The 242,185-nt window shown below is 38.3% G+C and overlaps 6 protein-coding genes across 14 annotated transcripts; 4 read left to right on the forward strand and 2 right to left on the reverse strand.

The window, feature by feature from the left end:
- The first annotated feature begins 8,337 nt into the window (after window positions 1-8,337).
- Window positions 8,338-141,841, forward strand: sema6e (sema domain, transmembrane domain (TM), and cytoplasmic domain, (semaphorin) 6E). 7 transcript variants are annotated; one of them, XM_056263944.1, is made up of 20 exons: window positions 8,338-8,429; window positions 63,248-63,357; window positions 90,152-90,348; window positions 94,483-94,597; window positions 95,007-95,064; window positions 97,035-97,091; window positions 99,437-99,538; window positions 105,023-105,113; window positions 105,386-105,508; window positions 105,582-105,670; window positions 106,754-106,971; window positions 107,142-107,273; window positions 108,284-108,439; window positions 108,656-108,829; window positions 110,939-111,076; window positions 113,921-113,998; window positions 120,776-120,834; window positions 121,742-121,792; window positions 126,645-126,797; window positions 139,534-141,841. In XM_056263944.1, exons 3-20 carry the CDS (start codon window positions 90,210-90,212, stop codon window positions 140,808-140,810), a joined length of 3,210 nt encoding a protein of 1,069 aa, XP_056119919.1. In that variant the 5' UTR covers window positions 8,338-8,429; window positions 63,248-63,357; window positions 90,152-90,209; the 3' UTR covers window positions 140,811-141,841. The 7 variants fall into 7 exon arrangements, with proteins under 7 accessions (XP_056119919.1, XP_056119925.1, XP_056119923.1 ...); XM_056263950.1 differs by having other exon boundaries at window positions 126,645-126,722; XM_056263948.1 differs by having other exon boundaries at window positions 113,924-113,998.
- A 19,805-nt stretch (window positions 141,842-161,646) lies between these two features.
- On the forward strand, window positions 161,647-168,767 carry LOC130097193 (cortexin-2). Its single transcript, XM_056263952.1, has 3 exons — window positions 161,647-161,731; window positions 166,217-166,516; window positions 167,262-168,767. Exon 3 carries the CDS (start codon window positions 167,346-167,348, stop codon window positions 167,577-167,579), a length of 234 nt encoding a protein of 77 aa, XP_056119927.1. The 5' UTR covers window positions 161,647-161,731; window positions 166,217-166,516; window positions 167,262-167,345; the 3' UTR covers window positions 167,580-168,767.
- Window positions 168,768-170,922: 2,155 nt separating this feature from the next.
- On the forward strand, window positions 170,923-174,524 carry tmem79b (transmembrane protein 79b). Of its 2 annotated transcripts, none has more exons than XM_056263954.1 (5): window positions 170,923-171,034; window positions 172,166-172,795; window positions 173,366-173,560; window positions 173,651-173,873; window positions 174,150-174,524. In XM_056263954.1, the coding sequence occupies exons 2-5, from the start codon at window positions 172,192-172,194 to the stop codon at window positions 174,343-174,345; spliced, it is 1,218 nt and encodes a 405-aa protein (XP_056119929.1). In that variant the 5' UTR covers window positions 170,923-171,034; window positions 172,166-172,191; the 3' UTR covers window positions 174,346-174,524. The 2 variants fall into 2 exon arrangements, with proteins under 2 accessions (XP_056119929.1, XP_056119928.1); XM_056263953.1 differs by having other exon boundaries at window positions 170,924-171,034; window positions 172,181-172,795.
- A 3,953-nt stretch (window positions 174,525-178,477) lies between these two features.
- On the reverse strand, window positions 178,478-186,430 carry cct3 (chaperonin containing TCP1, subunit 3 (gamma)). Its single transcript, XM_056263955.1, has 14 exons — window positions 186,299-186,430; window positions 185,653-185,714; window positions 185,511-185,561; window positions 185,341-185,403; window positions 185,154-185,250; window positions 184,770-184,887; window positions 184,428-184,614; window positions 181,050-181,199; window positions 180,825-180,957; window positions 180,652-180,733; window positions 179,852-180,032; window positions 179,325-179,570; window positions 179,071-179,202; window positions 178,478-178,893 (listed from the first exon to the last, which is right to left on the reverse strand). Exons 1-14 carry the CDS (start codon window positions 186,324-186,326, stop codon window positions 178,795-178,797), a joined length of 1,629 nt encoding a protein of 542 aa, XP_056119930.1. The 5' UTR covers window positions 186,327-186,430; the 3' UTR covers window positions 178,478-178,794.
- Window positions 186,431-188,296: 1,866 nt separating this feature from the next.
- Window positions 188,297-196,348, reverse strand: pdia7 (protein disulfide isomerase family A, member 7). Its single transcript, XM_056263956.1, has 13 exons — window positions 196,135-196,348; window positions 195,687-195,765; window positions 193,316-193,433; window positions 192,625-192,732; window positions 192,341-192,470; window positions 191,488-191,601; window positions 191,221-191,346; window positions 190,966-191,148; window positions 190,736-190,844; window positions 190,521-190,649; window positions 189,016-189,095; window positions 188,843-188,900; window positions 188,297-188,765 (listed from the first exon to the last, which is right to left on the reverse strand). Exons 1-13 carry the CDS (start codon window positions 196,275-196,277, stop codon window positions 188,676-188,678), a joined length of 1,467 nt encoding a protein of 488 aa, XP_056119931.1. The 5' UTR covers window positions 196,278-196,348; the 3' UTR covers window positions 188,297-188,675.
- Window positions 196,349-200,418: 4,070 nt separating this feature from the next.
- Window positions 200,419-241,810, forward strand: pear1 (platelet endothelial aggregation receptor 1). 2 transcript variants are annotated; one of them, XM_056263958.1, is made up of 24 exons: window positions 200,419-200,595; window positions 221,219-221,329; window positions 224,157-224,258; window positions 224,797-224,897; window positions 224,995-225,087; window positions 229,540-229,664; window positions 229,909-230,030; window positions 230,887-230,995; window positions 231,098-231,234; window positions 232,375-232,587; window positions 233,072-233,246; window positions 233,353-233,473; window positions 234,070-234,233; window positions 234,588-234,690; window positions 235,551-235,697; window positions 235,787-235,918; window positions 236,355-236,483; window positions 236,951-237,076; window positions 237,177-237,386; window positions 238,120-238,229; window positions 238,829-238,955; window positions 239,066-239,128; window positions 239,204-239,404; window positions 241,353-241,810. In XM_056263958.1, the coding sequence occupies exons 2-24, from the start codon at window positions 221,223-221,225 to the stop codon at window positions 241,493-241,495; spliced, it is 3,060 nt and encodes a 1,019-aa protein (XP_056119933.1). In that variant the 5' UTR covers window positions 200,419-200,595; window positions 221,219-221,222; the 3' UTR covers window positions 241,496-241,810. The 2 variants fall into 2 exon arrangements, with proteins under 2 accessions (XP_056119933.1, XP_056119934.1); XM_056263959.1 differs by having other exon boundaries at window positions 221,222-221,329.
- The last annotated feature ends 375 nt before the right edge of the window (window positions 241,811-242,185 follow it).

Raw genomic sequence — 242,185 nt, forward strand, 5'->3', positions numbered from 1 at the left:
CATAAACATCATCCAGAAATTAAAATGTATCATTTAATTCCCCTCATGTCGTTTTCTAACCATGAATGTTCTTTATTCTGTGGAACACAAAAGAAGGTATTGTTAAAAAAAATGTCCAACAGTTTTTTTTTCTGTGAATGGCAATGGGGTCCAGTGTGGTTGTTTTGAACCACATTGAATTTATTGTCATTAATCATTCTTCAAAATATCTTCTTATGTAGAAGAAAAAAGTCATACAAGTTTGAAACTACAAGATAGTAAGTAAATGATGACACCATTTTTCAGTTTCATTTTTGTGTGAACTGTTCCTTTAATAAAACTTGACATATATAAATAACGTAAACCAGTCCTACGGTACCTGCTAATAGCCCTGCAAATATATAGTCTGTTTGTGTGTGTGTGTGATTCATCCTCAGGTGTGTTATAGTGTGAACTCTATAGTGTACACCACTGGTTCTGTTTGCAAATCCCTCCAATTTCCAAGCCCCCTATAAATAGAAAGTTAGTATGACCTTTGTAGATACGACGAAGGCATTCTCGTGCAGTTCTGAGAAAGAGGCCGATCTGAGGTTTAAAGCTCAGTATCTTCTTTGTACCTCTGTGCCAATTTCTGTGAGCGTGTGCAGTTAACCTGGGTTTGGTTTGGACCCTGTCGAGTTTCAGATTAGAAACAGACGCCCCTCTCGCACAATGTTTCTGGCTCTTTTAGAGACTGCAGGGTTATTTTTAGGTCTGGCAGTGGACATGGGGGCCAGAATTGAGACTTGGGGAAGGGGTGTAAAATAACCCCCCTGGCCCTCAGCCCAGAGCGCTCACTGACTCCCCCATACACTCCCCCCCCCCCCCCCCCCCCCCCCCCCAACCGCCTTAGATTCAACAAGTATGTCCCACCGTTAACCATATGATGACTCAACTGTGCATGTGGGAAGGGAAATGCATGTACACCACAGTCTTTTTTGGTCTTTTATCCTTTCAAGCTATTTGTGATATAACAGGTACCAGCAAATATCTCTCTCCCACAGACACGCACACACACACATTTCTGGTGTAGTGCTTCCAGGCTGCTTCATTTGATCTCGCTTTATTGCTTTCTCACATTATCTGTGTGTTGGCCTGCAGCTCATCCCTGCGGAGCAATCTCTGATGTATGAAAAACAACTCACCATAAACACATTTCAACCACAGAGACTGATATTATCCCTAATGCATCTCTCACTACAGGCATACCCAGATATTCTCTCTCTCTCTCTCTCTCTCTCTCTCTCTCTCTCTCTCTCTCTCTCTCTCTCTCTCTCTCTCTCTCTCTCTCTCTCTCTCTCTCTCTCTCTCTCTCTCTCTCTCTCTCTCTCTCTCTCTCTCTCTCTCTCTCTCTCTCTCTCTTCCCTCGTGTCAGCATATATAGTGATCACAGTGGATATTACTTGGGGGCATTCCAAACTCCATGAAATAATCAAGTCTGCCCCCATCCCATCCACCTCTCTCCAGACGGATCCCCTAAAAATATCTCCAGTGTATCTCATCATCATATACTAACAGTAACGGGACTTCTTCCCTAGGGTGTGTCAGAGCTTGAATATTGGGTGAAAATGGGCTTACAAGCCTATTTAGTTGGCTTTTGAGGTCGTTTTTGCTTTGTGAAGGCCTTTTTTGCAGCCTCATTTTTCCCCACCATGGATAATCTATATGGCTGCATGATTTGGTAAACAAATACTATTATATTTTTTTTGTGAAATAATGCAATTGCGATTTGAATTGTGATCATAATAAACATTCACATCTCATATTTTTCTTGGCTTGAAAAAAATATTACAGAAAATATTACTATCAGCATTGATATTAGCAATATAATATATATATATATATATATATATATATATATATATATATTTTATATATTTATGATTTATTTGGTTTTAAAGGCACACTATGCAGGAATTCCGTTTTTGTCAAACAGCGACCCCCTAGAGTCGCTGTGGAGTACTTGTATTTAACGTTACTGTCGTAAATACCACTCACGCAGAGTGTCTCTGCACTCACGGCCTGATACCCCTTCGAAGCTGTTATATTAAGGTACAAATCTCGCATAGTGTGCCTTTAAATAAGAGATGTGTTTTTGAACTCAATCTGAGCGCTCGTGTCCGCTGCTATCAGTGTCATGGATACATAGTGTCTCTTGTGGTGGCGCGCGCGCAGTCTTCACTCGGACGCGCTTTTCAATCTATTGCCGTTTCGGAGACTCTCTATTCATTCCGGTTAAATCACTAAATAAAATGCACACAAACTTAGAAAGATTTACTTACTAGTCCATCAACAAGATCGCCAGGTCAGCATCACTGTTGCATCCAGTGCTGCTTTTTAGCTCGTGCCAACAAGTGAAAAGCCCAACCGAGTGGGACTCTTGAAGCTGTTATATTAAGGTACAATTCTTGCATAGTGTGCCTTTAAAACACCTTTACTCAATCAACATATGAGATATAAATAAGTGAACAGTTTGTTAATGGATACAATTGATATGCACATGAATATTATTATTATTATTGAATATTGGAATTTTAATAGTAATGTATTGTCATAAATTCTTCTGTTACATTGTTGACATCTCTTCCTTTCTGTGACTCGGTGTTATTATTTATTTGTATAATGACTTAATAAAGGAAATTTGTAAATGTCAGAATACACATTGCACATTAATGCACATTAACTCACATTAAAAGGCACATTATAAGCAAATTGGAGTTTGTGTGGAGCATTCAGCTCTGAGACTGCTTAAAATACTGTATCTGGAGCTCCTTTTTATTATTTTATTTTAATTAATTGTGCAGCCCTAAATGGGTAGTATAATTTATATTTAAGAGTCAAAATATCTGTGTTGAGGTTACAACATGGGCAAGACCTTTCAGAAGGATCCTTTACCTTTTATGCCCCGTTAATTAACTGGTGGCTGTAGATACGTGACCATTGAATGTGTCCCTCAAAAGCTCGCTGAGCAAACCATTCAGCCACAGTTAACCATAGCGCTTGGCGGTACAGCAACGCTGCTTTCAGTTCAGATTTAGATGATTATTTTTTTGGTTATTTCTCAATTAGCATGATAATAGCGTGTAGATAGACGGGAAGAGCTAATCTCATTCCTCTGTGACGATCGGCAGCTTATTATCACACAGAATGCACCATCAGTTAAACTAACATGCTGAACTGCTCTATAAATCTCTCATATCACACACCACCAGCAGATGGGAAAGGGACAATGGCAGATTGTACTTCACTTTAATAATTATTATGTTTCTTTAGCAAAATCGTTTCCACAGCTATTATTCTGTCGTAATAGTCTCCTGGTGGGTCTCAAATAAAAAAGAAGAGCGAGAGAAAGATAGCAACACTGTGTGTATAGTGTGATTTCAGGTTAGCAGCTGAAGGAATATGTTAATCTTAAATTTTGATCTCCTGGAATGAGATCTCCTCATTTCAGTTTTTTTTTTTTTCAGTGAAATTGAAGGTGCTATACTTTCCTCCCAGGCTGCATCAAGACCACCCTGCAGTGTTTTAAGTGAAGATACTTTAAAAAAAAAAAACTTTTGACAAAGTCTACATATTCTTCATGAGTCCTGACGCAGCCTGACTGGGTCGAAAGGTCAAAGGTTAAGCGGGAGCAATGCGTTCTGAATACCAAAGCCATTGATTTTTTTTCCAGAGGGAAGTTGAAGGTGGAAGATGACCAGGGTCAAATCGTTTGCACTCTGAAAGGGGGAAAAAAGATGGAGAGAAAGGGGGAAATGGTGGCCTGACGTCCTCAACTGGGCTGAAATAGAATCCTGACCTACATCTCTGCTTTTTTGGGGGGAACGGAAACAACTACTGCCAAGTTGTTCCTGGCAAGTGGTAAAGGTTTTAAAAGTGGTCTGAAACATTAGTGGATGGGATGGAGATAACTCATTTTGATGACATTTTGCAAGTCGGAGATCTTTGTTTGTGTTGATTTGGTGTTTTTGATGCCTGTTTTGGTATTCAGTGAGGACCATTCTGTGATCCTCTCACTGAAGTTTCATAAGACAACTAGGGATGCATGATGTAAAAGCCTAAATTCAAACTGTTCATCATATAAAGCGATTGTGTCTCCAGAAAATTGACTACAATTCATATGGATTAGTTCTACGATTTCTTTATGAATGTTTTGAAGCGTCAATGTGGTAGTTGCATAAACTGTCAATGGAGGAACAGAAAATCTCTCTGATTTCATTTAAAATCTGCATTTGTGTTCCGAATGAACGAAAATCTTACGGGTTTGGAACGACATGAGGATGTGTAAATTAAAAACTAAAATCAATAATTTTTAAAGGTTCACCCAAAAATTTATATTCTGTTATTGTGTTTTATTTTTAATTAATTACACAATTTTGTATCTAATCATATTGGACAGAATCAGTGCATCATTAAAGACAAGGGACTTAAGAATTAGTTAGTTTCAGCATTACATTAATCACATTAAATTAGTAATGTGTGTGTGTGTTAAAAAAAAAAAAAAAGTATCCTGATCTGTGTGTTTTGGTGAGATGATGTCCATGCGTTATTTATCATTAGTAAGACTCCCCGGTGATGATCTCTCTCCAGAGATTAATCTGGGATGAGACCTCCCGCCTCAGGCTCTCTGACTAAATCAAACTTCAGCGGCTCAGCGAATCAGACGTTCCTTTCAGGAACTTCTCTCGGCTTGGACGAAACTCAGTTTGTGCACATTTCCTCGCGGTTTGGATGGATTTGGTTTGTCTTTCTTTAAATAGATTCTTAGGAGAAGCCAAAAATGTGCGTTTTCAGTGAAAGCTAAGGCTAAACGTGTCCTGTATTGAAGTGTGATTTAAATAAGCAGCAGTACTTGAGTACAGAGTTGAAAAAAATGAAGTAAGACCAAGCCAAGCTGGAGTAATAAAATCACTCTCTACAGTTAATCTAAGCGCATAGATGCTGGAATGCTGCCTATGGCTCACTTAGATTTGTTTTGTCATAAACGTTTCCAGCATGTTCTTTTTTTCCCACTTTTTTTCTCCTTCGGATATAAATTTAGACTTTGGTGAGATTCTTTCTGAATGACCACATGCCCACTTTTAAAAGGAGATAGATAAAAGTTTCAAAGCAACTTTGGTTGTGAAAACTAGCAGGAAAAAAGAGTGAAACTATAATGACAATCCATAAAGAGTCTGATATTCGTATGGTAGTGATATTTGGTAATTCGGAAATTCCGGACCATGCGGTGACCAGAGGAAGATCTCAAATCTGTTTCCCTATTTTTCTAAGCAATACGCATATCTCCAGATTATTGCACGAGAACTGGCTGTCCTGTCCTTTTAGTTTTTGAATAGTGAGGCTCTTTGTAGAAAAAGCATCTGCTAAATTGCAAGCGTTTAAATAATGTGCAAGACATTTGGATAATGTAATAGTGCTGTTTTTTAAATGGAACTCCTAATGTATTGTGGAGTCCGCAGTGGCACACCACTCCTGTTTGTTTATACTGCATTTTTACCATGTTAAAGAAAAACATTGGACTTGATTCAATATGGACTAACTGGCAGTACGTCTCTGGCTGAACTCCTAAAAAGCATCACGTAACCTCTAAGTCTACTGTTATTGATGCACTGAAGTTGTTTTTCTCTGGTTCTATTCAGTATGCTCCTGGCTGAAGTAATGTAAAATGTATCAGCATCATGTACACTCTGACTTTTAAGCATGAGCTTTTTAGATGAAGGTTTTGGAAAAAATACAGGATGGATGGTTTAGCTGTTAGCCCTTTCCTCCCCGACAGCCTCGCAGTGAACTGTAAGGAGCGAAGGTTGACCAGCTGGCCAGGGTTCTTATCAGGGTTTGTGGTTTAAAAGCCTTTGAGGAATGTTGGCGGAGCGCCACTCGTATTCTGCACGCTGAGACTGTGGGTTTACAAGGACTGTGCTTGGAGAAACATTTTTGTGTTGAAATGCTGATCTAATATCAGGTTTCCTATTCCTCAGCACTAGTCGAACTGTACTGATATTGTTTTTGCATTGATCCAGGCATGGTGTACTTTGAGGTGTTGGCTCTGAAGGTGTAAAGTCCATTGCGCTTGGATTTATGATGCTTTAAAAAAAACTGCTAATGAGGGCTAAATGTAAACAGGATGTCAATGAATAGTTTGCTCAAAAATGAAGGTTCTATCTTTTTTAATCACCCTCATATGGTTCCAAAAGATATGCATGGAGGCTGTTTCCATTCAACAACAGTTTATTGTGACCACCTAAGCGCCAAAAAGGACGAAAAAGCACAATAAATGTATCTTAAAGACAGTCTATATAACCTGTAAATTATATTCCAGATTTTTTGAAGTCATACAAAGATGGACCAAACTGTACTTTACTAATAATCTTGAATGAGTCAGTGAGTTGAACTAGAGAGTGGAATCAGCCGTACTTATATTCGTGAACAAATTGTTTTGTTCGATTTGTGGAAAGGATCAACAGGCTCAGTGGAAAGAACTGGCGCAAAAGAACAAGTCATGAACGAATTAGATTGATCCGTTTCTTGAATGATTGAGTTGTAGACAGTATAATGAGTTTAGCTCACTGGAGATGAAGATCATTTGTGAATAATGTCCTTTGTTGAGGAACAGTGTTGGTCTGTTCCTCACAATATGACTTGGAAAATAGCACACACGTTGTATTGACTAATTAAAAAAAAAAAATGAAGCTTAAAGTTGGCATAAAATTGTAAATTCATGTTATAGATAGATCTTATTGTGAACATTTTTATCTTAATGTGTAATCAATATGTCATAACTGGAACTTCCGGTAAAGATAACAGACGTCTCATGTGTGACGCATACGCTCTGATGTGTCACAATACGGAAGAAAAGATCTGTCACTATATCTGTTTAACCGTGACTTTAACAGACATAGTCACTGTGAGAAGATACTCCAAAAATATCTCTTTTTTTATGTTCCACTGAAAAAGTAAACAACATATGGCTTTGGAACAACATGAGAGGGAGAAAATAATGGCAGAGTTTGTATTTTGTATTTCTACCCAAATCCAGTCTTTTACCTTGAGTACACGCAGAGTTTAGTGTCCAGCACTGACCAGGTGATTGTCTTCACTCTTCAGACTGTAAATTTAAATTGAAAAACAAATGATAAAAATGCTTGTATGTAATGTTAATAGCCACTTTCACACTCTCATGCTGTTCATTATTACTTCAGCCATTTGAAAGCCGTTTAACAAATGCAGGTAGTGCTGCAGAATTTGCTGAATTAAGAGGCCGCTCTACATGAGCATAACTAATTCACATTGCCCTGGAGGGGATTTGCAAGTTGAGAATCATTTTGCAATATTAAACATGGCTGTTATTAGATCAATTTTTCTTCTTTGCAATTCATATTACTCTCTGGTGGTGATACAAGATGTTACAGTACTGCATTTCCTCTGTGTCTGCAGCCTGTCTTTATGTAAAGCAAAATGGGGTGAGAGACCGAGAATAAGGTGCATAGAGCGAAAGAGAGAGTGACATAGAGAGAGCTAAAGAGAGGCAGACAGACTGACCAAGAGAATAAGGAGATGCAGCTGAGACAGGAGATTTGTTGAGACACGGGTGCTGTCAGTAAGGAGCTGGCTTGAGCTAGTGTCTCATTCTCACACAGCAGATTGGAAGAGCAGATTGCGCTCTGAGATGCCCTGAGATTTGGGCAGCTTCCGATGGGGGATTTGTAGAGATTTGGTTAGAAATCTGCCCATAATGAATGTTAAGTGAAAAGCGCCTTCATCATCATCTCAGCAAAGACATTGTTTTCTCTAAGCGCTCGTTCTGTTAGTTTTGGCTCTGTGTCTTAGTGTCACAGTCCTGGGATGACAGTCTATAGCTTCATTAACTGGTGCTGATCACACAAACAGACATTTTATGAATGAAAAGGCCTAATTTGTGTGTCTGTGGATAGATAAGAACACGTACTTCAGATGTTGCTGAAACTATGATGTGATGGTATCCACAAAAATATTATGTAGCAAAACAGCACAACAATAATAATAAGAAGAAGAAGAATAAGAAATCAGCATTTTAGATTTCTGAAGGATTATGTGAAATTTATAGCTGTAGAAATAATTCTGTTATAGTTGCTGAAAATCCAGCTTTGCCATCACAGGAATAAATTGCATTTTAAAATGTACTAAAATAAAAAGGAATATTTCAGAATACGACTTAAAAAAAAAAAAAAACTCTTACAGACCCCAAACTTTTAAGCCCTAGTATTTATTTTTTATTTGAATTGTGGTCATCTCAAAACTGGTGTTCATCACTGATCAATTATTGTTGTCTTTGTTCTTAGGTCGGTTGAAGAATGTCACAGTTTTCTTAAGCGATCCAGACCTTTATCCTTATGTGACTGCAGTCCTGCTGTCTGATTGGATCATCTTTTGAGGTAAGAACCTGTGGGAAGAAGATTATTGAATTGGTGAAAGTCACTCAAACTATTTATTTTGTTTTCTCCTCGCATCCTGCTCTTTTGTTGAAATTTGCTTGAAGTAGAGTTGAGCCCCTCCGAAGGACAATGACTTGATTTGACAGAAAATGTAAATATCATCCAACTTGATTATTTTGGCTGGACTATTCACCCGAGGCCATCAGCATCTGTTGAATTTTAGAAGAATACAAATATAATTTAAAGGAAACGCCTGACAATCTGTCAGACAATCTGTTTAAATCAAGTCTCACGGCGAGCAGGCGACAAACGATAGAAAAGTATCACAGTTGGAAAGGGTAACGGGGAGGTGGGCAGATTTTCAAACGCATTGAAAAAGAGAAACAAGCGGATGACAAAATCGGAGAGAGATCACTTAAGAGAAGACAAAACGGATGAGACGGGAGACTTGACATGAAGAGTGGGAAAAAATCTGCTGGAAACACACATGCATCACAGAGCACCTGTGCAAGGCCCTTTTACTCATGCCCCCTGTCTACCCAGATATCCCTTAGAGATCAAAACGCATCCCACAAGGCTGGTGGTGACAGGCTCTGTCGGCCGGCTGCGGGGAGCAGATGGCTGGCCAGATGCAGGGTTGCGTTTGACCTTGGGCCCTGTGGAAGGCTAAACATCATAGGTGTCCTCCGGCGCTTCCACCTTTCTGCCGCTCCATGGAGCCGCTGCTCTGCTCTGACAGCTTATGGTTGTTTTATTTAGATGAGCCATATGGAGCTATTATGTGCTCCATCGTTTAACTGCTATCACTATTCCCAATGTAGTTTATCACCCGATGTGTATTTGAACAAAGACGAGTTCAAGTCCTCCAGACTGTCCATGACCATGACAGTAGAGATACTGCATGAGATATGACTAATCACATTCAGCTTTGTGCACAGATAGAAATGGGGGGGGCAGAATTATAATTGTGGTCAGCTGATGCAGACTCTATGGAAGGGATCTTTAGTAAAGCCGGGGACACACTTTTACGACCGTAAGGCCGATTATGAAAGTAATTTGATACTTACGACTGATCATACCCGAACGAGTCAGAGACAGTTGTGTTCAGTCAGTGTTCACAGTTGGTGTTTAAAATCTGCTGCAGTCATTGGAAACAGTCTGTAAGTGTGTTCAGTAGGGCTGTCAACTTTAGTCGTTTAGTCGACTAATCGGTCGATGCCGTCTTGGTCGACTGACATTCTTATTGGTCGACCAGTTGCATTTTTTTTTTTTTTTTTTTTTTTTTTTTTTTTTTACCAATAGAAAGAGATTTTCAATGATTTACTCCTTGATTTTTATTCCTTTTATAAGCAGTTATATATTACTGTATTCTAAATATAATAAGCCTATGGTTTATCCCCAACTTTAAATGCTTTAATTTAGGCTATTTTGTAACAGCGCCACAGTTTAGCGCACACACATAGAACACTCGGTTCGCACCTGTGGCTGGCTGCGCTGCTGCTTCGTGCTCAGTAAGGGATATAGCTAGTTTAGCTGTATTCATTCAGTTAGAACGCTACTTGTTTCGGTTTTTATACACTATATGTTTTTATCTCGATGTGGCGTGGACGCACTTGGAAAAAAAAGAGCGCGTCGCACCGCGACCGCGTTGCTTCCATCATGAGCGCGCACACCGCGCGCCTACATTTGAAATCGAACTTGAGCGCGCAAAAGACGTGAGCAGTCCCTTTAACGGCTTTATCATGCTGACTCAATAGATTGTGTTTTCTTGATATGTTTTTGTTTTTATTTGTACACTTGACGTATTTGAAAATAGCCTAAATAATGTAACAAAACGAAAATAAACCTATATGCGGTCCTACAATACAGCCTATTATTAGGATTGTTTTTTAGGCTCTCTGGGTTTTCTGTGTGTTTGTTTTAAAACGATCGGCTGGACAAAAGTTAACCCATAGCTTTGAAAGTAAAGAAAAATATACAGCCTGTATAAACGAGAGCTTTTGTTAGGATGTTTCATTATGTGGCAGATAGCAGTTATATTTTTTTGTAGCGTGTGGTGTGGTCAGGTGCGCGATTGTGACTGTTACTATAGACCTAGGACAGTGCTCCTTACTTTTTGCAGTTAAAAAAAATCACTTAATTTTCAAAGAATTGTATTATTATAGTTTTATGTATTTTTGATGTTTTTTCGTTGTTGTTTTATAAATGCTCTATGACAATTGTTAAAAAATGTTCAATCAAAACATCGCGTTTTTTTGTTTTTGTTTTTTTTAGTCGACTTATCGTTGCGCAGGACAATTTGGTCGACTAAGGATTTCTTTGGTTGACTACAGCCCTAGTGTTCAGTTCAGTCTTAGAATGTTTCAGCTAGTCGTTACGTGTGTCCCCGGCTTAAGTCAGTGACGCAAAGGATTATAAGCACGCATGCCAGCTTCCGGAAAATTTTCTCTCTAAAAGTGTGTGACAATTTCAGTTAGTGCTGCACGGTTAATCCCAAATAATCATGATTACTATTACGGGTGCTGCGATTAACCGTGTAAAGTATTGTTTACACAATTTTTTTCTTTTAAATTTAATTCTCACCTTGTTTTGATTGTATCTTACATGAAGAATATGACTTGCAGTTGTTATAGCGATACGCCAATATAAAAATGTATTGTAAAATAAACTGATAAATGTTTGATTATTAAAATTCTATACTATTTTACTTTTAGATTTAATTTATTTAAACTAAAATCAATCATTTTAAATACTACAAGTGAGTTTAAGCATCACAACATTATAATGAACAGTTTGAAAAATGGATATTTATTTTGAGATTTTCTAAACGTTACATTTAAGGGTTTCGTTTCATTAGTGCTACTGCTTTTTAAAGATTAATTTTAAGTGAGTGTTAGATGACAGTTAAGGAAATCTATATTATTAATATATATCCAATATCAGCATTTATATTTCCAAAATCACCCGATAACAAATGTTGTCAATGTATCTTGCATCTCTAGTAACTGGGTTCACTATAGTATTTTGGCAGAAACTATGGTAAATTATTTTGAGGCTGCACAAAAATAATTATTTACTACAAATCAAATCAAATCAGCATTAATAATCATAATTACAGTGTCAAGAGAATCGTCACGTCAGTAATTATGCAATTCTAATCTTGTTTTAGCCATCATATAGCTAATCTGATTTATTTAATTATACCACTTTATTTTCTCACTAAGGTCATTGCAGTGTTTCCTAATAGCTTAATGGCTTTTGGTACACTGTTACCAAGTGCAATGTCTAGCGGTTTACTAATTTTTCCATTTAAACACTTGTGCAGTGGTGGTCACAGATATGTGCCCTGCTAATGGTTCCTAGTCTGACAGTTTTCTTCAGAAATTCATAGCACCATTCATTTATTCGCTAACATAAAAAGTGATGCTGATAGATGTTTTTGGATCTCCTTACAGACATGGACGCCATATTCTGCTCCTCCACTTTTTCATCTTCATTCATATTCATCAAAGTACAGTTTACTCTCCAATGTCAGATGATAGCTGATCAAACACTTGAATGACACAAAAGACAGAAGTGAGCTTATTTTCTTCATTTTTTGAATCAAGTTTGAGAATGTTTGATGGCTTTCCAGCAGCCTCAAAAACAACAATTCATCTCAAGCTCAAGCCTACCTGACAATTGAAATAACATCAAATGGCGAATCTGGCTCCACGTCATTTTTGTCAACAAATACTCTTCCCCTCATAATAGGTTTATTTAACCACAGGTCAGCAGAATGGGCAGATGCCAGCAGAGGGTTTGGTCCTCCATAGCTTTTTACTGATTTATAAATTCTCTCTCATGGTTTATCACTCTCATTAATGTCAGCACCTGCTGTAGTGGGGCTCTATCTGTCTGACCGCAGGCCCTGCAGCTGTGCACTGAGCTCAGGCAAACTGCCCATCAGTGCTGCCCCCTCCACCCATCCATTCCACCAATAAGCAGTTGGCTGAAGTAGTTGTAAAAACCTTGCTAGAATCAGGTGCACTTGCTCTGTTGATTGTAAATGTGTATTTGTCATGGTCTTTGTATGCACATTCAAGTACATTTGGCATGAAAAAAGTATTAGCCTGATTTCGCTTTATTTCTCTACCTGAATATTTTCATGTAATCACAATAAAAACGTAGGCATAGGAAACCTGGGAAACACAATTGACATTATGTGAAAAGTCAAAAATAGAATTCATAAATCAGTCATATTATAAAAAAAGTCAAAAATTACAAATATTGTCTCTGTGAAAAAGTAATTGCCCCCATAGTCTTCAAAATGTAAAGATTTAAGTTTGAGTGAGTCAGAGACTCTTAGTGGTAAATATTCCCAAAAGCGGTCAGCATTTCTAAAAGGGCACAGTGGCACCTCATCTGGAAAGCTATAAATGATCACAGACAAACTTTCAAAGAACTACAGGCTTCTCTCGCATCAGCAAAGGTCACGGTCCTTCACTCCACAAGAAGAAAGGGAATGTGCAAAAAATTATGTTCACTAGAAGAACATCAAAGCTTATATCATGTTTGTTATAAAGCATGTGATGATCCCAAACCTTGGTTTATTCAATTGACAGATGAGTCAAAATGTAACATTTTTTGTAAGGTGGTTGTCTACCTGTATCAGTTGTCAAGCAAATACAGCAGTGTATATTGTAAAAACAGCGTTTTGCTGCCTGTGGTGGCCTCTGTGACTTATCATTGAAAAGTAGCTTGTATTGTCCCATATACTAGATAATTCTTTAAGAGATTGTCCGAGCATCTGACCGTGAGCTTAAATGTATTTGTATGATGCAATAATCCAAAACACAGAGTCATGTTGACATCTGAAGGACTGCAAAGAAACAAAGACTCAGATCAAATTAAAGTTGATTGCCGTTGGTGCTGTTTAATGTTATCTAGCCAGATATTAGATTTAAGGGTGGCATTTACTTTTTCTCAGGGGTGATGGGAGTCTGTGTTAGCCAATTTTACCCAATGAAATTTTTTCTTGGCTTCCCTTTGTGCAATATTGTTGTGTTCTCCAAATTGGCAATTGCTCAGGGGGCAAATACTTTTTCACAGCAATGTATGTCAATAATAAAACGGCAGTAAAATAAATACTGCATACAAAATATTGCTTTATAAGAAGCTAAGTATTCAAATTTAGTTTTGAAAAAGAAGGGTCAAAACCAGCTTCTCCCCTCCTTCTGTTATTTTTCACAAATTGATTTCTTAGGACCCGGCGCCGCATTACACTTTGTTTGTGCATTGTGTGTGTTTTCTGCTGCCTTTAGTTTGTCTGTTAATCCATCAGCGCTGGCGTTGGGGAGGGGAAAAAGCTTGCACATTCGGAGCCAGGAAGCACCTCCTGGCTCATCTGTGCCCCTTAATCCTGAGAACAGCCATGCTGGTGAGATTGCAGGCCCCTCGGTGTCTCTCCTTCTGGAAACTTCAAAGTCAGGCATTGGCGATTTGGAAGACAGGGAAGCAAAGTCTGCAGGGAGCCTTCATGCAGGTCAGCCCAAATCTTTAGCTGAGAGCCCCTGGTTCAGTACAGGAGGATCTAAGGCCTGCGCTGAGAGAGGGAGAGGTGTTGTTAGGCAGATGGACCGGGATTAACCCCCTCTGCCACCACCACCACCACCAGATCACCAGCCATCTTAGACATAAAGAGAGAGGGGACAGTCATAATTCAGTCAGCTTTTCAGATGGCAGAACTGTGAATAACAGATCAACCCTATTTCTCTATCCATGCAGCTATGTGTCGTAAAAGACATTTAATGTCTCTGTAATAGAAGTCTTTTCTTTATTCGATACTTTTTATTATAAGCGGAGGGTGAACCAGCTGTAGGCTAAAGCAAGTTAGAAAAAGACATGGTTAAAGCAGACATGTTTTGAGAGAATGTATTGAATTAAGTGTATTTTTCTTATCTCACTGACAATTGTTTCTTATTTCTTGTTTGAAATATATAAACTTCACAAAATTTTGTTAAATTTATGTAGAGCAATTTTTTAAGCTATAACTCTTTTTGTTGTTATTATTATTATTATTATTATTATTTAATAATAATAGTAATAATAAACAATTATTTAATTTAATCTGATTATTATAGTTAGTTATTATAATACTACCGTTCAAAAGTTGGGCCAATAAGATTTTTAAATGGTTTTGAAATTCTCTTATGCTCACCAAGACTGCATTTATTTGACCAAAAATACAGTAAAAACAGTAGTATTGTGAAATATTACAATTTGAAATGACAAATTTCAATTTTTATATATTTTTAAAATGTAATTTTATTCCTGTGATGGCAACGATGAATCAGCATCATTACTCTAGTCTTCAATGTCACATGATCCTTCAGAAATCATTCTAAAATGCTGATTTGATGCGCTTTTTATTCTTATCAATGATTTAAAAAAAATGTTGTGCTGCTTAATGTTTTGTGTAAACTGTTCAGGATTCTGTGAATTTTAAGTTCAACATGACCATTTTTGTTTAAATATAACTTTTGTAACATTTTAAATGTTACAAACCCCCCCCCCCCCCCCCCCCCCCCTTTTTTATGGAAGCATATGGGTAGCAATATTCAATTTGAAATGTAATATGCAAAATGACAATGCAATATGTAAAATGGCATTGCATTCTGTATTTAAATTTACATTTTACATTACCATTCTAGCAACGTTTGGTGCAAAATGAAAAGGCAAATGTAAATTATGTAATTTCATTTTCAATTTCATACACTAGTTTTAATATGCATATTGAAACGCTTTATAAGTTGCAAAATTAAAATTAAAATGCATTACAGAAATGATTAGATATGTGTAGCATGTTCAAGCAAAAACTATGGCAAAATGATCATTCAAATGTTATTTTTCTTAATTGCATTTACACTCACAGTCAAGACACTTGCGATTGCATTTTCATGAAATGTCCCGCAATGAATGTAGCAAAATTCAATGTGCACATTGAAAATGCATTCCGAGCCGATCACGCCCCCTCCTGCCCTGTCAATCACTGCATCAAGTTGTGTTGTTTCTCTCTATGGAACCAGGTACTTGGAAGCATGACGTCTCCGGATCGAAGTGGTAGGACACGGGGTAAGTTGGCAGAAAGAGAAGAGACAAGGGGTCGGTAGTGTGACCGCAGCCGCAGGTAAAGCCGGGTGTCACCCCATATTTTTTTTTTTTTTTTTGACCAAAACGAGCACTTTTCGTACATACGCTCTATGGTCTCGTAAGAGTGTGATCGTCAAATACACTCCACAGTCCAGACCCCGAGTGAAAGTTGGCAACCCTAGGTCTAACCATTTGACGACCGTCGACCGACCCCCTTGTCTCTTCTCTTTCTGCCAACTTACCCCGTGTGCCACCACTTCGATCCGGAGGCGTCATGCCTAAGCTGGACGATGGTCTTTCTGAAGGGGCAGCATTTGCACTTTGTCGCTCTATTGCTTGTGCAGCTTCTCGGAGTTCCATGCTTAAGCCCCGCCTTGATGCAGTGATTGACAGGGCAGGAGGGGGCGTGATCGGCTCGGAATGCATTTTCAATGTGCACATTGAATTTTGCTACATTCATTGCGGGACATTTCATGAAAATGCAATCGCAAGTGTCTTGACTGTGAGTGTAAATGCAATTAAGAAAAATAACATTTGAATGATCATTTTGCCACAGTTTTTGCTTCAACATGCTACACATATCTAATCATTTCTGTAATGCATTTTCATTTTAATTTTGCAACTTATAAAGCGTTTCAATATGCATATTAAAACTAGTGTATGAAATTGAACATAATTTACATTTGCCTTTTCATTTTGCACCAAACGTTGCTAGAATGGTAATGTAAAATGTAAATTTAAATACAGAATGCAATGCCATTTTACATATTGCATTGTCATTTTGCATATTACATTTCAAATTGAATATTGCTACCCATATGCTTCCATACTTTTTTGAATAGACATGAAAATGCACATTTCGAACTTAAATGGTTTGGAATATAGACGTAAGATTGGTCTTGTTTTAAAGAAGACATTTGACAGATTTTTGTAGAAGTGAAATAAATTAGGAAAGTAAAGTTTGAGTTTATGGAAATGTACAATGTAAAAAAAAAAAATTATTCATATTTTATATAAAATATATATTTTCAAAACCTGGGCTACTCTAAAACTGCTGAAAAATCAAAGCCAAAAATCTGAACAAGTTGTGTTTCAAATTTTAGGTTGATATCTCAAAAAATGAGCTTTCAGTAAGATTTTGTTTGGGCGCAGTACCAAACTTTTTCACTAGGTCACAACCAGACTCCATTACTGCCCATATAAGGGCGCCGCCATTTCCATAGGTGTTTTGAGTGATCTGAACCATTATTTCCACAATTTTCATACAATTTATGAAGTAGACATCCTATTCAGAAGTAGTAAGGGAAGTTTGGCAGATTTTGATCTGAATTCAACCTCTTAAAGTAACAACAGGTAGCTTTTGCTCTCGGGCTCCCCCTACAGTTGGGAAACAGTATTGTCCTCTACTACTGTCGTAAACTCTGTCATCCTACATGCACGTGCAATTGTTGACAAGCATGATAGCCCTGAACATTGTAGGAGGAGGTCACATGCAGGTGTTCTGCTTGCGTTGCGTGTGAAATGTCTTCATCCCAGGTACAGTGGCATATATTTCAGCATGTCATATGAATATAATTTCATGGGTTTTATTTTTTTTCTAACGACAAATGATCGCGATGCTCACGTTTACAAGCCAGCGTCATTATAGTAGCCTAGTCTATTGGTTGCCGTTTTACTGAATCTATATGATACTTCAATGCAATGTTTGAGTGGTTGATAATAACCATATATCGTCAATATTATAATATCAAGCTACCATAAATGAATCTGCAAATTTTACAAATCGATTTGCATTATAGCTTGAGGCAAGACAAATAAACAAATATCACAGACATGTTAGGTACCCTAAAATATGATTTTATTAATAATCTTCCTCCTTTCTTTGTACATGTTGAGTAGACTACACTTTTTAGGTCAAACATTTGCTATTTGCATTTCATCGATTGCAAAGTTCAAATCAGAACGAGAATACTAGCGATAGCTAACCATCAAAAACTAGAATATCGTTTACTAGCTACCAGATTGATAATTCGCTACTACTCTAGCGAATTAGAGAGGTTAGAGAGAGGCATTCTTTTTTCGATGGGGGGTTCGATGCTCCCTGCACACGCAAGGTCTCTCGCTCGCTTTCTCTCTCTGCCGTCCGCGCGCGTTGGAGCACAGTCTCTGTCTCGCGTGCGCGCTCGCTCTAGATTCCGGGAGATTTGAACTAATTTGCGGTATAACTTGTCGATCACGAGTGGCTCAACAGGTAGAGATCTATAGATAAACTCATCTTTCAGGCATTTGACCGACCGGGTTGACAATTTAGCGTGAGAAACCGGGGGTGTGGCGTGTGAGCGTGTGAAACCAATCAAATGCGGGTGTCTCACGGCCAATGCGTGAGTTGGCAGCTCTGCAATGTTGATCCTCGTTCTGCCTTTAACGCGATCACTTTCTCTTTTTCTCTTTTTGCTTTGCTCCGATAAAACCTTTGCTTTCTTGTTTTTCTGTGCTGCTTCGGCCATGACTATAACATTTGGCTCGCAAGTCCGATTTTAAGGAAGTGGGGGTGGTGGTGAAAGTGACGTATATGCCGTAAAGCAGTCGAATTTTGTAGTTCTCTTTGTTCGCCGGTTACTACCCGAAACCCGAAGTTTAAAAGTATGATTAAAAACGCTACAGACCCCGTCAGGCTATGGCAGACGTGTCATTCAACCTATTGTAAGTCGATGTACCATCACAAGAGACTTGGAAATATATTATGAAGGTTGAAAAGTTACCTGTTGTTACTTTAAGAAACACATACAAAGAACACGCATGTGCGTTATAGCTCGCTGCCACATCACAAATGGTGAATTCATTCATTTTTTCTTTATATTTAAAACATTTTCAGACCTTTTTTTCTAAAATAATTGAATGAATGCTATCTTTTGAACTTTTGGCATGAAAACAAACTGAGGTTTCTACCATTTTTTTCATGATTTTTCATGTTCATCACTATTTCAAAATAAAGGTCTGAACACGCCTTAGGAGTATGAAAATATTCTTGTTGCAAATTGCTAAATTACAGCTCACCTGTAATTTATTTTGAAAATAGTCAACTAGAGATTGTAAGCTTTCAAATGATATATAGTTTGTCAATATCACTTAAGGGTTTAACTAAGATATTATTGTTTTAAAAATATAATGGCAAACGTCCCACCTGTGGGACGGTGCATCTTTCTGAATAAAATAAAAATATATAATGAATAATATAATATAATAAATTATTTCATTTATCAATTGACGAGCTGACTGACAAGACGATGGAGGAAGATTTGGTTTCAAAGCGATATGTAAAAGCGCATATTTGGCAATATTTTGGATATAAACCCAATGCTAATAGGAAGCCTGCAAACATTGAGGCAATCTGTAAAGTGAAAGTGGCAGCACCTGGAGGTAATGCTTCTAAATTACACAAACACCTTCATGGTGTATGCCGTGCTTATTAGTTTTGTTAATAAAGCCGTCTTAATTCGTTTTGCTAATAAAATATCGGTTTAATATAAGTGAGTCTGTCATTGTACTGTTTTCTGTTGTGTTTAGATAATAATTCTTTATATAAGTATAATAATAAACACACCATTCAAGAAAATCCCACCCCCAAATTGCCACTAATGCCCACGGACACACGGCATTCATAAGCAATTTAAAAGCGAGGTGGAAAAGAGGGTAAAACGTATTTATATATTTATGGTATATATACACACACACACACACACACACACACACACACACATTATATAAACACAAACTTTTGTTAGATGCGATTAATCGATTTGACAGCATAAATTATAATATAATATAATATAATATTGACAGATTCAAAACTCTATATCCCACATGAGTGCCACAGTTCAGTATAACTGGATCGGATCTTATGTGTTTATTTTAAGAGTTGCCTAACCTTCCTGTTCTGCCCGAGGAAATATAATTGAACAACTTATTTCTTCAATCTGTAAGACTTGTGTAACCCAGAACTTGTTCACCTTTATTACCTGGCCAAAAAGAAAGTTCGATTTGGACCCGAGGATGCACTGTGATGCCGATGTTTGAACTCGTGTTGTTCTCAGGGAGGCAGGGACTCCACAACGGGTGCTGTGAGGATTCACAAACACAAAGGAGTGGCAAATTCATGAAAATGAAACGAATGAGGTTAATACAGCTTGTTTTATGCAGAGATCCTTGAGGATGACATTTGTTGTGTTGCACGAAATGTAAATGAAGGAAAGGCTTGCTTCAAGATGTCTCAGAGGGAGGCAGGCACTGTGTTCATAGGAAAATAGCAGCAGATCTGGGATCAGATTCCACCTTGTCTCCCCTAATCACAGACAGAAAAGACTACAAAGCAAAACAGATCTAGAAGTATCTCTCGTATAATGTTTCACATTGTTAGAAATGTCATTAATATGGCACAATATCTCATTCTCTCCTTATGTCTTTTTGAATTCAAATAGTTTTTGTCCTTGGCTTAGTTTTGGCGTCTTAGCTCATGGTCTTGCAGTATGCTCTGTTTTACAGGCTCAGTTATGCCAATGAGATGTGACCCTGGCTGAAAACATTGGAGAATTGTGTATCAGCCCTTTAGATGCCAGATCTGTCTGTCTCTACAAAGACAGAAAGAGAAGACATCTCTTCACCAATGAGATTCTATAAAGGCAATTAGCTTAACGGCGACTGTGATGACAAGACTTTGGCTCGCTTAGGAGATGTGAACCGCCCTACTGTGATTTACCTCAGACAGAGAGGACACCTTGGGAATTTAACATGCCGTACTTTTTAAAAGTTTGTTGAAGTAAACAACTCTTGTGCTCATTAACTTCACTGTCGCCCTCATTTACGCAATGGACTCTTAAATCCAGCTGAATACTCTTGCTTGGGTCTCATTCTGCTCTCTAATTTCCTATGACGTAAATCAGGATATTGTGAACAAATTCAAGCACTAGCAAGGTCCTTGATACTCTAAAGATTGAGACACTGATTAGTCGATTACTAGCACGCAGACTGTGTCACAATTACAAGGTTTGTGCATGTATTGTAGCAGGTATTTTTCAACATCGCTGTATCTTTCATTTTAGCTGTATAAATGTACACTGCCAGTATAAAAAATGAGCTTTTCCTGCATTTTTAATAATGTCAATTCAGACATTAAACATATCACACAGAAAAGTACTAAATTATTACAATATAACTAAAATACAAAAAACAAAGAACATAAACATAATAATTTTTTTTACATTTATCAATAACAATCAATATTGAATTTTTAATTCTGCTTGCTCATGTCTCTTATTTTTTACATTAAGATTACTTTTAGCATCTTCTAATGCTCACCTAGTTATCTTTAATACTAATAATTTAAAACCTAGTTTAATAATTTTAAGTAATCATTTGCAATCCTAAAAAAATAAAATGTTCATACTGTACATAATGATGTTGTGATTCCTAAATTCGCTTGTACTTTTTAACTGATTAATGTTAGTTTAGTTTTATTCTTATATTCTTTTATTCTTTTTTTAGCTATAGTTTTAATATAAGCCATTTATTGATTATCAGCTCATTGTTTTTAAATGTACTTTAAATTATTACATTTATGCAAGCATTGTAAGCATTAATTTTACTTTTGATTTTTTATTAATTTAATTTATTTAGACATAATAAATAATATCATTTTAGTATGATCCCTTTAGTGATTATCGGCCATGACTTAAAAAAAACAAAAACAATTATTGGCTTAACGTCATCTGTAAGATTTTTTTTTTAACTTAATCTAAAATACACATTCCTGTGTAATATTTAAAAGTTTACATAATTGTTGACATGTCAGTCAATTTAGGAATGAAAGAGCACAAAAATAAACGACTTGAATGACTTAAAAAGGAATCGCGACATTTTCTCGCAAGTAAATTTCAGCAATGCTGATCTGATTCTGAGGCACTGACATTTCAGTGAATTAAACAACCGAACTCCCTGGCAAGTGCATTACTGAACTAGCGAGTGGATCAAGACACAATGGATGCAGGAATGTGACTTATTCGGATCTTTTCCTTCACTTCTAATTCCTCCTTCACTCACTTTCTCCTTCATTTGCTCTCAAGTCATTTGTCTCATTACTCTAATTTAACAGTGCACTTCGCCATCTTTGTGGGGGAGGCTTGGCTCCTTTAAAGCCCTGATTGGAATAAGGAAATGATGGTGGTGAAGGAGCCATAAGATGTATAAGATTATATAAGATGTGAAGGAAGGTGGTTTCGGCTATTTTGAGTACCAACCCATGCCCACAAAGCCTGCCTAAGTGGCCTCCCAGTGAGCTAGATTAGTCCCGTACCTTTTCGAGAGAGTGAGAAAAGCACTTTATTACACAAAAAGTGACAAAATTGGTTAAGCTTCCATTCTCTAATTGCAGGTCTGGTCGCAAAATAGCATGTTACATTACAGACGCCCACATACAGACGTGTTTTATGTTGAGGTAGAATGACTCCTTGGTTAAGCTGTGCAACACGACTGCTGTTTTTCTGTGATTTATACCTGTTGTGTTTCAATGTACTTTTGTTCTGCCAAGCTGGCTGCCTCTGATAAGTTTTCTATGCTTTTGTTCTGTTCCATTTGTTCACACTTTGGCCACATTGTTTCTCTTTAAGGGTGCTACATCTTAAAAATAGCCAGTGTTCATTGCGATCCCGTGTGTGTGAAATGCGTGGTAAAAGTTTTGACCGGATTCCAAAAAAAGTGGTTCCCACAGTCTTCACGCCGCAGGCAGGACAGACTGCGTGTATCGATCAGGGTGTAAAGCGGGGTTTCACCAGAGATTAATACTGTGCTCAGCAGAGCTCATGAAGTTGTTAACGTAATGTGGAAAAACCGGTGTGATCAGCCATATTGACAGCGCAGGGCAAGGCCACTGATTAAGTAAGTGAAGTGCATTTCACAAGCTCACTTTGGTTCCCACATCAACAATATATCATGTCTGAATTCTCCCTCCAAAGAAAATTTTGTTTTGCCCTTGTATGAGCCGGTGTTGGGGAGTAAAGAACTAAAAGTTCTGGCAGAGTAATATAATAAAATGCTTCATCTTTTGTGCGTGCACATCAGAGTACACAAACATTTATTCTGCTTTATGCCCAAACATGATGAAGTCTGATTTGTTTTAGTGAATCGGTTCACTCGGATAGTTTATCATGTTATTTTTAGTTGAATTACATGATTCACTGATTCATTTCAGTCTTTGTTTCATGTGCTGCATTTAAAGTCTACCCTTTGTTGCCATATACAAAAAATTATAATATTAATTACAATAATCTTACAAAATGGATTCATATTTAGTTAAATGCTGCTGTTGGCCACTTTTTATACTATAAGGCAGGGTAGATGATTTGGTCCAGAAACATTTTTTTTGTTAAAGTCTCACATCCTGTTAGCAATCACTAAGTTAAGTGGTCTAAATGTATTTATATATACAGTATATACAGTATATTAGTCTGTGGAAGGTGTAGGACTATAAAATGTTAGTCCAATCATTGAATTCGATCCGAATGCAATGGTACAATGTCCTACCTACCTGTCACCGTATGTATTTCCCTACCTCCACACACCCTGCTCGCGCAGACATCACACGTCATCAGCGCGTTTCACGCCATCCAGGGTCAGAGACAGACCTCAGTCACCAAGCACCAAACAGCAGCCACCTTTTACAGTTCCTCCTGAACCAAAATAAAAAGCTTATGCTGCGTTCACGCCATAATTTGGAAGAGATGGAAACCCGTGACTATACGAGTTATACTCGGAGCGGTTCCTGACTCGAATTTATGTGTTTCAATGGCAACACTATCAACGCCGAAATGAATCTGCAGCAGTCAGGTGGTACAGGTCAGTGCTCTTTGAGTTATTTTTGGTTCATTATTATTGTAATGTTATGCGCTTTGAGTCATGAGGTAATTTAACGCTGTGTCTCGTGACGCTTTTATTTGCTCTCTGCTGTGTGTGTTCATGTGTTTTTAAGAAGGCGTGGCTTTGGAGATGCTCTGAAGGGAGGGTGGGATCTTATGCATCCAAATCTAATCAAACCTAGCTACTAAAACATCCACTCTCATATAAAGCATTGGGAATTCTAATTAGTTTATGTAATGGTTAATTTAAATACACCAGTTTATTAAAAAGATTAACTGATTCCTTTGAGTCCCTTTGCAAGCCTCTGCAGAATTTTTTCGTTCTTTCTGTAGTGATACAAATTAATAACATAATATTTGTTAAATAATATTTGGTAAATTCTGCTGCTTGGCCACTGATTTACTCAAATATATGTGTGAATGATGCTGTTTTCTAGTTTTATTGGGGGCATTTAAGGCATGGGTATACTCCGTTTCACATGAAGTTGTGTCCTCACAGCTTTTAAAGTATACTCAACTGCGGATGAACATTTTTCAAATGCTGTTTAATGGCATTTGATGTGTTGGTAGTAGCTTGTAGTATAGCTAACTAGTTTTTTGAAAGAGTAGCTTGATTGTTTTTTAACCACTTATTAGCTTAAGCTACTCTTCAAAGCATCTTCCCCAGTACTGGTAGGGTAGGAGGACACATCCAGGAGATCAGTGGTTTAATCCAGAAAGTCATAGCAGAAGAGAATTTTTATTAGGAAGAGCATTAGTTATGAATCTTTATTTCAAGCTGCCTTCATTGTCAGCACATTTGAAGGCTTAATGAATGCGTATGTGTGGTGTCTAAAGCCTGACGAAATTGTTATATATCTTTTTATTGGACATGAAAGGTCACCTTGAGAAAGGGAAATTAGACAATCATTTTTTTTTTCCCCTCTGCCCACTGAACATTGCTGACCTGCATTGGAGAGACGTGTTAGTGAGTTTTTAATCAGCATGGATATTTATTTATTACCCTCAGCCTGGAGCTAATTTACTTCATCTCACTCACTCTCCTGTTTCAGGTCATTTACATACAGCCCTCCCCCAAGGCCTGCTGGGACAGGATTACTGTACTAATTGCTTTTTGGTATGATGGAGAACAAAGCAGCCTTTCTCTTCCTCTTCCTCACATTCCAAGTGACTAATGCTAAGAAGTTTGCAGGAAATCAGCTACTTGGGACCGAGACCTTGAGCGAAATGTATTTCAGAAACTGCAGTATGTGTGAGAGCTTATGTACTTCTTGTCCATTTGTAATCATCTGCAAATCTGGTTCCTCAAGGACATGGTGAAGCGGCACAATGGCTTCGATAGTCGACACACGTACACAAATGTACACAGGTGAATTGATTTTTTTTGTGTGATCGCTACACCAAAGTGTGATTGAGTGTCTTTTTGCAATCATGGGTCGCGTGCCCGACGACCCGCACACGCGAATATGATGAATGACCTCAAAATGAGGCCTGTCACTGGTAGGTAATGTCACTAAATCTCCCACCACAAAGACCACTGCATGTTCGATAATATCGACTGTGTGTGCGTGTATGTGAGCTCATCCTCTGTTTGGGATGTTGTAGGATATCTTTTCTTTCATCTTTGTGTTATGGTGTAGGTTTATCTTTGTGTTTCTGTTGTTGGATGTAGTTGTCTTTCGAAGGCCAATCCAAAGAGCAAAGGTGAATGGGCTGGACTGATACAGATCGAGATGAATAGAAGGATTGAGGAATAATAGGCTTAATAGATGAACATGAAGCACATGAAGAAAGAAGAAATCTCTTTATCTGGAGGGTTTAACATTTTGCTAAAGGGTTCCTTTTCGAATCTCCTACATGTGCCTTTGGGGCAACATCTAAAGTTGTATGCTCATTCAGATCCTTAATGGCTAAGGCCAGGTGGTCAGCAGTTTACTTCGTTCTTTCATTCATGATTTATACCTCCTTTTTGATTCAGATCTGATTCGTAGGGAGTTTCTGCCTTGGCATGGTTGCCTTTCGAACCGTTTTCCACCCACAAATATAAAATGATCTCTTTTCCGAAACCTGCGTTTAGAGACAGTGAAGCCTGCGGCCTCTATTGCCCACAATCTCAGAGCATTTATTTCCTGTTTAGAGTTATACCAGCTTACGGCCGTTGTAATGACGGCCTTGGGACAGACATTCGAGGCTCAAGAGAGACTTTTCTCTCTCTCTGTCTCTTTCAAGTCCAGAGGTAACTTCTGAAGCTTGATGCTTTTGACAAAAGTGTCTCAAATTGAAATGCTTAAAACTGTGGACCACCATCTGTGTTACCATGGAGACTGTTTTTTTTTTTTTTTTTTCTCTGGAGTGGAGAGCACCGGTTTCATGGCACTCTAATTGCCCTGTGGTGCAAGAGGTTTTAATGTGGAGTTTGGCACTCAATGCCAGGAGTAGAGAACATCAGCTCCTTTGTGAGTTTATTTAGAGTTTAGATGGAAAGAAATATTAAGTGAGTCTGAGAAACCTGAATGCTGCTGTGTAAGCTTTCGGTAAATAAAGTTGTGTTTGTGAAAGTCTCTTTAAAAGTCATTGTAACTAAAAAAAAGCACAAGAAAAGACTTTTATTTGACATTTCTCGAAGTCCCATAGATCTAAATTGGCTTTTCACTTGGCAAGCCATTTCTTGGTAATTACATATAGTATAAGAGCGTCCACAATTAACAAAAAGGAAAGTTTTCTTAGAAAATGTTTTTAGAAATGCACACTACTGTCCAAAAAATAGTGGTCAATAAGAGTTTTTTTTTTTTTTTGCAAAACATTAATACATTTATAATGTTATTTTAAATTGTAATAATATTTCACAATATTACAGTTTTTTTGTATTTACGATCAAATAAATGCCTTGGTGAGCATAAGAGACTTTGGCAAAGGAGTTGCATAACATGCGGGTGGCAGAAATAACCTAGGTATTTTGGTACCACAAACTTTTGAAATATTCAAAAGCCTTAGCAAAAGGTTTTGGTCAGCGTTTCATAGCCACTAAGTAGTCTGCTTTTGGCCTCATATCTGTTTGAGTAGATGTACAGTGCGGACCCGAGACGCTACAGAGTTGTTGATGTGAAGCATTTTTGCTGTACGGTAATGGTGGAAAAATTGCCTGCGGCGATTGCACAATACTCGAGCCTGTGTGAAAGAGCAGCGGTGATCTCACCTGCCCTGAGGCTCCTGCTCTGGGCATTGAGCACATTGTGTTTCCTGCAAGGCCACGTGTGCAGCCCTGTGTCTACTGTCGATCTGCCCTTGACTCTGAGGAGCAGCCGGCAGACAGACGGAACACGGTAATCAATAACTTCCATTTAGCGGTGAGCGAACGATGTTCACACGTCCATCAGAGAGAAATGGGAGTGAACGACGGAGTGAGACTGACTTGCCATCACAGATTGACAGCGTAGCATTATGTCCATTTCACAGCATAACTGCAACGTTAGGCCCATGTTATGCTTTTATGCAAACACTGTTTATGCAATGTTTTACAGAAAATATAATCATTTCTGGGGTTTTTTTTTATGACGGCCATATGAGGATGCATTGTATTGATACAAGTTGGTTATCAGCTAACATTACCGTTTTTTTTAAAGGGGTCATATAATGCCATTTTTGTACAAGCTAATATGATTCTTTAGGGTCTAAATTAAAAGTTTGTAATATACTTTAATTAAAAATTCTCATTAGTATTGTAAGAAAACAGTTATTTTACCTGGTCAAAAACAGCTCTGTTTTCAGCACGCCGTTTCAGTGCATATGACTTTAAATGATAATGAGCTTTGCTCACCCCGCCTCTCTGTTCTGCGCATACACCGTTTGTAACACAATAACACAATACCATAACGCGTTGTTCATTATAAACGTGGGATTATGAATTATATTGAGAACGTTGTACATAGAAAACATGCTGTAATGTATCCTGAGTGTAAACCGAGTGTAAACCATCGTGAAGCGTGCAGCTGGCGATTTGCAAAGATTAATATAAATATTAATATAAAGATTAATAAAACGTTACACTCACTTTAGTTCTTCTGAAGGTTCAGCAGGAAGACGAATAGGTTCCGATCCTTTATTCAGGTGCAGCTTCTCAGCAAAACCAGCTTTACACTGATCCTCGTTTATAAAGCAGTCCACTGAGAAATGATTCGGCAAACATGAGAGCATTGACGTTGCTCGTGGGGAATATTCCCTTCAAAAACAAACTCAGCCACTGCGTCTTCGGCGGTTCGGATTTAGGAACATTAAAATGACTGCTGTGTTCGTTATTGCACCCAAGAACAGAACACCACAATCGCTTAGATGCCATTCTGCTCATAGACAGTGCTCCAGCATATCAACAATGACCGCGCCGATCCGCGCGGACTATGATTGACAGGACGAGCGAGGGCGGGTCTGTGTTGAATCACTGCTGTCAATCAACAATCGTGGGAGGGGCGTCCGTTTTATTGACGTCACAAAAACGAACGGCTCAATTTGAGGCAGGGGAAAACATATAAGGAGATTAAAACAAAAACACTGGATGGATTTTTATCATTATATGATGGTTGTGCACAGGCACTGCCAACACACATTTCAGTACAATCAACTTGTAAAAGTGCATGTACCATTATATGACCCCTTTAAACAGTATAACTCTAATAACACTAATAACTAAATAACACTGTTAAATGTAATCTTTAGCAAATCTCAAAATTCATTTTTCATATTGCACATCGTAATGTTGTGATGCCTAAATACACGTTTAGCATTTAAAATAGTTAATAATGTATTTATTGCTTAATTTTTTGGTAAAAAATTATTTTTTAGGCTAAATACAATAGAAATGTAATTAAAAAAATAAATAAATAGCAAATAATTATCGGCTTATCAGTATTGAGCAGAGTTTTAATACTTGTATCTATAATTGGTGTCAAAATAAGCACAGGTTTTGTGTGCTGTGCAAAACAGGACTTTAAAGCACTGTGTTATACGATGAACTTTGCATGGCACTATTTCAATGGCGTTTTAATGACAGGGTTTATGGTGTTTTAAAAGCAGTGCTTTAGGGGACTTGGCCGCTGAGTTTATGATTTTGCCAGACAGCAGTTTGACCTGTAGAGTTTTATTCTCCTCAAACACACACACTCTCTCAGAGGAGCTGGAAAATGCTAGAGGAGGTCATGGTTGTGTTCCATTTGTTCTGTGTACAGAGGAAGATAGTGAGAGAGTGTCTTCTGTTGACATTGAAGCTAATCAGAATGCCAGGTTCGATAAGTCTTCATCCCTTTCACTCCTCACTCTACCTGGCATTAATATGCGTTTCATATCGAATAGTATCTAAATATTCTCTATCTTGCATTCCAATGTGTCTCCAGTGTGGTCGGGTAGAGATAGAGATACGATCACTGTTACCCGAGCAAAATACTGACAGATAATTCAGAAAGCTTTCCATCTTTCCGATGTTCTCCTACTTTAGAAACATTGCAACAGTAAAGGATGCTAATAGGAATCAAAAGTGAAGAAAAGAGCGGAAAATAATTTTTTTTTACAGTGTCCCTGTAAGAAATAGACCAGGAGAGAGACGTGACAGGATTTGGGGAGAGAAAAAAGAGATTCCTGCATAGTCCAGTGGAATAATTCATTGGATGTTCATTAAATCAGGTGACCAGATCGAAGCATTTCTTTTTCACGTTATGAGAGCAGAATAAAAAGAAAAAAGGCAAGAACTTACAACACAATGCTTTGGCAGCAGATAAAAATAGATCATAACTAAAAACTATATGGAATAACTTAGTTATTCAACTAGTCAACTTATGTTGACTTCTCAGCAAAAATGCTTTAGCGCAGGGCTATTCAATTAGCTTCATTCGAGGGCCGGATTATTAAATCGAAAAGTTGAGGTGGGCCGGTGGGTTTAGCTTATTTATTAAAACATAACAGTATCAATAATAAGCTAAAGTAAACAAAAAAAAGTATTGCATTTACTTGGAAATGTGGTACCCAACAGTATGCAGACCATAATAAATAACTTATTTACAGCTATGTACAAATATATGAATTATACAATATCATAGCTATTGGTAAGAATTATTTTATTAATAATTATTAAAGGCTTAAATTAAAATATCCTGACAGTGAGACTTCGTAACCATAGGTAAAACCATGCATGGCTCACTCACTACCACTGTATAAAAAATGCCTAAACAGGTAAAAACTATACACACAATGAATTATATATTCCTCTACCCCCCTAATAAATCTAATGCAATATAAATTACTATAACATAGTATTCAATATAAATATTCCACATTTCTGCCCAAACCATGGTAAATTATTACATTCATGGTAAATGTTTGTAAGGGTGGTGATTAGGGGATTTATAGTCTTCTAACTTTGTTCATGTTTCTGCTATTTACCTCATCAGTAGTGTTGGGAATGTTAAGGCTGTTTCATCCGATTTAAAACTAGTTAAAATCAGTGAGTGATTTGTGGTTTGTAACAGAGAGAAGTGTCCGATTGAAACGCTTCTCACTGGATGTCGCAACGCTGTTTATAATAATAGTGTCCGGGACCGGGAGTAAACGCAACTCCTTTAAGCTTGCGTTCCGTTATCCACTGGGCCGTGCTGCCTAGTTCAAAGTAAACTAGTGAAACAACTGAAACCAGCGCTATTTTGTTCTCTATTTGTTGTTACTGACCGAGAAACCGCTTCAGATGATTCAGTGACAGAACGGTCCGAACGAATCCGAATTGTTTCAGACCGTTATGCAAGCACGTTTGGCCAATTCATGGAAAGGAAATAATCGAACCAACGAATGATTAATATCGCTGGTTCAGTCCACAGAAATACGGGACACACATAATAACTGCTGAAATATTCGGACTGAAAACGTTTCTCTCAGGTCAGTCGGAGCGCTCATGGTACACAGTCTACACACACAGTGCAGTGCGTATAGCCGTCCAGCTGCAGGCGCCACTGCGGCCACGCGCATATCTAACCAAATTTAGCCGCACCACCAGAAAAGAGGAGGAGGGAGGTTAGGGTGCCCTCGGGCCGTATGGAGATGATTGGCGGGCCGCCAATTGAATAGCCTGCTTTAGCGTTTACATATTTGTTGACTCTGGTTAGAATCCATCTTTGACCAAACCTCCTCCAAATGTGGTTTTAGTGATTCAGTGGGATCGGTGACTAGCTTTTAATAGAGGGGTTTCACCAACGTCACGTTCTGGGCGGTAACCCGGATGCGCGGCCATTATGGAGGCACTCGGATGTAAACAACAGCATGGATTGCACTGTTCATGTACTACTGAACACATTGTTACACTAATAAACCACGGAAAAAACACGTGGTAGGTGCGAAATCATATAGAGAAGGACTTGGGAAGCAGGACAGAGCGAAACATTTTGACAAACTAAAGTTAATATGTTTTATGTGGTCACATTATGTGGTAGCTGCTAAAGATCCGAACGAGTTAGCTTCTCTAGCACGTAACATTACTGCAATTCTTCCATCTATTTATTATCCCGAAATAAGATACGTTCAGATTGTCAGTCCAAAAAAGCACATGAAATTCGTTTCAAGTTACATCCATATGTGGTTTGAAATCCTATTCAAATCACATATCAGGACATCAGCCTCAGTCTGAACGCTCGGATTTCACGTGGTATGTCTTAAAATGCAAACGTAATTTATAGAAAACATGCTGAAAGTCACTGCCGAAACAATGCTGTGTTGTTGCAAAGTGCCGGACGAGCAGAAAAATATTATTTCTGAAACCGGCGCAGACGAGCGTGGGAAATAAGCAGTAGCTAACGTTATATGCCAGCCTCCTACAGTTCTGCCGTAGTAGTCCAGCGCGTCGGCTATACACATTTCCATGTTGTAACATTTAAAAAAGACAACATCTAACATTATATTGCAAATGCAACCCCTCCATCAACGCAAAGTCATTGCCATATTACCAAATAACATGCATGGACACACACGTCGGATCTGAACAGTTGCGATACACAGTGTGGACATCATTTTAGATCAGATTCCAATTTGATACAAAGATAATCGGATTTGGACTGACAGTGTGAATGTAGCCATAGTTAACATTAACTGCGTCGACATTTTAGCCATAGTCAACGCTTCATTTACATGTGTCTGATGCTGTACCTCTCTCAACCACAAACGCCTTCTTTCATCAGTTTTTTGCACTCTTCTCTTTAACTTTTGACAGTCTATAGCACTCGACATGTTTTTTCCCGATGTGACCGATTGGTACAGACAAAAACTCGACCATTTTTCAGCAGCAATAATCAGCCAAATTTGCGAGTCCATTCAGTTCAGTGGCATTATTCACGTTCTGTGCCTCCAAAATGGCCGACTTCCGGATTGATGACGCGTCGTGAAACCCCTCTATATGATCAAATGCATTCTGACTGAGATTCAATGATCAAAAACAAAAAAGTGTCAAGCTCTCTCTCAGAGGGGGTGAGGAGGATATTTAGAAGGTGTAAACGTCTGAATCTGCTGTGCTGTCTCTCACAACTTTCCTCACTTTGCTGTGTAAAAGCCAGCTAATGTCATTGTGCTTCAGGCGTCAGTAAACTGTCAGCTGTTTGGGCTACTTAGAGATAGCAGCGCGTGTGTTCCCACAACCCTAGAGCGCCTTAGATCTTGGGAAAAATGCAGAGGGTAAACAAAAGCTAGCGTGTGATTGGGTGTTTTCTTTTTGTCCCTAGGGTTTTCTGAAAAATCACAGCGATGATGGGACATGCACGCTAGGGCTATTTTCGGCATTAATGTTTTTAGTGGCTGGGGCCAGACATGGAACTACCCAGGTCTAGTGTAAATATGGCCCTTCAACTGGCCATTGTCACCTCCAAAAGCTCTTAAAACAATTACTTTTAATCTTAAAGTCCTGGCACAAGGGTTAGCCAATAGATTGAGCCAGAGTGCACTCATGGCGACTCTGAGGATGACATGTTCTCATGTCCTGATTTCATCCTCTCTCCAGTGTAATTTCCTCACACTTACCTTATTTATCCAATAAAAAGTCACAACATATTTTTTTTTACAAAATTTGTTAGCATTTTCCTGAATTAGATTCCAGAGCTTGCAAAAGAGTGGGGGGATTTTATATACCGGTGTATATATATATATATATATATATATATACACACACATACATGTATAGATATATCACATTTATATGTTTTTTTTATTATATTTTATTATTTTTATATTAAAACGTGTAAACCCAAGTAGACCTTGATACCGTAAAAAGGGATGAGAGACAAAAAATTATAGCAATAATGACTAACAAATCAAAAACCAATCATTAAAGCTGCCGTCGGCAACATTTTTTTGATCATATTCAGTGAAATCGACACTATAATCCGACAGAACAACATAAATAAAGTGGTTTTAGAAAAAAACCCAAGCTTCTAACTCCTCCTGGAGCGTGTTATTTGTTTTGTAAAAATCCACAGCTCCCGGATCATCGGGTCCAATCAGCGCAGGGGGGTGTGAGATCTGACTGTCAATCACAGGTCTGGCACACGCCACCCCTCGCGCACGTTACAATCACATGCACACGCCGGAAGTTTGCGCACAACGAAGAGTGATGGCGGATGTATCTCGCTTTCAAAACACTAACAAATCAAGTAAGCTCATTTAGAGTATCAATGACGTTAGCAATTGCAATCTATCGGTAGATTAGCCAGGGCAGCATACCTCCAAATACTCCATGGTGTTGATGGATGCTGATGAGATGGGCGCGTTCACAGAAAACCTGGTGCACACGCACTGACGAGCACGAACTCGGTGGGAGGGTATCCGTTGATAGTGGGGGAGGGGCATGAGAGTTGTAAACATTCAAAATTTTGCCCAAGTCCACTCAATCTGCCAGACTTACCGACTGCGGCTTTAACAAACATTAACAATGTAAAGGGGCTGTCACATTGACAATTTTTCTGCAATATTTCACAATCTAGTCATTTCAATAGGAATCCATGTAATTTGGAACTTTGTGAAAGATTTCTGTGCCATAGATATCACATCGGGTTCAGTTGGTCATTTGAATTCGCACCCTTGACCAATAGACAGCTGTTTGGTTTGAAAATGACTTATGTGCGAGTTGTGCTTTATACATCACTACACTATTGACTTTTGCCGAAACTTTGCTAATGTGACTAGCATTTTTTTTTCAACTTCATAATATTATGTATGTAGTTATGTACTAATCATACAGATTATGAATGTTAGGAATAACCAGAATGTTTTAGATGAATATCAGTTGCCAATCATGTTTGAAAACGATGAATATTCATACGAGCCATTGAATATTTAACATGCAAGGTTAAGTACTGTTATAGCCCTTGGCTAGTCCAATTGGACGCGAGACTGAATGTTCTCTTATCTCCCTGTGTTTTTGGATCTTTCCGCATGTGTTGCGAAACCTGCTTATGCTTTATATTAGTTAAGCTAGTCCAAACCCAAGCGAGGGGCTGTCAGTGCTGTTCAAGCGGCTGTTTTACACCAGCCGTCTCTTCTGGAACTAAATACAAGTGATCAAAAACTCTGGCCTGGCACCACCACCCACACACTCTCCCCTCATATTCAGCCCTCATTAACGCCACATAAATAACTAATGAAGGATCAATGAGAAGGGACATCACTGGAATGCTGGATGGAGCCCACTTAAATTTCGAGCTTTGTAATTCTCTCTCACTCTGTTACAGACTCCCTCTGTCTCTCCGCACCTCCTTTTTTTTCTCTTTAGTCTTAATTGAATGTCTCATAATGCAAATTGCTCATCATTTATGGATGGGCCATGATGGAGTCCTCTTTTTCTCCCCCATCCCAGATGCGGCCCGCTCAACAAAGCGGCGGGACCGTGAGTGAAGTCTTTTCTTGCCGGCTCTTACACTGCAGATGATGTTTAGTTCGTTCGGTAGCTTTCCTAGGTGTGTTCTTACCTGTCAGGTTTGCTGGAGGGCCCGGCACCATCTCCCCTCGCTCCTCACCTTGGCATCTGTCTTCTCCGAGCCTCTGAAGTCTCTAATTGACTTTTTAACCGCGTATGGAGTAATTGGGTTTTAATTACCATTTTACATTCTGTTTTGATATTTAAATCAGTCTTGTCATCTGAGAGAAAAGCAAGTCACTCTCCGTTCTCCCCACCATCGCTGTGCCATATCGCCGATTACGCAGGCGCTCGAGGCATTCACTGACAAGGTCTCATAGACAAAGGCCTGCTAATGGCATCCTCACTTATTCACAGTAAATACTAATTATCTCCCATCAACTGCGCACTTCACCGACTCGCTCAAACAGCTGTGAAGATGTTTTGTGGAGGTGTTTCATTTTTGTCCTTTTCATCACCACGCTTTTACTCCGAAGAAGGCCGATAAGATGAAGATGTGCGAAAGAACACACGCGAAGGTCTGTGGGATGTTTCAACAGATGTCTGAAGATTTTCCAAAGTGCACTGTAGCTCCTCACGTAATGAAATTTCTGGGCCCCAGTTGGAATAAGTAGTCATCTGTACGCTCTCCAGAGAAGATGCAGATGTGAAATTAGAATTTGTCATTGGTTTGTGTGGTGCGGCCTCTCAGTGGCTCATTCACACAGTCAGTGTTTATGTATCTCCGAACAGTTGTGACTCTGTCCTGTTCGTACAACAGCTTATAGAAATGGATGAGTAATGTTTTATATCATGTTCCACTGAAACGGTTCATGAATATAAATTTCATCATAGCTGTGTAATTTTCAGCCTGTTGCATATTTGTTTTTGTGAAGAAAAAAAAATTGTAATGAATATTTTATAAACAAAACTTACCAAATATTATTAGCAAATATTAAAGTGCATACATAAATATGTTTATATATATATTTTTTAATATAGGATTCTTTTGTAATTAAAATATGAAAGATTGCAATTTCGATCAAAATTCATTGAGGGAATCACTTTGGTTGTCACTCTTCTTTTTAACTGAACTGCGTATGAATGTAAGAGATTGCAGACATTCCCCGTTGCTGGCAGATGTCTGAAGATTATCGTTCTCGTTCCTCACCACATAATCTCAGATAATCAGAGTTCTGTGTCATAGTTTGTGAGATTTGTTGCCGTGTAACTGTGATCTTGGATGAAGTTTAATCTCAGTGTGTCTTCAGATTTTTGTTTGTCATACCTGTGTCTTTGAGATGTCTAAAGATGATCATCAGCTTGTAATGTCATATACCCTGGAGTTTGAAGTTTTCTCTTTCACAATCGTATGCATGCAACACTGACTGTCTGGTCCACATTATGCACACAGAACTAAAAAGCACATTTAAAATTGTATTTATTTGAGGCACTTAATGGTAAGTAAGCTAGATATCGACTATCAGAACTGGATATTCCACTGTTGTGTCTGTGAATAGTCTATTTATTACTTTGAATGGACAAAAAATCTTGTCTTGGGGATTTTTTTACTGTGTTTTCTGTACAGCTGTTTACAGACTGTTATTATTTGAATGAGTTTTTGCGTGCCGGTCTATTATAGTGGTGTCATGGATTTCAGATTTACCTGCACCTTAACAGCATATACAAACATAATGAACTGTGAATGGTCTCTACATGTCATTCAGACAATCTCTTTCTGGCTAAATGGATGATTTCTGTCCAAAATAAGTAGCAAAGTAGACATGTTTTGTGCAGTAGTGAAAAGCTTGACTAGTGCTGGGTTAAGTCAACACGACAAACCTCTCATTCCAAACCCGAAAGACTTTCGTTCATCTTCGGAACACAAATTAATATATTTTAATGAAATCTGAGAGATTTCTGTCCCTTTTCGTAAAACTAATCCAAAGAAATCGTAAAACTAATCCATATGAATCAAGCGGTTTAGTCCAAATTAGTCTGAAGGAACTGGGTTGCTTTATGTGATTAACAGATTGAATTTAGGCTTTTATTCACGTGTGAACATAAACATAAGATCAACCTACTTGCTTGACACGTGAGAACAAACCTCATTGGTCCTTGCACGCCAAGCATGTTTGAGCTTCTGTTTACCATATCTGATGTGTGCGTTGATGAATGTTTAAATAAAAGCCCAAATTAAATCTGTTCATCATATAAAGCGATCGTGTCTCTTCAGAAAACTTGGATTAAATCTCAATTCATATGGATTAGTTTTACGATCTTCCTACGATATTGCTCCTTAATGTACTTTGAGAAACTTTTAGATTAGCTTGACTATTGTTTAAAAAATTTAAATTAGTTTGGTAAGCCACAGTTTCAAAAGTAGCTTTCTTAACACTGGCGTAAACATACACACACTCTTGGGAGCAAGTTTCTCTTTCTCTTAAGTTCTCTGAACTTTTTGTGTGGACTGTGAATGTCTTTTCTCAGGGCTGTGTTGCGCACAGCTGCAGGTCTTTGCTTGAGGGAGGTGAGAAATGTCTTCCGGGATATAATTGGTGTGACAGAGGCCTGCAGTCATTCTGTACTTCCACCTATCCGCTGGCTGTTAGCTTGCATTAAAGATCCTGCGGTTTTTGTTGTAGCCTAGCACATCTGTGAGGACAAGCAGACTTCTTTACCTGTTTCCCTCCTGTGTGGCTGTTAAGACGGGTAACTTCACACAGACAGAAAGCAAATTTTGGTGGTCTTTAAGCGTTTTAAAGGCTTTGCGGTCAAAAATCGAACATATTGACATTGTCTCCTTTTAATTTAAAACCTTTTAAGCACAGCCTGTTTTCAAATGATTAGAAAATATCCACCGTTTGTGTGAATTTGAGCTTTTGCAATCGGGCCAAGATGCCGACAGAACAGCTGTATCCGTGGTAACCACTAAAGGTAGCGCGTGTTATGTGTGTGTTCTGCGTTAATGATATTGCATTTATCTGTGTCTCTGCCCTTTTGCAAAGAACGATAACGAGCCATTTGAAAGGCCAGAGTGCTCGTACGGCCCCCACTCTCCCGCTCGTACGCCTGCTTCGTATACCAATGTCGCCTCTTTCCATATTCCGCCTGTCTGTCTGCATATTCTGTGCTTTTTTTTAAAACCAGTTTTCTACATGCATACCTGTCTTTTACATTGTCATCGTCCTGTGTCATCTAAATAAATCTCTTTAGGGCTGGTATGTCAGTATGTAATGTGGTAGAAATGTGTTTTGCTTTGTTGTGTATTATACCACAGTACATGTATATTTTCATTTAGAGGTTTAGCAGACACTTTTATCCACAGTAGATGTGTTTGCATGGCATAACAAATCAGGATTGATTCATTGAAGGTGTACATGAGGAAACCAAGAGGAATGTAAAAAAAAGTCAAGGTTATGTTTTAGTGTGTGTGTGTAAATCGTCTCGGTTACGTATGTAACCCTAGTTCCCTGATAGGGAACGAGACGCTGCGTCAAACGCTGTGGGAACGCCCCTGCGTTGTGCGTCATGAAGCACGTATGGAATCAGCCCAATGGAGAGACGGAACGTCATAGGCGGGTGACGTCACCGACCAGGAAACTATAAAGCACCCCAAAAACACAAGTGCATCAGCTTCTGATAGGCCTGAAGGAACGCTTAACGGGAATGCCGGGAGTATGGCAGAACGACGCAGTGTCTCGTTCCCTATCAGGGAACTAGGGTTACATGCGTAACCGAGACGTTCCCTTTCAAGGGAACTTCGAGTTGCGTCAAACGCTGTGGGAACGTGAATACCCACGTCGCCATAGGAGCAAGTGACCGTCATGTGAGATCTAGCGCACAGCGGACGAGAGCACCTGCACGGTGAAGACCATCCAGTCGCATCACAAACCTCACTCAGGGAAACTCCTGACAATAAAGCTTTGGATGCAGCCATACTCCTAGTAGAGCGGGCTCGTACAGCCAAAGGTGAAGGCTGACCAGCCGACTCATAAGCACGTGAGATAGCCTCGACCACCCACTTGCTCATTCTCTATTCAGACGCAGGACACCCTTTCCTGGGTGGCCCGAAACATACAAATAAATGTTCTGATTTCCTCCACAGGGCAGCTCTGTGGACATAAGCGTCTAACGCCCTCACTGGGCAGAGCAAATTAAGTTTCTCCTGGTCTGACGACAGAAATGGAGGAGGACAGAAAGCCTGCAGAACTGTAGGTCTAACAACATTAGTAGGGACCTTAGGAACATAACCTGGCCTAGGGTATAGAAAAGCCTTAACCATACCAGGCGAAAATTCCAGGCACGAACTGTTGGCCTCAGCCTCAAAGTGCCACGAAGGAAACGAGTTATAAGCGGGTGTCTCCCAAGAAAAACTCCACTGAAAGGGACGTGGTAAGCAACCAGTGCCGCCACATACACCTTTAGTGTGGAGGGGGATAACCCTGTGGAGAAACGCTCCTGCAGGAATTCCAGCACTGCACCCACTGGGCAGTTAACTGGGTCCTACAGGTGTTCTCCATACCAAGAAGTGAAAAGTTTTCACTTCAAAGGCATATAGCTTCCTCGTGGATGGAGCTCTGGATTAAAGGATGATCTCAACAACCTCGGTTGAGAGACCGGAATCTAAGAGCTGGGCCCCCTCAGAGGCCAAGCCCACAGTTTCCATAACTCTGGGCGGGGGTGAAAAATCATGCCGCCCGCCTGAGAGAGTAGATCCCTCCTGACCGGGAGCTCCAAAGGAGAGCCGTCCAGGAGAGAAACCAGGTCCGCCAACCATACTCGGGCCGGCCAGAACGGGGCTACTAATAGTAGGCTGACCCCGTCCTGGCGAACCCTCTCCAGAACTCCTGGTAGCAGAGCAATCGGGGGAAAAGCGTACAGACGTGACCTCGGCCACGGCTGCACCATAGCGTCCAACCCCAAAATGACAATGCAGCCTCGGAAGAGAGATAGCTCGCAAGCGTCTCTTCTACCCGCGGCAAAGCGCCGTCTTTTCTTTTCAAAACCCTAGCCCCCGCTAAATCTGAATATGTGAATGATTGGGGGCTAAAATTATGTCAGAAGCCTGCTTCTTCCATAATCTCGACACCTCAGTATGGAGATCATGAAAAAAAACGGCAAGCACCGGCATGGAGGTTGCACACGGTAAGGGAGAAATCTTTCATCTAACTTAGATTTAATAACAGACTCCTGCCTATAGCCACTGGCCACTCAATGCTTAGTTTTGATACAGCTCGAGTGAGAACCTCCATGAGCTCTTCGCTTTCGGGAGTGTTAGGTGGCGAGTCCTCCACATCTCCCTCGTCAATACTGCTATTTTTATCTCCTAGTTTTTATGACTAACGTTAGATAGTTGCAGTACTGGTGCCTCAGCCCGGGCGGAAGAAACCGCAGAGCGTGCTTCCAAACCGGGCTGAGACACTGGATCTAACAGGTAAAGGCAGAGATAAGGCAGAGCCCGTCTCTAACCCCGCTGAAAGATCCATTTTGCGATCCCCACGATAAGTGTCGCCGCTCAGCCTCGGCAGAAGCGGGACTCGAACCGCGGGGAGCGCGCACCGAGCACTCTCCTCACAGAGCGCCCGGCTGGAGCGGAGCGTCCATAACAGACGCTCGCAATGCTCGCAGCCAGCCCCCTCGAGAGCTGACTGGGCATGCTGCACTCCCAAACAAACAACACAAAGAACGTGTGTATCCCTGCCCGTTAGGTAGCGCGAGCAGGGAGGAACACACTTCTTAAATGCCGTTTGCTCGCCATAGTCTCTCATACAAAATTGTTTGTGTGGTGTAAATGTGATAACTCCTGCCTAGCAAATACTAAAGACAGACACAGTGTTTACATTCAGACAGATTCACATATAGCGCGACTGAAGGCACAGAAGCTGATGCGCTTGTGTTTTTGGGGTGCTTTTGGGGTGCCTGGTCGATGACGTCACCCGCCTATGACGTTCCGTCTCTCCATTGGGCTGATTCCATACGTGCTTCATGACGCACAACGCAGGGGCGTTCCCACAGCGTTTGACGCAGCTCGAAGTTCCCTTGAAAGGGAAGTAAATATATGTATATAAAATAAAAATAAAGGATTTATATATTCAATAACAATATGGTAATGCCTATATGGGTGATTTTTATATTTCTGGTTGATTTAAACACAGGTAAAAATATGTACTCTCAGGGCCTAAAATTAACTCACCAAGCACCAAATGTGAGTAAAAAATTGTTGTTGGTGAGTATATGAAACGGTGTCAATCACCAGTTGGCCGGTAACATTTTTATGAATTCTAACATTGCAATTTTGTGAGAACATGATATTAGAATGAATATTAGACTGAATATTAACTGAATATTAGAATGATTTCTAAAGGATCATGTGACACTGAAGACTGGAGTAATGATGCTGAAAATTCAGGTTCCCTATCACAGCTATAAATTACATTTTTAAAATGTATTAAAATAGAAAACTTGTTTTAAATTGTAATTTTGTGTATACTGTAGATGTATATGTATATTCATATATATATACCTTAACCTCTAAACTTCTCGGTTTGTGTTCATTTTCAGATTTTGAGGAAAAGGAGATGAGGGAAAAGGCAGATATTTTCTTGTCCGCTCCTTTCTTTCTTTCTTTCTTTTTTTTTTTTGGATCAAATCCATCGAGTTTCTGCTCAATTGCACAGATTGTAATCTTATTCTGGCAGAAAGACCTGCTGGAAATGAAGCCATAGATCACACGGAGGGGAGCGGACTGGTAGAGGAAGAGAGAGAGAGAGAGAGAGAGAGAGAGAGAGAGAGAGAGAGAGAGAGAGAGAGAGAGAGGGAGAGAGAGGGACTGGTAGAGGAAGAGAGAGAGAGAGAGAGAGAGGGAGAGAGGGAGAGAGGGAGAGAGGGAGAGAGGGAGAGAGAGGGAGAGAGAGGGGAGAGAGAGGGAGAGAGGGAGAGAGGGAGAGAGAGAGAGAGAGAGAGAGAGAGAGAGAGAGAGGGAGAGGGAGAGGGAGAGGGAGAGGGAGAGGGAGAGGGAGGGGAGAGGGAGAGGGAGAGGGAGAGAAAGAAAGGGAGGGGGCTGGCAGAGTCGGAGAGGTGGATGGAGAGATTGAAGAGGGCAAGAAGGAATAATTGCATGAAAGCGAGCAGGGGGGAAGAGAGAAATAAATAAAAGGCTTTATCCATCACCTGGCCGAATCCATGTTACCCATGTTACCTTGTTACAGGAGATGACATTTAGACGGAGAGGATGTTCTCTCTTCACTGTCTGCCCGCATTAACATTCTGATTCTGCGGTATATGCAGCATGAAGTCTCTCCTACAACCCCATTCAGTCTCACAGAGACAGCTCTGTCTTTGACTCCCTCTCTCTTTCATTCTCGCTCGTTCTCTCTCCATCTCTGCGCTTTTGGCAGTGTTCAGAGAGGAAGCAGAGAGAAAAAGGGTGCGAGGAGACGGGGCTATCTCTGTTATGGAGAGCTCTTTAGTGTCTTTGTGCTCTGCATGTGTCCGGCCTTACCCTCACATGTACCCGCTTGTGTTTGGACTAGCATAAAACTGTCCGTTCAGCCCTGGCAGTCGTTGCCATGGAGACAGAATGGTGATGAACCCAGAGAGAGGCTGCAGGTAACCGAGAAAGAAACAGAAGGAGAGACAGACTTGAAACAGAGAGGGGGGTCTCACTGGAGGTAACCGTCTGCTTTGAGCAGGACCAGTTGAGAAGAGAGGTGGCAAAAGCAGAACTTAGTTTCTTCTTTCCATCTGTAGACAATTTGATGACATCACAATGGATATTTTAAATGAAATAGTGCTGCATCAATCAGTGCACTTTACTGCTTTATTGAATTCAATGAAACTAAAGCTTTAACATTAAATGGGGTAAGACTTTCATAGTAGATTGAATTTTTTTTTTTTTTAAGAATGAATATATGAAGAGTTCAGATGCAAAAGCCTCTAAGTGCCATCTGAAATTTTCTTCTAGAATGTTCATTTTTATCAAGCTAGTATATTTAAGTTCAGTAATTTCACTTAAATGACAATTAATAGGTAATTTTCATTGTCATATAAGTGAAATTATCAGAAGAAAATTTCAGATGGCACTGAGAGGCTTTTGCATCTGAACTCTTCATATATATATATATGTTCGGTGAAGAGTTATTTGTGCTTTATACTCAGAAACGAGCAGCTTTGCCTAAGACTAGGCTAGCCTAAAAGGCATTGAACATTAGTCAGTAGAATTTCACTTTAATGATACTGTAAATGCTGTGTTTCATTTACATGTGTTTGTCAGATTCTTTAACTCAAAGTGTCTTAGTGTATTCAAGTTATACGTCTTTCCAGTTTGTGCATTCCCTGGTAATCTAGCCCATGGTCTCGCTATTGCCATGCCGTGCTGAGTTAAGGTATTTTTTTTGTTTGTTTTGTTTTGTTTTGTTTTTAAAGACCAGATTGTGTGAATTGGGTCTGTTAAGTGTGCAGTATTTCTCTTGTTCGCTTCTATTTTCTCAGGGCAGTTGAGCAGCTGTGTTGTTCTATCTGCAGGTGTTCTTCTGTGCTGTGAGGTGCACAGGGTTAATGGACCTTTGTGTGACAATCATGCAGGAAAATGATCAACTGCTGCTAATCTGGAAGCTAATGAGTAGAATGACTTGTGATTTGAGTTGGAAGTCGCCATTAGACAGTGACATTGCGACTCCCTTTAAAGAAATAGTTCACCAAAAAATGAAAAGTGTCCTACTTACCCTCATTTTATTCCAAGACTTTTATTTTTTCCAAAAACAACATTGGACTCCACTGATTTTCATTGTATAGACAAATGTATTCTGTGATAAAGATAACTATATTCTGTAAGATATTTTTATTTATGTTTTAATTTTTTATCTCTACACTGAAAGTATATGGGGTCCAAAGTTGTTTTGGAAAAAATAAAGTCTTGGAACAAGGTGAGTAAATGACACATTTTTAAATTCTTGGTAAACTATCTCTTTACACACAGGTGGGTATTTAAGTTTTTTTTTTTTTTTTTTTTTGCTGAATAATAGCCAAGGAAAATTTTGGTGGCAGAAAAAGTGGAGCTCTGACAATGTGACAGATAACTATCAGAAACTAGGACAGTTCTCAGAGGGACAGTAGGGGACATGACAGCAGGGACAGGGACACATGATTAGGACCCCTCACCTCGGAGTTTGATTTGAGCCCCACACACACTAATAGACCTCCATTCCTTGAAGTGTCCTTCACTCTGAGTGGCTGCTGTTACATGGTGACCTGTTTGGCGGTGGAACAAAGACTCTCCTTCCTTTTCTCTCTGTCGTGTATTCATTGTTTCAAAGATAAAAGACGTTAATTTCATTCTTTGTGCCACAAATTCCTCTTCTCAGACATGCACATCTGCACCAGTTGCTTTTCTTAGTAACTGCTTTCAGACTGGACTCATTGATCGTCCTGATTCCACATCAGTCCTTCAGTCTCTGCATCTCCATGGATGTGTCCCCGCCGATCGTCCTCATCAGCCCAGCTCGACAGACCTCCTCAGGGGGGCCCTCGCAGGAAGCATCACCGGGCGAGTAGGAGTATTCATTAGATGCATCCATCCATTCCTCTCTTCCTCCACCTGTTCTCCCTAGGAAGCGCTAAGGTTAATTAGCACATTCGATTACATAGACGCCCTCGTTTTCCATTTCCCTCCTTCCCTCTCTCCTCCTCTGAACTCCTACACCTTTACCAACACTCTTGAAACTTGCTCTGTGGGCCAGTTTCCCAAACCTAGACTTGTCCTAATGGCTTTAAATTGTGACCAACCATTAGCAGTTTAGCATCTTGACAAATGGAGGGTGAGGGTTTGTTGAATAATCATGGAATTATACCGTAAACCAAACCTCATGGCTCTATAAAGAGCTTTGAATAAGGTAGACGGCATCCAAGTCAGAGCTTCTTCTAGAAATAACACCGCCGCTGCCATTTAGTCAAGCATTGAGCCATTAGCATGCCTGACCATGTGCAGCTATTTGTTTACTGTGATTCAGATAAAGATAACTGGTAAAACAAGCTCTCTGTGAGCTGTTTTTGTCTGAGAACCCTGCAGTACTTTCTCCAAGCTGCCATAGAAACACGCTTTGACATGTTGCATGCGCTTGTTTTTCTTGAGAAAGCTCATAACACATGCTAAAGCTGTGGCACTAGCGTTTGTGTGTGTGCTTGTTTCCTGGAATGTGACTGTCTAAATGATTAATTTAGATATTCAGATCTGTCAAGATTGTTAGCTCACCTTATGACTCACATTCAATCACTCATCAAGGTTATTGTAACAGGTCAGCATAAAATGTGTTTGCAAACAGCTCTGAGGGTGTGTTCATTTGCTGTCTGTTGCTGTACCCTTGTATGTTATAGGTGAAATGCTTTTTCATGCTATGCTTAGACCAGTAAGAATTTTTAATGCTGGCCTAGTTTCTGCTGGTTATTGCTGCAATCATGCTAGTCTAGCTGGTAGATTTTTATAGTCATGTTATCAGACTAGCTGGTAATGGTGGTTCTTAAAGATTATTTTGGGGAAAAAATGCTATTCCACTTGTAAAATTTGATTATTTTGATCATATGCAAAATTAAAACAATTCTTACAAATTCTTGTTTACACAGCTTTTTAGTGACTTTGATTCACTAAAGATTTGGCTCATAGGAGTAATTTGTTCTGTGATTGAGCTGTGAGAGTCATTTGTTTGGGAAACGAACTGCACTGGTTGCACTGTATGTGTTTGATTCACTAAAAAGAACCAGCTAATAAGAGTCATTCCTTCTGTCATTGAACTGCTCTGTGTGAATGCTTTTGATCATTAAAAATATGTTTTTACAGTATTTGTTTGGGAATTTACCTGCACTCGTTATACTCTGTGCTTTCGATTCACAAAAAAGAACTAGCTCACTAGAATTAAATGATTGATAATTAAATTTGATTCACAGAACCACTAAAGTATTTAATTCAGTGAATCAGACTATGCTTTTACTGTATGTTTTGACCTGTTCGACATTATCTGAATGGTGTGATTTTGGAGTCGGTGGGAATAAGTTTAAGTGTGTTGTTCTGAAAACTTGTTTAAAAATGCTCCACGCTAGTGTTTGATGGCACAGAAACCACACCTGATGTGTCTGTGTTGACGTCTTTAGCCTATTTTCTGCTCAACGTCCCTGCAGCTTTTCAGCAACAAAAGATGCCTTACAGCTGTACACAATGTTCCAACTTCAGTCTTCAAACATCTTTCATACAACTTCCTTCTGTTAGACGCGCACACAGATCCTTTCCATCCACACGACAAAGGGCAACCCGCCCAGGGCAGAACCTATTCATTATAACCTTATATGCAACCCATAATCCTCTGTTTTGTTGCCGCTGCATACAATGCGTGAGCCCCAGCGTGATGTGCGTCCACAGTTAAGCCCCTCTGGATACGATCTGTCCCGTCCCTCCTCCAAGCCAGTCTATGCGGGCCAGTAAATAACAGCAAGGTTAAACACCTCTTGCTCACCTCCTCACTGCGATGAGCGAAAATAGGGAGAGAGAGTTTTCCAAGGAAGGCTGGAGATGAGCCTTGGCGTGAATAAGGATGGATGGTGAAATGAGAGATGGGAATGATAAATCGTGCTTTGGAAGTGCCTCTCCTTTATGTAAAAGAGGTGCTTTCAGACCTGACACAGCCATAAATCAGACATGGACTTCTCGCTCTAATTTCATTACAATGGCAGGCGGAAAAGCGCACAAACACACACTCTTTCTCTCACACTCAATATGGGTTAAGCTGTCTTGGGGTCTGTGTTTAGGCCACAGGGGGTTCTGTAATATTCACCTGATGGGTTTGTTTTTCTCCTTCATAGTCTTTTAACAGCGGTGCTTCATCTGTCACACCTCTTTTCCACACAGTCTGTGAAGTGCAAAATCTGGTAACACTCTTTCTCATTTGGATTTTAAAGCAGTCATTTTAACCAGATTGTGCATGTTGTCTGAATGAAGCACTAATTATTTATTAACACTATTAAATGTTATCTTAAGCAAATCTCAAAGTGAATATCCATTTTCACACTGTACATTATATGTTGTGATGCCTAATATTGTGATGCTTGTGACATTTTAAATTTATTTATTTATTTTTGGGCTGTCAAATGATTAATCACGATTAATCACATCCAAAATAAATTTTTTTTTTACATAATATATGTGGGTGCACTGTGTATAATTATTTTGTATATATATAAATACACACACATGCATGTATATTTAAGAAAAAAATATTATTTATATATAAAATATTTATATTTATATATAATATAAATTATATATAAATCTATATACCGTATATACATGAAAATATTTCTTAAATATATACAAGCATGTGTGTGTATTTATATATATAAAATAATTATACACAGTGCACCCACATATATTATAATTTATAGCCCTAATTTATTTATTTTTCATTCAGGAAAAAATAGTGTAGTGTTTAAATATCATTCATTTATCGGTTTTCTGTAACATGCAATTAATTATTGACTTATTTGCTAGAAGTTTAATAATGGTGCATCCATACACGGGATAGTAACAAATGTATTTGCATACTGGTTTTCCTTTTTTTTTTTTTTTTTTTTTACCACCTGCAAAAATCATAAGTTAACGTGATAGCATAGCTCTCCTCAAACAAACAACTTAAAGGGCATATTGCAGGTTAGAGGACCCAATGAGTCAATGTATAGAAAAATAATGTAGGAACTAGATTTTCTTTAAAATATACTTATAAATACGCTACAGAAGCTTCTGGGGTCGTTTTTGTAAGAAAATTTTACTTCCACGTCTGAAAATGGGCGGGAGAGCGGTCGATTCAAACAACAGGAAAACAATCGCATGACATTTCGGACGCTGAGGAAATACTTACTCGTATGACGGACCACAGCCATACAATTATGAGCCTGCTATGCTGCCAAGAGAGCAGGACAGGCCAGGACTAATGGCAGACAGAACGGTCAGAGACACCATGAGTTGTCGAGTGAGGAGAACCAGTGGAGAACAGGACAGGTGTCTTGGTGAGAGAGACCGGTGTTAGCTTATAGATACACGTTCGCTAACGATATACACTGTGCTCACAATATTGTACAGATTATTACCATCGTATATCAGGCCAGCAGACATGAGTATTTTTAGGGTAGATTTATACTATTAAATGTATAAAAACTATACTTGAGTATATTTCTATTGTAGCCTACTAAAAACCCACCCAAGTACATTTTTAATACATATTTTTAACCTGGGTTATAACATAAACAGAAAATTAAAGATTTGAATATTTAAACAACCTGAGTAATTTTGTTTTTCAATTACAAGTTGCCTCTATTTAGGGCATGACTACCTATATCACACTATTTCATGCCAATGGTAGGCCTACAGTATTAGACGATCAATATGTTTGCTTCGGCATCCCATGTTGAACTCCATCATATCGGCGGGATGATAATCCTCCGATCTGAAGTGAACGCTACACACGACCGTGTTTTTCGAAGCCGATGTGGAAGAGAAATCCGTCTCTTCACCTGCACAAACTGCACCAGGCACGAAAGATATAGAGCACCGTCCCTTTTCTTGTTATGGAAACCTGTGGACTCGATGTCCTGACACTGCCTGACAGGCCTGAGTTTTTGCAACCTCCACAAACAATAATTTACCATGACGATTATAAATTAAAATAAAAAATCTACCGAAAACACACTGACTCACGGCCGCTCTCACTGAATGCCAGCCTACTCTGCACTGAGCCGAGGCTGAGGCTCCCTGACTTGACGTAAAATGACGCGATTTTGAAAAAAAAAGCCGTTTTTACCAGCAGTCCAAGAAACGCTCACTTTATCTACTAAATTAGTGCCCTTATGTCGTTTTAAAACATTTTAAATCCTGCATTAACTTTTCATATGGTATTTTCATACAAGGTTATATATTAATTTAGATTTTTTTTTACCTGCAATATGCTCTTTAATATAAGGTGTCGTGCAGAAGTTGAAAAACCTGTAACCCTAAGGATAACCAGTGGTAATATTGAAGCCTGCCTTTACTAGCTAACCCTTTTAGTCCAGTTATTCTGCAGTACATTATGGGTGTGAGACCTAGGTGTGGCGAAGTCGGACAAACTATGGTTTCAAAACAGGTTTGGGTTGATTTTGAGACTGAAGGGGTGTGTGTTTACTTGCGTGCAAGTTATGTTTGTCTTTCTTTTTCTCTGTCTGTAGCCTAAGTAAATGACTATCCACCTTCAGGTGGGAGATGCTCACGTACAGTTGCGCGTGTCCTCTCTGTGGGAGGCGCCGAGGGCTCCAGCTGTTTTGGCAGATAAGCTGTTGTTGACAAGCTCCTGGCTTCCCACCGTGCATCGGCGGAACAGAGCAACCACTGTCACCACACACTCTTGCAGTTAGCCAAAAACACACTCCCAGCGAGCCAACCTACACTATCATGGTAGACTGTCCACCCGCTCTAAAACTGTCCACACAGCACAACGTGCACGATTCGACCCCATAAGCCCCGGTTACTGTGGTTACCTAATTACCTCTTGGTCCCAGCACACTGGCCTGTACGGAACGTAAACAACTATTCAGCGGAAACTCGCTCACAGCTTTTCAGCATTAATGAAACGTACACACGCAATCCTGCGACAATAATGATTCATACACAAGTATCCCCACGGCCTTGAACATAATTGCATTAATGAAGCCCGGCGTTTCCTCTGTTATTTTCCTCGCTGATCCAGTGTCGGATGACTCAGACTGCCATGTTTGGCAAACGGTGAAAAGCTCTCCCAACCTGTCCGTCCATCAGGGCGTTCCACAACTGTCAGCTTTTAACTCAGTAATCACTGCCTGAATCAGCAGAGAATGTTTCTGTCAGATAGCACTGACCAAGCATCGCTGTCAGCTCAGGTAAGAGAGCTGCTGAAGCGTATCCACTGCCGAACGGGAGGCTTGGGACATGGTTGGTCTTCTTCCAGCTTATGAAACCTTCAGACTCAGTGAATTACACTTTTGAAGTGTCCTTAAACCAGATTGCAGATGCCGTGGGGTCAATGCTCGGACTGCAGATGGAAAAAATTGGAAATGATAAGAGATGGTGGTCACCCATCTGGACAGAAGAAATTGTGTTGAAGGTGAAACCGAGGTAAATGTTGGTGGGTGGGTGGTGAACCACGTTCACTTGATGGCAGTGTTATTTACATTGGATAAACAATTGTTTAGCAGGCTTGGTGATTCAGAAGATGTGTGCTTGACTAGTGGTGAATAAAAGAGGAACTATTCGTAACTTACACTTTATAATCACTTTCATTTATGACTCATTAACAAACATTATTGCATTTTTATGTATATTCAATTGGTTAGGAATGTCATGAAACTTTTGATTATATTTTCAAATGTGTATATTTAAAAAATGAGTGAATTTGAGCTGTTTAGCATTACAAAGTGTTGCATAGCCAGAATTTGACTGCTAACCAGGGTTATTAATGTTGACTAAAACTAAAACCATAAAAATTATATTACTTCAAATAAAAAAAAACTTAAACTTATTTTATTTCAGATAGTTTTCAGTCGTAAGCTTAATTTACATATAGTCGGAATCAGATTTAGAACCAGAAAACATACTTTATGTAGTTTAAAAAAAAGACTGGACTGTACTAGATTGTTTGACTTGTATTTAAAGTAATCACTAACAGTTTGTTCTATTTTTACATTAGTTAAGGGTTTGGCAAACTGCTTAGAACCAGATTAGAGCTTGCCAGATTGAGAAAGTTCTTGTTAGTCTGACACTAACCATTATATCATATAAACAGAAAAGGAAGTTGTTGTGCCTGTCCCTATTAGTCTTTACGCATAGCAAGCCCAGCTAACTCACTGTAAAGTCCCAAAAACAGGCAACGATCAGTTTCTCAACATAATATATATGTATAATCTCAAATCTCTCAATTTACTGAATGTTCAGGACGTTCTGTTCCAAGACTGGATTTATAAGATTAAACAAGGTTGACTGCGTCTTGTGTGTTTACGCATGCTAATTTAGCTCCATCGTGCTGCATTCATAGGCGTTTGCGTGTACAAATCTGTTGGCACGAAGATGTGTTTTTCTTTAGATGCTAGATGGAAAGAAGCAAAACTCTCATTTCAGGCATCACTCGCTCAGACCTAGCCTCCAATGTGTGCCATTCAGTTCATGTTTACACAGTCCACCTTATAAAAGAGCCCCTCACATGCCCTACTGCGACGCTTTGGATGTAATCGGACCATTTAAGATTCCTGTTTCTCTGAGTAGCAGTTGTTTTTGAAGAGGCTTATCATAACTGAGCTAATGAAGAGATTACGGCCCGTATAGACCAGGACGATGATCCGAAATGATCTTTTCTTTTGAGGGAAAATTGAAACGCATTAGTGTTGCACGAAAGGAGCCGAATCTCTCACTCTTCTTCTCTCTTTTTCTCTCTGTATTGATCGGTTTTAGTGGATTTTTGGTGGCATTTGCTCATTGCTTTCTTATTTCAGAGTTTATTGGATGACAACCACCACACGTGTTTTGCAATCGAAGAAAACGGCAAAGCCTTGAGAAGCTGACCACATTCTGCTTTTTCTTTCCAACTATCCACGTTCATACAGCTCTCTAACCCATTTCTCGACAATGTTTCTTTGCTGCCAAGTGTTCAATTTAAAGTTGATTTGATTTAGAAAAAGAATTTGAGAAGCGGTCTAGTCCTTGTGCGCAAACTATTTGTTTTCTGGGTGAAAGGTCATTTTTCTGAGGCCTGTGTGTGGCTGTAGAGATAGCTAATCCTGGAATATCCTTTATGAACCATTTTTTTTTTCTATAAGCAGCTGTTTTCAGTGAAAGATTTTCACTGTAAATCTACTCAGCTGTCGTCAAAGAGGGTGAAAAATACCTGAGCTAATCTAAAATCCAGCAGCAGTGACGGTGAAATCCCTCAGAGCTCTCTAGTCAATAAGCACCACATTCTGCAGAGCAAAGCAGCTAATTTAACCCACATCTATTCTAGACCAAGTACAGCAGGATCTTTTTGTTCTAGAACAGTGGCCCAAAAAATGGACACGTAAGCCATACTTAATGTATGAATTGTATTTAGTTCAGTGTTTTCAAAACTTCTTTGTTTTATGTATCCTCACCCATCACTAAGAGCCTTCTGAACCAGAAATGTGTATATCGAAGTTACCAATACATTTTATCTCAAGCAGCTAATTTCCATGTTTTTACATTTGGATCTTTGCCGTCATCTAACGCTAACTAAAAGTTCATTAAAAACACAAATAATTTGTCAAATTTAGCTCATTTTAAAGTGAACATCTTGTTGTACATTATTCACTCTTAAGAAAACCAAATATAATACCCAATGTGTTGTGTTAATATGAAAGAAGTTTTTGTTTTTACCATTATTTTGAATTACGCGTTGTGTTTTAGGGTTAAAGGAAATGTCTGCAAACTTAACGAATAATGTTGTGATGCCAAAATTCACAATTCACAGCATGTAAAATGATTGATTTAGTTGATTATACTGCATGTACATATATTTTTCACAAAGAGATTCATACTCTCATATTACTTTTTTGTTCTTCTTTCTTTTTTGATCCTGAAAATGGCATGAAATGAATTTCCAAATTACACAAACAAATCACATTGAAATTATTTGATTTTAAAAAATCCTCAGAAAAGAGAAGTTTCTGGGAACTGCTCTAATGAGAAGACAATGCCAAAAGAGTCAATCATTTTATATATAGTGTAAAGATTTAAATGTTTAGTGTGATTTAAATGTTCAGAAAAGTTTTTTTGGTGCCACTGTACACTGTATTTTTCTGCTTTTGCTGATAGCAGAGAAGCACAAAAGCCTCAAGACCCTGAGCAAAATAGAGGATTCTGAATCTAAAGCCTTTAGTTCAGATGTTTAGAGAGTGGAAGAGACTGAACGGGTTGTTCTTTTGTATTCTTGTAAATACATTGAAGATGAACCTGCGATTTCCCACAAAAGAAGTAAAGTTTGTATTCAGATCATTCATATTTTGCAGTCAAGTAGCACGCAGCGTTCTCCTGCATCCTGCAGTCTTTTAATAAAGAGAGCTCCCACTGCTTTTTTTTTTTTATATACGTTGGCTGAATTGCAGAACATTAGCACTAGACATTTTCGTGTCATGTTGCAAGAGTCAGTGCAACAATATCTAATCGTTTAAAGTGTGGATGTTCAGATGTTGTGTTCAAGATTAACTCTTTCAAAGTTCATTGACATGGGAACCAGAGCCTGGTATAGCAGGACGGGGAGTGCTGACGTCCCAGTCCTTGTTGAAAGGTGTCCAACGATGGACTCCTAATCCTGGATTACCTGTGTGATGGTTGTAGATGGCACAGATAAGATGGAAAGGAACCATTGCTCTTTGTGTGGAATGGCTTAAACATGTTTCTCTCACACACATTAAATCAGGTTTTATGATTTTAGATTCTCTCTCAGCAGAAATACTTTTTTTCAGAGGCTAATACATGCAAAAACATAGAAATGCATCTGGTTACACAACAAATCCAATGGGCTTTAGTTTCTGTTTTAAAAAGCACAACAATTGAATGTATCATTTTAAAGATGAGTGAAATTTAAAATTTAAATATTTCTGTTTCTCTTTTCATCCCTCTATGAATGCGACTGCTGTGTGATTTTAGATGTGACATCCTCACTGATCAAAGTCAGATGTGTACAGTCTAGATCAGCTTTTGTCAGTCAGGCTGTGTGTGCAGTATACTATACTATTATAGTTTTATATATATAATATTTATTAGTAAGTCAAGACGCATTTTTTAGATTTACATGACCAGTTTTCATATCTGTTAAACCCTTTTTAGGAAAGGATTATTCATTTATACTACACTTCTTTTTGTTTTTCTTAAATAACATGTTGTCATATGAACAACCAGTCAGTAACTGGACTGATGTAAGTCTCACATATACGCCACAGTAATGGATCCTGTGGATTCATTTAGAATTGGACAACTGAAAAATCACTGACATAAATCGTGAACTCAATATCGGCTCTGAACGATTTACTGACAGAGTGACTCTGATTCAAAAGGCTAACTGTGTGAGGCTGTTTTCTGTGCATGATTTTCCCCCCCACTAAATTAGTTTACCGCAAACCCTGCCCCTCCCTCGGCTGTTTCATTGGTCAACAGTCACTAGTCAAAAAAGTTATGCTATATCTTATAGCATTATACAGTAATGCTTTCAGGATGTGCTACCAACACTATATTGAGGTTAGGGTTTGCAATCAGCACTATGATTGACATGACAAATGAAATTGGTTTCATTGTGACTGACTATTTAAAAAGAGCAAGTTTATAAGAGTGTCATTTGATTATAAATCAGTCATCAGAACTTGTGCTGTGTGTGTTTGGTACATAAAAGTTTGGCGCATACTCAAATAAGATAATATCAGACAAAACCACAAATGGACAAACACAAAAAGCTTTGACGTCTTTTCCCTCAATTTTATTATTGTCACTTTTTTGTTGCATTTGCTACCATTTTAGTTACTGTCGGGGGGCCCTGGTTTCCATAAGTGGTCTGTGTGGATTGAGGAGGTAACTTTTTTTATTGTGAACAATAGAGTATGTCTACTTTACTGTTTTCCATAATTTGTCCACTTTCAAACCTGCACCGAACCATTTTGGGGTCAAAAGAATACGCCACGTGGATACTCTAGAGTTTCGAGTAATAAAAGCACATTTTCAGTTCCAACTACTGTACGTGAAAGTTTTTCTTTTTTCCCCCTTTTTGTACTTTCCTCCAAAGGAAGTGTTGTTGTCCAGAAGGAAATTACCGGTTGCTTGAATTAATGACTTGGGCAGGCAGTTTTTCTTGCTGACAGAAAAGCTTCACCTGAATGAGCAAAAGCCTTCTGCCTCTGTGGTGTGTTGTTGTGTTTTTCATTCCCTGCTGCTCTTCGCAGTAGAAACACTCTCTTCCTTCCCGACCGTGTGACATCACTAGCATTTCCTTTAAAATATTGTACCGTACTTGAGGTGACGTCACTACTTTAAATGTCAAGCAAACTTTAAATAGGCACATTTTTCCCAGCCTCTCTTGAATAGTGGTGATGACATGTCATAGTTCGATTTAGTTGTCATGCTGACAGGCGCATTCATCACCCCCCTGCTCTGTCCATAAAACATTAACATTCATCATCTCTCCATCTCTTTTTCCATCATTCACCCCTTCTTTCTTTTTCACCTTGCCTCCTGTATTGTTCCCTTTCTGTTTCTTGGTTTCTGTTCACCTTAGCCCTCATTGCCAGGACAGGGGTGTTAGCAGGCCCTGAGTGATGTGGTATTTAATAAAGACATGCAGCGGGTTGCCAGATTGTCAATTTTTATGCTGTTTGTGGCTTTCAGGGTGATTAATGTCCTGAGATGCCATTTTATAGCTCTCACGCCTGGCTGTAGCGCTGGCCACTGGCCCAGGGCTGCTCTGACGGTGCCTTTTATTTCAGACAGAAATTGTTACATTTTGTGGCCACTGCCTTTGAACTACCAACTACTTTTCTTAGCGGATTGCTATATAATGCTTGTTGGTGCTTTATTGAACATGGTGCACACTCAGCTTCTAGTAACAAATGTGGGGAACCAGTGATTTTGTTGGGTCAATGTTATAGTGTTCATTGCTTTTTCTTAAAAACACAAAATGAGAGTTTAAAGGGCATGATGTTCAGTCTAGTATTTATTTTCATTCCCTGAAAACTAATATTTTATTTCAAGATTTCTTGCACAAAAACAGTCGTAATTAGTTTTACATGATGATTTTCCACTTTATCTTTGACTTTGATTCTTTTAGGTAAATAAGCTGTTTTTGATGCTGTTTTTGGAATTTAGTGATATGAAAATTATCAGTGTTATGATTGGCTAATCTCTTTGCATGTGAAATGACTAGCGATAATAGAATTGATCATATCAGTTGTTGAATGATATCATAGATGTTTTGTTTGTTTGTTTTTTACATTTAGATCAACTTTGCATCTTAAACTCACTCTTTACAAACATTTAATAATTAATAACACTGTTAAGTGCAATCTTTAGCAAATTTCTATGATTATATTTCTTTAAATGTCAGGGAAACTTTAAATGGGCGCATAGCCTCTCCGGTTATGACATGTCATAGTTCGATTTAGTTGTCATGTTGGCAGGCCTATAGGCTAAAACATAGACATTTCCTTACTGTACATTGTAATGTGTGATGCCTAAATTAATTTTTAGCATTTAAAACAGTTGGTTTTAGTGTTTTATTTTTATTCGAATTATACAAAATAGTGTAAAACATATCAGTTATCTGTTTATAAGTATCTGCTAGATTTTTAGTATTGGTGCATGCTTAGTAATTACTATCACCATTCCTGAATACTAAGTCAGCATTGGTTTGTATATGGGTCCTATTTAAATGTTCTCATGGTTTTGACATCACTACTGTGGTTGGTGGGGCTTATATTATGAATGCTATAATATATCTTTATAGTTGTTTTAAAAGTGATATTTTCCATGATATTTTAACTTTAAAGTAAGTATACACTATTAGACATCCAGTAGCTGAGGAAACATAGGGTAAAATAGGTGGTCCGAGTCACAGCTAAAAGGCCACTTGTCACCTGACAGGAGTGAAACCGCAGGACTCCTGTGGACTCTGAGAAAAGGACATGTCAGGGTCACTGTGAGCAAGAGGGACAAGGCAAAGATGAGAGAGAGAGAGAGAGAGAGAGAGAGAGAGAGAGAGAGAGAGAGAGAGAGAGAGAGAGAGAGAGAGAGAGAGAGAGAGAGAGAGAGAGAGAGAGAGAGAGAGAGAGAGAGAGAGAGAGAGAGAGAGAGAGAGAGAGAGAGAGAGAGAGAGAGAGAGAGAGAGAGAGAGAGAGGGCCTCATTCACCATTTCAAATTAATTTTTGGATTAGGCGCATCATAATGCATTCTGGATTACCTGTTCTGATACTTGAGATGCTACTTCATTATTTAGCTAAAATAAGGGCTCTTAGGAGGCATATTTAAGATGCCTATAGCTTTCAGAACTGCTTCAGGAGCATGTCTATGATGCTTTAAAATGCTCTCTCTTTAAGCAGCTAGGTAAATTGGAACAGAGCAAAGGGAGAGATACAGTGATCCGTTTGTGTCTTTAACCCGTCTATCCGTTCCCACGGTATCAGGAGAAGGAAGAACTGACCCTGTATGAGCTCTATACCCCTTCATCCCTCTCTCGTTCGCTCTCTCTCTCTCTTTCTCACCCACACATGCACAAGGGATCTGTTCACATCAGCAACATCAGTTATTTTACTTTATATTGTTTAGATCAGCGGTTCTCAATGGTTTTCCTTCTAGATGCAAATATTAGATATCAAGCGGAAAACCAACACCGAATCAAAATAATAGATCTTACGACAGTCTATCCATGTTGGCACCTGCCTTTGACTATAGCTTCTATCAACTGGCATATCGAAGAAACAGTCTATCAACAACTATACCCAATATACCTTAGAGCTTGATTCAACACACAGCCTTTTCACACCAGCAATGCAAAAAAGGGGAAGCATCTCCTTTCTACTTCCTCTTAAAAAGTTGATTATGCTACTTATTTTTTTTTTCTGTTTTATTCTAACTATGCACGACTATACTACCTTTCAAAAGTTTAGTATCAAGATTTTTGTTCTTTAATCAATTCTTATTTTTAGCAAGGTCACATTGAAATGATCAAAAAAATTACTGTAAAGACATCATTTATAATGTTACAAAAGATTTTTTTTTTTAATAAATGCCATTCTTTTAAACTTTCTATTCAACAACAACAACAACAAATGTTTCTTGAGCACCAAATCAGCATATTAGAATGATTTCTGAAGAATCATGTGACACTGAAGACTGGAGTAATGATGCTGAAAATCTGCTTTACCATCACAGGAATAAATTTCAAAATATATTAAAATAGAAAAGAGTTATTTTATAATATTTCACAATATCACTGTTTTTACAAAAACATTAAAAATCTGTTACTATATAATAGGTAAAATCAGATACTATTTCATCACTCCATCATATCTGATGTTTCTTTCTTTTAGCTTTCATTTGTTTTCCTGTCACGATTTGTTAGAAAGCTATCCTTTGATTTCAAGAACAGAGGCTTCTCAGTATCTTTAAACTCCATTTTTAGAGCTCAGTTTCTTTATTTATATTCTGATAAGGACTGAGTGGATAATGAGAGACAGAAATCCTCTGACTGAGACTGGGGCGAGAGTTCATGTTTAATAACGCTGGGGTTGACAGAGCATGGGGTAACAGTTAACGCTTGGTTAACAATACAACAGGTACGGCGGGGCTAATGTGGCCACAAAAGGAAAATTCCAAATGTCGGGTTTTATTAGCTGAACAAACAATTTGAAGTGACGTCTTGTGATTTGTGACACTTTATGTGTTTTTAAGCTTGAACTACAAGGTTTTTACCCCTGCTGTGATATTTGGATTGGGTCCTGGATATATTTGTGTTGTACATTTTGTTTTTGTTCTTTACTCAATCTTGTGGTGTTGAGTTCAGTGTCTTTTAGGATCAACGGCCTGATGCAGCTCACTTTTTTTCGGGTGTGCGTGTGTGTGAAAATACAACATTTAAATCTCTTAGAGGTAGGGGACAAACTTTCACTCTCTCACCCCATTTCTGTTTCTCTGTGATAAATTATATATGAATAATAGTCAGTGAATGTTGCCGTCAGCCAGACCAGATCAGACTTTTCTTTGCAGAAAAAAGAACAAAAACATCACAGTAAGTCAAGAGAGAGAACACGACGCTCTGAGAGAGACAGACAATAAGATAGACAGAGAGAGAAAGAGAGGACAGAATGGGAGCAAAGTTGTAGAGTTGGATGAACTTCATTGTGCCTGAACAGTATTACTGTATATTAAAGTAAATATTAATGAAAATATACTTTTATGCTTTCAGAAGACTTGGAATAGATATGAGACATATGGACTAATTTTTGTTGTTGTCTTCTTTGGAAGAGGGTGAGTAAATAATGACAGAATTTGCACTTTTTGGTTGAACTATGCCTTTAGGCCTTGCTAGATCTTTGTATAATCTATTATCAGTGCATGTGTTGGAGACTCACAGCAGACTGTGACTAATCAGTATTTCCACTCCATGGTGAACTCTAATTTGTGTAATTCACCTGGCATCAGCTCAGTCGGACACACATATCACCCCACCAAACACATGACTTTGTCATTAGCTGCTACTGCTGGCAACATCTGTACGTGATCCCTGGAAACAAAAACATAATTCTGCAGGCAAATCAGTGTTAAGCTCAGGTAAAATGAGAAACTATGATATAAATGACCCATGTTCCTGAGCTCAGCTGGAAAAAATACATACTTACTTGAGCCTAAAAACACTTCGGTTAGTCAAATTACAGCTGTTGGACATGAGTTGAATGAACGAATGATCATGTTTAGTATTGTATGGAGTTCCGACTAATTTATCTGAACTGCAGCGATGTTTTTGTCTGGAACAGGCATTAGTCAAATCCATCGTTGTACTAATTACTCAAGCTTATTTTGTGCAACGCACATCTAGTAGGATAATATTTTCACTGTTCGGCTAATGTTAGAATCGCTGCGTGAATACTCAATCAAGGGCAATGTTCTCTAAAGCTGTAGGTGGTTGCTTGCCGTAATTGAAAGCATTTGCTGGTGAAGTGTTCTAGAAGGTCCAGTATATTACGATGCGTGGCGTGGACCCTCACTCCGTTTCATTTCCCCAGTGAAAGACAGCGATTAATCTGATTAGTGATCTATCAGCTGAAAGTTCTGCCTCCCGGCTCTAATGGTCAATGCCAGAGCCTGGTCTGAATTATTAACAGATCCATTCCTGGAGACCAGGGACAATTCATCACCAAACAGAGGGGTGAAATGAAAAAAAGAGATGGGCTGGGTTAAGTAAAGAGTGAAAAAATATATGTAAGTGGGACACATGCACTGTGGTAAAAATGGTTTTGTGTTGGAGTAAAGAGAAAGCAGTGTGTGTGTGTGTGTGTGTGTGTGTGTGTGTGTGTGTGTGTGTGTGTGTGTGTGTGTGTGTGTGTGTGTGTGTGTGTGTGTGTGTGTGTGTTTTATGTTTAAAGGAACAGTTCACCCAAAAAATGAAGATTCTCTCATTTACCTTGGGGCATGTTGAAGAATGTAACGGTGGCTATTTTCCATATAATGAAAGTCAAAGGGAAATTAAAAGTGGTCCACATAACCTGTGCACTATATTTGCCCTATATTTTCAGTCATCTAAAGCCTTACCACAAAATTTCTCTTTAAAAAAACAGTTAATCTAAAAATTGTAATTATTTATGTAATTTGGCACCATTGATATCAATAATGTTGTTCCTTTAAGAGAAAATAATTTTAATAAGTGTTTCCAAATGTCACACAAGTTAGAGGTTACATATGTTTAGCCAGGCTTGATTTATTCAAATCAATGGTTTTCGGCTCAAGGCTCTAATCCCAAATGTTCAGTACATTTTAAAACTTAACCTATAGCCCTCTAAGTGATGATGGGGATGAGTTTATAGTGGAGACGCAATGTTTTCTATATTATTTATATATTTTAACAGCTTATGAAAACCCCAAAAGGTTTTCATAGCTGTAAGCCATAATCATCAAAATGATAACAAATAAAGGCTTGAAATATCTCACTTTGCATGTAATGAGTCTATATAATATATTAGTTTCACCTTTTAAGTTGAATTACTGAAATAAATGAACTTTTGCACGATATTTAAATTTTTAGAGTTTCACCTATGTACATACAGTCTATCCTCAATGTCATCAACCCTAAATTTAACCAATAATCATAAACCTAATGAAAACAGATCTCCAGTAGTAAGTAATATCATAACCTAATCTCAACCCTAAACTGTGCATCTAAATCTCATGTTGCCTAGAATATGATCCCAAACCTTCATCTAATCCTAAACCTAATTCAGCAGTGTCTCTGTGCATTTGCAACAACAACAACAGCAACTCTGTGTGTGTAGACCAGCCCACTTTCAGGACACGAATCACACTGTAGAACGTAAACAGCTGACACTCAGCTGAGATTTATTTTTATTACAAACACACAATTTACTGGATTAGTAGTCTGATCCAGAGGCAATTTAAAGGTACCAGTTTACCGAAAAATTTAGAAATCTTATTATTTACGCAGAATGTCATATATATTTAGAAAGACATGAGGGGGAGTAAATTATGGTAGAATTATTATTTTTGAGTGAACTGTCCCTTTAGGACTCCCCTTTGCATTAGCTGTAACAGGTGTAAATGTCACAATAAAGAGAGAGCTCTTGAGAAATACGTACAGTAATAGACTTTGGATGGATCTGATAGACTTGGATTCTTTCAAGATGCAGTACAGCTCGGATACTGTCATGACCATTAGATCACTGACCCAGAGTTAGTCCATGAGAGGGAATGCTCGAACCAGTAAATCACAACGCACACACAAATACTGAGATAAAAAGCGTAATTTAGCCAAAAGGGGATGTACTGGCATTATAGAGATTCTAAATTGTTGTCTTTTTTTATCCTTGAGTTCATATTTCAAAACACTCCAACCACAGTCCGTATTGATTTTATTGCAGTGTAACTTCATGCTTGGAGAGTTACATTAGCTTCATTTCAAATGAACTGTGTTTGATGGATTGGCTTATTCCCAGAGCCAATGACATCCACCGGGCCAAACAAGAATAAACTACGGTTGTACCCTCCACAGTGTGAGGCGTAAACACAGGATACAGTAAGTGTGTGTGTGTGTGTGTGTGTGTAAATCCAGTTTTAGCTTTGACAGAAGCTGAAAAATATCCGTAGTAATTATGAATGACTTGTAACTTCCCCATCACTTATAATTCACACCACTGATTGGTCAATACAATGTTCTAGCCATGTTCAAACATACAATACTAGCTATGATGCTAAACGCCTGTTCGTATGTATTTATGTAGCTACTATGTATGCAGTGTGTATCACTGCACCCATAGAGGTTCACTTTTAGCCTTAGCACTGGGTATGATTACATGTCAGACAATATTTGTTCTAGACCACCATCGGCACAGATGCTCAGCGAAGACCACGAGAACCTAACCCTAGACGTTATTTTTGACGTAGAACCAGGAAGCGCTGCACTGTTTACAGAGAAGAGATTGTTGAATAAAGTCGTTATTTTTGCCGGGTTTTGCACACAAAAAGTATTCTCGCCGCTTCATAACATTAAGGTTGAACCACTGTAGTCACATAGACTATTTAAAACGATGTCTTTACTACCTTTCTGGGCCTTGAAAATTGCAATAACGTTGGTGCCAATGGCTGGTTCAGAAACCTCTCGGATTTCATCAAAAATATCTTCATTTGTGTTCCGAAGATGAAGGTCTTAAAGGTTTAGTTCACCCAAAAATGATGTCATTAATGACTCACCCTCATGTCGTTCCAAGCCCGTAAGACCTCCGTTCATCTTCGGAACACAGTTTAAGATATTTTAGATTTAGTCCGAGAGTTTTCTGTCCCTCCATTGAAAATGTATGTACGGTATACTGTCCTTGTCCAGAAAGGATATAAAGACATCATCAAAGTAGTCCATGTGACATCAGTGGGTTAGTTAGAATGTTTTGAAGCATCTAAAATACATTTTGGTCCAAAAATAACAAAAACTACGACTTTATTCAGCATTGTATTGTCTTCCGGTTCTGTTGTCAATTTTCATTTTTGGGTGAACGACCCCTTTAAGGGTTTGGAATGACATGAGGGTTAATAATTAATGACAGAATTTTCAGTTTTGGGTGAACTAACCCTGGATCAGAAAAGTCCATCCAAAAACAGATTTCCAGTGCCACATATGCACAGAAAGCTTGATATTGATGTTTATATTTTCTGGACAAGAGATCTGTGTGTATTTTGCCATGGTTTGTTTTGTTCACCCTGTCCTCTGTAGCGTATTATAAATGGTTGTGTTCAGACACAAGTTTCAGGCTTGTGAGCAATGACTGCTCCCCCCTCCCTCACCCCTCAACCCCCCGGGTGGGACATAAGTGATGGAAAGAGAAGGGTGAGAGGGCTAAATGCCTGAGCCACATGCGATAACTCACTAGCGGTTCACAGGGCTAACTGCGGTCAGAATGTGATAGCCTTGCACGAATGTGTTCCGGGAAATCCAGCCAGTCGCCCCCCAACTCACCGGGGGTTTTAAAAGATCCAGGAATATGGAATTCCTTAGCCGGTTAATTGAATCTGTGATTTGCAATCTCACGAATTGCACTATTTTCTATTTGAGTGCTGCTCCGCTGTATATGAACCCTCTATTAAAGTTGAATGTTCCCCTATTGAAGGAACCGCATGTGGTTAATGGATGGATAGATAGATGCATATATAAATGCAGAGTTGCAGTACGTTATGTGTATTAAACACAAATTGCCACCATGATTTTCCTGCCATTTTTTTTGACAGAAGCGGGTTAATGAATGGAAAGTTGCTGTTGCTTTTCTCTTTTTCACGTGCAGATGGGAGTTCAGCTCCCAAGCAGAAACATCTGGTCCTGTTTAGAGTTATGCCGTGTGTGTGTTTATGAGAGAGTGTTTTTAAAGCACGAGCATGAGAGGGATTTTTTTCTTGAGCAGTGGTGAGTTCTGAATCTTCCTCTGTCACGGGTCACTGGCCGGTTCACATTTCCTGCCAACATGAGTCACCTACAAACCAGCGGTTATTAGTCTACAAATCTCCAACACAGCCAGATCCAAATATATTTATGTCTGCTACTTTTTTTCCCCTCTGTCTCTCTCACAGGATCTAAACAGAAAATATCTTTCTTCTTTGTGGGTGTCGCCTTCTACCCTCGTGGACACCAGTGAGAGCTAAAGCGTTTCCACCACTGCTCTTCTCCTGAAAGGATAACAGTGAGTTTTGAATTCGTCTCTCTCTTTTTACAGTGATTCAGGTTTCCTGCCTGTCATCATGGACACGCCAGTTCATATTTCCTCTCTTCGTTATGGCAGACAAAATCAATTGTAGACACAGCAGTTTACAGAGACGCAGCATCAGTTCGAGATCAGCAGAACTAACAAATGTGAATCGACCTGTCAGATCTGATGTAACCCTCGCTAGCTGGATTGCGTCCGCTGTTAAGGGAACGTGATTGACGGGCATCTGAGATTCAGATCTGCATGGATCCAGTTTACTACATTAGCCCATTGTTTTATATACAGTATATCGGTAGCAGCTGGTAGAGATTCTGCTATGCCGTTTACCACAGTATAAATGGGAACATTTTTATACTCTGTTATAAAAGGTGATGCTTGCAACATCCTCAAATGAAGTCCTTTTCGTTTTTAAAATATTGATGTTACTAGATTCTCAAATAGACATTACTGGATGATTTGGATGCCTGTTTCCACCTCTGAGTAAAAAAAGTACAAAAAGGTTTTGTAACATCTCATAATTCTGACTTTATATCTCAAAATAGCATTTATTCATTTTATAATATGTCTATCTCACAATTTTACTTTATTTTTCATAACTTTGACTTTATATTCAACATTATGACTTTATTTTACAATTCTGACTTTATCGCAATGACTGTGTCTTACAACATTGGCTCTATTTCTCCTTATTTGTTACTGTATCACTAAAATATGTCTATAATATGATTTTATTTCATAATTGTGACTTATTGTAATTGTTAATTTACTATATCTCACAATTTGACAAATGTATTTTATTTTTTATTTCACATAATAATAATAATCTCACAACTGCAAAATATTTATAGTAATTGCAACTTTGTATCTCACAATGGGCTATATTGTACATGGTTATTTTATGAATTAATTTTCCGGGTTGAATTTCTAGCACAAAAAGCTAAAACATGAGACTATTGCCGTGATGTAAAACTTGTTTAATATCAGATTTCGGTCATACCATCCAACCTTAAGAGGAATCTATGTTGGATTTTTGGCATAAAATGAAGCAAACTTTTGTTTTTCTGGTCAAACACTCAGACAGCTCAGACTAAAACTGACATGCCCTCACATTATTTGAGCAGCACCATTATTCATTCACTCTTTCCCTCTTTCTCTTCCCTGCTGCTGCCCTCTGAGCAGAAACAACAGTGTAAGCACTCCCATTCTAGATCCTTCCCTTTTGTCCTGGACTCTGCATTTTCATCCAAAGGTCATTGATGGCCACAGAGAATCACTTGGAGTGGTATTCAGTCAAATTGCATCATACTGTTTATCTCGGAGGTTCTCTCTGTATTGTGGAAGATCTGGTATAGAGCTGAGCCCTGCAGGTCTGGAAACGTGCCACAGGAAAGGCTCATACCAACTTTGTGAAAGGTCAGGTGAGAAAGCTTTTTAGCACTCTGATGGGGTGAACGCCAAATGAAACGGGTTCTGGGTAGTTTAGTTTAGTCAAATGCTTGTGCAGGTTTTTTTTAAAATCCCTTTTCTCTTCTGTTCATCTCTGGCACCACATATTCAAACATACAGTAAGTGGGATTTGCTGCAATGTGAGAAGTGTGGCTTCTCAGTCTTTTATTGCTGTATTCAGCGGATAGCCGATTCTCTGACTCGTTTGCCTTGTGACTTTGACTCTGCGACCATCTAATACTCTGACTCATTCTGCCTCATTGTTGCCCACCACAGCGGGGCTACAATGAATAGCAAAATCTCACCCAGTGAATAGGAAATTTCAGAGCAGTCATCTGGAACGGCACTTTAGGCTTGAATACAATGATTGGACTGTATGTGTGCTGCTCTCTTGTCCTATATGACTGAAAAATCCTGTTATAAGGATTTGGCTCGGAATGATAATGCATAACTGAAATAGTTAGAGATTTAACGTTTACTGAAAGAGATAGTTCACCCAAAAATGAATGTTCTGTCATTTATTTAATCACCCCTCATGTAGTTTAAAACATGTATGTCTTGCTTTCTTCTACAGAACACAAGAAGATATTTGGAAGACTTTTTTTGTCCACACGATGAAAGTCTATGGGGTCCAAAACAATATTGAATTTCTTCAGAATATTTTCTTTTGTGTTCCACAGAAGAAAGCAAGTCATACAAGCTTTAAACTACATGAGGATGAGTAAATGATGACAGAATTTTATTTTTTAGGTGAACTATCCCTTTAAGCGTGCATTTAAAATGCCTTACATGAAGTAGGATTCATGCAAACTCCAGGTCGGCTACACAAACCTAATCATCAGATTGGTTCCAACAGGGATGCACTTGGCTGCACAGTAAAAGCTTGGGGTTAAATTCCCATTTTCGCCAGCAGATTGGCACTCAGGAATCACTTCCTGGTTCCTAACCACCAGCGTCTAGTTATTTTCAGTGTATTTATGTGTGTGTGTTTGTCCCCCGGGGCCTGTTTGAGTTCTGAGCTTCACTGCCCTGAGACTAACAGGCAGGAGGAAGCAGATGGCTCCAAGGAGGGGTGACCCCATAGCAGAACTCTGACTCTGACAAAATTATATCCTCTAGAGTCACACACGTCTTGCTTCTGTAATCCTAATAGATACCCAAACAACTCTCACACACATACACACTGTACCTCTGTAATCCGCATTGCTGCTCCTCCTCCCGTCTTGTCACGACAACTAGTGATGGGCAACCACTGGATTATAACCAGTCACTTTGACACATTTTATAATATATAGACTCAATATAGACCATATTGTGCAAATCCACACTGACTGAGAGCGAAGTTATTAACTGAGCTAAAAGATCTCTAGAGATGGCGAATTTGATTCAGCTATAGACTTTAGTCAAAGTAAATGCCGTATTTAATTTGGTGTCTTTGAAACGGAGGCTGCTAGGGACTGAAGTATAGTATGTTCAATATGCCATATTGTTGATCGTTCAGCCGATTGAACAAAAAGAGTTTTCAATGTCTCATTGGGTGAATGATCAACATCCATTATGCAATATGACAACAACCGTATATTGAACTTGCAGTGATTGCTTCCCAACACATGCTGATTTTCATTCATGACAAATTAAATGGTCAATTCTCTAGTATATCTGTGATCAACAAACTTTTTGACATGTTTAATTTGGATAAATCACATAAGAATTTTTAATTACCTTATATTATTTACGTGAGCAATAATCTACATATGTGTTGCCATATGGAGTTCTAGTGGAGATGCGTATAGAACAGAAGCATCAGATAAACTGACTTTGCCTGGTAAAGGCTGTTAGATGTGCGAGTCATGACATATTTTCTTTAGCAGATGGTTTATATGTCTTTGATTAGAATTGGGCATGTAACGTAACTAAGTATGAAACTCATTCTTAAATTCTCTGTTCCCAAAGTACCTGTAAATCCAAAGCCAGTTTTACTCTCATTCGTCAGTTGATGTTCGTTTGGGCTCATGACTTCAACATAGAAAACTAAATGAAATTACAATCACATAATATTCTTCTCACTTTATTTATGTCAGTTTCCCCTTCAATGTGTAAATGCTGTGCCTGAGGTTACAAGCCCCTGATCTATACCCCCGTGATGGTTTTGGAGTAGCCCTCTAGAGCAACCTCCTGACTCACCTGAATCCTGTTGATGAATATAGACGTTCCTAGCTAACTAATATTGAGCTTGTTTCAATTTTAAACGATTTTATTTTTCAACAGACATTGCAGCATGCTTGCAAAAACCTTCTTAATACCTGACTGAGATATCTTCGAAAGCGCTTTGCAACCTTACCGTAACATCATTCCAGACATCTAGCACCCATAACAGTCCGCTAAAGTAATTATGTGCTGTAGCTGGTATCAGCTGGGAGGTGGTGAGTAAAAAGCTTTCTCACGGCCCATTGTTATTCAGCAACAGTGCAGCATTAAGTGGTATATTGATCTTCTGATGCGACTCATCCGTCGAGATTCACCCACTGCTGATCCAGGATCAGGTCTGTCAGTCCTGGATGTCTCTCACATGCCTCTTTTGGGGCATTCGCAACCACCATAGAGACAGAGACAAGCCGTGTTGTGTGTCGATGTGTGAATCTTCGCCGAAAACCAAATGTACGTTAACTCTGCTCAGATGTTTGTCAAGAGATCCTGAATGCAGGATTCTGTCTTTACTCAAACTCTTCTGCTTTATTTCAAACATCCACAGACCTCAGTGAGTCATTAGTGTCTCCTCTGGTTCTAAATCTCACCATGAAGGACAAAGAATTCCTCTCTGGGAGAAGAGCACCACATCCTAGAATTATACTGCCTGAAGTGCATTCGATAGGACTGTCTTACTCTCCAACCCAGACAGAACCTGTCTCACTCTCTTTAGGTGGAAGGATGTCTGAAGATCTGGAGAACTTTTCTGATTGGTTGATCTCCCTTCTTTGATCTGTCAAGTTCCCTCTTATTTTTCAACACTTCACTACTTTATTTGTCTGGCTTCCTCCTCGACTTCGTCTCCATGGCATAAAAGCTTCATAACATGCATCCTGTCTCTCATGTACACACAACAAACACAACCGGTCAAAAGTTCGGGTCGATACGATTTTTTTTCTCTTTCTCTTTCTCCTCACAAAGGCTGCATTTTTTTTCTATAAAAAAAAAAAAAACTAATATTGTGAAATAATGAAATTTAAAATAATTATTTTGTATTTTAATATATTTTAAAATTTCATATTTTCCTGTGATGGCAATGCTGAATGGTTCCCACAAAAAAATTATAAGAAATAATAAGGACAAAATCAGCATATTATGATTTCTGAAGAACCATGTGACACTGAAAACTGGAGTAATGATGCTGAAAATTCAGCTTTGCCATCACAGGAATAAATGAAACATTTTAAATATATTTGAATAGAACACCGTTTTTAATTGCAATAATGTTTCACAATACTACTAACATTTGATCCAATAAATGCTTATTCGTTCAATAAATGCAGCTTTGATGAGCATTTCTTCTAAAAACATAAAAAAAATCGTATTGTCCCTAAACTTTTGAATGGTACTGTATCTGATGGGATCATGACAGTGTGCTGCATAACAGGAATGACCCGCATATCGGCCCACAAAGGGATCGCTAACACTCGCTCTTGTCTGATCTCGCCTCAGCTGTGGGCTTGAAAAGCTGCCAACAGCAGATAAATGCATTTAGCTGGATGTCCCTCCCCTCCTCCTCTCCTCCCAGGGATGCGATGATTCTCAACTCCTCCCGGTCTTGGCCGAATGCTGTGGAAGCGAAGCGAGATGCCATTTCAGATGCCTGCAGAGGGTTAGATGGCAGCCGTGATACTGCAAATTGAGCTGTGGCGAGCAGGGGTAGGAGTGCACGTAAGAAAGCTGAAATGCTTCGTGTTCAGCTAGTGAGATGTATTACATAAGGTTTATAAACCACTACAGAGGGATGCATTATTCATCTAACGTCATGCAACTAATCAATCATTTATCGCTTAAGTGTTTTTCACATCCACCATCGTGTTAGTCTGCTTAAAACAGAATGATTTCGAAGCCCCTTTGTTAACATGGTGTAAAGTGTTAACAAAGGGGCTCAGAAGAGCAACAGAAGCTTGTGATTAATGTGCGTATTAGACGTGGAGAAGTGCTTTTTATTCGCAAAGGGTTCTGGTCTGAGTGCGAGACATTCACACCCTCTCATCTGATAATTGTACGATAGAGACGCAGTGAATCACTCTTACCTCTCGCCCTCCCCTTATCTCTCATCTGTCGGCCTTTTTTCAATCGCACAACACGTGAGAGCAATCGCAATCGCATTCATCTGCACACTCGCTGTCAGGCCCCTGGCCCTCGCTGACATGCTTTAGTCAGTGCTTTCCCTGTCAGCACGATTCCGAAATCCAAATAAAAGCATGCGGCTGGACCGGACATCGAAACTGGCAGCCAGGCCCTTCACTCCTCTGCTACTCTCACCGCATTTATGCCCCACGGGTCACATTATAATATTCATGGAGCCGGTGTGTGAGCGTGAGTGAGTTGGAGCGTGGACGCTCACTGTTTAATGTAATGTTAAGTCTTGCAGCAGGTAACGTGTGATGCTTCCATTGACATTCTACTTCAGTCACAGTGCTGCTTTAATAACGCTCGACTCCCTCGACCTGGACCGCTGATAAAATGTGGCCCGGTGCATTTGCATTATTCACATTTCACACCAAAAGAAGAGGGTTTTTTTTTCTTAAAGAATGTCAATCAGTCCTCCGTTGTGGGTTGGATATCTTATTGACCTGAACTGTTTCCACAGATAAGCAGAATAAAACATAGCGCTCTACTTTTGGACTTGGCCCTGGGTCCAAAATAATTGGCAAGAGATGACTTTATTTTATTTAGGGCATAACCAGACCCCTGGATGCCTCATGCACAGCGTTTTATTGAACTTTGGAATTTGGTGTACTAAGAGATTCAACTAAGCATCTAATGAAAATCTTATGATCTAATGAAAACCTAATGATTAATCAAATATTTGGCAGCTAATTTAAGAGTTTTAATTGATTTTTCAGATTTTGCCTTAAGTTTCTTTTTAGTCTTGTGAGGAAAGTTTTTATTTGGCATGTCAAGAAGATAAAACCATTTTCTGGAAATACCATTTAATAGGCCTTCACTGAATTATATGAAGATATTTAGTTTTGTAGTTATTTAAATTTTATAATCTAGAATCGAAAGAATAAAGTTGTAGTGTATAGAGGGTAATCTCATAGTATAGGCCTACAAAAAGGAAGTCATCAGTTTTAAAGTTGTAACATTATGAGATTATAAATTGTTTATTAATTTATTATTAATTTTTATTTTACTCTAATCTCATAATGTTATGGCTTTTTTTATCTCCCAGGACTTAAACTACATTTTGAAAATCCTACTATGAAATTATTCTTAAAGCATTGTAACTTTATACTCGAAAACTCTAAAAAGTTAAAAAGTTTTTTTGATGAAAGTTTAAGTCTGTGTAATATTCCACATTTTTATTTCATTTCTTTATTTCACCAAAGTATACTCTCACTCTTAAGTAGGCAGCATTTTCCCTTCCTTAAATATAAAATATCTACTACATATTATATATCTAGTAAATTTCAAATCTCTAAATATATAATATTACCCAGCTGCATTATTGATAAAAAGGGGGTGTGGTGTTTCCTTTTTTAAGATGCTGTAACATCATGCAAGTTGTTCTCTATATTACATGCAGTGCATATGACACCATTTTAGCCTGTAATTTTTCCCCACACTTTAATTTATTTACATTATCTAGAATTCCTGGACTATATCCAGCTACATCATGCTCTTGGGTTACAGCACTCCTTTTTTTTTAGTTTTAAAATATTTTACCTTTGGTCACATGAATACTATTTGACAATTAAATGCCAACAAATTTTCATTGTCGATAATCACACAACTACTTGTTTTGGCCATAATTATCACTGAGAGAAAACGGCAAGGAACAATAACAATGGAGAAAGTTTGAAAGTCTCGAAAATACTTCTTTGTGGTCCCTGCACTCATAGCGTTGAGAAAACCCTGAAGTAACACTGTAGCACATCTGACATTTTAATGAGAAAATATAATTGGCTTTACAGTGTGCCACAGAAGAATACATAGCATACACTACATACACAACACACACTCATAGCGGTCTCAACTGGCCTGTTTGGTTTTCATCCACTGGTCCCTCGTCGCCCGAGGGTGTGTTGTGGTAGACTCAGGCTTTTGATCTGTTGATAGGACTGACACTCTGGAGATCTGAGTGTTTCTCAAGGTCTGACTGTGCTCCGATCCCCTTATCCTTACTATATAATTAGCTCTGGACACTGAGGACGACATCCATGGGACTCAGCGAGACCTGCTTGAATTGTCCTCGCTGGAAAATATATAACCTCCAGCATGTGCAATATTTACTGGCTGAAATATCCATCCATCACACCTGAGAGTCTGGGAAACGTCTCGGTGTCTCATAACAGTCTGCTCTTGACTCAATAGCGGAGGATTGAGAAATATCAGCCGAGCCCTAAATAGCCTCCATTTCTAACCACAAGACCCCGCTAGTCCATTCTCTGTTTCTTATTCACTCTATTTTTTCCCCTTCTCATCGATTTGTTGCTCATATTCTTTGGTGTCCCCGCGCCCCCCTTTCTTCTTTGTGTTTAGTAATATTCCAATTACAGGCTTGTGTCGCAATCGCTGCGATTTCAAAGCAAGCGTGAGAGCCAATAGATCCGAGCACCCTCTGGGGAGAGCCGTATCTGAGGGCCGTAAATGATGTTGGTGGTTGTGGGATACGGGCTTGTATCTGTGTCAGACTAATGTACGTGCTGAGTTTCTGTGTGTCTGCGGTAAGTTTCATGTTACAGCGATACGGTGGCAGTCTAAGCCATTATAAATCGAGATGTCTTAAAATTGCTGGTGTTTAGATGGCCTGTGTGTGTCTGTCTGTACGCGTGTGTGTATATGACTTCTGGTGCCACTACTAAAACCCCAGTCGTGACCAGACGCTGCCTCGCTGCCTTTATGTATTGATTCAATTTGGTTGACTCTATACAGAGGGATTCTGCACTCAAGTAGATTGTGCCCTGTTTTTTCTCTCTCTCCCTGTCTAACACAGCGTGTTTGTGCAAAATATTTGAAGAATTGGCTCCCTTTCAATTTACGAGTATTCATTTGAATTGAATTCTCCACACCCCACAAAATGTTGAAATGGTATAACAGGCCGAGGAATTAAAAAAGTGTAATGCATTCTAGTTAATTAACTGTTCTTCCACTCTGGTCCACAAAAATGAATTTGTTAGATCATCTCTATCTATCTGTCAATCTATCGATCTGTCATTCTATCTATCATTCTGTGTATTGTTTTATCGATATTTTGTTCGTTCGTTCATTCTTTCGATATATCATTCATTCTATAGTTCGTTCTATCGTTTCTTCTTTCGTTTGTTCATTCTATGTGCCTGTCTGCCATTTTATCTATTGTTCTATCGTTCTTTAACGTTCTATCTATTTACTGTCATTCTATCTGTCGTTCTGGACTAGAAACCATCAATATTTTTGAAAACTTTTGTCTACTAAAAATGTTATAATAATGTGTTTAAATTTCAGTTAATTTGAAATCTGTTACATTCAGGAATTGAATTGGAAATAAAAATAAATTCATATAATTCCATAAACTCATAACCCAAATGTATTTTCACCAAAAAAAACTTTTTAGAAAATGTTTTACTAAAAACTATTAATAAATATTGTATTACAGTCTTTACAGAGAGACAGAGACATGGAGCCGAACAGAAGAACGATTAATTTCCCAGAATGTCATTACCTGTTAAATTTCATTGATTTGCTGTCCATTAATTCCTCTTGTTGTCATTGCAATTCAGCTTCCTTTGGAGTGTGGCCAATTCAATTCAAATCCACGTGTTATTGTAGTTATTATAAAATGCATACATTTCTATGTGACTTGGTTATAATAAATATGTGAACATACTGTAAAAAAAAAAAGAAGCTAATTATGGTATTGGTTACTTTTTCACAAGTGTTAGGTAAATGGTTTTCCAAATCAGTTTACAAATCAGTTTTTTTTTTAATTTACAACCAAAATCAGTGCAGATTTTGCCTCTTGGTTTCAGAAGAGCACCACACGTCGCTGAAAACGCACACGCGCACACAAACATCAGTGAAGCAGAAGAGTAATGGCCTCTCACTGCCTCTTGCTCAGACTAAAGAGAATCTCAAATCTGACAAGCGGAGTGCATTTATCACACACACACACACACACATGCTTACTGACGCCAGAGCAAGGGCATTAAACACACACACTCTATCTGTTCCATTCAGACACACACACACATTAACATGTACTGTTCATCTGTTTGTAGCTCAAGAACCTTTAGTGGAACATCAAACCTCAATGCTTAAAGGAACAGTTCACGCCAAAAAAATGAAAATTCTGTCATCATTTACTTTCTTGTCAAGTTGTCAAAAAAGAGAAAAGAGCACTATAAACTAGTGCATGACTCATACTTCATTTTTCAAGGCTTACAATAGCCTTGTACATGAGAAACAGACCAAAATCTGTCCGTGTTTTTTTTTTTTTTTTTTTTTTTTTTTTTTTACTAAATCATCTTTTAGAATCTCATTCGCGCTTGTGTATATTCATCCTTCAATGATGCAAAAATAATGGTGAGGGTGACTGACTAACCAGTTTTTTTTTTTTTTTTGTGAAAGGTCGATCTGGTTGAAGGTTCTTTCTCTCTGTAGCTCTGCTAAAGTGTATTACAGTATGAGTCTCAGAGTCTAGATAATTAACTGATTGTAAACGAGATGCAAAATATTATTATTATGCAATGTAAATTGATATGGTGAGGGAGCCTTAATTAGAGTGTTTCTGAGCCACGTTTGATCTTTTAATCAGGTCTGGGATTGAGATCAATGGTTGGAGATTGAGATTAGGATTACATGTGGGATTATCCCATTGGAAGACTATAAGAATCTGTGTCATCATTCAGCATGTGATAGGAATGCCATGTTAGCACATCAATAGGCCTCACACACACTCTTGACCAGTGGCCACCAAATATTTCCAATTAATCAGATTAAAGGCAGGGACACCAGCTGGCATCTTGTCATGAGAGAGATCAGACAGAAACAATCTGAAGCCATTAAGATTTGAGTTGAAATTATGTTTACATTTGATCTATACTCACATATTCAGATCACAAAACTGATAAATTGGCAAAAGGAAAAGGCTTGAAATTTTTTTCAAGTCTGATTGCTATATTGGTATCTGACTGATTAACAAATTATCTATTAAGGTACTTAACTGATTTATTAGATTAATTCTATGATGCCTTACTTTCAAATGTACTGTAAATCTGCCCTACAACCTCTTGCAATTTCTATAAAAACCCAGTTATCACAAACGACTGGAAGGTCATGGAAAACTCGTGGAAAGTCGTTGGAAAAGTGTTAAAAGTGTCTGGTTGTTTGTCATGTAGCAGATACTGGAGCTTTTCAGATGGTGTGTTTTAGATGTTGAGTTGCTGACTGGATGTTTATTAAGGGGAAATTGACCTTGTGACCATATGGCCTGATGACTGGTTCTGCAGGGGTCCCTTACACAGCTGTGTGGTCTAAGCCTTTGAGAGGTCTCTGTAAATGCTGCTCTTGTAATATACTCTTTGGGCTAGAACTGGAATTGAGAAAATGGCAGATTTGTCTCAGTTCAGAGTGCACAGGCTTGGATTAGTGAACGCAGCATGAGGTAGAGAACATACAGTATATTTCGAAGAGAAGATATACTCGCTTACACACATACACAACAGCACGTGTTTGAGCATGAACCGCAACATTCTCAACAGAACATGTGTAACACTGTGTCCGAACCAGGCATCAAGTATTACTTGCGTTCACAGTGAATGTGAAAAGCCGTGTGTTTTATTTATGAAAACTATGGAAGCTGCAAACTATGGAAGCTTGTTTCCGCCACAGAATGAAAAATAAAAAAGGTAATTGCGACTTTTTATCTCACAATTCTGACTTTTTTTCTCACAATTGCGAGATATAAAGTCAGAATTGCGTGATATAAAGTCAGAATTGCGAGATATAAAGTCAGAATTGCGTGATATAAAATCGCAATTGTGTGTTATACAGTCAGAATTGCGAGATATAAAGTCAGACTCAGAATTGATTGATATAAAGTCGCAATTGCGTGTTATAAAGTCAGAATTGCGAGATATAAAGTCAGACTCAGAATTGATTGATATAAAGTCAGAATTGCGTGATATAAAGTCAGAATTGCGTGATATAAAATCGCAATTGCGTGTTATAAAGTCAGAATTGCGTGATATAAAGTCGCAATTGCGTGTTATAATGTCAGAATTGCGTGATATAAAGTTGCAATTGCGTGTTATAATGTCAGAATTGCTAGATATAAAGTCAGAATTGTGAGATATAAAGTCAGAATTGCGTGATATAAAATCGCAATTGCGTGTTATAAAGTCAGAATTGCGTGATATAAAGTCAGACTCAGAATTGATTGATATAAAGTCGCAATTGCGTGTTATAAAGTCAGAATTGCGTGATATAAAGTCGCAATTGCGTGTTATAATGTCAGAATTGCGTGATATAAAGTTGCAATTGCGTGTTATAATGTCAGAATTGCTAGATATAAAGTCAGAATTGCGAGATATAAAGTCAGAATTGCGTGATATAAAATCGCAATTGCGTGTTATAAAGTCAGAATTGCGTGATATAAAGTCAGAATTGCGTGATATAAAATCGCAATTGCGTGTTATAAAGTCAGAATTGCGAGATATAAAGTCAGACTCAGAATTGAGTGATATAAAGTCGCAATTGCGTGTTATAAAGTCAGATTTGCGTGATATAAAGTCGAAATTCCGTGTTGTAAAGTCAGAATTGTGGGATATAAACTATTCTGAGGGGGGAAAAGTTAGTTAACTTTTCCCTCTTAGAATTGGCCTGATAACTCGCAATTGCGAGTTTATATCTCACAATTCTGAGAAAAGATGTCAGAATTTCGAGATATAAACTCGCAATTATGTGTTATAAAGTCAGAATTGCGAGATGTAAACTCGCAATTGTGAGAAAAAAAGTCAGAATTGTGAGATAAAAAGTCGCAATTCTGTCTTTTTTTCTCGCAATTGCGACTTTATTTCTCACAATTCTGACTTCATATCTCGCAATTGTGAGATAAAAAGTCGCAATTATTTTTATTTTAATTTTTTTATTTTATTTTTACCATTTTTTTATTCAGTGGCGGAAACAAGCTTCCATAGCAAACAGTGGATTCAGAAGTTGATAATACTATATGAGTGATTCGTTCATTTAGCAAAATAAGATTTTGCTCACTTTTAATAAATATTGATTTTATGATGGCATTTGAGATTTCATTAGCATATACAATTAAATTGATTATTGGATTGAATATACACATATTTTTTCACACATTTGTGTTCGTGCGTGTCTATATATATTTTTTTTTTCAACAAGAGTTCGTTATATTGAACAAGTAAATAAGTAAAGACTTTTACGTTCTGACAAAAAAATATATTCATTAAGGAATATAATTTTTATTTTTATTCTAAATAATTAAATTAATTAAGGAATCCTGGAAAATGTATCACTGTTTCACAATGTATCACAATATAACTGTTTTACTGTATTTTTTAGGTAGTGAGCATAAAAGAGACTTCCTTCAAAAACATAAAATCTTACTGACTGTACATTTCAAAATATTTGTTATTTAATAAATAACAAATATTTTGAAAATACAGTGACAAAACCATGACCCTACAACTGTAATATGAACCAAACTATGAGAAATTTAAAACGATACACCCCTGATAGATGGCTGGTTAGTATCAAACTCACTAACTTGAAAGAGATGCGATTTATCGCCCGTCTTTGTGACGGAGTGTCAGTGTCTGAGTGAACCACAACATCCTTAACTCAGCGCTCTCTGAGAGACTGTAAATTAAGGGCTTTGTGTGTGTTGTGTCTGTTTCCTGAGCAGAGGACAGTTTGATGAAGAGTTTAATCTTCTAAAGAAGAGAATGGAACACTGATTTTGTCTCTCACTCTCTCTTTCTCTCTCTCTCCTTTTCTTTCCCATTCCCCTAACCTTTTCCTGAAACAGCAAAATATATATTTGTTGTAATGTGTAAATAACATATTAGAATAGTGAAGTAAATATGATGATGGCACCCAGAGCTGTTTGTGTGGGAGCCCAGGTGAGCTGGGTTGCTCAGCACTGAAACATAACAACTGGGTACAGACCTGTCACAGGAATCTAACCATCCTGAAATGACATGAGTCTTCTGCAGTGTGTGTGTGTGTCATGTCAGTCCTGCACAGTATGGAGTTTGATCACAGCTGCGTGTGTGTCTCTGTGTGTCTCTGTGTGTCTCTGTGTGTGTGTGTGTGTGTGTGTGTGTGTGTGTGTGTGTGTGTGTGTGTGTGTGTGTGTGTGTGTGTGTGTGTGTGTGTGTGTGTGTGTGTGTGTGTGTGTGTGTGTGTGTGTGTGTGTGTGTGTGTGTGTGTGTGTGTGTGGATGAGCATCAGTGCCCTGTAAAGAAACTCAACCTCCCAAATCCTCTTCACCAGGCACAGAGGCGCTGAGCTCGGCATGTCTTGGCTGAGCACCCGGGGGTCTTTCTGTCTCTCTCTTTCTTTCCCCCTCATACACACATTCTTTGTGCATCCTGCTGGTGCAGACTATGAACTATCCATACAGAGACACATGGGAATATTACACACTTAAGTAATATCTCACGACCAAGAGCGTACTAAATGTAATAAACTGAGGCCGTGATTCAGCCGTAGGTCACCGGCAAGATTGTGAGTGTGATATTGCTTTTTTACAACACAATACAATAAAAAATTTGACCAGATCCTATATATTGTTTACCTCCACCTAAGAAAGTAGTTTCAAAAGAAGAAAACGCATTAAGTTATGTATGTTCTTTCAAACACTTTCTTTCTTACATTTGCATTTTCTTTCTTTCATATGCACTTTCGTGTACACTTTTTTTTTTCGGACGCTCTTTCATTCTTTCTCTTTTTCTTGAAATGTGAGAAATAAGTGGTCAATATTCCATGCAAATCTCACTGCTATAATAGTCCTTGGTCAGGGTAGCGCCATATTTCATTTTTGACTGGAATGAAAACGAGGCTGAGGGATAGAACACAGTGTGTTCAATGGATTGTACTTCTGTTTAACAATAATCCGATTATTCAGCTTTCGAAAAAAAGAAAAGAAAATGAAGTTGTGAAAATAACTTGATCTAGGACCTTTATCAGGCCATTGTAAAGACTGTACGTCTATCCCTCACAGCCCTCATTTTCATCTGCGTTAAAGGAATTCACTTCAAAATGAAAATTATGTAATTTACTCACCATCAAGTTGTTTCAAACCTGTATGAATTTATTTCTTCTGCTGAACACAAAAGAAGATATTTTGAAGAATGTCGGTAAACAAACAGTTGATGTTCCCCATTGACTTCCATAGGGGGAAAAAATACTATGAAAGTCAATGGGGTCAACTGTTCAAAATCAAGTCAAAATCAACTGTTTGGTTACCAACATTCTTCAAAATATCTTATTTTGTGTTCAGCAGAAGAAATATGAAGTAAATGATGACAGAATTTTCATTTTGAAGTGAACTATTCCTTTAACATTCAATATGGTGTCTAAACTGACTACGGTCTGTACAGTACTATGGGTAATTGCCAGAGCGTTGTTATGTGGTTGATAAAGTGTTCAGATTGGTTATTAGATTGTTGTTCTGGATGGCTGCTAGGTAGTTCCAGCCCGTTCTCATCCTTTGGCGTCATACATGTGACGCTTTGGACATTTCGTTGAAATCTTACGCACATGGCATCCTTTAGCATCAATATGAGACGCAGAACCCAAGGCGTCATACAGGTGACGCTCGTCTAAATCCAACGCACATGGCATCGTTTAGCGTGAATATGAGACGCAGATCCCAAGGCGTCATAACCGTACCCTACCCCAGACCTAAACCTACCCATAACAGTGCGTGTTTTATTGACGCTAAAGGATGCCATGTGCGTAAGATTTCGACGAAATGTCATATGGCGTCACCTAGATGACGCCAAAGGATGAGAATGCGTTGGTAGTTTGTAAGTGGTTGGCCAAGTCAGAATGACCCATCCTCAATGGCTTTATGACAATCTGGTTCTTTGCCCAAAAAAATTCCATCAACTTCCATTTTAAAAGGTCAAAAATGTTTTCTTGTTTGCCTGATGGAAATCTTATTGCATATTGCTTAGAAAAATATCACACCTTTCTTCAGCAAGCCGCATGAGTTCTAGATCATGTCTGTAGCACAAACACCACTAATGACAGAGGAGGGGGCTTGCTGTCATGCATCTCATTCTGTTCTTTACATCATTACTTTACATTAGTGCTAAAGTCATAATTTGATACAGGACTGCAAACTGCTCAGCATCACAGATCTCACTGTTTATTGGAAATCAAGTATGTTGCGTGACTGTCATGTATGCATTGTTAGTGTCCTGATGTCTCCTTTTGAGATCAGAGCTGATCTTTTGTTCTCTCTCTTGCTGGATCTCTCACTAATTGGAATGGTTTCATGCTGTGCTTGGTTAGAGAGAGAATGAGAGACAGAGGGAGAGTGTCGGGCAGCTTTTGACAGAGCCTACACTGCATTTCTTTGATAAAGACTCTTCCAGTTCCTCCTCCCAAAATCTTCACTTACCCCTGCACAAAACCACCCACTTCATTCGTACCTCTGGGAATCTACGTGTGTATGAGTGATGACTTTAGCAGGTGGTCCCTGGGCTGTGATTTTTTTTTTTTCTTATCCTGAAGAAACAGAATTGATATTAAAAATAGACCTGCAGATAAAAATGTTGAGGGTAAAAACGTGTTTTGCTCCCTCCTTCACCACCAGCGCATACACTTCACCCTCCAATTATAATACCCGCCGGGGGACGCCGGCTCCAATTTCTGTCAATACAGACAGGTAATGCCTCTAAATAACAACCTTAAATATTAATGAGAGCGGGGGAGAGAGGAGAGGGATCAAGAAAAGAGCGTGTTTTACATTCATAATTTTAAAAGTCAAAGAAGAAAGTGAGACAATTTGAAGGTAAAACTGCATAATTTGGGGCTTTTGTTTAAAGAGGTTGCCGTCAGGTCAGCTTCGGGAAAGAAAACACGAATTGATTTTCCCTCTCTGTCTAAATGACTGATTTGCAGAATGAATGTGTGCTGCAGCGAGTCCGAGGGCTGACAAAAACAGACGCAAGCCAAGCAGGGGACGGATCGGTGGCGCTCCGCTAATGCCATTGCCGTCTGCCTGGCTTGGCGACAGCGGAGGACAGTCTCGGCGGTTCGCGTATCGATCCGCTCGGCCGCAGTCTGCCGGCTGGCACGGATCCCTCTCTGATGTCTGGTGGACATCTGGCTGGGGATGTCTTTTCAAGAGAGAGAAACGTCAGTTCGGCTGCAAGTTTGTTTGATGCTTATCAGGATGTGTTGCCACAACATGTCCTTTGGAGAGTAATCGCCTCGATGTGTGTCATATGCATCACTGAGCGGTACGCGGCAAGATGTGACAAATCACGTGCCAACTTTCATGCTAATCGAGATACACATTGACGTTTGCTGACAGCCAGTCCTCTTGGAATTTCAGCGGGGAATGGGATGAGCAGGAATTGTCATTGGTGCCTGAATGAAGACTGATGGGGCTTCTTTCCACCATCATTCCCAGCAGAGGCAGCAGCACATCCCGCCATGGCCCGCCAGGGTTGTTCCTCACATGGACTGACCTTGTCAGGAAGGCAGAACCCTTGTGGCTGCAGCGGATCCCATTCTTCCTTAGGGATTGGCTGACTGGCATTGATAGGGAGAAGGTTGTGACCTCTCGCTGACAGACTAGACACCCACGTGACACCAGATGCCTCTGATTCTTTTAACAGTTATTCACGCTGCCATTCCAGTGAGCAAAAGACAGCATTTTATTCTTTTTTTTTTTTTAGTTTTTAGTTTTTAATTTCAGTGTAGTTTTAATGGTGCATAAGTAGTTTAATGTTTGTAGTTTACTTTTTAAGTTTTATTCCTTTTAATTACATGTTTTTTTCATGGGATCGGAGTAGAGTTGTCCGTCATAACGATGATGATAACTACATCCCTACCTTGTTTGTTGTTGTGTCAGCCCGACTAACTAATATTTCAAACAGCATATTTCAAAAACGACTTACCCCACCTTTAATTAACATGTCCTTACCACTGTTACTGGTTATGGTTTGGTTTAGGGTTCGTTGCTTGTCATTATGCACCATTTACTGTTATTACTATAGTAAGTACATGTACGATGTGTAACAGGGGCACTGTAAAATAATGCGTTACTGTTTTCAGGGGGCCTGGTTGTATTTCTTTAGAGATGTACAACACAACGTTGCAGGCACAATTTTTGTTTTAATTACTATTGTTGGTTTTTATGTAGATCCAGTATTATTTTCATACTGATACATATGTACTAAATAACACTTAAGTTTAAGATTTGTTTGTCATGTTTTCAACAACACAGCATACTGCAGTACTTGCTGTCAATGAAATGAGCTATAAAATGTGCCATTACTGCTACTTCTAGCATCTGGCATCTCTGGGACATTTACGATTCAGCAATATGTCCTGGATCCACTCAGATCTTGTGTCAGATGGCCCGCACCAGAGAACAATTAGTACAAAGTTCATACCAGAGAACATCTGAAATATGTAAGGTTTTTTTTATTAAGTTTTTTTTTTTTAAAAATTTTTGTTTCAGGCTTAGGATAATAATTAAATCATATCACAAGCATTAATTGAAAAAAAAAAAAAAACATTTCTCTCGCTCTATTAGTATTCATTTTTTGTTCATATTTTGTTGCATTTTTTATAATTTTAGATCAGTTTTATTGCCAACCTTTTTTTTTTTCACAGATTTTTCAGCTTTTGTCTCCGTAATAGTTTCACTTGACTACAGTAACCTTGGCAGGCACTCAGAGAGAGAAAAGACTAGTGAGGATTCTTCCATTTCATTTTTCATCTAATCCCAATTGAGGGTCAAAGTGTTTCCTGTCTGTCAGCTGTTTGTCATTCTCTCTATCTCTGTGCTCTTGAGAAGACTTTGCCCGCTGCCACTCTGGTATTGTCTGCATATTAATATATTTCTGGGTTACTACGGTTGCCAAAGTTCCCGCTCTTATCCCATCATACACTGATTTTGTTCTGAGTAGATTACAACTTAAATATGTTACTTGGGATGAGGGCTAGTGTGTCTATTTTATGAAAGATGAAAATGGCCTCTGTACTATCAGATGCGCCTTTCTCTCTTTCTTTCTCCGTCATCTGTTCTGTAGGGGCAGACCCTCATTAATTGCCCAACACTCCTTAAGTCCAATTCTAATTTAGCCCAGCAACAGCAGGGTGGTCATTCACTGGAAATCTAATTAGGGGCTCCTGTGTGTATGTGCGTCCGTGTGTGTGTGTGTGTGTGTGTGTCTCCTGTGAGATGGCGAGTGAAATGACTGATAGCATGGAGGAAGCCATTTGGATCAGTGTTTAAAACACAGGCAGAATGTGTGCCAGGAATATCTGGCTTTTTAAAGCCTGCTCGAGCTATTCCTACCTGAATACTGACCTAATTGATTTCGATTCAAAAACAAAACTGGGTAGAGGTTTGTAATCTGTTTATGTGCATGTCTGCCTGCTAGGTGACCCTTGGATCATGTGACGATATCATGGGACAGGTCAGTGATAATGATTGGTTGTTTTGGCATAAACAGGCGAACGGCTGCGGTCTCAAACCAACAATGTCGTCTTTGTGGTCGAAAGTCAGACACACACACCGTGATATGGTTTCCTGCTTGTTTTTCCCTCCTCAAACCAAGAGCCCATGAGCCGTTTTGTTAATTTATTTGTTTTTGTTTTTCTCGAGAGCTGTTGATCAGTTCCTGACACAAACATTTTCCAGACTAAAGATGAACCAGAGTCCAGGTTTGTGTCTTTTTATTTGTGATTTGCTTTCTCTTTCAGCCTTTTTTAGCTCATCATTTTACAAAAACTCATTTGCTTTTTTCATTCTTGTTGTAACTCAAGGCCATGGTCATGGATGTGATTCACATCAGGGAGTGTGCTATACCTCAAATACAATGCAAGTTGAATAAATGTGTCAGTAAATGTAAATGTAAGTATATTTGTTCCAGTTCTTGTGAGGAACTTGTTAGGATGGACTTTCGGTTTCAATCAAGCGTGGATTCTTCTCCTATTCTCCTGCCCAGAGACCTGGATATGCTGTATGTGCTATTCAGCAGCAATTAGCCTCAATCTCTGTGTGACAAACAGGCATTCAGTGAAGGTTTCTCATCATTGCCGGGTTGAAGGGTATAATTTAAAGTGCAAGTGCAATAATGTAGACTAATCAGCTGTGTTTATCTACTGACAGGGCCTTCAAGAGCCCATCCACACCCCTTTTCCACTGAAATGATGCTGTGCCAGGTGCCTGGATGCCACATTCCACTGACTTGACAACCAAAGGGCAATGTAACTTAGTTACTACATATTTAACCTGCCCACAAACAAATGCGCTGCAGAAAGCAAATCATACTCTTTTTAGGCTATTTTAACATTCAAAGGAATTCAAACATCCAAATTGAAAGGGTTTATTTATATAAAAAAAATTATTATCAAGAGCTGGTTAATGGAGGATACATACATTATTTAAAAATGTATTCATTTTAGCTAATTGTTTAAACTAAGAATATTAAATAGAAATACATATTTAATACAAAATTATTGAATAAAATAAATATTAGGTATAACATAAAAATAAATATTAGTTTATAGTTCAAATTCTGTTATATAAATTCTGGCAGATACCGATAAGCAAATAATAATTTTGTTGTGGCCGATATTAAATTTGTATACTTTTTTTTTTTTTTTTATAACTCATTTTTATAACAAAAATGAATGAATTTAAGCGTCACAACATAAAATAGTGTATAATGTAACAGTGTAATGTAGGCCTACCGTATGAAAAATGTTTATTTCACAATTTTTTCAAATAACTTCCAAATTAAATACTAAAAATGAATACATTTGAGCATCACAACATAAATAAATGTATAAATTAATATATTGTAACAGTAAAATGTACTGTATTCAAATAAATATTTATTTTGAGATTTGTAAACAACTACATTTAACAGTTATTTAAAAAGGAAAGGAGCTGCACAATTAAATATCTGATGTTTGTTGGTAAATTAAAAAGTCACTAATATTGGACTATTACCAATATGACACAGATACTGTATTGTACATTCTTACTAAATGAATCTCAAATACAGCTTTCCAACCCGCAAAACCCCCAATCTGTTTTTTCTTTAGTGTAAATGCTCTGAACAGGTTTAGACCGTTCTTATGTTGGTGGAAACGGCTACCCAGGGGTTCCAATCGGCTCATTGAAATCACACAGGGTTTTTGAATCTTATAAACTCAGAATGAAGTTGTAGAATCTTCGACTCGGTTGGATCCTATGAACTCTATAAGTGAGGGAGAGTCTGGCCTCTGCCCCTGTTCACAGCTACTTGTGGGTCCCTGACAGCGGGGTTGCTGGGTAATGGGCCGTGGAGAGCCAGAGCACTAATGTGCTTAATCGTGTTTGAAATGACAGAGGAGCCCAGGGACACCAGACTTTATTATGTTGGACCACGTATACAGAGAGGAGACTCATTCAATTTCTGCTTCTGAGGGTGTGAAAGGGTCCCAGAGTGGAAGAGAATGGGAGGAGGAGTAAGAGGGAGCAAGCGAAGTGTGTCCTTTTCATGTGACACTTGGGACAAAAGGGGGTGAATCACATTAAAAAGTGCCTAACTCTTATTTGAATTAAAAAATCATGTTTCTCTCTCCCTTCTTGGCTGACATGATGTTTCCTTAAGCAGGTATTAAACCACTGATGGAATTTAAATTCATCCGTGTGAGATTTTAATCGTAATTTTTTTTAGCGTGAGCCAGCAGTGATAAAAGCCAGGCTTGTTAAACAGAGTCAACCTGTAAATTAATATAGATCTTTTAAAAGTGATACGGTCGCACGCCATAAAAACCGTCTTTCTCTTGCCATCAGGGTTTCCGCGCTGGCCTCTGCAAGTATTTTTTAAAGTGCTGCAAGAGAGGGAGGGATGCACTGATCCCATGGCAAGCCAAGGAGCTGTTGGTAAATCCAAATGAATGTCGGATAATCAATCCTGGGCTCAAGAGATTTCTCCTCCTCAAACTTCAGTGTGGCCTTTTTCCTCCCCGCCACCGCAACAGCTCTGCCTCATTTACCAAGGACCCGCAATGGGGCCCGGCTCCCTTCCCACATCGAGCCAACAGAGAGCCAGCGCTGACCCCGTGGAGGAAGCAAAGGATAAGCAGGGGTTTAGTCAGATATCGACAGCTGTCTGCTCATCAGTGCCTTGCGTCTCTTCGAACGCCACATGAATGCACACTGATTAGAAGAGCAAGAGAGATGCGAACAGTTTGCAAACACGCACACACATTTCTGTTTGCCACCTGCCTAGAAAAGGGGGGCAAACTACTTTGTGGACTCTGTATGGGTTTGTATGGTTGTATTTTTATTTTTTTTATTTTTTTACACAAAATAATAATATATTTTGGTATGTGGTCTATGTAGGAGAGCTGTGTGATTTGGTCTGATTTAAAGGGATAGTTAACCGAAAAATGTAAGTTTTTGTCAAATAATGAACCCTCATGTCTTTAGAAATTTTTAACTTTCTTCTGTGGAACATATAGGGTTATGTATGCTCTACCATTCAAACATTTGGGGTTGGTATAGAGCTGCACCATTAATCAGTAAAATATTGCGATCACATAGTATGATTTTAAACGGATTTGGCTTTTATACTCAACTGTGTACCAATCCTTGCAATTAATAGATTTTTGAAATTATACTTTAAAGCCTACCAAAGTATCCTGATATTTTAATGTAGCTCAATGTGCAACTTGACTTTGTAAACCATCAAGTATCTGTTCTGATATTGAACTATAGAGCAGTGTCTTTGGTTGAGGATTATGGTTAGGGTGCGTTATATATGTTTGCAAAGAGAATTAATTGAGAGATTATCTACCCAACTACTGCTCTCTGTGGCTGAAGATCCTTTAGCAAATGCCAGGCTGGCATACCATAAATGTCAATGTTATTGATTAGCATTTAGTATACGGTCAACCAAATAGCAGAAGTTTTACATAATGGGGTGATTGCTCCTCTGTGAATGATACTCGTGATTCTGCCTTGAAACTTGGCTGAAAACATCTCTGCCGACTTTGAGAATCACTGTGCCAAGTCTTGTAAACCGTTGTTGGAACCTGCATTTGTTTTAGCCTGGCTGTGATTTGCAGAGCTTTACAGAGACAGAGAGAGTGAGCTGAGGGGAAGTAATTAAGTCCAAATCCATTTAGGTCATTTAATTAATTGAGGGACACGTTCACTGGTTTCCCAGCCCTATCAGTGTTCACATCAGCCTTGAGTACTGATTGAGATGCCATTTGCAGCATATATTAATGGCAGCAGAGAGAGCAACTTGGAGAAATGAGCTGCCTTGTCTTATCTGCTCAACGCCACTGAGGTCTCAAACTTTGGTTCTCTAAAGAGTGCTTCGCCTTGAGTGAAAGGGACATCTTAAAAGAAAAAAAATATAAGGATGAGACTTTGATTTAATTTGACCTAATTCCTTTGAGGTGTTTTAATATCTTTGCTTTTATATATATCTTTGTCGACATGAAATAAAAAAGTATCCTTTTTTTGTATCCATGTTATTGATCTTATTGTTAAGTTCACTCATGCATTTTTTTTATGCTGTAAACTTTCATTTATCAAAATGTCAAAACTCGATATCCTAAAACAACAGACTCTCTGGTGATGTATGCAGGACTTCTCCAATCATTTAGTCTGCGTAAACCCCGCCCCTTTCTTACAATCACTGCAAGCTTGCGTTCAGATCTGCCTCATAGTTGCCAAGTCCGCTTATAATACGCGACTTTGGGTTTTTTTTTTTTTTGTAAGTCGCGTTAAAAAAGCACGGGTTGCGGGTTGCGTTTTTTTGGGCTTATTCAAAAAATATGGTTGCTTGTTAGGAAAATCTGACAAGCAACTTTGTTTTCTTTACATCTATGGTCACGGTTGCCGTTTTCTCAATCTCCAATACATTGATTGACACTGTCTGCTCACAGCCATAGCCAATCAGTGCAATTTTATAAGTGCTGTGGCGTAATTCGTCAAAACATTCCGCCGAATCCGCCCCCTTATTGGAGAAAAATCCCGTCCAACGTGCAGGCAGCCGCGCGCGCGACGCTGTAATCCAATGATAGACGTTGGGGAGATGATGGACAGTGCAGGGGAGAAGAGGGATGACCTTCTTTTGTAATGTAAATTTGTAATTTTTACAATGTTTTTGTAATATATTAATTATCACAGGCTTTAATAAAAAAATAAAAAAACTAGTCTATACTAACATAAGATACATAGGGGTCAAATTTATTTTATTAAGATTTTGTTTATATATAATGTGTGTGTGTTACATATCCCCGTCTTTTCCTGATTGTCTTTTTGTCCTTTTCCATCTCTCCAAACCTTTTTTAAATCTTTTTTCTCCTAATCCGTTTATCCTTTTCTAATAAAGGAGTGGTTTCAGTTTAATATGTTGCAGGCTCATTTATTGGTAATAAAAAATAAATGATAATGCTGAAACTATATAATCTAATAATATTGGGCTTGTTTTGGGCTTGTTTTTGAAGCTACAGTTGCTTATTTGTCTCGCGAGAGTTGGCAACTGTGATCTGCCTCTAATCAACAACCGATGGATATAAGCAAGTCCACTCCCTAAATTTGTTTTTCAATCTGTTATACTTAGACATCACATTTCATTACAACAGTATTAAACTTTGTTGTGTAATTTGTCTCACACCATGCGACGGCATGAATGATGTATCAAATCATGCGGCTTGTTTAGGTGAGGTGTGCTGGTACTTTTCTATGCAATCTGACTTTCTTTTCAGCAGTTAATCCATAATTAGGGGGTGGGATGGATTTGGACATAATTTGTTAAGCAAAAAGATATACTCTTTCCCTCTTCTTTTTCTTTTCCCTCTGCTCTTGTATTCATCAGTTTTCACATGATCTCCCCATCATCGATTCCTTGAAAAGCAAAACAGCTTTTGGCTTTGGTTTTGCAGTCATAAGACATCCGGATGGTATAGTTTGTGCTTATCTTATCATGATGTCTTGTTTGTTTGTGTCCATATGAAAAAGACCCCATGATCCTTTCAGCTTCAGTCTGGGGAAGATGATGTCTCACATTTTGTGCTGTATTAGTTCTAGACGAGTGTGTGTGTGTGTGTGTGTGTGTGTGTGTGTGTGTGTGTGTGTGTGTGTGTGTGTGTGTGTGTGTGTGTGTGTGTGTGTGTGTGTGTGTGTGTATGCTCCATTAGGAGCTTACCACCCTGTCCCTGTACTCAGTTCTCTAAGTATAGCTAATCCATCAGACATAATGTCCCATTATATAGCCCTGCCAGGGTGTATCTGTGTGGGCACATGAGGTGATTAATACTGATCAGGCTTCATATAGCATAAGTGCTAAAGTGAGATGTTTGTTTGAGTTGCTGATCCAAAATATGGACTGATCATTACAATTTAAAAGACACAAAGCAGTGTTTCTAAACTGATGGGTTGCAAACCAGAAATGAGTCACAGGTCTTTTCTGATCGCAGTCAGGAGGGAAAAACAAATAATAAAATGCAACTAAATCATTTAATCATGCATAATTATGATGGAAAAATAAACAGACTTGTCTGCTTCTAAAAGGAGGAGAAAATGTTTTATCTTTTAATGTTGAAGTCAGAGGCTCTGCAAATTGGTGCATAATGTCACTTGGTAAAAGCCAACTTAGGCAGAAATAGGTTTCAGGCCTTTAAAAGTTCAGAAAAATATAATAATTTTTAAAGAAAAAAACAATCAAAATATAAGAGAGATAGTCGTAGTCACTTTAGACAGTCCTGTTAATAATTTTGCTTATTTTTAGACCAGTGGTGTTTGTGGTTATATGAATTAATACATTTCAGTATTTGCTTTTAAGTACATTTTTTTTTACGTTACGTTTGTAATGGGTCACACTTGATTTCCAATGTAAAATCTGCATCCTAAAGCAAAACCAGTTGAGAACCACTGTACTGTAGGACATTCCATTCTCTTTTTGCCATTGTATCATGTGTAATAACCTGATGCCAAACTCATTAATGTCAGTATCTCAGTCCATAATGAATCTAATACAAACACTCAAAGCCGTCATTAATAATTCAGCCTATTTTCAATAGAACTCTTTGGCAGGAGATTTTCACTTTTTCCATTGTCCTGAAAGTAAGTTTTTGATACATCCCTGCTGGCCTTGTGTAAAAGCTGACAGACTGAGACGGCATCCCAGCAGCCTTTGCGGTTAATTGAGTTAAGTCACCTGTGAAAGACTGTACAGTTCGAGTCAATGAGCCAGGTGTCCCCCAGGCTGGGGCCCTTATAATATAACCTATTGTGCTTTTGCACACTCAATCCATCTCTCTTTCTTTCTCGAGCTCTGTTTCTCCATTATTACGTTGGGCATGTTAATAAGACCTATGCTGTCACTATCAAGCTCCTTGTGAACGTATGATGCTTGAATATTAAATTGCATTAAAGCGATAGTTAAAAGTGAAATATCAGTCATTATTTACTCACCCTGTTGACAACCCATCTGTCCAGAAAAGAAAATTACGCTAGTTGCTATATATTTTCCAGGCAGTTAGTCTGAATGGCGATGCTTTCAAGCTTAAAAAAATTATGCAAAATAGCCACGACAGTATCCTAAAAGTGTACAGTGACTCATCATGTGCTGCATTAGTCTTCTGAAGTTGAATGAACCATTTAATGCCACTTCCTGATGCTTGAAAGCCTTGGTCCCCATTCATTGTAAATGGATGTACAGTAAAAGCGCAATTATGAAAGTTTCTCATTTTGTGTTCTATAGAAGTCATATGACATGCCAATGACTTTCACAATCATTCAGCCACATGTACATGTTGTTCAGTCAGGTAGAAGCATACAAAGCGATCTTTGCAGTGACCATTTTTAAAACGGCAATTGTCGTCATCGTCCTCTTTCTTGTCTTTCCAGGTGGTGTTCAGTCTACACTGGGTCATGCTGTGTGGCTGACTTCTATGCTGTAGCTGAAATGAGGTTGGTGATTTTGGGGTCGCGGCCCCTCTTGGCCTTGACCCTCATGCTCACCCTCACCTGCCTAAAGCATCTGTGCCATGGTGCGACGCCCTTTCCTCAGGACCTGGAGCCCATCAGCACTGTTGGTAGTGAACGTAAGTATGATACTCCGAAACACCAGTTAGCACTGCAGTTCCTGGGATAAAAGTGATATTATTTCACTGATCTGTTTTTAACTTCAGGCATACAAAGAGTTGTACAAATCAAATTTTTTTCATATCTTTATAATTCAATCATGACATTTGGAATTATAAATGCTTTATCTTGCATGATATATAGCAATAGACGCATTAAACCGTACCCAGAGTTTAAAAGTAAACCGCCTGCCAAGCAATCAGATCTTGGCAGACGCAAAGCATTTCACACGCCAAATAAATATATCAGCTGCCATGGCTGCCAAGTCCATCCTCACTCCACCTTCCCGTTCCCAGCCCTAATCTACCCCATCCCGGTTTTCCACCCCATGCTACTCCCCAGCTTCCAAACATATTGGGTCTGAGAGACTGGCTTCACTCGGAGCTGCTGTGAAGTTGTTACTAATTGGCAAATAAAAACTCCTCAGTCTTGACTGTGTAGCAAACAGTAGGGTGTGGAGAGACCGACTCAATTGCAAATGAGGTGTGATAGAAGTGTTTACTGTTTTATGTTTATATTTTGCGGACAATCCATTTTTATACAGTCTGTACCATCCAGCACAATATTCTTCATAATTCATAAGGAAACCAAAAATTTTTATTTTTTTACATTGAATAAGTTGGAAGCATGGCTTAGTGGCAGGGTTGTGCTCCATGCAGACTTGAATTGAAAAACATATACTGAGCCTTAGGCCCATTGGTGTACAGATAGCTGGGCTAATAGAGCTCTCCAAAAAGAACATCACACAAGTAATGAGACCCATTTATCAACCATTTCCACCTGTGTGTGTGGTTTTACACATGCTGAGACTTTGCTTTGTGCTAGAGCCTTTACACATTGTAACCTTTAAACCCATTAGATGAGTGCGACTATATTCACCCTGTAGCTAAATACGGTTGTCACTCCTCTTCTGAAAAATCCTGTTCTGTTCACATAAAATTAATTTAGGGGAGTGAAAACCACAATATGCAACCAACTCTAACAACCAGTGTTTTGTTTATTCTTGTTAAGATGATTGTTTGAAACAACGTGTTTGGACTGTAATATATGGGTTTCTTGTGGAGCAGAGGGCTGGTGGGAGCAACTAGTGCAGAGAGACCATATCAAAATATGCAAATGAGTCAAGACAGGTACCTCAATTTCTGTGATTTTCTAGCACATCAGCTCTGAGGAGCTGTCAGCGAGTGGCCTCACTGCATTAACTAGTTGCTCAGTTTGCTTCTTTACACATGACACTTTTTATGTATAATTTAATAGCAATTGTCATCTTAATTTTCAGGAGTAAATTTAATTGTTGAATGTAATTGTCATTGCTCAGAAGCGAATTGTAAAACTAGTTATTGCAGTTGGTGCATATGATACTTTTGATAGTCTGTCTCTCTCCCCCATAGCCCTGCAGTCTTGGTCCAGCCCACACATTATGGGTAAAAGAAGTTGCATCTTAACAAAAGATTTTTTAACATAAAATGGCATCTTTGTTGATTACACTGTTTATCACAGTTTATCAAATCCATGCTATATGATTAGAACCACACTGGACCAGTTGTTTCTCATGTCATGCAGTGTGATCATCTTTGATATGTACTTAAACGGATAGTTCACCCAAGAATGAAAATTTGCTGTTATTTTACTCACCCACAGCCAGGCCAGTTACGGAAGATTAATGAAGAACAGTAAAGATGATTTTCTTTTTCTTTTCTTTTTTTTTGTTGCTGAAACTGTGGTCTTTGGTAATTCATTTAATTCAAGTCAATGGCCACCTTCACTTTGATAGCTATATCAGCCATAACTTGGAAATATTATTTGTATGTCTGTTTTTATTTTTGATCCATCGATATGGGCCTCTAATGTTGATAGGACATTTAGTGTTATTCACTGCTATTGCGAGAATAGAAACTTTGGTTATTTGTTCATCCAGACAGTATGTGAGACTTAAACTGGGGAAACACTTAACGACTAGCTGAAACATTCTAAGACTGAACTGAACACACTTTCAGACTGTTTCCAATGACTGGAGCAGATTTTAAACACTGACTGTGAACACTGACTGAACACAACTGTCTCTGACTCTGCGCGTTTGGGTATGATCAGTCATAAGTATCAAATTACATTCATAATCGGCCTTACAGTCATTAAGTGTGTCCCCGGCTTTAGCAGATTGAAAATATATATTAGACCTGTTAGTAAATACCTTTAATCCCATTCACTGGATGTGTGAATGTTGCCATAAGGCTGGAATACACTACACTCTCCAGATATTTGTTCCAATTTGTAGTTGGGTGGAGTTGATGCTAGTTGTTGAAAGTCAGAAAGTCAGAGCCAGTCTGCAGAGTTTGGGCAGTTAGAGTTGACAGATTTCTCCCGCCCAAAAAGTGTAGTGTATGATGTACTGTATCAAACGTATTTGATATTTTGAGGTGATTTTAGAACACATTCCTTTCATTTGTCATGCATCTCCTAGCAAGTATGTTTCTGCGGGTGTTTGTTGTGTCAGAACAACTTGAAAGTGTGGTAGTGTGTGATCCTCGGTTGATTAGTGTAAGATGCTCAGTTTTTCTTTGTAACCGTTTACAAAGTTGGTAAGCATAAGATATGCTTAGCATTTTAAAGTCCAAGTTTAGACCCCATCCTTTAAAAGTTAGAACTTTAGTTTGGTTGAATAATCTTAAATTGCTTTGAAGAATGAAGCTGAGAATTCTAGAATATTTATTCTCATGCAGTGATTTTCAGTTGCAGTTTCTTTCTCACATCACTGGTTCATTGGCTCTGCCTCTATGTTGAGATGCAGACACTCTGGGTGATCTTTATTGAGGGATGATCCTGCCGAGATCAGATGATGGTGTTTACCCAGTCAGTGTCTTTGAGAAAAGAGTGAAGTTTCTGCTCTAATTTAACCCTTGCATGTTTGTTTACTGTAGCTCCTGAACATCAGAGCGAGCTTTGGTTCCTGCTGCGGCCACCTGTGGTCTGCCAAGCTCAGGAGAAACTCTTAACAATAACCAGTTTTATAATCGCTGAGTAGCTGTAGTAACAGGAATCATTAAAAAGTCCAGATTTTCTTTCCACCCCAAGGTCATGTTTGCCACCCTGTGTCTGCTACTTTGGTGCAGTGCACAGTTTTCAAGCAGACCTGCAAATTAAAGGTCCCTGCAGGTCATTGCGGACGTCTCTGTGGGTCTGAAAATGTTGTGTAACCCACTCGGCCTCTGAAAGTAGAGCATGCCAAAGTGACTTGTGACTCATCTTTGACACTGTGTTAAAAACAATCTTTTTAAGTGTAAATGAGATTAATTAGCAAATTATATTTCTGAGTGTAAAGACACTTACACATCATAATTGCTCACATCAAAATGAGATCTGTGATATGAGTCACTATTTGGTGTGGGAGGGCCAAATTTTTTTCCGCTGTTTGGATTTAAATAGGCAAATGCTTAAGACATTATTGCAATGATTATTATGTTTCTAGTATGTTCGACAAATGTTTGGCAACAGTTCTTCTAACCCTAATTGATGGAGTGTGTAGCTTTTCATTTCTTAAACAACCATGTAGGAAGAGACATCATGGTCATATTCCAGGATTACAATGTCAAGATTCATCAGGATCAAATTGGGAAAGAATGGTTGGGAAGGGAGCATGACGAATCATGGGAGCATGAAGAATCATTTTCACACATGAATTGGCAGACCTTTAATTCATTGAAAGTCTTTGGGATTGTCTATACAAGATCTTGACCAAAAATGTATGCACCTCTTGATGGATATAAATTAATCTTATATATTACACATTATTTATTGATGAATTTAGTTTCTGATGTAAATTTATATTCTTTCAAGGATGTTTTTCCTCATCTATTTGACGAGGGGGAGGAATGTGAATATTTATATTGTTGCTTCTGAAATTTTTGTGAAAAGACTTACTTAAAGACTATACAAGAGGAGTTAATATTGCGCACTGTTTACAAGTTACACTTCATTTGAAAAAGTTGATGTGAAAATAAGAATAATCCTTCATGTGCTGCTCTGCCACCAAGATGGTAGACCGTGACAATTTCTAGTTGATTTTAACTCAGTCTTTTCTCTTCCCTATCTTGAAGACACCTACCTGTACCCCAGTTTCCAGGGGAACGTGTCAGATAACGACACCGCCAGACTGGGGCTGGATTTTCAGAGGATGCTGCGGATTAACCACATGGTCTACATTGCTGCAAGGTATGTCGTGTCAGTTCAATCACTTCCTCACACTGCACACAACACCACAGCTGCACACACATTTCAAAAGATGCAACATCGACTGGGAATTCCAGACCTCGGGATCCGCACACACTAGTGCGGTTTCTCCCGACGCCTGCAGCGATAAGACCCACACACTAATGATAAGGGTCGTGTGATTGGGCCAATCAGTCTCATTCAGACCTAGATTGCAGACAGATGGATGTTCGCTCGCTCTCTGACACCTCTTTCACCCTCTGCCCTCTTCAATTCAGCTCAAGGTGTTATTGGCACTGTATTGTTACTTATTGAAAGAAATGGCAAAAAGAATCTCAGTTGCTTAAACACTTGATGAGAATATTGGCATTTCTTTATCTCTCTCTCTCTCTCTCTGTGTGTGTCTTTGTAGAGATCACGTTTTTGCCATTAACCTCAGCGCTTCAGCGGAGCGTATCGTTCCCCAACAGGTAAGCTCACCTTTTTCTCAACTTTCTGTTTCAGTCATCTCTAATGTTTTTCTTTCTCTTAGATCAGTGATGTGAGAGCGTAAAGTAGAATATTCACTTTTATTCGTCTTTGGGGAAGGACCATTTAGAAATCCCATTTTTCAAATGAGCAATTCTCTTTATGGTGGCTTTAAAGGACGCATATTCTACACTCTTATGTCTATTTTTCCCTGAGGTCCACTTGAAATGTTAGTCAAGGTCTCTTACACAAAAAACAGCTGTAATTTTAGTTTTGCACAACCATTTTCCACCCTCAGTGTGACACTTGGAATTAAATAGGCTGTTTATGCCACTCTACATTCTGTAGGGATCTTTATGCTAATGACCTTTATTATGATTGGCTTAGCTCATTGCATGGGAAATGAGTTACAACATTAACTGAAAAACCTCTTTACAGGCCTATATTATGAGTGGTTCACAAAGCAACCTGTACTGAAATGTGTAGCACACTGCTGTAGACTGTTGGCACTTTCAACAAATATGCTACGTTTTGTGCTTCGTGATTTTTTATTTTTTTTATTTTTTTTTGATGCAATTTCATATAACAAATACAATAATTATGACAATATTATATAACAATAATTAATAGTTTATAACAATAATTATAATATAACAAAATTCAGCTAGTATTACTAGCTATCTGTATCCCCCAGTTAAAATTGGTATTTTGGTTGGGGCCAATCGACTCATTGGCAGCACTCCGACATGTTGCGCTTTAGGCGAGTCCTGGCTCGCGGACCTCTGCCCATCCCGTCCCCCTCTTTCTCCCACTTCAATTCCTGTCTACTCTACTATCCTATCTTAAAAAAGGCAAAAACGGCAAAAATAAATCTCATAAAAGTTGTTATTTTGGCCTGCCCCACGGTATAGCTCTTGACCTTCTCGACTGTATCAGGCAATTAAAAATGATGCAGCAATATCATAATTTGGATCGTAAAATTACTAATTGTAAACAAAATATTTAAATGTCCCACAACTCTGTCATCAGTTTGTTTATTTAATATTTATTTCTAAAACGAAAATACAAAATCTGGTTTTAAACTGTATTTAGATGTCCCATTTACAAATTTTCCATAATAGTGAATCACAGGCCTAATACCAAATGAATAGAAAATAAAATCAGTCATATACTATTTAGTATGACCTCCTGAGGTTCGTGATCTACATTTCTCAAAGTTAAGCATCTTCTTTCTCTTAGGTTTTTTTTTAAAGTAAAGAACAAAATCCTATTTTAAGGTAATCCATATTCAAGGTAAGTGGCTGTTTTTTTCCCTAGAAAGACCCATTTTTGCTGTAACATCGACTAAGGAGGCAGTTTTGAGTTCTGAATGTTAGAGTTATTTAGTTAGACTTATTATTTTTCTATTTTAAATAGCAAAGGAAATCTTGTTTTTCCATCATACGTTGTTATTACTTACAGCAGTCATATCAAATGTAATAATGTTGATGAAGCAATCTGCTTATGCATAGATCGCTCAACTCTTTCTTTTTTTCTTTTTTTGTCCTTTGGGTCTCGCTGACATTATTATCTTAACTGTTGAGAGTAAGATGTCACTGCAGCAAATAGTTGTGTTAGTGAGAGTGTTGTTTTTAGCTTGTCATGGTATGTGTGTGTGGGTGTTGATTGCCTGCTGTTCCTGATGGGTGGGCAGACATGTGGCGGCCCAGTAAATCTCTGTAAAAAAAGTACAGCCTGACCTAATGACACGAGCAAGCACCCACACACACACACACACTCACACTCACTCAAATTGTTAACAACCTGAGGGATCTCTCTTTTCCTTCTGGTTGCTCAAGACCTGCTTGTCTCTCTCTCTTTTCTCCTTTTTATGTTTATTATGTGTGATGCTTATTGAAGTAAATGAGATTTTCCCATTCAAGCTGTTGTGAATGGCGATGAGCCTGTGATTGTTTGTTTGTTTGTGTGGCAGAAACTGACATGGAAGACAAAGGATGTGGAGAAATGCACAGTCAGGGGGAAAAACAGCGTGAGTACACAACTCTTTTATTTCTCCTTCTCTTTCTCCATGTAATTGTGTGATAGAAGTCAGCAACTGTTGCATTTAGTGGTTATTAGTCGGGCATAAACAGACCTTCATCTAAATGCCAGGTCTGGTCCACAGTGCAGCCTATTCTGAAAAAGAACAGGAAGAACATAGACAGGAAGAGAACATCTGACTAACATCCACATTTTATTTTATAGTTTTGTGCCGATTTGAGGCGGATTTCTCTAAAATAGCCCAGTCTATTTGAATGGCTCTGCAGTAAATATTGGGAAAATATGTATAGATTTTTTTCTAGTCCGAATTTCTGCCTATCCAAAATTAAGTATTATGTTGATGACATAACTGAAAACAAATCATCTCAAAATATACAGACCTATACAAAAAAGCAATTACATAAACTTTGGATGTTTATTGATACTGACAATATATTGTTTTATTTAAATTTTTAATCACATTTTTTTTATTAAATTTTTTAATAATTTTACATTTTATCTTAAGAGATTTTTTCCCTTGTGCATCCTTATGGACATTTTTGTCCTTTTCAGTTTTTTTTTTTTTTCATCACTTTGCCTGTGTTAATGCTAACTGCATAAAATTTGGCACAGGTGTGTATTTTTATTGTAATTTTACTATTACACTTCCATTTCCTTTGAAAAATCTTTTTTGCACTAGGTCCAAAAAATACTTCCCTCTCAGCGTCTTTTGGACAAAAATGTCCCCATTGAAACCCATTAAAACTGCAATTTTTAATCCCAGTGCCATTTAACTATAAAATGATGCAATCTTTGTTAAGAGGCTTTCATTCTGTTGGCAAGGCTTCAAAATTTACATTTTTACTATTTTTTATCAGATGGTGCCATTTTTTTCCAGGTTTGGCCTATAAAACAAATATCGCTTTATTCCTGTTTTCTGCTTCGGCATATTATAGAGCCAATTCGATAAATTATGCAACGATATTTGTGTGGGTGTGTTGGTATGGATGTCAGAGTGTGGTTAGTATGTGTGTTATAAAAAAATACGTGTGTGTGTGCATGTGTGTGTTTGTAATATTGAGAGAGAAAAACTCAACTGCAAATAACAAATCCAATCACTGTGTACACCAGTGGAGTTTTGCTGGCACCCAGTGGGAGAAATCTGTTACTGCGCCCAAACAAATTCTTACCGAAAGCTCATTTTTTGAGATATCAACCTCAAATTTGGAACACAACTTATTTAGATTTATGGCTTTGATTTTCTTGCCGTTTTAGAGTTCCACTTGATTTATAAAATATATGTTTTATGTAAAATAATTTTCATAAATAATTTTCATAAACTTATACCTATATAACTTTTTTTTGATTTACTTATTATTATTTTTTTACTTCAGCAATAATCTGCCAAGGGTCTTCTTTAAAATGATACCAAACTTAAGTCTGTGCTCCCAAGCTTCACATTTTTATGACAGTTTTTTGACACGGACATTTTTGTCCTCTGTGTAGCTATGTGTAACTTTTTTTAATTGATGCACAAGGGTTAAATGGATCTGTATTGGATGATTTAAAATATTTAATTCTAATTTACTCTATTTTTACTTCTAGATCATCTTAGTTGTAATCTAACTAACTTGTAATCTAATCTAACCTCAAATTAATCTTTAAAAATACTTATATTCCAAACTGTTTAATGTATTTTTAGCAAATCTTAAAATATCAATTTTGCATACTGTACATTATAATGTTATGATGCCTAAGTTCACTCACTTTTCACATTTTAAATGATTTATTAGATTTTTTTATAGATTTATTAGTTTTTTTTTTATTTTCAATTTATTTGGAGAAAATAGTATAGAATTTTACTATAGACCATTTATCAATTATCGTGCACAACATGAAAAGATTTATCCTCCAGATTTTTAATATAATGCTTCCCTAAAAAAAAAAAAAGTGCCCTTATCCCTAAAAGTTGTCAATCCAGCCAATCAGTTTAGAGTTTACCAGATCGAGAAGACACTTGCCAGTTTTGTGATCAGTACGCATCAGATGGTCAGTAAATGCTCTGAAGCTAAGACTAAGTGGTTCTCCACAGTTGGCTGTATACATGAAGAAATGTAAACACCCACAGGTTTCATAATATCATTGTTGGTTGAAGACTGAGTTGCAGTGAGCGAGTCAGATCCTGGAGCTCAGCATAGGGATTATGGTAATTTGTGTGTGGAAGTGAAGGAAAAAGGGAGTCAGTAATGATGCTCGCTGTAAGCTTCAGGATGAGTCAATCTCTGTGTGTGTGTGTGTGTGTAATTCAGGAGTTATATATAGTGTGAGTAAAAGCCAGTGTCTTGTCTTTCACAGGATGAGTGTTACAACTACATCAAAGTGCTGGTGCCACGTAACGATGAAACTCTCTTTGCATGTGGAACCAATGCGTTCAACCCCACCTGTCGCAACTACAAGGTATGATGAGTCTATTTTTGTCACACACACACACACACACACTTACACACAGTTATTTCCTCCTACAGATGCGTATTCTGAAGCTTCCCTTTAAATAATCAAAATTGACGGTCTACATACACAAGTCTACTTAAATTTGTCAGCATTAAAATTAATTTAAATTTTAGGCCTGTTCAAAAACGTATCTATCCTGCTCTTTTTCAGAAATGAATTCATATCCTGTCACACCGGTTTACAACCTGATTTTTATTTCTGTGAGAGAGGTCTGCGTTTTCCCATCAACACTGTCTGTTGGCTAAACGAAACAATTTCTGCAGTTGCAATGAGCAATGTTAACACATTTTAGTCATGTTAACCGGGTTTCCATCCACTTATTTTTGGGAAATTTGGGGGGACAAAATGCTGGATGGAAGCATCAATAAATAAAATCATTAAAATGCACATAAAAAATTGAGGAGGATAAATGTTTTATTTGGTGTGCGCGTAAACTACAATAGAAGCGCATTTACTGTATAAATACCTAGATCGCATAGATGATTGGCTGCTATTATTTCGCTCAGTTAATTGACTAGTATTATTTATTTGGTAAGAAGACGCGCACATAAACTGCAATAGAATGGTGGGCGTCAACAATGTCATGTGACTTTGCTTCAAGTAAGGTGACTGAATAATACGCTCAGATGATTGGCTGCTATTGCTGCCAAAACCATCTGACATGAAAACCAGAAATGTATTACTTATTATTTAATAAAAGAGCCATATAGTGAATACAACATTTTCATTTCTAGTTTACGTAGTAGGCAATCATCAATGTTTCCTGAAGGCAACGTTTTTGTTCTTTTGAACACATGGGAAGTTGTTAAGTAGCAATGTTTTGCTACTTAAAAAATATTTTATTCAGTGCCTGCAAAAAACTGCAACAAATCACTAGTTTAGTGATGTGGAGTCAGGCCTGTCCTGCGATTGATGGTTTTCCATCAACATTAGCAGATCTGTTCCTGAGCGGTGTGTGTGCATGTGTGTTTTTGTTTGCCAGAGAGCATGTAAATCTGACTAAGTGCTTGAGGAGGCCAGCAGGGAGCCAGCAAAACTCACGGATGAGGCTCTGCTCTCAACTTTTCCATTTGAGGCTCTTTGGAGATCTTGATTTATGCACCTTGCCCTGAAGGCATCTTCCTTCCATATTCCTCTCTTTCCTCTTCCTCTCCGCTTCTCTCTCAGTCTGTCTCCATTTTCTCGTGCTCACGGTCTCGTTTTTCTGCATCTCACCGAGGAGAGGGATGTTCTGTTAGAGCCCTGGAGAGGGACAATATGTCATGTCTTGCAAATCATGTCGCTCAGTTCCTCTGCCTTGTCTCCTCACGCATTCCTTCACTCTCAACTCACAGCTCGAGCTGTGGAGAACTTTCTGGAAAACTGTGCAAGGAGAGGTTTAGGAGAGATTGTTATAGTTAGATTGTTATAATATTTTGAGACTTTTGGAAAAGTTCAATTTACCATTTTCTCACTATTGGTGCTTTTCCACTGCTGGTACGGCTCAGTACGGTTCGGCGTGGCACGGTTCGGCTCGCTTCGCTTTTCCACTGCGTGCCGTGGTACGACTCGGCGCGGCGCGGCGCGGCTCGGTTCGCTTTAGCTTGGTTTGCGCCTTTTCCACTGCAGTTAGTACCGCTTCAAAGTGGGTGGGATTATAGTCTGACCGTTATAGGTTATAACCGGGTTTCCATCTAGTATTATTTATTTGGTAAGAAGACGCGCACATAAACTGCAATAGAATGGTGGGCGTCAAAAATGTCATGTGACTTTGCTTCAAGTAAGGTGACTGAATAATACGCTCAGATGATTGGCTGATTATTACACCTCGACAGAGGTGGTACCACTTAAAGCGAGCCGTACCGTACCGTACCATGCAGTGGAAAAGCGCCACAAGTGTGCCGTACCGTACCATGCAGTGGAAAAGCGCCATATAACACTTCCCCATATTGTTACATGCAGATTACCTTTGCTGTCACCTGTTGCTCGTTTAAAACACTAATAGTTGTATTATTATTATTATTATTAAAGAGGTCTTATTATGCTTATTATGAGGTCTTATTATAACATTTTCAACGTTCTTTAGTGTGTAATATTGTTCTTTGAGCATGGAAAAGGTCTGAAAAGTCCACTCCATAAGGAGGTATTCACTATATCAGTAAGCATTGTTTCTGAACCCTCTGAAACGCCTCGATTGTAGTCTTGAGTTTTCTTCCGGGAACGTACATGTCACAATATTCCTCATTTAAATAATTTGTGCCCTAGGCATGCACAAAAAAGGGGTGAGCTGGGTGGCAATTGCTTATGGCAAGGTATGGCTGCTGCCATACCAATTGTGGCTGTCTGGCTGATTTTGTGAACCTTCCTCAAACAGCATCACGCAAGTGCAGAAACAACGCTATTACCCTGCCATTTCATGCCAGATTTGAAGTTATCTGAACATGTAGTAGCTATAGATAACGACTGAATAAATAAAATGAAAAGGAAACAAGTATCACTAGATACCACGTCATGAAAAAGACAACAAGCCACACCTATACAACATAATCCGATTCAGAGGGGACTTTAAGTTCATTTTTATAACAGCTGTATATAACTGTCTAATTTGCTGCATTATGAACAAAGTTAAATGTGATTCATCTTTGGATGCGCCACACACACACAAAATGCCAACCGCATTTTAGTTGTTTTTCTCTCTGCTGTCATTCTACCTTTGCATGAATTTCAATGTCATGCAATTCAGTTTGTCAAATGGCTTCAAATATATATTTGAACAAGTCATGATCTGCACTTAAATAGATTATTTAAAGTGTGAATAGATGTGCTTTGTTGTGATATTTGAGGATGGTTGCTGCACCAGCGTGTATGATACTGTCAGGAATTAATGAAAATATGTGGGACTGTTGTAAAATTGAATGACATCATCAGAGTTTGGCATACCATGTCCTTTGGTGAATTGAAGCCACTAGGGGTGAGGCCTGTTTGAGTTGCGTTAGTATTGTGTTAGAACTCGCGGTTATGGTAAGGGGTGTGACATTTACCAAACATGCTGGAAGCGGGTTTACCAAACCCAACACATTGGACCAGCCGACCAATCAGAGCACATTGCACTTTTCGTTTTTTTGAGCGTTACTGACAGACTGGGAAGAGAGGTGCTGCAACAATGTAAAATATGTGAAAAATTATGTGTTTTTTGAACATTCAAGCATGAAAACCTATTCTATTAGACCCCAAAAACAAAATCAAGACTTTGAAAAAGGTCATAATAGGTCCCCTTTAAATTGCCCCTATTATGGTTTTTCGAATATTTCCTTTAATGCAGTGTGTAATATAGCTGTTTGTGATTGTTAACGTTCTGCAAAGTTATAAAGTCGAGAGTGCACAATAAATAAAGTTATTGTCTCCCAAAGAAGACAGTTTATTTGGACCCACTTGCTCCTCAGAATCACAACCTGTAAGTATGACTAATTATTTATGTATACATTTTCTACCGGGTGTTCAAAATACGTAGTTTTGTGTTTTACATTGTGTAGGTCTCCGGCTAACCGGCCAACTCACGTTATTACTGTCTTACTGAAATACTTCTGCTAAGCAGCTGTGGGACACTATTATCTAAAACTGTGTCTATTAATGCAGATTATCTGTCGTTCTTACTACTTTGAGTACAAATAAAGGATGGAGCAAGATTTGTTTTACAAACGTTTGTCACATCAGTCATTCACGTTAGTGCTCGTCTAATGTATGCGCTGTTATTGTTACAGTTCCCACATATGCACCGCAATAAATTGGAAATATACACATCGGTTTGTTGATGGACAATGCACTTGTTAAAGGACAAGTTCGGTATTTTACACTTAAAGCCCCGTTTTAAGATCGTTTCTGATGAAATAGAACGGTTAAGATTGAAATTTGGACACATGCTGCTGGCCCGAGAATCTTCGGTTTCTGTGGTTGCACCCCCCACCTAAAGCATCTTTTGCAGCGATTTTTGTGTGAGCATATCAGTGAACACCCCTGACCACTCGGTGAGTTTCACATCTTTGTAAACTAAAGTTTAATGCGTTTTAGGAAGGATTGTTCCAGTGCACCTATGCAACCATTGTGGAGGTGGGGGGGGGGTGCAACCACAGAAACCGAAAATTCTCGGGCCAGCAGCATGTGTCCAAATTTCAATCTTAACCGTTCTATTTCATCAGAAACGATCTTAAAACAGGGCTTTAAGTGTAAAATACCGAACTTGTCCTTTAATGCTGATGTTGAGGAATTACAGTTGCAACATCTCATAATGTACCTCAAAATGAGTAATGTATCACTGAGAAATCGATTTGATTCGATCCAAAATCTTTTGAGAAAGATTAGTGATGCATTGCTGAATCGTTTACAATTTAGTGCATGTTTTAAGTCGTCCTTGCGAATGGAGGTTCGAGTTGAATTACTAGTTCTTCCAATGTTCCAAAACAAACAGACACGCTTTCCCTGGACAGAAGTGTACAGATGGTCAACCTTTGACAGAACCAATCCCATGCTACTTCTGCTTTAATTCCCCTCTATTCTTCTCTATCCCTATGAGCTACATGGCAGTGTAAGTTGTGGTGAGCTTCAGCAGGTTCAGTAGGTGTTAATCCGATGGGGATGACACACAATGTGACCCTGAATACCAGAATGCCCACAGGACCCTTTCAGCCACATTGCTAAATGTGTTTGTGCATGTGTGTAATCCAGCCGTCTTTGTGAGGACATCTCTAGCCCTGCAGGTTGAATATCTTTGTGGATTTGTACACATGTACTGTATGTGTGCATCACCCAACACAGGCAGTTAGCACACTGTTTTTTTTTCTTCTGTGAACACCACAGGTCGGAAGCTTCTGCTCTGCCTCTGACTAACAAGAGAAGCTGGCACACTGTTCACACCTACAGTTCCCAAAGAGGAACAAAACAAAACAACCATGGAACACGCACCACCCACTGGTCCACAAACATTTATACAACACCAAATTCAAGCTCCCAAAAGTCTTTGACAGCAAAAACAGCTTTCAAAACATGCACTAAATTGTAAACGATTCACCAATGCAGCACTAATCTTTCTCGATTCGAATGATCAGAATTTACAATATTAAACAACAATATTAAAGGGGTAGGATAATTTACTTCCTCTCGTGTCATGCCAAACCTGTATGAGTTTCTCTCTGCATAACAAAAAATATGTTTTAAAAAAGTTAGTTTTTGCCCATACATTGAAAGCCAATATGGTCCAAAACAACAATGATTTGAATGGATGTTTTTCAAACTATTTTTGTGCTGTGTTTGAAGTGTTCTTCATCTGCTCAGTGTGTGTAAGAGGTCTTTTCTCTCTCTCTCTCTCTCTCTCTCTCTCTCTCTCTCTCTCTCTCTCTCTCTCTCTCTCTCTCTCTCTCTCTCTCTCTCTCTCTCTCTCTCTCTCTCTCTGGTCAGATGTCATCTCTGGAGCAGGACGGAGAGGAGGTGGTCGGTCAAGCCCGTTGCCCTTTCGAATCACGCCAGTCTAACGTCGGCCTGTTTGCCGGTGAGCTGGCAGAGCACCATCCGTCTGGGGAGGAAGACACGAAATCTCCTATAATCTCACTAGTGTTCCACTGACATTTTACAAAGTGCAGGAAGTCTCAGTGAGACAGCAGTGATCACAGACGCATAGAGATTTAAAAGGGACATGGGGGAGATGAGACGCGTCTCATTTTCTCTTTGTGCCATATACACACTGAACTGAACTGAGCTCTGCTTTGTCGGGTTTTGTGTTGTTTTGATTTATCAATACTTATTTCTCACCTCACTTCCCAGGCGGTGACTTTTATTCAGCCACAATGACAGATTTTCTAGCAAGTGATTCAGTGATTTACCGAAGTTTAGGAGAAAGCAGTCCTGTTCTGCGTACCGTAAAATACGACTCAAAATGGCTAAGAGGTGGGTCACCTGTTATGTAGCTATTTTCTCTATAATTTCTGTTCTTTTTCTAATAGTGTCTTTTTTTATGTAGAGCCTCATTTCCTTCATGCCATTGAGTATGGAAACTACGTCTACTTCTTTCTCAGTGAGATCGCAGTAGAGTACACCACCCTTGGCAAGGTCAGACACTTCAAGTACACTGCAAAAATATTTTTTTTTCTAAATCACTTTGTTTGTATTGGTTTCCAAGAAAAAATGTAAACGTCCTTTAAACAATAAAAATACTTGAAGCAAAGTTGCATAAGATAGTAAGATTATTGTAGTATTATTATTATTATAGTATATGTCATTAATCAAGTTTATTCAATTCTTTTATTCATGTTTTAAGCAATTTATGTAGCTATATATATTAGAGATGCACCGATTCATAGGCCAGGGACCGGATCAAGCCTGATCTACCCGGACCGGTGACCCGCTAGTCAGTCTCAGGTCTTTCCGATTCCGAGCCGGTCTGTTTTGTTGCGAGCGGTACAGGCAATAACATCAGCTGTGTTTTCTTGCTCTCATCTCTCTGATGGGAAGTGACCGATCAAATACACACAAAGTTATGTCAAAATGCCTGTCTTGGCTGTGTTAAACAGTCAGTTTTGGAACGTTAAATAGTTTAGAAAGATAACGCCTGTTGTGTAACAATATATTCGATCCGTCCATAAACTCTTAAAGTGACAGCAGCCTAATATTCCTGCTGCTGTCTATCATGTTAATAAAAGAAGAAAAGACAGAGAAAATCACTCTCTGTTCTTGACTGAATACGTTTTATAACTTTAATCGTAAGCATTAATCTGCCTTTAATTTTTACAATGAAGACTTATTTTACATTTGATTACTTTAATTTCTGTAGTATTTCTTACCTGAATATACTGTATACCCACCTGAAAAACTTAAAGCCGTGTTTATTTCATTGCTCACTTTTTTCTGTTGCATTTATTTGTGCTGTTGTTATTTTATTTTTGACTTTTTACTTGTGTAAAACTTTGCATTGAAGAAAAGTAGATTTTTGTTTGTATATGCCGTCAATTATAGTTCTTAGAAAGAAAATCGTAATCGGCAAAAATCTGTAGCGGCAGGTCACGCAAATAAATCTGAATCGGCCAAGAAAATTGCAATCGGTGCATCTTTTTTCTTTTCTTTTTTTCTAGTGAAGAGGTTTGAAAGAGGTCACACACATCCTTACATTATTTATGTCTCATTTACTTAAACCAGGTGGTGTTCTCTCGAGTCGCTCGCGTGTGTAAGAATGATAACGGTGGTTCTCCGCGGGTTCTAGAGCGGTACTGGACTTCTTTCCTGAAAGCGCGATTGAACTGTTCAGTTCCAGGTGATTCGTTCTTCTACTTTGACGTTCTTCAGTCATTAACCAACGTCATGCAGATCAACCACAGGCCTGCGGTGCTAGGTGTCTTTACCACTCAAGCCAACAGGTACCACAGTCCCACCACAATACATTTTGTATTTCCATACACACTTCAACGACTCCCTAAATTTATTTAACTCCAATCCATTTGGTCTTTTTGTGAATGATTTATTTGTTGCATTAAGAGTTTGTTTAGATAAAATAAGTGGACCCCAAACAGAGTTTTTCTCTCCTCAGCATCACCGGTTCTGCTGTATGTGCATTCTACATGGATGACATAGAGAAAGTGTTTAATGGGAAGTTTAAGGAGCAGCGAAACAGCGAGTCAGCCTGGACGCCAGTTCCTGATGAAGTGGTGCCCAAACCCCGGTGAGTCACAAAGGGTTATCGCAATACTAACAATCCATTTGACACCAATATCAGTCAATTTCACCTTTCTCAAAACCATTTTTAACTCTGCAAAAAGTATGCTGTTGATCATTCTTTTTTCTTAAAATTTAAATACTAATATAAATATTGTAAATACCTTAATATCGATTATAAATATATTACATAAAAAAATGAAAGTATTCTTAAAGTGCTCCATTTGGTAAATACTGCTGTAAGTTCTCGATTAACTATTCATGTAAACATTCAATAATGAAAGAACATAGACTGCAATTATAATAATGAATGAATTAGCATTTATTTGAATTAATTATCGAGAGAGAGAGAGAGAGATATGAGAGATGCGTGTGTGAATTACCTGAATCTGATCGGCGTCTCTCTCTATTAACAATGAAGCTTTGAGTTGTAATTACTTTAAAAATCAACAATGTTACCCCTTTGTTGCTGATAATATATAATGTAGTGATTCAGTAGCAAATCTTTGATTTTTGAAGGATTCTGTGAAATTGAAGTCTGGAGTAATGATGCTGAAAATTCAGCTTTGCCATCACAGGAATAAATTACATTTTAAAAGATTTTAAAATTGAAAACAATTGTAATATTTTGCAGTATTGCTGTTTTAACTGCATTTTTGATCAAATAAAGGTGATATCCCTAAAGTAACATGAGGCACTGCACAAAAGAATATATTAACAAAACAAATTCAACCTAAAACACCACACACACACACACACACAAGTGCCAAAGACTTCCTTTTCATCTTGCTCTGCGTGATATGCCTGGACCTGTTCTCTGGAGCTCTGAGAGCAGCTTGTTCGGCCTGATGGACTCTAAAAACAGCTTTTATTTAACAGTGGCAGATGGTTGGAATGGCTCTTGTTAATTGTATGTCTGTGAGCTGTTTTTGTAGATAATTTCAATGAGCCTTCGTGAGGAAAGTCTGTGCAGGTAGAAGTCAATTGTTTTCTTTCTCTCTCTCTCCGTCTCTCTAGGCCGGGATCCTGTGCTGGTGATGGCCCTGCTGCTGGCTATAAGTCCTCCACAAATTTCCCTGATGAGACTCTTACATTCATTAAGTCTTATCCACTAATGGACGAGGCCGTACCGTCTGTCAACAACCGACCCTGCTTCACACGAACCACCAGCCGGTATGCACACACAAAAACGCATGCTCCAATAAAAATTAGACTCATTATTTTAATAATCTGCCTCCATCTCCAGTTGTTTTCTCAACATCTGCATGTCTTTCTCCAGAGAGAAGGAAACTGTTATTAGTGCTGGAGAATAAATAAGTATTTAGTGTTGTTAAAGACATGTTTGTGATTTTGTTTTATTGACTAATTAGCTTATGTTTCCTGATGTAGGTTCAAGCTGACCCAGATCGCGGTGGACACGGCAGCTGGCCCGTATAAGAACTACACCGTTTTGTTTCTGGGTTCAGAGAACGGACGAGTCCTGAAAATTCTCGCCAGCACACACCCAAACTCCACCTACAGCACGCAGGTTTTGGAGGACATAGATGTTTACAACCCCAACAAGTGAGTTATAATGCACACACACTTAAACACATACTCTTTTGTTACAAAATGATATTATTTTGTCTGCCCACACTGAAAGCAAAAATACTATTTGTTGTTTAATATGCAACTATGTAGAGTTTTGGACCAATAGGCTTCAAGTGCAACAATAAGGTTCCCATTCATTTTCTCCAAAGGGAAAATAGATTTCTAATGATGATTACTTATAAACCATTAAAGACAGACCTACTGTATGAGGTTGTTAATCAACTGAATGCTTTTGCTGAAGCCATCAAGCCATATGCATATTTTGTACCTGATTTTTCAGGAAAAAATTTTTTCAATGTTTGTAATGTAGGGATTCACCTTGTAACTGGTTGGTTTGGTTTATGGCTTATAACTGTTTAACAAGTTTTTTTTTTTTTTTTAAGTTGAATGGGAAATGAATGGGAATACTTATTGAACTAAGGATGCTGAGAAACTTGCTGCTGTACCATATGCCAGTCAGATCACTGCCCGCGAGGTTATGGCACTGATGCTGATCTGCATTTTGATAGTTTGCTTATTAGAATACACATGAAATGGACAAGCTTGAAAAAAAAAATTTAGTGAGTCAATAGTAAGTTTTTAGTGTGAATTGAGTTGAACATTTTAAAATCTTGTTGTCAGATTTTATTGATCATTTGAAATATTTTATTGAAACGGTTTCAGAGATTTCTTTATTCAAGTAGATAAGAGATGAACCAAGATGGCTGCCAAGTAGACTGACTTGCCTTAAAGGGATTTTTGGGATGCCCAGCAAAAGAAACCATGCAACAGATAAAATAAAATGCCACTTGTCTGAGCAAACATCTTCACCTAGAAGGTTCTTTACAAACACATCTTCATTGTTACGCTCTTCTCATGCACTTCACACTCATTGACAGGTCTCAGGCAAATATAAACGTGCACACACATAACCCCAAACTCAATGTCGACAGAGGCGTTTGATTAAGAGAGAATCTCTCCTCCAGTAAATGGGGTGGATGGTACGTGTGGAGCTGTAATTGTACTCCTGGGATCTCAACCATGTTTGTGTTCCTCTTGTGTATCTGACAACAAGCCTCAACTCCAGCTGAGACTCACAAGTTCCACAACAAAATGTGACCACATCTTCAGGCAGCATTACTCATTTTCCCCTTGAAAACCCCACCTCGCGTCAAAGTTAGCCTTTGGGAAAGACACTTGACATGATGCAAAGGATTTATTTAGATTATTACAGATACTAAGGAAGATTACAGTCACCCTTTATGGCATGACCTTATTCAATCAACTCTATGGGAGTGACTCATCTGTGTGATACACATATTGGATTTCTTTCTATGTTGTGTTTTTCTTTTTTCTTCTTTTTCCTTCCATTAGAGAGAAAGGTTTATCCTAACCTCCTTTAAAACCACTTTCATTCTCCTTTTGAACACAAAATAAGATATATTAAAGAATCACTGAGCTGTTCTTTTCCATAAAATGAAAGCATATTGTGACCAGGAGAACATTTCAAGCACAAAAAAAATGTATACGACTATCATTTTTCCAAAGTGGTCCATATGACCACTATAGTCATGTAAAGTAGTCCATATGACTACTCAATACAAAAACAAAACTAATAAAAGTGACAAAACCACAACAAAATTACTTTTAATATAATGTTTATATAGATTTTATTCATTTTTTTATTTCAGGTTTAGTTTAAGTCATTTTAGTACATCAAATTAAACTTAATGAAAATGGAAATGTTGGCTTGGCAACTAGCTGAAATAAATTAACATAAAACAACTTATTTTATTTCAATTAACATTTATTTAATTTCAAGTAATAACTTTTTTAATGGTTTTAGTTTTAGTTAAATATAACAACCCTGCCTCTTACATTCCTTGATGGATTCCTTAATGGACTCCTATGTATTGGATAATCCAGGTATTCCATGCATTCAGAAAATGTCCCTTTTTCATTCTTGTAGGAATAGTATGGTAGTATGCAATTCCAAACATAGCCTTTATTAGCATTTATGTTTTATGTACATATATAGTACTTTTGGATCCTCTTTAATAACTAAAATGACATTCCAACACAAACCACCATTTCTCTCCTCAGATGTAATGTGCGTGGTGAGGACCGTAGGATTCTGGGATTGGAGTTGGACAAGGACCATCATGCCCTGTTTGTGGCATTCTCAAGTTGCGTGATCCGTGTTCCTCTCAGTCGCTGTTCTGACTACAGCAACTGCAAAAAGTGAGTGATAATGCACAAGGAAACCAGACCCACAATCATTCGCATTAAAATGCATTACATGTGAAAACACTTTATACAATCTTGTACTACACCTTTAAGTAACTTGTACTGTTTTAAACAAGTACATTTATAAGGGTTATTATGGTAGAGTATTTTAAGACATTTATTGAAGATGGAGCCAACATTATTTACAAACTCTATTGACGATGCAGTGCAGTAGCTCAGTCCTCAGAGAAAAATCTAGACAGTCGTCTTCTAAACAATCTTCTAAAAAGTCCTGTGCCAGTTCTCTTTTGATCTATTATGGATGATAACGTTCTCCATAAGTGCAGTGAAAGCGGTGTGTGTTTCCAAAGACATGCATTCATAAATGCATTGAAATTTAAACACATGCATTTTAGAGGGCAAAGGGTTTTAGCTTGCATGTAGACGTGTTTCCTCCTTCGCATGCTGCAGTCCTCCAGCCAGCATCACCACATGCTTTGACTACTCTCACGTAAATTAGAGCCATCTGATTGGCTGCAGGCCAAGACACAGCAAACAATTCCTCTTTTTTTCACACAGCTGTAGTATAAGCAAGCTGATAGACTGTTTCCCCTTTTAAAAAGATCTCCAAATCCTATCAGGGAATTTCAGTCCCAATTTCTTTCCAAAAACAATCCTGATGTCTGATCCAGCCGTGTCTTAACTTTTTACCAATCTGTTAGCTCATGCCTGCTTAGCCTCAGGAGAAACACTCACACGGGATTCTCTGTGGACTTGTGAGAAAACATCTCTCTCTTTTTTTTTCTGTTTTTTCTTTCGCTGAATTGTTTTCACACACGCCGATTGCTGGTTGCAAAAACAGCTGTGCTTGTTTAAATTCAAAAAGGTTTAAAAACCTGGTCAAAGAGAATTGCAATAAAATCAGGTTGGTATCAACCAGGTTTCCCTGATATATCTTCCATTGGTTGGTCAAGCAAATAACTCCACCCCAAAATCACACCATTGGTTGAGACACTGTTAGGCCATTTCAGACTGGTCGCCATGTTTCTATAGCTATGTTTCCATCCAAAATTGTGAATTTAGCTTTGCATAAAATTGGATTATCACATCAAACATTTGCGAATAAAGCACCGTTTACATTCCATGTGTTCAAGAGAACAAAAATCGTCACTTCCTAGGAAACTGGCGCAAAATATCTTTAATAAAAAAAGGAAATTGCTGCAATCGGGAAGCCACTGTGGCTCTTTTATTCTACATCATAAATAACTTGTGCCTCAGAGCGCGCGGACGAAACGCAATAAACGCTGTCATGTTATCTTGGTTCGGACGCCTGATGTTTGTGAACACAATTATGTGAGAGTTCTGTGAGGTCAATCCACCAGATCATTTTGATGACAGACTTTGGCTCAGGCATTTGAAAATAACTAAGATTTGACATGCTGGACAATGAAACTGATCTACTGGTTAGTCCAGTTATCCAATCACATCCTCTGAGGCAAAGGCACAGTATTTCTGTTGCGCATCGAGTGATTTATTCAGTAAATGCGTTTCCATTGTCATTTAAGCACTTATGTCTTCTTATCGGATAAAGAATGTATCCAAATCAATTGAGCACATATGTTTTTTATGCCAATTTTTTTAATTCATGTGCATTTTGGAGTTTACATCCAGCATTTTTTTTGTAATGGATATCCCAAAAATCGCATAAATTTGTATACACAAATAGGTTTCTTATAGTTGTTTATGTACTTTGAAAGAAAATCGTAGTCCTTATTCTGACGTATTTCCTGTTGAAACTGAAAGTTTGGGTGGGACATATCAAAGGGCCTGTGAGTTTATTTTTTAAAAGCCAATAGGAATTAGTTAGCTAACTAATGCTACTTGCTAGTTGGTTGCAGGTGGTATCGGGGGGTGGGATATTGTCATTCTAGAAAACATTTGATTAGACAAAAATCTGTGTAGTGCAGGATAAGTCATCAATATTTTTTCTCAGTTCTACCTGAAGAGAAAGTCTGTGAATTTTCAACATGTATATCAATTAAATTATTTATTATCCACCTTTTTTTAAATGCGGAAGTAAGCTATTTCCTATGAATGTAAAATACATGATTTGCCGATGTAAATAAAGTATAACAAAGTGCACTAAACAGTAAAACTGTTGTCAACTTTTAGTAGGTCATGAGCATATGTCTTTAACCCTTATAGACAGACTAAAGCCACCAACTCTCTGGAATAAGAGAAAGTATTTTACCATTTTAACACATCTAACATTTAACAATAGTTCATTTGTTAAAGAACAGAGACCAACAGGCATAGCATGGAGAAATTAACAACCTGTGAAGAGGAAAGAAATAGCATAAAAGTGGAAGTGACCTCTCCCTTTCACTCTGACTCACATCTAGTCACCTCACACATGCTTTTTGTCCTTTTGTTCCCTGTCTTTCGCTCTCTTTCCATCTGTCTCTCTCACTGCTTATTGGTGCAACTCGCTAGCTTTGCCATGTATCTGAATCTCAGTTGGCCTCTGGCAAACACAACACACCTGTCAATCATGCAACACAAATACACAAACACACACACACACCTGACTCTACAGCAGTCAGTCACTTTTTTCCTCTCTCTCTCTCTCTCTCTCTCTTTTTTCTGAGTCTGACTGACTGTCTGACCAGCGAGAGGCATTAATGCTTTGTTATGGAGATGCCGTGTCTGGCTGTCCCTTCCAGCTTGTCACATACACTTGGAGAGAGAGAGAGAGGGGAAAGGGAAATTGGAGGGAGTCAGGAGACAGTGAGCGAGGAAAACACACAACCTTTCCAGGACATGTGGTACGAGTTAACTCTGTATGTGTGTGTGTTTTAGGAGCTGTCTGTCCTCGCGAGACCCCTACTGCATCTGGCTGAGTGCGGGGAACTGTGCCACAGTGGCGCCGGGATTCAAGTGAGTTAAAGCTACATCACGCGACCCTTCTATTAGTCTTGCCACAGTAAACACTTTTACGGTTCATTAGAATAAAAGAGCCTACACAGCTACTGAATTCTGTACACAAGCTGTCTGTGCAATCGACAAATCTGTGTCTATAGCGTGCATCATTGTTAAAGGTCTGTTAGGGCTTACGTTACTCTAAACATACTTAAAACATCTGGTAAAAATCAGATGGCCATAAAATGTTTTCAAAATTTATAACCAAGTGCGGTTGCAGATTTTTTTCTAGACAGTCTATACAATGACCAGGATGACTTAACCTTTAAAAGTAGTTTTACAGTAAATTGATTTAGCATTCTGGTTAACATTTACAACAAAGTATTGATTTGATTACATTATATAAGGCATTTAGGTGTCAAACAGTTAACAATACTTTTACAGCATTCATTAATCTCAGTTAATGTTTATTTTTAAGTGTTAACATATGCTAATACATTCTTAACATTTCAAGTTGTATAAATTAACATAATTATGTCAATGTTCACTAACATTCTAAAATTTGGAGTTAAGATTTTTTTTCTTTTTGCATTTAAAAAAAATGCATATAACTGCATTTAACCTTATTGTTAAATGTTACTCAATCATTTTAGTGATGTTTAGTGTGAATTACTTCTACCATCTTGTTAAAATTATAGTAAACTGGTAGTTTAGGAGCCAATAGCCTTGTGGGCAGCATCTTCGAGGTGTGGCACAGTTGTGCTTCGGGTAACCTGAGTTTGTGTCCCGGCTTGTGGTCCTTTCCCGATCCCGTCCCCCTCTCTCTCCTACTTTGCTTCCTGTCAATTATCTACACGGTCCACATCCTGTGCCAATAAAGGCAACAAAAAAAAGAAATTCTCATAGCCATTTTACAGTAAATCTCTGTTTGCAATGGCATCACGTACTCTTATTTATGTCTTTTGTCTGTTGTTATTTTAATCTGGTGCTTCAGACCAGATATATGAGCAGATATCTCAGATAAACTATATGAAAAAGAAAAACACACCTGTTTATGAGACATAAAAACGGTTATAATAGCACATTAACATTTACAAATATTTGTGTAAGTAATGTCCACAAGTAAATACCACAAGCCCATGCAACTTAGATGCCAGATATTTTTTTAAATACTGTTTTATTGAGGAGCGTTAGCTTTTTATAGTTTACGACAGTAGAGAATAGACAAGAAACTGGACAGACAGAGAGGCAATAGGACATCATACGTCCTATTTTAACCTGCATCTTTGTGTATTCACTGCTCTTTAATGTCATAAGCATATGATGTACTTACCACTGTGCAACAGCCCTGATGAATTCAGGCATCTCTCTATGAATATATTACAGACATTAACAACGTTAACATTTTACATTGTTATGCCTTTGCCAGGCACTTTAATTAAAAGTGACTTACATTTCATTCGAGGTATAATTTTTTTTTAGCAGAATCAAACCAATGATTCTGGTTTGCTAGCACCATGCTCTACCATTTGAGCCGCTGAGATACTAATTCATGTATGTTATTTAGCAGTTGCAAAGATCTCTAGCTGAAAGGTCATGTTGACATACTCACCATTTTATGAAATATTAGCTCTCAGGGATGTATCTACAGTAATACTGCCTCTCCAATTGTCAAGCAGAAGTTCATTCGTTGTGTGTGTTATAATGAGTGTAGATCAAAGTCATTTTAATTAAGTGTTTAATTATATTTTCTGACCATAAACTTGATTATTGGCTCTTATTGTGTCCTAATGTGAGTATTGATCTCTATAAACAGAGATGGGGAATCATTTCATCTTGAACTCATGAACATTGTTACGTACACAGCAGATTTCCAGACCGCAGCCAGCAAAATGGACAGAACTTGTGAGAGTACTTATCAGTGTCCCAAAAGAGCTTTGGTTTACTCCAGCATTCAATTATATGCTTCCAGAGCCAAACTTATGTCAGAGTCATACATCTTCTGCTGTCAGATGCCATACAGTCTTCTATAATCATAGAGCGCATTAGAATTATAAAGAGCTCTAGAATCTTGGCTAGAATCTAGAATTTTGGGTTTTGTTGTAGAAACCAAAAGCAGCAGCACTGAAAATATAAAACTAATGTAGATGGAATAACAGCGTTTTAACGTGTGTCAGTAATATCTTAAAAATACAATAAATCACATCAATTACAAACCAAATGGTAGAATTGAATTACACAATATAGAAATAAAATACACTACCACTACCATTTATAAGTTTGTTTGGCAGTATTTGTGTTTCTTGAAAGAAATTAATACTTTAATTCAGCGAGAATAAGTGACAGTAAAAGAACATTTATAATGTTACAAAAGATTTCCATTTCAAATAAATGTTCTTTTAAACTGTCTATTGATCAAAAATCCTGAATATATATAACACATTAAGCGGCAAAACTGTTATCAACATTGATAATAAGAAGAAATGTTTCTTAATCACCAAATCAGCATATTAGAATGATTTCTGAAGGGTCATGTGACACTGAAGACTGGAGTAATGATGCTGAACATTCACAGGAATAAATTACGTTTTAAAATATATTAAAATAGAAAACAGTTATTTTAAATTGTAATAGTTTTTCACAATATAACGGTTTTCACTGTATTTTTGTGCCAAAAATGTATCACACCTTGGTGAGCATAAGAGACTTATCAAAAACATACAAAAAATCTTACTGACCCCAACCTTTTCATTGATAGTGTAAATGGGCTATTGTTCATCACTGTTTAGTTGGTAAAGAGCTATTTTTGGCACAAGGAGTCTTGTTTTCACATCCCAAATAATTGATTTGTAGTGAGGATGCATTTAGTTTTTTTGTTTTTTTTTCTGATTTCACCATGTTATTTAACTTGAGCTGCCACATGAAAGTGCAATATATGGCTGAAATCAACAGGTCTAAACTGATCGGCTGTAGTCATTTTCAGGAGTCAGTGTGCACACATCACATTAAAATAAACTAGTCATGTTAGTCACATGGTCTCTCTCCATTGGGCTTTTGCCCTGAATAAGCTGCAAAAAAACCCGTAATGCTGAGTTTAAGTCAAGCAACGTGAGACTTGAGAGAAGTAGAACAAGACAAGAGAAAATGTAGCTCCAGAGCGAACTATGCATTTAAATGCTAATCAATGTAATCTAATGAAATTCTGCTAGACTGAGAGGATGAAATGTAAGAAAAGAGGGCAATAGATGTACGATGGTAATACTTTGGCTTTCTCGTTTTTAAAATAGCTCTGCGGCTGGTTTTTTTTGGGGTGTACTGCGGGTAGAAGAATATGAAGAAAAATATGACTTTATTATCTTGTGGGATATTTTCTCTTTGTGTTCTCCTTTTCCCTATTCGCTCTCTCCCAGGGGCAATTTAATCTCCATATGATGAGAGAGCGTGTTTGTGCTAATGTGTGTGTGTGCAAGTGTGTTGGCCAATTCAGGTATAATGAAAAGCATGCATCTCTGAGGCATATTGATGTTCAGATATTATGCACCTGCAAGATCCCAATTTACCACTTTATGCAGGAGATTTTTTTTATCTTGTCCTTCTATTTATCCTTCAATATGAGATGAAGTCATCCCCGCTCCCTTTCCTTCCCTCTCGTTCTGTCACTCTCTCCCCTCTCAGGTTAATGGAAATAAGGACTTTAAATCATGTCAGGTAGAGAGGGCTGATTCACAGATAGATTGAATATGCAGGGCAGGGCGAGGCAGGAGAACGGCAGGGGCTGAAATGGGGTGCCAGCATTAGATGATAAGTTGTTTGTATGCGAGTGTGTTTTTTCTCCGAAGCATTTTTAAGGGGTCATGACATTGCTTTTTTATGTTCTTTGGGGTTCACTTATAATGTTAAAAAAAGATTTTTGCACAAAAAGGCAAATATATATGCAGAAAAATGATCATTTTTCACTGCCTGAAATTATAAGGTTTTTTTAAGGGACTGCTCCTTTAAGGCCACTGTTATGATTGGATAACATCATTTCATAGAAAACCGTATCAATGCCCACTTTCAATGCATTGCTATTTTGAGGCAACTGAAATAGACTGTGCCATTGACCAACAAGAACCTGGTCTGAAGTCAATGACGAAGTATTTTTTTTTTGTTATTTAAAGGGTGCATTAGTAATATGAGCCTATAGGCGGGTGCACAATGCGCGTACACTCTGATTATTACACATACAGGGACGCACAGCAGTACACAAACTACCACAAATATTAAATATTACAATGTAAAAGATTATTATTGTGTGCTGTGCATAAAGATATGGTGGAATCCGGCTTGTCCCGTAGATGGTCTGCTTCCGCACTTTAACCTTGCGCACGAGCAGATCCGTTTCCACTCTGGAGACACACCCAGTCTTTCCGCTTGCAAATTCCGCCATGTAAATAGCGACAACTGGCTTTTAAAGAGAATGGGAGATGAGACTCTGATTGGTTTATTGCACGTTGCCCCCAAAACACCTTTTTCTCCTTCGTCCTTTTGGTGTGTTCAAGCACAGCTTTTTGGCCGAGACGCAGCCGACGAGAGGCGACAACACAGTCAGTTCTTTAACGTCGGCTTGGTGTATCCCGGGCTTTAAGCAATGCAACTTTCAGGATGTTCTTAATGGTCCAAAACCCTCAGAAACGTCCTGTTGCATTCTACATGTTGTCACTTCTTGAGTCTCTCCATCATTGTCCGACTTCGGTTTGAACATAAAAGGAAGAACAGTTTCTGACATTTTAGCGTGTGTCTGCAGGCTGCTAACACACACAAGCTCTTGAAGCTCCGCCCTCTGTGCTGGGAGCAGCAGCTCATTTTCATTTAAAGGGACACACACAAAACGGCGCGTTTTTGCTCACCCTCAAAAAGGGACAATTTTAACATGCTATAAAAACTTATCTGTGGGGTATTTTGAGCTAAAACTTCACATACACACTCTGGGGACATCGGAGAATTATTTTACATCTTGTAAAAAAGGGGCATTATACCACACCCCATTAAACAGACATCATTGTACCCTGTGCTCCAAGGTTAGGTAGATTCCACTCAGATAGATCAAATATACTCAAATTAAATCAAGTGAGACAAAATATTATTAGAAAGTTATTTGCATGAGCTGTCTGTGTTAAACATTTTGATGACAATGACCCCCAAATATGATGATTAAATTCAGTGGTCAAATATATACAACTTAATTTGCACTTATTTAATAATTTTACAGTACTAAAGTAAAAATAAGATATTTTTCTGCAGACCCCCAATACTCCCTTGGACCTGTCTTGTTTTCACAATAGCGCAAAATTAATTGCACCAGGCAAATAGCACTTTTCGTGAACCTGTAGTAAATCTAATTTAAATTCAAATCAAGCCATCTTTGCCCTGAAATTAATGATTATAATTATGCACTAATAATTAGGTCAGTGCATTAGCACCTGAACTTGATTCCATGGTGCATAATGAATAAGATGCACATTCTTGCGCTGAAATGCCACAAGCAAAAGTGCTCTTGAAAACAAGTGATGTTTGAGAATCCTGATTTTGGACTTTTGGATACAGAATCGCATACTTCATTAGACCACGGCCCCACCGATCTGATCACATCTCCATGGTAACACTGAGAGGAGGCAAAAAGCGTCAGAACATTTTATGCGTCTGTGTGTGAGATGTCATTCAGGTGCTCGCCTCGGCAATGACACGCTCGGCTCTGTGATGCTAGGAGCAGTGGAACATTGCAGTCGCTCGGAGCAACGTGTCACCCTGGTTACGCTGTTAGGCTGTATGAGTCAGCAACGTCCCTCTCTGTAAACATTTTCTATTCAAATTTGACTTTAATATGCTGTTTTACCCAAAAACTCATTTCCTTCACACAAAGGTTCTTACAGTACATATAAAATAGTCAAAGCTGAAGGCGCTCTTATTTTTTTGCCACTCGTGTGCTTGAATAAATAAAACTTCCCGTAGCTTGTTCTGTTAATTTGACATGTAAACACATTAATTACATATGTGCAGTTTAAATTCATTCAGCATTTGTTAATAACATTGGGGCTTGATATTTGCGTAATGATTTGAAATGACGTGTGAAAATGTTCTAAATATATTGTTCTTTTTTTTACCAGCATTGAAGCCTTATTTTTCTTATTCAAATATATTTTGCCATTACAAACAATAGGATTATTGCACTATTATTACTTCGATATTTGTGGAAAACTTCACTTCATTGTTATTTTTGCAGCATCATGTTGAAGATGAGTCATTCAAAAAACATGGTGATATTGTGAAGATGCCCCTCTGCAATTTTATTTTAATGGCTTAATGTCAGAAATATTTCATGTAAATGGGGTTCTGTAGGGGTCAAAACTTATGATAAAACTTATGAATTGTGCATGTCACTTTATCTGCAACTTTCAGGCACACAGTGCGATTTAAACTGAGTAATATGTTGCTGTTCCTATAAAATGTATTCTCATTTGGCGCTTAATTTAGAATTCTTGTTTACATACTACTTACTAATACATTTTCATTTGTTTCTTGTCTTATGAAAACATGGCTGTCAGTCATGGAATAGAGGAAGTGTACATGGCAGACACTCGATCCTCAATCATATTGTAACATGTTATTTCCCTTTACAGTTGCTCGGAGAGGCAACAACAGACTGCTGACAGCACAACTAATTAGAAGGATCATTCAGGGAAAGGCTCACAAAAGAATGATTGTCACTCCCTTGTCCTCTTTCTCACTCTTCTTCTCTCTCTGTCTCTGTCACAGGTCTGGATTTGAACAGTATGTGGAGAGTGGATATCCTCAGTACCCAGACAGCTGTCATGGTGAGTTTCAGACAGTCCGAGTTGACTTGCTCCCAGAGACCATAACTCATTCACACTATTATTACATCCCTACACATTCCTGCTACAACTCCACTATTGTTCTGAATACTCACAGAACTCTAGAACCCTTCCGAGAGAATCGTATGGAATATGTCAAGAACATGTCTAGGTCATGTTTCACATTTCAAAAAGGAAAGAGACTATAAGAAGTCGCATCTTGCAACCTCTTTGAACTGTGCAGGATTTTTTAAATTTTTTAATTATTTTAAATTATTTATATGACAACTAAGCACCTTTCCCCATTCTCAAAAATGATATATTATTTAAATGCTGAAATATAGTATAATTTACTTGATTTTAATTAATAATATAAAATAATCTAAAGACGTTTATAATGTTACAAAATGTTTATATTTCAAACAAATTATTTTCTCATAAGCTATATCTTTTTCTAAAACGATTCATCAAAGAATAAATAAATAAAAAATAAAAAACCTTACAGACACCAAACATTTGAATAATATAATATAATTATGTACAAACAGGGTTGTTGTTGTTGTGTTCGCATTACAATAATGAGAACTTGGGGATGAAATGTATATATTAGATTCATGTATCGTGTAACTTCTTGTGCTGTGATTACAAAAAACATACATGCTTGTGCTGTAATTGCAAAAACCTTAACTGTAGTAAGAGTACTGTAGTGTCTGGCATTAAATGGCTTATTGTATTTATGCATCAAAATGGAGATGGATGCAATATGGTACTATAAGACAACATTGTGCAATAAATAATTTGATTTATTAATAGAATAGTAAAAATCACAAAAAACTATTCTTCTGCCAATTATTATAATTCATTAGGCTGACTGTGGGCCAATCTTATTCTTCTTTTATCCTTTCTGTAGATGTCTTGGCCACAACTCGCAAGCAGAACCCTGCGGTGGACTCTGCGTACGGTCAGTTCCCTAATCTCAATTCAGACATTCAAATTGCTTTAGTAAATGATAACCCATTGGCCAGCCATACTCACAGTCATATTCATATCCATTGACCATTTTAAATCAGAAATTTTTATGGCCAGCCATTATATTCAGTAAAGTTGGGCCTTGCATTCAACAATAGGCTCACAGATTGCTATTATTTTTTCTACATTGTGTCACTGGTGTCTTGGTGTGAATATTACATCATGTCTTTTATCCGACAGTTTGCCTTTCACGCACACATGCATAAATCTTCAATCTGTCCCGTTCTGACCTCTGAGTAGCTCTTACAACAGCTCCCAGAGAGGCGTTAGTTTCCCAGATCAATAGAGTCCGTTAGACAAATGACCCGCAGTGAGGCTGCAGATCTGGACGGCAGACAGAAATGTCCTGCAGCGCTGTGGGCCATATCACAGAGCTCTGAGCAAGAGCTTTGGAGGAACCACTGAAAATCACAATCTGACAAATTAATTTTCTCACTGAGTGGATGTGTGACGGACGGGATGTCTGTGTGTGTGAGAGAGACAGAGAAACAGAGGGTGTGTATGTTGTGATAGACAGTATGTGTATGAAAGATTTGAGAGAGAGAGAGAGAGAGAGAGAGAGAGAGAGAGAGAGAGAGAGAGAGAGAGAGAGAGAGAGAGAGAGAGAGAGAGAGAGAGAGAGAGAGAGAGAAAGAGCAATGTGTGCTTTGAAAGGAGAGAGGGAAAGTGTGTGTGTGTGTGTGTGTGTGTGCATACTAGCACGCTTGTGTGTAGTGTTGAAGAGAGAAATAGAAATGTGCGGTATTATATTTCAGCCAGTCATGAGCTAATACTAGCTGACAGCTGGCCTGTGTGTGTGTGAAAGTGTGTTAACATCCCTGGGTGGTGTTGTCTGATTTTGCTTCTAAAGCGTGCCAGAGGATGCAGTGTGATCCGGGTCAGAGCATTCAGCTATTGTACCACATACAATACGCTCTGCGCCTCTCACACACACATATCACAGCTCCCCATCCTCTGTGGATCATGGAGAAATATCCAGTATATTTCTCAAAATCCTTGTATTACCATCTGGATTAGTCACATGAGGTTAGTAGCACAGATGAGTTTCAGTAAATAACATTTCCAAGTCACCTGATTTGTTCTGTTCTAATCTCCAGCTTATGAATAAGAGCTGATTATAGTAGTAATATATTTCTAAGATGCCTACAGTCTATCCATCAGCCAATGGACTACTTGCACAACTACTTCCGCGGTCTACTTGTTATTACAACTCGGGAGTTTCCGGTAACAGCGTTCTAAACATGAGAACCCATGGCTGTAAATTGATTCAAACAATGAATCCTGTTCACATCGCTAACATGAATTCTCTTGAACCTGCTGAAATGTTACAGTTTAGATGAGCACTGATGCCCTATGGTGAAATAATCACGTATGTTTAACAGCCGCCGCTTTATCAGGTCACCTTGGGTTGGATTAAAACTCCATGTTCCGTTGAGTTTGGAAAATTTCTTTACACAGTAGTCATCAGAATGTCTCTTCTCCTGTCTCTGAAAAATGTCCTTAAATATTCTTGCGAACAATCATTTTAGGTGGCGTTTAGTCAACTAGGTGACTACAGCACATTGAAAATATATATTTAAGCGGAAATAAAGTTGTTGTACTATTTCAAAACAGAAGTGTGTCACGAAGCTCAGTGCAAGTAGTCCAGTAGAGAGAGGTGAATAACTCCCTGGTGACTATTTAAATGTTGTTTCTGTTGGTCAATAATAATAGTTATAAGTTTTATTTATATAGCACCCTCCATAGCTCAAGGATGCTTTACATTGTAGATACAATCAGAAAAAGATAACAGCAATAGGGTAGACAATAATAACAAACAAAACTACAAGCAGAGGAGGAGAATATTACAAAACAGTAGATTAGTGCAAGGATAATACAAAGACAGTAAAAGAGGGAATACATAGACAAAGTAGCACACAGCAACATCGATTCTAGAACACTACTTTAGAATGATAACATCCAGAAAACTAATGGGTTTTGAGTTTCAATTTCAATTCAGAAATATTATTAATGCAACATAGTGAGCGGGGGAGAATTCCAGTTTGGGTTTGACAGCACTAAATGATCTACCCCCCATAGAAGAGAGGCGATAGGGATCCTAGGGATACCTAGGGACCTTGATTCGATATTAGAAGAATATTGAATAAGGAAGTAAGGAAGGAAGGACTTAATTTTGATGGTCCCTTTTGAACATTCTGTTGACTATAAGTAATGTTGCACCTATGTGTCAACTAAATTGACACTTTAATTGAATTAATTGCCCCCGCCCCCCACCCCCCCCCCCCCCCCCCCCCCACAAACATTCTACTGACTATAAGTAACTTTGCAACTACATGCCAACTTATTCTAACCCTACCAGTCTACTAATACTCGACTGACATTCTAATGAGAGTTAGTAGACATGTAAGTGCAACATCAATTATAGTCAACTGAATGTGTTAAAGGGACCATCAAAAGAAAGTGAAACCAAATAGATTAAGGAAGATAGGATAAATGAATGAAGGAAGGGGAGATTAAGAGAAGAAATGAAGGGGAAATGGGGAAGGAAGGAGATTAGGAATAAGATGAGAAGGAAGGAAGTCCAAGAATGGAAGTATGAGAGATTAAGAAAAAGAAAAAGAATGGAAAGACATTTTAAAGGAATGGAGACATTAAGAGAAGGAAGAAAGGACAGAGAAAGTTTACAGAAGGGATAAATGAAGGACGTGAGATTAGATCAAAGAGAAATTAAGGAAGGTAGAAAGATCATGGGAAAGAGAAAGAGAGATTGGGTGGTTGGCATCATGGCATTGGGCTGTTATGTCATGGATGTGTGGGATGCTGGATGGCGTGTCCCTGTGCTCCTCTCTGTCTGTGGTGTGAAAGAGCACACAGTGGGGTGCACACATTCAATGAGCGTCCCCACTGCTTCATTCAGCCACCAGAGCTCCTCTTCCAGCCACTGGAAATGACATGGCAGTGCAGCTTCTCCCCTCACGCTGAGACAAAGCCTCAAATGGCACCTTGGCATGGTAATTAGAGCTCTACCTGCATTCAAGAGGAGTTATTACATCCTCAGAACTCTCGCCGTCTTCCCACTGTGTGATAAAGCCATCCCATTGTGAAAGGTGGACAAAAATTCCAACAATGCACCACTGTTTTCCGACAGCTCTTTTCTTCCGGCACCCTTTAAATAGAATGGAAACGGAATGATAATAAAAGCATCCCGTGTGCCAGCCCCGAGCTCCCCTGATGAGCGGCCACTGTGTGGCACAGATGGCAAGATGACAGGCTTTATTTAGAGGTGGGGAGGCGGAGGATGGGCTCCGCATTTGGCCCCGGTCAACCGGCTGCTGCTGATGAGTATTGTGTGCCGCAACATTAAGCATTAGTCCGGTGATGGAGCTTCTCAGCCTGAGCCTGAGCCCAATGACAGCGAGTCTTTCAGAAAGAGAACTCCGCAAGGTCGCCGGTACTTAAACGCACCAGGGAATGAGGAGAGCTAAATCTCCGAATCAGACTTTAGAGGATATCCACAAAGTATGTGGCCCGCAAGTGTGTTTAGGATCAGCGCATTGTGGGAGATGGATGGAGAAGAGGAAAGGGAGGGGAAACTGTTCAAAAAGAGGCTTCTGTGAGATTAGCTCAGTTTGGATCAAATGCCTCCAAGTTGCGAATCTGCCAGCTCTGGGGTTTGAAATGCATGTGGTATCACAACAAAGCAAAGAAAATGTAATATTGATTTTGCTGCAAGAAGATGTGTTTTGTTTTTTTCATGTTTTACGTGATTTGTACTGTGATTTCTATAGCACCCTTCATATTAACTTTATAACTTCTGAAATCTTTTACTAAGCTATTTAAAGGGATGGTTCACGCAAAAATGAAAATTGGTTCATCATTTACTCACCCTCACGTCATTACAAATCTGTATAGTGTTCTTTTTTCAGTGGAAGGCAAAATAAGATATTTTTTTTTTTACTTTTTTTTGTCCACTCAGTGGAAGTCAGTGTTAAATGTTGTTAGTTCTATTTATATACAATTGTAGTTTTTAGTAATATTTTGATTTTTTTTTTTTTTTTTTTTTTTTTTGTATTATGCTTTTTTAAAAATTATATTTGTATTATCGTTTTTATTAGTTTGTTTTTAATATTTCTTTTTATCTTTAATTTTATTTTTAGTAATTATACTTCAGATAGTTGTCAAGGCAGAATTTCTAATTTTATTTATTAACATTCATATTTAATTTGATTTCAGCCTTTTCAATTAACGTAAACTTTACTTAATAGTTTTAGTTTCATTATTTAGACAAAAACAGTTCAGATATTCCTTTAAACTAAACCCTAAAATGAAAATGATGTCGTAATTCTGTCATTGCTCATGTTGTTCCAATCCTGTACGATGTTAATTCTTCTGTAGAACATGAAAACATATTTTGAAGAATGTTTCAGGTGTTGTTGTCGATAACAATGAAAGTCAATGGGGTCCAAAACAATCACATTGGACCCCATCGACTTTCATTGCATGGACAAAAAAAAAACACTAAGACATTTTTCAGAATATTTTTGTGAACAAAATTGTAAACAAAATTGTACAGGTTGTGAATAATGACAGAGTGAGTAACTGATGACTGATTTTTGGGTAAAAAAAATCCCTGATATTATTGATATAATCCCTGATAATTGATATTATACAAAATGGAAATATGCTGAACAAATATATTTAAATGGATGTTTTCCTGATTTAAAATGCATATTATGGATACTTCTGATAAGTAACTTTGTTACCCCCTTCCAATACAACCACAGGGAAGACCTCACCCACAAGCGCCAGCACAACCAATCAGGGGCCAGCTCTGCCTAAAGTCAATGGTGTCTCTGAGACAGGTACCCACCCCGAGGAGGGGAGGCAGGGAGGGCAGGGTTCTCCTGACTTGGAGCCAGGCAGTGTGGAGATGGAGGGTAAGGGGGTGGGGAGAGGCCCTTGGCCCATTGTCTGTCTTCTAGCTTCCCTTTATCCCAAGTTTCAACTTTTCTAGCGCTGTATTGGATTCCTCTGCATGACCCCACAGCTGCACACAACATAAAATATACTCACAAAGAAACAAACGTAAAAGAATCACAAAGAATCACACCGACTTGGAGATACAAACAAATTCTCTTTCCTAAAAAAAAACCCTTTGAGTCAAGCAATCTGCTAGTCCGTGCTCATCGCATTCGACCTTCCCTGTTGTTCCATCCAGACAAACAAAAGGAATGAATTGTCTGCAGTCGTCTTTGTAGTTTTAATACATTTAAGTCTCCCCTACATCACCAAAGATACTTTGCCTGGATTCCACTCATGTGTCCCTGGCTGAAGTTTGCGAGAATGCAGCAAAATGATCGTATATCCTGCGCCTGCCGTTATGATCATCCACTCAGCCTGTAATGAGAAGCACCAGCAGTCGATAAATAAAATGCTACTACAGACCCGCGGGCAGACTCCGCCTGATAGAAATTTTCAGCGTGCAATCTATTCAGCCGTTCGGTCAAGAGCAGTCGCACGCTTGTGCAATCAAACAACCCGCAGACAGGAGTGGCGCGGTGCTTTAGTCACAACTCACCTTATATCTCCCTCTCTTCACCTCCCAACCCAACCCTCTTCTTCTGTATTACCTGTTGATGAGAGGTAATTTGTTACACATAGAATACACACAGAACCTCAGAGGGCTGATGGTTTTTCACACCCTGCCTCAGTGTGGCATTTAGTCATGCTGATTAATTAAAAATTATACAACCGTTACTTCCATTCTAAGCAAGAGTTTCTAGTCTGTTTTTGGCATTCCAAACCAGAGTATGGGAGAGGTGCAGAGTGGTAAATTATCCTTTAAATGTAGTAATTTCATATTCAATGGCATTTAATTTTAATCTACAAAAATATTAGTTTGATGAAAAACATTTTTATTAAAACATTCTGTATACTAATTCAAACGTTTTTGCATTTTATGCAGAAAGTCAGTTCTCATTTTGTGCAGATGCAAGCTGTGTTATTACATTTATGTCATGTATATACAGATTAATCTCATTAATAGTATGTATTTGGGTGGCTTAATTAATTCCTCTAGAAAAGTGCTTCAGTTTACCAGTGTTCATTCACTGTGCAAATTTGGCTCAAGCGGTTCCTTCCCTGGCATTATTGAAAGGAATGAATTATTGACGGTTATTCGAGCTCTTAGTTAAAATGCCATTTGCTAATGATTCGATCTTTGCCTTTATTCAGTCGGCATCATTACGGTTTGTTTTAGCGAGCAGGGTCAGAGTCAAGCTATCCATTCCATTCCTACGGACTTAGGTAGTGTTGACTTAAGCATGCGTGGTTGAATCTCTCTCTCTCCCTCTATATATATAAAAGTAAAGTGATAATGATGTCTGCCGAAACTAAATCTCTATTTGTTCTGAGGTGGCTGCTGCCGAGTCCACGCCGCTCGTTAATGTTATTTTAAACACACCTTCTCACAGGTCATTCACACACTCGAATAAGTGCTATCATGGCAGGAACTCTGGCCCCTAGATAATTTGCGTGAGTGTTAGAGGACGGACTGCCATGAGGGGGTGGGCGGATTCTGAAACTCATTAAAACACAGTCGAAGATGAACTGACAATGAACTCCGGCTGAACTCCTGGCTGAAGACGTATTCGGTCCTGCAGAGAGGCTATTAATACCCCAGCAGGAAGAGAGACCGAGAGAGAGAGAGACTGAGGTTTAGGGAGTCAGCGAGGGATGGAAACATGTTGAAATTGGGTGGAAGACATTTAGGTGTTCACATCGAGGAAGTGGGAAGATAATGGAAAAAGACGGAGTGCAAAATCTGCTGATTTTCAATCCAATCACACACCCAAACAAGACTCCAATAAAAATAAATAAAAAATCCTCTCAGTAAAGGCAGGTGTGGTAACGGCTTTAATCGACTTTATATGAGCTCTGCTCCCGAAAAGAGCAAAGTGACGTCCTTCTCATTAAAGCGTTTCACTTGTAAATGTCACAGTCAGCCTGCCGCCCATGTAGCCAGTGCCAGGTAATAATGTCCATCACCAAAGGTCACAAAAATAAATCCAGTTTTCCCCGAAAATTCTCTTTATATCAACCAAGCACATGCCCTCACACATGCAGACTCGACACACACGCTAGTTATTTTCTAAAGAACTGTGGGCTCATACGGTGCTCAGATCCATATAATGCGCTTCCTAAAACCCTCTGCCCCCCTCTCCTTTTCCTTGCCCCCTTCCTCTCGTCCTCCGGCCCTTCTGACTGGAGAGATGTAGTGTTCTGTTAACCTGCCTGGGTTTTTTTTTTTTGGTTTTGGTTTTTTTTTCAAACTAATGCTTCACCTTATGTTCTAAAGCTTCCCTTATTTCCCCCCTCTGGGTTTAGTTTAGAGTCTCGTAAAGCCTGAGCTCTGACTTTAAGATTATTCCCTTCAGCTATTTTAGTTCTTCTAGAAATCTGTTGCCCTTTTTGTCTCAAATAGTTCATAATTTTCTTCTAAGGATTAGAGATGCTTTGGACTAGCCATGCAACTCAGGCTTCAGAGTGAGACTGTTTAGAGTTCGATTGCTTCCCGCATGCTTGTTGTTTGCTTCTCTAAGGTTGCAAGATCTTGAGCTGGAGCAGCCACTGGCTTCCCTTGAGTTTTCATATTTATTTCCCTATCTGCTTGTGTGGTGTGTCAACAAGTATATGTTTGAAACCGTTGCATGAATCTAACGTCATCTACGTTTGAAAGTGCGTTTTTGGATTGCTTAAGAGGAGTCGCTCTCTAATCAGAAACCTGCTTTTTTGGCTTTGAATGCATGATGCATCGAATTATGCATGATGTTTTTAAATGTGATATTCTGTAAAATGTGTTGACTCCTGTGAATTCTAAAGGTCTTTTCACATGATTCGCATCAACCTTGTCTAATGCATTAAAGTCTACAGCATTATCCCCAACACCGTCTTCCAATGCAATGCTCAAACTTGTTCGCCACTGACCTTTTAAAGCACAGCCAATGATTACAGGACAATTTGCATGAGGTTTTGTCATAGAAATTTGTTATACAGCAACCTCAAAAGCTATATTTTATATTTCGTTATATTATTTAAAATATATTTTATAATATAATGCATTTATTTAAAATATATAAAATGTATATGATATGTCTTTTTTATTTATATTTCTTTTATAATAATAAAATAATTGCTTGGACTTTTTTTCTAAGATCAAATGCATGTTAACTTGTTCATTTGCTATCAATACTGTATATGTTTTATTAATAATAAAACGGTTTATTTATAATAAACCATATCATATTTCTTTCTTGCAACCTCTTAAACCCCTCCATGACTATATTCACACAATTTTCACTTGGAGGTGAAAGCAGCGCATGCTCTTATGTTGAGATCAAGCACTGATGCGAGTTATGTGAAAAGGACTTAACAGATTTTTAATTGTATTGATAAATGAGGTTAATATATTTTAAGAAGGATACTAAACATGTTAAATACTATGTCCATGTCAATTCCTGTCAAATCACAAATGACTTCATTAAAGCTTCTGCAGACTCTATAAAATACTGCATTTAGGGAACAAGAGCGCTGAGCTGAAAATGCAAATCCATTTAGGCAGAATATTTTTCCCATTTTCTCATTTCCTGCGTTCACGGGTTCAGACGCGCTCAATTATTTACTTTTGTTTGCTGTTCTCTGTGTACCTGCTCATATTGTCAATTATATTCCATCATGAGATAAAGTAATACTCATCCGTGTTTAATTTTCCAGCAGATTTTTGCACTTCTGTGAGGAGATCAGAAGATGTCCTTTTGACTGAATTAATTTACTCTCATTTCCTGGTATTAGCTTGGGTCGAATTAGATACAAAAAGGCTTGATTTCAACTTCTCATGGCCATCTATAAAGTGGTCTGAAAAGTTCTACAGACAATGCAACAGGGGTGAATTTGCAAAAGCCTTTCACCCGAGACCCCACAGACATTCATTTCTGTTCGTTTTACAGCCACTTGATATACAAATTCAATTTGAAGCTTTTTAAAATGTAAAATGTTTAATCCCCTGGGCTGCACATTAGTAGTACTATAAAGAATCTCTTGATTCAACAAAAGCATTACCAGTTGCTTGAGTGATATATATATATATATACTTAAACATACTTAGCATCTACACTACAAATATAAAGGTTTCAAAAGTGGGTTTTTAAAGCGATGTCATAGAAAAAACATTTTGGTTCCCCAAAGAACCTTTTAGTGAACAGTTCTTTAAAGAACCAGTCTTAGTGTTAAATACATTTCAATAATCTAAAGAACCTTTTTTTACTATAAAGAACCTTTTGTGGCAAGGTTCCATAGATGCCAATAAAGAACCTTTATTTTTATGAGTGTAGTCTTCTAACACATGAGATTCAACCCCCTCCTTTTAGTGAAAGCAGACACAAAACAAAGCAAAAACAGAGAAGCTTAAAACCTAGATATAGTCCCCAAGGATGAGGCTGTTTTCTTCTCGCATTTGTTCTGAGATACAGTGCATAAACTGAACTAGTAACCCTTGAATCTCTTTGACTTCTAGTGTCCCACGATCGCCAAATGAGCCTGATCTTTTCAGTGATATCAATATGTTTGTGTGTGAAAGAACTATAGGCCAAAGATTCACCCAAAGATGAAAATTATTTCACAAAAACAGATCAAAAATTCATCAAAATGTCGTCTTCGTGTTCCACAGAAGAAAAAAAATCATACAGGTTTGGAACAACATGAGGGTGAGGAAATGACAGATTTTTTTATATATATACAGTGCTTAGCATAAGTGAACACACCCATTCTAAAGTTGACTAAAAAGAGGAATTAAAAAAATCATCTTTTGGAAATTGATCTTAATGCCTTAAAGGTTGGATTTTTCCTCTTTTTTTTATTAAGGACACCAATTTTCTTTGTGAATGAATAATGTATCGTTAATAAATAAATGTTCTTCCTTAAGGGGAGACTCACTGGTCAATTTTGAGATTTTTGGCTATTTGTCTTCAATAACATGTCTTCTTTCAGACTTGTGGTGAAAAAAAGTCCAAAATACACATTTAGGTCTTTATTTTACTACACTTTGTCTATTTGCGTCTGTAGATTTCTCCTAAATTCAACAAAAGTTGGCGTTCTAAATCAACATGCTGCTCCGCGATCGCTGTCTGCACCCTGTCATCACATATACCGTTGTGAAGCTCTCTTTCTCTCCTGTACAATGTTGTTGGATCCAAATAGGCTCATTTCCTTTTTTATCAGCAACCAATCATGAAAGTACAATGGGGCATTTAACTCTAAAAGCGAAATCTCATTGGCTGATGTCAATTCTTTAAAGGCCGTTTTCTCAAAATGTTTTTTTTTCTCATACTCTGAGCCAGAAATCTCCACTTCAGCAGCACTTACATACACCAAATTTTCCACCTGTCTATATTCTTAAGGTTTTTACAGAGGGGCTTGTTAATATATCATTCAGATTCTGATTTATACAACATTTTATACCTAAAAAACAGGGCAAGAATTGTTTTTTTTATGGCTGTTGACAGTTTTTTTCTGATTAATGGAGTGATAAAAAGAGAGATCCAAAATCCCCTCTGTAAAAACCTTTTGACTCTAATGTGTCAACAAAATGAAACAAGAATTTTGAATCTGGCTTTATCCAATGTTCAGATTCCTCTTCTGGAAATATATGCAAATTACCGCATATTTAATGAGATATTTAAAGTTCCCTTGTCTTTTGGAATTACAATAGCCCCACATCATCACCATACCTAGAGATCGGCATGGTTTTATTTCAGTTAGCCTAATAGTTGGTTTGATTTGCATTGAGAGATGATCTTATGGAAAGTACCCCATGCCAATCTCTAGGTATGGTGAAGGGTATGTGATGATGTGGGGCTATTTTAATTCCAAAGGCCAAGGGAACTTTATCAGGATGCATAGTATCCTGGATCCATGAAAGAACTGGCCTTTAAAAATAAAAATCTGCCTGACTCTATGGGAATTTTACATAGGGGTGTCCTGACTTATGCCCCCTTTATTTTAAAGAAGAACATTTATTTATTTACAATACATTATTCATTCACAAAGAAAATTGGCATCCTTAAAGGTTGGATTTTTCCTCATTTTTTAATTAAGGCATTAAGACCAATTTCCAAAAGATGTTTTTTTTTCATTCCTCTTTTTAGTCAACTTTAGCATGGGTGTATTCACTTATGCTAAGCACTGTATATATCAGGGTGGTCGATGGCTTTATATCGGCCACCCTGCTCACTAAGATGTCGGCATCGGCCATCAAAAAAACAATATTGGTCGACCACTATAAATTTGTCATTAAAAGGTCTTTATGCGGCAAGTTTCTCCATATTGCACAGATAAACAAGCACCTGGCTGAGATTATATTTGTGTTGAACATGGAGACTTATGCAGCTGCTCTAGCAAAGGTTCCAACGATTTCAACTAATCTTTAGAATGAGCTCAAAACAGAAGCAGTTTTAGTGTCATTCTCTAAATGGTGATAACCAAATCTTTACAGTATTTCTTTAATCTTAAATGAACATGTTAACTTTGGCAGCCCCTTGTATATACACACTTGTATTATAGCAGAGCTTTGAGAGATTGCTCAAAAGTCTGCTTTCAATTAAACACACTTTTTTTTGCCCTTTAGCTTTCATAGATGTCTCCAGCATTTCTTTCTCCCACTCTCCAACTCTTTGAGAAGGACTAACTGGGGTTTTTGACAGAGGCCTACACAATCCCTCACACAGCCCAAAGGAAGATTGAAAGAATTCAAGTTTTCACCACTGAAAAGCTGTCACTCATTTCTCTTCACCACTTCACTCTATCAACCTCTTTTCTTCTCACCCACTCTCCTACTCCCATTCATTTTTCCTCTCCTATCTTTTCTCAATAAATCTGTCATGCTCTTTTCTTTCAGTAGTCATCTTCCTCAGTTCCCTCTTTCCCTTTTCTCTCATCTTTATGCTCGTTCGTTCGATCTTTCTTTGAGTCAATGAGGAGTTATTCGATTTTTGACAGAGGCCTTCACAATCCCTCACACAGCCGGGAGAGAGTGAAAGCACCTCTTCTCTTCTCTTCTCTTCTCTTCTCTTCTCTTCTCTTCTCTTCTCTTCTCTTCTCTTCTCTTCTCTTCTCTTCTCTTCTCTTCTCTTCTCTTCTCTTCTCTTCTCTTCTCTTCTCTTCTCTTGTCTTCTCTTGTCTTCTCTTCTCTTCTCCATACCTCTCTTTTACTCTCACCCACTCCCATACTTTCAGTTCTATCATGACATTTTCCTCCTTGTTTTCATTATATAATGTATACAATTTATTTGTCTATATATCTTTTTTACTTCTCTCTTTTCTCCTTCTCTCATATCCTTTCTCAATTCTGCCATTTTTGTCCTACAATAGTTTCTCTCCATCTTCTATCCCTCTGCTTTTTTTAATTGTCTGGCTGATTGTCTTTTGGCAAAGTAAGGTCTGTCCGTATTATGCCTGTCCCTGTTCTTCACATATTTATGCTATATTTAGCCTCTGTTTTGCCGACTTTAAAAGGGAGATGGAGGATAAGCCAGAAGCCAAAAACTCATATATCGTTTTGGTTTTTTTACACACTGATGATCATCTTGTTTGCATACCCCTCAAAATAACTGACCCAATTACAAAGTCAACTAGATATATTTAAAGGTGCACTTTATCAGTGTACATTATATATATACTGTATATCATTATATATATATATATATATATATATATATATATATCCCATATATATATTGCCTTTGGAAGTATTTGTTATTGTGTGTATTCCAGTATATTGAATAAAAAGCTATTCAGTCATGAAAAAGGACTACAAACCTGTTGTGACACTAAAAGTGTGTGCATGTGAGTCACCCATCATCACATAGCATATGCCGGCCCTCAGTGCTTCCCAGGGGCCAAAGACCTCAGTTTATAGACCAGCAGAGAGCAGAAGAATGAGTCAGAGAAAGATAAAGGTCTCTTCTATTATACATAACATCTTCCAGTATATTTGCACATAAGTCTGTTATAGCTGTTATTACAAGAGAATGAAGCAAACTTAGGTATATTAGTACGGTAGGTTTTTTTCTCGGTTGTATGCAAACATTAAACAAGTCAGTTTTGATGACTTAGGGCGTTTTCACACCTGTAGATAATTTTCTTTGTTCCAAAACAGGGACTTAATTTGTTAAAATTTTCTTGGTTCGGTTGGCTTTCACACAAAGCATACCAAAATGTGTTTATGCAAATCACATGTGAGTAAAACTGCCCCCTTATTGGTCAAAGTTCACCTGTTTACGTTCCTCTGTGTCATCCATCAAGATGGATTGCCAACTTTTTGTGCCTTTATCTGAAGCTGTCGTGACACGCAAACACTTATTCGAATATAGCCTTGATTCACGTTCTGACTGATAAATTTCATATATTTAATTATATTTCAAATATATAAAATTTATAATGCAGATAGAGTGGGAATCAAGGCTTTGTTGGGACAGCATTCTTGCAATGCATGGAGAAGAGCAGTTACTCAGATGAAGAGGCACTCTTTGGTTTTCAATCACAAAAACTCACAGAATCAGACACCGCTGCTTTTTATATCACACATTCCCATTATGAATTATGATACTGCTTAGTTTGTTGGTTTTGTTGGGTCAGATTGCTTTCTCACCTCAACTGAACCACCTCAGTTTGTTTTCAGTCGGGCTGAGACCACCTCATTGAGGCGATCTCGGAGCAATTGTTTTGGTGCAGATCCGAGCGCGATTGCTGTGTTCATTTATGCCTAAACGAACCAAAACACACCAGGTTCCAAAGCAAATGCTCCAAACAAGCCAGGTGTGAAATCGGCCTTAGAAACTCCATCTTATTAAAAAACATGTTAAGATCTTTCAATAACTGTGAGATGTAGATGTGTGTGCACTGGGCTACTCTTTTAGAAGTTTACTTGGCTATAACTCATTCTGGTTTGCATCTATAAACAGTTCGGGAGAAAAAAATTACAGTAAAGAATTGAGTTGGCGGTAAGCTTTCCTACTCCTATAGCTAGCAAAGCACAGTTGCTGCTCGGCTAATGTGTTTGTATTGATGCCTGGAGGAAGATTATCCTTGTTTTTCTCACATAGAGTTATTATGCATTCATAGTTGTATTTTTGCTTGCAGCAGCTAGAAAAAGCACAATAGCGTCTCTCTCCCGCTCTCTCCCTAACTCAATAGCTTGCTAACGGTGATCCACCCACTCTGTTCTGACACTGTGTTGTGTTTGCCATTGCTGTTCGCTGACGTGAGCATCAGTGAGACTTCGTTGGCCTTGCCAAAAGTCTTAAGCCGCTATTGCTACATGTCTTTTAAGCTATCTTTAGTTTTGTCTCTCAGCAGTCTGCAACAAATGTTTCCCTTAAGACATTTTCATTTGATAAGATAAAGGTGTATTCAGTTTACTTGCCATGTTGCAAAGTGTTCCAAAACTTATGAATATATTTTTAAGACTCAGAATAAGACTTTTGTGGCTTTTAGTTCCTGTATGTTATGTAAGGAATAATTGACGACGGGCCGTTGAATTATTAGAAAAATAATGCACACCCGAGGTGGTAATGCGGTCACGACGCGAAGCGGAGTGGCCGTTACACCCAAGGGGGTAATCCATCGACCGGAAGTTGAAGCCGGCCGGGTGCCGCCATGTTGTAGCAGAACTTCACTTGCGTTAGCATTTCCATTGACTCCCATTCATTTTTGCGTCACTTTGACAGCGAATAACTTTACATCTGAGGCGTTTAAAGACTCCATTTGTCCATTATTTATTTCTAAAGAAACACGACAATGTATAAAGGGCTCCATTACCTTCTATGTTACACTATGGCCCCGTAGAAACAGATTTAGTGAAAATAGGCTAACGATTGCGTCATAACCACTCGACTCTCTGTCGCGCTGTACAGAAGTTACCGTACAGACAGGAGGAGAAGCTCGCTGGCAATCGGGGAGACGTCCCGTCAAGGGAGAAGCCCATAGATAATGAGTCCATAAAAGCAACGGAATTCTTACTCCTGCTCACTCACGCCAAAGAACTCTTTGCTCAAGTTCCCCGTCTCTGCAAGATTAACGTTGGCAGTTTTCACGCACAGCTACTAGAAGAGTAACGTCTGTCAGACAGGTTGCTCACGTCATCAAGCTTAGTTTGAGTCGGTCTGAGTCTGCGCGTCAGGAACGGAAGTTCTGAAAAATCGCTAAAAGTGGGCTTCAACTGTCTCAACTGAGTTCCAATGAGATCGCTCTGTCCATTTCTTTTACTGTCTATGGTTACACCTCGGGTGTGCATTATTTTTCTAATAATTCAACGGCCCGGAGTCAATTATTCCGCTTATACTACAGTTACCACACCTCAAAACATTGTTCAGATGATGTAATTCTAGACGTTTGTCAAGTTTTTGTCATTAAAACGCTCTTGTATGAAGGACTAATTTCTTACGCATCTAATCCCATGCCTCCGTTGCTAATTCCAAAACGTCATTTTAGAGTTAGTAACGGAGGTCTGAGCCACAGACAGCAGACTAATGATGGGGACACACTTACGACTTGCTGAAACATCCGAAGACTGACTGTTTCCATCGACTGCAGCAGGTTCAGGTTCAAACACCGACTGTGAACACAGACTGAACGCGCTGAACGCGCGTTTGGGCATGATCAGTCATAAGTATCAAATTACATTCATAACCGGCCTTACAATAAGTGTGTCCCCGCTTTATGTGGCCTAGTTATTAATGCAGTTATTAGAGATAGAGAGATGTTGCAAATAATAAGACAGAAAAGCATGTGCGTCAATATTATTATTTATTTATTAATTCAATTCGTTTTAATTCGTTCATTCTTTTTTTTCTATTATTGACAGTAGACTAGCCTAATAAAATAAACACAAAGCCCTTTTAATAAGTAGGCCTATCAATAATTATTTATTTGTATATTATCTGGAATAATTACGAAAACCCATGCAGCAGCAGGACTATCAATTTATTTATATATTCAGTTTAATTTTCTATTGATTATAGATAGGACTATATACTTTTTTTTAATTCAAATTAAACTGCATGTGTCCATTGATTGTGAAGTTAGACATCGAAAATGGCAGATCAAGCGCATGGGCTGCATGTTTTTTCTTGTTATGAATTGTATCCTATTTTCCGTTATGACAGTTAACTATGCGCAGTGATATGGAACTGTAATGCGGTCAAACCTGCCTGGAACTACTTTAGCCGTGCGTTTCCCTGAAAATAATTGCACACCTTAGAACGTTCTCAACCAATCAGAATCAAGCATTCAACAGCCCTGTAGTATAACTTTGAATAGCAATTCACAATTAGCTAATCTATAGCAATTCACAATTAGCTAATCTTTAGCAAATTATAAAAATTATACGCCCGAAATCGAATATTTCCCTACTATATAGTAGGCTATGTGAAAAACAGTATGCCAACACAGTAGTATGTCTGAATGCATAGTATTCGAAAAACAGTAGGTCAAAAGTCCCTGGATGACTTGGTACTTCCGGAGAGATTCTGAAGTGCGCATTCACTGGACACTTTACTATCCCATGAGGCCACGGGAGAGGATTTATAAATGGCAGTGAAGCGACGCAACTGATGCTGGTAGGTCATGTGACAGGAACAACATGGCGGATATAGTATGTACGAATTTCATTCAATGTACTACACACATTCATACTATACAGAACATAGTTGTTTACAGGTGCGAAGTAAGTTCAAATTCAAACAGTATTACGACAGTATCCGATTTCGGATGCAGCCATAGTTCAATTTATTTTTTTATTTCATCTATGTATCTTGCTTTCACCTCTCTTCACTTTCATGGCTGTGCATATGTCCCACCTTTTCAGTTTCGATAGCTAACACATCAATACTGTTCCATGTAATGGAATTTGTGCTCTTTAAATGATATCTATGATGTTGTATTAAAATGAATTAAGACATAACATTTTGTTTCCTAGCAGACACTTTTTTTTACTAATGTAGCTTACAGCTCAGTGTCAAATATCTCTCTATGTAAAATATCTCTAACAGCAGATTTTTCCGTTTACTGGCTCTTATAAATAAGGAAGAAAAAGGAGAAAAACAAGGAAAGGCTGACTGTGCAGATGGCAGTGGGAGTTACTAATTATCTGAGCATGCACATGTTAGCAAAATCACCTCTACCCTCAGCTCATTAAGACTGTAAGGTGGTCTGTGCATTCATTTTAATTTGTAGTCACTGAAAACATCTCTATGTCATTTTCGCACCACCTTAACGCCATATGCAGCTCAGTGTAGAACAGCACAATCAGCTGTGAGTCAAGAACATAGCGCTGCTGCTCTCGAGACTGTGGCTAATGAGAGAACCACTTAGCTCCCTCCAAGACCATTAGCAATTGTTCTTGAGCCTCTGGCATTATTTGATGTTGAACCAATGCGCATTTGCAGATTGATTTAGAACGGCCCGCTCAGCCAGCGCTCTGCTTTGTTTGTCAGCAGTTTCTAACATGAATAGAAGTCTACTAAGAACTCTACACTCTCGCACACTGTTAAAAGCTAACCCAACTGGCACCTCGCTGTGTCTTTACAGTGCACTCATCTTGCTCTCTTCCCCTCTCTACAGGAGTGCGCCGGCCCCCTGAGGTAGATAAGTCCAACCACAGTGTTCACTACACACTGCTCATTGCTTGTGTCCTGGTGGCGTTTGTCCTGGGAGCTTTCCTCTCCGGATTCCTCGTTTCCTGTTACTGCAACCACAACGTTAACAAGACCAAGAGGCTGTCGAAAGATCCAGAAGCACCGATCCCACATGCTCTATCCCTGCGCAGCCTAGCCAAGCTAAACGGCCTGCTAGAGAGCCAAAGCAAGGATGAGAAGCTGGAGGTATCCTCACCCAAACTCTACAACTCTTTCTTTGCTAATGGAAAAGAGCAGGCGCATCGCAGGAACGCCCACCATGCTGCCATGACAGAGCTCATTCACCCACATCATCACCACTCTGCTGAGCTCTCCGGCCTTCCCACCCCTGATTCGACACCAGAGCTCCCAATCAAGAGTATGAAGGCCTTCAAGAACCAATGGGAGAAGAATCAAAACTGCAATAATGCTAAAGAACCCAAGTCCCATAACATGGGAGCATCTCGGCCAACCCCTGGGATGCAGCATCAGATTTTCCCCTTCTCCCAAGGACTGACCAACGGACAGGTACTAGGTGGCTCGGCACACTTGGAGGAACGCAAAGTCCACAACGCCGAGCGTGTGGTAAGCCAGCCGTATCACTGCTACCCACACAAGATTGTGGACGTTACCTCACTTGACGAGCTTCTGAAACACATTCACGAAATCAACGTGGCCACGGGCAAGAGTCCTACTGTACTCACCTCTTCCATGTCAGCTCATGCCGGTCAGATGGCGTTCGCAAATCGCGTACAGCCACATATCCCAGAAACAGAGACTGCGCCATACTACAGTTCCTCCACGCTTCCTCGGGACAGTCTCACTCGTCGCATGGACGTTCCTCCGGAGATTCCTCCTCATCATCAGTCCACCCTGGAGAGAGTGTCCCGTCACCAGTCACAACGCCACTCTTTGATAACAACCCCCAAGATGCCCAGCGGGGGAGTGGTGCCTCGGCAGCACAGCTTCAACCAGCGCAGCTCCCATCAGCCCCTCCTGCTGTCCCGAATGAACTCTAATGGCAGCAGTTCAGGTTGTGATGTACGGCACCCGCTCATCCCTAACGGATACCTAACTCGCCAGCATAGCTACAGCGATCAGCAGGAAGCCCACCGTGGAGCTATTGTCCGTCGGACAGCTTCGCTCAAGCCTGACGTCCCACCCAAACCACTGTTCATCCCTGCTAGCTCACCTGTCAACCAGGCAGGGAAGTTCAACTACTGAACAATGGAGAAGAAAAGCCTGTGGTTTTTCGTAAAAGGCTACTCGACCTCTCAGAACTGATTGTGGTCAAGAAAAATTGAAAGACTGGACAAAAAACTTGCCTTCATGGGAAAAAATTGGCTGCCAGTGTTGTTGACTTTACATTTGAACTATGACCTGTTTTTCTCTGTTTCATAAAGATATTTGTACCATATTGGTATTGCTCAGCTATTGGCCATTACGAGGGGAGGAGTTACAAGAGTCCACCTAGATTTAGGCTGCCACAGTGATAAGTGTGTGGCTTTACGGTGTTACTTTGGACTGTCTAGACAGGTGTCACTCATCCTAAACTCCGGACCTGAACTTTTATCAGAACAAGTGTACACATCTTGTTTGATATTCTGATATTTCTTGCTTTGGCTTAACTATTCTGTTGATGTAGAGTTGATGAACTGTACTGATCCCAATTAGAAATGTGTATATATGCATGTGTGTGTGCGTGTATGTGTATATATATATATATATATATAAATATATATGTATGTGTGTGCGTGTATGTACAAATACATACCCAGTGTATGTATCTAGATTACCGAAATGGTTTAGCCCCCTCAACAAGTTCCTTTGCCTTATTTTGAAAGCAGATATGCTGTAAAATTCCCACACAACCTGAAGAGATCTCTATAAAAACCATAAGCAATAATACCCACCCCATCCTGTCCACTCCCGTGTAATGCAGCTAGACATCTCAAACTCAATAAATAAAGTTAAAATTCAGATGATTAAATGTGGCTAGAGAAACCGTTACATCAAAATACTCTGCACCCAGTGAGATGAATCGGCCTTAGTGTTATGAAGGAGATGTATGTATAAGAGGAATGTATTCTTTGTCTATACGCTGCAGATGTGTTCCAGTATTTACCCTCCGTCTCCTCTGGTAAAATCGGTTAATCTGTAAAAGTGAATCAAAAATGTTTAATCTTCTACAGTTCATTGAACACTGTGTCCTAACCAGGTGGGATAAAGTGATTAAAGCTGTCTCCTGAGTCCAATCCTGACCACTTTCTGTTTTCTATTATATATAGCCCCACCCACAGTGAAATCGAATTGGTCTATACTTCTGCTCCAGTGTTTTAAACATCAAATACTTGCTGATTGGTTCTGAATGTGTCGCGCAGTGAAGCAGTTTGACACACTGAAACTGGTCGCACCTCGCTAGGACACCGCGTAAGAGTCCAGAACAAAATGATTTCTTACTATTGTCCTGAGTTATTCCTGTATTATGTTAAAACAAACATCAATGTATCAATATTAACACTAAAACTGTTTTGTGTAAATAGATGAACAATAACTAGCCAAATTTTAATTGTGTAAATTTGTGCCTTATTTAATATGATGTGTTATGGGGGGGTGGCGGCAGAGTGGGAGAGGGGACATAAGAAAAGGGCAGAGAGGCCGTCATTTTATCTTTTTATTTTTAATATTTGTATTTTTTTTAAGCTTGGTTGTCTGTATGTGTCATAACTATTGTAGATATATATTTCTAGATACTTTTGATATCCCCAAGCTGTGTGAGGCTTTTGCATTTGGATTAGCATCTACATAGTTTTCTATCTATCTATCTTTCATCTACCTAGCGTTCTATCAATTGTTCCATCGATCTATCTGTCTGTCTGTCTACGTCTCTCTCTCTCTCTCTCTCTCTCTCTCTCTCTCTCTCTCTCTCTTTTTTTTTTTGTTTTCTTTTTGTTTAACTCAACACTATGGTTTAAGAAACCCCTGGCCTCACAGATCTAATGGGTTTGTTCTGAGATGTATGAAGTAAGATACATGAACTTTTACACTGCAGCATATTTTCAGATCTTATGTTTAATGGCGAGAGTAAGACTTCTTAGGCTTTGCACTCTGTTTGGAGGAGAGATCGTGTGTGTGTGTGTGCGTGTGTGTGCGTGCGCGCGCGCGCGCTTCATGAGGAGACCATATCAGTTGGCTGTAGTTCAAACACATACCTCCCTTTGCTTTTTCCCAGTACTTCAGGCTGGCAGAGCAACTCAGAACAGTTCCTCTGCTCAAAGTCATCTTCATCATCTTATTCTGTGATGCGTCTGCTTTTGCATTAATTCTTGGTGCTGGTCTGAAATACAGTTTTTATCATGTACACTTGAATGAACTTTTCAAATTGGCTGCCTGTAACTATGTGCTCTGTTGCCCCTCACAAAACCAAATGCAATGTCACATTTTAATAGATGGCTATACCGCATCATATGCATCCCAGGTGGAAAATGGACTGAGGATTGAATCTCTGCATCGTACTCGATGGAAAACCGAAACGAGCGGAAAGAGACTTGAGTAGTTTCTTTGAATTTCTATAGATATTATGATGGAAAGGGAACTGCGTGTGTCTGTTTTATCTGCTTCAACCATTGAGGTTTCTGTTATTGCACAGTGTAAATACAGTCCTGGAGTTTCCCAGGATTCAGTGCTCTGTTATGATTACTACTGGACAAAGCCCCATGGATTCTCCACCTCTGCTTTTATGGAATACTGTTGTATTTTCCTTATAACAGAAATAAATGAGAGATCATAACATGCATATTGTTTGACTGATTGTGTGATTTGATCTTTTTACACAGTTAACCAGCTTTTTTTCTTTTTATTCGACATGCACACTCTCCATATGGCACTTTTCAGATGGCTTGTTAAATTTTTCTTCAAAATCAGTTTTTATTTTTTATTTTTGCAGCAGCAGCAGCAAAATAAATGGATAAAATTACATAAATAAAAAACATGTTTGGGTGTAGTCAAGGAGAGCCGGGAGTCTCATGATGTAAAACACAGCTGATTCTGGCTTTGTTTGCCAACCACAGCTGCACTACAACGATGCAATGGATGATGTTTGCCGTACACAAGGGCCAAAAATGACTTAATGGCCAATTAGTTCCACTGGGCCCTTGAATTGAAGGTGAATATATATTAAAAGTGGGGTCTATGGCTCTCTCTAGCCAAGTTTACAAGTTTTAGTGGAAAATAGTTAAAGATACACAGGCTCTGCTTCTATACATGAATATACACCAAAGTTATGCATGCATAGGTTTCACATGTGAAAATCATCCACTGGTAAAAGAGAAAAGCTTTCACTGCTTGTGTTTATCGGTGCGCCTCACTTTTAAATTTTTACTCTACTGCTTCCTCGGCACTATCTTCCATGAATACATACAAGCTCCACTCCAGTGTTCATTTTGATAGCAAATTAGTTTTAGTCATAGTCTTTTGACTAAAATGTAATTTAGTTTGTCATATTTTAGTGATCTGAATATCTTTTAGTTTTAGTCGATTAAATATTAGATTTTAGTCTAATATAAATCGAATGGGTTTAATTAAATTGTGATGCATCAATTAAGCATTTCTTTAAAATTTCCAAACTCATTATATAGGGTACAACGGGGCTAAAGGCGCACTGGTGTAAAAGGCGCATTTCACTTTATTCTCTTTTAAACCACTAGATAGCATAAAAATTCAGCTCAGCACTTTTCTTAACAACCATGTTTAATGATGCACGTGGAAATTTGGCTGATCCTTTACTCGATCGCGCTAATTTGATCTAATATGTAATGTTTTTTTTAAAATGTAGATTTATGCAGTAAATGAGAATTGATACAATTATTGTCTATATTTTTAGACAAAGGTCTTGTAAATGTTTTTCAGTTTTGTTCAAGGTAATTAAAAAAACAGCTTTTCAATAACGGAAGAATAATGTAAAAGTATGATATTTGGGGTAAAATGCGCCCCTGCTGTTGGGTCTAAAGGCACAATAATTAACATGATAATAAATAGCTGGCTAACTTTTCCATTTGTTGACATGACATGGTTAGATTCAGATGGTAAATATCATATATTAAGTTTGGTGTCCAGTCTGTCCACCTTATAGATAATCACCATAATGAAACCATCATAACTAAAAATGTGATATTAATTATATCATATATAATAAAACATATGTATGTGTTACCACTGTAAAGCTAATGGTCGAAATAGGTAGTCCAAATTCAAAAGAGATAATTGTTTCCCCTGCCTCCTCCTCAGACTCGACGCTCACTCGGGTTGCCAGTTTGAGAACACGCAACAGGAACGAGTGCAATTGACAAAAAAAAGCAGAGGAGACTTAAATGAGAAAGTGTATGAGTTGATTTATTCGCGTTTTAATATGCTCTCGTTCATAGAGATTTTTAGATGGATACCAAGTCTTTTTAGGTTGGGTAGAATCTGCAATCTCTGACCCAGTTTGTTTGCTGGCTGCAATACGCTGTGTTTCCTGCCAACTGGCATCCCGCGGTGTCGAAATACTATTGGGTGAACTAGCAGTGGGCGAGATCACACAGACCAAAACAAAAATAGACATTCCAACACGGAACGCACATTTCAAAATATATACAACATTCTGCTGTTGAAGTATTTTTCATTTTATTTTTATTTTGTATTTTATTAATTATTAGTCTACTGTCACTTTAAGGCTAAATGCATGAATCCAATACACTGATACACATCTTTGCCTTATATCATTTCTGTCTCTGAAAAAGACTGATGAAAGCTCACCAGAATTGCTATTTTGACTAAGCTTTTTCAAGTCCAAAAGCAACTGCTCATGCTCATCCAGCCAATGAAAGCAAGGCAGAACCTGTTCGGTTTCCCAAAATAACTTGGACAAAACACTTAAGATCTTACACCAGATTTTATTTGTCCATGGATTTATATTTTGTTATATTACAATTTGTTAGTACAATTTTGCAATAAGATATGGTTTTCTATCATACTGCTCAATGTGGTGTTCACTTCCCCTCTTTCTATCCATAAAGACTCCGATAAGTGGCTCTGGATTCAGCGGGCACACTAACTGCAGGTTGTCTGACAGGTGGAGCTGAACAGTCTCAGTTATTACCCACAGTTCTTAGTTCAGTACTCATCAGGTGTCATCAAGTGCACTACTACCTGATATCACCTCCATGGGAATCATCAAATTCACACCAGAATACACTTTCTCGTCTTCTGGTTCTTCCTCCATCATTTTCTTTAGCCCTCTCTCGCTTTCACTGGCTCTGTTTCTCTGGCTGGCTGTCAGCACTCTGAGAGTGAGAGGGCATTAGAGAAATGAATTTGGATTGAGAATGAATGGATTTCCTCTGTCAGGAGCACCTGAATGTTTCTGTAGATAAAATCGCATACATTTTGTTGTTCAATATATAGAATTTCATCATCACATGAGGAGAACCGCTATATAGTCTGCTCATTGGATCCGAAAGGAGAAGGGGACCACCCAAAAAAATGTCAGGCCCCTGTGAATTTTAGCGGTGACCCTTAACCTGCTCCGCATCTGCTGTTCACTCAACCCAGAAAGGTTTTTGTGAAAATGCTGGGGTGGTTTGTAGTGATATATTTGGATGCTTGAGTTTGTTTGTCAGCGCATGGTCTTTTTTTTTTTTTTTTCACAATAACACAGCTGAAAGGATGTATACAGAACCGTGTATGACAATAGACACTGCTGACATTGCGACATGCAACTCTGCTGACTACATATGTTTGTGTGCGTCTATGTGTGTGTGTACTCAGGTTCATTGTGTAATATTGGACACTATATTTAGCTGTTGATGATAACATTATTTTGCCCCTTTATGAAGTCTGGAGGCTTTTCTGATATTGATTAGCCTATTGTTAGTATCAGTGTCAGAAATTAAATTTTCCAATATGTGCCAGGTGTATTGTATTGTTACGAGGGCTATTTTTCAAATCTGCTCCATATGGCTAATCTAATGTGTCATATTTTTGTCAAATACATAAATTAATAAATCCATTAACTTAATTTCTCAATCTGAATAATTGGACTGAGAATTTATTACCTCTTACCCATAAAATTAACTCAACATCAACATATATTTTATGTGATATGTGCCTAAAACAAAACAAATAAGAAGAATATAATAAAAACAAAATCAGATATTGAATATAAAAAATAAAAACAGGAATTTACTACAGTTTTCTATGGCATTGTTGCTTCATTTTTGACCCTGGTTAATATCTAAATTCAAGGGAAAAAAGTAAATTAGTAAATCCCTTGTGCTCAGAATCCTTCATGTCTCTTTTGTAAAGAGTTTTTTATCTTCCCTTCTCTTTCTCTGAATGCTTTATTTTACTTTTGGGGCTGTTTCTTGTATCTGTGAGATCTGTGTATCATCATCTTGAAAGATTTAGCTGATAGTTATGGTTATGATATTGCTGCCGTGTTTGGCATAAATATACAGTGCTACACTCCTTCATTTGCATTACTTTTATTACAAAGAGATGGATGGTTCTGATATTAAAATACCTCCGATTTATTGTTTTTGTTTTCTGCTGAGAATATGAGTTTGTTGATACATATTGTTTTCTGTAAATGAAAAAATGTTAAAAATAGCTCCAGCATGTACTTTATGAAATTGAACTTGCTATTTTAGTGAGGAAATTGTTTGCTGAGGTCTTCCACATGATGTCAGATATTATTTAACAGGCATATGTGTGTTTCCTCAGACTGAGTTTAATAGAAACAATAATGTTCACCCTCAGTTATATTCTATATAAGTGGTTATCAATTCATATGTTATACAACAACTGCAGCAGCATTGAATCACTCAACCGATTTGTTCAAAATCTTTGATTCGTTCAGTAAAGTAACAAGTAATATTCTATATGAGTGAGTCATTGATTCATTTACAGATACAGTTCCTCTAATGTGTTTCACGTGAGTGTAGCTGTCCAATCAACTGTTAGTATGTAAATCTGTTGTTGACATCACAGTTCCTGACATGCTAGTCTCAGACAGCGCATGAATACTAAATTGTGTTTGCTTTTAAGTTTTCTTGTGCCTAAATGGAAAAATTCACACAAAAGTCCACATGCCTGTCATGGCGAGTATACTAAACATAGTCGGAAATGTCTTAAATGAACGTAAACAGTCGAGAAAGACAACGCAGTGACAGCAGCTTAATTTTCCTGATGATGTCCTTGTTTTTAATGTTAATCAAACAACAAATGGCAAAGAAATCACTCACTGCTCTTGACTGAATAACTTTTGTATCTTTAATAAGAATTCATCTTTATTTCATTTATACAGTGAAAGATAATGCAGTGTTATTTTACATTTGATTTCTTTATTCAATTTTTGTACCTGAAAACTACTTAAGGACCCGATATACTTTAAGTGAAATCGAAGAACGATTTGATGTGATGTCATTTCGAACAAAATGAAGCATGAAACAGCTTGCCTAAGCGAACTTTCTGGAAAAGTTTGCTACTGCTGGTAAACACCTTCGAACTACCATTGGTCCGTGGCGATGACGTAATAGGTGGGTGTGGGCGAAGGCTCCGCCTTCTTTCACATGGAAATCTTTTCCAGTTCCTCACTGGAAAGCTGCTTTATAGTAGAAAATGAAATTGTACTTCTGATGAAACAAGACACTGACACTGTTTTTAATGTTTAAACGGTAAAGCCTGACTTTAAGCAATCTATTGTAAGTCCTTTATAAATAAACCTGACGTGACTACTAGAGTGCCGAATTGCAGAGGTTGTGCAAACATATCCACTTTGCTATGATCAGATGCTTTTCTTATGCTTTATTAAAATGCTTGCTGTTTTCTTAATTTCATTGTGTGTTTATTTTGTTATTGAGAGGAGAGCAGCAGGTCATATTTACATATTCATCTAAACATCGTTCTCAGCAGTGTGACCGGCCTCGGATGTTCGCTGACGGCTAACGTATTTTGAACTTCGTTTTACCCCTAAGTGAAGAACGAAAAACCGTGTGTAGCTATATGAAAAAAAAATTGAATCAGTTTTGAATAATAACAAATTAAATTAAACTATCTCTAAAAATGCTTTATGTATATTTAGGAAAAAATCTAAGTGGAAATATTAACTAAATGACTCCCACTCCACCTATTATTGACTGTATCTGCGTCCTGATTCATACATTCAACTTGAATTATCATGAAACAATTAAGTCTAATTTTCAAATATTCTTTGTGTTTACTCTATTAATTTATATAAACAATTACAAATAATACAGAAAATATAGGCCTATATAGACACAAAATCTATTTTTTTATTAATTAAATTGCATAGAATATAGCCTATATTCTATGCAATTTAATTAATAAAAAAATAGATTTTGTGTCTGTCCCTACGTTCTGGTCAACTCTGTTCTGTTATAAAACAAAATAAACCCTCCAAAGCATTGGTAGAAAAAGCATGTGAATTGCACCAAGGGATGTCACTTCCTCTGTGGGAAATTCTGGAAAGCAAGTATCATTATTCTTCTATTGTTAATTTGTACAAAATGTTTAGGAGAAACCAATAGTAGATTAAGTATTTGTCAAATCTATTATTGTGATATTGCAGTGAATCTCTCATTCACTTTTAAAAAAAAAACGATAATATGGCGAAAACCCATAAAATTCTGTTTTTAGACATGCCATGTGGTATCTGGTTTGAGGTTAACATTTTGAGCTAAAGCACAAAATGGTGGAAAATGTCAACTCTGTTATCGTCAACTCTGTTATCGTCAACCCAATTTGTCTATAACAGAGTTGACAGATTTTTCTGTATTGTACAGTGAAGTTCAGTCTTAATATTTTAAATCTAACAAGTTTAAGATCAGCAAATATTGAAAATGTTGAATTTAAACTGCATTCTATGAAAATAAAAGTTTAACAGAAAAAAAATGCTATTTTTTATTTCTTTCTCTTGAAATGTACCCGCAATTCTGGAATGAGTCCGTGAAACCAAAACCGTGATACAAACCAAACCGTGAGCAATTTAAACCGTTACACCCTTCAACAACACTGATTTTAGTCAGGACAGGAGCAAAAGAGTCATGAGTGAGTTATTGAATCAACCTAATAGGAATGGGAATGACTAAGGTGTGTTGCTTGCAGACGCAACGCGGTTCTGCTTTGACTTCGTTGGGAACTTTTCCGTCCGCGGAGCAAAGGTATTGGCAAAATTGGTTACTCAATACTACCATCTTATTTGTTGAACTATTGTATAAAATCCTTATCATGCTCGTGTTGTTATAAATATCAAAACATCCTATTTATTTTGCTATCCTAACTATTTACAATTATGATTTGTTGAATTGCACTGCTCTAGAAATGTAAAATACACAGTCTGTGTTCAAACTTATCTTTAATGCAACGTTGTAAGCATCTGTATCATTCCTGAATGATATAGCAGATTCTGGGTCTGGCTTCCCTCTCAGAGAGACTTTTACTTGCTACAGCACCGCAAACCACACAGCATTTGGATAAATTTATACGAACCATAAACTAAAAAGAACCACATGGCTCCATAAGTGTACTAGGAGACAGACAGCCAGTGGACTGTGTCCTTGATGTGTAAATGGCTCTTCAGATTTGCAGTTATACAATATGGTGTTCACTGCTGGCTGTTTTTTGCCTCATTTATATTTGAATAATTCGAGTCAAAAGAGTCATCACCTCTTCAGGTTCATTCCTGATGAACATAAATTACATATACATGTGACAGAGACACAGAGTAAATAACCTCATGACTGAAGTCCCCCAAAGATGGAGCACTACAGCATATTCTCTTCCTGTTGTCATGGTAATATTGTCCCACTGTGTCCTCTGTCCATAGACTTACAGACCAGACATGGCTGAGGAAACTTTATAACATAACCTTCAGTCATGCTCAGGGATTCCGAGTCTGTCTCTGAAAGCCAGTTGGTTCTCAACCAGAACTAAGGGATTCCAGGATTGAATGACTAGAAGAGTTGCACATAATGTAGCCAAGTAGAACATTTTCCTGAATTCTTTACTGATCCTTGAACATTTCTATTAACAATCATAAGCCAATAGAGCGATCCATTGCCTGCCCATATAACAGCCGAGGAAAATGTGGTGTTGATATTAAAGTTTTTAAAGCTCCTAACTGTAAACCTATTTGAGAGAACCAACAATACCAGAAACATTTCTGAAAAGGTATGGATGAACTGTAAATATCACAGTCTTACATCTGGCTATATCACTGTTCCATGTCCTGCTGCATGTGCTCAGAGACGTGACTAGGAGATCCGAACACAAGCTTTATCGAATGTAATCCATAATCGTAATCCATATAACATGCATAAGGTCAAAACCACAAGGTAATCAATCCAGATAATAATAAAGAGTCCAAGGCACAGGCAGACAGGGTAATTCAGGGAGACAGGCAAGGAAACCAGAGATAGTTTCCCAAAATTCAGTGTAACACTAACATGCAGCAAGACTTCGCAAAGAATGACTGAACACACAGGGCTTATATAGGAGAACATAAACGGGATAATACACAGGTGGAAGCAATCAGCACACAGGATGAGTCCAGGCAATGAGTCATGGGAAATGCCGTTCAAAATGATAACCTTAAAAAACACTAATCATTTGAAGGGTTAGTTCAGCCCAAAATGAAAATTATGTCATTAATTACTCATCTTTGAAATACAAATGAAGATATTTTTGATGAAATCTGAGAGCTTTCTGTCCCTCCATAGACCGCTCCTGAAACTTTGAGGCTTCAAAAAGTTCATAAAGAGAACGTAAAACTAATCCTTATGAATTGAGCGGCTTAGTCCAAAATTTTCTGAAAAGACAAGATCCCTTTATATGATGAGCAGACTGAATTTAGGCTTTTATTCACACATAAACATTCATCAACTCACACATTAGTTGTGGTAAACGGAAGCTCAAAAGCATGTTCGCTTGACGTGTGAGAACCAATGAGGCTCATTCCTGTGACTTACACATCACATTAGAGCTTCCGCAAGAGGTTTGTTCTCGTGTGAACAGCATGTTTGGTTGAGCTTCTGTTTATGTTCGCTGATCAATGTTTATATGAGAATAAAACTAACCCTTTAATTACAATATAAAATGTATTCTCTAGTGAATCTTAAAATGAGCATAATTTTTCATACTGTCCATTGTTTTGATGCCTGAATTCACAAGTGATTTTAGCGTTTTATTTTTCATTTATTTATATTTCAAAATAGCAATTGTAATATTAGTTATCAGTTATGAACCATATGGAAATAATTATCAGCTTAATTATTTTAAGGGTTAGGATTCAGCAAATACCACCTCCCATATAAAAACCATCATGTCTATGAGATGTCCTAACTAATATTGTGGCCGGCCCGTGACATAGGCGGTATAGGCAAATGCTAAAGGCCAATTTATACTTCTGCGTCGGGTGCGCGCAGTAGGTACGGCGTAGCATACGCACAGACGCGTACCATACGCCGTAACCTTCGCCGTAACCTGACGCGCACCTCCTCAAAAATGTAACTACACGTCGCGACGACGCGGACCGCAAGATCTGTGATTGGTCGGCTTGGGAGCATCGCGTTTCCTCCTATGTATTTCCGGCGTGTTCTTCTGCACCGCCCGCCATTTTTAAATTCTAAGTACAGCGAAACTGTAAAAAAAAAAAAAAAAATTACCTTTTCCACCTTGATAAGCTCCAACTCCAACATGATCTGCTCTCTTTCAGTCGACATTGCTTGTATAACCTAAACTCAAAACAGCCGCGAGGAATCTTCTTCTTCTTGCCGCGAGGAATCTAAACACAGTGGAACATTAAAACCCTCCGCCGCCAACTAGCGTTTCGGCGCTGTACTGCAGAGCAACGCAGACCAAGGCCCTGTCCCAAATGGAACCCAGGGGCGGATCTACAGGGGGGCAAGGGGGGGCAGGTGCCCCCCCACTCTAGAGCCTTGCCCCCCCAGCTGCCCCCAGGGGCGTCGGACTGGGGGTAAAACCAGTACTGATTACCAGGGCCCCAAGGGGAGAGAGGGCCCTTGAAAAGTCTGGAATATATTTTATTTTACCTTGATATTTTCATTTCCTAATTAAATTTCATAATGAATGTCAGATGAAATGTAAAGTTAGTGTATTAACTGAATAACTTGGTTGATTGGTTGATTGATTGATTGACGGTCTTATGGTCCCACCCCTTGTTAATGCGCCAAATGGTTTAGTCCATCTGCACGCATTTTGTAAATGTGAGTTGAGCGGCATCTCGTTGAGCGCTGTAGAAATGTCTTTCTCAAAGAAAGCTAAATCAGGCCACCAAAAAAGAAAGTAAAGACAGGAGAAGGAAAGAAAAGAAAATGAGGGGAAACAATTGGTTACTGACTTCTTTTCAAAGAAAAGTGAGCACAAACCAGAACACGAAATTTATAGTGCTAAACTGCTTGAATATCTCCGCGATCGTTAGTGCTAAAAATGAACTGAGACAACCCAATGAAAGAGCAGAAAAATTCTAATTTTTCGAGTTTCACTGTAGCTACAGAGCTACCAAGCTACCTATGAGTGACACTGATTAGCCTATTATTGCTAATTTTAGATATTATAGCCTATTAATTTAAAATTAAACATGTTTCAGATTAGGCTATTATAATGAAGTTTTGTATGCAAACAGCATTATTAGTGTACAGTTTATTTATTTAGCCTTTACCTCAGATTACATATAACCAAATTATCATCTGAAAGTGTATGTTCTGCCACATACACTTTCAGATGATAATTTGGTTATACATGTAAACTGTACACTAATAATGCTGTTTGCATACAAAACTTCATTATAATAGCCTAATTTGAAACATGTTTAATTTTAAATGAATAGGCTGTTTGCATTGCGGGGCCCATCAGGACTGCCTATGCATAGGGCCCGGGATCTTGTGCTACGCCCCTGGCTGCCCCCCTAACTTTAGTAAAACTATAGGCTACTTGTAAAAACAACCCGCAAGCTTCTCAAAACAGTGAACTAAACGATACATTTAGCAAAAGTGAAAAATTTAATTTTTATTAAAGCCCCTCCCCCCTGCCCCTCAAATAGTACGTCCCTGATTCAAAAGTGCAGAGCGGCGTTCGCGCTCAGTCTGGTTTACACACACACAGCGAGTCTGTTGCGGTGCGCTGGCCCTGCAACCCGACTGGAGAGACTGAGCTGCCCCCGAGCCTCTGAAGGTGAAGTGAGTTTCCACCAGGTGTAGTTAAACACACGTTTAACTTAAAGTTACATTTGTAATGAATTTATTGTATGCTAAAGACGATTCAGTATCAGCAAAAACAGCGAGTCTGTTACGTTAGCCAAAATCAGCGGTCAAATCGCTTCCTCGTGATTTGTAAGAGCACTCTTCCCTTTGATTAGCCTAATTTTGATTTTAGTAAAGACAAGAACAGCTTAATAAAAAATATAAATTGTTTGTATCCATAACGTTTACTGATGGTCGCCGTTACGCCGACGTTACGTTACAACACACAATACAGTGCCAGTTAGGAGATCGATCATTTGATTAGCTAAGCAAATCCAATTCCTCTCAGGTATCACAGCAATGAAACCAGTCTTACAACTGGAGAAATAACAAATACAATTAGGATTATTATATTAAGTACTCTAAACATAACTGGTCTGTGTGTATGTGATAAATCTGTCTGATTTTATATTTGTTATATAGGCTACTTATTAGCTACATGGCCCTACAGTGTAATGTAATACAAGGATAACCAGAGGTTTTCACATATTGACTTTTGCAGGCAAGAGTAGTTGAAGAAAGTAGCTGGAGCCTAACCATTAAAAGTCCTTGGAGACAATTATTGGTATTTTTTATATTTTCATTTTGCTTTTTATACTTGGTAACACTTTACTTGAAGGGGTGTGCATAAGACTGACATGACACCTTCATAATCATGACATGACACATGTCATGAATATGAAGTAGGGTTTATGCATGTTTATAACAACTGTCATTAAGTGTCTTTCGCTCAATAATCACATTTTGAATGCAAATATGACATTGTTTAAGATGTCTTTGTAATGACATCTTGACATAAACCCATACATCATAACCTGTCAGTGTCTTTGTCATGACAACTTGACATTAAATTAAGTTAAACTGTCATGTTGGTTTTGACATTGGCTGTCATGAGGCCATTATAACTGTGTCATGAATATTTTTTGTGACCTCAACTACAGTGGTACAAATTGAATTTGTCATTAAAAAGTTATAATGGCTTCATGACAGCCAATGTCAAAACCAACCACCTGACAGTTTAATGTAATGTTAACCCATAAAGTGGTTTCTTAAGTTTGATAATTAATCTGCTATGTCCTGTTTATGACAGGTTGTGTTGTCTTAGTAATGTCAAGTTGTCATGACAAAGACACTGACAGGTTATGATGTATAGGTTTATGTCAAGGTGTCATAACAAAGACATCTCAAACAATGTCATATTTGCATTAAAAATGTCATAATTGAGCGAATGACACTTAATGACAGTTGTTATAAACATGCATAAAACTTCCTTCATATTCATAACATGTGCCATGTCATGATTATGAAGGTGTCATGTTAGTCTTATGCACGCCCCTTCAAGTAAAGTGTTACCCTAAAAACCTTTGTAGTGTGTAAGGGCATGATTAAACTAACTACTGTTTTTGTGTTTGTAAGGGATTCCCACCGTCTACCCCTGCCACCCTGCCAAGACCTCTTGCCACCCCTTTGCCCCCCCATGTAAAATTTTCTAGATCCGCCACTGATGGAACCTAAGCACTCGCGGTCTTCCTCTGAGTCCGCACTTTCGCGACGTAACGCCGCTTTGAATGTCGGGAAGAAGTCTGCTGTGGAGTCCGCATCAGCGCGGGCTCGGCAAAAGTGCGCATCAAGGGCGCAAATCGACCACGTGGGAGGCGCTCGCGAGCACCCTTCTGAGATCTAAAAATGACAAATGGGACACACTGCGGTCTCACGGACTTAACGGACACGCGCACGCGGCAGCCATTGTAAGTCCACAAGACCGAAAGTGCTCATGAAGTGTGCGATTTGGGACAGGGCCCTAAACGCAGAAGTATGAATGCTCATGACGGCGTCGCCTACGTGCGTAGCGTACGCCGTACACTACGGCGTACATTTGAGGCAGAAGTATAAATTGGCCTTAAGGGCGCCACCACTCAATAGGGGCGCCAAAATGAGTGAACGAGTGAATTTTTTTTTTTTTTTTTTTTACTAATACTATTTTAAAACCATTAATTCGAAATACTACAAAATAAAGCAAAACAACTCCACAAAAACTTAACTAAGTCCCCCGACTCCGGTCCGGCGCATCAATCTTCCCCCGCCCAGCGAGTGCTTGAAGTGCGTCAGAAACAGAGCGCGCGCGATCAGTTTACTGTTGGTAATTTGTTGTGTAGCGTCGCCCCTCGCCGCATCCAATGTAGACAGCATTGCTTTCGTTTGAGGGCGCTTAACACACTCAAGCACTAGAAACGGGCCTGGCAGCTCGCGCCAGCTCGAGACACAGTGAAAGTTTCCTCATTGTGACGGTTGGCCGAATTTTCATGACACATTTAAATTAGCATTATAGCCTGCGATAGATACAGTGCCAAAGAGAAGAGGCTACAAGGGGATAAAGACAGAGGTAAAGTGATGTAATGAATGAACAGTTTATCTAATTGCATAGTAGTAAGATACTATAATTTAATGGCAGTTATTTTTTACCTTATAACTTTATGCTAACAGTAGCCTAGTTCTGAGTTCTTCAGAGCCCCCAGACAATGCGATTTGTAACAATCATGTCAGTGTTTTTTAGACGCATTTACTATCACTTTTATTAATTAATGTTTTACTATACAATTGTGCAGTTTTGAGGTGAATATGTGGCATTTTTTAAAATTTATTTGCCAAAATTATTAACGATATTTATAGGCTACAGGTTTATTATGTTTTATGTAAAATTCACATTAAAGAAGACATTTCGCAGTTTCATTCATGTTGAAAACATGAACTGTGCCATAATTTAGTGGAAGATTGCTGCCATCAACTCCCAAACAAACACTTTTGCTAGTGCTCAATGAATAGTTTGTGCATGAATGACATTTGGACGATGACATCACTGTTTTATCCAGAGCAAGCTACATATAAAATTAATATTTTTTTACAACAAAATAAACCATCACTGAACATACTTAAGCTTGATTATGACACTATTTTCTTCTAGATCTGCTGTACAGGAGAAGCAAACTTTGTTGCATTATTTTCCTGTTATCACTGTAAAGCTGCCTTGAAATAATCTGTATTGTAGGCTAAAAAGCGCTATATAAAAATAAAGGGGACTTGACTTGAATGCTAGATGTAATGCTCTTGCTATATATATACATGACTAAATAATCACCAACACAATGATGGGGTGAAATGGGCTGTAATGCATGGGGCACCAGGTAAAATCTTGCCTAGGGCAGCAAATTGGTCAGGGCCGGCCCTGAGTGTGATCCAACACGTGTGTTGAATGGGGAAGTCCCGAGCAGTAGTACAGTAACTGTTAGGTCAGTGGAGATTTATGCACTATGTCCGGCATGTCCAGTATGCCAGACAGCCATGGCACACCCCCCATTACAGTCCGGACTGGTTTCAACCAGTTTTCTCTGGTGCCCTGGTGCTTTTACTCAGCACTTTTACACAGAGACACAGTAACACACCTGCCACTGCCTGTCACACTGACACATATAAATATACTCTCCCTGACCATCTCACACTAAATTGGCAGCTTTCCCTGCCTACTTGCCCCAACCTGCTCACCATATACACCCTACATCTGTCCCCCAGAAGCTTGAATGATTCCCAGCCTAATTAGCCACATAAACTCAGCCCACACACGCATATATACACATTCTTCATCTCCATACCCACTCCTAATTAACCTACAAAGCACGACCCCCATCCCAACTAACACACACACTCCTAGCTTGCCATAGACTGGCATCCGTCAAAGCACCAAACCATCTAAATAACTTCTGCAGGACACACGTACATCACCAGCTGTCACGGGACATCTGTTCTGTCACAAGATGCCGGTGATTTTCTGAGTTTAATAATACAGAATTTTAATTATTTGGGAGAGTTGGGTAATTTGCTAGCCTGGTTAAAACCAGACCATTCTCAGTTGTAACTGAGTTATGGTCTGGCAAAGCGTCATAGACAAATCATTTCCAGAGGGGCGTCACCAACGGACGTCGCGGATAGACCTAAACCCAATAAGAGTGATGAAGGAGATGACGTATGCAGAGCGGCGGAAAAAAACATCTCCGAGTGTTGCTCTTTGCTCGGTTTTTAACTAAAAGGAAACGTTCAAATCGCTTAAAACAGACGCGATAGCTGATTCGAACGAGTGATGTTCGACGGCGGCATCCATCTTTGTAATGTAGGCTACAAAATCTGCTTCAAAATCATGTTCAAAATCCCAGCGCTGTCGTCATCGTGTAAAGCCCGCCCCAACGTTTCTGATTGGTGCCGCGATTTCGGCGGATTGGAAATGAGCTTGAATGAGCTCTTTGCCAGACTAACTTTCAGAGCAAATCTAAATTTGCCGGAAGTTGTCTGGGTTTTCCCAGGCTAGTAATTTGCGCCACTTTTTAAACTAATATTTCTAATTATCTTTCAGTATGTTTAGCATACTGAAAGACTTTAAGAAAAATGGTCCATTGACACAATTTTCCCCACATTATTGGGGGTAAGATGTGTCATGTCAAGGTGTTGAATAATTGTGAAATTCGTAAATGATTTACATTGTAAATAAAAATATGACCATAAACAAGAAAAAAAACTATTTATGAATGCACAATGTCTTATATATACACTCTTGCTAGCGGGTTGGACCCTCTTTTGCTGTTAGAACTGCCTTAATTCTTTGTGGCACAGATATAACAAGGTTCTGGAAACATTTATCAGAGATTATGGTCCATATTGACTTGACAGCATCACGATTTGGGAGAATCTCCCGTTCCACCACATCCCAAAGCTGCTCTATTGGATTGAGATTTGGTGACTGGAGGCCATTTGAGTATAGTGAACTCATTGGCATGTTCAAGAAACCAGTTTGAGATGATTGGAGCACATCTTAACCCCACTCTTCCCTACTGTATTGATTGATTGTGAGATGTATTTAAAAAGTGCTTAGAAAGATAAATTGAATTGAAAAAAGAAGAGTATTGGTTCAGATTCCAAACAAGCAGTGATTAATGGCCTCTGTGCCAAGTTGTTGTTGGTTCTCGCAGGGTCCTATCTCATACCCCAGATCCGGCATTAACTCCTGATACCTGGAATCACTGTTTGCCTCTCTCCTCGTTCCCATTAAAGCTCAGACTGGAGGAGGGGGATGGAAATAAAAAAGAGTGATCTGATGAAACGATAGCAGACAGATTGAATGTTCCTATCACAGGCTTTTAGAGGCGGTCTGCAGTGTGGGGGTCCCAGAGCCGGGCCCTGTTGAGGAGGCTTTGAAAAACAACCAGGTGCCTGGACTCCACAGACTGAAGTAATCCAGAAGCAGCATGAGACTTTCTATGGTGCTTTTGCTTTTGCGCCCAATTAGCTTGAAATTCTAACAGGCTAAAAATGAAACAATCTGGTTGCGTATTCTTGAATATGAATTGCGACTATCAGTGAGAGATGGGGAGCATCTGGAGAAGAGTTCTCTTCCTGCTGTGCATGTGTAATGGTGGAAGAGCGCCAAAAAACATAGCGCAGGGAAGACATAAAGCAGAGAAGATACTGCTCTGAGACTCCCTTTCCGTGTCTGTGGACAATGCAGGCTGGATTTCCAGTGAATGAGGAAGAAGGTCCAGACAGAGTGAGATAATGTGGTGTGTGAGGGAGCAATAGTTCACACCTCTTGTAAACATTGTTCTTGCAGTTGAAGCTGCACTTGATCCAACATAAAGAGAGTTTGGTGAACTGGCAGCCACAAACATGCACACATGTAGATGAACTGAGACACTTAAAGGGATAGTGTCCCCCCAAAAAAAGAACATTCTGTCATCATTTACTCACCCTCATGTTTTTACAAACCTGTACTTGGACCCCATTGACTTTTATTGCATGCATAAAAAGAGTTTCTTCTTCAAAGCACATTCTTTTGTGTAACACGTAAGAAATAAAGTTAGGAATGCCATGAGGGTGAGTAAATGATTTTTGGGCCAACTATTCCTGTAATAAGATTAAACCCTCTTTATTTGCCCTCACCCGCCCATCTGGTTTTGCTGACACTGCACCTGAGCTCTTTCTCAATGGCTCATGCTGACATTCAATTAGTCGCCTTAACCAGTGCACCTCCCTGCAGTTAATGACTCAGAACCACAATCTTCCACAAGTATCATTTCTTTCCTCTTTTTTTTTTTCAATTAAATCACTTGTCTCAAAACGGAGGCCAGAAAAAATGGCCTGAGGGTCATTGCAGTCAGTGCGAGAGCGTGGAGATGATTTCCCCATCTCTCCGACTGCCGCTTTCTTTCTCGCTTTCCTCTTTCAAAAGATTTTACTCTGATGAAATGAAGCTAAAATATTTCAAAGTGGCTTGCACACTTTTGTTCAGCTAGAGCCACATTTGAGTTCTCCTCTATAAACACATCATTTATCCAACACTTTGATGGTGAGGGGGACGTGTTTAGGACAGTTGATTGCAATGTACACGAGTATCAGGCATCAGAGAGATTTGAGCTTGAAACATTTGGAAAAGAAGCAATTATTTTGTCTTTCATCACCCTTTTGAGAGGAAATCCGTCAAAGGTCACTGCAGGCGTTGTCACACATGGACGTTTGGCTGTGGTTGTGGCTAAAAAGACAAAGAGATATGGAAAACAAGAAGAAGCAACCACAAAAATATTGTGTGCATTAGAGCAATAAAAACGATATATGTAGGTCATTAAATGCAACACATTATGGTGTTAAATGTTCCTTTCTTCTGTTTTCATTTTAGCATTCCACATTGAATGCCTCACACCTCATTAATTCAGCACTCTCAGCTGAATAATAACGATCGATAAGATCATTAATCTTTGGAATATATGATCAAATATCTGCGAGCTACCCACGCTTTTCTGCCATTTGCATTCATATTAGTATAAATGGGAATGAATCAGTCAAATGTTTCATTACTGCAATATTTCTGCTGAGGATGTTCAGCAGTAGTGTCTCGCTGTGTTCTAAAACAAAGGGGCTTAAGAGAGAGAAAGCAAAGATTGAAAGCTTACTGGTTTTATTTCGTTTTTAACTGGGTGGATGAGAGGATGTTGATTAGTGCTTACTTGTTTAAGTCTTAGTAGTAGTAGTAGACCCCTTTCTCACCCTTAACTGAATGGTTATTTTGTGTTTGTTGTTACCATAAAGTCAAAAACCTAGTTAAGTGCAACCTTGGTTAATTAAATAAATACAGCCTACTACATATTGTTTTTGTGATATAAACTATATGCTTCACATAAAATCTGAGTCTGTTTCAAAGGTTTGTGTTTTCGTGTAGTTGTTTTCCTTTTGTCTGGCACAAAAGTATTCCAGAGATAGAGAGCGCCATCTACAGATCTACTTTTTATAAAGGAGAAAAGAACCCAAAGGCGGTTCCCTGCTGCCACCCAGCGGTCAGAAATGGTAAAGTCATGTAATGTTCTCCATACTTCATTATAAAGTGTCTTATTTTTGGATTTGACACATTAATCTGGTTGTATCAGACCTCTGGTGACCAGTTTCCACGCCATATGTTACCAGCATGAATGAATCTTACAGATTGATTCATAAAAATTAAGGTAGAAGATGGTTAAAATTAATTTACTTACATTAATAGCCTACTACGTTCCACACAGCCAAACATGTAGGATATTGTTTAGATGTTCTCTAGCTGTTTCCCTAGGAGGAAACCAGATGTTCCGAGTTCAGGTGCAGTGGACTACAACGGACATCTGGTAGGTGGCGCTATTTCAACATATTTAGACGAGAATACCGAGCTTTGAGATGGCCATTATTTGACTGGAAATTCTCTGACTGAAGTTTATGTCTAAACATGTAAAACAAGATATGATTTGAAGACGCAAATCTCAGGTAGGCGATTAAAGATTATTACTCAAAGTTGATTTGTGTTATTACAGTCGCCAGGACAAATTTCTAAATATTCTCAACTCAGGTCTATTTTTTTTTTTTATTCTTCATGCAGTTCTCCTAACCAACTTTCAACTTGGCGCAGCTGTTAATTTCTCATTCATAGTGCACTACAGTTTTTTAAATGGCTTACAAACTAAAGTGGTAGGCTACTCGAGGCCTGGTGAAACCATGTAGCCTGCAGTCTAATCTTGAGACCAAACCTGCAAAACAGCACATTATCTGCAATTGTAAGACAAACTTTTGCAAAACGCTAAACACTATCTACATTAGACACATTATTAAAATAACAGCTCTTGTGTTTCATTTTGAAAACACTACCAGTTACTGTAAATGCCACAATCATTTCCCCAGTACCTACACCCGATTAGCATACATAAATCGATCACAAATCAAAACTCAATGTTTTCAGAAAGAAAAAAAAATATTTTTACCCTCTTGGATTTCTGTTTACTAAAGTGTAAATATACCTAATTTGATCACAACAAATACATTTTTCACCCTTGCATTTCTGTTTATTTTGTAAATACTGAAAATGCATGTCATGTCAAGTCACCTTTATTTATATAGCGCTTTACAATACAGACTGTTTCAAAGCAGCTTCACAATAGTAGTAACATATTCAAATTCTGCTGATACTATATTGTCATTATACATCTCAAGTCAGTTCAGTGTTGATTCAGGCTATGTATATTTGTATGTCTGAGCACTATGACAAACTCCTGTACACTCTACTGCATTGTTAATATGCAAAAGACACAGTGTTTTACATTTTTCATATCCGTGTGTATTTTGGCGTGTATATGGCTAATCATTTGATGTTTGTGTGCAGAGTTACTACACAAAAACATTTTTTTAGAGTTAAAATAGTTAGTGTTTGCTTTTGCAAGAGATGTGTGACGTTTTGCATGTTTTGAGCGTGTTTAGTGATTTTGTCTGTAGAATTTTGAAAAAATTAACCATTGTTTCAGAAATTGTGTGTAAGCAATTCTAAAACTACCAAAACACTTCATACGTGTCTCAAATCAACTCATTCTTCCATAACACTAGCAAAGGTTTTCACCCAACAAACACACTTTGTCACTCATAAAACAACAACCTAAAAAAAACACTAACAACAGGCTGCATTATACAATGTTTTCTTTTGTAAAAAAAAAAATATATATATATAAATCTTTACAAATCAGGAATGACACTCACTACTGCTTTATTCACGGCAGAATGTAACATGGTCCATGTTTACAACAGTACAAAATTATTCCTAAGTTTTTCCCCTTTTGAATGGTTGGTGATGAAATTGAAAGACTACAGTGACACTTGTGTAGGTGTTCAGTTACATCTTTGTTTTGATAGTATTTCATTTTTTAGATTCAGAATACATTTCAATATGGTATTACTAGAAATGTTGCAAATTTCTCATAATTTCTTTTTCTTATTCATTTTTGTGTTGTGTTAGGTTTTGAACTGAAGTTTAACAGTTTTGAAAAGAGAGTGTAAACAAATGTGCCTGTATAGTACATAAAGTTTTGGTGGTGTTTGTGTCTTAGTGAGAAAAGAATTCATGTAAATTGAAAAAATTGAAAAGGCAATGATAAATGATCCACAGTTTAGCTCACATAGACTGCTGTTGTGATCACTGTGTGGAGAGTTTTGAAAAAGTGACCTAAGTATTGAGAAATGTGTCCTAGCCATATAATAAATTGCCCATCTGAGAATAAAACAATTATATCTATAACCGATAAACTAAATATAGCATATGCTGTGTGTTTTAGATAGGTTATAGGACAGATTTTGTATGTGGAAAAAAAAAAAGGTCTGTGAAATTACACTGTAAAAATTGTAGCCTACGGTAAAAAAAAACCGCCGGCTGTGGTTGATTTTGACGTAAAAAAAATACAGTAGCAACATTTTAGTTTTTACTGATTTTATTTAAATTTGCAGTTTAAAAAAAAACATTTCATTAACTGATAATGTTATCCAACCCATTGAAGTACTAATAGCCATAACAACCACCAAAAACAGGGAGTGATGAGAAAGTCACATGATGAATTCATCACAAATACTAAACACCATCATGGAAACAAAAATTACACTAAAGTAATGTAATAAACATCAATTTAACAACATTAGATGTAACATAAAACCCTAATAACTGATAAGAAAAAAATAAGAAGAAACAGTTATTTAGACGAAAACACATTAAAATTAAAGTGTCACGCAGGGAATTCTGGGAATGTCAATTTACGTTTTTTAACTGTAAATTATAATGACTTGGGGGTTTTTTTCACCTCCAAAAACTCAGTATTTTACTGTAAAATTACATTAAATGTAAGGTTAGATATATTACAGTTAACTATAGTTATTCATAATAAATAGTCTTTTCAATATGCTTAACTAATATTGCCAAATTACAATTCACATATTGATCCCCCCCTCCCCCCATAATATTCACAGTGATCAAACTGTGTGTGTATTTATGATGTTCATCATCAGAATCATCTGTATCATTTTCATATAGCATTCAGATTATGGTCCTCTGATGCCTCTACAGATTGTAAATAATACATACTTATATATTTGGCAGAATCATAGTCATCATAGAAATGCATATGAATAATTATCTTCATAATAATAACACCAATAATAGTCCTACCCTATCTTCCTCTAGTGGTTTACACACTATGTATTCCTTCACAAACACTGCCTATTATTTAAAGGTGCCCTAGAATGTGAAATTGAATTTATCTTGGCATAGTTAAATAACAAGAGTTCAGTACATGGACATGACATACAGTGAGTCTCAAACACCATTGTTTTCTCCTTCTTACTTAAATCTCGTTTTTGAAAAACACCCCTGAAAAATAGGCGAATCTCCACATAACACCGACTGTGACGCAACAGTCGGGATCATTAATATGTACGACTCCAAGAATTTGCATATGCCAGCCCATGTTCAATGCCAGGCGGAACTGCGCAGCCGAAGCATAGCAGTTGCTCAGTGTGGATGTACACATGAACACAAAAGTATTTTTTAGTTCACTCATCCGAGCCTCTGAAGAAACAATGGCTTAATTTTATTTTCTCTGGAAATTTCCAAACATTTCACCGACGACTGTTTCCTCAACTTGGGCCAATACAGAGCTGGCCTCGGATCGAGCTACCAAGCAACACTTTCTGATGTGTAATTGTTCAAGTTCAGACAGGTAATCTTTCTCAGGTAATCTTAGCCAGTGACTAAAATATCAACTTCACATCGTTTCTTTTAGTAGGATGAAAAAAAACTTATTTAAATTGTTTGTAGCGATCAAAGAACAATCTTTCCACAGCGCGAGTTTATCTGGACACTTGACAAACTCGTTATGATATCAATGACGCACGTTACACTGCACAACGAAGCTCTTACTGTATTTACATGATCGTGTTTGCATTGGGGAAAGCATTAGAGAGAGTGCAGAAACTGCATTGCAATGATAAGATCTTCATGATAAGATCTTCATGCTCGCGATCAAGTGATCTGCTTGCTCAATGCTCAGTCATCACGGCAACATTGTATGTGATGGGACTGATCTAAATACTTTAAAAACATCTCACGATTCGTTAATCTCGATAGCTGTAATAGTAAAAACGTATAATAGCTGTAGTAAAATTATTCGAGAGAGTTTCACATGTAATACATAGCTATTTCATATGCAAGCATGTCAGCCAATCACAGCAGAGGCCGGTTACACACAGCAGACACGCCCCTTCAAACAGAGCGTTCAAATCTGAGGCTAAAATCAGGGTAGGAAAAATGCCTTTTATTTCTAAATTATGACTATTTTTGATCTAAAAAAACATACTAACATTATAAGGGCAACCCAGGAAACATTATAAAATAATATAAAAAACCTTTCTAGGGCACCTTTAAGATTATTTGTCCATCTCACATGCATCCAAAACATTGTGTGTTTTTAAAATCCTGATTCACTATGATGGAGAAGCCTCCCTTGCACCATTCAGGGCTGGATATTATCCAGACTTCACAGTTATTTCTCCACGGCCATCAATCACACAATAAATAAATCAGTCAGTCAACTGATCTATCAGTAATGTTTAAATATATCCAGTTAATAGACCTCGTACAGACTGTGCTTCTACTGACAGTGCACTGAAGATGTGGAGACTGAGTGTATATACACACAGACATATCAAATGACAGCAGCGTGTCTGAAAGCACGACATTCCCCATTTAAGCTGATTGGCTGACATTCGCGAGCAGCTTGTAGTAAAGACCGTATTAAAATTTGTTAATCCTGCAAAGTTAAAAGTGGCCACTATTTTTAGCCGCTGTCGTTATCACACATCAGTCGGTCTGTATTAAATCCTCCGCCTTCACAGAAACACACGTTTACACTGCGCTTTGGCTGGATCACACTTGTCTCTCACCAGCTCAGCTTTACTGAACACACTTGGAGGGATTGCTATGGCAACTGGTTGCTATGGGTGATGTGACACCACTACATGCTCATCTTGGCGAGGGAAAGAGGGAGTTGGACCACAGAGGAGAGGAATGGAAGCGGAGAGCCGCGGATTTTATTTTGATTGCTGAACAAATCGACGAGCTTGGTTGAAAAAGTTGTGACAGCCTTCTGTCTCTGGGCGGACAGCCGTGATGGAAGACGTCTCTCTCCCTGCTTATTTCGGGTCTCCATCACCCTCCCACTGATGAATCCTCTTCAGTAACAACAGGTGAGTAACTAAGGCTTCCATTACATCCACAGCCCTGTGTGTGAGTGTGTGTACAGACGTCACCAGTTCAACTGTCAGAGCGGTGAGAATGCAATTTAGCCCATTTTAAGGAGGGATCGATTAGATGTTTACATGGAAATCTGATAAATAAAATCATAAATGGAGACGTGTTAGTGTCGGGCACTTTGAACCACAGGTACCCAATGCTCATGCGGTTGGATTTTGAACAACACATTGCCATATGATGCGTGCGACTGTTCAAGAGAAACCTTCACGTTTGGGGAAATTGAGCCAGGCTTTACAGGGAGTGCCAGGGCTGATCGTGAGCGCTGGCATCAAAGAAGTGAACCATTAAAGGGTCAGCGACTACCACAGAAACCGAGAATGAATCAGGGGGCATGACAAAAACCCAGTCAGAAACCGATTCGATCACCTTAAGATGAGAGAGATAATTCACTCAAGGCTGAATCATTTCACTGATGTGCATTAGTAATGTGAGCTGGAGGATTTAATGCTTTTAAAACATGTACACAGTAATCTTACATAACGTAGTGGTTGTATATGCCTTTAAACGGGAGGCCTGCGCTGGCTGTGAAATTGTTGTCGGGAATTCTCAAAAATGTTGTTAGGTCTTCAAACTGAACGTATGTGAAACTAATGTAATATTGTTGACATTTCATGTTTAAAAATGTATTTTCTTGTTGTTAACGGAGCAATTTTTCCTAATCGTCTTGTGTGTTTCCAGAATGGCTCTAAACAGGAACCTGTTGATCACGAATGTGGCGAAAATGGCCGCGTGCCCCTGACCCGTGCCGAGGAACTGGAGAGGATGGCCGAGCATCTCCACAGCAGCACGCTGTCTGCGTCTGGGGCCACCCAGCCCATCCCTTTCCTCACGCTGGAACAGAAGGCTGCCTTCGTCTTCGTCCTCCTCCTCTTCATCTTTCTGGGGCTGCTGATCGTGCGCTGCTTCCGAATCCTTCTGGATCCGTACAGTAGCATGCCGAGTTCCACATGGACAGACTATATGGAAAAAGACACGTTCGACTACCGCATTGCCTGAGCTGCTAGCCAGATTTCAGGCTAGGAGACATGCGATGATTACCTCACACGCACACACTCACACACACACACACACACGCCGACACACACAACCACCAACCCACCTCCTCCACCTCAGAGCCGACTGTACCCCTCAAGTGTTGTTGTTTCGTGATGGTGGTTTTGTGTACTTGTGGGTCTGGATTTTCCATTTGAAAACTGCACTTAAACCCACTTTCATGTCTCATGCGTTCTGACAGGGTTTTTTCAACTCATAGCTTCCACCACTGATGTCACGTTCAGCATGGCTGAAAAGTCTAAGCGATGAATCTTTTATGTTTAAAACCAGCCGAATAGCTTTATTACAGACAAACAATACGGTTAATTATTTTCTATGTCCAAAGAAAGACAAATTAACAATTCCGAAATTGGAAAATGAAAAAGTAGGTTAATCCATTTCTCAATGACTCATTCCACACTTATCATAAAACCACAGTGCATTGGTTCCAGGATGATTACATTCTCTGAGCTCTTCGGTTTGGGACTCTTGAGCTTTGCGCCTTATAAATCCGCGTGTTTACAGAACAGCCAGAGAAACTTGCCCTGCTGTTATTCAGCTAAATGTCAATCAATGTACTGACCTACCAGCCTCTGTGGGCAAATTGAATGTTTGATTTGCCAGGTCCTTTCCCCGCCTCTCTCTACAGTGTTCTTAATAGGAGGAGTCAGATTTCCTATCTGTTGTTCTTCAGTATTTGCTGATGTTGAAATGGACTGTTCTATCAAACGTTTGTTTGCCGTTCTGCCCGGGCTATCAGCGCAGTGTTATTTTTCCTTCTCAAAGTCTGGTTCACCTGTGATTTGCTTGACTTACATGTTCAATAGAAATGAAGCTGAAATAAACAGGTGCGATATGTGTCTTGCGTGCAGAGGAGGTCAATATTGCCATTTAGGTGCAACTTAGCTATTGCTTTCGAGTCAGTATTGCAGCGGTGTTATTTCTCCATGACACCAACCTGCTGTTCTCACGATGCACATTGTGTCTTAGCTGAGTGGCGTGTACAATATATTTGAGCCTTTAAAATGCAGAGAGATGCTGGTGACTTTATTCAAACTGAAAATGTGCCATGTAGTTTACAAGTGGCTTTTGCATTTTAATGTGCTTTTATATTTGTTTCCAAATAAAAAAAAAAGATATGTTTACATCTCACCTAGTGAGTGTCTTAATACATAAAACAACATTAAAATGGAAATGAAACGTGCGTATGACAGGGATGTTTATTCATACTTTTAAATTCCAATTCAGCTGCTGAATTTGAATTGAGGTGTCGGAAAAAGTTTTAAAAACCTTGAAATTCGAAGGTTTATAGACCTTACGGATTGATAAATTTTAAATGTCACCTATAGAATTTTAGTTTTAGTTTATACTCTGCCTGTCCAAAAAAAAGTCGCTGTTTGGACTTTTTCAAAGTGCTCGACCCTTGCATTGTCGATGCAAGATTTTGATCAAAAATTACATCACAACATTAACATTGCAACATTTATTTTCATCAAGAGGTGCATCAGTTTTTGGTCAAGATCCAATCTTGGATACATACTTTCAGTGAAGTCTGGACTCTTCAATGAAAAATGATTCTTCATGCTCCGTCCCAACCATTCTTTCACAATTTTGAGCCTGATCAATCTTTACATTGTAATCCTGGAATATGGCCATGATGTCACTTCCTACATGGTTGTTTAAGAAATGAAAAGCTACACACTCCATTAATTAGGGTTAGAAGAACTGTTGCCAAACATATAACATGCTAGAAACATAATAATCACTACACTAATTATCCAATCATAGACTCTTAAGCATTTGCCTTATTTAAATCCAAACAGCAACTTTTTATTTGGCCGGGCACTGTACATTTCATCATATTTAAAAATGTTACTTTTGTGGGTGAGGTGGAAAAACACTTCATTGTCCAGAATGTTTTTACAATTTTCAACTAATTCATGTAATTCTTTCATGTAAGCATTATTCATAAAATCTAGTTCCAATTCAAATGCCTGATCAGATGGCAGGGGACACTCATCCCTTCACTCGGACTCTTTTTGGTCCAAAAACATTTTCTCCTGTTGAGAAAGACATCAGATGAACCTCCAGAACAGCATGCAAACAGCCTTAACCCCTTCATTAGCATTATGCTAACAGCTGGCACACATGCTGACAGCAACTTTCACAGGAGGGAGTGTGCAGCCAGAAAACTTCTCAAAGTCATCTGTCTTCATCTTCTCATGCCACCATGTACAGATGTGCTTTCACTCAACCTCAGGAAAGCAGTGACGGCTCCATTTTACAGCGCCACATCCCACAGGGGCTCTTTGAGCTCAGAACAGCGTATGTGGTGCAAAATGAATCAGGCCTATTGTAGAGGGAAAGGTAATGAGACATGTAATGTAGCGAGAGGAGTGCTACTTCATCAAGCATGTTGTGCTATTTACAGTCATGGCTTTCACTGACATTATGTTCTCATTGCAACGTTGTAACGGTGCAGAACTGAATCAATCTTGTGCTATATTGTTCAGCCTCATTTGTTTTTGAAGAATCATAATTTAGATTTACATTTATGTTCTCGACACTTGCCAAAAGATTTCCAATGTCTTTGGTATTGTATAGAATTGTTGTGACATGTTGTTTAGCTTGTAGATGAAAGCAAACACATTGACTACTGCGACAAAGCTGTGATGTACCAATATTATGATAGTAGCCTACCTAAAGAGTGACCTGTTAAATTTATTTTTAAATAAATTATCAGCCTAAAAGTCTCCATCACCTTCCTAATTTGATTCTCTAGATGAACTTTAAAGGAAATACTCTTATGAATTAATGTAGTCTTACAAAAACACCAAATATATATTTTTGAAAAAATAAAACAAACTGGCTTAAACCAGTTTAAGGTGGTTATAGCCTCCCAACCTGACAGAGCTGATTAAGGCTGGTCTGTTTTGAAGGTTTTAGAGGGGTTTGGGGGCACTTTTCAGCCAGGAGACCAGCTTAAACCTGCAAAGACAAACAAGCAACCTTAAACTGGTTTTAGTAGGAAATGTATGTCTATGTTTTTGGTTAAAGTTTGTTAAAGGGGCAGACTCTTAAAGGGGAAGTTTGTCAGTCAAGTTCTTAAAGTGTCAACGGTATTGTTGCACTGAGCCTCTTTTCTTTTTCACAAACATAAACTCATTAAGTGAAGCCCTGCTGATAAATGTGTACACACACATACATACATATCACATTATGTAGTATGTGTAAAGAAAAGAGGCTCGTAGTGCAACAACACCGATGACACTTTAAGAACCTGACTGACAAACTTCCCCTTTAAGAGTCTTTCCCTTTAACAAACTTCACCTGGACACACCTGAACTTCCACTTCGGGAGATTCATTTCAATAGGCGAAAACCAATCCTGAAAGCAAAATAACCTGCGCTGAAATTTGGGTGAGCACATTAGAAAGTTTTTCTTCACGTGATAAATGTTCCACAAGCCTTGTCGCTCTAGCGCTTTTCAATGTTTCGACTGTTTTGACATGCCGTAGCCTACGATTTAAACTCATTTTGGCCTGATTTTGGAATCTTCTTCTTCTCGTTATTAAAATAAGGCTTTTTGGACACTATGAAGATCATATGTGTCCTGTAGACAATACTAGCCTGAGAATAAGTGTTGTCGTTTAGAGTTATTATGTGGTTCTTCTGAACTCGCTCTGTTTATGCGCTCATGTGTCCATGTTGTTTTGAGGCCTCGCTCAATTTCTCTGTTTTTCGTCTACGAACTAGTCGGGCTAATACGTAGTGACACTACTTATTATGGCTAAAATGTCGCAGGTCCTAATTTCCTTCTAAATAACTAAAATTCCACTGTCTTAATAGTTTAGGGAACTCAACTTCCTTTTACGACTTTTATAGCCTATGTATAGTCTTAGAAAAAAAACTTGACTGGTATGTGCTTTACTTTACAATCTTGAGATGAAACAATGGCACTGACATGTTTTATGATTTGTCTTTCTTTCAGTTAAGACAGCCCAAAAATGCATTTTATTCTGGGAAGTAGCTTAAAGGGATAGTTGACCCAAATAATTTACTCACCCTCAAGCTGTTCCAAACCTGTATGAATTTATTTCTTTTGCTGAACACAAAAGAAGATATTTTGAAGAATATGGGTAACTAAACAGTTGAGGGGCCCCATTGACTTCTATAGTATGGGGAAAAAACATACTATGGATGCCAATGGGGCCCATCACCTGTTTGGTTACCAATATTCTTCAAAATATCTTCTTTTGGGTTAAGCAGAATAAAGAAATTCATACAGGTCCAGGTTAAACTAGTATTTATCAGGGCCATGATTCTGAAAAGCATCATGAGCTAAGGTATACCGGAGACACACTTAACGACTAGCTGATTGGTTAAGTTATTGCTCTTCTTTACTGTAGTATGAATACATTTAATAATTTATTCTTCCAATAATTCATTACATATTGATTCCTGTAGAAGCTGACCTTTCAGAAAATTTAAACATCTTACAAAATTACTCAGACAGGCTGTTCCCAGCTTCTCCATTTCTTTCACTGTCAGAATTTCTGTATTCAGAGCCAGGGACAATGGACACGGGCCCTCCTGGACCAGCAGCGGTGCCCCAAACCCCTGAATGGGTAGCAGATGTGGACAAGCTAACAAAGAATGTGAAGAACAATGAGGAGGAGGAAGAGGAAATGATCAAGTCTGCAAATATGGAACCCAGTACCCTACAGTGGCCTGAGAATAAACCCGGACCACAGATTCTGCCAGTCCAGGATGGAGAGAGCGTAAGCGTGAGATCAGATTGCATCTCGCTCCGGGGTGGAGTGAGCCGGACTGAGAGCGAAAGAGAGGAGTTTGGGATGGGAGAGAAGAGGAAGACAGGTGAGGAATGGAGAGAAATGGAGACAGGAAAAGAGAGCATTTCTGACTTTGAGCTGAGAAACGGAGTGAAAAGCACCTGTTCAGAGATAGAGGTGGAGGAGATGAACATGATGCCAGAGAACGCAGCCCGAGTCTTCAGCCCCAGCATCACCATCCTGCGCTCCACCAGCCAGCAGGAGGCTGCAGACCGCTGGAGAGATGCTGAAGAAGAGAGAAGCGTCTTCCTCGGGACACATGAGACACATGGAACACCAATAGAAGGCTATTACCACGACTGGCCAGTCACAACCAAATCACGCTGCTGTAAGTTAAATCATAAATCACCAACATGGCGCTAGCAACGGCAAGGTCATAGGTTCAATTCCCAAGAATGCATGAACTGGTAAAATGTATACCTTGAATATTATTCATTCTTAAAAATAAAGGCTCTTTATTAGCATTGATTGTTCCATGTGAACCGTAAACATCCATGGAACCTTTCTGTTGCACAAAAGCTTCTTTATAGTGGAAAAAAAAGGTTTCTTTAGATTATTAAAATGTTCTTCACACTAAGAAGAAAATGGTTATTATAAGACCTGTTCAATGAAAGGCTCTTTATGGAACCAGAAATGGTTCTTCTATATCTGCGAAAACCCCATTTTAGAACTTTTTAATTTGTTATTTTGAGTGTTGAATGAAGTGTAAAAAAGGGTATAACCAATGTAATTTTTACATTTACATAATTATTATTTTGTTCTGTGAAATTCTGCCAAAATTTTGTCAATGTGACCGTACCTTCACACAAAACAGCAGAAAGGACCAATGTTGTGATCCGCACAGCTCTGACTGAACTGCAACAATACTTTGTAAGGTCTAATTTTTTCTTCCTCCCAGGTAATTTTGGTGGATCTAATCGTGATGCTCTTAAACTGGGTGCGTCCATGTTCACTTCAGCTTTGATCTTCCCCTTGTTGGTGTGGGGCGGGTACGTCTTCCTGCCCTTTGATGCCCCTCTGCTTGACAGTGCGCCCTTACGGCTGGTCTACACACTGCGCTGCTCTGTTTTTGCAGTCATACCAATTGTCCTTGGTAAGCAGGAAGCACCCAGACTGTTGTGACTATTGAAATGACGCGACATTGATAGATAGTGTATCTTTGTTTTGAAACTGTTGTTCTTAGGTATGTTGGTACTAGGTGTGTCTCGTCTGTGGTATCGCTCATTGAAGCCACGGTTTGAGGGGGAGAGAGAAGTTAAGCAGGTGGAAGTTCACCAGCGCTATGTGGAGGATTCCATCTCCCTCTTCCTCCTTTACTTCCTCCAACTGGCTGTCATGGCTGCTTACCTGAAACAGGATCTCCTGAAACTAATTCCTCTTCTCACCATCGTCTTTGCCTTTGGCAGGTACAGAATCCCATTTTAAACGTACAGGACCTAATCTCTGATTTAGAAAAGGCCGCAAACACTTGCTCAGACATTTCTCATATCTAGTGATTGATTGGCAATGACTAATTCACTTTTTTCACTTTTTGTCATGTTTATGTTAAAGTTTTTTCCCCCCAATCTTAGTTTATTTATAGGTTTCAGTTAGAATTTCAATCCCAGATATTCAATGTGTATTAACACTTATTTGTATTATATTTTTAAGTGTGATTGTGTGTGTCTTTGTGCATATCACAGGTTGCTGTACTGGGTCGCAGCCGCATGTGGCAGCAGTTTCAGAGGAGTCGGCTTTGGGTTCTCGTTTCTACCCATGGTGGTTATGCTGGTGGCCAACCTCTACTTCATCTTCCTCTCCGAATCCGCAGGCTCCATCTTCGCCCCAGACATCCCAGAGACACCTGTTCCTCAAACCAAACAGAGGTTCTGGGGCTAAACAAGCCACACCTCTGCTACTGCCAAATGAAAGACTAGATCTCTTTAGGCTTAGAGCCAACTTAAATTGGACATTTGTGTCTGAGAATGTTTAATCCAACTGTGATTTCATTTTCCACTCTTGTTCTTTGCTTTCCTGACTACTTCTATACCATGACCAGGTGGGTCAAAATAGCCAGAACTCCAGTCAAAGGAGAGAGAGAGAGAGAGGAAGGGGGGAATGTATTTTTTTCTAGAACTAACTTATAAATAGAAGTTGTGTAGTGAAACTTTAAATACTAAACTGCAAATTAAAATGAACTACCTTTAGTACAGCCAAACATGAACAAAGCAAATGTAGAATATGCTTCTTCCCCAACCGAAAGCTCCATGGTTGAAACTCATCTATTTTAAGATGTGAATGTCAACAAGAAGTTAACAAAATTCTAAATATTTATTCCACAAGCATGTATTTTTTAAATTTGGTTAGGCATTGTTTGTTTATTCAAGTCTAAAATATTGTGTGGTGTGTGAAGTTAGTGGCCTGCCCAAACTTGTATTTTCCCACAGCTCCTTAATCTCTCTTTGCTAATTTAAGGGCAATGTGATGTTTACTTTGTGTAAAGTGTAGACATACATTTTTTACAGATTTGTAAAAAATATATATATAATAATAATGTATAGAAAGCTATAACTTTAGTTATCACAGAAAAGAGCTTGTAATTAAATCAAAGCTGCAAGGATATAAGAAACCTGTTTAGAGCAAATGAATGTATAATGCTGGAATTAATTCCTGTTTGGTATTTTTTCATAAACACATTTTTTTTAAAGAATCAATCTTGACTCTCATTTCTGTGAATGACTTTTTGTTAATAAAGTAAATGCAAAAACGCAGTTCAGTGTTTGCGACGATGGTCGTCTCTAACCTGTTCAACAAGTCCTAGTACAATTTTTGTCGGAGGGCAAAAAGTATTTCCTACTACTTGTTGTCATTTGACAGCTCGAGTACATGGAAAGTTGACGGCAGACCACCAGCACTTTAATAATAATATATTCATATCACACTGTATAAGTCTGAGTCAGAATGTCATCTCAAGGCCGAAGGAAACACAGAAGCGCTTGTCTGTTTCGGATGAGGGAGAACTGCCCGTTTAGAAAGCTGAAGAGAAACGTGTGCAGTGGTAAGAAGATCGATGACAGAACTTGATTTAATGACTATTAATTAATTCATACAAGCAATTAAAACCCATAACATGTATAAATAATAACCTGTTGAAAAAAATATAATTAAAATGTGCTTTTGAAGAGAAAAGTTGTGGTTTGGCATATGCGAGACATTTATCGTAGCCTAACAGTCTGCTTTTGCCCTCGGCCTCGACTATAGTTTTGACCCTTGGGTGCCTTTGTTTTGTTGAATTACGAGTAATATTATCTTTTCATTGTGCCAGCTGCCTGTCGGAAGTTGTAAATTAAGTTATGTAATAGCACTTGTTTTACACAGACTGCAGGAGCACGCTCGTGCCCGCTGGAGGCCACTGGAGAACATGTGAACCCCCGTCTCAGGTAGGATCCTCCGTTTCAAACTGCGGGATCAACCGAGCCGTCGAAGTCAAGACCTTCTCTAGACCCCCACAGTCTGCTTCCCATCTGCACGAAGAGTTCTTAGGTCAGCGTGAATGTAACTAGTGCAGTTTCTAATCTTTGAATACATTCAGTGTAGATACCTCTATATTGTCCAATGTTATTGCATTTGTTGATAAAATGTCCCTTTTCTCAGAACTAACAGCCTTTCTGTGCAATTCTTTTTAAGACTTTGAACTGATCCCAAATGTGATTTTTAGTGGATCTTTAAAGTGTGATTCTACAGCAGCCAAAAAGCACTGTTATTGTTATGCATGGTAAATTATTATTAAAGCTATTGTTCCCCCACTATCTGAACAGCCATGGACATAGATATGGATCCACCAACAGGTTTGAGTTACACAATATCAGACGATCTGGGACCTTCCAACATTAGCCTTATTAACCAGCAACGGCACCTGTCCTCCAACAATACGATAATGGGTAAGAGAAGCAGACCGTGGCTCTGGCAGTGATGTAAAGTGATCACCATATGCCTGATACATATTTTGTAAAGGATCATTTTTTTATACTTATCCTTTTTCTCTGTCAGATCTAGACAGCAAAGTGGACCCAGAGACAGGAGAGCGAGCCCAGGGGTGACGTCCTCATCCCTCTCTCCTGATCATAAATCTGTGTCATGCTGTCGTTTGGTGTGAATGCTGAATTGCAACCCATGACTGATAGTAAATTTGAATGTATTGTGTCTCTAGGCAAGCACTGCAGACAGATTCAATACTTGTGGTGATAATGACAGATCAGGTCTGAGTTCCATACAGTGACACAAATACTTAATAACATGCAACCAGACTTGCAGAATAACTGATCTTCATGGCATTTATGGGTGCTTTTCCCTTCTGGATGATTTGAAGTTAAGTGAATCTGAACACTTTCATTGGACTCAAGTGTTGTCTGTTTCTTTATCAGTGCATCATAATGACAGTAAAAACTAGTACAATATATTTTAAGGGTTATGATTTAGAATGAACTATAATTTATTCACCGGTTACACTTATTTTCGATGGTCCACTTTAAACATTCTACTAACTATAAATAACTTTTCAACTACATGTCAACTAACTCTGAGTATTAGTAGACTGTTAGGTTAGGGTTCGTAGAATAAGTTGGTTACTTATAGTTAGTAGAATGTCTTGTGGACCATCAAAATGTAAACTATTCAACTGTACTATTTCAATGTTGTTGTTTTTTATTGTACATTATTTTACAGCCACAGTCACTAACATGTTGTAAATGCTGTGTTTAATGTCTGGTGAATGAATGGAGGCATATAGCGCTTTCATATGTATTACTGTACACCCAAAGCGCTATACAATCTTATCAGGGGATCTCTCCTCGACTTTGTTCATTGATAGTTCATGATACCTAATACATGTTATTGAATTGAACTTAAAGCTGCAGTCCGCAATTTTTCCTCTGTCGCCATCTCTGTTCGAAATCTGCAATTGCAGTTATTCACGGAATTGTCAACTTTACGTGAGTTGTGCCTCGACACTAGCCTGGTTAAAACCAGACCATTCTCAGTTGTAACTGAGTTATGGTCTGGCAAAGCGTCATAGAAAAATCATTTCCAGAGGGGCGTCACCAAAGGACGTCGCGGATAGACCTAAACCCAATCAGAGCGATGGAGATGACGTATGCAGAGCGTCGGAAAAACATCTCTGAGTGTTGTTCTTTGCTCGGTTTTTAACTAAAAGGAAACGTTCAAATCGCTTAAAACAGACGCGATAGCTGATTCGAACAAGTGATGTTCGACGGCGGCATCCATCTTTGTAATGTAGGCTACAAAATTTGCTTCAAAATCCCAGCGCAGTCGTCATCGTGTAAAGCCCGCCCCAACGTTTCTGATTGGTGCCGCGATTTCGGCGGATTGGAAATGAGCTTGAATGAGCTCTTTGCCAGACTCACTTTCAGAGCAAATCTAAATTTGCCGGAAGTTGTCTGGGTTTTCCCAGGCTACCTCGTGGATGAATCCAATGTTTTGAGGAGAATGTGTGTGATAAGTTTAATTATATCAAGTGCAGTGAGAAAAGGCTATAAATCTCCAACATCCTCATACGCAATATAGCCTACTAGCCGAGACTCCTCTATGTGTGGATGTCTTTGCGTCATCCCGCGGAAATCCACCAGTACCACTGGAATTAAAAAACATTATTACAAGCTTACCGTTTTGAATCGAGCTGAGGCAAGCAGAGAGTTTTGAACACTGGCTGGTTATGTATTTGCTCAAACTTATTTTGGATATTTTTTTTACCCAAAAAAGCTACGGACTTGCAGCTTTAAGTGTTGCATTTGAGAAAATGGGAACTGAACTTTGATGCATGTAAAAAAAGATTGTCAAATAAATCCTAAAATACTGCGGTTTTGTTTGGAAAGGTTGCAGCTTTCTTGATTTTTTTTTTAATCACCCTACAAATCATGGAATCTTGGTTAACTACCAAGGTGTTATAAATACCTTAATTTGTGTACAATTTGTAGGGGTTTCAGCACAAAGCAAAAAAATTCAAAACAACATGTTTAGATTTTGAAATTTATCACCGGTAGGAAATACAAAGTAACAATACAGGCAAAGTGAAGCACAGAGATACTAGCACAAACATCCTAAACCAATCCAGAGTTGTTTCTTTTGCCAAAGGAAAACAAAAAAAACAAACGAGGTGAGAAGAGCTTCTGGCCTAATGACGCAACAGTGCAAATGGCTTTCTGATGAGAACATTGTGTTGGAGAATGGTGCTTTGCACAGATAAATGCTTGTGTATATATGCTCTTCATTTGCTGCGTTACTGTCCTTTCTGTACTCTGGTTCCTTCATCCTCTGTATCACCTGTTCCCTCTACTCCTGGCCCTCCATCGGTGCTCCACCCATCTGGTTATCTCCCTTCTTCTTGTGACCAGAAACGATGTCATCAATGCGCAGTAACAGGATGGCAGTCTAAATGAAAAGAAGAAAAAGAGAAAATTTGTTAACAGTCCTATAAGAAAACCTTGAGCGAGTTTAAATCAGTGTATCTGTAGAGTTTTTAAAATCAAAGTTGAGGCTTTTTAAGACCTGCACAATTTTTTTTTATTAATTAAAAAAATAATTCAAATTAATTAATTGTGTCTTTACCTCCACTGCAGTTTTGTAGGTCTGGGCTTTAACTGCCAGTGGTTCGCAGATCCCCAGCTGCTCCATATCAGCAAGAGTTCCTGTCTCTCCATTGACACCCCATGAGGTGTTGCCCTCCTGAGTGTGCTTGGCCTGAAAAAGAGTCCGAAACAGAGACCACTTAAACGGCAATTGAGTGTCAGTGACTCAGGAGAGGCAGTAACGTGCTGAGAGAAAAATAAAAGAATCTAAATGCGCTTTTTGAATCAACGTACCCTAAGGGAAGTGAGCACACGTATTGCTGATGCTCCACAGTTCTGGATGAGTGTGCGTGGGATGACCTCCAGGGCATGAGCCACAGCACGGTACGGCCACTGCTCCACACCAGTCAGCGCTCGAGAACGCTCCATCAGCTGATGGGACACATCCATCTCCACTGCTCCACCCCCTGGCAACAGATGCGGGTCCAACAGGACGTTACGACAGACCTGCATGGCATCCTGTAGGTTGCGCTCCACTTCCTGAGAAAGCAGAGAAAGATCATCAGTCAAACGGTGACAAGTCAATTAACCTGTGCAAAATCACCTGGGACCAGAGAACTCAGGCTGAGCTGATCAAATATTCAACAAATGGCCTGTTGAAATATCTTAGCACCTCTTCCTGAGGGCTGCTCTGACTATAGAGACCTTTGTTAGACTCTTTATTCTCGCATTCTCATTAATCTTCCTCTGAGCGTTGCACTGCCATGAATCTTTAACAATAGCCCCAGACTCTTTAGTACCCTCTTCCTGTCGTTTCTTACCGCTAAGATCTCCTTGCTGGCTCCTCTGAGCAGAATGGTGCAGGCTTTGGGGTCTTTACACTCTGTCACAAAGGTGAAATACTCATCGCCGATCTTCTTCACTTCAAACAGGCCAGCTCCCGTACCCACATCCTCTTCACGGAGCTCGTCCGTTCTGCTGGCAATACGCGCACCACATGCTCTGAGACAGACAAGCAGAGGTAGAGTCACACTTTTGACCAATACATTCATAACTTTTCCAGTAGTTTCTGATTACTGGTTCAGGGTTTTCAGTCATTTTGATTACGAACCATCAGTTGTATCTATTTAAATTGTTTTGGGTACTTTAGATAAAGATAAATAAGTCAAATAAAACAAACAGATGAAAAACTTGAAAATCAAAAACGTTGCCATGGCAACTAATTGAAATAAGTTTAAGTTGAAGAACTAAAATAAAAGCTATATTTATTGTTTTATAATATAAAACAAAAATGACAAAGGCACACTAGACCAAACAAATTTAACCAATTTTAGTTTAACAACTAAAAATGAAAACTGAAAAAAATATATAATATATATATAAAATATATATATATATATATATATATATATACACATACAATTTTTAAAAGTAGTGAATTATTCTCAATGATAGATTTTTACATTTTAAATTTCCAGGTTTTCCCATGACCTTGGAAACCTTAGAACAAAAAAAAACTGTTCACTTTTTGCATGCAAGTTCGGCAAAATAAACCACCATTTATGTAATGAACTACAGAAGAAAAATGAAAATATATTGACAAAAGCAGATATTTCTGCACCTTGCAATACGGTTGTTGTCCGTCTTTCTGACACGACGGATCGCAGTGATGTTTGCTTTCACCAGATAGTGCTGAGCCAGATCTAGAGAAATGACAAAGAAATGAATTTAATCCACATGTGATCTGAATGGACCACCATCCCTTCTCATAAACACATGACTGCTCATATGTACCAGAGATGCCCTTCTCAGTGAAGATCAGGTCAGGTTTGAGACGAATGATGTCTTCACAGATCTGCTGGATGTACTCTTCCTCCATCTGCAGGATGCGGGAAAAGTCTTCCTCACGAGTAATCTCAATATCAGTCTGAGGGGGGAAAGAAAGGGTCAAAGGTTAAGCTTTTACTAAATATGTAAATATAATCAATAGGGGATTTATGAATTTAGACAAAACCTCACCTGACTCTCACCCTTCTTGTACTCCAGAGAGCAGTCCAGCAGAACTATTCTGGGGTTCTTAATCAGTCTTCGCATACGAGGATGAGTTACATCCTTGTTTACCATTACCCCCTTCAGCACACATGAGTCCTCAATGAAGCCACCAGGCACCTATACACACACAAAAAGTGCATTTAGGTAAACAGACGCCACATAACATTTAAACGATCAGTTTAAAGTCAAGGTAAATTGCCATTTGTAAACCATTACAAAAAAGGCTTAATTTTATCCATTATCCATCTATTGGTCTTTTATTTTTTTGGCTATTGGCTATAAATTAAACCATCAAAATGTGAGGAAAATATTTTATATTAATAATAATAAATTGAGAGGTCTAATCCAAATTAGGGGTGTAAAATAAATCAGACAGTTCATCACGATACGATATCGATTCTCTCAGCCAGCGATACAATATTTGCAGATACCAGAAAATTCTGCGATACGATTAGATTAGGGGCTATATCGATTGATTTATTAATATTTAGATATTATGTGCAAAGTTTACATAACCGGTTTTAACATTTTTATTAACTCACAAATGCAACCAAAATATATAATATGAACGTTTAATTAAACTCTTTGAAAATTGCACACCCTCTCCCATTTGGGACATTTACAATAGAAGAGTTAATTTGCAAAAACAGAGAACTATCAATCAAACTGCAGCTGGGTTGTAGTGTTGCTTTCATCAACGAAAATTATGACTAAATATCGTCGTCAACGAACCTTTATCCCGTGACAACACAACAAGGCTCCTTGTCGGTTTCTGCTGTAAAGCATGAACTTGCGATGCCTTGACAGTGGACAATACCGGCTTTTGCGACAAAATGTGTTTAGGGTTCAGTCAATCTTGTCAGGCGTCTATTTCAGATGAGGAGATTAACTTTACAAAGACACACCAGCAGACAGTATGGTGATTAAACGGAAATCAGAGATTCTTAGACGGATGTTACATAAGGATGTGGAGAGTGTCAAAATAAAGTACATAGCCTTATATCAATACTTTTACGTGTGGCATCTATGCATCGATCAAACGTCTAACGATACGATGCATCGATCCATATCGTTGTATTGTGACACCCCTTATCCAAATCCAAGTCTTTTGAAGAGACATGATGGGTTTATATGATGAACAGATTTACAACGACGCACATACTGTAGTAAACACAGACATTCAAATGCTTGCGTGATGCGCAAATACAACACAAGCGCGAGTAAACGCAGAATTACAATTTATGGAGGAACGAACCATTTACAGTTTGGGAATAGTCATTTTGACACGCTTTCTTGCGTTAGAACTGTGATTAATTGCATTGATCACCTGAAGCACACAAGCTGCCGGAAAGTCACTCCTCAAAGTGAAAGCGCAAACATGATTTAAATCACCATATCACAATTAGTTTTAGTAGTACGATTATTCAAAGCGTTTTAGATGGTTTATTCTTATATGTATAGGGCATTAAAAGTAGGATAGTCTGTGAGTGCGCGGCTTCTGTGTAAGAGATCCAACGAATGAAAGCGCAAGTACTGTGTGAAAAAAATTAAAGTTTACAGAGTTTTAGTGACATTATATATAGTAGTTTAATGTAGTAAAGTATAATAATGCAATGGGAGAATATTTGTGTTATTCAAATTTAAAAGAAATTCGCTTAAAATACTGCGATAGTATCGTGAGTTCAGTATCGTGATTTTAGTATCCAATAGTGACATGAGTATCTTTACACCCCAGTGAAGATGTCAATTTTCCTAGGCCCGACATCTCTTTTGGCCACTACTGAATATAGCTGCGTTTCCACCGCAGGAACTTTCCCCAGGAACTAGGAACTTTGGGGTGGTACTCTGTGTTTTGACTAGGGATGCACGATATAGGATTTTGGCCGATATTCGATATGCCGATATTTTCAAACTAATTTTGCCCGATGCCGATACCGATAACGATATATTTTTATTTATTTTTAAGTGCAAAAAAAGCTTATTAAAGCTTCTATTAATGTTCTCAGTCAAGAGCAGTGAGTGATTTCCTCTGTGTTTTGTTGTTTTATTAACATTAACGGGATAGTTCTCCCAAAAATTTAAATTGTCATCATTTACTCTCTCAAGTTTCTTTCTTCTGTTGAAATTATAAAAGTTATTTGGAAGAATGTGGCTAACCAAACAGTTGCTGTACTCCAGTGACTTCCATAGTATATTTAAGCACAAGAAAGAAATGAATACAGGTTTGAAACAACATTAGATAGACAGAATTTTTATTTCTGGGTGCAGTATCTCTTTAAAGACAAGCGGCAGAATATTATTACTGTCTCTTTAAGAACTGCACGCGAGTAACGCGACGCGTCTAATATACACGCATTTGACAAGCAGATTTTCTCTGTTTGCTTTCACTTTAGACATAACCAACTTTGTTTATGTAAACCTTGTGTGTATTTGACAGTATCAGCGCAATAAGACTCGAAAGATTAGTCCAGTATGCAGGCGCTGTGACGGCTTTAGTTCCTGTGAGCGTCGCGTGGCACGCGCTCAGAAAAGCGGATGTTAGAACAGCGCATCAGCACGTGAATGACATGTTTAACCAGCAAGACTTTGACGCACATGCAAACAATGAACTTTTGTGAATTGCAGTGTCCCGTGAGTGTAACTCTACCTCTGCGTTTACATGTGATGTGAATGTACGTCGCGTTGTACAGTATGTTGAGATGAAGGCGCCAGTATTGAACTGATAGAATGCACGATACTATGATTTTTCTTCAAAAGCAGATCGTGGAGACATTTTAATCGTCCACGAACAAAAACCGTGAGACGCACACCCCTAGTTGGAAGTTTAAGTTGCTGGCCGATGATGGTCATTTTAAGCTTTTATCGGCCGATACCGATGTTGTCCCGATATCATCGTGCATCCCTAGTTTTGACCGCAGGAACCAGGGTCTAAATGAAGTTCCAGGTAAACAATTTCCCCCTCAGAAAGTCCCTGCTTGCAAGGTAGTTCTTATTCAAAGTTCAGGAACTTCTGGGGGTGGGACTTGGGCGCTGAACATGCTGATTGGTTGAGTTCATGCTGCATTTTGATTGGTCGACTCCACGGAGCATTTTATTTCAACCACCATTTTTTTTTAAATCTGTTACGGTGCGTGCAGTCCTACGTCACCGGACTAATTTTCCTAATCTACACGGTACTTTAGACCGCAGTGGAAACGCAAAAAAGCAGCAGGTCTGGGGGGGAAAAATTGTTCTGGATAATTTCGGTGGAAACGGGGCATATGATGCATTTAAATTTCATGTAGGCTTTAAAATAAGAGAAGTAAACAACAGGAAAATTTGAAAATTCTCTCAGCTATGTCCTACCTTCTCGACTTTGGCATATTTCTTAATGTCGATCTCCTTGCGTCCGTTTTCCTCCAGCTCAACGGTACGGACAGCATCCAGAGCGATGTTACAGGCCAAGGTGGACCAGCGACTGAGCGCTTTTGTATTGATAGCGGAGTTTATTATCTTCAACATCATGTCACGATTATTGACATCTACTGGGGTGCTGTGAAAGAGGAGGTTGTAGAGAAACTATCAGACTCCAGAACATATCATCCAACCACAACCAATCATCCACCTTACCAATCCACTGATAAACTCGGCTGCTTAATGATTGAGAGCTCATAAAGACAATTAAACTAGTTGTGTGTGTGTGATTACCTGATGTCTTTGAGAATGTTCAACATGTCATCCAGAGCCTGTCTGTATGCACTGATCACCACGGTAGGATGCATCTGCTGTTCCAGAAACTGCTCAGCCACAGACAACATCTCACCCGCTGTACACAGAATGTTACGTTAGGATTTGAGCATGTCAAATGATTTTAAAAACTAACAATTTATGTTAACTATTTTCTTGTTTTTTGAACATTATTTATATAATAATTATATGATTATCAATAATAAGTTGTTTTAATATTACTAAATTAGAAAAATAATTATTCAAGTAAACATTAAAACCAAATCCTAATTCTTTCTGTATCTTTACATGGTTACACAGACTCTGTCTGTACTGACACACAGTGAGAACACAGATGACCCTCACCCAGAATAATTACAGAGGTGGTCCCATCTCCAACCTCCTCATCTTGTGTGCGGCTAATCTCAATCATGGACTTGGCAGCAGGGTGCTGGACCTGGATCTAAATGCCACAGAGTGAACATTAGATTAATATTTATTCAACACAAAACATGCATCTTAGTTGACAAATCAGAGTTCATGGAGTGATCACCTCTCTCAGAATGGCATTGCCATCATTGGTCATGACAATACCACCCATGGGATCCAGCAGCATCTGCACACAGAGAACAAAACGTTTCCTCAAACATAGAGCAATATCAGATCTCACATCTCACAATGCACTACTAACATATAAATGTGGACTTAACATTAGAAACACACCTTCATCATAGCCCTTGGTCCCAGACATGTCCTGATGACATCAGCTATGGTCTGAAAAGGGAAGATGAAGCAGCAGGTAAGTGGTTTTGTTCAATTTGACGTCAGCAAGTTGTTGCAAAAATAGAAGAAAAAAAAGACCCACTTTAGCCGCAGTGATGTTTCCTATCTGGACCTTCCGTCCAGATTCCCTCTTTGTGTTCTGACCTGTTATGAACAGAAACAGAGCCAGTCTGCATTAACTCAGCATCTTAATATTTTATTCATTAAGAACAAATGAAAAGCACACACTCCTCTAACATCTAAAATCTCTTTTCGAACACAAAAACAATACCTGACCCATTCTAACTGAGAAAATATCAATAATGCTATCAGTCAAAACATGAAGTGGGTGCAGCTCTGGTCAGCACACACTGCGCCGTTAGCCTGCTGCTAGCTTATTCATTACTTTGAAACGTCCGTTAGACAGAACCTACTGCCGGGTAGATTTAGCAAATAACTGCGAATAACAGCGTTCGTTTTAATATTGACTGTGTAACTTCTTGTGCAATGTCTTAAATAACATTTCTATTAATAAGCAATGTTAGCTATGAGGCTAACACAATGACTAATCTGAACACTGACATGAGCTTGTCAGACACGCGAGGCCCCCGTGCCACACTAGTTAGCTTAGCATTCTAGCACTGCCGCATGAATAAAACTCTTATTCGAACTCTTATCGAGTCCAGCGACGGGTCATAATAAAGCTACAATTGCACATTTGCAGAGGGAATGATGGGGGAAGCACTTACTAAGCACGAGAACCGGTCTGCCCATCATGTTTGCGGCGTGGTTTAGATCACCGGTACCGGACAACGCACACAACGGTAAGAGGAGAGGATGCACGAGGCGTGGCTGGGGATTCAGCCACAAAGTGGACCAATAAGCAAACGAGACGCTTTTGGCATACACCTATCTCCACCAATCAAAGAGAGCTCCCCAATGCTTGTAGGCGGGTCTAAACTGGAACAGAACTGAAAAGTTCTCGAAAGAATCCTGAGAACAGTCAAGATGAATAATTCCTAGCTAAAAATTAAACTTGCGAATTAAAAGAACAATTTAATTTTAAAATCAAAAATCTACATTTAGTTAAATAATTATACTATTTTATGATATCCAAAATAGTTTTTATTAAAACAAATCGCAGGTGTATATTTCAAAATGTATGCTATGACGTCTACTCTACACAAAAAATGTAAGTCATTTTAATGGGGGAAAAATGCAAAAAAAAATATTACAGTAAACACTATTAAATGGTTAACCAAGCTAGAGGTGATTTAACCTCCAATTATTATAAGGTAACATTAAAAATAAACGAATGCACTGAAAAATAGACTAATACATTTGATTTTACTTTTAATATAGTGATAAATTGTTTAAGTAAAAGTATTACCTTTTATTGATTAACAAAAGAAAATATATTTAACAAGACAATATTTTTAAATTGTTAAAATTACATTTTATATTAAACTGTTTTTGGATCACAAAAAGCTCATCTTGCTGTGTAACCTTTAGAACAGTAGGCCTAATATAAAAGATAACAAAAATATGCTACAATACACAGTGTCTTGTCCATTTCTTTATTGTGTCTGCAAACACAAAACACTCCCCTTTGTGATTACATAAACAGTCCAAGAAATAAATGTCAAACTTCTAAAAGATTACTAGCCTGGGAACAGTTGTTAACATCTCATGTCCTCACATGTGTGGATAGAGGATGCGATCCAAAATGAGCCCTTACAGAAGTTTCATTTGATAAGACAGACATGAGGAGGTAGTACAGGCACCCCAACTCTTTTCAGTCTGTTATTTCACAGTAGTCAACTGCTTACAGAATTTCTAACATCCAATAGACTTGAAACAAAGTTTTATAGTAATATCTGGACTATGAAGAGATTGTGTAATTAAAGTACCAACACAGTAACATTTCAACATTTTGTAAACTAAACAAGCCAGCAGTGAGCAGTGAATGCTCTTAACTTAAAAGCATTCAGTCAATGGAACACTTCAGGATGCTACAGTAACATGTATGTGATAAGTCTCTCTTTAAATAAAGAGACAGGAAATTAGCATATTTCACATATGCAGTGCATTTTGTTATAAAAGACAGAGAATAAAAGAAAACTAGGGCAACTTGGCAGCAGATTGTTAAATAACAAATGCAAATACAGCATTTTAAAGGGTTAGTTTACCCAAAAATCATTTACTCTCCCTCATGTAGTTCCAAACCCTTGCGACTTTCGTTCATCTTCGGAACACAAATGAAGTTTTACTAAAATCTGAGCGATTTCTGTCCCTCCATTGACAGTCCACACAATTACCACTTCGACGCTTCAAAAAGTTCATAAAGAGATCGTAAAACTAATCCATATGAATTGAGCGGTTTAGTTCAAGTTTTCTGAAGAGACATGGTCATTTTATATGATGAACAGATTGAATTTAGACTTTTATTCACATAAAACATTGATCAGTGAACATAAACAGAAGCTCAATCGAATCTGCATGACATGCAATAACAAACCTCATTGGTTCTTGCAGAAGCTCAAACATTCTGCGTAACAATAACAAACCTCATTGGTTCTTGCAGAAGCTCAAACATTCTGCGTAACAATAATGAACCTCATTGGTTCTCGAATGTCAAGCAAACATGCATGAGCTTCGGTTTACAACAACTGATGTGTGCGTTGATTAATGTTTACATGTGAATTAAAGCCTAAATTAATTCTGTTCAACATATAAAGCAATCGTGTCTCTTCAGAAAATTTTGAATTAAACTTGAAGAGTCAATGTGGTAGTTGCTTAGCTGTCAATGGAGGGAGAGAAATCAGATTTCATTTAAAATATCTTCATTTATGTTCCGAAGATGAATGAAAGTCTTACGGGTTTAAAATGGCATGACGGTGAGAATTATCAATTTTGGGTGAACTAACCCTTTACCTATAATTATTGTAAATTACATTCCTTATGTGTCCAGTTGTGTATTGACTAACATTTTACAAGTGATGAATTTTATCATGTGCTTTGATGATCCCAATGGATGTGATGAATAGCTGCGTGTGACATATCTGGCTGAAGTTCAGTGTGGGTCTGTGCATTTCTCCACCTGCTAAATTCAGCATCTTTATGTGTTTACAGTTCATCCCTTGATTCATCTAAGATGAGCGGATGTGTGGCCTCTTTCTTCAGGTAGGTGATGAAGTCACTAACCTCACGACCACCCTGCAGGACAAAACTGCTTAAGCAACATTGTAGTCAAATTGTCTTGAAATAATCTGTGTGTGCATGATTATATTCACCTCATATCGCTGTGGCTGGTCTTTTTGTCCAGAGGGCACAAAGTAAATGGTTGGAAATCTGCGTTTAGACAAAATAGGTGATGAATCAAGAAAAAAAATGGCTGAATATCACTGAATGTCTGTTGTAATGGACTATAAATAGATCAGAGACATAAAGAGACACAGAATGTTACCCTTGGACATCATAATTTGGGGGCACATCATTAGCTGTGGCGTCCATTTTAGCAATGACAATGTTGGGGTCCCCAGACAGCTAAGACACACACAAAATCCAAATAATGAGCATGAGGTCCACGGTGGCTTTATTTCTTGAAGTACTACAGGTCAAAGGATTGTGGTCAGTACGATTTGTTTTGTAAAGAAATGAATACTTTCATTCAGCAAGACTGAATGCATTAAATTGAGTAGTGTTAAGACATATTTAAAGTTACAAGATTTCTATTTCAAATGAATGCTGTTTTTTGAACTTTCTATTTATCAAAAAATCCTAAAAAAAAAAGTTTTCCATGAAAATATTAAGCAGCACAGTTGTTTTCAACATTGATAAGAACACGAAATGCTTCTTTGAGTATCAAATCAGCATATTAGAAAGATTTCTGAAGGATCATGTGACACTGAAGACTAAAGTAATGATGCTGATGATAATAATAGTTAGGCCGTGTGTCCACCAAAGCGTTTTTTCACGGGCCTGGCAAATGTTTTCATTTGTTTTCAATGGGAGCACCGCATTTTTTAAAATGCCAAGAGCATAACGAGGCGCTGAGCGTTTTTTTTCACACTGAAGTGCTGAGCGTTTGGAGTTTTTTACAGGTCGCCGAGAGTTGAAGAATGTTCAACTTTGGGTAAAACGCAGCACTCATCACAGTCACTTTTTACCCAGACATCCAATCACAGTGGAGGAGGGGCGGGACAAATACCACACCGACCAACTGTCACAACATTCTTTCTGTGTAATGACATCAACCAGCAGAGCTAACCGAACAAAATGGATGAAAAATAAATTATAAAATAAATTATCTGCGAAATCAGTTACAAGTAAACTGTGCTGCGGATATTCTGTATAATAGCAACGAAGCGTCTCAACTGAAAAACCGCTGCGCTGCCATAACGCTCTCAAGCGCCCACAACTAGGGGTTTTCAGCAGAGCGTCTAGCGTTTTCAGCTGGCTAAAAACGCTTTGGTGCCTTATTGTAATATTTCACAACTTTACTGTTTTTATTGTATTTTTGATAATATAAATGCTACCATGGTAAGCATAAAAGCCCATTCACACCAAGAACAATAACTATAAAAATATCAATAAAGATGTAGTTCTAAAAATCTTTCTAAATATAAAAGAATAGCAGAGTTCACACCACAGCTATAACGGCACACAGAAACGATATCATTGGAATCACTTACAGAACAATTTTTTTCCAGCTGATGAACGATAAAAACATTGACAGTCAATCAGAATCCATCTTGCTTTAAAGAGCGAGAGTATTTAAAGCGACAGACGACAAAACTGCAGCGCGCGATTAGAATAAACAGAATGATATCATCCGCTGGTGTGGACCCAGCGGCCCTTATTAGACATCTTTCAAAAACATAAAACAATCTTACCAACCCAAACTTTTGAATGGTAGTGTATGCCTGATAAAAATGATTTATAATGTATATAAATTGTGTTAAAAAAAACCTCTTCTCCAAGCTCCTTGTACTTGGGCTCCAGGCTCTTGCAATGGCCACACCAGGGAGCGTAAAATTCAACCAACACATCCTTTTCTGGATCATTCACAATCTCATCAAATGTGTCAGCAACCACGACCTGTGGAACCACATATGTGATGCATACCAGAAAACTATATTATCTTAAAACATTAAAGACAAAAACACCTTTGTGGGTCCATGTACCTTGACAAGGTCATCGTTGGACTCTGGAACAGGTTCAGACTTTACATATCGTTTCAATCTTTTAGCAAAGTAATCCTCCAGGAACCTCTCCAAGGACTTGCCATCTCGCCTACAGAATCAAACAAAGTTCTAAAACCCCTTTAAACCTTTCTAAAACCAATAGATTTTTCTCAAATCTATTGATTGTGACAACGGAAAAGCACTATGTGGAGACTAGTTGCAAGACTCACGTGAATTCTTCCTGCATGGAGTACTTGTGTCCCGCTCTGGTCCGGATGGTGACGAGGGGAATGTCTCCTCCCTCAACCGAACCCACACCAAACTCCTCCTCAAGCTCATCCTGGAACTCCTGTCGATCAGCCACCGCAAAACTCAGACCTTGATCCTGGAACTGTGCTGCCACCTTCATTATTCTGAGAGAAAAATAAAAACATATAAAAGACAAGGAAATGATCCAATAAGGAATCCAATAATTGGGCGCTCACCTGTTCCTCCAGTAGTTTGTGCCTTTGATATTTCGTACATAATCTACATTGTAATACGCTGTAAGCAGGTCACTTCCTTTCAGACTGTCCCTATTTTCTGTGGTCAGATGTGGACATAGACCAAATCTAAAGCAGAGCAAGAGGAAAATAACAGAAATAGGAACATATGGGCAAACAAATCACAATAAATCAAATTGCATAATGTATGTGGGGTTACAACTGTTTGACCAATTTCCCACAAAATATTCAAGCATAAAAGAAACATACACATTGTCTCTGATGAATGTGCGGAGAGAGGAGATCGAAACGGATTCTGTGTATTTCACCACATTGTCCTCAAACTTGCTGTTTAAGCGAGGGGGACGAAACAGCAGAACACACCTGCAATGCAAGAGACGTAGAGAAGCCAATATTAGAACAAAAAACTAACAGTAGCTGCAATGCAAGTAATGGGTTGTACATTTTCTATCATACTCTATTTTTGATAAATTGTTGTTTTAATTTTCTCTGAATTGTATAGATGTGTGCCGTTCCAAATGATTTCTTAGATGCCACATTGAGGATGGAGAAATCCATTTTATTGTACAAATGTCAAGCAATCTGCCTGATGGCTGTTCTTAGTGGTTTAAGCTAGAAATCTCTGAGACCTTGATGAAAAATTCATCTTGATATATCAAATGTACCTAAATGTACATTTCATCTTGATGTACCAAATGTACGCAAATACCAAAATGTACATTTCAACTTGATATACCAAATGTACCCATATGTATTTTGTAAATCTTTTAATGTAAAAAATGTAAATATTGATATACCATATTACCATTTCCACTAATTAAAAGTAAAGGACATTATATGGCCTACTTGTATACAACCTCTTAAACCATTTTATCTTTGGGTATCTTATCTTAACAGTATCTGTACTGTCACATACGGTATGGTATTCAAGCTATTTTTTTTACTAAATATTTTCAAGTTTTGGTAGAGACATTTTTGGTCAGCTCAATCTCTGACAGCAAGTGGAAAAAGAGATGTTGAGGACATACTTTAACATGAAATATTGATCATATTTTGTTCATTTTCACAAATGGATGTTTCCTTCATGCTCTGTCATACATACTCTCCATCTACCCCATATTTCAAGCCTGATCCCACATCAGTGGAATGAGCAAATCGATAGCTGTCCCTCAGGGCACCGGAGACCTTCAGAAACTCTGCAAGCTGTGCACTATCTTCCCCAGAGAAAAAGCCTGAGATGAACAGAGACAAGATACGAAAGGAGAGAACTTCAGCCTTTTTCAGTTCCAAAAGATGAATGCAGAAGTCAAATCTTACTTGTTTTGACCTTCTGCTGCAGGAGCGATTCAACATGTTTTGGCAGGTATTACAAACTCAGCTACTCACCCACCACACTGGCCTCATAGTTGTTGGCAAAATAATCCAAATCTGCCTCATTGTGCAGAGCCACAGAACTTGGGCCTGCTTGCTTCTTCATGTAGCTCACAATGCCATCTATTTCAGATCAAGATATAGGTATGCAAGTAACTAAAATAGTTACAGCCAAAAAAGGGAACCACAAAATAAAACATAAAATACCATTAAAAAGTTTGGGGTCAGTAAGATTTTCTTCAAAGAAATGTATTATTTTATTCAGCAAGGATGAATTGTTCAAAAGTGACAGTAAATGCATTTATAACTTACAACATATTTCTATTTCAAATAAATGCTGTCCTTTTGAACATTCTATTCATCAAAGAATCCTAAAAACAATTGTGTAGCCCAACTATTTTCAACATCGATAACAATAAGAAATGTTACTTTCAAATCGTTTCTGAAGGATCATGTGACACTGAAGACTGGAGTAATTAGCAGCTGAAAATTCAGCTTTGCCATCACAGGAATCAATTACATTTTAAAATATATTAAAATAGAAATTGTTTATTTTAAATTGTAATAACATTTCACAATATAACTGTTTTACTATATTTTTGACCAAATAATTGCAGCCTTGGTGAGCATTAGAGACCTCTTTTAAAAAATCTTACCAACCCCAAACTTTTGAACAGTACTGTATGCATGGACACAAGGTATCAACCTGCTGTTCTGGGTCCATCATAAGATCCAGCATCCTCTCCGTTGCGGAATATTTTAAGGGTGGGGTATCCATTCACTCCAAAACGTTCACAGATCTCAGAGTTCCCAGTGCAGTCAACCTGATCAAAGGAAAGGAAAGAGATACATTCACTATAGTATAGAAATATATATGTAAAAGGCCCAATGACGTGACGTGCAATTTTGATGTCCAAACCCCTTTATGAAGTCAAAATAAGGAAATGTTTAATAAAAAGCACATTTATTTAATCTATTAATCTCTGTTTATCAAATGATATGAACATATAGTGAGGGTATTACAAAGTGTAAGAATTATTAGACATTATAGCCTCATAATGTCATACCGGATAACTGTCCGGACCTTAGAGTGACATACAAAAAAGCCAAACAAACTGTAAAAAATCTAATAAACCCTAACATCTCTGCCACAGGCATTATTGTATGAGTCTTGACAACAATATATTTAAATATTACAAATAATATGACATCCAGTTGATTGTTATGCTTTGGAGCATTCTGTCCCAAAACTGGCTGTCAGCCAATGTCATACGGGATAACAAGCAAATTGGAGCAATTTTATTGTAAATTTTATTTTGACACGATGTGAGACAGCATGTTACACAATCAGGAAGACCCTGAAGCCTCAAACATCATATGAGGGATGTTAATGATACATTGTTAATTCATTGCACTAACAAACAATGGTGGAAGTCTTTTATGTCTTTCATAAAATGTGTTTAACTTACCCTTTTTCCTCACTAGCACACTATGTAGTAAAATCCTGTGTCATATGGGATAACGCTAAAATAACATATATAATGTGGATTTTATGTCAATATGTTTATTTAGCATGAATTTACATATTTGGAAGTTGAAGGTAAAGGTTGCAGATTTCTATAGGTAGCCAAAAATACTGCCTGATTAAAATTTAATCTGAGTTTTGTCATACCGGATAACAATTTTGTCATACTGGATAACAATTTTGACATATAGGATAACAGTTGTTAGCCCATAATGTCATCCGTTATCTTGGATGACGTGTTTGACAATATATTCTTAATACAGTTGTCAGCTTTAATTTGCATAATTTCCATTCAAATTGTGATATTAACATATCATTAACATTGTTTAGTTGAATATTAGCAAATTATATAATTCATACTAATATTCCATTATAGTTACATAACATTTACTATAGACATTGTCTAAAATAACATTTAGTGTTCATTTAATGAAATTTAGTGATTTAGTGTTCAAGCCATTAATAAGATTTTTCTTTATAAATATGTTGTTTAATAAGATTTTTCTTTATAAATATGTTGTTCAATTACATGCTTTTGTAAATTTGTTCAGTGAAATCAGTGAAGGTTGCCTACTTTAACCCTTTACATTATTTATGAATATTGATGTAGAGTGACTATGATCAGTAAAATGGTTCAAGGTACTTTTCAGTAATAAATTAAACCTAATGTTGAAAAGTTGTGCTGTTTTGATATTCATAAACATGAAGAAAAAAATGGTTTAAATGTATTTACTTGCCAAATCTGGGAAGAAACCACACTGAGTTTGTGTGTAACAGTTTACACACTGAAAACCACATCTCTATTTCTTTCAATTTGAGCCCAATTAATTTCCTTGGAAAAACATTGCATAACATTAATTATTTATGAACATTATTATGTGTAAATGACAATTCATGTGTTAACTCATATGGTGTCATACCGGGTAACAATTTAAGTCAGGCGGGATAACGCTGTTTTTTCCCATTGAAATGCATAATTTCACTTAATGGAGTTGAGGAAACAATAATAACATGATATCAAGTCCTGTAAAACTTTTTCAGACATTTTGCATTTTAAATCACATTGCAGTGTTAAAATGTGTGTAAAGAACTTGAACAAGTAGGGTCACGTTTAAAGAAATCACAATATAATGAGAAAACAAATAGTTGTGCAATTTTTTTTCCTGAGCTTTAAATATTGTTTACTGCATCACTTTACATATTCATTAAGTATTTTTGATTTGAAAAGTTTTAATATCATAATATTTAGAAAATGCATTAACGTTATCCCGTATGACATTTTGACTGGTGTCGTCACATATTTCTCAGTTAAACCGCTTAAAATACATTGTTTAAAATTGAGATTTTAGTAATAAGTAAAAAAAAACACCCCCATAAAGATAATAACTACTTTGATGTGCAGTTTTAACCTATTTGAATTTTTTATCAGTTGAAAACCTTATTTGTCACTGGCCCAAAAGCATAATCTTGCAGAATGAGTCCGCTGTGTAGCATTAAAGAAGACTGAAGATTGAGCTAGGTAACAGAAACTGATGGGTCCATCACTCCTCACCTTTGCCAGAGACAGTGTCCCTTTCAGCTTTGTGGCAGCAGCCTCATATTCTGGAGCGAGACGCTGACAATGACCACACCTGTGGTCACATCATATGAGGGATGTTAATGATACATTGTTAATTCATTGCACTAATTTAACTGTCAGTTTCAAGTTAAAATGGATCTAAAGGGATTCATAGTTGTTTAAATCAGAGAATTGTGAATTTAGCTTAGCTTCATGCACCTCTAAGTCATAATTTAGATTCTTGCACTAACGTTATGCATTAACACAACCATTGCAACTCTAAAAAGATCCATACATTAACATTAAGAAAAACCCAGCTTAAGCTCGTGTCGCTGACTCGCTGTTAATCACAACCACACTACAACCTGGCAGCAGCTAAATTTATAACGTTACTTTGGTAGAATTATAACATATATCGGGGACTGCCTGGGACATAACGTACCAAGGTGCGAAGAACTCCACTAGCAGAGTCTCGTGCAAGGCTGCGCTCCGGTCAAAGTCAGAGTCTCCGAGCTCGAGCACATCGCTGCCCTCCGCACACCACACAGTGAAAACTAGACAGATGATAAACCATGGTAAACGCATTTTTACTGGTGTCAGTGGCCGGAAACTATGAGACGCGTGAATGATAAAGCTAGCCCCGCAGCGTGAGATGCTGCTCACAAGTAGCAGCAGATGTATGTATGGGTCGCCTGAAAGCCCATAAAAGCTCTGTTCTCCTGGCAGAACGCGTTTGATAAATTCAGCACATTACGAAATATAACCTAAAAACACACTCATAACAAACTAATAGCAATACTAATAATAAACGTGTATCGGAAAGATTGTTTGTTATATGTAAATATATAGTATATTTTATATAAATAAATATTTATAATACTTTGAGATTCACAGTTTAACATTTGGTGCACGCATTGTTTTTTGTTGTTTTTTAACATAGCAAGCAAATCCACATAGAAAGCCGTTTTGGCTTAAATTGTTCCCACCATTACTCGTAGGCCTAATTGCATTTTTTTTACTAGTAAGATTTTTTTTTAAAAAAATTCAATTAGAGAGCACTATTTCCATTCTTTTCGTAACAATTAAGATTAGAGCTCTCTTAAGTCAGTTCTTAGTCATACTTGCGAAACATCCAAAGAAGCTCACTAAAAGTAGACCGTTTTTTTAGTAATAGGAATTATGTGTTGTTACAATTATCCTATGGCTTACATTTCATCAGACCAGGGACAGCAGATGAATAGTATCTGTTTTGGCTAAAAGTGGCACATAACATCATTGTTGTTGTCCTTGATAGATAAATAAATAAACAGTTTATATTTGATTTTTTATTATAGGCCTACATAGCCTACATTCATATAAAATATGTACAAACACAACAAATATTAAATATTTACAAATATACAAAAAATAAGTAGGCCTGTAAGCGACATAAATAGCAAGTTTAGCTATTGGTTAGCAAAGCTGCCTGTTTTTTGTTTTGTTTTTTTACAGTGTATGCCCAGTAGCCTATACGTGGCAGTCCGTCAGAAGCAGCAAGGGAGGACGAGAGCCTCCTTAAAATATAGAAAATGAACAATGAAGCTGAACAATTAAGTTTTGTTTTTATCAATACTTACATGCATAACTCAGATGCATATAATGCAGGCTAAAGGTAGGCCTATCTCTTTTTCTTTCATGCCCAGTAGTCCAGGCTAATTTTATTGACTGCACAAATAGAAGAGGATGACAGCAATACAGTATACAGTACAGCATCATAACCTAACCTACAGGACGAATTCCCAGTTCCCTCCAACTTTAGCTCAATGCATTTAAATGACGACCAAGCTAAATGTGCCATTATCGTAATCGGGTTTTGTCTGTTTGGTTTAACTTTATAACATATAGAAATTAAAATGAATTCATGTTCTATAACTGCTACTTGTTGATAAGGAAAAAGGTAATGATTAGAACAAATGAAATGCGTTGCCACTAGGGATGTAACGATTCACTCGCAACCGGTTGAAAATCGATAAAAATGTGTGACGATTCAAGTCGGTTGAAATGTTAAACGAATCGCGATACACGTTTTAAACAGCAGGGCGCGTTTACTATAGCCTACTGTGAAGTTGTGAACCTCGCTTTACAATAGCACAATAGCAGCGAGCACACACTGGCGTGAAGCTAGCGAGTGTTTTCACTTCATTCATGGAACTTGATCTTGTGTGAGCCAAGCTCAACTTCCATAGGAATGAACTGAAAACGCTCGGTTTGCTCCGCTCGCGCCGCACCAGTGTGTGCCATAGACTGCTGTGCACGTGCCGTCAAACAGTAGACATGGCTTTGGCGACGGCAAGCGTAGATGTTGACGTTGACTCATTCAAATCGGAGGTGTGGCGGCATTTTGACTTTCCGTAGACTAATAATAATCACCACCGTGAGTAACACCAGTCACCTCCGTTTTCATGTAAAAGTCATTAATACTACAATTGCGAGAGCCACGGAGATCACAAGGTGCATCAGTGTTTCCGTGGCAACCAGGTGTTGTATTTATTTTACTATCTCTTTCTCTAAATGTGTTTTTTTTTACTCTTACTAGTGTAATGATACAAATTATAACAAAATTAGAATCTTGCCTTTATTACAATGTAAAACCCCTGTCAATCTGGTACTACTAATTTTACACAGTCTTTTACATAGTGTGCGAAGGTACCAGTGTCCAGCCTCTTGACCAAACAGACAGAAAGACTGAGTTGAAACAACCTTGAAGGGAATTTTTTTAATGTAGTTTTATTATTTGAGAAATATATTTTAAATTAAAAAGAAATGTGCAGCATTTTGTCTGAGAAATAATAAAAGGGACACTTTTGTCTTAAATCGCATTTGTTAAAAAAATCGTGAGAAAATCGTATCGTGAAACCAGTATCGTGAATCGTATCGCATCGTGAGATGAGTGAATCGTTACATCCCTAGTTGCCACTAAATAAAAATTACGATGATATAAAAAATTACAAGTCTTGGCAAATCATGCGACTGGCTGCAGCACACAGGATTTTTTTTACACTAGAGGTTTTACAACAACAACAACAAAAATACACCAAAGGAAAAGGTATGCAGTGATTTATTTTAGCACTAGGGGTCCCCCAGATGCATTATATCCCTCTATGATCCTATCAGAGGAGGCTTATTTGACAAAAGGATGCTCTTTTGGGAGTTTGACATGCATGGCAGTTGAGACTGGACAGATATTAAATCAGAATAATATGATATATTATATAATAATATTTAAGATATATCACAAGAGTGCTGTTATTATGAATAAGATCTAATCTGATATTCAACGAGTTCTGACTGTGACATTGCTTTAATGTAACAAAAGTCAATATTGGGTAGACACAGTCAATGATAAGTCATTTGTCCCCATCTACTGGCGTAATGATGTAACCTGCAGAAATGGTCACTAAACTGGCCTTTCACTGTCAAGAACTGTGATTAACTGCTGTAAAATATAGTATAATATATTTGGGATGCATTAGACCTTTTTAGAAATGCAATAAATCTTACATATGAAAAAAAAAAACTATACTTATTCAAAGATGTTCAACAATAGAAACAGATCACCTGGGGAATTTCAAGACCTACAATGTGCAAGTGAAGTTCCTGTCTTCAGATGATATGCTGATGCCAAAACTGACTCAGCCTATCTTTTGCTGAGTGTCTTAGTAAAACGGAAACTCTGTTTTCCTTCATTCTCTATTATTTCCGAAATTACAGAGTGTTATCTGTTAATACAATGCCACTGCCAGATGGGGAAATACATCCCGGAGCATCACTTATCATTAAAGCCAGCAGGAAGTGATTCTCACGGACCCTTCATAAAGCCAGCAGGAAGTGATTCTCACGGACCCTTCAGTGCAGTGGCTTACCAATCATTTTTGTTAGCCTTCTTTTGGCCAGCTATTTTTGAACAGACATTCCGAATAGTAATTTAGAAAGAGGGCTGCTTTGTTGATGTTCCAGATCCTGAATTTTCCATTTTACACCCCCATTTAGGCCTATATCCCTAATTGAACTTTCCAGACCATGCTAAAACAATCATGTCATGACATTGAGTCAACTATAACTATAATACTGCCAGTTTCTTCTTTTGATTTCTTTTATTGTAAAGTTCAACATAGTTTGACCCCAAACAGAAGCAACTAGAATGGATACAAGTCACATTTCTGAAAAGTGCATGAATACTGTGTGGTAAAATAGATAGAAAATGATATTTGTCTACTGCTTTTTATTATAGGTCAAAGAAATGTAAAAGAATTTGAAAGAAAAATATTCATTTAATAAAATTAGGCTACTCCCATCATTTTAACACATCATTAAGGGATCCCAGACATAAAAACAGAGTTCATCTCAACAAAACATGAGGGTTAACACATTAGTGTAGCCTATAATACCATGTGTAGTGTATGAATGTCGTAAAAAACATGAAATATGTGCATCCATTTAAGACATTCATTTCTTAAGATTGCATTAATTGTATAATGTTTTGTAATGGCTTTTAATGGAAGTTCCGAACCAATCTGTTAGAATCGATAGACGATAAACTATACTTAGAATCGAAAACGAAACAGTGGGAGGGACAGAATACAGAAGGCGTAAGCGCGTGCCCAGTCATCGCGCATAGCGGTTCAATTGTCTTGCAGTTGTCCCTGTCGCGCGCTCTCCAGCGCATAGGATAGAGATACAGCCAATGGTTACGCGAACACCGGTTTAGCGATCTTTTTGGGAGCAAGACTCAGCTTCAAAATTTATTTACAGGTTTATAAAGTATAGCTACAAAAGGACGTTCGTCTTTAAGAGAGTCTTCATTGTCCTCGGAACGCAGAACCTCACTTCCATTAATAAAGTCCAATGCCACTTCTCCAGTAAGGTAAGAAAGTGTACTACGCCACTCACAATACAACTGCAATGCAATTTAAAACCTTTCATCAATTTTGTAAAGCCTACTTTTATTCGTATCTTTGTCCTGAAGTTTCCATCTTCTGTCCTGACCTACTTCTTGAAATAGGCTATGCTTTTGATGTGATTGCTTTTTCTTAGGGTTCGCTTTTAAATGTATTACAGTTCAAACAATCCATATAATTCATACAAACCAAAGTTGTATAATCAGTGTTTATTGTAAATGCACACTTCAAAACAGGATAAACTTATATTGGTAGTTTTCGCTAGCTAACACATTGTTTTTATTGTTAAAATAAATCTGAAAAATAGTGGCTTTCTTGTAATTATGATGCAATAGGCTGTTGAAACAAAAATGTCCATTGACTTCTTTCAGAACAAATCTGAGACAAATGTCATCAGGTGTAAAGACTGATTGTGTTTATCCATCATGTGTTTTTGTCCTCAAAATGTAATAAAAAATCGATTTGATTAATACAATAGCTTACATTTATTAAAAATTGCACAAATTTTGTATTTAGTGAATTGAGCTTGATGCTTGTCATAATATGAATATCTGAATCATGTGCAATGTGAAGGACAGTAGTGGAATGACACCCTATCCTAAACACATTTTATCTTTTTTTTGTGTCTCTGAGTCATATCAGAGTCATAATGTTTTTTTTTTTTTGTTTTTTTTTTGTCGTTAATCCAACAGCATTGCATCATATTTGAGTGTTGATTCCCCACCTGAGTGTTAATAGCTTGCAGATGCAAACCCCAGCATCGCCAAACCGTAACTGGTCAAAAGCACATAAACCCAAGAGATGTTGACCTTGACTTTGGTTCAAGAGGATTCCAGACAATTAAATGAGTCCACTACTTGTTTCAGCATCTTTTTGTTCCAGACCACAATATCCCCTATAAACGGGTCAAACTTATGAATAGGAGCACAGGAAGAATTACTAGTACCTGCCAATGGTTCCACATCTGGAGAGCATGAGACTCTAATTGATTTCCACAGGAGAAACTTTTCACCTTGACAGCAGCATACTGAGGTGCTCGTAAAAAAAACATCTGCTGTTGATATGATTTCTCTGTTGGGTCATGTGCACTGGGTTGGCACTGACACTTTAACTGAAATTCTTCGGATTAGCCTCTTGGTTCAGTAGCTGCTTGTGTTATTAGATCATTTATGTCGTGAAATTAATTTTAAAGCTAATAAACAAAAATAAAATGCTGTAAAGGAATTCGAAAAAGAGAATTTAATATTTGAGTTGAAGTTTTTTAAATCTCTAAAGTGTCTTCAAAGTGACTTTGAGTTCAGGGCAAAATAAAAATCATGGAGAAAAGAACATACGGAGGTCAGTGGTGATGAGATGGGGGTGTTGTGTTAACGGATGAAGACGATGGGTAATATTTCCACCACATGCTTACATAAGCCTCTCTAACTCATGCTTTTTGCAGACAGAGGCCAGAGGAGGGCTTTGGATATGCAGGATTCTGCGTAAAGCTGTTTAAAAATAAAGGTTCTTTATTGGCATCAATGGTTCCATGAAGAACCTTTAATATGGAACCTTTTCATTAAACAAAAGGTTCTTTAGATATTTGAAATGTTCTTCACCTTAAGAAATTGGTTCTTTTAAGAACTGTTTACTGCATCACTGCAAAAACCTTCTTTTGGAACCTTTATTTTTAAGAGTGTACTTAAAGTGTTGTTATTTTTCTAATGGATAGAGCATTTTTGTGAACTCATTTTGCATTTTTCTTTGCACATCCCTGTTTATTTTCACTGCAGAACCACCACAGAGTTGTAGAGTCAGTGAGAAGATCTCTGATCTGAAAGTCTGTCGGTCTTGGAGAGGCTTGAAGCAAAGCCGCAGTGCTGGCTGCTGGTAGTCATTAGGAGAGGGGAAAGTGATATTGTTTTGCAGGGCCCGTTTGCACGGAAGAAAAGACAAACAACCCATCTAGGGTAAAATATAAAAACATAGCTGTGTTTGTAAATCTTATACAAGTGTAGCCTATAAGTGGAGAAATCTTGAAAAATGATAATGACACAACCAGCTGTAAAGCTTGTCTTGTGTTTGTTGTGATTCAGAACAAGGTTATGATGTAAAATCATTATATAAGTCGTTCCAAAGTCGTTGTTTCTCATTATATCAGTCGGAGCAAAGTCATTGTTACCTAAAAAATCCACTCCTTCATATTTGGGACTGACATTTGAACCGATCAATTCGCTGTCCTCCTGGCGTCTCAGAGTTGTATTTTAAATCAGGTAGACGACAGGGGGAAAATAATAACCGTCCTCATCTTTTCCTTTTGCTTTAGCATTATGGAAAAGGCATATTGCTGAAGTTTGGCCCATGAGATCCAATCGGAAAATTCATTGTGGTAAAATATGAGGTCAGGACACACTGTCTTTTTTATGTGTGTAAGAGACAGAAAGAGATAGATTTTACTATATGCATGTGTATTGAGAGAGAGTGTGTGCGTGTGTGTGTAGTGTCTACCAAATGGAAATGGTCACTGGATGACAGACCTGTATTTTCTCTCAAGATGTTTCCTTTTGTTTGTTTCTGGTAAACTCCCTGGAGTTCTGCTGAATGAGAGGAGGAGACAGTAGAGACCTGAGGACTCGGATATTGTTATTTATCTTACAGACAATGAATTGTAAACACAATGTACATTAAATCATGGATCCTCAAACACAAGCACATCCGATGCAAATGGAAGAAATATTTCGATGGAAAAAAGCTTTAATTTAGTTTTGACGCATATTTTGTTGGCAGCACAGGAAATTACCCCTCTGTTTCCTCTTTTCTTCTCTTGTGCCCAGGACATCCTGAGTCCAGCATCTGGCAAATACCTGCCCTCTTTCTCTGTCTCTCCTTCTAACTCTCATCCTGTTATTTCTGCCTTGTTGTCAAATACATACACTACCTACACTTATCATTAAGTTCATGGTCTTCAGATGCGTTTAAATGCATTATTACTTTTATTAAAGTGACATTAAAGACGTTTTAATTATGTTTGATTATGTTATTAAAGATTTCTGTTTCAAATAAATGCTGCTCTTTTGAACTTTCTATTAATCAAAGAATCCTGTAAAAAAATGTGTATTCACTGTTTTCACAAAAATGTTAAGTAGCACAATTGTTTTTTAACATTGACAATAATAAAGTGTCTTTCTTGAGCACCAAATCACAATGATTTCTGAAGGATCATGTGACTCTGAAGACTGGAGTAATGATGCTGAAAATTCAGCTTTGCCATCAGAGGAACAAATTAGATTTTAAAATATATTAAATTAATAATAAAAAGCAGATATTTGATAATATTTCACAATATTTTAATTTCTACTGTATGTCTGACTTATTTAATAGGCCTGCATTACTAAGTGCACCTTTAAAGTTGACATCCCATTCGGCAAGGGACTATTTCACATTTGAGAAACCTCTAGATTGGGGTTAAAATATTATCTTCATTGTGATGGGAGTGAGAGGAGGAGGAGGAGAATCTAGAAGCATTTCCATGGAGTCATTTTAGGAGCAGACAGAGAGTGATGCGTTTCTTTTCCTCTGGTGAAAACCTTTTTACTCTCAAATGCTCAGATTCAGAAACATCTGGTTATTTTTTTCAGCTGTAAAAAAGGCGATAAAAGGATGGTTTTAATAAGGAGCAGGCTTCCTCCTCACTCTGCAGAAGGGCTCTGCAGCGATGGCCAGTTGAGTAAATCAGAAAGCTTTAGGAGGAATGTTCTGGCAGCGAGTGGACTTCCTCTAGGGAGATGAGTGATGGCAAATGGGTGATGCAGTGATATTGCGTGGTACCAAATCCCTGAATTCCCTCATTCAAACATTATCCCAGCATTATCCCCATGCATTCTGTCAAAAACTAAGAGAGAAACAGCAGATCTTTAAGCTGGCAAACAGAAAAAATATTTTAGCATTGCTTTGCAAAGATATTTTGTTGGAAAAATACAAGGGCTTTGGTTTCATCACACACCTGGATTCTGTCCTAATGCTTTTTGCTGCACTCCTCTTTGCACTTAGGGGAGGCTTGGCGTTGTATGTCACACTCGATTAAATGGACCCAGGCCTGGTCCAAATCTCTGAAAATGCAATAAATGAAATTGGGAAAAAAAATATTAATAAATATAAATGTAAAAATAAGGACATGAATTCATTCATCACAGCATCATGATAGCTTTATCATCAGTACAACCTGCTGCAGTTTGTCCATCTGTCTGTTCAGGCATATAGCGGCCACCTCATTTTGATCCAAATGTTTGCTATTCTGTCTCATAAATAAATGGGCCTCTTAAGGTAAATCCCTGTGTGGGACAGCTTTACTATACCCAGGACATGCAGTACTGCCCAGACCCGTACAATAAAACAACACAGAGAAGGGGAAAAAGCACACATATGAAAAGTTCCTTAACCGCGCAGAATGAGCTTGAGTCCATATTAGTGTTTGCAAATAAATTTGCCAGCCAACAGCGTGTTGATTTAGACCAGATGCAGGGGAGGTTGGAGTCTGTTATCTCACTTCACTCTTGTTGCAGTTCATTAACCAAACCAAGGCAAACGAAATGGTGATCCTCAAAACATAGTGAGAGGACTTTAGTGGTACTGCTGTTATATGATGCCTCCTCTCTCACGGAGATGACAATGACTGTCTGAGCAGCTGTTAACAGAGCAGCGAACAGCTAATTGTAATTAAATAAATGAAATGAACTGTACTTAAATAAGCTACTTTTTTATGAATAGTGAAGCTGTGTGTATGGAGGACCAACTCTACCATATTTAAAAATAAATACAGAAATAAATAAATGCTCAATAAATAAATAAGCATACAATTAATTGCCCCAAAAAATACAATAAACAAATAAATGTAGGTAGAAATTAAATTATACAGTGAGACATAAATGTATATATCTCTTTTAATTAGCTTCTTTATTTATTCACCTTTGTAATAATTACCTTATTTATTTATTGTCCATTATAATCTTCAACTTTATTTATTAATTACTTATTTTTTGAAGTATTTATTTATGTGCATGTTATAATATTTTTGTCTGTTTTATTCTTCCTTTGTATTTTTTTACCCTATTTATTTCTTCAATGCTATTTATTTCTGCCTGTCGTTTCTACATTTCTGTATGCATTTCTGCCTCATTATGCAAATGAGGAGGGGCTGTGTCTTAAGGGGTCAACTTCTGCCCATAGAGAGCCTAAGCCCCTCCCCTCCGCTTCCGGCTCATGGGACCTTATTTCGGAAAAAATATGTATGGTAGTCAATGGCGAGAGACAACTTATCTTTTTATTCCGTCTGAACTGTGCCCTGAATTACACATATGATGTTTGTCAATTTAAAAGATAATTATGAAAGTCAAGAAAGTCGAAGTTTGTCATAAAACAGAAGAGTGACATTTAGTTTTATGTGAAAATCGCTCAATGAACTACATCTCCCGGGAAGCGAAACAACGAGCGAGATCCGCTGCTCGTGTGTGTGCAGTCTGGTACAAAACACTCAGGCATGACGGCGTAACGTTACGATTATAACGTAAGACTATAGAACAAATGACAGACGTTAGCTTCAGTAAAGTTAGCTTCATTCATTGAGAGAAAATGTGCGCCTTTTGGGTTTGTAGTATTTTTAATTACGTATTTTCACAGTCTTATACCTCAACAGTTTTACATCAAACTGCGACTTTCTTGACTTTAAAATGTATATTTTAAATTGACAATCAGGGATGAGTTCCCTAATGAATATTAATGAGTCTTCCTCTACCACCCTGCAAAAAAAAAAAAAAAAATCGCGGCCGGTGGCATGTAGATTCGACCGATGCAGTAAAATGCTAACCAACCAATGGGCAGAAGTTGACCCCTTAAGACACAGCCCCTCCTCATTTGCATAATGAGGCAGAAATGCATACAGAAATGTAAAAACGACAGGCAGAAATAAATGGCATTGAAGAAATAAATAGGGTAAAAAATACAAAGGAAGAATAAAACAGACAAAAATATTATAACATGCACATAAATAAATACTTCAAAAAAATAAGTAATTAATAAATAAAGTTGAAGATTATAACGGACAATAAATAAATAAAGAAGCTAATTAAAAGAGATATATACATTTATGTCTCACTGTATAATTTAATTTCTACCTACATTTATTTGTTTATTGTATTTTTTGGGGCAATTAATTGTATGCTTATTTATTTATTGAGCATTTATTTATTTCTGTATTTATTTTTAAATATGGTTGAGTTGGTCCTCCATATCTGTCCAGTCTGGCTCGAACGCGCCGAACAGTTCCTGTTTCGATGAAGCCCCTCCTTCTAAAATCCGAAATGTGCTGTGATTGGTTAGCTGCGAAGAAGCACGTGTTCGGGATATGTCACGCCCCTTACCATAACCGCGAGTTTCATCTGCTCAGGTTTAAATATTAAGGATGGCATCAATTTCAAACCAATTCAAGCCTGATTGAGACTTCCATCCATCCATCTTCTTCCGCTTATCCGGGGCCGGGTCGCGGGGGCAGCAGTCTGAGCAGAGATGCCCAGACTTCCCTCTCCCTGGACACTTCCTCCAGCTCTTCCGGGGGGACACCGAGGCGTTCCCAGGCCAGCCGGGAGACATAGTCTCTCCAGCGTGTCCTAGGTCTTCCCCGGGGTCTCCTCCCAGTGGGACGTGCCCGGAACACCTCCCCGGGAAGGCGACCAGGAGGCATCCGGAACAGATGCCCGAGCCACCTCAGCTGACCCCTCTCGATGTGGAGGAGCAGCGGCTCTACTCTGAGCTCCTCCCGAGTGACCGAGCTTCTCACCCTATCTCTAAGGGATCGCCCAGCCACCCTGCGGAGAAAGCTCATTTCGGCCGCCTGTATCCGGGATCTTGTCCTTTCGGTCATGACCCAAAGCTCATGACCATAGGTGAGAGTAGGAACGTAGATTGACCGGTAAATCGAGAGCTTTGCCTTACGGCTCAGCTCCTTCTTCACCACAACAGACCGGTACATCGACCGCATTACTGCAGAAGCTGCACCGATCCGTCTGTCAATCTCCCGTTCCATCCTTCCCTCACTCGTGAACAAAACCCCAAGATACTTAAACTCCTCCACTTGAGGAAGGATCTCTCCACCAACCTGAAGTGAGCAAGCCACCCTTTTCCGACTGAGGACCATGGCCTCGGATTTGGAGGTGCTGATTTTCATCCCAGCCGCTTCACACTCGGCTGCAAACCGTCCCAGTGCATGCTGAAGGTCCTGGTGTGAAGGGGCCAACACGACAACATCATCCGCAAAAAGCAGCGACGAAATCGCGTGGTCCCCAAACCTGATACCCTCCGGCCCCTGGCTGCGCCTAGAAATTCTGTCCATAAAAACTATGAACAGAACCGGCGACAAAGGGCAGCCCTGCCGGAGTCCAACATGCACCGGAAAGAAGTCTGACTTACTACCGGCAATGCAAACCAAGCTCCTGCTTCGGTCATACAGGGACCGGACAGCCCTTAGCAAAGGACCCCGGACCCCATACTCCCGGAGCACCCTCCACAGGCCGCCGCGAGGGACACAGTCGAATGCCTTCTCCAAATCCACAAAGCACATGTGGACTGGTTGGGCAAACTCCCATGAACCCTCCAGCACCCTGTAGAAAGTATAGAGCTGGTCCAGTGTTCCACGGCCTGGACGAAAACCGCACTGTTCCTCCTGAATCCGAGGTTCCACTATCGGCCGTATTCTCCTCTCCAGTACCCTGGCATAGACTTTCCCAGGGAGGCTGAGAAGTGTGATCCCCCTGTAGTCGGAACACACCCTCCTGCCCCCCTTCTTAAAAAGAGGGACCACCACCCCGGTTTGCCATCCCAGAGGCACTGTCCCCGACCGCCACGCGATGCTGCAGAGGCGTGTCAGCCAAGACAGCCCCACAACATCCAGAGACTTGAGGTACTCAGGGCGGATCTCATCCACCCCCGGTGCCTTGCCACCGAGGAGTTTCTTGACTACCTCGGTGACCTCAGCTAGGGTGATGGACGAGTCCACCTCTGAGCCCTCAGCCTCTGCTTCCTCAATAGAAGACGTGACGGCGGGATTGAGGAGATCCTCGAAGTATTCCTTCCACCGTCCGACGACATCCCCAGTTGAGGTCAACAGCCGCCCACCTCCACTGTAAACAGCGTTGGTAGGGCATTGTCACGGTCCTTGGATGTTTGTCCATCATAAGGGGATTTTGAACCGCTCTTAGTCAGACCCGTCGCCTAGGACCTGTTTGCCTTGGGAGACCCTACCAGGGGCATATAGCCCCAGACAACATAGCTCCTAGGGTCATTCGGGTACTCAAACCCCTCCACCACGTTAAGGTGGCAGTTCAAGGAGGGGTCTGATTGAGACTTAATAATGTTAACAAACAAGAGGATCATGCAGAAGATAATTAATGCACGGACTTTGCAAGCACAGATTTCACAGGATGTTTCAGAGTAGTATGTTTTTTTTTCTTATACAGTACATTTTAGATACGATGTTATACACTATTTAATCATGATACTTGTCGGAAAACTATGGTAGTACAAATCGATCACAAAACCAAGGTTAATTTTCGTAAGGGGCGATGAACAGTCTTACAAAAGCGAGAGCTTACAAACGCTACAGTAAACACTATCTCAACACTAATGTTGGCTAGCAGGCGAGCGGAGGCAAAGCCTTGCCCTTTGTTTACATTGTAGCAACAGCACAAAATGTATAATTGGAGCTGTTAATAGAAAATGCAACTACAAATAATAAGACATGCTTACAAGTTGTGATCCACAAACCACAGTGCAGAACTGCTCCTTTTGCAGAACTGCTCCTTTTCTTAGCCTCTGGAAGCTGTTCTCCATAAAATGTGCAGCACACAGATAAACGTTGGGGTTATAATGTTCAGAAACAGTGTTTAAAATAAATTGTCAGCCAAAACAAATGAGTTTTGGACAAGGGATGGAAAAAAACAGAATCTTTTTGACATAGCAGCAGCTCAACCAGTCCTCGTCGTATTCCATGGGTGGGTACTATTTAAATGAGTAGCATTGTGATTTCATAAAGGCCAGGAAAAAAGTATTGTAGTCCAAACGAGTCGTTCGTTGTAGTTCTTGGAAAGTGAATTCCGTTAAATAAAATATCTCCCTTTGGAATGGACTTTGTAACCTTGCAGATCCCTTTTAAGCTCAAACAGCAACATTACACACTAACTAAAGTTGAAAAAGTGAAAAAGCATAATAGGATCCCTTTAACTAACAAGAAACTCTGATTAACGAATAAGTAAGTAATAGTGCTTAGTCGAATGTGGTAGTTCACTATTAGCTAATCAATAACTAAAAAAAAAATCATACCTCTCAGAGGACTATTATAGCCCAAAGTATAGGCTACTTTAGCCATCTGCATCCGCACACTGTCTGCATTCGTGCCCCGTCCGTGTGACGTAATTTAAAGTAATAAAGGTCCGTGGACGTTCGTACACCTCGTCTGTGTGCAGCCCAATTTTTGTGACTGCGAGGACGGTGTGCGTACAACAGCGGATGTGCAAATAACAGTATTCTAAAGTGTGTCCTCTGAAGTAAAGTTTTAAAATTGAAATAGGAGGATTTTATTTTTACAGTATAGTTAGATGGACCATACTGCTTTTTTGTCTATATTGTAAACAAATAATATCAACATTTTTAAATATCCAGATTTGGAAAATATTTTTTACATTTTATTTGACATAAAAAAAAAAAAAAAAAAAATAGGGTTCCCACAGTCATGAAAAACCTGGAAATATCGTGGAATTTTAAAGGGTTCATAAGATGACTAAAATAGTCTAATCTTTAAATCTTAAAATAATAATTATAACAAAAATCTCTATAAAATAATTACCAAGAATGAGTAATTTTTGGGAACTCTTTCTGAAGTACAAATCACCTGTATTCATGTTTTCTATTGTACATTTCACGTTTTGATGTTTGATGTCACTTTAAAAGTCTAGATTTGAGCTCCTATTTCTTATGGTATTATTATTTCACTGCACAATTCCACAGTTGTTACGTTGATGGTGCTGACAGAAGTTGTTTCAGGAAAATGTCCCTCACTGAGAGGTTGCTCAGCTGACTCCACAGCTGTGATTCTGGGTCTCCAGCCTGGAGTGATGTTCCTTTGGGTCCTATTGGGACCGCGGCACTCTTTTTCTCCTCCTTTCGCTCTCTCTCACATGTGTTCTGACAGTACGCCCAGACTCCTGAGGGCCTCACACACATACACAAGCCAGCTCGGCACTCATGGAAATCTGCAATCAATTTAGCCAGCAGAGGAGGGGTAGAGTAGAGACCCCCCATTTTAAGAGACCTGTGTATATGCATACGCGCACGTGGAGATCGAGTATGCTCATGTGTGCTTGTGACGATTGGCTTGGCTGTTTCTTTACACACATACACATTTGTTCAGCATTTCCTCTGTATGGATGACATACCGCATGCTTTGTTGTACTGACAGGAGAAACGCAGCTCATCTCTGTCCTGCAGTCTACTGGCCAATCATTCATGAAGATGTGATTGACATGCCTGCAGCACAGCTGGAGCTAAAATTAATTTCAATCTTCTTCCTATCAGTCTTTCGGCCTAACAATCATTGTGACCGAAATTTCAGAGAGCAATTAACTAAACTGGGTCACAGTCCCAAGTGCAATAATCCAGTATCCAGTTTTCCTTTTATCCCTGTAATGGAAGAATATTGTCCATGCTTGTTTATGCTGTGTGTTTTTGGAGAAACAAGGAAGATAAATCCTGTTGAAGCAATGGTCATGATGTCATGTTTGGCTATGTGGCTGAAATTAAGAGGGTAACCTCATCTGTCCCTTAGGGAGAAACAAAAACTGAAAAACATCCTTGTAATTTATCTCAAAGCCTCTATAGAATTTAAAATCTCAGACCATCCTCTGTAATCTCATTTAATATATGAGTTTCTCATGCCCTGAGTGTGTTTAGATTGAGAATTGCTCACATATCTTAATAGGCTACTAAAACTTTGGAGTTCATGGTGTTTTGATGGAGAACTAACAAATAAGCCCTTCTATTTTACAGTCAATTTTGCATTGATTTTAGTTGAGGGATTATATGTGAAAGGAGAATATTTACATTTATGCATTTAGCAGACACTTTTATCCAATTCGACTCACAATAGGGTAAAATAAAAAAAATGCTCACAGTGTCAACAATATCCATAGTGTAAAATGTCAGGTTTAAAGCTAGACTAGGAAGCAAATAAACTGTAAATAATTATCTTTTTCTAAGATTCAAATCATACTGTCTAAACCTACTCTTTGGTTTTAGGGTTGAACATTTCCTCTTATGAGCTCCTGAAGTGGCTCTGGAACAATGATTCTGCAGTTATGAACAGGTTAAATGACTCACTCACAGTGGGCAGATATAATTAGCGCATCTGTTTTGATATTTGTGGGTGGACATCTCTGACCACACTGGAGGCAGAGGGGAAGAGGAGGAGTAGAGGAAGAAGTGAGTAGGAGAAAGAGGTAAGCTAGGAAACATTTCCGGTGAGATAAGGATGTAAACAGTCATGCTGCAGTGTTAATTTAACATTCCAATGAAATTATTGTCAAATTCCTGTTCAGAAGAAGCATTCATAACAGGAGAAAATGGTCCAGTCATACATTAGTTTTGAGTCATGGAGGTGGATGTTTCACTTTACACCTTTCTGTTTTTGAATCTACAGAAAGAAATCTACAGGCAATAATAACAGGTATAGTTAATTAAATGACTTTCAAATACGAAATTAACATTAAAATTAAATTTAAAACAAAAAGAGTTTTCTTCTGCTTTGGTTTTTGCCTCTACATGTTCTGGGCCATATAAATTATGGCCCATGTAATTATGGTGGTGCTCGGTCATGTCTTTTTAAAGAGTGCAAACCTCAGAAGTGCCCATCTCTGTTTCTGAGGGTTTGGTTTAGCATTGCGACACTCACCATGGTTTGTGAACGCGAGTGTGTGCTTTTATGTGAATATAATTTGATTTTGTGTGGTTGGGTTGTGTCCACCTACACGTGAAAAAAACAGTATATATATATATATATATATATATATATATATATATATATATATATATAAACCCTGTATTATTATTCAAAAGTGTTTTGTTTGTTTGGCCACCATGTGTCTTAGGCCCCAGGGAAGCCACAGTCATGTATTCTGTGGTTATATGGTCTACAATGTCTTGCAGGAACCAGCTGTCAAACTGTGAGGTCCCCCACAAGGCCTCAGGAGCTCTCAGCTCCATGCCTTTAAATGGCAGAAAACTTAACACCACTTAAAACACTCAGGCTGATATATCACAACAGACAAAGCCTAAAATAAAGCTTCATCTGTCCATTTTTGGTTGTACAGACCGGTCTCAGCTTTTATCACAAAACACAACCTGATGCGAAACTTTTTTCTCTTTATAGAGGACTGTCGATTTTTCTGACTCTTAAAAATATACACAACTGTTGCGATGACAGCAGGCATATCGTAGTGTCTGTGGGACTGTAGTCCAGGCGTGAGGTCATGCGGATATACCCGTATGACATAAGCCAGCTGGGCACTACCCTCAGGACTAGAATCAGTTACCGCTCACCAACACAAACACACAAGGTCAAGCTTGCCTTGGAGATACATGAAGCGGATGTAGGGGTGTGGTCTCTGATGGATATGTGGAATCTTTGATGTGTGCCAAGCGGTCAGGTCGGTCTCTGCGAGTGTGGAAGAGTGGTGTCTGACCCCAGAGAGATGGCAAGTGTTAAGAGAGAGAGAGAGAGAGAGAGAGATAAAGAAGGAAGGGCCCCCACATATCCTGTTTTTCTCTTTTTAGAGAAGCTACAGACCGGCCACAGAGCAGAGCATGACATAAGCTTCTGTTTCATAGCCAAACCCAACGAGTGCCGACACTGTCAGTCTCACTAAATCCTAGGGCTAGATCTGAAGCAGAGTATTAACTTGATGCTTATTTACTCACTCCATTCCATTCAAACCTGTTTGTCTTTCTTCTGTGAAGCACAAAAGGAGGAAATTTGCGCTTTTCCAATTACAGTGGGACTGGAGCTTTCTAAAAGATACCACATAAAAACCACATAAAAGCATTGTACAAGTATAATTTATTAACAAATCATTCAGATTGATTGACCAGCATTCATTCATTAATTTCATTTGAAATAGAAATACACAAATATACCCAACTTAGAATTCTACTCTTACAAAGAGACTTGATGGTTATTTTAGGAGAGATGATTTTCTTTCTCTTGCAGTTCTTTCCAGGAGTGTTTATATGGTTTCCATCACAATTACTTGTGCAACAGCATGTGAGAGCTGGGTATAGGGGTGTTTTAGCTTAAGGGTTGGCAGACAGCAGCCAACATGTCACTTCATCTGCTAAGAGTGTTTGGGTTTGAGACCTCTGTTACTCATACTGTAAAGAACAGTATTACAAATCCATCTGTGCTGTGAACGGCCATTCCTCTAAAAGCTCTGTGTTTTGTCTTTTTGTTAAATGTAAAAACAGAAACGTGTTGCTGTTACAGTATATAATAACCTAACAGCAATGTAAAACTGACAGACTCTAAAGCATAGAGATAAAGCTTGGGAAGAAATTAGTGTATGTGAAAATTTAACAGCTTCTAATAAGGCCTCAAAGGTCAGAGTTCAACATTCCAGCTATTACTATATACATCATATGTGGAGATTCTTCTGTTGTTCCCTTACTAGATGTTGGGGGGTATTTACTGCTAAATTGTAACATTTCAATATATTTTTTTAAATATAAGACATCAATAATGTAAAATAGTAAATCAAATATTCAATTTACATGTATGTACTTTGAGAATTAACAGACAAATACAATAACAGAATCCCAGGCAAAGAGATGCATTTGAATTACACTATGTAATTCTATGAATTATACACAGGCTTATATTAAAAAATAAATAAAGGATGTCATAATAACAATGACCTATGAATTCAAATTGAATAGTTTAACTCAACTGGCCTGTAGGTTATGGTGAATAAATGAAGATGTTAGTAATGTACAGTCAGAAATTAATAAAAAACACATTTCACTTTTTTTAACCTACAAATTGCTGTCTTCACAAAGTCACATTCCTACTGAAACTTATCCATTGTCACTTGAGATGCATCAGAACAGCCTCTAGCTGCCAGTTTATGTATTTTTCCAGTGTAATTATGGCTTGTAAGTGGATATTCTGGCGGTTCAGACCCAGCCCCTATATGACGCCTTCCCACAATCCCACCAAACTCCTCTGCTCGTGTGTGGCTGCAATGTTCTTTTATGAGGTAGATAATGTACGTAAATAAAATTGCACCAAGCTGCATAAAACCAGCCAGCAAAAATCGTGAAGCGTTTGGCATGATAATTATTTTTCTAGTAGAGACATAAACAATTATTTTACAGTATGAATCAACAATACAAAAAAGACAGTGGGTTTGCCAAACCAAAGCCTTTACCGTAGAAATACACATCTCCACAGTCTTTGAGATTGCTGAAGCATTAAACATGGAAAAAACGGGTGGGGTACAGTACAGCATTGCACTGACTCACTAACCTCTGGTTTATTGATGAGGGGTTCACTACCCCCCACCCCCACACTTAAAGACACACACTATGTGGTGCTACACTGAACCCATCAGACCGCAGCCAGCTAAACACTCTGTGGTGCGGAGGCTGAGAGAGTGTTTTGAAATTCAGCCCCAGATGTTTTATATTATGGGGCTTTTATGCCAGTTTACCGTAACTGAGATTTACCAGTTTAACTGGAGTTGGTGTGTCAGAGCCAGGACTGGGGTTTTGGTCAAATGACAGTCAGCTCTGCATTATTCCTTGACCTCATCTCTCTGTCTGTTTCTGGCAAGGTAAACAACAGTGTGGCAAATAACATACAAGCGTATTGCCAGAACAGGAGCTGGTCAGCGGCGGACCATCATTATAATAGTCTGTTGTAATCCTTCACTCACTCACTCTCAGTCTGTTGAGATGTTCTGATGAGGTTGTTTTTGCTGAGGTTAAATGTGGATGAAACTGAGTTTGACTTTGGTTTGTTTGAGTGGTTACTGTAGTCTTGAGCTCTGTCTCTTTCTGGCTTTAATGATTAATGCAATGTTTAGCTCAAACAATAATGTACAGTCTGGGGATTATGTAAGGGATAATTCACAGCTAACAATTTTTATGCACACATGGAGACAAAGAACCACCTGACGCGAAGTTAGGTGTGTATTAAAGTTGATTATCCTGCCTTTATATGGTCACTTGTCAGCCTGGACAAGTTTAAGTTGATGTTTGCAGCACAAAATTTGACTGGACTGATTAGAATAACAGTTTATTTTATTTACAGGTCGTTAGATTTAGGATTATGCAGTAATATACAGTTATTTAATGTAAAATACAGTTGGTTTACTTCAATAACACCACCATTACCACTTCATGCTCAGAAATATAAGCTTATTGGTGGAGAAGCAATTTTATTTTATTTTTGCATGTTTATGTGCCCCTGTATGTTTCTTCTCATTCATAATTGTCCATGTGTGTGCATGTGATTGTGATTTGTAACTCATGATGTTAAGGCACACCTTCCAGCCAATCAGAATCGAGTATTCAGACAGATCATGGTATTATGCAAAATAAAGTCAAGGTGAATCTTTATTCTTTATTCTTAATGACAGACTGACTGTACATTATTCTATTTATTATTATTACCAAAAAATATTGGTTTGACTTTATTTTATTACTTTACTTGGTGATTAGCTTAAAGATTCAGCTTGGAAAAATAGCAACAACTGACCTAGCCACAACATTACAGTATTAATTATATATCTGCAATCCAAGTTACTATTATATAGACTAGTTAGCTAACATACAGTATATTCTAGCTATTTACCAAATAATTATCCTTATCAAGTCAAAAGATGGCACTATAATGAGCTATTCTAACTTTGATAGGGAAAGTGAAGAGACTGCCAAGTAATACTTTATACCAGTAAACATAACCTGTAGCATGTATTATTCTTTATTAAATAACTTAGTAAAATGATAAAAAAAGTATTTTGCCATGGACAATGAAGAAGTATCATTAGTATACAAAAAGTAGTTGACTACTCAAGGCTGCAATTGACCAATCATAATCAATTACAGGGCAGTAAACTGTTCTCTTTTGTGTGCAACAAACTATTAAGGTCGAATGAAATCTAAAAATTGCAATTTCATATGAACTGCAACAACAAATTATGTGTTTTAACAGACAATTTAAGGAGCAGACGCATGACCTCACTCAGAGATAAGCAACCTTGGCCGAAGATCTGGTTACTATTGTGTTCCCACCACTATATTTCTTAAAACAGAAGGGCTGAATACACCGGCTTTCCAGCTGTAGTCCGCTCATTTTCCGATGCGAATGGTCATGAATTTGTGTTCAGTCCTAATTCTTCCAAGTCCTGATGTCAGCTTTGGATGCTCTCTAGAGGGGCAAAGAGGTTTATGTGTTATTTTAACAAAAATACACAAATCTCATTCTTTGTTGAAGTGGACTTCTACAACAGTCGATTTAGAAAGACATGTTGAATGTTTAAGAGCTTATTTTTCTCATTTTCCAGTCTTTCCCCAATATTCTTCATTGCAGGTTTGGCAGTTTCGGTGTATGTGTTTCTTTGCTTGAATGAGCACGTGTTCGTTGGATCCTGCCAGGATATCTGCTCTTTGCTACATTTGTCAGTGGTCTGTGGAATTGGAGGAGAACTGGAAAGATTATTATGAGTTGTTATATGAAAGACTATTTATGCATGTGGGTCCATAGGGTCCAGAGCTATTATGCAACCTTTCTCTCTCTCTCTCTCTCTCTCTCTCTCTCTCTCTCTCTCTCTCTCTCTCTCTCTCTCTCTCTCTCTCTCTCTCTCTCTCTCTCCTTTTTATGTTTCCCTCTCTTTCTGGCCGTTCTTTTTTGATGGCTCATTTTCTTTTCTTTTTCTTTTTCTTTCCCTGTGTCCCTCCGTTCCAAATAATGACTAATATTTTCTCCTTAAATTAACATGCGGCCCCAAGCAGTTGTGGAGAGGGACAGGAAAGGAAAGAAGGAAATCTGATCAATGCCATGTGTCCTGTGTGTATGATACCCCTATGTGCCAGCATTAAAACCAGTTTTTAATCCAACTTTAATTCACTTCAATCAGAGCTGAAATAGACTTACGAGAAACTGTGCTGCATGTTCGTTTTTTTGTTCTTCTTTTTTTCGGGTTTTTTTTTTTTTTTTTTTTTACATTTCTTTGTGTTCCAAATGTAGTTTAAAAAAAATGTGCAATGTACTGTAGTTTAAGGTTCATCTGACCTCAATCGGCCACGTTTCAGGGGGATGATTACATAAATAGAACAGAGCAAAGGACTATTTTTAACTTGACACAGTGTCTTAAAACCACAACGCACATGGTGAGATGTTTAAAAAACAACATGAGATGCAACACTACCGCCAAAGCAGGGCTCCAGACAAAAAAATTAATAAAAAAATTACTAGAGCCATAAGCTCCTAAAATTAAACATAGGAGACTTTACTTTTTAGTTGAGAAATAACAGAATCCCTCAATAAAGGTGGTTGTTCGTTCAGAAGTGCTTCAGTTCATTGAATGCATAGATTTTTTATTAATTTTTTTACAACACTGCTATGTGCTATATTGAAGGATGTTTTATATAAACTGTTGTTCTTGTATTGGTTCTAATTTGATACTATATCCTATTTGTAGCACATAAATACACTTTGTTTTGTAAGAATATTTGTCTGTGTGGACAAAAAAACAGCCTAGATAGAAAATATAGAAAATGTAGTAAAAAAAACAAATTATATAAATTAAGTAGAAATCGTAATAAGTATGCTATTCACAAATTTAGCCATTCAGAAATAGACTGATATAATTCTGACAAACCTAAAATATAGATCCAGAAAATTTCCGTTCATGTCAAATCAGACGTAACAAACAAAGGACTCATTGAGGGAGTCAGTTGTGAAATCTGTATGATTCACTAACTGAGTGAGTCTAATTCAAACCATTAATTATTATGTCAAACCATTAATTATCTATTAATCTTATCGATTCAAGGCTGTTTTGTGAATCTTTTTGACTAACTCATTAAAAAATAACCGGTTCAACTGAGTCATTTTTCACTAGTTTTTAGTTAGTAAACACTGGCGTGAACTCACACAAAGTTTTCCCAATTGTATAGGTTTTAAATTATAGTTGTACAGAATCAAACCATGCAATTACAGTATCCAGCTGCATGAAAAGCTCATCTGTGTGAATGATTTGCTTTCACATTCACTAAAGTACTCTTCCCAAACACGAGGACAGCGTGTTTTACCCAGCCAGAGGCAGATGACTACATGTGTTTTCTTTCATTTTCCATTATGCTCTTATCTTCGCCCAGGAACAGCGTTGTGGGGCTTTTAAATGACAGAATATCTTTGATTTGGGCCTTCAGAGCACCCTCTCACTCATGCTACTGCTCAGATGTGGAGCTTTTGACACCATTAGTGAGCGTGTCCCCTAAAAATATCCTGCCGTATGGTACTCATTTTTAATGTGGCACCAATCCTTGGTGTCAGATGCAAACAAAATGTTGATGAAAGAAATCCCTCACTCTCTCTCCCTCCTTGTTTGTGTCGTGTATGCGTTCTCCCCATAATTTGTCCACATGAAAGCAGTCAAGTACGGGCACAGCATCTGTTCGGCTCATTAAAATCAGCAGCTCTGCAGCCCAGTTTAGCAAGAACGATCAAACTTATGGGTTTTAGTCTTATGGGTCATCAGGGCTCCATGCTGCCACTCAAAGGCCAATGCTACAAAAAAATAAACATTCACGACAGGAATTTAAAATCTACTTGGCATTGGTGACAGTCGGTAAAACTTGTTTTCCAGCAACGAACGAACACAACACAAGTCGTAAAGTCCTATTTGTGCACAAATGACTCTTATGAACCAGTTCTTTTTAATGAATCACTCAAAAAAAGATTGACAAAACACACGTAAGTTAGTGGCTTGAATCAGTCAGTGAATCATTAAAAAACAATAATGAGGTCACAACTGACTTCATTACTGAATTGAGAGTCATTTTTTGTTTATGTCAGGAACCGTGTATTCTAAACATTAACATATAAATGTTTATTGGTTTATTGTTTACTGTAATGAAGTTGAATTGTAATGTTGAATCAAAGGAAACTTATTCTGGGAGTAAGACCAATTTACGTTGTTTTTGAGTTCACTTTTTTTGCATCCACCTCCTAGATGGAGATGTAACACCTGCTTTCTGAGCTAAGAAGAATATTTTTAAAATAACGTTGCTTGTGTCATGAGCTTATGTGGTGGATTTTGTATTGATGTAGCATTTGAACAGTCAGCATCCTTACACAAGCCAAATACCCTGCTAGAGACAAGTATGTATTTTCCAAAACATTCATCTGGTCCTGCATAAAACTGTTGTTTACTTAGAAGTAAATGTAATTAACGCTGCCTCAGGTTCAGAGTAGATTTAAACCACTTGTTTGTCACAGACGCTCTGTCGCAGTGCACCGCTCATTAAACACGCTCCTAGTTTCTCAGCTCACAGGAATCCTAATGTGGCCTCAAACTCTTTTTCTAATGAAGCCCTTAAAGGAAAAAAAGAATGAAAAAACAGAAAGAATAGGGATAATATACTCCACCCCAGTAAGGGAACCTATAAAATCCTATAGCTCTTTAATGAAAACCTGTCATCTACCCAGAATGTTCTGGTCTCTTTCTTGTGTAAGGTTGTGTAAGGATGAACTGCCACTTCATTTGAATTTTTCCGTTTTATTTAACTTTTTATTTGTTCTCAAACCAAAATTGACAGTGCTGATTTATGATTCAATATGATTTTAAAGAGTTCCCTCCACTCATAAGGTCTACTTGACCTGGGGTTGTAAAAAAATTGATGCCATGGACCCCCAAATATGATGGTCCCCTTGGAAGAAACCCCTCTCCTAAAATATAAAGGCAGCTATATATATTCATTTACATTTCATTTGGGATTAAAAACATTATCTGGGAAATATTTACTTTCTGTTAAAAAATAATAATATTAATCTCATGATTTCCAAAAATCTTTAATTTAGAACTATTTATAGTTTTATTTATTCTTACTTTTTTTCTCTCTGATCATTTCCGCAGACCCTATTAATAGACACAATTCCAAAAAGTGTCCGGACAAGGAAAGGTTCTGCATGTGACACTCCCGGGTTCACAGTTTTCCTACACGAGGAAGAGACTGTATACTGAGAATAATATACCGAAGAATGTATGTGTGTTTTGTGTATGTGTGTGTGAGAGCATTTGCTCATAAAGCTGGTGTTAGTCTCAGAAATCTTCACCATGGGAGTCTTGTCTGTCCCTTTCCTACAGCGTGCCTAAAGCATCCTCATAAATAAAACCAGATGGCTTCAATATGTCTTGAAATGGAAGGAGAGCTTTGCACTGGCCTTGCAGTGTCACATCAACAGTTCTGAGGGGCAGAGTTTTAATGTTTTAACTGTTTTTCTCCTTACAGCAGGATGAAGACGGCGGAGATCTGTGTGGTCCTGTTTGTCTTGGGCTGTGTGTGTGAACTGTCATTGTCTTTGGACCCCCGGGATCCAAATGTCTGCAGCTTATGGGAAAGGTAAGCATCATGGCCAATATAGAGCTCAGAAAGTCAGTGCCAATACAGCCGATCTGCTCCACTGCATGCTGGCAACAAAAACGGCTGTTGTAGATCATTTTTTGCAAGTCAAACAACAACAACACTGCAAAAATCCAGTTCCCAGTCAATATATGTCTTGTTTCCTTAGTTAAGCACAAACTAAATCATCTAAATATTGTTAAAATGGGATAAAGTTACCCATGTAGCAAAACTGCATCAGACAATACACTTTAAGAGTTATGAGAATGTCTTCAATACAGTAAGTGTTATTTATTAGTTATTTAAGTGTTAAATATTAGTCTGCCTATGTCTTGTTCTATTGTATTTCTGTGACCTTTTAGTTTATTTAAATAGATGTCACCACTCACCCTTTATTGGTAATAATTTCTACTACAATAATATTATTTGGAAAGATTCAGTTTCATTTTAAGGGGGTTAGGCATTTTTGGACACCACAAGTTCAAGAAAGTAGAAAGTAAGAAATTAGAAACTTAGCAATGGCTCCACTTCCTTCCATTTATACGCATGCAAATGGCGGAGACATGGGAGGAAGTCGCGGGAAAGTCGAGTATGTGGTATATCTTCATATTTTGAATACATTATTATTTATTATTTATAAAAAACATAAGAGCATGACATAATATCCTGTTCATTGCGGTGCGGAAATTTTGACTGTGGCTTTATACTGATGCCTAGTGGTTTTTCGATTTCCAATGCGTCAAGCACATTAACTTACATGTAGTCCATAAAGGCCGTAAAGGTCAGTGTCTTTTTCAATTAGAATTACAACTTCATTTTGTACTATAAAGCGGCTCTCCAGTGAGTTCACGGACGTCTGACCTTGACGTGAACAGAAGATGATTTCCATGTCAAAGAAGGCACACCTACCTGTTGCGTAATCGCCATACAATGGAAGTTCGAAGGTGTTTACCAGCCAGAGTAAACTTTTCCGGAAATTTAATTTGGCAAGCTGTTTCGAACTCCTAAAATGAACTTCAACTAAACTTTGTTTTGGCCCGATTTTGTTTGAAATGACATCACACCAGTTTATTCTTTGTTTTCGCTTTAAGTATATAATTTAGAAGCTTCTGACAATTCTGACTTGTGAGTTGTAAATTCGCAATTGTGAGAAAAAAAGTTGCAATTATATTTAGCATTTTTTTATTCTGTATTCCGACAAAATATAGGGACTTTAAGGACTTAACTTTAAAAAAAATCAAAATAAAATCGAATAAACATGTTTGCCCCATACAGTAGGCCAAGCTGTTTGGAGAATGGATGAATGGGAATTTTCAAAATAATTTTTAATGGGAAAAAACTGAACTGAACTTAAAACTATAAAGGCAGAAAGTCAACATTTTTAAGAAAGACCGGTCACACTTTAGATTATGGTCCATTTCTCACTATTTAACTAACTATTAACTACGACTATCTAACTACATGGCCTCAATAAGCTCTGAATTACTGCTTATTAATAGTTATTAAGGTAGTTGTTAAGTTTATGTATTGGGTAGGATTGAGGGATGTAGAATATGGTCATGCGGAATAAGGCACACTGTAAACCCTAATGCTCAAAATAATTAATTGGTTTGAGTAGGACAAACTTAAATTAAACAAATTAGTTCAGTCAAATTAACTTGTATGAGTATTTAGCACTTTCTTTTTCTTTCAAGTTCACTGAACTGATATATTTTAAGTAAACTGAACTGTTTCATTGTTTTGAGTTTTATGAAATTATTTATTTTAATTTAGACGAACTTAAGTTTAACTGAAACAGCTGGGATGTCTATTCCCAGCATGCTTTGCCGATGGCACTCGAAAGGGAGAGTAAATGCTAAAATTAAGTGTAATATAATGTTTTTTTGTGTGTAAGATTAATGTTATGTGTGAGATTTAGAGTGATTCATGTTTTGTTATGCTAATTTAGAAGAATTTCTGTTAATGTTGGCTTTAGGATAGTTACCATCATGGTGACAAGTGCTGCGTGCAGCTTGATTTGAGAGCAAATAATCCATTTATATTCTGTGCTCATACAGCAAGTGTTTCTGTATAACATACTATTGCTAATATGTTAGCATTTACTATGTTAGCAGATTAGCTTTTTAAAGCTAACTAAGTTTATACTAAAAGTATTTTGAGTTCTGCCAACTTATTTGGGTTTACAGTGTACTTCATAGATTTAAATTATATTAACTGAATGGAATTAGTACTATTAACTTTATTTACCCAAGTTGTCTTAACAATAAGTTATTGAGTTACTTGAACACAAATCAAATATTTTTTTAAGCTTAAATTGTTTGAGTTAATAAACTTAAATGATTTAAGGCAATCAGTTTCCTCAAACGGTTTGAGTTGAACTAACTCATCAGGTTTTACAGTGCATTAATATGTGCTTTATAAGTACTAATAAACAGCCAATATCCTAGTAATAATAAGCTAATAAGCAACTAGTTAATAGTGAGAACTGGACCCTAAACTAAAGTGTTACCAAAAGATCCATTTATGGTTTAGGGACAATTTGTGAGAGCCTTTTCAAGTAATCCTAACCACAGACCTTTTTTTTACTCATAAATCCAAAACTGTCATTCTAAAAATGTATTATAAATTCCGGAGGGATCCCATAGCTCGAAAAGAAGCGAATTCTCTTCTTGGTTTTATCACTACAAACTGAACAGCTCTATAATCCCCTTGAGCAAGACACTCTAATACAGTGACAGTTCCTGCAGTTTGTGTGTTGTACATCGAGTTGAATGATGCAAAATGACAAGTGACTGGTAAGCATGACAAAATCTTTGTTCCTTTTTAGCTTCACCACTTCAGTGAAGGAATCATATGCTCAGCCTTTCGACCAAGTGAATGAAGAGACCTGCTCTGAACCCTGGAGCGCTAACAAATGCACCCGGCACAGGTGACATACACTGACAAACACATATGCACTCAAGCATTTACTCACAGTTACACTGGGCTGACTTAGACTAAACGCAGCATGAATTCTTTCATCCTACTGAGCTGCAGAGGTTTTCGGTCTTCAGCTTAGGTCATTGGAGAGATTGTTTGGTTTGGCAGTGGAGGCTTAAAATTGCTTCGAATCCAAGTAATTGTGATGCTGGCGTGCATGCATGCTCCCTTTATTATAATGCTGGCATGGAACTCACTCTCCCTGCCGGTCTTACAGCGGTTCCCAAAGGCCTTTTTAAGTTTAATCTGAACTAAGGCGAATGGTAAGGGCACTGAATGTTTAATACATTTCTAAATATTATACGTTTATGTATAAAAGGTGCCAAAATTTGATCCAAGACAACTACTGAATAAGAAGTCTTACTGAGGGACTTTATATTCCAACTACAGCTGATCTGTGATAATGAAATAATGAATATTGTGTGGTCTTGCATTAGGCTGTGAATTTTCCAGTGGTTATTAAACTGTTTCTCTTATTCACTCTCCAGGATCACCTATAAAACACTTTATAGGCAGGTGGTGAAAATGGACTATCGTAGGAGGTATCAGTGCTGTCGTGGCTTCTATGAGAGCAGCAATAAATGTGTCCGTGAGTATTAAATTGACGTTTTACCTTTTGAACGGTTTGTTTTTGTATTTCTCAACTCTCTGTGTTTATTTTCCCTTCCTGCTCTATGTGTGTGTAGCACGTTGCACTAAGGAGTGTGTCCATGGCCGCTGTGTAGCACCTGATCGTTGCCAGTGTGAGAGCGGCTGGCGTGGAGAGGACTGTTCCAGCTGTGAGTTATGCGTCACACTTTCTCTCCTCATTTCTGACACAAAAAAACAACCAAAAAGTGCAGCATTTAAAGGCATTCTCAGTGTGAAAGTGGTTCACTTTGTTTATGCTCAATTTGGCAACACTGCCTTAATGCTTTGCAACAAGCTATGTTAAAAAAATTATCCAAGATGGTGAACAGAGGAAGAGCAATCTGGATTATAAATAAACTTATAATTCATCCAATACTGAAACCTTGGTTACTCACATAACCTTTGTTCCCTGAGAGGAGGGATGGGGGTTATCCCCTTCCTTTCACAAATACTAAAGCCTGATTGCAGCGTACCGGTAAAATAATCCAGCCAAGGACGTGCAAGCGCACGAGTTAGCCTTCAACTATATAGCTCGGAGCTCACCGTCATTGAGTCAGAATCTCCGACTGAACGAACAGGTGTGCTACGGAGATTCGGAGAGTTATAACACAGCAGCGTGCGCAATGTCTCGTTCCCTCCTCTCAGTGAACCAAGGTTACGCGAGTAACCGGAGATGTTCCCTTTCGAATCAGTCTCTCGACATTACGTTACCACGCTATGGGGATCGCATACAGTCCCGCTGCGTTATAAGTTATAACCAATCATAACAAGAGAAGTATATGAGCCAAACTCAAACTCGAGCCTGTTGACCATGCACATCCACTAGAGCACCAAGGGGAAAATATATCAAGACAAATAAGCGCCATCCAGATTATAGTGAAGCGGGAGTAAGCAACAGCATGTACTTTTGCTAGGAGCTTTATCGGTCCTCCGCATGCGCTACACTCCTTAATCGACATCCTCTTGCCGGATTGCAGAATGGAACGGGTTGAGAGTGTCGTTCTCTTAAAAGCGTCATCAATTGCAAGAAGTACTTTGATGCTTCGATGCTTTGATGCTTGCTTCGGGAAGGAGAAGATGTTGACTCAATGACTGTGAGCTTCGAGCTATATAGTGAAAGGCTCCGCGCCTAGCTTGTGCGCTCGCGTGTCATTGGCCCGTTTATTTCACCGGCGCGATGCAATCAGCCTTTGGTATTTGTGGAAGGAAGGGGATAACCCCCATAGCATGATAACGCAATGTCGAGAGACCGACTCGAAGGGACACTCTTTTTCCTTCTTTCCGTATCACACAGGGTCATGCACAGGGTTTAATAAGGAGAGACTTTTCACTAGTGAGTGTTCTGGCTTCGTTTTTAAACGTGTCGTCATCTGTTAGTGTTGCTGTGCATATTTTTATTGGGCCCCATTTTCTCCTTTTTCTTTTTCCTCTTGTTTTTCCCCCTCTCCTCTCTCTGCATCTGTTCACTCCTTAACTCTACTCCTTTATTTTCTTTTAGTATGTTTGTGCATCATCAAAATGAAAATAAAATAAGAGTTTGCACAGCTAAATTTTGTAGGGCATCTACAGTTTTTCTCATCTGATTTGGCACATATCTCCAAAGTAATTTAATACAACTTAATACAATGAATGCAGCCATTTGTTATTTTATCTATAACATTTATTTATTTTGAAATAGCTTTTGTTTTTATATTTTCATTTTAGTTTAAGTAATTTTGTAGTGTCGCACTGACTGTTAAGTACATGACCGTCCTTGTATAGGTCAGTGATGCCATTGGATGTTGTAGTATCTTAGTCTGTAATACTGATTTGATTTGACATACTGTGGTTTCAGTGGAGTACAATGCCGTATAGGCTCCTGAGTGGAGTTTACATAAATGAAATGGAAACTCAAGACTCTAGTTCTAGGCAAAAGACCTTTCTCTCTAATTTTGTCCTGCTCTTTGTTTGGTTGGACTGTGAAACCCCATTATTTGCTCGCATTGGCAAGAGAAGGCTTGACACTTCCTGAATGCCTGTGTGTTGGGAGCTTTGTGGGAAATTAGAGAGGTTTGAGGTTTTAAATACACATTTCTTTCACTCTGTCCTGAGAGACCAAAGGCCAAACTCTATCAAACTGCTATACGACTTCTTGGCTGTTTAAAATCATGCAAAAGAGATAATTAATAATATACATAACAGCCTATAGTAGATACACTAAAAGGCAAAATGCTTACTACAAGAGTGGAATATTCATAATGTTCAGCATTTTCGCATTAGAAAGAAATTCACGCTAACTATTTAAGTAGGGGCTTCTGGGAAAGTGCCCTTCAAGAGAAGACCTTTAACCCAACAACGACTTTTCCCTCGTGGACTAGAGAGGAATTTTCCCACATATCAAAAAGTCATTCCGTATCTACTGGAAACATGCTGTTTGATAAAACTATTCTTATTTGCGGTTTCATCTTCGCACAATATAAACACGTGACTCACAGCATAATAATAATAATAATTAACTTTATTTTATAAAGCGCCTTTAAAAGCAGCTTCTCAAAGCACTGCACACCAAATAAGCAATACATAATTCAAGTAATAAAAGCAACATCAACAAACAAATGCTAGTTTAAACATGGACAAAGAGAGTGGAAATGATCTGCTTCATATTCATTGTTTATAATATTCCATCACAAGTTTGTCATTTCAGATGATGCCGATTTATCCTGAGGGACTTTAGGGCATGGGGGCTTGGGAACAAAAAAAAATTGGACTTGTAGTGTAGCTCAATTAAGTGTCATGGTCAAGGAAACTGCTTTGAGCTGAAAATAAATCAAGTTCTGAGGCTTCCTCTTGTCTTTTTAAAGTGGTATGCATTTGCTTTGAGAACTGGTTGGACGTCAGCTCAGTGTTTGAATTGAGACAGCTGGTCAGCTCCAGTTCCTAAAGCCTGAAATGTGAACGTGGGGTGTTGGAATCATTCACGTCCCCTGTTGTTAGAGTGTCAGTCAGACCCCAGGAATCTAAATCTCTGCCTTGAGATGGAAAGACAGAATAAACCTTTCTCAAACAGAATATATAAAAAGTATAGTAAAAAAGTATAAAGTTTGAGGTCAGTAAGATTTTATATACATATATATTCAGCAAGGACACATTAAATCGATCAAAAGTTAAAGACTACAAGATTTCTATTTCAAATTAATGTTCTTGAACTTTCTATTCATCAAAGAATCCTGAAAAAAAAATGATCATGGTTTTCGCAAAAAAAGCAGCCCAACTGTTTTCAGCTGTAATGATAAATGTTTCTTGACCATGATAATAAATGTGTTAATAAATGTTTCTTGATTTCAGAATGATTTCTGAAGGATCACGTGACACTGACTGAAGACTCAAAAATTCAGCTTTGCCATCACAGGAATATAAATAATATTTTAAAATATATTGAAATAGAAAACAGTTATTTTAGATTGTAATAATATTTAGCAGTATTACTTTTTTAATGTATGTTTGATTAAATAAATGCAGCTTTTTGACATTTCGTTTTAAAGCCTTTGAAATATTTAAAAATCTTACTGACCCCAACTTTTGAATGGTAGTATATATATATAATTTTTTTATATAAAAAAGTATATATTTAAATCAAAATAGAAAGAAAATACAATTCATTGAAATACAGAAGTCAAAAAGTATTTGTTGAAGACAAATAAACCAATCCTTGCTGATTAATAATCTCTTTAAAGGTATAGTTCACCCAAAAATAAAAATTCTGTCAGTAATTACTCACCCTCATGTTGTTCCAACCCCGTAAGACTTTCATTCATCTTCGGAACACAAATGAAGATATTTTTGATTAAATCTGAGAGCTGGATCACTCCTCCATAGGCTTCTAAGGGATTGAAACTTGCCGGCCCAGAAAAGTTATTAAAGACATTGTTAAAATAGTCCAAGTGACTACATTGGCTCAATCTTAAGTTTATCAAGCGACGAGAATACTTTTTGTGTGCAAAAATAACGACTTTATTAAACTATTCATTACCTTCTCTGTGGGCCTCGAGTTAGTTCACATAGTGTAACTGCGCAGCGCTTCTGTGTTGTACGTGAGTAATTACTGACAGAATTTTAATTTTTGGGTGAACTATCCCTTTAAGTTCAAGAGAAGATTTATTGGTACTGAGCTCTTCGTGCTGTGTGTGTGCGTGTATGCCTGTGTATGCCTGTGATGGATCCCTTTTCTTGACCCGTAAAGGGTACGTGTCATCAGTTTAGGTTGTGTCATGACCGAAATCCAATCCCTGTGTGAGCGCTGGCCTGAGCTCTCTCTGAGGTCCGGCCAAACTCCATCTGTTAAATTTCCCATTTGAAACTCATTCCTTTTGTTGAGCTCCGTACAAATTCTCTGGTCAATCACGCTATCGATTTGTTATGCTCTAAATGCCAGGGATACTCAAAAGATTCTCGAAAGTATTTAGGAAGCCTGATTTCCTCAAATGACCAAACACAGTCAGACCACCTTAAGACAATAAGAAAACCTCCTTAATCCAAGAAAACCTTGTAAATCCATTTGAACAGACTGTATAATATGTGTTTGCTGATATCTCAGATTTAGCAAAATTTGTGCTTATGTTTAGCATGTGGTGCCCAGCATTGGGGTACAGGCTGCATGCGACTCTGTGAGTGCCAGAACGGGGGAGAGTGTAACGTTCTTACTGGAACCTGTCAGTGCCCAGCCGGATACACAGGTGAACACTGCCAGGTATGACCACACAAACAGCCTCTTTTTTGATCTTGAGATGGTAACATGTAAATAATAAAGTGGTTTTATTCAAGTCAAATATATTATCGAATACCATATTAATATGAAAATAGTAACAACTGCACATTTTACATTTTTACTGTGTGATTTGGGAGAAGATATATATGATGCAAAAAGATAAAGTTAAACATACATTATATTAAAAGTCGAATCATTTTGATTAAACACATTTTCTTCCTGTCAGGACCCCTGTCCTGCAAAGTCGTTCGGTCAGGGCTGTCTGCAGCAGTGCCAGTGTGGAACAGGAGGATTCTGCAATAAAACCACTGGAGAGTGTGGGTGCAGAGATGGATTTACTGGAACTCTGTAAGTACAGGACGTACTTTAGAATAATAATGTGCTTTCTTTCTGCTCTCTGTATATTATGGTGGGATTTCAAATGCAAAATTTAGTCACATAAGTCTATGCATATTTCTATTCACATTATTTTCATATTAAAACATTTTGCAGACTTTATATGTGTGTTTGTGGGCACATACAGTATCAGAGCATTGTATCATATACTGTACATTTGTATTCCTGGGGCCAGATTTACTAACAGCTTGCGCCAGCGCAAACCAGTGCAAAAATTTGCACTGAAAAGGCATGGACACAGTTATTTTTGCAGCTGACCTTATTGCATATGCATTTGTTGGAGTTTACCTTTCAGACGCAAAATTTATGGGAGGAGAGTATTTTTAAAAAATCACAGTGATTTACTAAGGTTTGGGCAAAAAAACATGGATGCATCTGAAATCGCATAGTCCCTTGAGTATGTACTTATTTTGAATAAGTGATTACTTCATGCCCGCTAAAAAAGTACGTTATATAGTATGAGTGTGTGTAGTATGAATGTAATCTGGACATACTACATTCGCCATGTTGTCATTATCATGTGACCTACCAGTGTCAGATACCTTGCATCACTGCCATTCATAAATCCTCTCCCGTAGGCTCATGGGATAGTAAAGTGTCCATGCACACTTCAGAATCTCCCCGGAAGAAGTAGCTCATCCATTCCGGATACTTTTTGCCTACTCTTTTTAAAGTACTATGAATTCTGATCTGTCACAAATTAACTTATCTGGTGGTCAGTGGCCAAGAAAGTGCACGTGCAATTGAATTCTTTCTTTCTGGTTTTTCAATCCTAAAACCATTTTTGAATGGTGTCTCTGCCTCTCAGGTGCGAGGAGTCGTGTAAAAGGCCGACCCGCTGTCCTGCACGTTGCCCATGTCAGAATGGAGGCATCTGCCAGGGGAGAGGGGTGTGTTTGTGTCCACCCGGCTGGATGGTAAGAAATCTGTCTTGGTTTTGTTTTGTTTTGTTTTATTCTTTGGTGGTCATGCATTTTCAGCCTCTCTCCTCTCTCTCTCTCTCTCTCTCTCTGTTTCAGGGTGCAGTGTGTACTGAGCGGTGTCCACCGGGCCGTTTTGGTTCAAACTGTGCTAAAGAATGTTTGTGCCATAATGGAGGTCACTGTGATCCAGAAAAAGGCCAATGTCAGTGTGATGCAGGCTATACTGGAGAAAGGTCTGTATAATGTACTCTCAGATTATACTAAGAAAATGTATTATTCCTGCACAGGTGATAGCTTTTATAGCTTATATAAAGTAAAATATACATAGTTTACAGATCCCTTGAGGCTCTTGAGGCCCTTAAGTATCAAGCCATACTGTAAAGCCACTTTTCCACTGTCGGGACAAACCGTTCTAATTGCTTAACCGTTCCAATCTGTGCCGATCCAGCTCAGCCGGTATGGATATGGTTTCATATTCCCCTGTGGGGCTGATAACGGCTCTATGGAATGTAATACAAATGCGTCAGTCGTTGCCTTGGTTTACAGATGATATGAGGTAAATAGAAACCACATTATACAGGATGATCAGATATTTCTTTTAATTTTATTATTAACTTCCCTCAAATAGCATGCTTGGCCAGCTTCAGAGAAACTCCTAGCCAGGCAAAAGACAAGCAACCAATCGTGAGTGGCGACATCACTACACGCATCTTGCCACACACCTTATTTAGCCAACTGTGCTGAGAATTCTGGGCAGAGAACAGTTTGTAATCGTGCTGTGCCGAACCAAGCTCAAGTGGAAATACAACCGGAACCGCTCCTTATCATTCTTAGAACTGTTCGGCTCGATGGTGGAAAAGTGTCTTAAAGGAATAGTTCACTTAAAAATGAAAATGCTGTAATCATTTACTCACCCTCAAGTTGTTCAGCAGAAGAAAGAAATTCAAACAGGTTTGAAACAACTTGATGGTGAGTAAATGATTACAGCATTTTCATTTTTAAGTGAACTATTCCTTTAAGTGTCCTTGAACACAGTTTCTCCCTGTAATAAGAATTTTTTTTTTCTTCGGGGCCCAGATTTGACATAAATAATAATTTGTCAAGATAATCTTACATGAATAAAAATAATGTCAAAAATAATATTCATATATTACAAAATAAAAATATCGCCAATAAAATTGTATTATCAAATAAATAATATAAATCTCTGTATTTTATCTACATTTAACAATGCAGTTGATTGTATAAACTCATTGATTGTATTTGGCCATTCAAAATATTCAGTAATCTAGAAAAGCTGTAAAAGTCTGATATCCACTGCTAGTTATTTGAGCATGGTTCTATGATTTGTTCACCGAGTGTCTCCTGTGAAGGTGTAACGAGGAGTGTGCAGTGGGTACGTACGGCGAGGACTGTAAGGGTGTGTGTGACTGTGCTAATGGAGCCCGCTGCTATAACATCCACGGTGGGTGTCTGTGTGAGCCGGGGTTTAAGGGTCAGCGCTGTGATCACAGGATGTGTCCTGACGGGGCCTACGGCATGCACTGCGAACACCGCTGCCTCTGCAACTCACAAAACACTCTCAGGTGTGCTTTGTGCTTCCATGTCTCTTACGATCACTAGCTTTGATTTGCCAGTGTGACCACAACTACTACTAGAAAACTACATGCATCTTTGTTCTCAGAGCCAGCTTTCATTTTACTTTTAGTTTAATTTTTAGTAATTGTGTTATGTGCTTTTATATTTTAGTCATTTTTAAATAGTTTTATTTTTATTTCAGTTAGTAATTTTAGTACTTCAACAAACTTATTTCAGCTGGCCACCAAATCAACGTTTCTTATTTTCTTTGAGTTTTAATCAGTTTTATTTCAATTAACAAATAATTATATACTTAGTTTAGTTAACAATAACACAACTGCTGAGAACAAAGACTCACTATTTGACCAATCAGTTCTATCAATCAACTGATCATTCTATTAACCAAATGCTGTTTTGATAACAAAAAATGACTAGCTTCAGCAATTTTCCCATATGTCATCATATGTTTTGATTGTGTCGTGGATGTTACAGCTGTCACCCTCTGAAGGGGGAGTGTACCTGTCAGCCTGGGTGGGCGGGGCTGTACTGTAATGAAACCTGTGCAAATGGTTACTATGGTAACGGTTGCCTGGAGCCCTGCCTCTGTGTGAATGGAGGGGTGTGTGACACGGTGACCGGCCAGTGCCACTGTGCGCCCGGATATACGGTGAGTGGGACAGACACGGTCACAAACAAAATAACTTCTGCAATAAATCACAATACAGGTAACTAATGCCATATCAGGTGTTTAATATTCCTATGTGTGTGGGTAGGGATTGCACTGCGAGAAGCTCTGTGAGGATGGTTTCTATGGGAAGGGCTGCTTGTCTCCTTGTATCTGTGTAAACTCTATAGCCTGCTCTCCCATCGATGGAACATGTTTCTGTAAGGAAGGTGAGTTTTGGTACACTACACATTAAAAGAAAGAATTAACTAATTCAATTGTAAACATAACACTTGGTCAATGAATTGAGAGCATTAGAGAGTCAGTAAATGAGTCAATAATTTATGAACAGACTAAATGAAGGGAACAATGCTGTGAAATACTGTTTACAAATGCCCTCTTGATCTTTATCATATTATTTATGGTTATATATATATATACATATGCACTTCATAAATTAATACTTTTACTCTGCAAAAAAAAAAAACATTAACTGTTTGAACTAAATGCTTTTGAACTTTTTACTTTTTTATCAAAAAATAATAATAATAATCTCAGTTTCCACAAAAATATTCAGCTTTGATGATAATAATAAGAAATGTTCTTAAGGACCAAATAAGTGTATTAGAATGATTTCTGAAGGATCATGTGACACTGAAGCTTGGAGTCATGGAAAATTGAAAATTCAGCTTTGCCATCAATTACATTTGAATTCAATTTTAAAATATAGTACAAAAAAAAAACGTATTAAAAATATTTGTTACCTTCTGTAGCCTCTCCTCTTAAGTAATATTGACTGTCTGACGGGAGAACTGTGTGTGTTAAGGGTGGAGAGGACGTGACTGTTCCATCGCATGTTCAGAGGGCACGTGGGGTCCCGGCTGCAACTTCACCTGCCAGTGTGCAAATGGAGCATCTTGCCACCCTGCCGATGGTTCTTGCAGGTGCACCGCAGGCTGGAGAGGAGCTTCCTGTGACGAGACCTGTCCGGTAACTCAAATATCTGCTTTAGCATACAGTGCACATGTATTTAATTTACAATAACCAGTTCAGGAGATGCAGGCAGTTCAGCTTAAGTCACACTTTTTCCTCCCATGAACTGAATTTGACTTCTGTGTTGTTGTCGGTTCAGCATATCTGTCTCCTAAATCAGCTGCAGTCATTTTTACACCATCAGCATAAGTTATTAACCGGATGGCAAATGCAGAACACTCTTATGAATATATGTTGCATGGCCATCATTTAAATTAAAGTAGTAATTTTGTTAGAGCCGAGTAATCCCACTGGGCAGAGTCAGAGTTACTTGATCGTTCTGAATCATTATTTCCATTCTGGTTTGAACAGAGCGGGATGTTCGGCCCAGGCTGTCGTCAACAATGTGACTGTCTGCATGATGAAGGATGTGAGAGTGTTACTGGCCAGTGTCTGTGTTTACCTGGTTGGACAGGTAGGACTTCATTCACATTTATAAGTACGGCCTAATAAATAGTACACAAAACAGTTTACAGTAAGCAGTGATAAAGGTTTAAATCAATAGCAGCTTTTGGTTGATTGAATAACAAGCAGAAAATAACAATCACAATTGATAATCCATCACTCTGGAAATGGAAGGACAAGCCAAGCGCATTGCATTATTGAATGGAGTATTGTGTGCAGTATGCACTATTCAATATCTACGGAGCCCCGCATGATATGCGGGGAAAAATGTATATCGTGGCCATGAATTAACAATTTGTTTCCATGACTTAATAATACATCAGCACTTTTTAATTCGTTCCCTTGTTTTAAGTAAATCATGCGCACAGTGTAATAATTTGTTCACTTTTTTTAATTTAGCTAAAACAAGGGAAGAGTTCAATGTGGCTACGATTTACTAAACCGAGAGAACGTTAACAAATTAAATCATGTGAAGAAACTCTTCATTCTTTGCCACGATTTAACTAAAACGAGTGAATGAATACTTAATTCGTGGCCACAATACAGTATATATATTTTTGTCTGCATGTCGTGCAGGGCTTTGTATTTATCAGCACATCTGGTATGTCATTCAAGTTTGTATGCGTACATAAAATTTCCACAAATCTCTACACTAGTCAGAGATTCATAAAAATATATCTGAGACCCCAAACATAAGTAATAAGTGACCCTTTTTATAGAAAATGGTTGAAGTGTGTTATCAGTCTTGTGTATATAATCAGTTCTCAGAAAATTAGGATCAAGTGTGAAACTGATGAAACTTTTTTCCGAGCTATTAAAATAGAACATTACACCTTAAACAGCACAAAATAGTTTGTTATTTTTCTGCAGGTCTGCGCTGTACACAGCAGTGTCCAGAGGGAACGTGGGGCCTTCAGTGCAACCTGACCTGCTCCTGCCTCAACAGCGCCACCTGTCAGGCACATACCGGAATCTGCCTGTGCAAACCCGGATTCTGGGGAGCTCAGTGTCAACACAGTAAGTACACAGTCATCCTTGTGTCTCTGAGAGCTCACTCAGGTCACATTAGAGCTGGTTTAGAGAGTGCTCCCTTCTTTTCTCTGTAGTGTGTAGTGCTGGTCTATTCGGAGAGAGGTGCAGTCGTCAATGCCCAACATGTGTACATGCCTTGTCCTGCCATCACATTACAGGCGATTGTCTGTGTCTGCCTGGATATATCGGACAACTGTGTGATCAAGGTTAGATATACAGATGCACATTCAAAGGGATGTCATGTAAAAATTTAAATTTTGTCTTTATTTGCTCAACAACCTTATGTAATTTCTAACAAAAAAAATTACTTTAATTGTAACGCAGTAATTTTTCATACAATTACAGTTCATAGTGACCTTATGTCAAGCTCCATAAACGGCCAAAAAACTATAACCATAAAAGTTGTCAATGTAAGTCATTATTCACCAAAAATAAATAAAATAATATTAATAAAATAACAGCTTAAAGGTTTGAAATGACATGAGGGTGAGGGTGAGTAAATAATTTCTGAATTTTCATTTGTGAGTGAACTATCCCTTTAAACCTGCTATATCTCCCATAGCAGCAGACTGTCTTCAGTACAATCCTCTTATTTAAGGCTTGTATACATCATTTTCATTTCTGTTTTTGTCTTATTTCTAGCCTGCCCCATTGGTCAGTATGGAAGCCATTGTAGCAATGTGTGCAGGTGCACCAACAATGCAACATGTCACCACCAGGATGGTTTGTGCCTCTGTCCCACTGGATGGACTGGACCGGACTGCTCTTTATGTGAGTTTCTGGACAACAGACCTTCTCTATGATAAACTATTTGATTTCACTGGATTTTTGATGTCCAGATCTGATGCAAAATAACATTATTTGTTTTCTAAAAGTTTATCAAAATTAAGGAAACCTTATCTCTGTTTTCTATGTGAATTAAGTTGATTGTTTTGTACCTCAAGTAAATATATCTTGATATAAGAATGTTTAGATATTTTTGCTGAAAAAAAAAAACTGAATAAGAAAATGACTTTGTGCAGCGTATTACAATGATTACATTGAAGTTGAATATTAGAGTCGATTCTTCTCGAATCGACTCTAATATTATTTGTCAGATTTCCTGGATGTGCTTTCGGAAGAAATAACTCATTTTGTGATTCTCAGCTTAAAATACATTTTTATTCCTGGACCAGGCTCTATATGTCTCTCACACTCAACAAGTTCATCAAACATTTCCCAAATGTTTGTCTTTGTAGTGTGTCAGACTGGGAAGTTCGGCGCTAACTGTGCTCAGACCTGCTCGTGTCCCCCAAACCATTCCTGCGATCCTCACACTGGAGACTGTATATGTGTACCTGGACCAGGCGAGGACTGCAAACCAGGTATTAAAAGCAGCCTAGAAACCATTTGTGTTTAGTAACACACATTTATTTGTTTTGGTTATGTTGACATTGTCAATGGGAACGGTTGTGTGTTTTTCAGAGAAGGAGCTGAGTATGATGGTGCCTGTTTCTCCGGTGGAAAGGGACTCGTGGGGTGCGATCGCAGGCATTGTGGTGCTGGTGATTCTGGTTGTGCTCCTGTTGGCTGTTCTGCTATTATATCGGCGCAGACAGCAGGACAAACAGAGCAACACACCCGTTGTGTCTTTCTCCTCAACCCGCACTGTCAGTTCAGAGTACGCTGTGCCAGGTGAGCCACAGGAGTTTCTGATACTTTCAGTAGTGCCATAAAATCTCATTTACATAAATCAAATTTAACTAATATATTATACACTACCGTTGAAAAACGTTTTGAAAGAAGTCTGTTATGCTCACCAATGTATTCAATCAAAATGGTAGTGAAAAATTATTACAATTTAAAGTGTTTTTAATATATTTCAATATATATATATATATATATATATATATATATATATATCTGCGATGGCAAAGCTGCCCCTGATCAGAAGCCATTACTCCAGTCTTCAGTGTCACATGATCCTTCAGAAATCATTCTTATGCTGATTTGCTGATCAAGAAACATTATTATCAATGTTGAAAACAGTATTTTTGTGACAACCGTTAAACTTTTTAGTAAAAAGAACAGCATTTATTTTGAAATACAAATCTTACTGTCACTTTTGATCAATTTAATGCATCCTTGCTGAATAAAAGTATTAATTTATTTCCAGAAAAAAAAATAGTGGAAGTGCATATGTTGAGGTGCTTGTCACCTTTTTCTAAATAGACAATAGCCATTTGTTTGTCAGCCTAAGCAATAAGCCAATATTTGCTAACTGAAATGGATTCTTTAAAAGAGTAAAGCTCTTCTATTCTATTTTCTTTCTCACAGCCTTGTTTCCATTTCCATCAGATTAAATATGGTGTATATGTTACAGGTTAGAAACAGCATATTCAAATATTACATGATATTTTTCTTGTAGATGTTCCTCACAGCTACCATCACTATTACTCAAACCCGAGTTACCACACACTGTCTCAGAACAGGCCTCCACTGCCACACCTGCCCAACAACCAGGACAGAGCCATCAAGGTAATACTATGGCTATGTTCTGAATAAACTATCTATACTATGAATATTGCTGGCTCTGTGACAAATTGCCTGTTATGTTTTTCATTTGTACAGCAAGTCTGCTAAAATAATACATAAGCGTAACACTAAAATGTTCAGTATACAACGCTGTATCTCAGAATGCAGTCCACTTGATTTGCAATGTGATGAATGAACCAGAACGGGTATACATTTTTAAACAGAATTCATGGAAGTCCATTTCCTCAAGAAAGAATCATGCTTTGGTAGATGATAATGATAGGATACATAGTCATCATCATGAGATAAAAAGTCGAAATTATGAGATACTAAATTGAAATTATGAGATAAAAAGTCAAAGTTATGACAGTCATAATGAGATTAAAAGTAATAATTATGCCATAATTATGTCAGCAGTAGTGCGCTGTAGCGCAGCATGTATATTAATTGATTACATGTGTAACAGAAATTTTTAGCAATCATTGTCTGTTTTTGGAGCAAAGCAAAATATTTTGTTTTCTTATTATGAAGTACAGTATATGAAAGCTGGATTTTGCACATATAACAGGAATGACCTTCATTTGTGTTTCATGCTTTGACAGAACACCAACAACCAGCTGTTCTGCAGTCTGAAGAACATGGAGAGGGAGAGGAGAGGTCTGTTTGCGGCTGAGACTAATGCTACTCTTCCTCCAGGCTGGAAACACCAGGAGCCACCCAAAGATCCAGGTAATGGATACTGGGAAACAATTTCCCCGTATTCTTGCACTATAGTTTGAGTTTGTTTTGTGTTGTGCAGCTGTCTGAGTAAATTGGATGTGGTCTTATTGTGTTTTCAGGGGCTTTTGGGATTGATCGAAGTTACAGCTATAGTGCTACACTTGGGAAGCACTACAACAAAGGTAAAAGTCACTCAGATGTTCTTCTTCTTCTATAAATCTTGTTTAATTGTGTCTAACACCCTGTTGTGGTTGCAGAGTTGAAAGATTCCTGTGTGGCAGTGAGCAGCAGCTCTCTGAACAGTGAGAACCCGTATGCCACCATCAAAGATCTGCCCGGCCTGCCACCATGTCCTCCAGAGAGCAGCTACATGGAGATGAAGTCTGCAGTGTCTCGTGAAAGATCCTACACTGAAATCAGTCCACCCGTCATGGCTCCCTCCACTCTGTCATGCAGAGGTATTTATTTTTATTAAAAGAAACTGGATATTACTATATCTGTTCTGAAGAGAGTGTTGACAGTACCCATACGGGGGGGTCATATATACTATACACTCACCGGCCACTTTATTAGGTACCCCATGCTAGTAACGGGTTGGACCCCCTTTTGCCTTCAGAACTGCCTCAATTCTTCATGGCATAGATTCAACAAGGTGCTGGAAGCATTCCTCAGGGAGTTTGGTCCATATTGACATGATGGCATCACACAGTTGCCGCAGATTTGTCGGCTGCACATCCATGATGCGAATCTCCCGTTCCACCACATCCCAAAGATGCTCTATTGGGTTGAGATCTGGTGACTGTGGAGGCCATTTTAGTACAGTGAACTCATTGTCATGTTCAAGAAACCAATTTGAAATGATTAGAGCTTTGTGACATGGTGGAAGTAGCCATCAGAGGATGGGTAAATGGTGGCCATAAAGGGATGGACATGGTCAGAAACAATGCTCAGGTAGGCCGTGGCATTTAAACGATGCCCAATTGGCACTAAGGGGCCTAAAGTGTGCCAGGAAAACATCCCCCACACCATTACACCACCACCACCAGCCTGCACAGTGGTAACAAGGCATGATGGTTCCATGTTCTCATTCTGTTTACGCCAAATTCTGACTCTAACATCTGAATGTCTCAACAGAAATCGAGACTCATCAGACCAGGCAACATTTTTCCAGTCTTCAACTGTTCAATTTTGGTGAGCTCTTGCAAATTGTAGCCTCTTTTTCCTATTTGTAGTGGAGATGAGTGGTACCCGGTGGAGTCTTCTGCTGTTGTAGCCCATCCGCCTCAAGGTTGTGCGTGTTGTGGCTTCACAAATGCTTTGCTGCATACCTCGGTTGTAACGAGTGGTTATTTCAGTCACTGTTACCCTTCTATCAGCTCAAACCAGTCTGGCCATTCTCCTCTGACCTCTGGCATCAACAAGGCATTTCCGCCCACAGAACTGCCGCTCACTGGATGTTTTTTCTTTTTCGGACCATTCTCTGTAAACCCTAGAGATGGTTGTGCGTGAAAATCCCAGTAGATTAGCAGTTTCTGAAATACTCAGACCAGCCCTTCTGGCACCAACAATCATGCCACGTTCAAAGTCACTCAAATCACCTTTCTTCCCCATACTGATGCTCGGTTTGAACTGCAGGAGATTGTCTTGACCATGTCTACATGCCTAAATGCACTGAGTTGCCGCCATGTGATTGGCTGCTTAGAAATTAAGTGTTAACGAGCAGTTGGACAGGTGTACCTAATAAAGTGGCCGGTGAGTGTATATACATAGATATAGTAGGGGGGGGATATAGTAGGGGGATATATTATATGGTGGGATTTAGGGATGCATGATAAGACAAAAATAATTTTAATGTTATGGCTAATAACCGATAAATGGCTTAAATAAACCCGATAAAAAACCCTATACTATTTTGTTTAAATAAAATAAAATAAACTCATAAAATCAATCATTGTAATGCTACAAGTGAATTTAGGCATCGTAACATTATAATGTACATTATGATGTTACGCTATTCCAATTTGATATTCCAATATATGCTGTAGACAGCACAGCTGGGAATTTTATTTTTCAAATTGAAGATATATTTTGTTTAAACTTTGCCAAAAATGTACTTTAAGGGGCACGGAAATACATTCCCAGTCTTAAAATGTATTTTTGGCTAAATATAAATTGGACTGTCTAAATTGAAAATTTATAGCAGATGGTCAAAATATGTGAGGAAATACAGGTAACTAAAATGTCTCAAATTAAATGCAAATATATTTTTAAATATATATTAACAATATTGTTTCGAAATGTTTGCATATTTTGCCATATGGGTACACGAGAACAACGTGGCTTTTTTTTTCTTGATGTGTCATGTATCACATCTGGTGTGAAATGTGTTTGTTCACTATATTACAGAACATTGTTCCCTTGGCAACGTTGTGGAACAGGAACTTCAGAATCATTATGATCTGCCCATCAACAGCCACATTCCCGGGCATTATGATCTGCCACCAGTGCGAAGACCACCCTCCCCATCGCCACGGAGACTGCCCCGTTGATCGCCTTGAAAATAACTTGAAGACTTTGTTTCTCTAAAATCACTGCCAAAGACAGATTAAGCTTTATGTCTGCGTTACAAGCTGGATAATGAAATACAAAAACTGCCCACCACAGATGAATGGATGGATGTGACCAAAGCTGTGCAACAGTGCCATCTACTGGACAACACTAACAACTGAATGTCCATGGAGAAAATATCTTCTTTAAAGGCACTTAACTCATTCAAGCCTGGCTGTAGAAAACAATGTTGCCAAAGACTGTATCACTCTTTTTCCATCTGACAATATTTCCCGGTGGCTAAACTACTGGCATACTGGATGCCATATGGTGACTCGTAGGAATTTCTTTGTCCGTCTTATGTTAAAAAACAGCAAAAGAACTACACATATGATCATATAAAAAGATGTTCACATTAAGACTTTCTAGGAAATATCTGGACATTAATAGGTTAAATGCTCAATATCAATATCTGTTTTTAAAATGCTATTCATGTGTCTTATCTAATCTGGAAATCAGGGTGTAAATGACAATATAATTTTGAACAGCTACAGAACAACTTTCCATAAGTTTACAGTGTTGGGAACATTTTCTATGAATGTCAGTTGAATTCAACCACAAGAACTGTAAATAGTGTAAATAAAATCGAAGTTTCCATGCACAACTTGTCATGTAATTTATTAGGCATATCT

This window comes from Rhinichthys klamathensis, unplaced genomic scaffold (assembly GCF_029890125.1).
Source record: "Rhinichthys klamathensis goyatoka isolate OS25496 unplaced genomic scaffold, OSU_Roscu_1.1 h1tg000211l_1, whole genome shotgun sequence".
NCBI classification, from domain to species: domain Eukaryota; kingdom Metazoa; phylum Chordata; class Actinopteri; order Cypriniformes; family Leuciscidae; genus Rhinichthys; species Rhinichthys klamathensis.

Excerpts from the sequence above, each read along its gene's own strand:
- LOC130097193 (XM_056263952.1), top strand. The coding sequence starts at position 167,346 with ATGGCCGAGCATCTCCACAGCAGCACGCTGTCTGCGTCTGGGGCCACC.
- pdia7 (XM_056263956.1), bottom strand. The coding sequence starts at position 196,277 with ATGCGTTTACCATGGTTTATCATCTGTCTAGTTTTCACTGTGTGGTGT. Across the intron at positions 191,149-191,220 it reads ACAAACTACTGGAGGAACAG|AATAATGAAGGTGGCAGCAC; the intron begins GTGAGCGCCCAA and ends TTTTTCTCTCAG. Across the intron at positions 190,845-190,965 it reads TCCATGCAGGAAGAATTCAC|GCGAGATGGCAAGTCCTTGG; the intron begins GTGAGTCTTGCA and ends TTGATTCTGTAG.
- sema6e (XM_056263944.1), top strand. The coding sequence starts at position 90,210 with ATGAGGTTGGTGATTTTGGGGTCGCGGCCCCTCTTGGCCTTGACCCTC. Across the intron at positions 95,065-97,034 it reads AGCGTATCGTTCCCCAACAG|AAACTGACATGGAAGACAAA; the intron begins GTAAGCTCACCT and ends TTTGTGTGGCAG. Across the intron at positions 120,835-121,741 it reads GTACCCAGACAGCTGTCATG|ATGTCTTGGCCACAACTCGC; the intron begins GTGAGTTTCAGA and ends TCCTTTCTGTAG.
- tmem79b (XM_056263954.1), top strand. The coding sequence starts at position 172,192 with ATGGACACGGGCCCTCCTGGACCAGCAGCGGTGCCCCAAACCCCTGAA. Across the intron at positions 173,561-173,650 it reads AGTCATACCAATTGTCCTTG|GTATGTTGGTACTAGGTGTG; the intron begins GTAAGCAGGAAG and ends TGTTGTTCTTAG. Across the intron at positions 173,874-174,149 it reads ATCGTCTTTGCCTTTGGCAG|GTTGCTGTACTGGGTCGCAG; the intron begins GTACAGAATCCC and ends TGCATATCACAG.
- pear1 (XM_056263958.1), top strand. The coding sequence starts at position 221,223 with ATGAAGACGGCGGAGATCTGTGTGGTCCTGTTTGTCTTGGGCTGTGTG. Across the intron at positions 231,235-232,374 it reads GCAGGCTATACTGGAGAAAG|GTGTAACGAGGAGTGTGCAG; the intron begins GTCTGTATAATG and ends TCTCCTGTGAAG. Across the intron at positions 233,474-234,069 it reads AACATGTTTCTGTAAGGAAG|GGTGGAGAGGACGTGACTGT; the intron begins GTGAGTTTTGGT and ends GTGTGTGTTAAG.
- cct3 (XM_056263955.1), bottom strand. The coding sequence starts at position 186,326 with ATGATGGGCAGACCGGTTCTCGTGCTTA. Across the intron at positions 181,200-184,427 it reads AATATGCCAAAGTCGAGAAG|GTGCCTGGTGGCTTCATTGA; the intron begins GTAGGACATAGC and ends GTGTGTGTATAG. Across the intron at positions 178,894-179,070 it reads CCTACAAAACTGCAGTGGAG|ACTGCCATCCTGTTACTGCG; the intron begins GTAAAGACACAA and ends CTTTTCATTTAG.